Consider the following 287,339-nt stretch of genomic DNA (forward strand, 5'->3'; position numbering starts at 1 on the left):
CAGCTCTGAATAGTGTGAATGGTGCACATCAGGGGCCGATACTCACCAAAGCTCAGGATTCTCTCCCCTGCAATCTGGAGGCCTTCTCTTGCTTCCTGGCCTTTAATCCCACTGTTGGATGTGGGGGGTTGTCAAACACATTCCTGTTTTTTCAGCCTGGTCACAAGACACTAGCAGGCTGGGCCAGACTAGACACTGACGGTCAGTTTTGCTGATAATAAGTTGCTATCTCAGGGAGATACTTCTTGGACTGGCTCCAAGGTGACTGTGAAATTCTGTCCCTCCCTAGTGGTCAAATGATCTCAACACTTAGGCTCCAGATGGGTACAACACTTCAACATTCAGGGCAGCGTTAGGTCTCAAATGCAGTCGAATAGCTGATGGAGGTCCTACACAGGCTGCCTAGCTCTCCTAGCATCCCCCAGCCTCTGCGTGTTTTCAGGATCCTCCTGGCTGGTGTGCCTGGTTCCTTGACCTAAACCTTCTCCAGCCCAGGGCCTGGGCTGCCCTTCTTCTAGTGGTTCTTTTCTATAGAATGCAGTCATTTTGGCTAAGCTGGTCTTTTTACCCTTTTGCACTTTTGGTCTCATGGCTTTCCCTTCTCCCCTCCCATGACCCAGTTCAGGGTCTTGTTCACTCTGGGCCCTTCCAAATGCTTTTCTGGCTAGGCTCTTCTCCATATCTACAATAAACTTTCTCCTCCACCATACCTAGGGGCAGTCATGGCCTCCTTTTTATTTCTTTTTTTCCTCACTCAGGCAGGAGCTGAGGCAGGGCAGGGTGTTCACTCCAGGCCCTAGCTCAATCTTCACCTCAAATCCTCACTGGAAAAGTTACTTATTCAGAAGCTGTAGAGCTCAGGAGCATCGCCCAGGGGGCAAACCTCACTTGCAATAGAGGAGCCATAAAGGCCAGTTAATAATCAGCCCCGGGCAGAGACATCTTAGAAGGGCCTCCAGCTTTAGGCTTTATAGATACCTGGCCCACCCTTCCCCAGTCAGCAGGCTGATCTGGAAGTATAAACAAGAAAGGAGGCTGAAGGCTCTAGAAGTCCCCAACCTGTTGTGATCTTCAGCGGACAAACACTCCTGGTGTGTCACAGGATTCAGGTACAGGGCAGTGGCCAGGGCGAAGGGCAGCAAGACAGAACCAGGGACCTCCTGGGAGCCTGTCTCTCTTTGTAGGGCCTTGTTCTTTGGCTAATTTTCCCCCAGAGGCCAAATTGCCTCCTCTCTCTCCTCCCTCCTTCCCTTCTTCCTTGCCTTCCTTCCCCTCCTCCCTTTTCTCTTTCTCCTGACATTCACCAGTGTACGGGTCTCTACTACCTCACTTACATTTCGGTTGAGACAACTCCCACATCTATGTCCAACTTGGAGCCTTCCTCTGGGGCCACACACGCACAGGTAACTGATCAACAACTCCAAGTCTTCTCCTGCTCAAATCTACTCCCCACTCCTTTATCCAACAGCAGCACCAACCTGGGCTCCCAGTAAGGGATGGATGGGGGTGGGGTCCTGTTTTGGCTGCAGTGGAATGTGGGTGATATCAAAATTAGCTCAGATCCTTAAGGGCTCCCCCAACTCCCCCACACCTGTAAAGACCTGTCACAGGAGTCGGAGGTGAGCAAGTGGAGAAGGGAAGGAAGCCGGGGCTTCCACAGCACTGAGGCTCTCGTCAGAAAGGTTAGGCCATCAGGGTCTTGTGACTGGAAGTGGGTGATAGCCTGGCTGGTGAGGTTGGGGGAACTTGTAGCTGGGAGAAGTTGGGGACATGGGGTCTTCTGATTCTATACAACAGGCCTGGAAGTTGCAAGCCTGTGTTCTAGTGACGGTCCTGCCATTGGCTCTGGTGTGGGCCTCTGGGACTCATCCTATTCATGTGTATAATAGGACATGGGTGTTGGTAGTGGATGGATTATCTTAAAGGATTTTAGCAGCTCAAGACACAATGTGAGGTGTCTGTTTGTTTGAGACAGGGTCTTTCAGTGTAGCCTTGACTATTCTGGAACTCTCTCTACAGATCAGGCTAGTCTCAAATTTACAAAGATCTGCCTGCCTCTGCTTCCCGAGTGCTGGGATTAAAGGCATGCACCACCACAGCCCAACTGTTTGTTTATTTATTTGCAATGCTGGGATTGAAACCGGGGCTTCACACATACTAGGCATGTGCCACCACCCAGCTGCTTGTTTATTTGTTTACTTGCAATGCTGGGGATTGAACACAGGGCCTCACACATGCTGGGCCAGCCTTTGCCATACACATCCCAAGAACGGAGCCTGTACTATTAATCGCATCCCTACAGAGGCCTGCTGCTGCACACATGCAATAATTAACAGCTGAATGGCCTCGCCCAATCTCAGGCTCCAATCCTGGGCTGCATTCCCACTACCTGCTCCACGCAGCTCTGTCTCCTAGGCCACTAAACCTCGGCAGTCTCCTGGAATGAAGAAAGCAAAGGAAGCCTAGAGTGGAGACAAAGAAGCCCGAGGCACTCTGAGAGCTGCCATCTTTTCCTTGTTTGATGCCTGACACTTCTCAGCAGGAACCACATACCCTAAGGTAAGCCCCAGCATGTGTTAAAGAATTTGCTGATTTGGAAATGATGATAGGTCAGAGCACAGCCAGCCCAAGGGTCAACTGTAAGCTAGTGTGGGTGGTGTCTGTCCTTCAGCCTAGTGCTGAGCTCTTGACTCTCCCAGTCTTGGATGCAGGTATGGTAATGGTGGGGTAGTGTCCCATGTGGACCAGGATCAGAAAGCTTGACTAGAAACGTGGTGAAGACTTTGCAGGACTGTGGCTCACGGGGAGATGGCGAAACACTGACTGGAGGGAGTTAAAAAGGAAAAAAGTTAAAAAAAAAAAAAACCCACTGACTGGTCAAGATTCAAATGGGGGAGGGGGAGTCAGCAAGGACTCAGAACTTCTTAGTGATTTGGAGCATTTTGTAGGGGGAGGGGCTGGGGCAAAAGGTCAGATTTGGATGGGTAGTCCCTGCTGGGGGACTTGGAGCATGCCCCTCAAACTAGGTCCAGTTGGTCGCACATAGATAAAATTGGCCTTTATTTGGAGATGGGTTTGTTCTTCTATGTTTAATCCTCGGGTGAAATGACCTGAAGATATTTGTGTCTGTTTTCCGCATGGTCAAGCAGGGAGTGGAGAGAGGCCTGGGCTGGGCCAGGTTTTCTGGGCTTTAACCTGTGCTCCGAGTAGGTGGGTCGTATTTTACACAGTAGGAGTTGAAGACTCCTTGGTGCTTCAACCGGACTGACTTCCTGGGCCTGGAGTTGGCGATTAGAGTAAGTAGATTAACAGCCACTTGGCTGGGTCCCAGAATGAAAGATTTCAGTGAGAGAATGAATGCATAGGTTGGGTCTGATGGTGTAAAGCTGTATTCCTGTCTGCTCTGGAGGCAGAGGCAAGGAAATTGGTCACAGAGTGAGGTCAAGATCAACTTGGGTGACTTAGCAAGATCGTGTCCCAAAATGACACCTGAAAGGAAGGTTTGTGGTGGGTCCAGCAGTAGAGTGTTTACCTAGCAAGTACAAGCCTTTAGATTCAACACTCGCTTCTACAGAAGGTGAAGGGCGATGGAATAATGCAGGATAATGTGCTGTGGAGCCGAGAGCAGAGTTGGGTGGGCACTCAATCCCTGACTCACTCTGCCTTCTGTGCCTCGCTGTGTGTGCCTAAGCAGTTTGAGGATCCTGTCAGGACACCCAAAGTTTTTTTTTAGTTTGGTTTGGTTTTTCGACACAGGGTTTCCCTGGCTGTCCTGGAACTCACTTTGTAGACCAGGCTAGCCTCGAACTCAGAAATCTGCCTGCCTTTGCCTCCCGAGTGCTGGAATTAAAGGCGTGCGGCACCACCAAAGTTTTTGTTACTGTTTTTCTGGTTTGCTTTTAAAGACAGAGTTTTCTGTGCTGCCCTAGAACTTGTTCCATAGACCAGGCTGGCCTTGAACCACAAAGATCCAGCTGCTTTCTGGGATCAAAGCCGTGTGCCACCCCTGCCCAACTTGTTTTTATGTAAGGATTTCACCATCCCAGGCTGGTTACACATTTGGTATGAAATTAAAAATGACCTTGCATTTTTAGTCCTCCTGCCCCTAAATTCTGAGAATTCACTACCAACTGAGGTATATCTCCAGTCCCGGATACCAAGGTCTTTTGGGTTTGTTTTTTCCTTTATTTTATTCTGAAATAGTCAGATTATCTCTGTAACCTTGACTGTCCCAGTACTAGCTCTGTAAGCCAATCAGATCTGTCTGCCTTTGCTGGGACTAATGGCGTGCTCTGCCATACCAGCTGGACATTAATTTTAAGGGAAATATGCTAATATGGAGATAAGATAGGCCTGTGAGCTGGGAAGTCCAAACTGAATACATGACCACTTCAAGGTACGGTCAAGGGGACAGTTTTTATTGTAGGTATAAGGGAAAGCACAGCCAGAGAGAAAGTAGTAGATTAAAAATGGGTAGCGGACTGAGCTGGGCCATGAGAGAAGAAAGGTGGGGGGGGGGGTGTGAACAGGAGCAAGAGAGGAAGACAAAAGAGAACATAGCTGAAATACCAGAGTTGTAAGGGAATGATGGGGGAGGGGAAAGCTTATGAGTCAAAGTTTAGGAGAGGGGGCAGGGTGCTCGGGGCTGAGAGAAGCCATAGGTAATGATACTGAGGGAACCTGGAGGCCAGCAGGCACCCTGCTATGCTAATAGGCACCACAGATAGTCTGTGCCCTGAGTTTCTTTTGGTCCTGACAGGAAGTACATTTGAGACAGCTTTATCAACTCCTGAATAGAACATGGACTTACAGGGAGGTGTAAAGGATTTGAAACATTTCAGCCATTTTGAGGAGGGGGCGGGGAACAGGTATAGCCAGTCACTTTCCAAAATCAATGTCTTAAATCAGCTGTAAGCTTGACCCTCAAGGGAACAGGCTCCAAAGTCTCCCAAGAATCTCTGGGAAGGGCCTGTTGAACTGTTGACCTAAAAAAGGCAGAAAGGCGTGGCGGAAAACAATTCCAGCACTAGAATTCCAGCACTCAGGGGGCAGAGGCAAGAGGATCTCTCTGAGTCTGAGGCCAGCTGGTCTACAAGGTGAGATCCAGGACAGCCAGGGATACACTGAGAAACTGTGTTTTGAAAAACAAAGCCAGGGGGGAGGATAATGGGGACTTTCGGGATAGTATTTGAAATGTAAATGAGGAAAATATCTAAAACAAAATAAAAAAAAAAAACCCAGGACAGTCTTTTAAAAAAGTAGAAGAAAGAGAGAGAGAGAGAGAGAGAGAGAGAGAGAGAGAGAGAGAGAGAGAGGAAAGGAAGGAAGGAAGGAAGGGAGGGAGGGAGGGAGGGAGGGAGGGAGGAAGGAAGGAAGGAAGGAAGGAAGGAAGGAAGGAAGGAAGGAAGGAAGGAAGGAAAAAATGAAGGAAGGAAGAAAGAAAGAAAAAAAATACAGAAAGAAACAAGCACACAAAAAGAAAAGGCCTGGGTGTGGCTGAATGTATTTATAGTTTCAGCTCTGTAGGATGTCAGGGGAATTTCTTCCGCTCAGATTTTTTTAAAAGTTTTTTTCAAGGCAGGTTTTTCTGGGCTTCCCTGTCACTCTCTCTATACCAGGTTGGTCTCAAGTTAAAGATCTGCCTGCCCAGTGCTGGCTCAAAGGGTTGTACCATTATCTGTCCTTAGCACAGGATTTCAAGGATAGCCTGGGCCTACAAACAAACAAACAAACAAATTCTACAAATCTTCAATTTATCTGTCCCTTCTTAAGGTTTTTGTTTTTTGTTTTGTTTTATTCTGAGACTGGGTCCCACTGTGGTTGCTGTGGTTGCTCTGGCTGGCTTTGAACTTAGAGATCTGCCTCTCTCTGCTCCCCTAGTGCTGGGATCAAAGGCCTGTATCTCCAAACTAATAGTTTATCTCTAAAATTTTTTTTTTTTTGGTTTTTTGAGACAGGGTTCCTCTGTACAGCCCTGGCTGTCCTGGCACTCACTTTGTAGACCAGGCTGGCCTGGAACTCAGAAATCCGCCTGCCTCTGCCTCCCGAGTGCTGGGATTAAAGGTGTGCGCCACCACGCCCCGACTCACCTTTAAATTTTTTATACAAAATCAGTTGGTATCAAAATCTGATTTGTCAATCATGGTGGTACAAGGCAGATCTCTTTTGAGTGCAAGACCAGCTTGATCTATAAGACCAAGCTGGTCTATATAGCAAGTTCCAGACTAGCCAGGGCTACATAGTGAGACCTTACCTAAAGATCCAAACCAAAATAAAACAGAATTCCCTGAGTTAATTACTATACTGGCGCTAGAGAGATGGTTCAGGCGGTAAAGGCACTTGCTGACAGCCTGAGAACAATCCCTGGGTCCCTTATGCTAGAAAGAGAGAACCAACTCCTGCAAGTTGTCCTTCCACCTCTACATACAGGTTCAGGCATGCACACGTGTATACCCAAATGAATTAAATACATAGTAGATACTAGGCAAAGGTTTTTGTTGTTGTTGTTTTTGTTTGGTTGGTTTTGTTTTTTTTCGAGACAGGGTTTCTCTGTGTAGCCCTGGCTGTCCTGGAACTCACTCTGTAGACAGGCTGGCCTTGAACTCAGGCCTGCCTCTGCCTCCCAAGTGCTGGGATTAAAGGCCTGTGCCACTACTGCCCATCTAGTCCAAATTTTTTTGTTTGTTTGTTTGTTTGTTTGTTTTTGAGACAGGGTTTCTCTGTGTAGCCCTGGCTGTCCTGGAACTCACACAGTAGACAGGCTGGCCTTGAACTCAGGCCTGCCTCTGCCTCCCAAGTGCTGGGATTAAAGGCCTGTGTCACTACTGCCCATCTAGTCCAAATTTTTTTGTTTGTTTGTTTGTTTGTTTGTTTTTGAGACAGGGTTTCTCTGTGTAGCCCTGGCTGTCCTGGAACTCACTCTGTAGACCAGGCTGGCCTCAAACTCAGAAATCCACCTGCCTCTGCCTCCCAAGTGCTTGGATTAAAGGGGTGCGCCACCACACCCTGCTCATCTAGTTGAAGTTTTTTAAGGAAGAAAAAAAAAAAAACTGACCTGGAAAAACTGAATGGGGATTATGTTTAGTTTTTGTTTTTGTTTTTGTTTTTTTTTGAGACAGGGTTTCTCTGTATAGCCCTGGCTGTCCTGGAACTCAGAAATCCACCTGCCTCTGCCTCCCGAGTGCTGGGATTAAAGGCGTGCGCCACCACACCCGGCTATGTTTAGTTTTTATTTATTCTTTCTTGTAAGATAGGTCGATTGTTGTGACATGAAAATCATATCACCTTTTTTTTTTTTTTTTTTTTTTATTTTTTTTTTTTTGGTTTTTCGAGACAGGGTTTCTCTGTATAGCCCGGGCTGTCCTGGAACTCACTTTGTAGACCAGGCTGGCCTCGAACTCAGAAATCCGCCTGCCTCTGCCTCCCGAGTGCTGGGATTAAAGGCGTGTGCCACCACGCCCGGCTTCATATCACCTTTTATTATTTTTAAAACCATATAAAGCAATGCAATTTATTTTATATAGTTTTTATATAGCAATGCAATTTACATAGTCAATAACACCATAAGTCAAAGAATTTTTAAGTAGTTTAAAACAGAATCTGTTAATCTCACTAGGCAAGAATAAGAACGTTACCACATTTAAAAAAAAAGATTTATTTATTTATTATATGTAAGTATACTGTAGCTGTTTTCAGACACACCAGAAGCAGGTATCAGATCTTGTTACAGATGGTTGTGAGCCACCATGTGGTTGCTGGGATTTGAACTCAGGACCTTTTAACTGCTGAGCCATCTCTCAAGCCCTCCCATTACCACATTTTTTTTTAAAGCCAAATTTGAAGCAAGCTTTATTAAATACTGGACAGGAGAGCAGACACTGGCCAAATCCATACCCAGGATTCCCAGAGTATGGCACTGAATTACACTAGACAGGTGCTTATAAAGGTAATACCTCCATCTTTGTCCAACCAGGGGCAAACATACATTCCGACGTACTTCCTGCCTACATGTGTCCCATCTATGTATGATCAAGGACATTGGTACGGTTTAGGCAGCCAAGCTCTTTTTTTGGTGGTTTTTTTGTTTGTTTGTTTTTTTCGAGACAGGGTTTCTCTGGGTAGTCCTGGAACTCACTTTGTATACCAGGCTGACCTTGAACTCAGAAATTCGCCTGCCTCTGCCTCCCAAGTGCTGGGATTAAAGGTGTGCACCACCACTGCCTGGCAGCCAAGCTCTTTTTACAGACGTTAAAAACTTGTGATTTGTTATGAACAATAGTCCCCAGCATTCCAAGAAATTATGTGACCTTACTCAAGTTGGGCTTACAGATTAGAAGCAGTTTTTGTTTTATAGATCTTTTTAGCATAGTAATTTCAGCTTAAAACATCACAAATTGAGGACTGGAGAGACAGTTCATGGGTGAAGAGCACTGGCTATTTTTACAGAGGCCTCACATTCGATTCCCAGCACCCACATGGTGGCTCACAGCCATCTCTAACCCTAGTCCTAAGGGACCTGACACCCTCTTCTGGTCTCTGGGTACACTTCATGCATGTGGTGTATAGAATACATGCAGAGTGGATCAGTGTGACGGACGTATGGTTTCAGTGACTAGTTGTGTCTAGATCCTATTGCACGGATGGTCATGAAGTTGAAACATGGGGGAAAATTAACTTTATATCCTTCTTCATGACTTCTGTCCTTTTGCCTGCCTTCTTTCTCATCACCTAATATTACAGTCTTGGATTCCTCTCGAAATTTTTAGACTTTTAACCTACACCTAAACCTGTATCTGCTTTTATAAAAATTATTTCAAAACTTCACACTGAAACATCTGCCTCTAAAGGTTTTGAATGTGAACGTGGGTAAACTCTGTTCTTGCAAACGGCCCATCTCTTATTTTTGAATTGCCCTGTGTGAGTCTCAGGACCACTGCGTCTAACAGGCTGTGACCAGTGACTGTCTCTAGGGCATCTGAGCCTCTCAGAGTCTGGGAAGACTGACAGGAGGAGGTGACCCAAGGTCTGTGAGTGCAGGCTCCACCCACTGGAGCTCAGCACACACTTGGAGGTTCCACTTACCTTAGCTCTGCCTTTAGGGTCTGACATGGTTCACCTGATGACTGTGCAGTTGTTGCTCCTGGTGATATGGACGGCCGAATGTGCCCAGACCAGAGCTACTCGGGCCAGGACTGAACTTCTCAATGTCTGCATGGATGCCAAGCACCACAAAGAAAAACCGGGCCCTGAGGACAATTTACACGACCAGGTAGGACGAAGGGTGATGTGTGGCTGACTGAGGGCTAGTGGGTCAGGAGAAAGAAGTATCTAGTCCCAGTTTATGGTGGAGGTGGTCAGAGCTACTTGAGGAGACCTTCGGTTCTCTCTAGTGTGGGTGATTTTGACAGTACATATTGGCTGCCAACTGCCAGTGTAATATTATCAGCTCATCTTCTTGGTAGCTGAGTTTTGACGTTGCATAAGTAAGGAAGTAGAATCAGGGAGGAACTTGGGAATGGAACAGGCAGACCATTGTGGTGGTTTTAGATTTAAACTGATTAGGGAGGACGCCTCTGGGAGTCTCAGGGGAGGGACTGACTGTATGCTGCCCACAGTCACTTTTCTGCCAGCCTTTGAAGACTTGAGAAGGAGACTCTCATATCTGAGAAGCCTTTGGAGGCAGGCATCTAGCGAACATTTGGACTGTGGTCCTCAGCTTGAGGGCTTGAGGGCTCTGTGCTATAACAGTTGTTTGCCATAGCGCTTTTAGTATCCCAAAGCTCACTAAACATTTAATAAAATCAGTGTGATGCAACAACTATGAAGTCAACCAGCAGCAGGTCTGCTCTTGGGGAGGTACAATCAGTGCAGACAACAAAGTGGGAGGGGGGTCTCAAAAAAGCCAAGAAGAGGGCTGGAGAGTTGGCTCAGTGGTTAAAAGCACTCGTTGAGCACTCGGGAGGCAGAGGCAGGCGGATTTCTGAGTTCAAGGCCAGCCTGGTCTACAAAGTGAGTTCCAGGACAGCCAGGGCTACACAGAGAAACCCTGTCTCAAAACAAAACAAAACCACAAACAAACAAACAAAAAACAAAACAAAACAAAAAAAAGGACTTGTTGAGCTTGCAGAATACCAAGATCTGATCCACAACATCCAAGGTGGTGGATCCATCCCCTTTCAGGGGATGCAATGCCCTCTTCTGACCTCTGCAGGCACCAGGTGTGCATGTGACACATATAAAATAAATAAAGCTAATAAGTAAATAAACAAATAGGCCTGGGGATGTAGCTCAGCTGATAGAGTACCTGCATGGCAGTCACAAATCTCTAGCACCATATGAAACTGGATGTGTTGACACATAGGTGTAATCTCAGCCCAGGGGAGGTAGAGGCAGTAGGTCAGAAGTTCAAGGTTACCTTCAGCTACATAGTGAGTTCAGTGCCAGTCTGAAATATATGAAACCCTGTCGAGAGAGGGAGGAGGCTATTTTTTATTATTTATTTTTTTGAGACAGGGTTCTACTATGTAATTCTGACTAGCCTGATCTCCTGAGTGCTAGGATTAAAGGTGCACATACCACACCTCAAAAAAAATTTTAAAAAGCAAAAGAAAAGCAATCTGTATCATGCGCATCAACGTATACATGACCATGTTGACTCTATTAGCTGAGAGCTGTCAGGTTCTATTTGCTGCTGATTTTTTATTTGTTTTTATGTATTTATTTTTATGGTATTTTGCATGCACATTTGTCAATCAAAGAAGTGCAGTGCATGCAAAGGCCAGAAAAGGGTGTTGGAGTCTCCACGACCAGAGTTATAGCTGGTTGTGAGCCTCCACGTGCATGCTGGGAGCTGAATCCAAGTCCTCTGCAAGAATGACAAGTGCTCTCAACCCCTGAGCCATCACTCCAGGCTCTATTTACTTTTTGTAATACTTAAGCTAAGCAGTGGTGATGCATGTATTTAATCCTAGCACTTGGAGGCAGAGGCAGGGGGATTTCTGAGTTTGAGACCAGCCTGGTCTACAGAGTGAGGTCCAGGATAGTCAGATCTACACAGAGAAACCATATCCTAAATAAATAAATAAATAAATAAGCCTAAATAAAATTTTAAAATATTTAAGATTTGTACCTTGAATTCTGTATGTACATACAATGTATTTCCATCATGTGTAGCTCAGGCACACCCACCCTTTGGGTTCTACTTTGTCTTTTCCTCCCACAGGAGCATGGTCAGACTATTTTGAACCACACTTGACTCTTCCCTGGGAATCACCAACTATCAATAGATCCTCAGCTAGGGATGAGGTTCCTGTGCCCTTCTCTAACCCACTGCTGCTGCTAATTTGTTCGTTTGTTTGTGTCTGGGAGACAGGGTTTCTCTTGTAGCCTGTCTGGCCTGGAACTCAAACAGGCTGGCCTCCCGGGATAAAGGATTAAAGGTGTGTGCCTCCATACCTGTGCTGCTGTTTTGAAACACTGAGCACAAGGTTGCTAGTTTAGATTGAGCAGTGGCTACCTTGAGCATCCTAACTTACAAATTTATTCAAACCTTCCTTCCTTCCTTCCTTCCTTCCTTCCTTTCTCTTTTTTTAAATTTATTTTTGTCACTTGGGAGTCAGAGGCAGGAGAATCCACTGAGTCACATAGCAAGTTCCAAGTAAGCCAGAGCTATATAGTGAGACCCTGTATCAAAAATAAATAGCCGGGCAATGGTGGTGCATGCCTTTAATCCAAGCACTTGGGAGGCAGAAGCAGGGGGATTTCTGAGTTCGAGGCCAGCCTGGTCTACAGAGTGAGTTCCAGGACAGCCAGGGCTATACAGAGAAACCCTGTCTCGAAAAAACATGCTGGGCATGGTGGCGCATGCCTTTAATCCCAGCACTTGGGAGGCAGAGGCAGGCGAATTTCTGAGTTCGAGGCCAGCCTAGTCTACAGAGTGAGTTCCAAGACAGCCAGGACTATACAGAGAAACCCTGTCTGGAAAAAACATGCTGGGCATGGTGGCGCATGCCTTTAATCCCAGCACTTGGGAGGCAGAGGCAGGCGAATTTCTGAGTTCGAGGCCAGCCTAGTCTACAGAGTGAGTTCCAAGATAGCCAGGACTATACAGAGAAACCCTGTCTCGAAAAACCAAAAAAAAAAAAAAAAAAAAAACCCACCCCAAAACAAAAAAAAGGAAAGAAAGAAAACACACACACAAACACATATATATATATGCTTTTGTTTAGTGTAGGTGTGTGTGTCTGTGTGAATGAATACCACACATGTATGTATGAGTCCTGGTGGAGCTAAAGGAAGGCATCAGATACTTTGGAGCTGGAGCTGCAGCCATATTTGAGCTAGGACATAGGTGCTGGGCAGTAGACTATTAAATGCTGAGTCATCTCTCTAGATTCTTAGGATGTTTTTGTTTTTGTTTTTTAAATTGGGCATGGTGCCACATGCCCTTTATCCTAGCACTCTGAGGAGCAGAGGGAGACAGATCTCTGTGAGTTAGAGGCCAGTGTGATCCACATAGCAAGTTTCAGGACTATCCAGTCTCAAAGACAACCAACCAACCAAACAGAATAAAACAACAACAAAAAACTTGTTTTGAAGGTGTGTTTTGAAACTTTGTTATGTGCTAAGTTCCAGGCCGAGTCGATTTTCACTAGTAAGTTCGAGTATTGCGAGTGTTCTGTCTTTTTCTCAGTGAAGTTTAATGCGACCATCTGGTGGCACTGCAAGTCCACATGCCTTTCTCTTGCTTTTATTTATTTATTTATTTATTTCCCCAAAGCGATTGGCATGTTGGGTTTATCATTTTATCCCTTATTTCCTAGGAAAGTGGCTTGGGGTGGGTTGGGGGCTCATAAAGACTAGAATTAAGGGGCTAGAGAGATGTCTCAGCAGTTAAGAGTACCGACTGCTTTTCTGAAGGTCATGAGTTCAAATCCCAGCAACCACATGATGGCTTACAACCACCCGTAATGAGATCTGATGCCCTCTTCTAGGGTGTCTGAAGACAGTTACTGTGTACTTACATATAATAAATAAATAAATAAATAAATCTTTAAAAATAAAAATAAAAAAAAACTAGAATTAAAGAACTAGATGTATTATCAGCTGTGGTGGTGTTAAGCCTACCTCTGTGAATGCTAGATTAATCTGGTCTATATAGTGAGTTCCAGGCCAGCCAGGGTTACCTAGTGAAAACCTGGCTTTTAAAATTTTAATTAACTAAGGAAAGTTAAACCAGGATGTGGTGGCACGCATCTCACCACTTGAGAAGCAGAAGAGATTCAGGAGTCCAAGGCTATCCTTGGTTACATATAGAGTCTGAAGCCACTTAGACTCTATGAGGCTGTCTCAGAAAAAAGGGACCGGGTAGACAACACTTGTCTCACAACCATAAGGACCTGAGTTTAATTCCTAGGACTCATGTACAAATGCCGAGGGTAACGTGGGTTTATGACCTCAGCACCGAGGAGATAAGGTCAGTGAGTCCGAATGTTTATCAACAGTTAGAATAGCTTCATTTGTGGTCCCCAGGCCAGTGAGAGACCCTGCCTCAAAGTGTGCAGACTGCCTGAGGTTGTCTTCTGACCTCTACACTTGCAAACAAATGTACGTGTGAACACTCATAGATACACAAATAGGCACACACACACACAAAGCACACGTGCAAAAGGAAAAAATAACAAGGCATAGTGAGTGGCCCATGCCTTTAATTCTAGCACTTAGAAAGCAGAGACAGCCAGATAGTTTGGAGTTTAAGTCAAGTCTGGTCTACATAGTGAATTACAGACAGTTGTGAGCCTCCATGTGGGTGCTTCAAACCAAACCCTGGTCTTCTGCAAGAGCAACCAGTGTGCTCTTACCCACTGAGTCTCTTCTGGGCTTCTACAGCCAGCTTAACAGCAAGTATCGCAATGGCTAGGCAATCAAGGACTCTCAAGGTGCAAGGCTGCATGTGGAATATTCTGTCTGTGCTTGGCCACGGTCCTGTGATTTCCATCTCACAGTGCAGCCCCTGGAAGACGAATTCCTGCTGTTCCACGAACACAAGCCAGGAAGCACATAAGGACATTTCTTACCTGTACCGGTTCAACTGGAACCACTGCGGAATTATGACATCGGAATGCAAACGGCACTTTATCCAAGACACCTGCCTCTATGAGTGTTCCCCAAACTTGGGACCCTGGATCCAGCAGGTACGAGTGTCCCCCAGTGCCAGTGGAGTAGCTGTGCTCTCCAAATCTCTACAGGCTATGTCGGCAGCTCCGATTCTACTCAGGCTGCATTTCTGAGGTTCCTGAGTTCAAAACCTTTTACACCCTCTCTCAGGTGGACCAGAGCTGGCGCAAAGAGCGGATCCTTGATGTTCCCCTGTGCAAAGAGGACTGTCAGCAGTGGTGGGAGGACTGCAAGAGCTCTTTTACCTGCAAGAGCAATTGGCACAAGGGATGGAACTGGTCCTCGGGTAAGGAGTGGGTGGAGTGGGCTCTTTCTCTTTCTTTCTTTCTTTCTTTCTTTCTTTCTTTCTTTCTTTCTTTCTTTCTTTCTCTCTCTCTCTCTCTCTCTCTCTCTCTTTCTTTCTTTCTTTGTTTTTCTTTCTCTCTCTCTCTCTCTCTCTCTTTCTTTGTTTTTGGTTTTTTTTGTTTTGTTTTGGTTTTTTTGAGACAGGGTTTCTCTGTGTAGCCCTGGCTGTCCTGGAGCTCACTCTGTAGACCAGGCTGGCCTCGAACTCAGAAATCTGCCTGCCTCTGACTCCTGAGTGCTGGGATTAAAGGCGTGGGCCACCACTCCCGGTTGAAGTGGGCATTTAACAGTGCAGGGGTGGGGGTCGTGCAGCTGTTGTGTGAAAATCTGGGATTTTGAGGGAGGCATAACCAGCGATGGCGCTAGGCACAGTGACTAACGATCTTCCATCATTTATATAGGGCATAACGAGTGTCCTGTGGGAGCCTCCTGCCATCCCTTCACCTTCTACTTCCCCACACCTGCTGCTCTGTGTGAGGAAATCTGGAGTCACTCCTACAAGCTCAGCAACTACAGCCGAGGGAGCGGCCGCTGCATTCAGATGTGGTTCGACCCAGCCCAGGGCAACCCCAACGAGGAAGTGGCGAGATTCTATGCCGAGGCCATGAGTGGAGCTGGGCTTCATGGGACCTGGCCACTCTTGTGCAGCCTGTCCTTAGTGCTGCTCTGGGTGATCAGCTGAGTTCATGTTTTACCTTCATTTGTCTGGAGCGCCACCCTGCTTGGCTTAGCCTCCCAGCTCCCAGCCTCCTTTGTGGTGGGGCTCTGACAGCCTCTTTAATAAACCAGACATTCCACATGTGCCTTATGAATTATTTGGGTGTGAATGAGAACGTATTTATTTTGCTTCCTACTTCCCACTGATTGAAGTTGTTTAAACGTGCAAGTTTCCAGCTCTGACACTTACTGGGAGCTAGTCAGATTCACTTGATTTTTTTCTAAGCTGAGGCACAACCATGGATCTTGATTTTATTTTTCATATGAGCTCTAACTTACAGCCAAGCCCAGGATTATACTATCTATCTATCTATCTATCTGTCTATCTATCTATCTATCTATCTATCTACCTGTCTGTCTGTCTGTCTGTCTGTCTGTTTATAGCCAGCCAGCTAGTTTTGTTTGTGGGGAGGGGCAGGATTTCTCTGTCTTGTCTATCTTGGAACTTGCTTTGTATACTAGGCTGGCCTCTAATGCTTGGAAATCCACCTGCCTCTGCCTCCTGAATTCTGGGATAAAATAAAAGGCCTCCACCACCATGCCTGCTAAGGAGTTTAAGTTGAGCCCCAGCAGTGCTAACCACTCTGTGATGTCCTCGGCTCTAATGGAAGAGGTAAGAATGGGAGTGTCCAAGCATGCTCTATATTTGCTCTTAGTCAAAAGGCCAAGAAGTGATCCCAGCATGTTCTACATGAGTGGCTAGGAAGAAGATAAGGAGGCTGAGGAGAGCCATACCTTCTATCCTGTCTTAAAGTTTCATTTTGAGACAAGGTCTCATATAACCCATGTTAACCTTGAACTCATCCTGGACTCCTGATTCTCCTGTTTCTATCTCCTAAGTATTGAGATTACAAGTGCCACACCAGAGTTCTAAATTTTAAAATCACTGTGTGCTATGTATGCATATGGTGTGTACTATGGTCTGTATCTGTGTGTCAGTGTCCCTACCAGGGTGTTCATACAGAAGTCAGAAGAGTTAGGAGATCCTCTGGAAGCCGCTATGTAGGTGCTGAGAAATGAACGCAGGTGCTCTGGAAGAGCAGCCAGTGCTCTCAACTGCTGAGCCATCTCTCCAGCCTTTCCGTGGTGGCTTGAATCTGAAATGGCCCTCATACACATATCTTTGAATGCTAAATCACCAGGAAGTGAAACTCTTTAATGAGATTAGAAAGATTAGGAGGTGTGGCCTTGTCGAAGGAAGTGTGTGCTTCCGGGGGTGGGCTTTAAGGTTCGAAAAGTCAATGGTAAACTGAGTTCTATTTCTCTTGGTCTGCAGATCAGGGTGTAGCTTTCAGCTACGGCTCCAGCGCCGTGCCTACCCCACCATGTTCCTTGCCATGATGATAATGTACTAGACCTCTGAAACTGTAGGTAAGCCCTCCATTACATGCTTTCTTTCTAAGAGTTGTCTTGGTCATGGTGTCTCTTCACAGCAATAGAACAGTGACTAAGATACTGCTCCAGTTTCTTTGTTACAGAGTCTCCTTGAATCTGGAATTCACCAATTCGGGGAGACTGAAAGTCTCAGTGATCTCTTAGGCTCCATCTGTCTCCACTCCCCAGTGAAAGGCTAGCAGCTGTGTCACCGCTCCAGATTTCACACAGGTGCTGGAAGACTGAACTGAGGTCTGGTGCTTACGTAGCCAGCAAATTACTGCCTGAGCCATTTCACTCGTCTTACAGTAACATTTCTTTTTTAAAATGTGTGTGTGTGCCAGGTAGTAGTGATACACACCTTTAATTCCAGCACTTAGGAAGCAGAGGTAGGTGGATCTCTGTGTTCAAAGCTAGCCTGGATGACAGAGTGAGTTCCAGGACAGCTAGAACCCTGTCTTGAGGGAAAAAAAAATGTGTTTATGCACACCCAGGTGCATGTGTATAGACACTTGGGCTTGTGTGTATTCATGGAGATAAGAGACCAGAAGACAAGACCCTTAGATCTCCTGGGCTGGAATACCAGGTGGTCATGAGCCACCTGCTATAGGTGCTGACTTGGGTCCTCTGGAAGAACAGCAAGTGCTCTAATGGAGCGTCTCTAACAGAGGCATCTTTCCATCTGGTACAGCAACATTTCTAATAATCTAGAAGTTTAGTATAACTAACATTTATGTTCAGTTTCAGACCCAGGGACAAGGGACCCTATTTTACCTATCAGAGCAGACCTGTCCTCCAGGTTGTCCCAGTATCCCTCAGTCCCTACCTGTCTTACCCTGCTCCCAACCTTGAACTTTCCAGACCAGGTCTTGGGCTGCCCTTCCCGCCCCAGAGGCTTCTCCTTATATAATCTAGACATTTTGGTCTCTCTCTGCAAGAGTGTTCTTTCTCTCTCTCCCCCGCCCACTTTCCCCTTGGCAACTTCCCTGGCCTCAGTCCTTGGGGCTAGTGAACCGCCTAAGAGCAGCTTCCCCCAAAAACCTGCCTTTAAATCTAATCTAATCTAATTTGAATTGGCTCATTTCAATGACAGTGGAGAAATAACCTATCAATTTACTTCTTGATTAAGATATTATTTTTGCTGTGGATTGTTAGGGACCTTCTGCTACCTAGTTCAGATTCCAGGGTGAGAGACAAGGTGTTCTACAGGCGGAGGGAGGGTGATTCTATCTTATCACACACTCCAGGAGATAAAAGACCTTGAATTCTGTACAATCCCCTACACACCTCACCCATCTGTTGTTTCGTTTGGTTGGCCTAATGAAATCATGACCAAGTCAAAAATTCAGGAAGTCCAGAAAATATCCTAATCCTCTATCATGTTCCAGAAGGAGCAGAATCACCAGGTCTGTCAAACAACCTATGGACACATTCAAAGACCTTCCTATCTTATAACCAGTTCATGCTTCTGTTTGTTTGTTTTTTGTTTTTTGTTTTTCGAGACAGGGTTTCTCTGTGTAGCCCTGGCTATCCTGGCACTCACTTTTGTAGACCAGGCTGGCCTCGAACTCAGAAATCCGCCTGCCTCTGCCTCCCGAGTGCTGGGATTAAAGGCGTGTGCCACCACGCCCGGCAGTTCATGCTTCTGGATGAGTGTGTTAGCCTCTTTGTGACAACATAACTAAGAGAACAGCTTATGAGAAGACAATGTATTCTGGCTCATAGCTGAGGTAGTTCCACTGTTTCTGGGCCTGTGCTGAGGCAGAACATCAGGGCAGTAGAAACATGTCCCAGAAGAAGTGAATCACTGTGAATTATGGTGGCCAGGAAATACAGAGCAAATGACTGGATCCTTCAGGGTGCACCCCAGTGACCTGCTCCCAACTAACTGAAGTCTCACAATCTTCCTTTCTGTTACCTCCTAAAAGAGACATTGGGCTATTCATTTTCCAGTTTTTGGGTTTTTTTGTTTGTTTGATTTTTTTTTTGTTTTTTTGTTTTTTTGTTTGATTTTTAATTTTGAGACAGACTCTCACTCTGTAGTTCAAGCTGTCCTAAAACCCACATGTAGCACAGGTTGGCCTTGAACTCATGACAGTCCTCCCTCAGCCTCCCAAGTACTGAGAGTCCAGGTTCGAGCCACCGTGTCCAGCTTGCTGTCATATTATTAATCTATCAGTGGGTGAGTTCATTGATTAGGTCAGAGCCATCATGGTCTAAGCCTTCCTCAGTAGAACGAACAGAAGTCCAAGTTTTCAACACGACTCTTTTCTTCTTTTTTACATTAACTTTTATTTATTTGAGAGAAAGGCTTACTATATAAGCTGGCCTGTATGCAGGCCAAACTAGTCTCAAATTCATAAAAATATCTGTCTGCCTCTGCCTCATAGGTGCTGGCATTAAAGCTTGCACCACTACACGTGGACCAATTAGTTTATTATTTATGTGCGTATGTATGACCGTGGATGAATTTATGTGCACCACGTCAGTGCAGGAGGCCAGAAGAGAGGTCAGCTGCCCTGGAACTGAAGTCACAGCTGGTTGTGATCTGTCAAGGGATGAGATGCTAGGAACCACACTCCAGTCCCCTGGAAGAACAGGGATAATTTTAACCATCCAGTCATCTCTCCAGCCCTAAGTTACTCATGTGACTTGCCAGTGGGATCCCAAGGAGAAGGGTTAGCTCGGTGAACCTGTGTACATGACTATATCAACATGTTTTAAGAGCAGAGAAATCCCCTGGTTACCACCCTAGTCCTGTAACAAGCCTAGTAGATAGCACTGGAATGGTGGAGGCAGTCTAATCTCTGAGTTTGAGACCCTTTAGTAAGTTCCAGGTCAGCCAGAGCAACATAATGAGATCCTGTCTTAAAAAAATAAGAACGAGGCCTTGGTGGGGGGCGGGGGGGAAAGAGGGGCAGAGTGGCAATTGGTCCAATTGGTCCAGGAGGAACTGTGTTCTCAGAGTAGGCTGTAGACAGATCTGAGACGTTTAGGGGAGTTGCCCACTGACCAAGGACTTTTAAAAAGAGATTGTTTATTCCAGCTGGCACAAGTATAGCCTGCTAAATTAAGGGTTATAGACTAGAGCCAGGGGGAAAAAAAGACTATCATATGACTAATCAAAAGAATACATAAATATGAAGTACATTACCCAAAATAACAAGATGATAACCACAATCTCATCTCTCTCATTAAGTTGACTCATTCCTTTAAAATTATTTCTTGGGTAAGCATCTAAGCATCCCTCTCCATGTCTCCTGCCTAGAGGCTGGAAATTTTCTGAAAACTCAAATCTCAGGCCTCAAAGAGTTTGATTCATCCAAGTGTTAGTTTAAGGCAGTGATGTCAGTTGCATGAGTCTGCTTCCTGTCAGTAAACTGTGGGAGGAATCTTTAGATAGACTGGAAGAGAGACGAGAAACCACCTATTGATAATTTCCAGTATCAGAGCAAATAGAGGCCAGGTAGTAGTGGCTCATGCCTTTAACTCCAGCTCTCTGGAGGCAGAATCAGGTAGATCTCTGAGAGTTTGAGGCTAGCCTGGTCTACAGAATGAGTTTTAGGACAGCCAGGGCTACACAGAGAAATCCTGTCTTGAAAAACAAAACAAAACAAAAAAAAAAAAAAAGAGGAAGAAGACTTCTCATCCAATTTAACCAACTTATTATTACATTCTTTTCTTTTCTTTCCTTTTCTTTCCTTTTTTTCCATAGACCAAGTCTTGATTTTTATTACTTAAAAAAGCTGCATATTTCTTTTGCTTTCTGACTCTGGGCTTGTGCCTTCAACACCTTCACAACGATTTTCTGCTCCTCAGTAAGGAAAGCCCACTTGATGCTGTCACGGACACACTTGTCACACATAGACCAGCCATAGGCCCTGTTGACACACTTCTTTGTCTTAGACCAGCTTATGAGGACTTTGGGCCTCACAGCACGAACCCCTCACAGTCTGCCTGGGCACACACTGCATGTGGATTTAGGTGCTTTCTCAGCTTTTTGGGAGTAAAGGTCAACCATCCAGCCTAGTTTTGTTAGAGGCTGTGCAGTAGGAAAGCCTACAGTGATATATCACAGATAGGACTGACTAGCCTGAAGACCTCTGAGCACCATCCCCGGAAAATTACTACTACATTCTTTTGTTTGTTTAAAAATATATATATATTTTTTTAAGATTTATTTATTATATGTAAGTACACTGTAGCTGTCTTCAGACACTCCAAAATAGGGCACCAGATCTCGTTACGGATGGTTGTTAGCCACTATGCGGTTGCTGGGATTTGAACTCTGGACCTTTGGAAGAGCAGTCGGGTGCTCTTACCCACTGAGCCATCTCACCAGCCCTAAAAATATTTAAAGATTTGTTTATTTAATGTATATGAGTACAGTGTCTGTATTTAGACACACCAGAAGAGGGCACTGGATCCCATTACAGATGGTTGTGGGCCACCATGTGGTTACTGGGATTTGAACTCAGGACCTCTGGAAGAGCCGTCAGTGGTCTTAACCACTGAGCCATCTCTCCTGCTCCCTTATTATTACTTTTGTCGTTGTTGTTGTTTTGTTTATTTGTTTTTTGTTTTTTGAGACAGGGTTTCTCTGTGTAGCTCTGGCTGTCCTGGAACTTACTCTGTAGACCAGGCTGGCCTTGAACTCAGAAATCCACCTGCCTCTGCCTCCTGAGTGCTGGGATTAAAGGGAGCACCCCTGTTTTTTGTTTGTTTGTTTTGAGATGGGAGGGGGGTTCTCTGTAGCCCTGGCTGTCATGGGACTCACTGTGTAGACTCACAGAGATCCAGCTATCTCTGCTTCCTGAGTGCTGGGATTAAAGGTGTGTGCCACTGCACCCAGCTGTATATAATTGAGTGATAGAACTTTAACATACATAAATCCTTGAGCTCAATCCCAAGCAAAACAAACACACAAATAAACAGTTGTCACTTCTAAAAAAGTGGGGAGCCCTCCCACTGGATTATGTTAAAGCATGATCTGAGAACTTGACACAAGACACACACACACACACACACACACAAAGAAAAGAAAAGAAAAGAAAAAAAGAAAGAAAGAAAAGAAAACTAAAAAATAACAGATTTTTTTGAGAAGTGAGAGTTCACTTTTAGGTTGCGTAAGGACGCAAACGCTGTAGTCAGGGGAAAACACACAGGAAACAAAACTACTTGTATTTCTTCGTGTTAAGAATAGACTACACTGTGGGCTACCAATATCATTGAAAGCTTTATACTTCTTAAAATAGAAGTAATCTGAGCTAACACTCCTCGAAGGACAGAGAAGGACACCTGAGAATCCAATCCTCCCCCAAAGCCGCAAGGCCCCCAGCAAGTGTTAGCATCAGATTTTCCAGAACTCTTGAAATTAACCCATTTTCAAAAATATGGCTGCGGGGAGCCAGGTATGGTGGAGCAGAGGATAGCCTGGTCTACATAGAGAATTATGGGCCAACTGGGACTATACAGGGAGACCCTGTCTCAAGAAAATATTAGGGCCTGGACAATAGATTGCTTATCTCTGGCTCATCTACAACAGTGAATAAGAACACTGGCTGCTCTTGCAGAGGACCTGGTTCAGTTCCCAGCACCCACATGGTGGCTCATAAACATCTATAATTCCAGTTCCAGGAAATCTAATGTCCTTTTCTTATATCTGAGGGCATGAGGTATGCTTGTGGTGCACACACATACACATCCCTGGCTTGGTGGTCCTAGGCTGTATAAAAAAGCCAACTGAGCAAGCTTTGGAGGGCAAGCCAGTAAACAGCACCCCTCCACCATCCCAGATTGAATTTTTTTTTAAAGATTTATTTATTATTATATGTAAGTACACTGTAGCTGTCTTCAGACACACCAGAAGAGGGCATCAGATCTCATTCAGATGGTTGTGAACCAGCTGGGATTTGAACTCAGGATCTTCAGAAGTACAGTTGGAGCTCTTAACCGCTGAGCCATCTCTCCAGCTTCCCAGATTGAATTCTTGACTTTAGTTCCTACCCTGACTTCACTTTATGATGACAAATGGACTTTGTAAAATGAAATAACCCTTTCCTCACCAAGGTGCTTTTGATCATGGTCTTTATCACAGCTATGGGAAGCAACTGAGACAGAAATTGGTATCAGGAATTTGTGCTACACACACACACACACACACACACACACACACACACACACATCTACATAGAAAATTTCAAGTCTTAAATAAAAAAGAAAGAAAAATGGCCAAATCTCAGTAGGAATAGTGAGTCTCAGTAGGAAGGCAGTTTTACTTGTTTCTTGTTTGTTTGTGTTTTGGAAGCTCAAAAAATCAAGTCTTAGTGCCATTGCTGTGGTAACATCCTGGCAGCCACTAGAGGGGGCAGAATGGGTTTGGAGTCTCCCCTGTCTAAGGACAGTTCATGATCCTCAACCCGCCTGCTGTCCCCTTTAAAAGTCCCCTTCATTCTAGGTGCCATGGCCAGTGCATGAAGTCCTGTCTTCTTGATTGGTTAAATTTGGGAATTTGAGACCAGCCTTGGCAATATAGTGAGATCCTGTCTCAAGATAAATAAAAAATAAGTAAAATTAGCCACCATTCACAAGGCTAGTCTTTATTTGACCTGACTTGTGGTTCACATAGTGAACAATTCTATAGTGTTTGTACAAACCATCAATGTATGTACAACCATAAATTGACCTTCCAGCTGTCAAAAGCAGGAATGAGGATAAGGTAAACATGAGGCCAAACAAAAGACTTAAGGGGGTGAGATGGCTACAGAAACATTTAGTGTGACCCTGGGAATCTAGAAATCCACAGACTGGGGGGCGTGGTGGCGCACGCCTTTAATCCCAGCACTCGGGAGGCAGAGGCAGGCGAATTTCTGAGTTCGAGGCCAGCCTGGTCTACAGAGTGAGTTCCAGGACAGCAGGGGCTACACAGAGAAACCCTGTCTCGAAAATCAAAAAAAAAAAAAAACCAAAAAAAAAAAAGAAGTCCACAGACGTTCAGTAACCCACATGTCTAGGGAAGCCCCAGGAAGACTCTGAACTTCAGGGATCCTCAGGCCAGCCAGCACTGTCAGGAAGAACCGCAAAGGCAGTGCAAACTGCTTTTGCCCAATTAATTATCTTATTAGTTTTCAACAGAAAAAAAAAGGGAGGGGGTATATACAAACACAGGTAGTCAGTAGAAGCTATCTCTGCAAAAGCCCAGATGTTGCATTCACATAAAACCTTTCTTAGTGTCTGTCTGTCTGTCTCTCTCTCTTTTTTTTTTTTTTTTTTTTTTTTCGAGGCAGGGTTTCTCTGTGTAGCCTTGGCTGTCCTGGAACTCACTTTGTAGACCAGGCTGGCCTCGAACTCAGAAATCCGCCTGCCTCTGCCTCCCAAGTGCTGGGATTAAAGGCGTGCGCCACCATGCCCGGCTCTGTCTCTCTTTTTAAGTTTTATTTATTCTTATTTTATTTTGGCAGCATGTGTGTTTTCCAGCATATGTGTTTGTGTACCATGTGAATGCCTGGTGCTTGAGGAGGACAGAAGGTCATGCACTCTACTCCTGAGCTATAGTCTCCAGAGGTACAGATGATGATGACAATGGTGTGAGGATGATTCTCCTCCTCCTCTTCCTCCTCCTCCTCTTCTTTCCTCCTCCTCCTCCCCCTCCTCTTCTTCCTCCTCCTTCTTCCCCTCCTCCAACCTCCTCTTCCTTCTCTTCCCCCCTCCTACCCCTCCCCTTCTCCTTCTTCTTTTGGTATTCTGGTTTTTTGAGACAGAGTTTCTCTGAGTATATCTGGTTGCTCTGGAACTCGCTCTGTAGACTTTAGTGTTTGTTTGCCTTGTATATGTGAGGACCTGGGTTCAAATCTCAGTACCAATCTCAGAAAAGAACCAATTATGACACATACAAACATACAGCATTTCAGAAACTCTTCCAAATAAGTAGATGAGCAATGTGTTGTCCTCGTATTATCCTGATACGAAACTGGACAAAGACATCAGAGAGAAGGGAAACTGAGGACCAGTATCCTCCATTAATAAGGTTGCCAATCTTCTCAACAGAATACTAGAAACCAATTCTCCAGTATGTCCAAAGTATTTCAGTCTAATACCAAGTGGGATTTATCCTGGGGAAGAAAGTTAAGACTTAATATCCCAAATCATTTGATTATATTATTAGAAAAAAGGGAGGAAATTCATGTGGTTCAGGACCTGCAATCATGGCACTGGGTTGAGGTGGGAATAGCTAAGAGGATCAAAACTGTAATGTCTCAAGGCCAGCCTGATCCGTACAGTGAGTTCCTGGACACACACACACACACACACACACACACACACACACACAGAGGCACACACACACATACGGAAGCACACACATGCACACAGAGGCATACACACACACACAGAGGCACACACACAGAGGTACACACACACACACAGAGGCACACACACACACAGAGGCAGGCATACACACACACACACACAGGCACATACATAAGTTTGGTGCCTTCAAAGGCCATCCCCCCAGAGCTGGGAAGCCTGCTGGGTCCTCTGGGAGAGCAGGAAGTACTCTGCTATGCTAAGCAATTTTTCCAGCTTCCCTGCCCCCATTCTGAGAAGAGGTCATTACATGGCCAAGGTTGGACTCAACATCATGATTGTCCTGCTTACTGAATATAACACTACCCCAGGGTGAGCTATATACCTGTAAACTGACAATGAATATACATGAAAATGAATTACATGTCCTTATTTTTATTTACTAGGTAAGCACACACGTATATGTGGAGGAGAGGAGACAACTGTTAGGAGTCTGTTTTCTTCTTCCATTCTGCTTCTGGAGACCAAACTGAGGTCATCGGACGTGAGTGGCTCTTTTACCTGGAGAACAACTCTCCAGTCCTTTCATGGTTTTTGTTGTTTGTTTTGAGACAGGGTCTTATGTACTACCATGCCTGGCTTACTATGCTATACTTTTTTGTTTGTTTGTTTGTTTTTTGTTTTTTTTCGAGACAGGGTTTCTCTGTATAGCCCTGATTATCCTGGAACTCACTTTGTAGACCAGGCTGGCCTCGAACTCCGAAATCTGCCTGCCTCTGCCTCCTGAGTGCTGGGATTAAAGGCGTGTGCCACCCCTATGCTATACTTTTGATATTTACAGTAGATATGATCCTGCACGCGCGCGCGCGCGCGCGCGCGCGCGCGCGCGCACACACACACACACACACACACACACACACACACACACACGAAGGTATGGAGGATTGAATCTGTGGCCTCACTACTGAACTATATCCGTAGCCCTCTTTTTAGTGTTCATTTTGAGACCAGAGTTTCACTAAGTTTCCCATGCTGATCTTGACTCTCTCTGTAACCCAGACTGGTCTTGGACTTGTGTTCCCCTGCTTCAGCCTCCTGAGGAGCTGTGATTATAGGTGTGCACCTCCAGGTCTAGCTCTAGAGTCTCAGTTCTGTGGAATGCAAAAGTTTGGGTGATTGGGCTCCAAAGTGACGTGAAAACTCAGGGTCAATATAGCTGTGAAGAGTTATGACGCTAGAAGGATGGCTTGTGCTTAAGATGGCCTGCTGCTTTTGCAGAGGGCTCTCTTGGACTCCTAGAAACCACTTGTCAATTTGCAACGGTCTTTCACCGCATTTTCAGGGTATCCTGTACCCTCTCCTGGTCTCTGAGGGCACTACAGGTCTGTAATACACATACATGTTGTAGAGTTTTGAATAGGAATGGTCCCCATAGACTCATATGTTGTAACACTTGACCCATAGGGAGTGCCACTACAGGAGGTCCTGAGTTTAAATCCCAACAACCACGTGGTGGCTCACAACCATCTGTAACAAGATCTGATGCCCGATGACAGCGACAGTGTATTCATATACACAAAATAAAAAAATAAACAAACCTTTAAAAATTTTTTAAAGATTTATTTATTTATTATATATATGTACACTGTAGCTGTCTTCAGACACACCAGAAGAGGGCATCAGATCTCATTATAGATGGTTGTGAGCCATCATGTGGTTGCTGGGATTTGAACTCAGGACCGCTGGAAGAGCAGTCAGTGCTCTTAACTGTTAAGCTATCTCTCTAGCCCCCAAATAAATAATTATTTTTTGTTGGTTTTTTTGTTTGTTTTTCGAGACAGGGTTTTTCTGTGTAGCCCTGGCTGTCCTGGAACTCACTTTGTAGACCAGGCTGGCTTCGAACTCAGAGATCTGCCTGCCTCTGCCTCCCGAGTGCTGGGATTAAATGTGTGCCACCACACCCGGCAAATAAATAATTCTTTAAAAAAGAAGAGGGTCAAGCCACTTTAAAAAAAAAAGATTTATTTATTATTATATGTAAGTACACTGTAGCTGACTTCAGATGCACCAGAAGAGGGCAACAACTCTCACTACGGGTGGTTGTGAGCCACCATGTGGTTGCTGGGATTTGAACTCAGGACCTTTGGTAGAAGAGTCAGTGTTCTTATCCATTGAGCCATCTCACCAGCCCCACTTTTTTTTTTCTTGCTACCTGTGGATCAAGATGTAGAACTCAGGGTCAGAGAGATGCCTTACCGGTTACCAGGACTGGATGCTCTTTCAGAGGTGCTGAGTTCAATTCTCAGCAACATATGGTGACTCACAACCATTTGTAATGTGATTAGTGCCCTCTTCTGGCACGCAGGTGTCCATGCAGATAGAGCGCACACACATATGTGTGTGTGCACGCACAGAAATAATATACATTTGTTTTTGTTTTTTGAGACAGAGTTTCTCTGTATAGCCCTGGCTGTCCTGTAACTCACTTTGTGGACCAGGCTGGACTCGAACTCAGAAATCCACCTGCCTCTGTCCCCTGAGTGCTGGGATTAAAGGCGTGTGCCACCACGCCCAGCAATATACATATTTTATATATAAAAATAAGGTTGGAGATGTGGCTTAGTGGTTAAGAGCACTGACTGTTCTTCCAGAGGTCCTGAGTTCAATTCCCAGCAACCACATGGTGGCTCACAACCATCTGTAATGGGATCTGATGCCGTCTTCTGGTGTGTCTGAAGATGGCTACAGTGTACCCATATACATTAAATAAATAATATCTAAAAAAACAAAAACAAAACTTGGGCTGGTGAGATGGTTCAGCAGGTAAGAGCACCCTACTGCTCTTCTGAAGGTTCTGAGTTCAAATCCCAGCAACCACATGGTGGCTCACAACCATCCGTAACGAGATCTGACTCCCTCTTCTGGGGTATCTGAAGACAGCTACAGTGTACTTATATAGAATAAATAAATAAATAAATAAATAAATAAATAAATAAATAAATCTCTTTTTTAAAGGCATATAAAACTCTCAGCCCCTTTTCCTTCACCATGTCTGTCTTCATGCTGCCATGTTTCCCAGCATGATGACAATGGACTGAACCTCTGAACCTGTAAGCCAGCCCCAGTGTTTCCTTATAAGAGTTGCCATGGTCATGGTTTCTCTTCATAGCAATAGAAACCCTAACTAAGACACACACATTTAGACAAAATACTCATACATTTAAAATAAAAATAAATAGCAAGAAGTGGTGACATACACCTTTAGTCCTAGCACTAGGGAGGCAGAGGCAGGTAGATCTCTGAGTTCAAGGCCAGCCTGGTCTTCAGAGTGAGTTCCAGGGTAGCCAGAATCACACAGAGAAACCATGTCTTGAAAACCAAAATAATAATGATAATAATGTAAATGGTTGAGATATTGTTATTATCACACTAAAGACAATTTAAGTTTTTCCGTATCCCAGAGAGAATCTGTCAACTTCTATCCACGTCCACTCCCAATGTAAGTTGACAGAAATCATTTAAGCCTATGCAGGATGCATCAAGCTTTTACATGTGTATTTCTCAAAAATGTTCTGGGAAGCCAATTACAACCTGGTAAGGTCTGGTGACTCCTGAGATCTCTCACAGGGCCCTATTGGTATGACCTTACAGCCAGCTTCCTCTCAGCTGGGGTGTACCTCTGTCAGCCTGGCTTCCCCTCAGCTAGGGTGTACCTCTGTCAGCCTGGCTTCCCCTCAGCTGGGGTGTACCTCTATATGGCTAGCCTTGTCACAGGAACCACCCTGAGTACACTTCAGATTCGCTTGGGATGGGCAGTTGTCCAGATGCTAGTGGTTGTGGAGTGTGTGAATCCTGGAGTGAGCAACTCAACAAGAGGAAAGGGCTGAAGGGATAGTGCTTCAACAGTCATGAGCACATCCTACTTTTCCACAGGGCTAGAGATTTGGTCCCTAGTGTTCAGTTAGCGTGGCTCACAACCACCTGTAATTCCAGCTCCAGTGGATCCCATGCCCTCGTCTGACCATCACGGACATCCATAGACACATGGCACATGTACATAAGTAAAAATAATAAAAAAATTAAAGTGAAGAGATGAATGAAAACAGCAAAGACTAGACCAAATGACTCATGGGAGCCCAGAACAGGGTGGAGTCAACCAGAGAAGGAAGAAAGCAAGTGCTGAATGGGGATATTTTATTCCGTGCTTACCAAAACTTCTATGTGGGGCTGTGGACAAAGACTGGAGACTACCCAGAGTCTGACCTAGGGAGAGGCCAACTCGGATACCCCCCTATGTGCGTTCCTAGAAGCTAAGGACATTGAGGTAAGATCTTCCATGTGGGGAGAGGATGACGAGGACATATGGGGGACTTGGCAGGTTTGTGCTAAGAAGGAACATATCTCTCAGTCAAAATTCAAACATCTAAAAACTTCTCACATTATATTATTGAATGAATAGTTGATTGGCTGTGTTTGTGTATGTATGTATGTATGTATGTATGTATGTATGTATAAGTAAGTGTACGTGGGGATTCAGCTCTTTACTGCTACCACATAGGTTCCAGGGATTAAACTCAGGTCATTAGATTTGATGGCAAGTGTCTTAACATGCTAATACATCTTGCCAGATCCAAGAGATTTTATACTGTCCTTCAGTTCTTTTTGTTTGTTTTTTGTTTTGTTTTGTTTTTGTCTTGTTTTTCCGAGACAGGATTTCTCTGTGTAGCCCTGGCTGTCCTGAAACGCACTCTGTAGACCAGGCTGGCCTCCAACTCAGAAATCTGCCTGCCTCTGCTTCCTAAGTGCTGGGTTTAAAGGCGTACGCCACCATAGCCCGGCTCCTTCGGTTCTTTAGGTCATTATTTTTTGGGGTAGGGGGACAAATTCTCACTATGTATCACAGATTGGCCTAAACCCCACAAGCCTTCCCCCTTCCCGTCCTCCATGTACTGGGGTTGCAGGCGTGTCCCACTAATTGCAGCTGGATTTGTTTTGTGTGTTTCCTTTTGAGAGGTTTCGGTTGGGTCTGGTGCTTTTGCTGCAGATGCCACTGTCAGGATGGGGTGTCAGGGCAGAATGGCTTTTGGAGAACAGGAAAGGAAAATACTGAGGAAGCAAAACTTTATAAAGCAGCACTCTTTCTTGTGTACCCTCTAACCACACCATCCTGTGGGCTGTCACTTGGTCCTCCTGCCAATCTGGAGAACTTGGCAGGGCTGGGTCACCACCTCCCTCAGGGCTAACAGGATTTCTAGGCTGACATGATGACCCAGCTGATACAGAGTGGAGTGCCGAGAACCTCCCATGACAGGATGAAGGATCTGTGTGTCCCTGGCCCTTTTCAAGGTAGCAAGCAGCAGGGACCTGAACTATTTAACTATGTGTCATAAAGTCTGGAAATAAGATGAAAGCATGGGGCATCCCATCTTCTCTAGCTTGCAAAGCTTTGCTTCTTTTATAACCCCACCCCCCCACCCCCCATGCCATGGGGCCATGGGGTAAGAGAGTCTTCTTGTTGACCTCTATTCCAGCTTCAGGGAGCCTGAGGACATGAATGCTGAAGGAGAAGGGACTGATCTAATCTTTCACTATAAGGACAGAGAGTCTGAGTCAGGGAATAAATGAAGCCCCTCCCCCCTCTAGGTCTCCCTAACTTTAGCTCCCTCTGCACAGACAGAAAGACATGGCCTGGAAACAGACACCACTCCTGCTTTTGGTCTACATGGTAACAACAGGCAGTGGCCGGGACAGAACAGACCTACTCAACGTTTGCATGGATGCCAAGCACCATAAGACAAAGCCGGGCCCCGAGGACAAGCTGCATAACCAGGTTCTGCTGGAGTGTGGTCCTGATGGGAGGGTGATAGAGGGCAGGGTGGGGTTAGTGAACAGCCAGACACACCCACACCCTGAGCTCTTGTTGCCAGAGATGGCTTGGTGGAAAGTAGTGAGGTGATTTTCTGAGGGCTGTCCCCAGAAGAGGACATAGTGGTGGCAATGAAGCAGTTGATCATTAGAAGCCTCTAATTAGAGGCCATGTGATGATAATCGCTATATCTCTCAAATAAGGGCCTATGGAAGCACAGGGACTCACTCTCACAGGTTAGACACACCTGATTTTGTTGTTGTTGAGAGCATTGGTGTTTTGCCTACATATGTGTTGGATCCTCTAGAACTGGAGTTACAGACATTTGTGAGCTGCCATGTGGGTGCTGGGAATTGAACTCAGGAGCAGCCAGTGCTCTTAACCACTGAGCCATCTTTCCAGATTCCAACATGACTAGATTTTATGGTAGGGTTCAGGTAGGATTGTGGACAGATCCTCTAGAAATTGGAGGGTGAAAGACCACCAAAGAGATGGTTTCTACCCTCAATTCTTCAAGAGTGCCAAATGCATACGTGGGAAGACCCTCTGTGAGGACGGCAGTTCACGTGGTCTATAAGCATTTATGCCAACAGACAGAAGCTCAATGTAGCCTTTTTGTCACAGATATGTTTAGATCCTCTTTTATGTTCTGGAAAAAAAAATCATAGGTTAAAAACAAAAACCTGGCCAGGTGAGGTGGCACATACCTTTAAACCCAACACTCAGGAGGCAGAGGCAAGATCTCTGTGTTCAAAGCCAGCCTAGTCTACAAATTGAGTTCTAGGCCAGCCAGGGGTACAGAGTAAGACCCTGCCTCAAAAACAAGCAAGCAACAAAGCAAAACCGATTTGTAATTATTTATTTCATTGTATAACAGTTCATTTTATTATTGATTGCTATATCTCTCCCAGAAGGACTGATATATACATATATCATATGTGTGTGTGTATATATATATATATGTATATATATGGTATTGAACATAGAGCTGGAGAGATGGCTTAGCAGTCACAAGCACTTACTGCTGCTGCAGAAGACCTGAGTTCAGTTTCCAGTATGTACATGGCAGCTCATAACTACCTCTGAGGTACCATACCTACCAGGTCTAGAAGGGTTGATGCCCTCTTCTGGTACGTACATTCATGTACACACATAAATCTTTTAAAATGGTAAAAAAAAATAAAAATAAGAACACAGAATATGATATTTGAGCTTTATTACATGTGTTTTTCTATCTGTATATGTGTGACACACACACACATGCATAATCATGTGAACACACATATGTGTCATATAGTACATGTGTGGAGGTCAGAGAACTTTCAGGAGTCAGTTCTTTCTACCATGTAGGTCTGGGGTTGAACTCAGGTCATCAGGCTTTGTGGCAGGCGTCATTCTTCACTCATTGAGTCATCTTGTTGGCCTGTTTTTGTTGTTGTTGTTTTGTTTGTAAACAATGAAGCCAGTGGTGGTGCACACCTTTGATCCCAGCACGCAGAAGGCAGAGGCAGGGGATCTCTGAGTTTGAGGCCAGCCTGGTCTACAGAGTTCCAGGACAGATAGCCAGGGCTACACAGAGAAATCCTGTCTCTAAAATATAAAATAAAAGAGTAAGTGAACAAATGGAGCGACTGGTACCCCATGTAGACCAGCTATCAGGCTGGTGCCGAACTCACAGAGTCAGCTCCTTCTGTTTCTCAACTGTACTGCCGGGATTAAAGGTGTGTGTGTTCCATGTCATGCCTGGCTTATTTTGGAGTGGTATCTTTTTTTTTTTTTTTAAGATTTATTTATTCGGGGCTGGTGAGATGGCTCAGTGGGTAAGAGCACCCGACTGCTCTTCCAAAGGTCCGAAGTTCAAATCCCAGCAACCACATGGTGGCTCACAACCACCCGTAATGAGATCTGATGCCCTCTTCTGGTGCGTCTGAAGACAGCTACAGTGTACTTACATATAATAAATAAATAAAATAAATCTAAAAAAAAAAAATTAAAAAAAAAGATTTATTTATTCAATTTATGTATATGAGTACACTGTAGCTGTCTTCAGACACACCAGAAGAGGGCATCGGATCCCATTATAGGATTTTGTGAGCCACCATGTGGTTGTTAGGACTTGAACTCAGGACCTCTGGAAGACCAGTCTTAATCGCTGAAAGACCAGTCTTAACCGCTGAGCCATCTCTCCAGCCCCATTTTAGAGTTTTAAAAGATTCTTTGTTTGTTTGTTTGTTTGTATTTTGGAGACAGGGTCTTACACAACCCAAGCTGATTTTGAACTCAGGATGTGACTGAGGGTGACCTTGAACTCCTGATTCTCTTGCCTCTACTTTTTTTCCCCAGTGCTGGTTTTGTAAGCATGTGCCACCATGATGGGTATGTTTCATTTGTTTTTGAGATAGAGTCTCATCAATGCTATCTGGGCTGCTCTTGGATTCATGATCCTCCTCCATCCTCGGCCTCCTGAATTCTGGGATTACAAGGCATGTTGCCAACATGCCCAGCTGAAAAGAGTTTTTATAAAGTGTGAGAGATGCTTCATAAATGAGCTATTATCTCGAAGACAAGGCTCCTCTAGCTTCTTTCTTATACTGTGATGAGTATAGGAGTCATCCCATACTCTAGAGATGGGACTTCTGGGGGTCTAGGATAGAGGGGCCTTTGTGGTAAGTGTTCAACAGAATAGCCTGTGTGAAGCAGGGAAGAAGTGAGGACCAGGTGAAGCAAGGCTGGAAGGTGACATGCAGGACAGAGTAGGGTAAAGGGACTCAGCCCTGTGTCTTTCCCAACTAGTGTAGTCCATGGAAGAAAAATGCCTGTTGCTCAGTCAACACCAGCCAGGAGCTGCACAAGGATGACTCCCGTCTGTACTTCAACTGGGATCACTGTGGCAAGATGGAGCCTGCCTGTAAGAGTCACTTCATCCAAGACTCCTGCCTGTATGAGTGCTCCCCCAACCTTGGGCCTTGGATCCAGCAAGTATGGGTGCTTCCTTCACACACTTCAGAAAGGCTAACTAACCTTGGGCTCAGTCTCTTTAGCTGCCAACATTTCCTTTACCTAGGTGGACCAGAGTTGGCGTAAAGAGCGTTTCCTGGATGTGCCCTTATGCAAAGAGGACTGTCACCAGTGGTGGGAAGCCTGTCGTACCTCCTTTACCTGCAAGAGAGACTGGCATAAAGGCTGGGACTGGTCCTCAGGTAAGGACCTCGGGGTAGCGAGATGAATGTAGGGTTTGGAAAGGGGGAGATTAAAGATGTTTGGGGTGACCAGAGGTGAGGTTTGACCCTAGGTCTAAATGTCTGTGCCCACTATGATTCTGCCTGCAGGCATTAACAAGTGCCCAAACACAGCACCCTGTCACACGTTTGAGTACTACTTCCCGACACCAGCCAGCCTTTGCGAGGGTCTCTGGAGTCACTCCTACAAGGTTAGCAACTATAGCAGAGGGAGTGGCCGGTGCATCCAGATGTGGTTTGACTCAACCCAGGGTAATCCCAATGAGGACGTGGTGAAGTTTTATGCCTCCTTTATGACATCTGGGACTGTGCCCCATGCAGCAGTGCTTCTTGTGCCCAGCCTGGCCCCAGTGCTGTCATTATGGCTCCCTGGCTGAGAGGTCAGTCTTCTCTCTAGATTTCTCCTCTATCTACCCTTGGTCTGGTTCAACTCTTCAAAAAATAAGGAAGACTTGAGCCTGCTTCTACCCCTCTCCTATGTCATCCAGTTCCTGATCCATGTTGAGGGCTGGGGTTTCTACAACAATCATTTTCAATAAATCTATGACACATCTGGGCCTAATGAATTATTGTCACTGTGAGCTTGTGAGTGGGTGGGGACAGATCCTTTCCAGTCAGAGTAAATAGTGTTTCAATCCCCACCGTCACTATATAAATGTTCATTGTAAGTTTCCTCCTCCTAGAAGGTGGATGAACCGAGCGTCTGTGCTTCAGTAGCCTGTAGGAATCTAGTTGCTTCTCAAATAACAGGAAGATCCAGGATTTTTTAATTATATCATTCTCAAGCATTATCCCATCATGGGCTGAGAACATAACTCAGTTGGAAGAGTGCTTGCCTGGAGAGCTTGAGTCCAAGATGGGATATAAGAGACACTGTCTCCAACAAAAACAAAAATACATCTCAGGGGACTGGAGAGATGGCTCAGTGGTTAAGGGCACTGACTGCTCTTCCAGAGGTTCTGAGTTCAATTCTCAGCAACCACATGGTGGCTCACAACTATCTGTAATGGGATCTGATGTGTCTGAAGACAGCTACAGTGTACTCATATACATTAAATAAATAAATAAAATAATTAAAACAAGACAAAACACATGCCCTGTTCCTATCATGTGTCTGCTTAGCTCTGTTCTCAGCTTACAAAGGGGAGGCTGGAAACGGGAGTCCAGCAAAGATTCTGGAGAAAGGGGTAAAACTTCACACTGCCTACCATGATATAGATTGACTGGGTTGGGGTCCCTTGGATGAGGAGAGTCCATTAGGAAGTCAATCTGGAAGATACAGAAGAAACAAAAGCTTGCATTTCGCCCAGCGCTGTATCCTACTGATGAGGCCAAAAAAACCATTAGCGGTTTCCCAGAGGCAGAAGCACCCTCTAGCCTTCGGCTAAATTGTATTTGTGTTTATTCTGAGTGTGTGAGTGGGTGTGTGGGCTGCATGGATGACTTGGCACAGGTGTGGAAGTCAGAGGACAATAGGCAGGAGCTCTCTCCTTCCACCACATGGGTCCCTGGGGTTCAACTCAAAGTCTTCAGACTTGGCAAAAGCACCTTTACCTGTTAAGCCATCTCACCCCAATGACAGACACAGTCTTTAGCATCGCCGTCTTCTCAGGAAGCTGTAAATATATTGATTTTGGAGGGTCGTGACAGCTTTTCTCCAACTCATTCTCCTTTCTTTCTTTGAGGCCAGATCTCTTATGTAGTCTTGGATGGGCTGGAAGTCTAGACCAAGGAAGCTGGCTTACAAGTGGGTAGAGTCCCATTTGCTTCTGCCTCCTGAGGGTCGGGAATACAGGCATAGGAAAGTAAGACCCCACTGCACACCCCCGGGATCTGGGGTGGGCGTCCTCCATTCCCAGCGGGAGGAGCTGGGTACAGATTGGAGGATGTTATTTTATTTAAGCCCTGGCAGGACCAGGAGAAACAGGTAGGTGGGTGGAGGATCTCTGTTTTTGTATTTATCTGTTCTGGAAGGTCTCTACAGACCCGTCACGTCCCAGGCTTTGTTCTAGATGGGTTAAGCCAATGCAAATTGGCTTATCCTCTAAACAGAGGGAAACTCCTCTGGGCTGACCCCAGGCTTGGTCAACAGGTTCAATTTACCAAAGCGAAAGTTCTCACCCAGGTTAAAGGGATGCTCCTGACAGACTCTAGGAGTTAGTGGTTGTAGGCAAGCGGCTAGAGGCCTGCGCCTTTAAGGAGCCAGGGGGCAGAGGGGCGGGGCAGGAAGAGAAATCCTTGGAGACGCCACCACCATCCAGGTCTTTTTTTAGGGGGGAAATGGGGCGGGCCAAAGCCCTGTTTGGGTTCCGCCCCATCTTCTCCCGCCGGGTCCCCTTTTCCGCCCCAGGGGTAGGTGGATGGGAGGTCTTAGCAGCCTGAGTCTTAGGAGCTCCCTGCTCGCACCTGGCCTACGGAAGCGCAAGTTTGTTGATTTGGAGGGAGTAGCCGGAGCGGGGGCGGTGCTAATAATACCCGTTCAGTCCCCAGTCGCGCTTTACAGTTTACACAGCTGTCACCTTCGTTACTCCTTAATTAATAATAAAAATAGCCGCCGTCCCGGAGCGCACGCTGCATGCCAGGCCCTGAGCTTTACAGGCAGAGCCCCAATGAGCCCGCCCTCGTAACGTTACCCCAGTTATCGAAAGCGAGAAGCTCAGGCGCACAGAAGAGCCAAGGCTGTCCCGAGGTCACTCTGCGGGCGTGCGGCGGAGACCCGGACGCGGGCGGACGAGGCGGGGCGCGGGGCAGCCCCGGCTCCGGGGGGCGGGGCGCAGGCGGGGCGGAAGGCGCGGGGTGCGCGGTGGCGGCGGATGGCCATCTTAAGTGGCCGCGGGGAGTCCAGGGAGGCTTCCCCGGGCTAGGAGTCAACCCGAGTCGCCCTAGAGGTGGGGCCTGCGTTCGGTAGCTGAGGCTCTGAGACTTGAGGGAACTTTTTTTCCTAGGTAGTCTAGGGGGTCCTCCTGGTCTGGGACTGCAAAACCTGGGCCTGCGGGTGTGGGGCGTGGTGCCAGGCAATTTGGTGGAGATGGGGGAAGGGTTCTGCCAGGCTGGAGGGCCTGCGGGGACCGGTGCGTGAAAGGCTTGAAGATACAGGACCTCGTGCGCGCGCGTATGTGTGGGGTGGGGTATCGGATCTTGTGGGATCTTGTGGGATGTGTCAGGAATCGTTTTGGGGGGTTCAGGTCTGAAGGGGCTCTGACCTTATAGGAGTTACGAGAACTTGTTCTCTTGGATGATGGAGGTAGTAGTTGTGGATGTCTATCCTGGAGCCTTGCTTTGCGAACCTCGATCCCGCAAGGCTGTGGGGATGCCGAGTAGAAGAGATGTGTGTAGTAGAATCAGATTTGCATAGGGATTAGGGGTCATCTCATTGCGAATCGTTGGAAGGGTTGAATTCACCAGCGAGAACTTGGACTCACAAGTTGTCCCGGAGCGGGTACCGGGGAACTGAATCTTCTTGAGGTGGGGGGGATAAGATAATTGTGGGAGTTGGGTGGTGCTGGTCTTGCGGGTCCTGTAGGACTGTCGGAGCATCGTCCTTGCCGAGAGAGGCTGGGGGCAGGGGCGGCCCGGGCTCTGGGCCGAGTGGAGGGGGAGGGGACCGGCCAGCTCCTAGCTCCGTTCCCGCCCCTCCCCCGCCGCCTCTGAACAAACTTTTCTTTCTTTTCAAGTTGAGGCCGGCGCTGCGGGCGGCGGCGGCTGCGCGGAGATCCAGGCAGTTGGCGCGGCCAAGAGTGGAACCCAGATACCGGGTTCTCTCGGGCTGGTGGATCCTTAGTCCCGGGACCCGGGACCCGGACCCGGGCCCAGCCTCGACTTCAAGCTTCCCCGGGCGGATGGCGCGGAGCGGCAGGCATCGGCGGCGCTGAGCCCTGCGTGGGCCATGGCCTCAGTGTGTGGGACACCGAGTCCCGGGGGTGCGCTAGGCAGCCCGGCCCCTGCCTGGTATCACCGTGACCTGAGCCGTGCTGCTGCGGAGGAGCTCCTGGCTCGGGCGGGCCGCGATGGCAGCTTCCTGGTGCGAGATAGCGAGAGCGTGGCGGGGGCCTTCGCACTCTGCGTCCTGTGAGTAGGGCGGGCACGCGCCGAGTGTTCCTTGGTTGTGGTGGCAATCGTGGTAGTGGGGTGACTGTAGCTGTGGGGCTGCAGCCCTGTCTCCAGGGGAGACCTTGACTTTATCGCTGGGTGGAGGAAAGATACAGGGGAGCACTTCCTGCTGTGCCTGGAGCACTTTCTGAGGCCCGAAGCCAGAGTTCTGAAGCCCAGGGTGGGTGTGATGGCAAGAAATGGTGGCAGACGATGGTAGACCAGCTTAGACTTTCTCCCAGATGCACAGGGAAAGGATGCATGCTCTACATGAGTGCCGTTCGTTTTAAAAGCACTACAGTAGGGGGCAGAGAGACCAGTGTTTGGACGCCTGGGCAATTCTGCGGCTATATATGATTGTAGGGTGGGGTTGAATAGTGTGTGTTGGGAGGAAGAATTGGGGGAGGCAACAGGGTGAAGCTGTGTGGGACAGAACCTTCATTTTTTTTTTCCTTTCTTTTTCTTTCTTTTAAGATTTATTTTCTGTACACTGTAGCTGTACAGATGGTTGTGAGCCTTCATGTGGGTGTTGGGAATTGAATTTAGGACTTCTGCTCGCTCTGGTCAACTCTACTCACTCAGGCCCGCAGATTTATTATAAATCAGTACACTGTAGCTGTCTTCAGGCACCAGAAGAGGGCATCAGATCTCATGACGGGTGGTTGTGAGCCACCATGTGGTAGCTGGGATTTGAACTCAGGACCTTTGGAAGAGCAGTCAGTGCTCTTACCTGCTGAGCCATCTTGCCAGCCCTCAGGACCTTCATTTCATGAAACAATGAGTGAGTCTCTCTTGGCTCTGGATTGAGCTCTGGTTATCTGTCCGTGGATGAGTGCTGAGCAGCCTAAAGCTAGACTTGGCAGTTTTCTGAGTGGGCCTGGTTCTGTGGCTGTCCCCGGCAGCTGTGTGTGGTAATGGTTTGTAGTGTTCTTTCTGACCTGTACTCCCTGCCCCACAGTTCCACACTGAGTGGACCTCTGTGAGAGGCCTTAGGGGCTTGCGTTCAGATTTAGTAAAAATACTCTCAACCCATTTCCTGTCCCTTTCTCCTCCTTTTCTGATTGTCACTCATGGGATGGGGCTGTGGGCATTTGGTGGAGAGGAGACAAAGATATTGCTACATATTTGTCATACCTAAGATGACAAAGGATTTGGGGGCTCCAAAGGCTAGTAGTAGTGTTGACAGTGAGAAAGCTGGCCGAGACCGTTGACCTGCTGAGTGAGGGGTTCTGGGAACCTCTTGGCTTCTGCAACAAGTCAGAGGCCCTCCTAATGTGGAGAGACTAAAGCCAGACATCTTATGTCCATAAAAATCCCAAGACTCTGCCTCCTAGCTACCTCTAAACAGATCCCTTAATTAGGGAGGGGACAGGGCAGGTGCTGGATCAGCTGCTGAGTGGGAGGGGGACAGCTGAGGCTTTCTCTGAGTAAGGAACCATTGTCCAGTGAAGAGCGATCCTGGTTCCATTGTCAGGAGGAGTGTGTGTGTGTGTGTGTGTGTGTGTGTGTGTGTTTATAGGGAGGCAGATTTCAGCTCTCAGGAGCCTGGCAGAAGGGATCAGAAGTGGGTGGTTCCTTAGGTTTCCCAAACACATGCTTACCTATATACACATCACAGTACACAAAGAACATTCAAGACACACCCCTACCCTGACAGACAAACTAGCTTCTGCTCTCGTACTAGATACCAGCCAGCCCTACCTTTTGTTTGTTCTGTATCCTTGGGCAAATGATTTTTTCCTTCCTGAGCCCCAGTTTTCTCATCTGGAGAGTGGAAATATTAATGTATCTGCTATACAGTATGAATATGAAACGAGCTATGTGGAATGCATAACACAGTCAGGGTTTGGTTACTGGGATGTTCTTGTTGTCATAACTACAGATCCAGATACCACAAAGTAATGTACCCTGAGTCAGGTGGGGCTAGCTTTAGGGAGAAAATGACCTTGTGGCGTATGGTCCTCTCTGGAGCCAACACCCACTTCTGCCCAGCATAGACAGAGACCACAGTGCCTATTTGAGGTGTGGAGGCCAAGGGAGCCTTCCATCCCCCACTTAGTGTGTGTCTGGCTCAGCTGTCACCTGCTCAGCTGCTGCCGCCATCTGTCAGCACCCCTCTTGGCTTGGGGTTCCTAGAGGCTGAGTCTCCCATCGGGATCCCCTTTGGGTCATTCCAGTTTCTTGATGCTTGAGGAGAGAAAGCATAGCCCCCCACAATCCTCTGTAAAAATACCCCTGGACGCACCTAACCCCAGTGGAGTGAGACACCAACATAAACACAGACAGAGTCTCAGGCGTGTGTTAGCACATTGCCCATGCATGCAAATAAGAGCTAACTAGTCTTCTGAGGGCTTTTACTCTGGCGGGGGGCCCAGACTGGTACCACAGCCCAGAGGGGCTGTTTAGACAGCTGTAGAGGCCACAAAAGAGCTGCCTGTTGCGTCTGAGGCCCTGTGGTGGGTGTAGAATCTCTGTAGGTCTGGGACTAGGGAGGGGGGACCTGGTTATTTCTGTTCTTGTTGTCAATACTAAGAGGGTGGAAGTTGACTGGCCCCATCATTAACCCTCTGCAGGCTGGACAAGTGGTTTTAGAAAATCCAAGATGAGGGGCCTGTGGCTGAGCCTGGTAGCAGGCATAAGTAAGAAGACTGTAGCTTAGGGTTGACAAGTTCTGGTCTCTTCTTTGCCACTAGGTATCAAAAGCATGTGCACACATACCGCATTCTGCCAGATGGAGAGGATTTCCTGGCTGTGCAGGTAGGTGCTCAGACCTGTGACCTCTAATTTTGGTTTAGCCTCAGGCTTGGCGACCTGCTGGCTGACTCTCCCATCCTTGTTGGTTCAGACCTCACAGGGTGTTCCTGTGCGCCGCTTCCAGACCCTGGGTGAGCTTATAGGCCTATATGCCCAGCCCAACCAGGGTCTTGTTTGTGCCCTGCTGCTGCCTGTAGAGGGGGAGAGAGAGCCAGACCCACCAGATGACAGAGATGCCTCAGGTATTGCTCATCTTTCAGCATGAAAAAAAAAAAATCCCTTCCTTGGGCTGGGAAGATGGCTCAGTGGATAGAGCACCTGCTTTCATTAAATGCCAGGAGCAGGGTGGGGTTCAGGTCCTCACTCAGAACCCACCTAAAAGCTGGGTGGGTGTGGTGGCCTCGAGCAGGGGATCCCTTAGTATATAAATCAGGAAAAGTGTGATGGAGGAAGCCAGTTATCAATCTCGAGCCTAGACACACACGCGCGCACACACATATACACACATATGCACGCACGCACATGTATTCACATATGTGTAACACATATACATACATGCATGCATGCATAGTATATGCATATGCAAAGAGGAAAAGAAAACCCCTTCCTTGCCCCAGTTCTTTGACTCCTTGTCTCTTCCCATCCCCTCTTCCCAGGCCTACCTGCCCTGAAGTTCCATTTTCTTGTAATCACAATGCCCACTCTACCCTCTTTGCTGGGAAGTCTCTGATGGCTATGGCATATCCCTGTCACATAACAATGAGTTCACCCTGCTGTCCCACTGTTCCCTATCTACAGATGTGGAGGACGAGAAGCCCCCACTACCCCCGCGCTCTGGCTCCACCAGCATTTCTGCCCCTGTGGGGCCCAGCAGCCCCCTGTCAACCCCCGAGACTCCCACAACTCCAGCAGCTGAGAGGTGAGACCCCCCCCAGCCTCCTCTACTGAGCAGGAAGTTCCTTCTCTGAGAATTGTTTCCCCAGCTGAGTGATCATCTAAGCCCACCTCCTAGGGACCCCCATCTCAAATCAGCCCCAGAGAGAGATTCTCTGGCATGTTCTATTCTGCTTGCCTCCAATACTTGATGTGCTGGGTAGAGTAGGGTGCTTTGATAGTCAGCAGGACCTCCCCTGATTCTTCATCTCTCCTGGAAGCACTCCTAATGGACTCAGCACTGTGTCACATGAGTATCTGAAGGGCAGCTACGGGCTGGACCTGGAGGCTGTACGAGGTGGAGCCAGCAACTTGCCCCATCTCACCAGAACCCTTGTCACCTCGTGCCGAAGGCTACACAGGTACTAGGGATGGCTGAGCCTGTGGGCCCCATTCAGGTGTCAGACCTTGAACAGGAAGCCATCCACTGTGTCCTGACTTCTTCCACTGTACCCTGTTCCTATGCTGAAGGCCACAGAGAGTGTTACACTCTGTGCCATCTGAACCCACTGTCTCCCCTAGCGAGGTGGACAAGGTCCTGTCAGGCCTGGAGATCCTGTCGAAGGTGTTTGACCAGCAGAGCTCGCCCATGGTGACCCGCCTTTTACAGCAGCAGGTGGGACTGTAGGGAGGCCTCCAGGAGGTGGGACATACCTTGGAGCTGTGTGTGGGGTTTCTGCTTAGGAACCTTGTGTATTTCTATTTCTATTTCTCGCCGGCAGAGCTTACCACAGACTGGAGAGCAGGAGCTGGAGAGCCTTGTGCTGAAGCTATCTGTGTTAAAGGACTTCCTGTCAGGCATCCAGAAGAAGGTGGATGGACCTGCCCTTACATGCCCTGCAGGGACTAATCCCAGCATCCGAGGTGCCCCTCCCTGTCACATCCCTCACCTTTTCCTACTCTCTCTAGGCCCTAAAGGCACTGCAGGACATGAGCTCCACAGCACCTCCGGCTCCACTGCAGCCCTCCATACGCAAGGCCAAGACCATCCCCGTGCAGGCCTTTGAGGTACATGGCAGGTGGGGCCTCGTGGGGCAAAATGTAGCTGGAGTAAAGAGGGCCCCGCCTTTCTAAGGTCTTGTCAGCAGCCTTTCCACTCCTGGTTTACAGGTGAAGCTGGATGTAACACTGGGTGACCTGACCAAGATTGGGAAGTCCCAGAAGTTCACGCTGAGTGTGGATGTCGAGGGTGGGAGGCTGGTTCTGCTGAGGAGACAGCGTGACTCCCAGGAGGACTGGACAACCTTCACACATGACCGGAGTGAGCTAGGGTCAGAGTTGGGAGAAGTGAGCAAGGCAAGGCCCTCTGTCTGATAGCACAGGTGACCCCTCTTTCCTTCCCCTAGTCCGGCAGCTCATTAAATCCCAGCGTGTACAGAACAAGCTGGGTGTTGTGTTTGAAAAGGAGAAAGATCGGACCCAGCGCAAGGACTTCATCTTTGTCAGTGCCCGGGTGAGTTGCTGTCTGTGCCAGGGTGTTGGGGGCTACTGGAGTCTCCTTAGGATATCTCCTACTGGAATAGGAGGTGCAGGCCTGTCGTTCTTGGCAGGGAGTGTGTTGAGGGTAGATAGCACTCGTTAGTGCTTTCATACTGTGTGTGTAGTGGGGAACCTTAGGGAAGACCCTCCCTTCTTTCATGATGCCTGCTGCAAAGCAGGGTATCCCTGTGGAAGGGTGGGATTGCTGGGTACCTACTGTTTCTGACTGGCTACTGTGTGCCCTGTTCTCCCTCAACCTCCACTAGAAACGAGAAGCCTTCTGCCAGCTCCTGCAGCTCATGAAGAACAGGCACTCCAAGCAGGACGAGCCCGACATGATCTCTGTCTTCATAGGCACCTGGAACATGGGTCAGGCCCAGGCTGGAGTTATGGTGGGAGAGGAGGCTAGCTCTGGGACAGGGGCATGACCCACACCTCTGATTCCTGCTGCCTCCCCTCCACCTTCAGGAAGTGTACCACCACCCAAAAACGTGACATCTTGGTTCACATCAAAGGGACTGGGGAAAGCTCTGGATGAGGTCACAGTGACTATACCCCACGATATCTATGTCTTTGGGACTCAGGAGAACTCAGTGGGTGACAGAGAGTGGCTGGATCTGCTGCGTGGGGGCCTCAAGGAGCTTACAGATCTGGATTACCGTCCGGTGAGGGGGTTATCTTGCCTGGTCCCTTTTGTTATTTTTTTATTTTAAGATTTATTATTTATTATGTATACAGGGTTCTGCCTGCATGTATGCCTGAAGGCCAGAAGAGGGCACCCGTTCTCATTACAGATGGTTGTATGCCACCATGTGGTTGCTGGGAATTGAACTCAGGATCTCTGGAAGAGCAACCAGTGCTTTTAACCTCTAAGCCATTTCTCCAGCCTGCCTGGTCCCTTATTGTCACAGACCTTGTATTTTCTGCTTGACTTCATGACTAGCCCTGGGATGTATTGTTCTCATGGCTTTTCCTCTAAGCCCTGATGTTTCGTTTGGGAGACTGAACTTGAATTTCATGAGTTATTCATGCCACAGGAGAGGATGTTCTTGTTTACACTAGAAACGAATAGCAAGCCTTCCTAGTCCACGACTGACAAGATAGTATAGTTGATAGGCATTGGGAGTATAGGTAAGGGACCTCGGCCTGGGGCAAGGGTGACCCCACATTCTCTCCATAGATTGCTATGCAGTCACTATGGAACATCAAGGTGGCTGTGTTGGTCAAGCCAGAACATGAGAATCGCATCAGCCACGTCAGTACGTCTAGTGTGAAGACTGGTATCGCCAACACCCTGGGTGAGCAGGGCAGGTGGGCCCCTGTGGGTGAAAGGTACTTCTCTTCATGCCCCTGCCTCCTCTCCAGGGTCCTCCACTTTATGTGGTTTAGTTTTCTCATAAACAGGGTACTTTGAACTTTATATGTTCTCATTCTAAATCTCTTCCAGCCCCAAGAAAGATCACTAGGGGAGAGGTGGGTGTATGCATGTGCATATGCATGTGTGAACGTGTGTGTATGTGTGTGTGTGTGTGTGTTCTGGAGGAAGGGAAACACTGACTGTGTTGCTTGGAGGGATAGAGTACAGCTGGATTCCCTCTTTAGGTGACCCCTCTTCACCCTTCCTCTCTTTTGCCCTGACAGGGAACAAGGGAGCCGTGGGTGTGTCCTTTATGTTCAATGGCACCTCATTTGGCTTCGTGAATTGTCATCTCACCTCAGGGAATGAGAAGACTACCCGGTGAGAGGCACCATTTTTGTGTCTCCTTGTTTACCCTCCATTCTCCTGAGACCCATTCCTTTCCCCGTAGCCCAGCGCCTGACTTCCTCCATTCCTATCCTCAGAGACCCGCATTGTCTGAGGACTCCTCTTGCCTATGCCTGACCATGGTCCTGTCCCTACCTGCTTCCTCTATTTCTAGGGTCCCTCATCCCTGCCCCATCTTTGACCCCAAAGCCTTGCTACCTTTATGCTGTCCCTCCTTCCTGACTGTGGAGATCTGTCCTGGCTCCTCCATTGTAGGCGGAACCAGAATTATCTGGACATTCTGCGCCTCCTCTCGTTGGGTGATCGGCAGCTCAGTGCCTTTGACATCTCTTTGCGGTTCACTCATCTCTTCTGGTTTGGGGACCTTAACTACCGCTTAGACATGGATATCCAGGTGCCAGCAGGGCCTGGTGGGTGGCTATAAAGGAGGGCATTGGGAGGGAGTTTTGTATGGCCCTTCTCGAGAGGCAAGCCTCTGGTGCTTGTATCTGTACCCCAGGAGATCCTGAACTACATTAGTAGGAGAGAGTTTGAGCCTCTGCTCAGGGTGGACCAGCTCAACCTGGAGCGGGAGAAGCATAAGGTCTTCCTTCGATTTAGTGAGTGAGGGCCTGGCTATGTTCCTGGATGGTCCTGGGGTGTGGAGGATGCCTGGGTCTTTGGAGCTGTGGACTTCACGTGCCTTCTGCTTTCTTTAGGTGAGGAGGAGATATCTTTCCCACCCACCTACCGCTACGAGCGGGGTTCCCGGGACACATACGCTTGGCACAAGCAGAAGCCAACTGGGGTGAGTGAAAAATAAGGACTGGGGGAATCTCCCTCAGGTTTCAGGAAGTTAGCAGTGGGGCGTCAAGGAGCTGGGTTTCTGCATTTGCTACTCAAGCTTCTCTGGCTTCCCTGACGCCTTGGAAGGTGATGTTGGATATTTTGGGAATCCAAGGGAGAGGCAGGTGCTGGGTCCAGGAGCAGAGGAAGAGTAGGATTTTGTCAGTTCTGGGTGGGACCCATGCCAAGATCCCTAACTGACAGGACAGGGCTGATACGTTGCTATTCCTGCCACAGGTCCGGACCAATGTGCCTTCGTGGTGTGACCGGATTCTATGGAAATCCTATCCTGAAACCCACATCATCTGCAATTCCTATGGTCAGCGCCTTGTGACAGGATGATGGGAGACACTTGGGTGGTTACTATTCTGCCTCAGGAAGTAGGGGCAGAGAGCCGAGACGGAGTTCTCTTCTTGTGTCTGTCCCCCTAAATAGGTTGCACTGATGACATTGTTACCAGTGACCATTCTCCTGTGTTTGGGACATTTGAGGTTGGAGTGACTTCCCAGTTCATCTCCAAGAAAGGTACCTGTTCTGACATAAAGATGCGTGGGGGGCATAGACAGGGGCCTAGTGGAGTGATGGGTTTGTGGAGTGGACCGACCACACCTAGGTGTGTGTGTGTTCTTATGAACACAGAAGTGGTTCTGAACCTATTGATATATGAGGCTGTTTGTGCCTCTCTCATCATCGGAGGAATGGCATACTGGTATGTTTGTATCTGTCACACATGTGCCTTGAGTATGCCTGCAGATGTGGCATGGTGTTGACAGATAAGCCTAGAGACACTCTGGTCCTCACATCCACGTCCTCTGACATGAAACTTCCATGCTTGGCATGTTTTCTTTTTTTTTAAGATTTATTTGATTTATATGCGTACACTGTAGCTGTCTTCAGACACACCAGAAGAGGGCATCAGACCCCATTACAGATGGTTGTGAGCAACCATGTGGTTTTTGGAAATTGAACTCAGGACCTCTGGAAGAGTAGTCAGTGCTCTTAACTGCTGAGCCATCTCTCCAGCCCTTAGCATGTCTTTCTGTATAGATTTGTAGGTCTTGCTATTAGTTTAGGATTGGGAGATTCCTCTTTGCCTTATCTTTGGATCGACTAGGACCCCTCATCTGTCTGTCCAAAATGTCAGCATCCTGACTCTTCTGCCCACAATTCTTAGGTCTCTCTAAGACCTCAGATCAAGCCTACATTGAGTTTGAGAGCATCGAAGCCATTGTGAAGACAGCCAGCCGCACCAAGTTCTTCATTGAGTTCTATTCTACCTGCTTGGAAGGTCAGAGGGGGCCGTTGCTGGCTGTGGGGCACGAGAGAATGGGGTGTCAAAGGCTGCCCAGAGTGGTCAGCCCTAGTCATGTCCTCCCACTTCACCCCAGAGTACAAGAAGAGCTTCGAGAATGATGCTCAGAGCAGCGACAACATCAATTTCCTCAAGGTGCAGTGGTCCTCCCGCCAGCTGCCCACGGTGAGGCTATAGCCTGGGCCCACACACCGAGGGGCTCTTTGGGAGGAGGGTGAGGCTGGAGGGGATGCCAGTGTGTGGTTTTGCACACAAGGATAAGGAAAGTTGTATCTTTGGGAGCTGTGGAGCCAAGTTTTAGTTTGCTTATTCATTTATTTAATAAATGCTTCCAGAACCTTTGGTAAATGTCTAATATTGTCCACTGAGGACATAGAAAATTAACTGTAATGATGTAAAATGCTTTGAAAGGGCTATGTCTGTCAGAGTGAACATGGACAAGCCTTAGGGCAAGGACTGGGGCAGGGATTGCTATGGGAAGGGTGAGATGGGGCATCTAGGGGATTATTCCTCACTGGGCCTCTGTTCCTCAGCTCAAGCCAATTCTGGCTGACATTGAGTACCTGCAGGATCAGCATCTCCTGCTCACAGTCAAGTCCATGGATGGCTACGAATCATATGGTGAGAGACGAGAAGTAACCGGGGGTACAAGAAACCAGGTAGCTCCCTAGAAAGGTCTGACAGTTTGCTGGTCTGTTGCATCTCCTCCTTAGGGGAGTGTGTGGTTGCACTCAAGTCCATGATTGGCAGCACGGCCCAGCAGTTCCTGACCTTCTTGTCCCACCGCGGAGAGGAGACAGGCAACATCCGTGGCTCCATGAAGGTGCGGGTGCCCACAGAGCGCCTGGGCACCCGTGAGCGGCTCTATGGTGGGGGTTCCATTGGGCAGGGTGTGGGTGGGGCATGCGATGTGGTGGTGTGGGGCAGGTGTAGGAGGAGCAGACCCAGGGTGGCAGCCTGTTGGAATCCTGTGGTCCTGGAAAGTTCTGCAGCCTTGACTGAGTTGGGTCTACCCTGAGGAATAACTAGGAAGGGACTAGGTATTTCCAATATCCATTAAGATTCCTGGGATTCACCATCCCAAGTCCTCTCTGTTTCCCTTCTCTGTGTTTCCCCAGAATGGATTAGCATTGATAAGGATGACACAGGAGCCAAAAGCAAGGTTCCTTCAGTGTCAAGAGGCAGCCAGGAGCACAGGTGAGCTGGGTTTATGTTCTCCCAGGAGGGGACATTTGGGAGTCCCTCATCAGCCCCACATCGTCTTTTCTCTGTTCTGAACTCCATGCAGATCTGGGAGCCGCAAGCCAGCTTCCACAGAGACCTCCTGTCCACTGTCCAAGTTGTTTGAAGAGCCTGAAAAGCCACCACCGACTGGCAGACCCCCGGCCCCACCACGGGCAGTTCCTAGGGAGGAGCCCTTGAACCCAAGGTGAAAGAAGAAACCTGCTCTCCCCTGAGTTTACGTTACTATGCCTGGCTGTCAGGGCTGAGTGCTCTGACCTCTGAGTTAAAGGGAACCCAATGAGTCTTTTCTCTCAGCTCTGCCTTGGATGTAGATATTGGTCCTGGAGCTGGGCAAGGTGCCAAGCCCTGTAAATCCCAGTATTTGGGAGATGGGGCAGGAGGAAGAGATGTTCACAGTCACTTAGCTACAACTGAACCCAACGAACAGAACAAATGAACAAGTACAAACAAAAAAGGACATAGCTTGAGGTTATTTGAAGGTGGCCCAGGCTCACCCTGAGACTTCTTAGGGTCCATCTTATGAGGCTGAACCCAACAAAAGGCCCCGATGTTAAATGGGCTCATGGCCCAACAATTGAGAACTGCTTCTTGCTAGATTTATTTATTTATTTATTTATTTATTTATTTATTTATTTGGTTTTTCTTTTTTTTTTTTTAAATGAAACAAATGTTTTTTTTTTTTCCCCCTGCTTCACTTAGTTCCCACATTGTTCGCCGGGAGCCATGTGCTTCATTTAATTTCTTAAATGAGCCATCTCACCAGCCCCTATTTGGTTTTTCGAGACAGGGTTTCTCTGTATAGCCCCGGCTGTCCTGGAACTCACTTTGTAGACCAGGCTGGCCTCGAACTCAGAAATCCGCCTGCCTCTGTCTCCCAAGTGCTGGGATTAAAGGCATGCGCCACCACTGCCCGGCTGCTAGATTCTTTTTCTTTCCAAGACAGGGTTTCTCTGTGTAACCCCCTGGCTGTCCTGCACTTGCTTTGTGGATTGTTCTTTTTAGATGTCCATTTGCAAAGGTTCCAAGAGTGTGGGCAAGAAAGAAATTGAGAAGTTTGTTTCTTAAGTTTCCTAAATCTAATGGGCCAGGAAACTTACTCCCACATAGCAATGTCCTGGGCCTGGACATCCTAAAGAACACCCCTTTCCCAGCACTCTGGAAGATTAAGGCAAGAGGATTGAGAGTTCGAGGTTAGCCTGGGCTAAATCGTGAGGGCCTTAGGAGGGCTTTGCAGAGGATTCTCTCCTGGAGGCTTTTCTGATCTCTAGTCACCCTTCTCAGGCTGCTGTTACCCGTTTGAGGTTACGTTTCCATTATAAGGTTTCCGTTATAAAATCATTAAAGAACAGAGAGAGAATGTAAGTGGGGAAAGGAGGTAGGGTTTTACCTTCACCACTATGCCTCAAGGGCTTGGAGAGAGCAAGTGACTTACTCAAGGTCAAGTGCCAGTCTGGGAGCAGGGCAGGCCCTTGTCACTTCTCCCCAGCTCTCTCCCCTGCACCCACTGCCCTTACCTTGAGTCCTTTCTGTTCCCCATCCAGGCTGAAGTCAGAGGGGACACCTGAGCAGGAAGGAGTAGCAGCCCCCCCACCCAAGAACAGCTTCAATAACCCCGCCTACTACGTCCTTGAAGGGGTCCCACATCAGCTGCTGCCCCTGGAGCCACCCTCACTTGCCAGGGCCCCTCTCCCACCTGCCACCAAGAACAAAGTGGCCATCACAGTGCCTGCTCCTCAGCTTGGGCGCCACCGGACCCCTCGTGTGGGGGAGGGAAGCTCATCAGATGAGGACTCTGGGGGCACGCTGCCTCCTCCAGATTTCCCACCTCCACCACTGCCAGACTCAGCCATCTTCCTGCCCCCTAACCTGGATCCTTTGTCAATGCCTGTGGTCAGAGGCAGAAGTGGGGGTGAGGCCCGTGGCCCACCACCTCCCAAGGCCCATCCAAGACCACCACTACCGCCTGGCACCTCACCTGCCAGTACTTTTTTGGGAGAGGTCGCAAGTGGGGATGACCGGTCTTGTTCGGTACTGCAAATGGCCAAAACACTCAGTGAGGTAGATTATGCTCCAGGGCCTGGACGCTCAGCACTCCTCCCCAACCCCTTGGAATTGCAGCCTCCCCGAGGGCCCTCGGACTATGGCCGGCCCCTCAGCTTCCCTCCACCCCGCATCCGGGAGAGCATCCAAGAAGACTTGGCAGAGGAGGTGTGTTAGACTGGAGCTAGCTGGTTATGCGTACCTGATAGGTGTTCCTTTATTCCACTCAGAACTCACTGGTGTCTACAGCCCCCTTTGCTTGTAGCTGGATAATGGGCCTTTTGGGGGACACATGGGTAGAATGTGGCTGTTTGCATGTGTTTCTGTGAAGAGCCCTTAGTTCTACCCCCTAACATGCCCTATTCCCTTAGGCTCCGTGCCCGCAGGGCGGGCGGGCCAGCGGGCTGGGAGAGGCGGGCATGGGTGCCTGGCTGCGGGCCATCGGCTTGGAGCGCTATGAGGAGGGCCTGGTGCACAATGGCTGGGACGACCTGGAGTTTCTCAGGTGGGGGCGGGGCTGGAGGTGGATAGGGCGGGGTGTGTGGCCGCAAGGGTGGGGTTTCGGGCCCTTTAGGACCTCCTAGCCCATCTCCCAGCCTCTCTTATTCCTGCAGTGACATCACTGAGGAAGACCTTGAGGAAGCTGGGGTGCAGGATCCTGCTCACAAGCGCCTTCTTCTGGACACCTTGCAGCTCAACAAATGATTGCAGAGATTCTGCCCAGCTGCAAAAGCGGAGCTGGACCGGCACGTGCAACCAGGGTTGAAAGTTCGGAGCGGTGTGGCCGTGCATCTCTATTTATTGGGGATCAGAGTTCCCTACTGCCCAGTTGTTTGGGACGTTCTAGTTAGAACATCGTGCTCCCCACCTAGCTTTTAGGCCCAGGGTCGGTGGGGTTAGTAGCTTGTGGTGATTGTGAAGCTCAGTGGTTACGCTGGTGCAGACACCACCTTGCCTCAGGGTTGTGCGTGGGGTATGGTTGGGCACACCTGGGTCCTCACTTCCACTGATGTTTTCACCTCCCTCCCTCGGGTCAGAACCACAGGGGAAGAGTTCCTTACAGCTCCTACTCTGGGGACATCCATCCGTCCGGAAATGAAGGAAGAGCCCAGTACCTGGCTGGATTTATTTAAGTTTTTCTGTGTGGGTTTTGGGAAGGGAGGGCACGTTAATTTTATTGGGGTGGGGCAGGACCTCGGCCATAAAATGCCAAATTGCCTAGTTCTGGCTGTTCCTCTGGTTCGAAGAAGCGCCCTTGCCCAGGGAACGCGTGGCTGCCTGCGGATAGAGGGAGGGAGCCTGTCAGGTTGCCACCGCATCAGAGAACAGTGCTGCAGTTTATCCCACCTTGGGTACTCAGAAAGGTTGTCGGCTTGTTGTCTTCAATAAATTAAGTTTTATTTGGATTGAGCAAAATCACCTTAATAAATTACACGTTTTTCAAAGAAAAAATAAAGGAAAAGGAAAACCATTTTGTTCCGTTCCCCGATGGCTCTTCCCTTCTAGTGTCTAACCTCTGCGCCATACTGGCTAGGGATGGGAGGTGACTCGTTAAGGGTGGGATTGGTGATGGGACTCTTCAGGTTGCTTGATTTCAAGGAGTGAGTGGCCCAGCTAGCTGAAAAGTCTAGGAGCTGTTGGCTCGGCTTCTTAGGACCCTTTATGATTGGGCACTGAGTGAGGGACAAGTGTAATTTGATCCCTGTTCCTAAGAAAACCTAGCAAGAAAGGGCTTCCGGCCGCCCTGGAGGGGCGGCACGGTGATAAGTACTCCAGACCAGAGTGGCCCTGGCTTGTTTTACCACGAAGGGGGGCCAGGTCTAGGGATCAGACCCTGGGTAGTGGGGACCACGGGGAGCTTCCAGGCAGGCTGCCGGGATAGGGAGGGATAATGCCTGGTCCAGAAGGGGAGGGGTGTCTCTCACGGGGCAGGCTGGTTGCCTACAGACGCCCGCGGCTAGAAGAGGTTTGTCTTCAGGGCGGGGCCGGGCTTCCGGTGAAAGGAGGACAGAACTCCAGAGAAGGGACCTGGCCCGGGTTCCGCCGGCTGCCAGGCCTTAAGCAGCTCTGCTGCACCCGTGCCGGGGCCGCCACCCCCACCGCCCGCCACCCCTGCCCACAACGCGCCCTTGAGCGGCTGGGGCCCGGGCCCGGAGCCCAGCGGGGCGGGCAGAGGGCTGGGGCTCAGGCGCGGGCTGGCCAGGCTGGGTGCAGGCGGCGGCGGCAGCGACGCGGTGCTGTCGGGCGTGGGGCTGCACGTGGACTCCTTGGAGTCGTCGTCCTCCGACGAGCAACGCGCCTCGCCCTTTTTGGCGCCCGTCGCTCCCGCCGCGCCTTTGGCGCTGGCCGCGCGCTCCTGTTTGCGGAACTTGGCCCGGCGGTTCTGGAACCAGACCTGTAGGCACAGGGGCCAGTTAGCCCAGAGGACGGTCACACGGGACACCTCTGTCCCAGGCCTCTAGGCGCGTGTAAGACCTCCGACCAAATCTATAGACTTCCACCCTCCACCGCTCCACTCGGCGCCACTTCCATTCTTCCCGTCTTTGGTGCCCCAACAGGCCCTTGGGTTTTTGTCCTTAGGATCTGCTCACCTCCCGTGGCTTCCCTGCATTTTGGTCTCTTGGAGGGAGCTCTAGTCAATCTTATCACCCTAGCCCTTCTATTTAGGAAGCTGGGGCATCCCACTTGGAGCATCCTAGGACCCTGAAGAGTGGGTCGGGGCGCTAGGAGGACCATTTGTATAGGGTCCCCCTGTCAAAACGGGCCAGCCGGATTTGTATACCCAAGTTTCTCTCGTCCGACCTGCAGCCGTCCCAGACTTAAACTTTCCTAAATCAGGAGTCAGTCGTCTGACTCAGGTACATCATCTAGAAGTACTTATTGGCCTGGTCAACCCAGCCGACTTGCTTCCTAGCTTCAGGGTAAAAATTCATAAACCTCCGATTTAGCGAGGGGAAATGTAGGAATATGGAGTCGGGGGCAAATTGTAGCGACCCTGCTCCGGTCTTTTAAGTCCCCACGTTCCAGCCCCGCTGTCTCCCTTGGCTGCTCAGCCACACCCGTACTGTCTTGGCTTGCAGGCTCCAGCACCCTCCTCTAGCAAGCGCGTGCACAGCACGTGTATCCACGCACCTGCACGCGAGCCTCAGTGAGGTCGATCTTGAGCGCCAGTTCCTCGCGAGTGTAAATGTCGGGGTAGTGGGTCTCGGCGAAGACGCGCTCTAACTCCTTGAGCTGAGCACTCGTGAACGTTGTGCGGATGCGCCGCTGCTTGCGCTTCTCATGCAGGCCGGACGGCTCCGGGAAGAACTTGTAGGGAACTGCGGGTGCGTGTGCGAGGGCAGGGGCAATGAAAGTGGAGGGCGTGAGAAGCTGATCTCAGTCCCTACACCCCTGTGTCCCGCCCTAGAGGAAATCTCATATAACCCCTCCCTCCCTCCCCTCGATTTGGTCCTCAATAGCTTCCTGTCAATGCCCCTAAGGCTGAATCATCAAGGGACTTAAGAGTTCCCAGAAACAAATCAGAGGCTCCAACTAAGGGTTCGTCCTCATTTTCCCCACTTTCTTTCAACCCCTACCACTCCATTGGCCTCTCCCAGCCTCCTACCCTCACGGTGGCGTTTCTCCTTAGGCACTCTTCCTGGGGAACTCTAGGTCCTGTTCTCTGATCACAGGAGCAGGGTATGTCTGCATCAGCACCAGAGTATCCCCACTAACCAGTCTCTTGGCCTTGGCTAACTAACCAGTCTCAGGGCCTTGGCTAACTAACCAGTCTCAGGGCCTTGGCTAACTAACCAGTCTCAGGGCCTTGGCTCTGCCACTGAGATTCTCCAGGAAGGTCTACTTTAGCCTCTATGTACCGATGGGGCTCCCTTTCTCCTCACCCCATCTCCTCAGCCCATGTCTCTCTTTCCCAAGCTTTCCCCCCTCAGTCCTGCCTCTCCTCCCTGGTCCATATTCTTCTCTAGGTATTTCTATTCCTCTGCCTCCATCTGAGTCTCTCTTCAACTTTCCCCTTCTGGATCCACTGTTCTTTGTGCCTACGAAGACCGCTTCGTATTCCTTCTTACTCAAGTTTTTCTATTTTCTTTGTCCCCTTTCTCCCACTCAGTCATCTCTGTCCCACTTCCTCTAAGTCCTATCCTAGCCCCTCCCTCACCATCTTCCAACACCTGACTCAGACACCACCTCTAAATCCTTGTATCTAAGTCTGGTTTAAATTTCCATGTTTTTCATGGGGTCCCATTTTCCCAAATTCTTCTCTTCCGCACTCCATCTTTCTTTCCCTCTCGAGTATTTGTTTTCAGGCTCGTTTGGTCCCCATCTTCCATAATGTGTGTTCCCACCATCTGGTTCTTATCTCTGTTTTAAAACACTACGTACCCATTTCTCTCGGGGTCTCCATTTGTGTTTCCATCTCTCCGTACCTTATCCCATCCACAGTCTCACAGACCCTTTTCTCAAGGGTCTATCTCCCTATTTCTTGTTCCCATTTATGGGATCCCCATCCTGGCCTGGTCCAGCACCACCAGTCTTCCAAACCCCATTTTGGTCTACGGCCGCCTCTTACTGGTCATTATTTCTCTAAATTAAGGTATCTCCCCAACAAACCCCAGACCTCCTTTCAGGTTCCAGTGATCTTTGGGGGTGGGGGGACTAACCGGGTGGGGCATGCTGGGACACTAACTGAAGGCATAGGGATACCTAAAAGGCTAAATGACGTTGAGGGTTTGGACTGGGACTTGCTTGGATCAAAGGACTCGAGGGTGGAGGATCTGCTCCTGGGATTTCCAGGGCTGTCGTCCGGGATGAGGGAGAAATGTGGAAATGAAAGTGGTCCAAATGATAGAGGCTCCTTTTCTGTGGCTATGGGAACAGCTTTTTTTTTTTTTTTTTTTCTGCTGGTGCAGTAAGGTTTGGGCCCAGGCAGGATAGGTCTAAGACAGGGCAAGGTGAGGCTGGAAAGAAGGAATCAAGGCTGTGGGAAGGATGCCATCTGGGCAGCTCAGCGGCAGCAGGGATCTTTGTTGAGGGTGGCATCACCCAGGACACAGGTGGTAAGAATGAGAGTTGGCTGGACTGCGCTGGAAGCCAATTCTGAGGATTCAGGGAATGGAGAGGTTTGGTGGTCACCTTTGTAGGTGGGGAGGGAAGGCCTAATGAGAGGCCTAAGACTGGACCTGTTTCTTTGATACGAAAGGCACAGGGTAGGGGGTTGGCATTGAGAAAGAGGAACCGGAGGAACAAGAGGGTGCGGCTCATCCCTGCCAAGAAGAAACTCCTATTACCGGGGGTCTCAAAGTACACTGGAGGAGTCTAGCCAGTAGCATGGGTAGGGGTGGCTTGTGGGTTCAGTCACAATTACTTGCAGAGTAGGAAAGGTAGTTGGGGTTTCATGGGGTTTGGAGGTAGGGTTGGGATGGGACTGCGCTCACCTGCCGAGTAGGGTGCGGGCTGGTGGTCGCGTAGGGCGCCAAGCGCACAGTTGGAGGAGCCGAGCGCGGGGCAAGGTGGCCCCGCGGCGGGGAAGGCAGGCCGCAGGGGACTGTATTGGAAGCCTCCAGGTTGGCTGCAGGCGCCGAAGTCACCGTAGGCGGACGCCTCCATGGCCGCCACGCACGAATCGTACGAATTGAGGTAGGAGTAGTCCATCGGCCCGAGGGGGCGGGGGCGGGGGCCGGGCAGGGCCGGGTCTGGTTGGGGTCGGGGTCCCGGGCTGGGTGGAGTTCGGGATGGAGATTCGAGCTCCAGGCGCAGAGGACCTGAGACCCGCTCTGAGCGCCCGAGAGTCCGCCCGCCCCGTCGCGGCCCGCACTCTGCCCCGGTGCAACGCAAGTGCAGTGCCGCCAGCCCGCGCGCCTTTTAACGCGCAGGACCCCGCGGAGGGGGCGAGGCGGGGCGAGCTCAGCGGGGCGGGGCCTGAGCGGCCCAGACCCCGCCCCTAGCCACCTCGGGCCCCCCACCCCAAAGGTCCTCCCTCTTAGGGCTCCCGAGGTGCAGGCGGAGCATCGTGGGACCCCAACCCGAGAGTCCCTTATCCTGTCCCAATCCGGCCTAGACCTTCGATCTCTACACAACATGCCCAGCAGGAGGGTCCCGACCTCGTTCCTGGGCCTCCCACCTGCGGCCCCGTGGAAGCTAGGGAGGCAGGCCCCGCGGTGCTGGTGTGAAGAAGTTAATTCAATTCTACCAGATAACCGAATTATTCCGATCTGGCCCTTCAGCCCCGCCCCCAGCTAGGTCCTATCCCTGCGAGGACTGCCGAGGCTGCCCTGGAGTGAGGGGGATGGAGACAGGGATGAGAAAGAGACAGGAGCCTGGGACAGGGACAGGGAGGGGACGTGGGTATGGAGAGACTAGAGAAAAGGGGTCAGACCTCGAAATAGAAGTAAGGGAAGACAAGGATGAAGCGGTAGAAGAGAAAGGCAGGGGTGGAGATGGAGATTGGCAGAGAGAGGAGGCCAGCAGGATGGAGAAAGACAGGCATGGAGACAGAGGGACAAGGATGAACATGGACGTGGACTGCATCCAGGGCGCTGTGATGGAGCTGCAGAGAAGGCTGAAACAAATCAGAGACAATCATAGTGAGACCACACACAGGATGGTCTTAGGCTAACAAGGCCAGAAACAGACCAGCGAAACAGAGGCCGATGAGTGGAGAGAAAGGACATCCAGAGAGCTGGGATTTGTGACCAGAGCGCCCGAAGGCGACCAAGACATTGTGGTGGAGAGGCTGGGGGCGGGAGGGGTTGGCGAGGCATTAGAGGAGAAGGCTGCTGGGTCGAAGTCTCTCTCTGAGAAGTCTCTTGTCTTGAGGGCCACAGGAGCCTGCACCTGCTGGGTCCAGGCCACTCCCTCCCATTCCGGCTTCTCAGTTCTGTTATCCTCTCCAATAGCTTGTGACCTCTGGACCCGTGTGTGTGTGTGTGTGTGTGTGTGTGTGTGTGTGTGTGTGTGTGTGTGTGTGTGTATGTGTATAACTGTGTCTGTGTAGGATGCTAAGGCTTAGGACTATGGTAATGACTCCCTCTCTCTCCTTCAGTGCCTTTCTTCTTCCCCTTTGAGTCCCTGCCTTCTTCTGAAAAGCCAGGTCATTGACCCTCCATGGATTTTCCAGCTCTCCAGACTGTGTGGTGAATGGAATACATTTAGCATCTTTACCTGGAGGGTGAGTAGAAACCCCCTTCTGTCTCGTTGGTTCTCCTGAAGGATGAATTGAACCTCTCCTCATTAGTCCCCAGCCCCAAGTCCCCAGGTTTCTACACTAAGTCCTGCTGATGGAAAGTCTGAGATCCAAAAAGAAGCCAGAAGAGGGCCATGTCCTTGTCACCAAACAAAATCCTCTAGGATTAAGAGAAACTCTCCTGGAATTCCTCTTTCCTCATGTTTGCCAGCACAGTAGGACCACAACCCTCGGGTCCGTCCCTTTCCCAGGCTAATTATTCTTTGCTTGACTCATGCTTCGGTTTCTGTAAGTATTCTATGTCAGGAGTTTTGGAGGTGTGTGTGTGTGTGTGTGTGTGTGTGTGTGTGTGTGCGCGCGCGCATGTATGTGTGTGTTTCCAAGCCATTTTCCCTTGCTTTGGGTATGTTGGGTTAAAATATGCATAAACACAATTTTTACCATCATAGCTATTTTAATTGTATATTTCAGTGTTGCTAGTTCTCATCATGTTGGACAATACAACATCACTGTCTTGTTTATTTCCATAATTCTTCATCTTGTATAACCCAAACTCCATACATGAAGAAATAACTCTCTAACCACCTTCCCTACCTTCTGGTAGCTACCCTTCTGATATCTATCTATCTGTCTATCTATCTATCTATCTATCTATCTATCTATCTATCTATCTATCATCTACCTATGTAATTTTTTGAGATAGGGTCTCCTGTATCCTGGGTGGCCTTGATCCCCCCCCATGTAGATGAATACCTGATTCTCCTGACCCTTGCTCTGACCAGCTGCATGCACTAACACTCAGTTTTATGAGAGGTTCTGGGATCTACTCCAGGACTTTATGTACACTAAGTGAGCACTTTATCACTGAGCTAAGCACCCAGCATCATCTCTGTAATTTTGAATACTCTAAATATCTTATAAAAATGGAACCATACATTATTTACCTGATTATGACTGGCTTATTTCACTGATCATAATGTTCTCAAGGTTGTCTATGTGTGGCATATGTTAGAATTTGTTTCCTTTAAGGTGGACTAGTATTCTATTGTATGTAATATCCATTTTTTTCATTTCTATGTATCCATTCATGGATACATAGATTCATGTTTTAGGTGCAGTGAATAACAATGATGTGAATGTGGGCATACAGATGCGTGTCTTTATTGAAGAACAAAAGACATATTCACTTGATTTTATGTGTGTTTTGCCTGTGTGTGTTTATGTGTATTGCCGTTGTGCCAGTGCCTATGGAGAACAGAAAAGGACATTAGATTAGTTGGAACTGGAATGGGTTGTGAACTACCCCGTGGTTGCTGGGAATAGAACTCAGGTTCTCTGCAAGAACAAGATGTTCTCTTAACCACCAAGCCTTCTCTCCAGATCATATTTTATTTCCATTTAAATCAGAGTCTAACTGTGTTGTGCAGTGCTGGCTGGTCTTGAACTTAGGCTGCCTGCCTCTGCTTGCCAAAGGCTAGGAGTAGAGGTTCTGCTTTCTATTTAATTAATTTTATTATTTATTTATTTGTTTAGGCATTTATTTCATTTACATTTCCAATGCTATCCCAAAAGTCCCACACACACTCCCCCACCCACCCACTCCCACTTCTTGGCCCCGGTGTTCCCCTGTACTGAGGCATATAAAGTTGGCACGACCAATGGGCCTCTCTTATTATTTATTTTCTTTATGTGTCTGTGTAAGTTTATGTGCATTACATACATGTCTGTGTGGGAATGTGCATTCGTGAGTACAGAAGAGGGCACTGGATCCTTCTGTGGTGGAGTTTCAGGGTGTGAGCTAAAAGATGTTTATGCTGTGAACAGGTTCTCTACAAGAGTGATCTGCACTCTTTAGCACCAAGGACTCTCTCTTCTCCCTGTTTTTTGGGTCTTTGAAATGGTTGGCTACTTGATCACAGGCTTGCCTGGAATTCACAGCTATCCTCCTGTCTCAGCCTATGCGCTGGGATTACAGCTGTGAGCCTCCATGCCCAGCTCATTGTGGTTTATACCCAGAAGTAGGATGCACTTGGTATTACACTTCCACCTGGTAACTTCACAGGGTTTTAACTTAAATTTCCTTTCTTTTTTCTGAGACAAGGTTTCGCTATGTATTCCTAGCTGCCCTGGAACTTGCTCTGTAGGCCAGGCTGGCCTGGAAGTCACAGAGATCTGCTGCCTCTGCTCCTGAGTGCTGGGATTAAAAGCATGTGTTTGCTTAGCCCTGCTTTACTTAAATTTTTAAAAAAAGATTTATTTATTTTATATATATGAATACACCATTGCTCTCCTCAGACACACCAGAAGAGGGCATCAGATCCCATTCCAGATGGTTGTGAGCCACCATGTGGTTGCTGAAAATTGAACTCAGGACCTCTGGAAGAGCAGTCTTAACTGCTGAGCCATCTCTCCAGTCCCATTTTTTTTTTAAAGATTTATTTATTTATATGTAAGTACACTGTAGCTGTCTTCAGACACTCCAGAAGAGAGAGTCAGATCTCTTTACGGATGGTTGTGAGCTACCATGTGGTTGCTGGGATTTGAACTCCGGACCTTCGGAAGAGCAGTCAGGTGCTCTTACCCACTGAGCCATCTCACCAGCCCCCCAGTCCCATTTTTTAGAGGTTTGTTTATAAGTATTTTTCCTGAATGTTATGTATATGGTTGGTGCCCTTGGAGACCAGAAGAGGGCATCAGATCCCCTAGAACTGGAGTTACAGATGGTTGTGAGCTACCGTGTGGGGCTGGGAACCAAACTGGACCCTCTGCAAGAGCAACTAGTGCTCAGAAGCACTGAGCGCTGTCTGCAGCCCCTGCAGTGTCTCCACTTTTTTTTTTTTTTTTTTGGTTTTTCGAGACAGGGTTTTTTTTGTGTAGCCCTGGCTGTCCTGGCACTCACTTTGTAGACCAGGCTGGCCTCGAACTCAGAAATCCGCCTGCCTCTGCCTCCCGAGTGCTGGGATTAAAGGCGTGCGCCACCACGCCCGGCTCCACTTTTTAAGGAACTGCTGTGCCATTTACATCCAAACCAATAGCTCCCGAGGGCTCCAGTTTCTCCCATCCTCACAAACACTTGTTTTCTCTATTTCTCCTTACTTTTTAGATTGTAAGGATTGAGACTTGACAGGTCTACTGCTTCAACAAGTTTTCCTCTCACTTGGACAAATATTCACACCTGAGGGGCTCAAGGCATTACAATGGGACAGAATGAATGCTCTGTTAGGCCCTTCCATGGCTTTCCACGATCAAACTCAAGCCCTCACTCTGGCCCACAATGTCCTGGGTGCCAGTGGTCCAGCACACAACGTCCTGGGTGCCAGTGGTCCAGCACACATCCTTTTTTTTTTTTTTGGTTTTGGTTTTGGTTTTTCAGGGTTTCTCCGAAACAGGTGAAACAGGGTTTCTCTGTATAACTCTGGCCATCCTGGAACTCATTCTGTAGACCAGGCTGGCCTCGAACTCAGAAGAAATCTGCCTGCCTCTGCTTCCTGTGTGCTAGGATTAAAGGCACACGCCACCATTGCGCGGCTTGGAATGTGCCTTCCTTTTGGGTCATTCTGTGAGTAGAGGAAAGTTCTCCCTCAGCCATGTCTTTGTAAGTGACTCTTCCTTCCCCAGTGACAATGCTGTCCACCCATAGAAACAGCTACAGCTTGCAGGACAAGCAAAGATATGAGGGAGTTTGAGAGGCTGAGTGCTATTGAAGTGGATTCCAGGTGTCTCAGACACTGCCATCCAGCCTGTCCCTTCTACAGTCTATCCCTTGAGCCAATAACGCCCCACCCCACCCCAGCACTTTGCTCTGCCACACTTCGAAATTTGGTGTTCTTTTAATTTTGTTTAATTTTGTTTGTATGAGTATTTTGCTGGTATGTATATCTGTGCACCATATATATGCCTAGTGCCTTTGGAAGACAGAGAGGACATCAGATTGTCCAGAACTGGACCTACAGGTAGGTGTCTGTGAGCCACTCTGTAGGTATCAGGAACCAAATCCAGATTCCCTGGCTGAGCAGCCAGGGCTCTTAGCTGACGAGCAACCTCCCCTCGCAACACTAGCTTTAGTTGGAATGCTAGCACAACCAAGAGCAGAAACAATTGGATCTTTGGAGGCGTTACTTGTTATAAGTACACCGTCAATGGCAGTGCCTAGGAGCACCACTGTAGGATATATGCATCATAGAGTTCTCAGGGCAGGAGTTGGTCTGCTCCAGCCTCAAGGCTGTAGAGTTGTGTTTTCCCTCTCTCCTGGTAGCCACAGGCTGCTGCTGGGCTCAGGAGCTAAGAAACAGCTTGAACCTTGTCCCCTGTTGTGGTGAGACAGTGGAGGGGTTTTGAAAGCCAAGCTATGGGAGAGTAAGAGGCAGGGGGTGGTTAGGCAAGGCAGGTTCCTGAGAACATTCCCTGAGAGGAGAGGCCAAGTGGGGTGGCTGGTGGTTAGGAGTCTAGTGTGAGGAACTCATCCTAACTGAGGAGTGACGCCCCATATGTGCTCCTGTGGGAGAACTAAAAATGCTCTGGGTCCAACTGCTGTCACAGCAGTCTTGTGAGGAACATGTCTTCAGTGTAATGAGTGATGACGAATTCTACAGCCTAATGTGAATGGCTAGGCACGGCTCTCTCCTACTATTGGTTGGCTGAATGACAAGGTGAGTTACCCAACCTCTCTGTGCCTTGAGTTTCTCATCTGTACGTTGGTTTAATTCAATGATTAGCTGAGTTAAAATATAGAATGCTGGAATAGTGTTGTTAGTCAGGTTCCCATATATTCTATATTTATTTAGGGGATTTATTAGAGTGGCTTACAGACTCTGATCCAGCTAGTCCAACAATGGTTATCTACCAATGGAAATTCCAAGAATTCAATAGTTGTTCAGTCCATGAGTCTGGATATCTCAGCTCATCTTTGGTATTCTCTGGAATCCTGAAGAAGTAGGCTCTAATGTCAGTTAAAGAATGAACTTGCCGGGCATGGTGGCGCACGCCTTTAATCCCAGCACTCGGGAGGCAGAGGCAGGCGGATTTCTGAGTTCGAGGCCAGCCTGGTCTACAAAGTGAGTTCCAGGACAGCCAGGGCTACAGAGAAACCCTGTCTCGAAAAACAAAACAAAACAAAAAACAAACAAACAAAACAAAACAAAAGGATGAACTTGCTGTTGAGAGTGAGGGTAAGCAGACAAAACCCAAAAGCTTCCTTCTTTTATGTCCTTTATGTAGGCTGCCACCAGAAAGTGTGGCTCAGATTAAAGGTGGGTCTTCCCACCTCGAACAATGTAAGAAAAAATCCCTCACAGGTGTATCCAGCTGCTTGGGTTTTAGTTAATTCCTGATGTAGTCAAGTTGACAACCAATAATTGTCATCACAAATAGTGTCTGGTATGTAGCAAACATTAATTAAATTAGCTTCTACCACACCACAACCAGGGTCCTGAAGAATTACCCAGCTTGACCTCTGCTGGTGAAGAGATTGAGGCTAGGGGAGGAGTTTAAAAGAAGATGATGGGACTGTGGCAGGGTGAGAGAATCCAGAGAGAACAGGCTGCAAGGAGGAGCCTTGCAGAGTGGGCACTGTGACCCCCCCACCCTGTGAACCCCACCCTGTATTCTCTGCTCTACACTAATGTATCCACTTAGAGTCAGGAGAAAAACTGGTGTCCAAGAGGCCTCTGCCCAGCCTTGGCTGCGCCATTGTTTGTTTGTTTGTATGTTGAGGCTGGGTTTCTTTGTGTAGCCTTGGCTTACCTGGAACTAGTTCTGTATTCCAGGCTGGTCTCAAACTCACAGAGATCCATCTGCCTCTGCTCCCGAGTGCTGGGATTAAAGGCGTGCACCACCACTGCCAGACTGGCTGCCCTATTTTTTGCACAGAAACTGATCTTCACCCTCAATTCTCTAAGGCAAGATCTCCTGGGGTCTGAGTGTTACCTCCACAGACATCCTTCCCACTACTGCAATGCATCTTCTCTCCTTTGAGGCAATGGTCTCAGTATCTTCACTATCTAGTTATAATTAGAAGTCAGATATCTCTGCCTAGTCTGTGGCCATACCACCATGCCTGATCTCAGAAGCTAAGCATGCTCAGGCCTGGTTAGAACTTGGGTGGGTAACATTCCAGTTGTGGTTTGAATGAGAACCTCCTACCCTCAGTAGAGTCATAGATTCAAATACTTGGTTACCAGGGAGTGTCACTATTTGAAAGGATTAGGAGGTATGGCCTTGTTGGAGGAAGTGTGTCACTGGGGGTGGGTTTTGAAATTTCTTTTTCTTTTTTTTTTTTGGTTTTTTGAGACAGGGTTTCTCTGTATAGCCCTGGCTGTCCTGGAACTCACTTTGTAGACCAGGCTGGCCTGGAACTCAGAAATCCACCTGCCTCTGCCTCCCGAGTGCTGGGATTAAAGGCGTGGACCACCACGCCCAGCTTCTTTTTTTTTTTTTTTAAATTAGATATTTTCTTCATTTACATTTCAAATGCTATCTGAAAGTCCCCTATACCCTCCCCTTGCCTGCTCCCCAACCCACCCACTCCTGCTTCCTAGCCCTGGCGTTCCCCTGTACTGGGACATTTAATCTTTGCAAGACCAAGGGCCTCACCTCCCAATGATGGCCGACTAGGCCATCCTCTGCTACATATGCAGCTAGAGACACAGTTCTGTGGGATACTGGTTAGTTCATATTGTTGATCCTCCTATAGGGTTGCAGACCCTTTCAGCTCCTTGGGTACTTTCTTTAGCACCTCCATTGGGGGCCCCCGTGTTCCATCCAATAGATGACTGTGAGCATCCACTTCTGTATTTGCCTGGCATTGGCATAGCAGGTTTTGAGGTTTCAAAAGCCCATTCCAAGCCCAGAATCTCTCTCTTTCTCCTGCCTGTGGATCTGGTTGTAGAACCGTCAGCTACTTCTCCAGCAACATTTCTGCTTGGGTGTCACCATGGTCTTCACTGGGTTAATATTGGATTAAACCTCTTGTAAGTAAGTCCCAATTAAATGGCTTCTTTTATAAGAGTTGCTGTGGTCATGGTGTCTCTTCACAGCAATAGAACACTGACTAAGACACCAGTCTAGACTATAACAGATAAGCTCTATAGCTTCTTAGAGAGGGGTTGTAGAAAAAAAAAAAACAAAACAAAGGTTTTTATTCTATTGTGTTCCTCCTCCTCCTCCTCCTCTCTTCCTCTTCCTTCTGTCTCATTGTGTAGTCCTGGCTGTCCTGGAACTTGTTCTGTAGACCAGGCTGGCCTCATACACAGATTCTTCTGTTTCTGCTTCCAAGTGTCAGGGTTTAAGGTGTGAGCCATCACAAAGGCTTTCCTTTTCTTTCCTTTCCTTTCTTTTTTCTTTTCTTTTTTTTTTTTGGGGGGGGGTTGGTTTTTCGAGACAGGGTTTCTCTGTGTAGCCCTGGCTGTCCTGGAACTCACTTTGTAGACCAGGCTGGCCTTGAACGCAGAAATCTGCCTGCCTCTGCCTCCCGAGTGCTGGCATTAAAGGCGTGTGCCACCACCACCTGGCACCAGACAGAAACTTTAGGGCAAAATAATTTAATTTATGGATTCAGAAATTTCAGTCCATAGACCCCTACTGCAGTGAGTCTGGGCCTGTGTTGCGGCAGAACATCAAGGCTGTAGCGAGTGTGTAGAAGAGACAGTTGTTTACCTTAAGTAAGGACAGGACTGAGAACCAGGTGAAGCCTTCAGTGCCATGCCCCAGTGACCTACTTCCTCTGACTAGACACACTTCCTCAAGTTTCCAGGATCTGCCAGCATACCACAGGTGATGAACTTACCTGGGCTGTGTTTCAAAGAAAGAGGACTATCTAGGGGCTTCCATAGCAGACAGTTATAAGGCGGCCGTCTTAGCACAACTCTTCCTCTTGGAAATTGGGAAGAGTCCCCTCTACCCACAGTCCAGGGCACCACTGTGCTTATATAAGTTTGTTCTCAGTTAGAACTGGTCAAAGTGTGGGTCTTGACAAAGGTAGATCAAGAAAGTTCTTTCTTGCCATTTGTTGTTACATGAATTTAGAAAACAAGAAAAAATATTATTATTTATTTATTTTGAGATGGGGTCTCATTATATAACTCTGGCAGGCTCGGAACTCATATATAGTCCAGCCTGACCTCAAACAGCAGAGATCAACTGCCCCTGCCTCTTGACTACTAGTATTAAAGGCATCTAAATGACACTATGCTCAGCTACATAACTTTGTGTGTGTATATGTATGTGTGTGTGCATGTGTGCATATGAATGTGCATATGTTTGTACACATGTATGTGTGTGCATGTATGTATATGTGTGTACGTATACTTGTGTGTATACATGAGTATGTATGTGTGTATATGTATATGTGTGTATGTATACTTGTGTGTATACATATATATGTGTACACATATATATGTGTGTGTATGTGTGTGTGTGTGTGTGTGTGCAGTTCAGGAGACACTCTTCTACAATACAAGTCCTGTGGATCAAATGCAGGTCATCAGGCCTGGTGATTGCAAGCACCCTTACTCACTAAAGCTGTCTTACGGCCCTTCCTGAGACATCTTTACTTTTCAAATTAGCTGTCTACCCATTTATTGGATTTTATTACCTTACACGCTCTTATCTATATTTAATCTAGTTCAAGTTGGATTTCTGTCACTTCCAAACCAACGAATTCAAATAAAGAGTTGCTGTGGCGGTTAGGGATGCAAATGCAGAACCTAAACCATGGAACTGGATCTGTTGGTGGTGTGGATGGGATGCACTGAGGCCCTTCTATCAGAGCTAGGAAGTGAGCCATCCCTGTCAGGAAAGAAGCAGCTAGGACAATGCTGCACGCTGTAGTTTGGACTTGGCCCCAGCTTTCCTCTCTTCTCTAGGGCAACTCTGAGGATTAAAGTGGAAAATGGTAAAATATTAGAGTGCACTTTGTAGAAACCTCAGAAGAGTTCTTGAAGAGAAGGACAAAGAAAAGTGGCATTGTGAGGTCGAGGGAAGCAGAGAGTTCATGCACGGTGGTCTGAATAAGGACGGCCCCCATAGGCTCATATATTTGAATACTTAGTCACCAGGAGTGAATTGTTTGAAAGGATTAGAAGGATTATGAGGTGTGGCTTGTTGGAGGAAGTGTGTCACTGGGGAAGGGCTTTGAGGTTTCAGATGTCCATGCCAGGTCCAGAGTCTCTCTCTCTGCCTACAGATCAGGATGGAAAACTCTCAGCTACTTCTCCAGCACCATGCCTATCTTCATGCCACCATGCTCCCTGCTATGATGGTAATAGACTAACATCTGAACTGTAAGCTAGTCCCAGTTAGATGCCTTTTATAAGAGTTTCCATGGCCGTGATGTGTCTTCACAGCAATAGAACAGTGACTACAACATGCACTTGAGGCCATCCTGGGGTGTGTAGCAAGACAGAGTGGGGAGGGAAAGAGAGAGAGGGGAGGCCCAGGGAACAGGATCATTTGTGGTTCTGGGAAGGAACCCTCTCCTGGGCTGAAATCTGAGGTTGCTCCAGGAGAATGACAAGAGAGTCACATGAGTCACAGAGTCACATAGTTTATAGATTAGCCAGAGTCAAAGTCCTTGCCCCACGCTAGAGTGAAGTGTGGGTTAGGAACTGGAGACGTCTGAGACAATCTGGAGGGATGAGGGAAGGTGACCCTCTCTCTCAGCACGTTGGAGCTTTGGCCTGATGGAAAGGAAGAGTTGACGTTTCTTATTTCTCTTTTAAAAAAGAATTACTTATTTAGTATGTATCTGACTGCATTTATGTGCACCATGTGTTTGTAAGAGCCAAAAGAGGCCAGAAGAGGGCATTTGTCCCCTGGAGCGCTAGCAATAGGCAGTTATAAGTTGCCTTATGGGTGCTGTGAACTGAACCCTGGGCCTTTGCAAGTACTCTTAAAAGCTGAGCCACCTTTCTAGCCCCAACAGTTATTACTCTTTGCTGGCATCTGAGTTAGGGAAAATTCTTGTCTCAGAAACCAGGTATTCGCTTTCTGGACTTCCCTCAGAAGTGGAGCTGACAGCGGATCTTGTATCAGCCATCTGTGCAAGTGAGCACAGAGTAAGCCCAGGAGCCTGTGGCTGAGGGAGTCAGAACTTTCTCGGCATGACGGCATACACTTCTCAAAGATTTATTTTATTATTTTATGTGTATGAATGTTTTGCCTGCATGTAAGTATGTGTACCACATGAGTGTTGGGTACCCAAGGACGTCAACAAAGGGCATCGGATCCTCTGGAACTGGAGTTATGGATCGCTGTGCATTGTCATGTGGGATCTGGGACTTGAATCCAGAATTTAGAAAATAAGATAAAATATTATTATTTATTTATTTTGAGATGGGGTCTCATTATATAACTCTGGCAGGCTCGGAACTCATATATAGTCCAGCCTGACCTCAAACAGCAGAGATCAACTGCCCCTGCCTCCTGACTACTATTAAAGGCATCTAAATGACACTATGCTCAGCTACATAACTTTGTGTGTGTATATGTATGTGTGTGTACATGTGTGCATATGTATGTGCATATGTTTGTACACGTTTATGTGTGTGCATGTATGTATATGTGTGTATGTATACTTGTGTGTGTACATGTGTGTGTATGTGTGTGCATGTATGTATATGTGTGTATGTATACTTGTTTGTGTACATGTGTATGTGTGTGCATGTATGTATATGTGTGTATGTATACTTGTTTGTGTACATGTGTATGTGTGTGCATGTATGTATATGTATGTATGCATGTATGTATGTATGTATGTATACTTGTGTGTGTACATGTGTGTGTATGTGTGTGCCTGTATGTATATGTGTGTATGTATACTTATGTGTGTACATGTGTGTGTATGTATGTGTGTGTATGTATACTTGCGTGTGTACATGTGTATGTACAAGTGCAACAAGAGCTCTGAAACACTGAGCCACCTCTCTGGCCTGTGACACATGCTCTTAATCCTAGCAGTAACAGGCAGATCTCTTTGAGTTCAAGGCCAGTCGGATCTACATAGCAAATTCAGGTCAGGCAGGGCTATCTAGTGATATCCTCAAACAAACAAAGTTAGACTGACTGCATGGACACAGGCACATTAACTGGATAGCCAGACTCTGTGCGTCCATTCTATTAACAACTGCAGGTGGCAGGCACTCTGCCAACTCCCTGCTCTCTGATCTTTCCTCTGTTTATTTTTTTCATATTTGAATTGCTTCAGTAAAAGTATTGTAGCTTCATCTTCCCAGGGCTCGGAGACTGCCTTGGAAGCAAAGGAAGAAAGACTAAGATTGGGGTGGACCAGAGCCAAGCTTGCTTTCTGGCATGACAGGGCATGGACACTCATGTACTCACAGCAGCCATGGTTGCCTGAACAAGATCTGCACAAGATCAAGCCAGTAAACATGGTAGCATGGAACAAGACAGGACACATAAGTCCCCAGTCCTAACTGAGGAGCACTTGATGGCTTCTGAGGGAGGGTATGGCTGCTGGCCGGCCAACCACACTCCAATGGATAACCCTACATGTGGACAGCATAAAGTGGAGTCTGTGAATTATTAACTAAAATGAAAAAGAGAAGATGAAATGGGAGGGTGGGTCTGGGAGGAGCTAAGGGTAAATGTGATCAAAATACATTGCATTAAATTCTCCAAGAATTATTAAAAATATTTTATTAAAAAAAGATTGCAGCTTGATACAGTTAGTCTGTCAAATCATTGACAAACTTCATCAAACACACCAAATTCCAGCATCATAGCATCTTCTCTTCTCCTCACCTCTTTCCCTCTCCCTTTCTCCCTTCCCTCCTTCCCTCCCTTCCTATCATTCTTTCCACTCTGGACTGATATACACAGAGGTGGGCTTTAGAACTCTCCTAGGTCCTTCTCATTCCAATCAAATTGATAAGCAAGATTAATCATCACGGGCTGGTGAGATGGCTCAGTGGGTAAGAGCACCCGACTGCTCTTCCAAAGGTCCAGAGTTCAAATCCCAGCAACCACATGGTGGCTCACAACCATCCGCAACGAGATCTGGTGCCCTCTTCTGGAATGTCTGAAGACAGCTACAGTGTACTTACATATAATAATAAATAAATAAATCTTAAAAAAAAAAGATTAATCATCACAACATCTCACTGTGATTTGCTGTTCTTGATTGAGCCAGGGTCTCATGTATTCCAGGCTGGCCTTGAACTCACTGTGTAGTCAAGGACACTGCTGAACTTCTTTTTAAATACAATTTTTTTCCTTTGGGTTTTTTGAGACAGGGTTTCTTGTTTAGCCCTGGCTGTCCTGGAACTCACTCTGTAGACCAGGCTGGCCTCAAACTCAGAGATCTGGGGCTGGTGAGATGGCTCAGTGGGTAAGAGCACCCGACTGCTCTTCCGAAGGTCCGGAGTTCAAATCCCAGCAACCACATGGTGGCTCACAACCATCCTTAATGAGATCTGACTCCCTCTTCTGGAGTGTCTGAAGACAGCTATAGTGTACTTACATATAATAAATAAATAAATAAATAAATCTAAAAAAAAAAAACAAAACTCAGAGATCTACCTGCCTCTGCCTCCCAAGTGCTAGGATTAAAGACGTGTGCCACCACTGCCCGGCTTAAATACATTTTTTTAAAAAAAGAGACTTATTTATGTATTTTATGCATATGGGTGTTTTGTCTGCACGTATACACACCAGAAGGCGGCACTGGATCCCATGGAACTACAGTTATTGACAGTTACAGGTGCTGGGAATTGAACTCAGGACCTTTGGAAGAGTAGCCAGTGTTCTTTACTGAACCTTCATCTCTCCAGTTTTCAGCCTCTAGACCTGGAACTTCGGATCCACCTGCTTCCACCTTCCAAATGCTGGACTTACAAGCATGGAACCCTGTATCTGTTTTCTCATTGTGGTTTCAAATTGCATTTCCCTTAGGCTAAACCTTAAGTGTATTTCCTGTGATGATGGACCACTTATCTTCTTTGAATAAAGTGTATTCAGAACCTTTGTTCATTTTAAAAGTCAGGTTGTCCTTTTATTGTTGAGTTGTAATTTTTTTCAAGAAATATACTTTTTTAGATATTTCTTTCAGTCTGTGGGTTGATGATAACTTTTTTCTGAGACAGAGTCTCACTATGTAGCTCTGGCTGTCCTGGAATTCACTATGTAGACCAGGGTGGCCTCGAACACACAGAGATCCCTCTGCCCCTGCCATTTGAGTACTGGGATTAGAGTTAAGTGCCACTATGCCTGGCTCACTTTCTTAATAATGCTATCTTTTGTTCAATATTTTGAGTATGGTCTTATGCTGCCCAGACAAGGCAGGCATTCTGCCAACTGAACTATACTCCTGTCCTGGAGAGAGTTCTTTACAAATAGTTATTTGTGTGTGTGTGTGTGTGTACACGCACATGTGCAGATATATAACACGTGTGTTCAGGAATTTAAAGAATCCAGAAGAGGGCATCAGATCCCCTGGAACTGTTGTTACAGGTGGTGCTAGGAATTAAACTCAAGAGTAGCCACCACTTATTTATTTGATGTCTGTGTGTACACTGTAGCTGTGTTCAGACACACCAGAAGAGGGCATCAGATCCCATTACAGATGGTTGTGAGCCACCATGTGGTTGCTGGGAATTGAACTCAGGACCTCTGGAAGAGCAGTCAGTGCTCTTAACCTCTGAGCCATCTCTCCAGCCCCCAGCCACCACTCTTAGTTGGTGAATATTCTCTCTGGCCCAAGTTTTTAAATTTTGATGAAGTCCAATTTCTTTCCTTTAAAAAAAAATTGTGTGTGTGTGTTTGTGTTTTCTTGTAGCACAGGCTGCTATTTGGCCTCACTGTGTTGTAGAGTATCAGTTCTCAACCTGTGGGTCAAACTCCTTTGGGGGGTTAAATAATCCTTTCACAGGGCTCACACATCAGATATTCTGCATATCTGATATTTATTAACAGTTGCAAAAATATAGTTATGAAGTAGTAACAAAATACCTTCATGGTTGGGGGTCACCACAACATGAGGGAGTGCATTAAAGGGTTGCAGTGTTAGGAAAGCTGAAAACCACTGCTTAGAGGATGACCTTGAACTCCTCATCTTCCTCCCTCCACCTTATTACTGTGATGAGAGGAAAGCAGCATTATGCCTACTTCTATCAAACCCAGGCTTTGCGCATCCAGGGCGATTGCCCTGACTGAGCTACACCCACAGCCATTCCTCCTCCTCCTCTAACTCCTCCTCATCCTCTTCTTCTTTCATTTTTTCCCCCCAAAGCTTGAGACAATTTTATGAGCATTTAAAAGATAAACCTCAAGGGGGGGAGGGTATAGGGGGCTTTGGGGATAGCATTTGAAATGTATATGAAGAAAATATCTAATAAAAAAATTAAATAGAAAAAAGAAAAAGATAAACCTCAGGGTAGGCAAATTGTAAATCTCAGCATCTGCCTGTAGGAGGAGAATGGGGAAGAGAAGGAATAAAAGCTATAGCATCTGAGTTAAGCTGGCACGGAGTCAGCCACAGGTGACTGGGCAGCCTGTGGGAGTGAGGGGGCTCTAGGAAAGGAGCAAGGTGGTCCAAAGCTCCAGAAATGCATGCTTGGGCTCTGGCCAGGATCAGAGAGAGGGAGGGAGAGAAGAAGAAGAAGAAGAAGAAGAAGAAGAAGAAGAAGAAGAAGAAGAAGAAGAAGAAGAAGAAGAAGAAGAAGAAGAAGAAGAAGAAGAAGAAGAAGAAGAAAGAAGAAGAAGAAGAGGAGGAGGAGGAGGAGGAGGAGGAGGAGGTGGAGGAGGAGGGAAGAGAAGAGAAGAGAAGAGAAAAGAAAAGAAAAGAAGAGGAGACTCAGCAGAATTTGTGTTGGTGTGGGGAGATCCACCTCCATGCTTCAGATTTGATATCCATGTCTAAGGCCATGAAAATTACATCTTTCAAAAATTATGGCTTATATACATATACGTACAAACACAGTCACCATTTAGACCACTCTAAAGTGTATTCCACTGGCCATTGGTGGTGGCATAAACTTTTAACCCTAGCACCTGGGCAGCAGAGGTAGGAAGCTCTCTCTGGGTTAAAGGTCAGTTAGGGTTTCTATTCCTATGAAAAGATCCACGACCGTGATAACTCTTATAATGGAAAACATTTAATTGCAGCTGGCTTATAATTTCAGAGATTTAGTCCATCACAGTCATGGTGGGAAGCATGGCAGTGTCCAGGTACACATAGTGATGGAGAGGTAGCTGAGAGGTCTACATCTGGATGGGCAGGCAGCAGGAAGAGACTAAAACACTAGGTCTGGCTTGAGCATCTGAGACCTCAAAGCCCAGCCTCCAGTGACACACTTCCTCCAACAAGGCCAAACCTCCTAAAAGTGCCCCTCCTCATGGATTTAAGGGACTGTTTTGTTCAAACCACAAAAATTACTTAGTATCATTTCATGCATTCACCATGTGGCAGGACATTATTTCTATCTAGTTCCGGAAGATCTTACATCCTTTAAACCATTGCTTCTGATTTTTCCTGTTTGCTGGTACCTGACAATCACTAACCTACCCTCTGTCTCTATTCTGGGTGTTTTATGCAAATGGAATCATGGAATATGCCTTCTTTTTTGTCTGCATTCTTTCACTCAGCATGAGACTTTCAAGATTTAGCTCATGTTGTAGCATGTGTTCATATAGTGTCACTCTTTATGACTGCATAATACTCATGACACATATGCTACACTTTGTACTTTGGTCAGTACACTTTGTACTGTGGGTTGTTTCTAAGAACTGCTGTTATAAATCATGGATAAGTTTTTGTTTGAATGCCTGCACTCTTTCACATTTCCACTAGTAATAATTAGGATTCCAACATCTAGATTCTTATCAATTGCCATTCTTTAAGTTTTACTTTAAAAATTAGAGTTTTCTTAACGAGTATGAATAGGATTATACTCATTGCATCCATTTGCATTTTGGTTTTGATTGTGCATTTGGTTTGCATTTCTCTCAGGCATAGTGATACTGTAGTACTTTTTTGTTGGTGGTTGTCCTTTTGCATATCTTTGTGTACCTTTGTGTATATAGCTTTGTATATAAGTATGTGTCTTCGTTACTTTTCTATTGCTGTGAAGAGATACCATGACCAAGACAACTTATAAATTGAGGGCTTGCTTACAGTTCCAGAGGGCGAATCCATGACCATCGTGGTGGAACTGTGGCAGCAGGAAAGTATGGCACTGGAACAGTAACTGTGAGCTAATGTCCTCATCTTCAAGTTGGAGGAGGAGGGATGGGGGTGGAACAGAGCATGTTAGGAATGGCTTAGGCTTCTGATACCTCAGAGTTTACTTTCAGCAGGCACACCTCCTAATCCTTCCCACACAGTTCCACCAACTGGAGAACAAACATTTGTGCCCATGAGAGGCATTCAAGACACCAGAGGGTGACATCAGCTGTTTCAGATGTCTTTCTCTACCTCATTTTTGAGACAAGCTTTCTTTCTTTCTTTCTTTCTTTCTTTCTTTCTTTCTTTCTTTCTTTCTTTCTTTCTTTCTTTCTTTCTTTCTTTCTCTCTCTCTCTCTCTCTCTCTCTCTCTCTCTCCCTCCCTCCCTCCCTCCCTCCCTCCCTCCCTCCCTCTAAAGATTTATTTATTATTATACATAAGTACACTATAGCTGACTTCAGACGAAGCAGAACCAGAAGAGGGCGTCAGTTCTCATTACAGGTGGTTGTAAGCCACCATGTGGTTGCTGGGATTTGAACTCAGGACCTTTGGAAGAGCAGTCAGTGCTCTTACCCGCTGAGCCACCTCGACAGCCCAAGACAGGGTTTCTTACTGAAACCTGTGTTAGAATGAATGGCTGGCCAACAAGCCCTAGGAAAATACTAATACTCTTTTGTTGTTGTTGTTGCTGTTGGTTTAGTTTTGTTTTGTTTTTCTTTTCTGAGACAGGGTTTCTCTGCATAGCCATGGCTATCCTGAAACTTGATCTGTAAACCAGACTGCCCTCAAACTCATAAAACTTAAGAGATCTGCCTGCCTCTGCCTCCCAAGTGCTGGGGTTAAAGGAGTGTGCTACCACCCAGCTACAGTTTCAGTCTTACAGTTAGGCCTTTCATCTATTGTGAGTTAATTTCTGTGTATGTTGTAAGAAACAGATCGAGATTCTTTCTTTGCACATGGATATCCAGTTGTCCCAATATTTTTTGTGTTCTTTTGAATTGTAATTCGTAAGTGTTGATTTAACATTGGACACTATGTGTGGGCAGCAGTTGCTGTAACAGTATTTATGTCTAGATATGGGTATGGCCCTTTGTTGACTAGCAGAATGGAAAATTAGGTAACTTTATGAAGACCTGATTTGGATAGAGCATTTACTGTTGCTATGGTTACTGTAATAGAGGAGAAGAGCCAATAGAATCAATATATAATTATAAAGGGGGCTTATTAGATTGGCTTACACAATCAGAGGCTGGATAGTCCCACAACAGCCATCTGCAAGCCAGAGATCTAGGGAACCCAGTAGCTGCTCGGCCCAGGATTTGGAAGCCTCAGAGCGAGAAGGACCAATAAGGTAGCCCGGTCTGAGGCTGGAGGTCTGGAAACACCATGTGAGCTGCAGTCAGCTGTCTGTAGACAATGGCGGGGGCAGAGAACATGCAGTCTTAAGAAGAATTGGATTTGCTCTGGCAAGCAACCTCCTACTTATTGACTAATTGATTAATTGATGATTGGTTTATTGGTGCTAGGGATTCGGTATCCTATGACATCTCATACACTCTAAGCCAGTGCACTAACACTAAACTATATCTCTAGCCCTTGAAATGTCCATTTTCTCTTTTTCCCTCCTTCCTTCTTTAAAAATCTTTTATTTTGAAGTGCTGGATCCCTGGGGCTGGAGTTCCAGACAAGTGGTTGTGAGCTATCCAACCTGGGTGTTGGGGGAATTGAACTTGGATCTCCAGACCCTTTAATCCTCTATATTATATATAAATATATCTATGTGTATGTGTATGCACGTTTCCCTGCAGGTATGTGTATGTATCCCATTTGTGCCTGGTGCCTGTGAAGACCAGAAGAGGGAGTCAGATCCCCTAGAATCGAGTGACAGACATCTGTAAGCTGCCACATAGGAGCTGGAAACTGAACCTTGGTCTTCTGGTAGAGTGGGAAGTGCTCTTAACAACTGAGCCACCTTTCCAGCCTCCATTTTTTCCTTCAAAAAATTTTTAACGTCAAGAGAAGACATTGCATTTCATCAGTTCTTTTTCTATTGGAAGTAAGAGGATCATGTGGGTTTCCTCCCTCTACCATCTGTCAGTGTGGTATAGCAGCGCACTGATAGATTCTTCTCCTGTGAATTATCCTTGCACTCCAGAGATAAATCCTGCTCATAACAACATGTGGTCCTTTTAGAATATGCTACTGAATTTGATTTGCTAGCGTTTTGTTGAGGATTTCAGGCATCAGGTTCATAGGAGATGCTGCCTGGAGCTTTATTCTGGTGTCTTGCCTTGCCTTTGGTCTCAGACTAGGAGAACACCTTCCTTTCAAGGTTTTGGCACTAGGATTCTTATTCTTCTTTAACTCTTTGGTGGAGTCACTAGTGAAGCCATCCTGACTAGGGATTTTGTACGGACATTTATTTTATCTTTTATGTGCATTCATTTTATCTGCCTGCATGGATGTTTGTGAGAGGGTATTAGATCTCTTGGAACTGGAGTTACAGAGGAGGAGGAATTGGCCCAGGTCTAAGGCAAACCCTATGTGAGTTATCAAATGGGTGCTGGGAATTGAACCTGGCTCCTCTGGAAGAGGAACCGGTGTTCCTAACCACTGAGCCACCTCTCCAGTCCCTTGTCAGGACAATTTTTGATTACTGATTTAGTCTTTTTCCTAGTTGCCATGGTTTAACAGTTGATAATGACCCTATAATTTGCAAGTTGGGCACACCAAGGTTGTGGCATTGGGATGTGCTGTGGACCCATGGGAGGCCCTTAGACTGTAGTCTTTTTCCAGATGTCAGTACTCACTCTAGTATGTACCATGCCACCATCTGCCACTCTCCCCAGAACGGCCTGTGCTATGCTTAGAGCTACAACACAGAGTGAATAAACTTTTTTTTTTTTTTTTTTTTTTGGTTTTTGGAGACAGGGTTTCTCTGTACAGCCCTGGCTGTCCTGGCACTCGCTTTGTAGACCAGGCTGGCCTTGAACTCAGAAATCCGCCTGCCTCTGCCTCCCGAGTGAATAAACTTTTCACAGAAGTGCCTCAGGGATTTTGATAATGAGAAATAGACGTATAGATTCATGATAGGTCTGCTTATGTTCTCCCCTCTGTTTATGTTTTCCTCCCCTCCTCAAATTTCATCTTAACAGATTTTAATTATCATTTAAAATTTTATGTGTATGAGTGTTTTGCCTAAATGTATGTCTGTGCACCACATGGGTGCCTGGTGCTCCAAGAAGCCAGAAAAAGGCATCAGATCCCTGGAACTGAAGTTAAAGATGATTTGGAGCTACTGTGTGGGTGCTGGAATTGAACCCAGGTTCTCCGGAAGACTAAAAAGTGCTTTTAACTGCTGAGCCATCTCTAAGACCCCATCCATCTTGACAGGTTTTACATTCCTAGGGATTTATTCATTTTCTTTACGCTACCCATTTATTGGGGTATAGTTGTTCAGACTAGAAACACCCCACTTTCATTTTTGACTATAGGGCTGTTTTTGTTTGAGACATTTTCTCTGTATACTCCTGACTGTCCAGGCTGACCCTGACCTCAGAGCTCTGCCCGCCTCTGCCTCCTGAGTGCTGGGATCAAAGGCATGCACCACCTTTGGAGGCTGACTGAAGGCTGACTTTAGTAATTTGAGCCTTCAGTCTTGTTTTTTTTTGTTTTGTTTTGTTTGTTTGTTTTTTTTTTTAGGAGCCTTTTTCTTTTTGACTTTTTCATTTTCATGCCACCCTTGTTTATGTTCTAATCTTTACTGTTTCCTTCCTTCTGGCAGCCCTGGGTTTAGTTTCCTTTGCTCATTTCTTAAACTGCAAATTAGGGTTGTTTGTTTTTTGACAGGGCTTCTGTGTGTAACCCTGGCTGTCCTGGAACTCACTCTGCCTTGAACTTACAGGGATCTGTCTGCCTCTGCTTCCCAAGTGCTGGGATTAAAGATGTGCACCACCACCAGGCAGGGTTGATTTTTTTTTGAGACAGGTGCTCACCATATAGCCTGGCTGTCCTGCCTCTGGAGCTGGAATTAAGGTGCGACTATACTCAGTTCTTCATTTTTTTTTGTGCTTTTTTTTTTTTTAAAGATTTATTTATTTATTATATGTAAGTACACTGCAGCTGTCTTCAGACACACCAGAAGAGGGAGTCAGATCTTGTTACGGATGGTTGTGAGCCACCATGTGGTTGCTGGGATTTGAACTAAGGACCTTTGGAAGAGCAGTCGGGTGCTCTTACCTGCTGAGCCATCTCACCAGCCCCCAAGTTCTTCATTTTAAAACTTAAAACAAAAACAAAAACATTTGCTGCTGCTGCTGCTGTTGTATGCATTCTATGTCACTAGTATGTATAGATCCAAGGACCATTGTTGGAACTGGGTTTCCCCTTCCACAGTGTGGATCTCAGAGACTAAACTTAAAAACCATCAGACTTGCCAGGACCACCTTTACTGACGTTGCTGTTGTTGTTGTTTAAAGCACACTGGGCTTATTAGCCCACTGTCTCCTGGTTAAATTTCTGACCAAAAATAAATCAATCTGCCCCAAGTGTTCTCTTTGGATCCTCACACACGAGCTACTTCTCCGTCTCAGAAGTTTGAGGGTAACATGTCCTGTTTTGCATCTCTGTTGCTATGATAAACATCATGACAGAAAACAAATGGGAAGAAAGGGTTTGCTTCGAGCCCCAGGTCACAGTCCATCATCTGGGAAGCTGGAGGTGGGAAGCAGAGTGGAGGCCTGGAGGGATTGCTGCTCGATCCCTACAATTTCCCTATGATCCAGTACCACCCTCCCACGGTTAGCACTGCCCACAACGGGCCAGACCCTTTCACATCAACCATCAAACCAGAAAACACCCCACAGCCCAATCAGATGGAGGCAAGACCTCACTTGGATTCCCTCTCCCTACTTGACACTGGTTTGTGTCAAGTGGAGACAAAGTATAATTAGTTTTCAATGTTTACCTTCCTTGCTAGGATTAAAGGTGTTCACTGAACTTTCCAGACATTTAAATTCATGTCTTTCCTCAAAATTGGGAAGTTTTCAGCCATTATGTTTTCTCTGTCTTTGTATCTCAATTTCTTTTTAGACAGGACTGAATGTAGCTCAGGGTGGCCTTGAACTCGTGTAGTTGAGTGCACCTGGTTCCCCTGAGAGCGGGAATCACAGGTGTTCACTATCACACTCTGTTTATGTAGTTGGGTCAGGTCTTGAATCTTGACCTTCCTGCCTTAGCCTCTTGGCTACTGGGATTAAAGGCATGTGTTACCAGGAACTCCTGTGCACACTTGTGTGTGCATTTGTGTGTGTGTGTGTTGGAGGTCAAATCCAGGGCTTTATTCATGCTTGGCAGGCACTTCACTTCGGAGTTACCCTCCTACTGGTATTTACACTTTGTTCAGTTTTTAACTCTATCCATGTCTTCTCTTGGTTGAGTACCTTTTAGTCAGTATTTTAAAGATTTTACTAACTAGGCACGGTGGTGCATGCTTAAAATCCCAACTGAAGTTGGTTAAATGTTTACTGTCCTTGGAGAGGACCCAGTTTTGATTCCCATCACCCACAAGGCAACGCACAACCTTCTGCAACCTCAATTCCAGTGGTTTTGACACTTTATTCTGATTCTTTGAGCCCAAGGCATGCATGTATACATACATACATACAAACATACATACATACATGGAGGCAAACACTCATACATATAAAAAATTAAAAGGACCACAGAATAGGGAGGGTTAAGCTCTTTCAAGTTTGAGGACATCCTGGGCTACAAAGTTAAGTTTACAAGGGCAGCCAGGGCTACCTCTCAAAACAAAAATCAAAAAAGGTCTTGCTAGACTTGGTATTGTACCGTTTTAGGGAAGCGTCTGCTGGCTTATTTCTTCCTTTGAATGGGACAAATATCCCCTGCTTTGCCTTGTCTTTTTAAATTGAAACCTGGACAACTGAATCTAATAACGTGGGATTTCAGAAGTCAGATTCTCTCCTCTCTGAGGTTTGCAAATTTTGACTGCTGCAGGCTACCTTTGTGACAAGAATCAGTCTGAGCTTTCCGATCTCCATCTAAAGAGTTTTGGGTGACAGGGTCTGACTCTGAAGCTCAGGGCAGCATAGAACTTGCACGTGTAGCTGAGGACTGAGCCCAGGGCTCCACACTTGCTAGGCAATCATACTACCAACTGAACTACATGCCCAGGTTTTGTTTTTTTTTTCCATCACATCTTGTTCAACTTTTTTGTCTTCCTGTGAAATTTCATGACTTTACAATATTGAATAGGTAGCACACTGGTATGGTCCAAAACATGTCCCTCATGTCTAACTGCCTCTGCTTTGTGTGGTGGTCTGTGAATGCCTGAGTAAATACACCCACCTGTCTGATACAACTGAGATGAGAATATTTCCTGTTCTCATCACTTGTTACTGGTGGGGGTGGTCACAATGACATGTTCCCTATATTCTAGGTAATCTGAATACTTGGTGTGGCCTTACTGGGGGAAATGCATCTCTGGGGGCAGAGTCTGAGGTTTAAAAGTCTCTCGCCATCCCAAGTTCATCCTTGCTTCCTGTTTATGGTTGAAAATGTGACCCCTCACCTCCAGTGGGTCTCAAAGCCTACCCTCTTCCACCATTCCTTGCAGTGATGGTGATGGACTCATGTAGTGGGCTGGCCTAATGCTACTTGTATTCTAATGCTAATATTGGGCCCCAAGGCTGGTTGCCCCAGAGAGTCCTCACATTAGACACTAAGTGATCCTGCCCACAAGTTACTTGATTGGTAAATAAAGATGGTAATAGCTGGGCAGAAGAGACATGGGTGGGATTTAGGTTTTGCCAGCTTGGGGTTGGAGAGGAACCACGAGGGGGGGGAGAAGAATGCAAGGGCAGGAAGAAGCCACCGTGGATTAGAAGTCAAGAGCACGTGGCCCTGAGGGTTGGCCAACTGGAGTTAAGAGCAGCTCAGCTAAAACACGGTAATAACTCGAAGTCATCAATAGGAAAGTAGATTCTAATAGCAGAGGGAGTAGTATTTGTACAGCTCTTGTGTTGTTGAAGGCTTATTGTAAATATAAAGGCTGAGTGTGTCTTTCATCCAGGAACTTAAATAGCAAAGGCAGGGTAGAAACCTCAGGCTGGGATTAAATAATCACTACAACAGACTCGTCCTTTTGGAAGTGTAATAATTCCCAAGTAAACCTCTTGTACAAGCTGCCCTGCTCTTGGAACTTTATCACAACAACAGAAAAGTAACCAATACAATGGTACGATAAAGAGGTGTATATATATATATATTTTTTTTTTTTGTATACTGAGCTTTTATTTAGTCAGCCACCAAGTTAAGTTTTAACAACTGCCTTTGGGTTTTCTAAATACACAATTGCACATCAGAATTTACTTTCCACAATTTGTTCCCATTTGGTATTCTCCTCTAGCTGCTTTCACAGTAATGTCCTGCCTTGTTCAGCCTTGAGAGGCAGCCAGCACTTACAAGTCAAACACTTAAGTAGTTTCTTGGTGGTTGATCATATACATACAAATGTTTTCTTGAACTTAGGGTTTTTATCAAATCCCAGTCAAAACAACATACACATGTTTTATCTTTCACTTAAAGACCTTAATTTTAAAGTTGTTCTAAACTTAAAGTTGCAAACAGAATATAAAGAATTTCTGTACACTTTCCTGCAGATTTCCAAACAGTAACTGCAGCTTCTCCTCCTGTGTACATCGCAGAAACGTCTCAAATTGTCTTTATATTTTCTAAAAATGAGGGCATTCTCTTCAACAATAATTGTAATTGTAAAGGTGAAACAGATATTCTCCTTCCAGAGGACTAGCTAGCACTCGCTGGTTTGATGGTATTGCTGACACTGGCTGCAGGTGCTTACGGTTCAATTTACTTACTTGGAACTTCTACATATAGTCAGAGGTGACACTGGGATGATCTTTTGATCAGTCTTATCAAGTCTGAGCTCATTCATTCAATCATCCCTTCCTTCCACAGGGTCTCATGTAGGTCTGCTGGCCTCACAGTCACTACCCAGGGATGATCCTTCAGCCTCCACCTCCCAAGTGCTGGGACTACAAGAACGAGCCACCGTGGACCACCCAACTACCTTTTTAAAAGACAAAGACTCATATAGTTCAGGCTGACCTTGAACTCGTAGCTGAGGATGACTCTGGACTCCCAATCCCCCTACAGCCATCTCCCAAGTGGTTTTTATAGAATGGACCATTAAGCCAGATTGGTCTTTTTGGATTGGTCTAAAGCATTTAGAACTCATCCTCTAATATTTGGGAGGGCAGTGATGCCTACATCTGTGTATCTACATATATCATGCACACATATACACGCATAGATGTATTTTAATTTACTCTATATTGTTACTTTTCTGTGTTAGGGTAGAACACTAACCAAAAGCAGCTTGGGTGAGTAGAGAGTTTATGGCTTATTGCATACAGATGTCCACTGAGGGAAGCCATCAGGAACTGAGCCAAGGCACAGAGGAACAGCGTCCAGGCTCTCCCATCCACTTTGACCATTAGCTAAGCCCACCTGCCCAGGGATAGCACTGCCCATACAAGGCTGGGCTCAAGTGGAAACTGAAGGGTTCTTTGGAAAGTCAGTTGTGTTGGATGGTGTTTTGCTGGAGCAAACACGTGAAGAAGTGTTTTCCTGGAGTGGACACAGGTGAAAGGCTAAGGCAGACTTGTGAAGAAACATTTTGCTGAAGCAGACAGATGAAAGGAAACACGTGCTAAAGAAAACACGTGAAAGGACATGGAATGAAGGATTCTTCGCTAACGACACACATGTATTGATCTGCCTTACATGGCATAGTTGAGCTGCATCTGTCGGGACTCCATAGAGAAAAACGCACTTCTGGTGGTGTGTCAGTTTCTTGCTGCTTCTGAGGACTTGGGCTGATTGGCACAGTGATATCAGCTGAGACAGATGCACTTGCTAAGGCAAGACTGGTGGAGGACATGTGATGTTTGGAGGGAGCATAAAAAGGACTCGACGGACTGTGATGGAAGCTGAGCTTGGCTTGGTTACATAGTTAAACACGTCTTAGTCTCTCCCATCTTCATAGATCTCCACTTTGCTGAGACGAGGCACAGCAGAGAACTTCTCCTGGCGTTCCTCCAGGTCCCTCCTGCTGACTGGTGCTGAGGCTGAGGCCTGGCTGTCTCCGCTGGGTATTGCTACCGCTGCTGACCTGTGCGCTGAACTGCTGATTTCCTGACAACACAGATGGCAGTCGCTCCAAAGAACCATTTCTAAACCCGTCCACTTCCCCCGTAGTCTTTCTTTCCCACTACTTCGGGTGGGTGGTGGGCTACAAGGGAGGTTAAAGCATTTAAGAACCACCATTAAAAGTAGCTTTTTTTTTTTTTAAAGTACACTGGGCCCTCCTTCCTAAATTTGCCTTTAAAAAATGCCCACAGTCTTGCCCACCAGCCAACCAAATAGGACAGTTTCCTCAACCGAGTCCCTATTTTCCCAGGTGGACGGGTCAAGCTGAAACTAATTATATATATATTCCAAATCACAAGTTTAGTCCTGGGCTGGGGAGATGGCGTAATTGGTAAAGGGCCTGCTCCACGAGCACCTACATGGAAAGCTCAGGGTGGTACTCGCTTGTACCCGGCACGAGAAGCAAGGAGTTGCTTGCTCAGCCTCCAACCCAAGTCAAGACCTGTCTCACAGACTACCAGCCGGTGGATGGTGCAGCAGGTGGAGCAGGTCCCCTGGCTCCAGACTGCCAGAGCATGCCATGGCGTATGTGCCCTCCCCATCTCCATACACTAAGTAAAGATGTAATACCACTAATATTGTGACGTACTAACAACAAACACACGGTGAATCCCGAGGATCACGCCTGAGGCTGACCCCTGATCTTTACACATGCCCTCTCTACAGCATGAACACAGACTCACACCAGTGTAGATTGTGGTAGTGGGGAGGCAGAGGCAGGTGGATCTGTGTGGATTTCAAGGCTAGCCTGGTCTACACAAAAAGATCCTATCTCAAAAAAATAAAAAACATGCCCACAGCCACCAAAAACAAAACCAGTTTTTATTATTGTTTTTGAGGGTGGTGGTGGTGATGGACAGAGCCTCACACAGGTTAAGCAACTGCTCTATGACTAAGTCCCCCCTCCTCTGACAACAATACAATCAGGCTACATCTTCCATGTCTTCATATTTGTTGCTGTACAAGTCTAGAAATGATTTCCCCTCTCAGAACTACCTGTCATTTCTTACTCATCTTGTGTTTTCATTATTTGGCCTTTTCATGACTCCCTTTTCCCGTGGCAGCTTCAGCAAATTTTACCTATTTAACTTACACTTTTAGCTGACCCACAAAGACCGGCCTGCTTCAGCCTCCTCAGCACTGGGATCCTAGGAGTGGGTCACCATATCTGGCTAGTTAATTTTTTAAAAATCGTTTTCTTAGGTGGAACAACAATATGAACTAACCAGTGCCCCCAGAGCTCGTGTCTCTAGCTGCATATGTAGCAGAAGATGGCCTAGTCGGCCATCATTGGGAAGAGAGGCCCCTTGGTCTTGCAAACTTTATATGCCCCAGTAAAGGGGAACGTCAGGGCCAAGAAGTAGGAGTGGTTGGGTAGGGGAGCAGGGGGGTCAGGGGGGAGGAGGGAGCGTATAGGGGACTTTCAGGATAACATTTGGAATGTAAATGAAGAAAATATCTAATAAAAATTGAAAAAAAAAGAGTATCATTAATTTTTAATTTTATTTTAATGTGTTTGAGTTCAGGTGTACCATGTATGCAGGAGCTCACAGAGGCCAGGAGGTGTTGGATCCCCTGGAACTAGAGCTACAGCTGTGCTCTGCCCCGTGGGTGCTGAGAACTGACTCTAGGTCCTCTATGTAGGAGAGCAATCAGCACTCTAAACTGCCCAACCATCAATCCAGCCCCCAAGGCGTTATTTTTCCTCCTCACTAACTCTAAATCTAAAATAATCGCCACATACTTTAAACTCACCCTCCTCCTGCCAGAGGCCCCTATCCCAACTTGCAGGGATGACAGGTTTGTGCAAGACCTGCTCAGCCATCTCTCTTTTGCACCACATCCAGGGATGTCAGGGCCTATATAAGTAGCCAGCTGTCACCTTGCTTTGCTTACGCAGTTCTCAGTCCTGTTGGGTCCCACCTCCTGACTTCATGTTCCCACCAAGTCAAAGAATGCTGAACAAATAAACAACTGTGTCCTGTCTTAGGGCCTCCCCACCTAAATATTCCTGGAGCATTTGTTACACGCTGGACCAGGGCAGGCTCTCTGAATGTTAAGCCAGGCAGGTCAGGTGTCCTCCTGCAGCTTGTGTTCTAGTACAGACCGATACCAGGACAAGCGGTGCATGCACGCTGAGCAAAGCCCAGGAAGGGAGGGACTCAGGCACTGGACTAGTCCAGCATAACCAATGGGGTCTGGCCTCTTGATGGAGGTGACAACCCAAGTACCTCAGAGCCCAAGGACCTATTCTGCTCCCCATCCTACAATCAGGAAGGTGGCTATGGGGTTTTCAGTCATAAAAATGATCTAGTTTTGAGTTAAATGGCAGCTGTCCCTGGCCACAGTTGAGGATCCAACAGGAAGGAGGCCTAGGGGATGGGCACTGTCCCAGTGACTTAAGTCTTGAGCACAGCGGTTCTCAACCTTCCTGATGCTGTGACCCTTCTATATAGTGGTGACCCCCAAACACAAAATTTTTGTTGCTACCTCATAACCGTAATTTTGCTACTGTTGTGAATCATAATGCGAGCGTTTTCTATGGTCCTAGTGAAAGACTTGTTTGACCCCAAAAGGAATCGCTACCCACAGGTTGAGAACCACTGCTCTATGACAAACACAGGAGAAGGAAAGAAAGAGAAACAGGCAAGGAAGAAGCAGAAAAGGATAGTAAGGTTCTAAGAAGGCCACATGTGCTGGAGGTGGGCCAGTGGTTAAGAGCACTTACTGCTCTAGGTGGACTCAGGTTCGAACCCAACACCTACATGGTGGCACAACACTGAAACTAGTTCCAGGGTATCCACCACCCTCTTCTGGCCTCCTGAGGCACTGCACACATACGGCGCACAGACACACTCACACACATAATTCTTTAGAGCATCAAGAAACCATTGGTTCACACAATAACAGGAAACAGGAAGGCCTTGGAGAAATGGGAGCTGTGGCGGGGAGGCTGCGAGTTGGCCCAGGACAGTCTACAGTGGCAGAACATGGAGGTGCAAGCAACGCCAAAGCATGAAGGAGCTCACATAGGCCCCACGTGGCTGCTCGGAGCATTACAGTTCCTACTACATCATAACCACAGAATACATGGGCATACATTCTGAGTAAATGAATGAGGTAAAGGGTTTCTTTGGAACAGAACACCAATTATTAAACACAGATGGATAAGGAACAACAAATCTGCACAAGTAAAACAGGAAATTCAACAGTAAAATGTCTCAGCTGAGATGGACACTTACTCTAAAAAATATAAGCACGTATAAAGCATTTACACAGCTTTAAGTACCTTCCCAGAACATTATCATTACTTTAAAAATGTATTATTACTGTCATGTATATGTCTGTGTATGTATGGGGGCGGGCAGTCACCACGTGTGTGGTCAGAGGACCATTTTTTTGATGTTGGTCCCCTACCTTCATCTTTATATGGGTTCAAGGAATTAACTCAAGTCATCAGGCTGGGTAAAAAGTGCCATAACCTGCAGGGCCATGGTAGAGGATTGCTGTTTTTTAAGACAAGGTCTCACTCTGCAGCCCTGGCTGGCCCGCAGCTCTCTCTGCAGACCAGGCCAGTCTCAACTTTATAGAGATGTATTTACTTGACTCTTGGAGATTGGGTTTTACTATGTAGCCTAGGCTGGCCTGGAACTCAGTATGCAGCACAAAGTAGCCTCAAACTTGTGACGATCCTACCTCAACCTCCCAATTGCTGGGAGTCCAGGCATAAGCCAGTAAGTAGTTTGGCTTGATTTTAGTTCTAGGAAAAAATTATATTTATACGCTTATTTATTTTTGTGGCACTGGGAATCAACCCAGGCCTCTGTGCATGCTAGCCAAGGTCTAATACTACACCCTAGCCTGAAACTTTCAATTTTACAGTAGAGAACCTTTTTCTAGACAACTCGAGCTTTGGGGTTACAGTTAACACTGCCATGTGCTGTGAGGGAGGCAGCAGGGCATTGGTCTCTGTGTTCACCTTGCCAAAAACGCAGACCCCCAATCTCATCAGTGAGAGCATTAGATAGATCTCGGCTGAAGGATATTCTACAAAAGAACTGGCTTGGACTCTTCAAAAATGTCACGATCTCTGAAGAGCAGGGAGGACACAGAAACTGCCTTGGGCAGACACAGGGGAAGGCGACGGAAAGGAGAATGCACTGTGGGATATCCAGGCTGGTGAAAGCCACAGCCTGCAGGTGGGGCAGGAGTGTGTGGCAATGCTCCTTTCCTGGTCCTGTCACTCCCCATGCGTCTATGCTGTGTGACAGGAGAGGCTGAGGTAAAGGAGTAAGAGGTTTACTTTTTTTTTTCTTCATAATTTTCTGTAAGCCTAGAGAATTTCAAAGTAAAAAGAGAATACAGTTTTGAGGTAGTGAGGAGCAGGCTGCCTCTTAGGGGTGAGGTGGTGTCACTCAGAGCTGTGAGCATCTTGTCATGACAATCTATGAATCATGGCATTGACTTCAGCCCTGTCTAAACATCTTGACAGAGGCTGGCTAACACACAGGAGGGCTCTACTCAGTCCTGTAGTGGTGATGGTTTCTGCAGATGATGCAGAATGACTTGCCAGGCCCTGCTGTGTCCTCCTGTCCTTCATGGGCACGCCAGGCCCATGGAATTGCTACCTGGCTGGGATGGCAGTTAAGAGACAGAGCTAAGGCAGACCTGTGCCCACCTGTGTGGAGCCTGACTCCAGCCTTGCTCCCACAGCACCTTCCATTATCTAGACTGCCAGTCTGCTGAATGAGCCCCATCTCAGAGCTGAGGTGTTCACCTGGGACCATGGTCCCACCCCAGAGGAAGGCAGGAAGAGGAACCAGTCAGACCTATGGGTGCTCTACACTGGCTCAGTCACAAGCCTTGACTCTGACAGTTGTAGGGCATGGGAAAGAGGTAGCTGTAGAATAAACTACATACAGAGCTACCTGTGCTTGGGGCTCCTGGCTTCCCCCACTGCCACGGGGCCATCCTGGGGATGAGCTGCATCAGCACAAGCAGAGGTGGCGCACCACTGCCTGAGCCCTATCTTCTTCAGCCAGACTTGTTCTCCGCTGCATGTTTCTGAGCTTCTGGCCACATGTCAATGTTCTAGTGAGGACATGGAATGGAGTGCACACTGAAGTGCAGACCAGGCTTCCTGTTCCTTGCCTTGGAGATCATAACAGACTATGAACCCCACAACCAAGAAACGTAGGAGAGGATGCTAGGCCTTGGAAAGGCATGAGGGCAAGGTGGATTGGTTGCCATGCCACAGCAAGGGGCCTTTATTAGATGTTCAGGGCACAGACAGGTGGATGCTAGATGGTGTAGCACACCTTCTCAGGGTGGAGTGGTGCCTGGATGTCCAGTTTGCGGGTCTTGCTGTCCTTATCAATGATCTCCAGTCGCAATGTAGGTGGACGCTTCTCAGCCTGGGGTGAGGGCAGCTCAGGGCTCTTGAGGAGGTGCTTGTCTGAGTCCTCCACAGTGATACGCAGGGTGCAACCCCCTGGTAGCAGGTCCTGCTCATAGGCTGCTGCCAGTTGGTTTACCACACGCCGCTCTACCTGCAGGTGGTAGAAGATGACATGGCCATTATGCCTTGGCCTGCACCTGACCTGTGGCTGGAGCCAGGAGCTGGAGCTGGCCTCTGTCATGTGTTTGGGTGAGCCAGCATCTCGGAGTCTTAGTTCTTACTTGCAAACTGGGCTAAACAGCTACAAGCTCACAGGCTACTGCTAAAGGCTTCATGATGGTAGTTTTTGAGGCTCTCAGCCCAGGTTCTTCAAATGAGGGTTCATACTAACTCATCCTGCTTAAGAGACTATTTTTAAAAATTAATTTATTTATTCACTTTACATCCTGATCACCCCCTCCCGACTGTCCCTCCTCTCCTCTCAGTCCCTTACAATTCCCTCCATTACCCATTCCCCTTAGTTTTTTGTTTTTTCTCTCTCTCTCTCTTTTTTAAATGTACATTGGTGTTTTGATTGTATGTACCTGTGTGAGGGGTCAGATCCCTGGAACAGGAGTTACAAACAGTTGTGAACTGGCATGTGGGTGCTGGGAATTGAACCTGGGTTCTCTGGAAGAGCAGCCAGTGCTCCTAACCATCTCTTCAACGCCCCCTCCCCACCACTTAGTTTTAATTGATTATCTTTTTTTTAGTTCTGAAAGGACTTCTGTTGGTATGGATAATTCTAGCAGCTAAACTACAGGGAGACTGGCTGAGCCTGAAGTTAAGTCTGTGGTCACCAGGGAGAAAGGTATAAAGGTACCATGCTTGTTTCAGGCTTCTGTGCTCACCTCATGCTTAATGGAGCGGGCACCATAGTGGACGTTGTAGCCATCAACCAACACGTCTGCCACCTCGCGGTCCCACAGTAGTGTGATGTTGTGCCTCTGCTTGGCCTGAGGTGGGTCAGAGAGAGGTCTGTCTGCATGTGGCCCAGGGCCTTCCAGTTCTAGGCACATTGGTCCAAGAGGGCCTTGAGACTGTGCTCCCTGGACAGCCGGACCCACATCACCTTGGGGTCATTCTTTGAGTTCCAGATATCTTATCCCACCCATGGGCAGTCAGTTCTCTTACTTATCCCCACCCATGGGCAGTTAGCTCTCTTACTCTCTTGGCCCAGAAGTTCAGTTCCTTGTTGACCAGCTGGATGAGCTCTGAGTGGCAGAAAGGGAGGAAGTAGACGATCTCATTGATCCGTCCCAGAAACTCGTCTCTCCGGAAGTGAGCCTGCAGAGCCAGGTTAAGGGGAGGTGTCAGTGATGTTGGGCAGGGACTTCCATATTTCATGTGTGGTTCCTCTGTCCTAAAGCCCCCACAGGAGGTCAGAAGAAAAACTCACTTTCAAGATGGGTCGGATCACATTCTCTTTAAAGTTCTTGGAGATGGTGATCTTGTCACTCATCTGGACATCCCCTGGGAAGACAGATCATAAAGTACTTACCTGCTACACTCAGAGAACTCTGGGCTATGTTGGCTCTATGGAAGAGCCACGGGCTTTCTGCTGAGTGCATGCAGCCAGTCTAAGGTCCCTGGGCCTAGTATTGACCTCCTCAATAACTAGACACTTCTGAGGCCCTTTGGCTCACAGATGCCTGAAGCCACAAACTCAGGAGAGAGTTGTTTGAGACAGGAGAAGATTCAGGATGAAGGCCTGAGTTCTGACTTAGCAAAGAGGCTCCAGGGCTCATCCTGAGGAGAAAGGCAGATGCAGCCTCTCTCTGATGCCATCTCTGAAACCTCATGTGAGGCCTTGCCCACTTCCATAATTTCTGACCTGGTATTTCTTCAGAGTCTGTTGAGTGTGTATCTCTCTAGACCCATGACTGTGTGTGTGTGTGTGTGTGTGTGTGTGTGAGTTTCTGAAGCCCTCCTGTAAACCAGTAGGCCTGGGATTTACTGAGGGAGGAACACAATCTCTTGTCCTCGATACTCTCTGGTATGATGCCTGTTTCTGCTCTAAGAAGCTCAACTCCATTTCTACCTCTAAGTATGCTAGTGGTCACATGACCTCCCTGAAACAGCCCAGGCCATACACCATACCAAGGTTTTCAGCGATTCGATTTCGGCTCATCTCCAAAGCTTCCTGTCTGAGCTGCAATGCATGCTGGGCAATCTCATCACTGGCTACATTGGAAGTCATGATGAAGATGGCATCCTTGCAGTCAATGGTCTTCCCCTTGCCATCTGTCAGGCGGCCCTGGTGAGGATGAGGGATGGTAATGTTTAGGAAGCTGGCAGCTGGACAAGCTCCACCAGACAGCTGTTTTCCAATGCTCTATGCTGATGCCCCTCACTCTAAGCTCTCTGGGCATGGGACTCACGTCCTAACAACAATGGCTTCACTGATTGATGCCTCCATGTGAGGTGGACCTGCTTTTGGTCCTCAGGGCACCTAGAATCCCAGGGGCTTCCAGTTGTCAGTCTGATTTCCCACCAAACACACTTCCTTTGGAGGCCTACTCTAGGCTGGGACTTGTTGAGCCTGTCATGATCCTGGTCTAGAGGGTCAGTGAGACCAGAAAACAATGACAATGATGAAGGGAAGCCTGGGTCGCTTGCTGTACCCGTGCAGGGTAGGATGTCCTAGAGGACGATTATGAGGAATAGAAGCTGTCACTGGTGAAATGCTTTATGAAAGCAAGCTGGGCAAATGGTCAGACAGCTGTTATTCCTGTGGCCTAGGTTATCTTGTAAAGTCAGACAGCACTCACTTCTACATCTTGTTTTTTTTTTTTTTTTCTTGAGAAAGGTCTTACTATGTAGCTGAGAATGTCCTGGAACTATGTAGACAAGGCTGGCCACAAACTCACAAAGATCAACTTGCTTCTGCCTCCCAAGTGCTGGGATTAAAGGCTTTTACCACTATGCCCAGATTTTTTTTTTTTTCTTTTCTTTCTTATACCATGCAGGTGTGGGTGCCTGCAGAGGTAAAAGGACAGTACCATATCCTCTGGAGGTGGAGTAATAGGTGGTTGTAAGTCACATGACATGGCTGCTAGGCTTGAACTATAAGAAGCACTTTTAACTCCTGAGCCATTGTCTCCTAGCTTGCTTTTTTTTTTTTTTTTTGGTTTTTCCAGACAGGGTTTCTCTGTATAGTCCTGGCTGTCCTGGAACTCACTCTGTAGACCAGGCTGGCCTCGAACTCAGAAATTCGCCTGCCTCTGCCTCCCAAGTGTTGGGATTAAAGGCGTGCGCCACCACGCCCGGCTCCTAGCTTGCTTTTTATCTATCTATCTATCTATCTATCTATCTATCTATCTATCTATCTATCTATCTATCTACCTACCTACCTACCTACCTACCTACCTACCTACCTACCTACATATCTACCTACGCACATGCCTATTTATTTTCTGAGACAGGGTCTCATGTAGGCCAGCCAAGCTTCATACATATTGTGTAACTCTTGAACTCTAGATCATCCTGCCTCTGCTTCCTTAGTGCTGGGACTATAGGTGTGTGCTACCATGTCCAGCCTATCTATTTTTAGAGCCATTCTTCATCCCGGCAAAGGGGGTGATGGCAAGGTTCCTTCTTTAAACACTTTAGGATGTTTCACGGAGTGACACCGAGGAAGCATCCCTTCTGGAGCAGGTATACAGTAGAATGAGAAAAGCAACGGCAGGGACAGAAGAGCAAGTGCAGTGCTCTAAAGCAATCAGGTCAAGGGGGACATCCCTGGGGACAAAGCAAGCCTCAAGGGCATCTAAGCATGACAATGGACACATGTGACGTGTTGAGCAGGGTCTCACTGAGGAATCAATGGACTGGCAGGTGTCACTACAGTGCCTCCTCCATCCATCTCCAGAATGGAACAGCCCTGGGTAGAGGCCCGTGTCTGGCCTCAGTGTTCAGCACTCACTTGCTGACTGCTTGGATCTTTCCAATTACAGAGAACTCAAGCTCAGAGACTAGCTGCATGTTCAGAGTCTTATAGCTAGAATACAGGACAACAGAGACAACCTGACCCCAGAGCTATGCCTTGCCCTCTGAACCAGGCTAGAGAGCATCCCAAGGGTACCTCATTATACCTGGCTTTCCTTCTAGGCCAAATTTAATTTGTATCCTTTATTCTTTCCTCCTAACCAGAGGTAGGAGAGATGGAGAGGGATAGAATCCCTGCCTGGGGTTGTCTGAGTCAGAGCTAGAGAACCTGGCCCTGGGGACAGATCACTGAACCATGGTGGGTTCCTGCCCCAGTTTAAGCCTGTCACCGTGCTTATGTCAAACTTCTGTTCCCTTTGCCTGATGACCCCAGGCTCAGTCAGGGCTTGTCTTTGCCTCTAAAGTCCATGTACTGACAAGCACCAGAGTGCTGGGCATGGCTCCTGGCTTCTTTTGCTTAGCGTTTGGCCTAGGCCTCCAAGAAAGCATTAATTCCAAGGGGGCGTGGCACCCCACATCTTAGAGTTGGTCACCCTGCTGTCCCTGGTTTGGGATGGGAAAAGGGAAGAAGGCTCAGCTCTTGAGCTGTTAACCCCCAGCTCTTTGCTTTGCTAACTGGCTCTAACACAACCAAATCAGTGGGGGGACAGCTTGAACTTAGGATTAAGTCTGGGTGCTCATATGACATGACCCAAGCATGTGCACACAGCACTTTGTGTGTTCTACACTGGCCTTCTGAGCTAATTCCTGATGGCTGAGTTCATACATTGCTGTCCTGGACATAGTAATAACCTAGCAGCAATTACAGTGTGAGACCAAAGCTCTGTTCATAACTGGGCCTCAGGACGGTCCACCAAGGGCCAGGGGAACAGGTATACTGCACAACTGATCCCAAGGGTGACTTTTAACATTCACATCTTAGTTTTCTTGGACAATTAAGATATCCCAAAGATAGAATTGTCCTTGTCAGTTATCCTGGCTGGGATACAAATCTCACCCTTGGCTTATGAGCTACCTATCAGCCCTGCCTGGACTTAGGGTTAGAATCCTTATGAGTCTTTGAAGGGAAGAAGAGGGGGGTAGTGCTCGAGGGACCAGGCTTTTTCTGGGACTTCTATGTTGGGCTATAGACTCTCTTTCCTGGAGATGACCCAGTGTTCATGGTACTTTGGTGACAGCTAGAGAGTTTTTGATTTTTCTCCATGCAGGGTTGGGAGGTCAGGCCTGGCAGGGTCCAGGGACTTCTGTCACCCCACACTCTGGATCACGTGACCTTATAACCACTGCATTTGTTATTCCCCCCTTCCTCAGGGGCCCTGTCTACCAGCTCATCAGTAACACACAGGGAGTGGCCCCGTCTGCCTTGTACAATGCCTCAAGAATGAACACGTGTGCTACACTCTGTGGATCGCCTGTCGCTGTGGTGACTCCTCCTTGAACCTTTGATCTATGCTGGGCTTGCAGCTAATCCCTCACTGCTTCTGGGCCACGGAATCCTCTTTAGATTGACAGGGGCCATTCCTTTGGAAGCTTCTATTAGCCTTTGAGCTGAAGGAATCATGAATGGTGACTTTTGGCCAGACTATTCCTAAATATTCCTAAATTGGAGAATCTCTGGGCTGGTCCATAGAAATCACATTCTCAGCACTGTCCCAGGGGTCCCCTTCCTCCTCCTGCATCTGCTGCTTGGCCTGCAGATTTCCTTGCTTTAGCTCATGGGCTCAGCCACTTGATTACTCAGGCTAGACATTGGCTCATGGGGCCAATACCTCTCTCCTCAAAGATGTCTAGGGCTCATGAAATTTGCTTTGGACCAGGCTGCTGCAGCTACCGACGGATTCTTCAGTTGACTCTTCACTGGGTCTCTTCCTGTGAGGCCCCTCCTTTGCATACCTGCCTTCAGAGGGTCTTTGTAAAGTGAGAATCTGACACTGCTGCTTAAAGGTCTTTCAAATATTCCTTATCCCCTGTAGGTTAAATCTATATTCTTTGCCTGCTTTAAGTATTATTTGGTGTGTGTGTGTGTGTGTGTGTGACCAAGGATGGAACCTGGGACCATAGCATGCTCTGAACTCTCTCCCTCACCATCTCATCTGTACTGCTCTGCTCTCACTTTCTGAATGGCAGCCCTGGTAAAGAGCTGTAGACCCTGGAGCCTTGGTGCTGTCAATGTTTTTCTTCTAGCCCTGTGTCTGCCTCATAAGCGCATGGTGGGCAGTGCACATCTTTAAACCCAGCACTGTGGAGACAGAAGCAGGTGGGTTTCTGAGTTTGAGGCTAGCCTGGTCTACAGAGAGTTCTAGGACAGCCAGGGCTACACAGGGAAGCCCTGTCTCAAAAATCAAATCAAATCAAATCAAATCAAATCAAGCAAACAAACAAGCAAACAAAAAAACAGGTAAAATAAGAATCTGCAGTTAGTCAACCGAGCGTTTTCCAGCTTGGGCTTGGGGAATAGCTGGAGCGAGGGCACCAGTCCAGAGCCCATCCTTAATAAGCATGTGTGCTTAAATCTGAGTAAACTCAGACTGCACCTTTGGTCAGTGGGATCAAGAGCTTCACAGACTAGCAGACTGGGCTGTGTGCTGCAGGAAGGAATTAGCATCAGCTTCCTAGAGGTCTCCAGTGGAATGGTGTGGCAGGACAGGGAGGCCACTGGCGTGCTCCAGTGGACAGGTTGTCAGCAGCAGCTTTACTTTTTTCGGGGCCAAGGGGGACACCACAGTAATCTGTGGGAAGGCCACAGGCCAAACAGGCTGCCAGCTCACCTCCCTAAGCAGAGCTCTCCCTCGAGTGCTTCCCTGCAGACTGGCCTCCTCTGGCCCTAGATGCCCCTGTAAGCTTTGGACTGGTCTGTAGTTTAAGCACCTTTAACTCAGTGTTCCTCTGAGGATGGGATGAATTGACACATACGTTTCTTAGAATGGTGTGCACAAAGTGCAAAACCTCCAGTTCTTATCTCTCTGTGCTTCTACCTGCTTCCTAGGTAGGTAGGGGTGGGTGTGGTTCACAGCCGAGCACCTGCATCTCCCCAAGTGGCCCTGAGAGGGAGGCTTAGAACACATGCATGACTGAATGGGAGCTCTGGAGGACAGGCCTTTCCTTTTGCAAGTCAGCTAACTGGGAAGATGGCAGCTAACTGGGGAAAAGGCAAAAAACACTGGGCCTGCTGGGAGGCTTGCAGTTGGTGGGGACATTTGAATCCTGTCACTTGGCATCTACATTTTTATTTGCTCTGGGAGAGCCTCTCCCCATGCCTCATGTGACATAGGAAGCAAAGCAAGTCCTCAATTTCCCAAAACTGGAGGAGACAAAGACAAAAGTTCGCCAAACCCCACCTGGTACCTGGCGCAGCTAGTACAACTCTTAGCGAAGAGGTCCTCATCTCCACTCAGTCCTTGGTTCTCACATTCTTGTGGCAGGGTAGCGACCCCACGCCAGGCAGAGGCTATCCTCTGCTTGAGGCTAAGTACCTCAGGTTCAAGGAGACAAGGTATAGAGGAGAGCTGGCTCTGGGACCACATGCATCCACACTCAGATCCTGTGTTCTACCCTGAAGCTCTGCAGCTGTGCAGTTATCATTTATACCTTCTCTGAACTGTGGCACTTTCCCTTCTTCTTGATTATCACAGTGACCAGCAATGCTGTCTGGTTAAATCTTTTTTTTTTTTGATTTTATGAGCATTGGTATTTTGCCTGCATGTATGTCAGACCTTGGAGTTACAGACAGCTGTGAGCTGCCTTGTGGGTGCTGGGAATTGAACCTGGGTCTTCTAGAAGAGCAGCCAGTGCCCTTAACTGCTGAGCTATCTCTCCAGCCCCTTCTGTTAAATCTTTACTGGAGGTAGATATTAAATGGACAGAGAAAAGTGAGTTGTCATCTGCAGCCCACCTTGACCAGTGGAGGGACTGCCCAATTTGTCAGGAGATGGGCATTATGAACCGCAGTAATACCATTTCATCAGTAATGATATGGTTTCCATTTAAAACAAGTTAGTGCAGATCAGTAGTGCTTGCACTTAAGGGCACTGGCTGCTTGTCCAGAGGACCTAGGTTTAATTTCTAGCACCCACATGGTAGTTACCATCTATAATTCCAACCCTGAGGGATCTGATGATCTCTTCTGGTCTCTGTGGGCACCACACACATGGTATACACATGCAGGCCAAACACCATATACATAAAATGATATGTCCTTTGTTCCTGGAGGCCTTTGATGTCTAGAGATGGGCTTGCTAAGGGTAAAAAGCCAGTTAGGAGCAGGGTTAGAACTAAGTTCTTGTCTCCCTCCTTGCCTGCCCCGCTGCACCTCTACATGGGCCTACAAGGCCAGCAAGTCTAGCTGCTTTCCTTTCAAGGGCCTGCCTGCTCTTACTCACCTCATCAAACAGCTGCAGCATGATGGTGAGCACATCTGGATGGGCCTTGTCCACCTCATCAAAGAGGACTACTGCATTTGGGCACTGTTTCAGTTTCTTGGTCAGCTGGCCACCTTCTTCATGGCCGATGTAGCCTGGTGGAGAACCGATAAACTTGGCTACCTGGTGGAAGGCAAGAACATGTTAGAAATGTCTGTTTGTCTTTATATGCCCCAGTACAGGGGAATGCCAGGGCCAAGAAGCGGGAGTGGGTGGGTAGGGGAGCAGGGCGGAGGGAGGGTATAGGGAACTTTTGGGATAGTATTTGAAATGTATATAAAGAAAATATCTAATAAAAAATATAAAAAAAAAATGTCTGTTTGTGTTTTTAGCCTATAATATGGGGCCAGTGTGGGAAAGATAGCTGTACACAGTTACTAAGAGGGCCAGTCTCATCACGAATAGTCAGGGATCCTGCCACTATGGGAGAGCAGATGGATCAGTTTCTTCGGAAATGTTGTGCAGAACATATAGTTGTGATCCTATTGTGTATCTACACCCCTCTCTGCCCTCAGGACAGATCCCAGGGCTGCTGAAGAATTATTGGAAGCCAAAGGTTCAAGTGACAAGACATACAAAACCCTAAGTAGTGATGATTCAGGCCCTTTGAGACACACTTCCCCGAAGACTATCTCACCTCATGTCGCTCCTGGAACTCAGACATGTCGAGCCGGATGAAGCCCTGAATGGAAATAAAGTTTGTCAGTATGAGACAGGAAGCAGGGAAAGGGCCCAGGCCAGACCCCTCAACTATCCTAGGCCTTCAGATGCGCCACATTATCAAACTCCACATTCTCCCTAGTCTTGGCCTTCTCTCACCCACTTTCCCATAGGACACTTTTATTTTCTACCTTAATAAGGTCAAATCACACCTCTGCCCTCATGAAAACATTCCGAATGTCTCTTTCTCCTGGCAGCTTCTACAGGTCTTGCTATCACATTATCTACAGCTCCTACCCTACCCCCATTCCCAGAGGGTTCCATGTGTGCCCAGCACTGAAGCCTTTGTCCTCAAGAAGTGGCAGCTTGGCAGTTTGAGAGGAGCAGGTAGGCATGGCCAAGGTCAGCACCACCAGTAGGGATGGTGAGGACATGAAGGGTGGGTCTCCACAGTGCTCCTCAGCTGTGCAAGGCTATGGCAGGCCTATGTCCCCTTGACTCTTCTTTATAGCTAGTACACAGCTATTATTTTACATTTTTCTTAGAAGGCATCTATGATGAGCCTATAGGTCTTCTTTTTCTACCATGGTCATGCGGATGATTGCCCAGAAAGCCCCTTAGGGAGAAGGGCACAGTTAGTGCCAGGGAAAGAGGAACTGGAGTGTGTGATTTAACACTGACAGAGAAGCCCTTCTTGGTCATGGATTCCTGAAGCTGTGAGGGCATCGTGGCTAACAAAAATTTCTGCTTTTCTCTCCTTACTGAGTTCTGGTGGTATGCATAAGCACTGCTGCTCCCAATAGGTGAGGCTGACACGGTACCAGCCATTCAGAAAGAGGCACCCACAGATGAATTCTAGCCAGGCTACATTTCAGGTAGCTACACAATGAAGGAGACTGTGTTGTCTGCCCTGTCATTGCACAGGTACAGGCTGGAGGGATGAGTTAGCCCAGGAGCCAAGTGACAGGACCCAGTTCTTCCACTGACTGTGTGGCTTTAGCCCTCAAGCCAGGATCTCTCTGTGCAACACCAGGCTCTTGGTCTGAAGAAAGACTTAAGACAATAGGTAGGAAAGACATTAGAAAGGCTGTTAGCAAGGCTGTATGGTAGGCAATGGTGCTCTCAGTTAGTGGGCATAAGCAGCACTTCCAAGAGTCTCTCAGCAGCTCATTTAGAGAAGTTTCTGGAAAGGAACAGGACAACTCTGGGAAAGCTCAGAGGTAGCAAAAATCTGGAAGAGTCACAGACACATGTCCGGTAATAGTGGACATCTGCTGTGTTTAGAACATGCCTTGCAATGTTCTGAGGAAGCTATTAAATGGCATAGAGTGAGCACAGCCTGTGGTAAGCCGGAGATGAAGAAACCAACCACACACTGCAGTATCTTGTTCAAGGCTTTGCTGATAAGTTTTTGGTCATGACAAGTACTGCCTTTCATTTTCCCTGTCAATAGCTAGGTTCTCAGTAGTCTTCATTTGAAAGGTTCACAGTTTTGTACTCAGAAGGGACTGTCATAGGACCCAGAGGGTATAGAGTGGTGCTTTCTTATGACAAGTGACCTCACCCCAGTTTTTCTAGAGTCTATTCTAGAGTCTTGTTAAGCAGCTTGAACAAGTTTTTGGGCTTGATATTCTTGGTTGGAATCTTTTTGGTTTCATATGACTTTAATTTGGATATATACAAAGAGAAAACAGAAACTATGGTCACATCCAACATGTCTGAGTGTGCATTATGGGTAATATGTAATACTAGGAGTAACGGAGTTTACCATTTTATACCATTGTCTTAGTAATCCAACGGGAGAGAAGCATTATAGAACCTACTCTTTAGAAAATGGATGAAAACAGTCTCAGTCAATTTCACACAGAAGGAGACTCAAATAATTGCTCTTAATCTGCCACCATAGTCTTGATTCCCGGGTTTCAGCACCACTTCTCGCATGCTATTGTCTCGCCAGCAAGAACACACACACACACACACACACACACACACGAACAACCGGATCCTTCTGCAGCAATTCTTTATTATGCTAGCTTCACCATGAAGAGGAAGACACCAAGTCCCAAAAAGGTGCTGCTTATATACACCTCAGTGCGGCATATCCACACCTGATTGGCTGCTCTCTCAGCACGGGAACACACTCTTGCACATGCGCTCATTGCTTGTTTACTAATTAAATTACACGGGCACAGCGGAAACCGGTGCCATCTTGTAATGGCGATTGCGGCTCTCCACATTATAGTGCCACTAAAACTTGAAAATCTTTTGGGCTCCAGAACCTGGCCTTATGATGATGTCACAGGACAAAAGGTTCTTTCTCAAGGATTACTAACCCTGATGAGAGTTAGCGAGGCTGTCCAGTTGGGGGAACAGTACAGAAGCTGAGGGGAAGAAACCTAGGAAGTTCACAAATGGGTCTGGGAGGAAACTGTGCGAATAGCCATAATGCCTTGTGAGGCGGTGAGCATCAGTGTCTCTTCACAACGGTGATCAAGGGTCAGAGAGGCAGACCCAAACGGGCCCCGACTCCCAGGCCAGTGCTCAGTTTATCTCATGGGCCCCCTTGGGAGGCACAGGAACGAAGTTCCCACTTGGGATGAGCCTGCGTGATACTGGACTCACACCTGATACTTTCTGCACTTTACTGACTGTCCTGGAGGTGTCAGGAACACTGGCTCGTCAAGGTTCTCTTGGATTCTGATGGCTTGCTTCAACCATGAGTGTCCCATGGCTAGGCAATGTCTATGGAAACATTCTCTATAATGGTTGGTCCAGGGGATGGGACCGATAAGGGGCTTTATAGAAGAATCACACATGATTCAGTAAGTAAGTGTTTTCTGGGGGCCAGTTATGCATCTCATCTTCCTCTGTGAAACAGACGAGTCAACATGTTTCTAATCTCACCCCTAGAGCAGATGAGAATAATGGTACTGAGAGAAAAGTGGAAGGCTAGACTCTGGGCTCATGCCTCCTCCTAACAAATGACCTTGGGCAAGCCTCCTGCGACTCTAGGGCTTCAGCTCTCTCAACTAAAAAGCAGATGAAGTCAGCACTGTTTCTCATAGGATCAAGGAAGAGCATACAGCAGGTGGGCACTGCTGGGATAGGTTAAGGAGAGATAGTGTCTATGACAGTGTGTGGGAGCCTGAGTAAGCCAATGCTCACAACATCAGGAAAGGGACTGGAGAGCTCTTCCCTGAGGCAGGAAAGCTGATTTTTGTGGGGAAGGACCACTTTAGGGCCAGGAAAAAACAGAAATGGAACTCCAGACAAGGGCTTGGGGCCCCATAGCACACTGCCACACAGCAGATGCAGGAAGGAGTGGGTGCTGCTTGTCTTGGGGAGCTGTGTACTGATCTCCATCCCACCCTTGAGACACCTTGTGGTGGTGGTGGTTGGGTTTCTGTCCCCATTTAGATGAACCAACTAAAAGGTGCCTGCATCAACAGTCTTTCTACAGCAGAGACTCTCCTCCCACATCCACTGTGTATGAAGATATATTAAGACAGCATGGATAAGGAGATTATAATTTGTAATTAAATATTAACCTTTCTGACAGTATTAAAATTAAACCACTCAGAATTCTTCATCCCTAATCAGGTGGTTCCTGCCCGTAACTGCATCTTTCCTAATAGTCTTGCTAGTTTATGGCCTTTTCCAGAGTGCTAATTGTTTCAATCGCTGCCAACCTGATGAATTGTCTAAAGCTGCTATTTTGGTTGGAGCACATTAGCATGCCACACTTCTTCTTGTCTGCTTGCCTGCCTGTCTAGTGGGTCTGCAGTGGGTCGGGTAGAGGTTGCACACAGCTGCTGGCAGAGACAGGTAAGATTAGAGTTTTCTGCCAGTTGCTCCACAGCAGGGCTCAGGCAACCTGGGCTACTCTGCTTCTATGGATCCAAGGATCCTCAGGGAGGTGGCAAGGGAACAGGAGGCTACAAAGGGACGGGAGTTCAGGACTCTGCTCCTGGGCTATTTAGCTGGCAGGGCCTAAGCAGCCCTTCCATGTCTCTGGGTTTAGGGGTGGGGAAGCGGGGAGGTGGCCATGAAACCAGGCAAGCACACTAGAGTCTTAGGCAACCTCTAGGGGCAAATGGGGGAACTTACTTAGTTTTAACTGAGTATTTTGTAGTGTCACCAAGGATTGCTTTCTCAAAAGCATCTCCTGTCATCCAAGGCCTTTAAAAGCAGGTGTGGATAAACATAGCTGGGGAGACTGCAAGGCTCTGGGCTCTGGTTAGAGGCAGAGTGGAAGCCTAGTTGAGGACATATGCTCGGTGGGGAAGCAGCTGACACCATGCCTGCTTGTTTCTCCAGAAGCCAGCGGTTCCAGGTAGTGCAGCCCTACCACACTGGCATCTAGTTCTCCCAAGAGCCCTGACTCAGGCAGGCTAAAGATGATCATTGCTATTTCACAGCTGAAGAAACTGAGGCATGAAAAAGTTAATTCTTAGAGCAATCTCTGGCTAGAGCAGAGGTCTGCTTCTGGGGCCAGGGCCCAGCTTTTGATCGTCTGCTGCTTAGGTTTCAGGACAAGCATGAATGGCTTACAGACTAGACCCTGGTCCTAATTCCTTACCTTTTTGGCATCTTTGTGCATATACTTTGCTGTCTGCTTGGCCAGCTCGGTTTTCCCTAGGAATAAGGTAGATGAGTTGGGTCAGACCAGTTGACAATCTGTGGAGTAAAAGGACACTAGGGACAGCTATGGTGGTGCCCACCTTTGATCCCAGCAACTGGGAGGCAGAGGCAGGAGGATTTACATAGTGAGTTCCATAACAGTCAGGGCTATGTAAAGAGACCTTGTCTCAAAACAATTAAAACAACACTGGGATGTATGGACACTGACGAGCACTCCCTTTATGGACAGGAAGCTGAGGTCCAGAAACTTTTCTAAGGTGAAGCTGAAACAACAATCAGTGCACTTCCAGTTTCCCTGTGATGAAGCCAAGGGCTTTCTCTGAAGCAGCACTCTAGGAGTGGAGGCAGGCAGTAGGACTCGTAACCCAACTCATCCTTTGAAATTTAGCACAAACTTCATCTCTTCTAGGAGTGCCTCCACTTCCTGCCTCATTCCCTGCATCCCTCTTAAACACTCACAGCGCTGGAACCTCAGGCCAGGAAAAGGCTAAAAGACAGAGGACTTGCCACTGGTTCCACAGATCTTGTGACAAAGAGAACAACTCCAAAGTGGTAGTTTGTTGGAAGGGCCATCTGGAATGATGGTAAAGCTACTATGTGGTACACAGAGCTTCTTTCTCAGGTCCATAAAGGTGCTGGGAGGTAAAGAGGTAGTGGCTATATCATGAAAGACCTATCAAGACCATGGAAGGAGACAGGGGTGGTAGAAGGCAGAGGACACCTCAGCTGATATAGCCTGACTGAGTAGAAAGGTATCCGTGCCCCTTACTGCCCAGTGCTCAGGAGTTTTCCCGAGTCTATGAAGGTAGCTGCCTGAGTACGGCTGGTGTGCTAGGCAGTGAAGGTGGTTCTTTCCCCAGAGGTGAGCCTATGGGATGCACAGGGGTAACACGGGACATGACTAAGAAGCTAAGGTCTAATTTCTTAGTGACTCTGTGATCTAGGGCAGCTGTTCCTGGAGCTGTCAGGATCAGGCCAGAGGCTTCCCCAGTGGCTGATCTGCCCATGATTACCTATTCCAGACGATCCCAAGAAGAGGAAGACTAGAGGGTGCTCCTCATCGTACCAGCCATTCTCCTTCCTCCGGATCGCTACAGCCAAACACACAACATGGGATGGGGAGGGAGACAGATAAATCAATGACACAAAAGGCAGGATAATTATCACTAAGTATACAATATGTTTTACTGCTCTGCGCCCACTCAAAGTCCTCACTACCATTAGTGCTGCCTAATCTGATTAGCTGGCAAGGCCCCTAGAGACACCTAATCAGGTTAGCATGGATTTGGAAAGCTGCCCAGAGCAGATTTCGGATAAAGTTTTCCAGGATGAGCACTCAGCGTTGCCAGGGAAACCAAAAGGCGGGTGGATGGTGAATGGAGGTGAGGGGGGTGGGGGACTGGTGAAGGAGAATCTGAGAGGGATGTTAACTCTCACTGATCACCCCTCTACTCACCTGGGAAACTAGTAGAGAATGATACCATGATACCCAGGGACCCAGGGAGGTGTAAGAGGTGTACTCGTTCCCATTTGGGGAAACCAAGGTCTGTTCTGATGTGTGGTTTAAGAAGTAGAACAGAAGCTGGGCGTGGTGGCGCACGCCTTTAATCCCAGCACTCGGGAGGCAGAGGCAGATGGATTTCTGAGTTCGAGGCCAGCCTGGGCTACAGAGTGAGTTCCAGGACAGCCAGGGCTATACAGAGAAACCCTGTCTCGAAAAACCAAAAACCAAACCAAAAAAAAAAAAAAAAAAGAAGTAGAACAGAGCCAAGAGCATTTTCTGGAAGCCCATCATGGGCAGTGTACAGCCTGGGCTCTATCTCCTCTATGACTTCTGGAGGGCTTGGGGTGAGGTGAGGGCAGATCTGTACTAGCTGTCCTGAGGCTCTTCTTTACAAAGTAAGTGGTCAAGGGCTATGCATGAAGGTGAAGATATCCAGTCTCAGCTATGGAGTGCATGAGGCAGAATCATGAGAAGAGTCACACATTGGACTCCCGGGATACTAGGTATAACTAGAAGTCACTAACAATGTATTTAAGACCCACAGAAACACTGAAGGAAAAGTATTTGTAAGTCCATCATCTGGGACAGGCAACAGGCAACAGATAGAGACTTGTTAAGTTACGTACATGGTAGATGGTATGTAAGAGTTGCTTCTTTCTCAAAACTTACTTTTACAAAACACAAAACAAGCAAACAACCCCCCAAACCAACCAACCAGCCCCCCAGCCCCATACAGCCGCTTTAAAGAAGAGAGTGCCAATTTGGGTGGCACTAATGGAAACACAGTGGTTAGGAGCAGGAAGAGGACAGAGCACTGTGCAATGTCAGGGTCTGTTTGCAAATGGAACAGTGTGTCTGGTCTGGTCCCCAGAGTGTCACAGGACAGTAAGAAGGATATATGTCAGAGGACAAGGCCTGGAAACAAACTTAATGGAGAAGGAGTCAACAGTCCTAGGGATCGCCTGCCAATCTGGAGGAGGCAAGCTCCCAAATGTTATGCTGTTGGGCTTCAAAGCAGCCACAGGACTGATGACAGATCACAGGGCTGACAATCTGGAGAGGTGGCAGGCCCAAAGTGGTGGGGAGAAGAACTAACATAAGGGATAGGTAGGAGCAGGCTGAGCCTGGGCCACCCCATGCCTGCCTTCTTCCTCACCTTTTAGAAGCAGATGGAAACAGTGCAAGCTCAAGAACAGAGCAGCCACCTGTGCTGCCAGGAGTTGCTCCCTAAGAAGAGCTCGGGGAAATGGCTGATTCTCTCCTGGGCTGAATCTGGATCTTCTCTAACTAGCCAGCTGGGGTTCTCTGAAAGGGCTGGTTAGGAGGGTTACTCAGTCAGACACCTCATGGGCCTGAACATAGGGTAAAGGAGGAAACTCCAAGCCTGTTTGCCAATGGAAACAAGGAGTTAGGGAGAGAGTATTTGGGAACAGGTACAAGTAGTAAATTTTGGCAGAAAGTAAGACTTGGTGGTTGCTATGTGTAAACAAGTGTGTATGTGTACAGGCAGGGCTAACAGAGGCTCAGCCGAGAAGAGCCATATTCTTCCAAAGAGATGAAAATCTATGTTGAGAACAGAGGAAGCCTGAAGCAGGCTTAGGCTTTGAATATCTGGAAAGGCAGACGAAGCCAGCATCACTCGGACAGGTGGAATGGCCCCTCAGGCAGAGTATCGTGTTTTTGAGGTTCTGCTCTTGGCTGTTCTTTTAGGGTAGTGTCCTAGCCCATTGAGAGCTGCACATAGCTGGGCTGTGCAGCACAAAAAAACACCATGGAGAATGTGGAATTGAATTACGCCTGGGGCCATCTTTCCCCTTCCTTTCTAATAATGCACCTGGGAAAGAGCTCTTTATAATGCCAGGCAGACTCCACTGCACAGCTGTCCCTGGTCAATTCTGCCAGACCCAGGGCAGGAGTCTGGGGTTGGCCTGCTCTGGGGTCCCTGTGAAACAGGCGAAATGCCAACCATTAAACAATTATAACTCTGGATATTTCTAATAATATCTGAAGAGAAAAACGGCCAAGCAGATGGAGTCCGACAGAATGAAAAATGAAGGCAGCTAGGAAAACCTGGGGAAGGCGAGCCCCAGGGTGTGTGGCTGGTCAGGGCTGAAGACTGAGGCTGGGGAGCCTGGAGAGTCCTGTCAGTCCAGGGTAAAGGTTAGGCCAGATGGAGGCTGGAGGGGGCCCACATGCATGTGGCTATAAGTTCTGATGCTCTTACTGTGGCTCAGCAAATGTGCAACTTACTTTACTAGCACTTTATAAAGAATCTCTGTATCAGTAACATCACATTGCCTCATTATATAATTATAATATGGTTATAATTATAGTTATATAAGTCAAGATGGGCAGGGAACTTGATGCCTGTTTTATAGATGAGAATATGTACGTAGACATTAGAAAACCTGCTCAGGTCCACAGGAACAGCCAGAAAAGCAGGGCTTTAATCCCACTGTGGCTGACCCCTGAGCCTACATTGTGTCGGGAGCATGGCAAAGGAGGGCAGCTCTGGAAGCCCCAATCCTGTCCTCACTCCTGACCTTGGCTCTCCAGTGTCAGGGGCCTTCTGCAAGTGCAGCTCAGCACCTCGCCCCCACAGATCCAGCTCTGCAAGTTCCAACTCTGCTCTTCTGCTCCCACACGCTGCACTAGCGCACATCTCGGCAGTCCCTCACCAGATGCTTTCTCTTAGCCACGTCTGTTACTGCGAGACCACTGGGGAAAAGGCTCTGTAGCAAGTCTTCATGATCAATTCCATCATAATGTCCCGAGCCTATCAGTTCTCTGGTTACGTATTCACTTATAGAGCAGTGTGGTGGAGATGATGCCTTAAGAGGGGCTTGCTTAGAGTCTTGTCTTCTGCCACTTCCTCATTGGTTAAGTAAAATACCTATTCCTTTTTAGTCTTGGTTTCTTTACTTCTAAAATGGACAGAGGTTCATGTACTGTCAGCTCCCCATGGAGACAGGGCAATGATTGGGGTGAAAGTAATGGAAATCACTGTGGCAACAATGATGGCACTCAGTGTCTGTCTGTCCGCATTTCTGTCTGTTCACATTTACATTTTTTAAAAATGTTTTTCAAGACAGGGTTTCTTGGGGAGCCCAGGCTGGCGGAACTCAGAAATCAGCTCGCCTCTGTCACCTGAGTGCTAGAATTAAAGGTGTGAGCCACCACTACCTGGTTCAGTGTCAGCTTTTTAAATATCTCCTTCAACAATGTAATAATGCCAAGTGGTATACAATGCCTCTGTTTCACACAGGAGGAAACTAGGAACCAGCCATGAGAAATCAATAAAGGGATTTCTTCTACCTGTGCCCTTATATGAGGCAGGAGGCTACAGGTACTAGGCACTCTAACTTTTTTAACCGATCCCTGAGGCTAGCCTCTCACTGGTTTAATGTTTGTTGACTAAATTAATTATTTTTTTTAAAGTGAAATACTACATTATCATTTTTTTCAAATCTTAAGAAATTATTATATGTAGGTTTTTTTTTTTTACAAGTTTTTAAAATCTATTTGGAACACTAAACATGATATAAGTAGAAAAAAAATCTCTTATGAAGTCCTCTATGAAAGGAAATTGTGACGTGTTCCTGATTAGACAGAAACTGTTCCACCTCCAAGGGAGAACACACAGTGTAACTGGTGACTGTGGCTTCATAGAATGAATTGGGTAGTGCTCCTTCTAATTCTTGGTCTTCTTGGGGTTGCACAAAGGCAGGGCTGATTTTTATCCCCCTTTACAGAGGACAGTGTGTCTGGAAGAGACTCAGTGCTGCAGGTCGTTTCTGCCCCTCTGGGGAAAGGCTGCTGTTGGTCTCTTCTGAGCCCACTGGGGAACCTTCTGCATCTTCTCTGCAAACAAGCACTTGCTGTGTACTTGCCATGCACTGATTAAGATGAGGGCTCCAGATGGGTGGATGTGCTGGGAGTATGCAGTACCTGGATGCTTGAAGCACAAGGTGTAACAGGGCATTCTGGGAAGGCCTTGGTATGTGAAAAAGCAAAGAGGGAAAAGAACTGCCTCCTCTCAACCCAGAGCTCTGCTTCTATCCAGCTGAAGCCCAGGGGCAGCCTGGCTCACAGTTCCTGATAAGTTCTTTAATTTTTAAATTTATTTTTACTTATGTGTGCATGCCATGCATGCAAGAAGGTGGAGGACATATGAGGGTGTCAGACCTTTGAAGCTGGAGTTATAGGCAGTGTGAGCCACCCAATGTGGGTGCTAAGATCTGAACTCAGGACCTCTGGAAGAGTCACCAGTGCTCTTAAGTGCTGAGTCACCTGTCCACAGCCCCTCCTGGTAAGTTCTTTTTTTTGGGGGGGGATTTTTTCTTTTTCGAGACAGGGTTTCTCTGTATTCTCTGTATAGTCCTGGCTGTCCTGGGAACTAACTCCGTAGACCAGGCTGTCCTTGAACTCAGAAATCTGCCTGCTTCTGCTTCCCTAGTGCTGGGATTAAAGGCGTGTGCCACCACTGCCTGGCTCTTGGTAAATTCTAACGGTCTTGTTTGAGAGGAACTTATTCAATGCTGTGGCATCTCCAGGGGAACCAGCCATTTGGAGCAATGCTTGAGGTTGAAAGTCACCTTGTATTAACTAGTAGTGTCAAATGAGCTCTTGTAGCCAGATGGTGGGTGTGAACACCTTTAATCCCAGCACTCTGGAGACAGAGACAGGTGGATCTCTGTGAGATCAAGGTCAGCCTGGTCTACAGAGTGAGTTCTAGGACAGCCAGGGCTACACAGAGAAATTCTGTTTTGAAAAAAAAAAAACAAAAAACAAAAAAACCAATACCAAACCAAAACCAACCAACCAAACCACAACAAAAACATACACATCATAAACCCCGCCCCCCACAGCAAACAAATAAAGAAAAGAAAAGGAAAGGAGAGAAAAGAAAAAAGAAAAAAGGGCTGCCTTCATTTACCTCTGTACAGCTTTACTCAACCTTTGTACAGCTGGGGCCCAACCCTAGGAAACAGAGTGAACAGGAGTAGGTCCTGATCTCTGAGAGAAAATCACACAAACATAGCAGATACCAAACCACTCATGTAATGAGTGGTGTTCACAAGAAGCCCAGGGAACGGGCCCAAGAATGGGAAGCTATTCTGGGAAGGGCACGTGGACAGGCCCTGCTGTGGAAGTGCAGTGGAAGGAGAGTTGTGTGAGGTAGGGCAGGGGATTCAGAGAATCTGCTGGAACCTGGGGGAATGTCTGTGAGGCCCATGTCCTTACAAAGACACAGTTCTGAAGCTCCCAGGCATGTGCAGGCTCATCTACTGCCCACCCAGGAGATCAAAGGTGAAGGAATATGATGTAATTAATGACCTCACTAGAGTTCCCTTTCAGTATGCTGTGAGCTACCAGAGGTCAAGTGGCCATAGCACCTAAGTGAGTTTTATAAACTACTTCAGTGGGGATAACACAAACATGTCTGGCCTCTCACAATGAACCTAAAGTCCCCATGAACTGGGTTAGGCAGTGGTAGGGCTGGGGTCGAACCATGTTACAGGAAGGCCTAAAGAACTATAGGCTGATAGGGTGGCAGTGGCAGACTCAGATAGGAAGGCAAAGGCAGGCTGTTGTGGTTGGTGTGAGTGTAGCGAGCAGGGGCAGCAATGCAGGCTGGCAGCCACCACAGCAGTAGGTCCTTTATGCCATGTTAGGATAAGGACCGTTCGAAGGCTTCAACAAGGGAGTAATACTAGATTTGTGCTTTCTTTTCTCTTTTTAAAGATTTATTTATGTGCATTGGTGTTTTGCCTGCATGTATATCTGTGTGAGGGTGTCAGATCCTCTCTAACTGGAGTTACAGACAGTTGTGAACTGCCAAGGGGGTGCCAGGAATTGAACTGGGGACCTCTGGAAGAGCAGCCAGTGCTCTTAAACACTGAGCCATCTCTCCAGCCCTAAGCTTGTGTTTTCTAAAGATCACTGCCCCAGCAGGAACACTAAGGGAAGGAAAGGAGGCCACTGCATGGCCAGTATCAGCATGTGATGGTTGGTTCTGTCAGCTCGACAGGGTCTAGACTCACCTAGGAGACAAGGCTCTGGCCATGCCTGTGTGAGAGGTCATCTACACTAGGTTAACTGTAGTGGGAAGACCCACCTCATCTGGATGGCACCATTTCATGGGCAAGGGTCTCAGACTCAATAAAAGGAAGAAGTGAGCTAATACCAGCATTAACTACTCGCTTTTGCCAAGTGCATGAAGGTCCTGTCACCAAGATCCCCTGCTATTATGGATTATATTCTTGAACTATGAGTCCAAATAAAACCTTTTTTCTTTACATTTGCTTCTTGTAAGATATTTTCTCGCAGCAGTGAGGTAAGTAAATAATGTACAGGAAAAGGAAGAGAGACCAGGTTTGAGAACCACAGAAGAGAATGACAGAACTTGATACCTGAACTGTATGGGGTGAAAGGAAGGATGGCAGAACCAAGGAAATGTGCACGTTTCTATCTAGGAGTGCTGTGACTGGAGGCCTAGTTCTGCACATGCTAGCCAGACTGCCTTTTTGAGGTGAGTGGAACTTGTACTTGGCTCCCAGGAAGTCTGACAGCTAGGACTGACATCTTTCATCACTTGACCAAGACAAGCTCTGGGTTCTGGAAGGAGAAACTCACTTTCCAATACCTTTGTGATATGTAGGCTGGCCTGGTGGGTCACGTGACCCTAACAGCCGAGCGCAGCCATAGAGGTCTGGTTTGTGGGCTGGTGCTTTAGCTCCTCCATTTGTAAGGCAGTAACTGTGCGCCATTCTTGCTAGAAGCCCCGCAGCTGGGGATCACACTGATAAATTCACTGTATTACTTTGCACAAATCAATATCCCAGCACTTACCAGGGGTTGATGTGACCGAAATTGGTTTCAGCCAATTCGTGAGGGTAATAAATGGCCATTTATCAAATCAATTCATTCTGTAGCACTTCTCTGGCTGCCCATCCTCATGGTACCCATGGGGTGCCAGGCTCTGTCCCCTCTAGGTAGTCCCTAACACACATGCAACACTAGTTTGGAGACTCCAGAGAAGCCTGACCTAGCCTCTAGATCTGCCCCACCCTCCTATGCCTGCTGGGGTTCCAGGGCACCGCGGTTCTGGGCATTGCCTGCTTACCACAAGTTCAGACCTAGAAAGTGCTCGTGCTTTGACTAGGCTACTAGGATGCTCATTCCTTCTTTTGGGGACCCAGAAGCTTTTGGGAGCTGGTCACAGGAATGAACACAGCGCAGGACAGCCTCCGTGTGAGCCCAGCTGCAGGGCTCCTCAGCAAGGCAGATACACAACAAATGAAAGCAAAAAAAAAAAAAAAAGCACAGCCCTAGACAACGTGGACCCCCAAAGGCACTATTGTGTAGGGTCACCAGAGCCTTGGCAGGGCCAATTTTTATACAATGGGGCAGGAGTGGGACTTCTGGCAGCCAGTTTACCACTTACCTAATGCAGAGCTTAGAAGACAGAAGAGGGCCTTTGAGGGAGGGGAGTTCCCAGGATGCTTGTTCTGACTGTTGTTAGAGGCAGAGAGCAGCAGATCACCCAGTCTGAGCCAGTTGCAAGGGATGGGATGACGCTAAGCCAGGCATCAGAGGTCAGCTCAGTGCTGGGGAATAGGCAAGCTGGGATTGGGTGCCCAGTTATAAGTGAAAGAAAATGGCTCTGGGTTTGACCTCAAAAGTACAGGGCCCAACCCAAGACAACATTTTGAGAATAGGGACTAGGTTGTGTGTTGTGTGGCACAGAGGAAAACATGAGCTTCCAAGTCAAGTTGATGTTGGTACCTTGATATAAAAGGCAAGGAAGGTGATGACAAAGAAGCTGGGGTGCACAGAGGAAAATGTAAAACATTTTCTGGGAAGCTTTTTGGCTTTTGGACTTGAGGGGCTGCTGAGAAGTGGAGGCCAGAGGTTAGGAGAATGCCTTTGGAAACAGGTATCTAAGAAACTGAGCCGTTCTGAGGGCAGCTGTAGTCCAGTCCAAGTGGATATGAGACTTCAACAAGTAGTATATTCTGTTAGGCCTTCAGCTGGGATTCCTACCTTGTAGGTGGCAGCTGGACACCGATGTATATAACTAGAACCCAAGAGCATCCAGGTGCAGATTGGGCCCAAGTAGTGGCTCTTCCCAGCATGTGCGTGACTCTGACTTATAGATGGGATGGCAGCTTTGGTCCCTAAGTTCTATTCATGTGTTGAAAGTCAGGCCCTGAGTGAGGGGCTGGCTCGTGAGCACTCATGCTCCATGAGGATGTTGGAGGTAAGACAGCCTGGTGAGCTGAGTAGATACTGGGGACCATACAATGGATGCGATGCTTAGGACTAGAGGGACCAGTCAGAAGGACTGGCAAAGACAGTTCAAAATAGAGGGTTTTAAACTCTAGCCGAGTGGCAGATAGCCTAAAGGGCCTGTTAAAAACATAAAAAATAGGTTCTGACTTTACAGGAAGGTAAGTGAAGCCTAAAACTGTGGCCACTGGCCCAGAGAACATCCTTGGAGCGACACATGTCTCAAGGGGAGACCTTCTTAGACAACTGCTTCCCTGCCTCAAATCACCCTGAAACAGGTCTGAGTGGTAGAACAAGGTGAGGCTCCTGCCTTCAGTGGCACCCACTGTATACACCTGTTGAAAGAGAGCTGCGCTTGGCAGGGGGCCCTAGGATGGCAATAAGCCCTTCACCAGTGGGAAAGAAGGCATTTCTTGGGATGTTTTCTGTAAGATCCAGCCATGCAGCTATTGGCAAACCATTCCCAAAGTTTGGGAGTGAGTGCTGGGCTGGCTGGGATGTAGAAACTGAAGTTCTGTTCTAGCTCAGCTCCCACCCCTCTGACCAGATGAAGACAGCAGTGGTATTTGATGGTGCCCACCTCACAACACTGCTCTAAGGACTAAAAGACCTAAAATATGCATGAGCATAAGACAGTGGAGGCACTGTACTCACAGGCAGTACTCAGCAAACAGTAACTCTAAATAGAGAGTGCGTCTCTCTGGCTGTGGGGCAGCAAGATGTGCACATCACGACAGCAGCTACCCCCGTCCCTCCTGACTGGCACTGAGGACAGGACTCACCAGCACCAACGGTGGCGATGGCACTCTCCTGGCCAATGATGTGCTCCTTCAGTCGCTGCTCCAGTGGGAAGCGGCGCCGCTCCTCTGCCTCCCGCTTCCTCTGCTTCTCCATGTACTGAGGGAAAAAGAACAAAGGTTCAGGGGTGCTGGCTTCAGCAGGACCTTGGTTTAATCTGCTTCTCAGTAGAGGGGAAAGCAGATGTTGGAGCTCTGAGGGTTCTGCCCTGCCTTATGACCACTGGAGAGCTATTTCAGGTCACCCCCACCCCTCTGCTCAGGAGGAGCATGAGTGGCAGGGCCTTACACAAATAGTTCTTGGGCAGAACCAACTACTGTTCTCATGGCTTGAGAGTGTTAAGTGCTTACTGTGTCTTTCACTAAAAACACTACTGGACAAGAGTTTGCTAAATGTCTGAGTGTCCATCCGGACTGCAGAGTGTTTCCTACGGGCAAGCTCTAGCTGTTTCTGGCATGGACTCTGGCCCAGCATCATCATCTGGTATATGTAAAAATATAGACACAAAAAGGGAGAGAATTAACAGCTAGACAGGGTGCTGTAGACACACAGAAAGGGGAAGATACACAAATACAGAAGGAATGCTTGGGTGGGGCTTTCCAAGACACCAGAGACTATAAGAAAATGGAGGATGGGTGACCATGTGGTTGGGGCTGTGGGTGAGCCTGATGAGGACATATTTACTGAGGCAAAAGCAGACAGATCCTGAACTGAGCAGCAGATGCCAGGCCTTCAGGTGGCTTTTCTCCCTAGGCCACAGTAACTCGGGCATCTTTCTTGGAAGAGAGCTGCCAAGGTAAGGCCCTGTCACAAAAGTTGTGTTTGCAGATTGTTCTTGCGGGCAGAGTGGATGAAAAATACCTGCTGCTTGGGTAGTGTTTTCCTGTTATAGTAGTGACCTTGACAGAAGTTAAAAAAAATAAATAGCAAACAATCCAATTTTGGCTGTTGCTATCAGTCTGTAACTGAAAGCTCCCATCAGTCCTCGGTTTCATATGGAGCAATAATTCGGCGCCGATCCCAGTGGAGTGACGCTTGCCGGCTGGAATCCAGAGTGTCACTGTGCAGCTCCCTCAGGCGCCACATACATCACCTGGCTCTGCCAACTCCAGCCATATATCTGCCTCTTCCTCCTCCCTGTCCATAAGCCCATTCAGCACTCAGGCCCACTGGGCTGGAAGGTGCTGATGACAAGTCAGTCTCTCTCTCTCTCTGTCTCTGTCTCTCTCTCTCTCATACACACTTACTGGGAATGGTGTCAACTTGTTAGACAAACCCTGAAGGAAACTGAAGTTGAAGCTGGCTTAACAGTTTGCTGGGCACATTTACACACTGCTGTGTGCCAGGCACTGGACTCAGCACTTCATTCAATGTCTCAATTTTTAGAGTCACCTCCCATCTGAAGTTGGGCTCTTCTGGCTCATAGTGAATCAATTATATGGCAGAATGAACAAGCTTCTCTATAGACAGACATGAACTCCAATGACCTCATCCATTTAAGAGCTAGAGACCTAAAGTAGTAAGAACCTCCCAGGAACTTAGTTCCCTCACCACAGCATGGAGATAGCGCTCATACCCACTCTCTAGGATGCTTGAGGAGGAATGAGAGAAGCATCTGGCAGAGCCTGGCACGCAGGAAATGTGGGTTGGTAATAAGTGGTACTCTGGTGACTCAGATATCTTCCAAATGCCTACCCTCATGAAATGCTGAGCATACTTCTCTCTCTTTCTTTCCTTTTCCTTCCAGGAGTGGCAACTGAGCCTAGGGTCCTTGCTCATGCTAGGCAAGCACTTTAACCTTGAGCTATATGTCAACCCTTGGATAAATACTACTTCCCACCAGTTGTATCTCTGAGTTCAAGGCTAGCCTGGTCTATGAGTGAGTTCCAGGACAGTCAGGGCTACATAGAAAAACTCTGTATCAAAACAAACAACACACACACACACACACAACTACCTCCCTTTACTCCATTCGGTATCCAATTGGCTAATCTGTTTTTTGGGGGTGGGATGGGGTAAAGTACAGAACTCCTTTTATTTAATTCAATCACAGGCAGAGATCCATAGACTAAAAGAAGAGGTATTATAGCTTGAGTGCTAGAGAAAGCCAGTAACCAAGTCCACTTGGATGCCCACTGCCTTGGAAACACCTCCTAAGGGGTCCTCTCTTGGCACCTCAGTCTGCAGGTGCTGTCTCCACAGGGTCCATTTTCTGGAGACACCTTGACTTCTTGAAGCAGCCCTCTCTGGCCACCAGTTTTCCTTACATGGCATGGAATTCTGTCTCTGCAATATTTCCATCTACGGGGCCTCGTAGCACACACCTCTCCTGTTGTGCCAGGCAAAGCCTAATGAGATTTTGTACTCCACTTTGTTGAGTGAGGTATGACCATCATGGTCCCCCGAGTATTCTCCAGAAAACATTTCTTCTTGTAACTCTTCTTTGGGGTCAAGATATTATGTTGCTTAGAGGTCTCATTAATTTCTTGGACAAAGGGCAAGAGTTCTAATGACTATGGTGTGAGCATTGGGGAGGAGTCTGAAAGAACTAGCTGACTTTGGGAGCTTCCTGATGGTGTTGGGAAAGGTTCCATTAGAACTAACCTCTAGAATACCGCCAGATCCTCGCAATCCTCAAGTCTCAAATAGTTTTTAATCAGAAAAATCTCTGAAACAGTAGCAGATTCCGTTGGTAAAAATGTACAGGAGGGCTGGCAAGATGGGTCAACAGTTTAAAGTGCTTGCTTGCGTTGCAGATCTGAGAACCTGATTTCAACTCCCAGATCCTGTAGTTAGGGGAGAGCACAGACTTCTGAAAGTTGTTCTTTGACTTCCACACACATGTGCATCATGGAATACATATGTATCATACACGCACATACTGGATATTAAATGAGGACAAATGTAGTGCTTTCTGTTGTTTTGCCAAGGTGTAGAAGAAATCATCTTTTCGTTTGTATTGTTTTACACTACTAGGGATTGACCACTGGGTCTTTTCCATACTGGGCACGAATCACTTTTTTTGTTTTTGTTTTTGTTTTTCGAGACAGGGTTTCTCTGTATAGCCCCAGCTGTCCTTGTAGACCAGGCTGGCCTTGAACTCAGAAATCCGCCTGCCTCTGCTTCCCAAGTGCTGGGATTAAAGGCATGCGCCACCACCGCCTGGCATGAGTCACTTTTTTTTTTTTAAAATCAGATCTTATTACTGATGGTTGTGAGCCACCATGTGGTTGCTGGGATTTGAACTCAGGACCTTCAGAAGAGCAGTCGGTGCTCTTAATCGCTGAGCCCTCTCCTCTGGCTATCCCCATGATTCACTTTTTTTTTTTTCTTTTTGAGACAGGGTTTCTCTGTGTAGCCCTGGCTGTCCTGGCACTCACTTTGTAGACTAGGCTGGCCTCGAACTCAGAAATCTGCCTGCCTCTGCCTCCCAAGTGCTGGGATTAAAGGCGTGCGCCACCACTGCCTGACATGAGTCACTTTTTAAAGCAATTGTCCTGAGTCCAGCCTTGTGGAAAGTTAGTCAGTAGGAAAAACCAAACCAAACCAAGCCAAAAACTGGAGAAGGAAAACCCGTGCTTTGTATTTGTCCAACCTGGGGGAGAAGAGGGGCTCAGAAGGGCTCCACGCTGCTGTTGCGCTTGGCTCTTGGAAGGCATATGGGGAAAGGCTACAGGACTGAGTTCAAGGCTCTGCTTTAGTGGGGGTTCCACTTATTTCGAAGACATGGCAGGTAACAGGCAAAGGGCTGGACTGAGAGGTCCCGTGAGGGGGCAGCAGGTGTGGTGTGAGGGGGCAGCAGGTGTGGTGTGAGGGGGCAGCAGGTGTGGTGTGAGGGGGCAGCAGGTGTGGTGTGAGGGGGGGCAGCAGGTGTGGTGTGAGGGGGCAGCAGGTGTGGTGTGAGGGGGCAGCAGGTGTGGTGTGAGGGGGCAGCAGGTGTGGGGAGTGGCCATCCTCTTAATAAAAGCCTGGAACGGTTAACTTCAGATGCTCTCACCTGGGGCTGGCAGTGGCCAGCTCCCATGCTGCATGTTGGCTGGCGGATCGAAGCTCCTGGTTTCCATCAGTCTTGATTTAATATGGCACTCCTTCTGGCTCTGAGTGCATTTACAGGAAAGGGCTGGGAGGCCTAGCTAAGCCGGCCTCCCTCAGAGATGAGTGGCGCAGCCCCACAAAGGGAGGGCTTTGGGTAGAAGGTGTATGACATGCATCTTGATTACTGGGCATGCCTTAGGTATTGACAATGAAGGCTTGACAATGAAGCTGGAAAGGAGAGAGCCACTGTGGTGCTGGTGGTAGGCGGCCAGAATAAGTTTTTGAGCAAGAGGGGGGTTGTGAGGTGGAGAGGAACAGAAAGGTCAAGCAACTTCGCACACTCCTGTGTCCTCAGGTGCGCCTCACACTCCTGACCTTAAGTCCTGTGTCCTCAGGTGCGCCTCACACTCCTGACCTTAAGTCCTGTGTCCTCAGGTGCGCCTCACACTCCTGACCTTAAGTCCTGTGTCCTCAGGTGTGCCTCACACTCCTGACCTTAAGTCCTGTGTCCTCAGGTGCGCCTCACACTCCTGACCTTAAGTCCTGTGTCCTCAGGTGCGCCTCACACTCCTGACCGTAAGTCCTGTGTCCTCAGGTGCGCCTCACACTCCTGACCTTATGTCCTGTGTCCTCAGGTGTGCCTCACACTCCTGACCTTAAGTCCTGTATCCTCAGTTGTGCCTCACACTCCTGACCTTAAGTCCTGTGTCCTCAGGTGTGCCTCACACTCCTGACCTTAAGTCCTGTATCCTCAGGTGTGCCTCACACTCCTGACCTTAAGTCCTGTATCCTCAGTTGTGCCTCACACTCCTGACCTTAAGTCCTGTATCCTCAGGTGCGCCTTACACTCCTGACCTTAAGTCCTGGTCAGGATGTCTGACTCCCTGAACTGTGGTGATAGGAAGAACTATGTAGGAAGGCCAACAAAGAGGACTAGCTGGTACAGAGACTGGGGTAGGAGTGACGCAGCACAAGAATCCAGGGTATCCAACACAAAGAAATTGCCTTATTGAAGCACCTCACCCCCACATATACATGTAGCAGATGTGCAGCTTGGTCTTCATGCAGGTTCCCCAACAGCTGGAGCGGGGCTTACTCCGACTCTGTTGCTTGCCTGTGGAGCCTGTTCCCCTAACTGGGCTGTCTTGTCTGGCCTCAGTGGGAGAGGATGTACCTAGTCCTGTAGTCACTTTGAGGTACCAGAATGGACTGGTTTCCCAGGAGGGACTTCCTCATTCTCAGAGGTGAAGGGGAGAGGACATGTGAGGGGGGACTGGGAGGAGATGTGGGGGTTTCGATCTGGATGTAAAGTGAATAAATTAACGGAAATAAAAAAAAGCTATGGATGCCAACCAAATGGAACAGGAGACTATGGGGTGAGAGACATAGGAAGGGACTTGAAAGCTTCCTGAACTAGCCCATAAAATATACTCTACATGAAGAGGGCTGGCCATAGGGCACCTACCAGAATCCACCCCCCACCTTTCCAGTACCCTCTTCTATTTGTGCTAGAGACACACGCACCTTTAATTCCAGCACTTAGGAGGCGGAGGCAGGCGGATGGATCTCTGTGAATTTGAGGCTAGAATGGTCTACAAATAGAGTTCCAGGAAAGCGTAACAGCTCACACCTCCCTATGTCAACCCAGAGGCCCCCTGTCCCTAGTTGGGATGGAGCCTTCTTTTGCAGGCTCCAGAGTCATCCTGCAAGGGGTGGTTTCAACCGTTGCCAACAGACCTGGCTTAAATTTACTTATGTGATTTTGACCTTGTGATATATCTGTAAATGGCTGGGTTGGTTCAGAGACAGGACCAGAGAGAAAGTTAAGATGGGAAGCAAGTGGCTAGGAAAGAGTTGGATGCTCTCAGATTCATTGACAATCTCCTGACTCCTGATCTTCCATCCGTTGGATAAGGTTAACTGCCAGGTCTTCCCACTGCCACTCACTGATAAGTCTTGTCTGATGTGGGGTCAGTGATTTGCTCTTCATAGGTCTAGGAAGGTTGACCATGTCACTGTCTTGGAGGAGGAAAGTGAATCCAAGTCAGGTCAGCTGGTGGCAGGAGACAAATCATTAACCCAGAAAGGCTGCCTCTGAGTCTGAACTTTCTACCTGGGGATGAGAAGGCCCCATCTTCACTGAGTTTAAGGTCTAACTATGGAGATGAGATTGAAAACACAAATTTGCTCTATTTGCTTCTTCTACTGGGCTACACAGTAAAATAAACACCAGAGGGTATTCTGGCCAGAAATATCCAGTGAATTGAATCAGAAGGAAGCAGTAGAACATTCTACAACATACCAGCCTGTACCTGTGCCAATGGCAAGATTGTGGAAAACAAGGGGAGGCTGAGAAACCAGTCCCTTTCAGGGGAGCATGACGACTGAATCCAACTTAGACCCCGGCTGTCCTTCCTTGTAAAGAGAATACTGGGGAGCTGGGGAATCTGAATACCATGGGAAGGTTATTTAATATCAATGACTTTTGATATTTTGGTAAACTATGCTCACATATGTAAAAACATGTGGGCTGAGTGTGTTGCTTGCTGGTACTGCACACGCTCAGTGCTCCTGAGGCTCCGAGTTCAGTCCCTAACTACAAGGGGAAAAAAGCAAACTCCAAAAATAAAAACAAAACCGGGCAATGATGGCGCATACATTTATTTAGTCCCAGCACTCTGGAAACAGAGGCAGGTGGATCTCTGAATTCTGAGTTCAAGGCCAGCCTGGTCTACAAAGCAAGTTCCAAGACAGATAAGACTACACAGAGAAACCCTGCTGGAACCTCCACCCACAAATCTTGCAAACAAATAAGCAACAAAATCCCCATACACAGGAGAGTAAAAAAATCACCGTGAGTATAACCTTAAAATATTTACTTGTATAATTATATTAATTCTGTTTGTCCATCCATTCATAAACATAACCACTGTGTTAAAATGTTAACACTTGGGCATCTAACTGTTAACATTTACATGATTTCTGGAATTGTAACAAAATAAAGGGGAAAAGGTTAGCAATGGGCAGGCCTCTGAGATATTTCTTTACCAGGAGCGTTTGTTGGAGAAAGCATACAAGCTGTCTCTGATATGCATTCCTTCCTTATACAGATCTATTTTATCAATAAGTTCTTGAAGGTGGGAGGAGAGAACTCACAGAAGCTTGCTCCCAGGAAGCACTCAGCACCTACGTGGCCACAGTGGGCTACAGAGACAGCACGCAGGTACCCGTGCTGAGGTGCAGCACAGGACATGGCACACTGGGCAGGGCACTGGGAGGAAGATGTGCCCTTCCTGCCCCAAGGGTGCTCCACCCAGCACTCCTGCTGTTTCACTCAGGTCTGCTGGGAGCACCCAGGCTCTCAGCCTGGAATGTGGGCCCAGGGGATCACCGCATCCCCAGCTACCCTGAAGCAAATGAAAAAATATAGAGCCAGAGCTTATGCTTGTGATGCTGCCACTGGGATATGCAAATAAAATATATAGGACGGGCCTATCTGCCTAATATTCCTGCCAATTCATTCTCTGGGTGTGATTAAAATGAGCAATAAATTCCTCGTGAGTCTCAGTGGAGTGAGGATCTGGAGAGGAGCTGCGGCTGGCATGCACGCATCCCCCTCAGCTGAATATTCATCATGGGATAGCTCCCCATATTTTTGTTTTATCTGCCATCATGTGCACAGAGATATATTTCTACCTCTCTCCCATCCCTTAGATAGGACATGAAGATGGGTCTAGGCATTAGGTATTAAACTCTCCATGTACTGAAATCATTCAAAGTGAGGTCTAGGCTAACCCCTCTCTGAAGCCTGCCCTGCTCATCCTGCCAGGAGGAGGGCAAGCTTTCCTAAGCGCCCTAACCCCTGTGCTTCCCTCTGAGGCCCCTGTCAGGGTTTTTTGTTTGTTTGTTTGCTTTTGTTTTTGTTTTTTGTTTTTGAGTTAAGAATGCTTGTCTCTCCCACAGTAGGACAGCAAGCTAGGGTCAGTGGCTGGGTCTCTCTCACTTTGGATCTTCCCAAAGGTTAGCATACTTTTATGAGAGACTGGGCTGGGAGTTGACCTCTCTTCCAGGAAGCCTTTCTTGACTAGTCATACCACTGATTCATCTGCCTGTCCTTTTGCCAGGCAGTGAGCTCCTGGAGTGACTTACTCATCTGTTTTCGGCTATCTAGCCCACAGTCCAGCACAGAGCTGTCATTTATAAATAGGTGAAATAACATTAATTCACCCCCTCTTACTCCCAAATCTTCCATAGCCAGACTTACGATGCTAATACTCTTCCAAGGTGGAAGAGGCTTGAGTATTGGTGGAGTGCAGTACAGCAGGAGCAGAATGGGAGCAAGATAAGACCACAGTAGTAACACTGCGCTGGACAGTTTTGTGTCAACTGAGAGGAGGGAATCTCAATTAAGAAAATGCCTTCCTAAGATTGGGCTATAGGGGGCTGGAGGGAGGGCTCAGCAGTTAAGAGCACTGACTGCTCTTCCAAGGGTCCTGAGTTCAATTCTCAGCAACCACATGGTGGCTCACAAACATCTGTAATGGGATCCGATGCCCTCTTCCATTGTGTCTGAAGACAGCTACAGTGAACTCGTCATATATATAAAATAAATAAAACCTTAAAAAAAAAAGATTGGGCTATAGGCAAGCTTGTAAGGCATTTTTATAATTAATGATTGATGAGGGAGGGCCCAGCTCATCGTGGGCAGTGCCATACTTGGGCTGGTGGCTCTGAATCTTTAAGAAAGCAGGCTGAGCCAGCCAGTAAGCATGGCCTGTGTATCAGCTCCTGGCTTAGGATTCTTGTCCCCTCATTGCTTTTGATGGAACTGTGAACAAAATAAACCCATTCCTTCCCATGTTGATTTTGGTCACTACAGTGTTTTTCATTACAGCTACAGAAACCCTAAGACACTCACAAAAGACACAGCCAGGAGGGACTTATTGCCAGACACAACCTGAGGCCAGGATCTCAGTGGCCTCCAAGTCTGAGTCACTGCAACTGACATAGGGCCTGAACTCTGAGGGGCAGCTCGGCTTACTAACTGGCAGCTGGCGATGGAGGCTAAGGCAGTGCTTTTCCCACAAAAATCTGCTGTAAAGAGCTAGATCTTGCAGTTTGGTGAAAACAAGCAGAAGAGAAAGGAGAGATGGAACAACCTACTCAAAGGCAAAGCAGACAGCAGAGCAGTGAGGAGGTGGAGAGAGCTTGGCCTTCAGGGTGATGGTGTCTCAACTGGCTGAGAGCACAGAGCTGACACCAGAGAACAGACTTCCGGATGTGAAATTATGGAACCTGGCTGCCTCTAAGTGGTATTCTGCCTCCCCGCAGAAGCAAGCCCTTCTGCTGTGGAAGAGCTCTGCCCTCGAATGTCTCCTCCTCACACTGAGAGCCACTCCTGCACTTTGGAGTGAGCAGTCTTTCCTTGTTAGCCAGATACTCCCATTGCTTTCCGCTTTTTCAAGGCATTCTGGCCACCATACTGCCGTCCTTGACAGACGGATTCTGAAGGCTCAACATTCGCTGAGCATGTACAGCCAACCTTGGAGCTTGAGCAGGGTCTGCCTTGCACAGGTGAATCTAGCCATTAGGTTGTTCACTCTGGTTCTAGCCTTGGTACTAGGCTAATACTGTGGCCACCTCCCTGAGGTAACCACACTTTGTTAAGTGGCTTTCAGTGGCTCTAACTACCTGTGCTGACACTAAGATGCTTGTTCATTTTGAAAGAAATCTTTGCACAACCAGCCCCTGTCCTATGTCAGACCACCTGACACTCCACAGGTGTTCTTGGCAATGTAGTGTTGTCCTTCCGTCTAAGAGGAGATGAGGGATACAGTACTGAGGCTATTTGGAACCTGCAGGGATTTGTTTCATCAGAGCATGTGGGGAAGCTGACTTGAATGGTGGTGCAGCTGTTCCAGGGCGTGCACTGTTCTAGGGCATGCAATCTGCACGCAGGGAGGGAAACAACAGACCCTTGAATTTGGTAGCTCTTTTTGGTCCAAGGACCAATCTGGATGGGCTATGAAAAGCTAACCACCATTTCTTAGCCCATCCTTTCTCTTGAGATAATTCTCCTACGACAAGGAGTAAGTGAGGTTGAGCACAGTGGTCCCAGTTCTCCTTGTCTTCAAGTATGGTAGGGCTACTCCTCTTGCCCCCTTTGATTTGATGGGATCCTATGGTTAGTTCTGCCAGTTCGGTGTAGGGAGGAAAGGGTCTTACTTCCAGGCTGAGTAGTCAGCTGTGGAGTGTTGCCATGTTGAGCAGATTCTCTCCTTCCACCTTTACTTGGGTTTTAGATCCAATTCAGGTTACTGGGCTTGGGAGGTGAGTGCTTACCTTGTCAGCTCTCAACAGAGTATGCTTTCTCTCTGGTAAGCAACCAGCAAATGGGACTGAGGTAGGGTGGAGGGACAGTGTGCTCTAAAGGTGGGGTCTGAGTGCCCTTGTTGAGCAGAGCCTACCCCTATCCCCGAGCAACACTGAACATCAGCAAAAGGCAAAGCAAGCCTTTGTTGTTGAAAGCACTGACATTTTGGATGATTACCAGCAGCACAGTCCAGCTTACCCTGATGGATATGCACTCATATGGCCAGCTGAGTCGTAAGACTCTTCAGTTCAGTGTTCTTCTCTCCTGAAGCTCCATAGAGGTTTCAGTGAGGAAAACACTTGTCCCAAGGTCACATAGGCAGAGTGACAGAGCCGGGATAAGAACCCAAGCCCTTGGTCTCAGACAGGCAGAACATCTGCCAGTAGGCTGGACTTGTCATACCGGATTATCTCTTTGGACAAGACCTCAGTGTTAGAAAGAGCAAAGACAGGGGATCAGAAGCCCGGAGTCCAGGCCAGGTCCTGCCTTGTGGTCAAGCACATTAGTTTCAGTTTTGATGCAAACTCAATGTGGGACCTACAGCATGTCACATCATAACCCTGGCTCCAGTATCTACAGGAGTAAAACAAGCCAGCAGATTCACGCTTCAGAAATTTATACTCATTCTATGACAGCGCCCTTTCCGCAGCTGGCAGGAGGGAAGAGTGTGTGTGATGCATGGGCGACACTTGGGACCATCTTCCCTTCAACCAGATCAGGGCCATTTCCCTCTGACTCATTTGTCTTGCTTTCTTAAGATTTCCCATCACAGATCTGATGACTGTCTAGGTTCCTGCCATGTCTGAGATTTCTGACTCTGACTCTTGGATTCTACCCAAATGTGCTTAAATGCTAAGTTCTGTTGCTGCAGAAGGTAGAGGCCTTAGTCTTATTTTTTAGGGAGTTTGAAAGTTTGGTTGAGAAAATAGCATTAGGATGGAAGCATCTCTTACTTAGATTGTGTGCCAGGCTCTGGCATGTGGTGAAGGAGCTATGATGAGAAAGGATGTTGTTGGAGGCTGTAGGGTCTGTGAGGCCTAAGGAACTCAAAACTTCATTTGGCTGGTAACTTTTGCTGAAAAAAAGCTGGGAGGCCATCACCCTAAAAATGAACATGACAGCCAGGCAGTGGTGATGCACACCTTTAATTCTAGCACTTGGAAGGCAGAGGCAGGTGGATCTCTGTGAATCTGAGGCCATTCTAGTCTACAGAGTGAGTTGCAGGATAGCCAGGGATACACAGAGAAACTCTCTCAAGAAACCAGAAAAAAAAAAGTTAATTTTCAGAAGCTACAAATGGCTTGGGCCTCTCCTTCTCCACAGTCATGATCAGAAACTTTGTTCTTGGTAAGGCCAGGGGTAAGTGCAAATTCAGATAGACAATAATCAAGGGTTGGCTTGGTGATGCATGCATGCAATCCTAGCACTTGGGTTATCTTAAGGTACTTCAGCTGATCTGCAGGCTAGAAAAAGAACAAAGGATGAAGACTGACATGTATTCCAGGGTCATTCCTGCATAGAACCTACTATCTACCTATCCTGTGGCTAACTGCATTTGCTGAGAGTGCCCTGGAGGAAGCCTAGTTGCCAGAAAATAAAAGATCACCTAAGAAGGTGTGGAACCGGAAGTAATTTAAAAAGTAGAAGGTCACGGGGCTGGAGAGATTGCTCAGCAGTTAAGAGCATTGGCTGTTCTTGCAGGGGACTTGGTTTCTATTCCCAGCACCCACATAGCTGCTACCAATAGTCTGAACTCTGGTTCCAGGGGATCTAATGCCCTTTGCAGCCTCTTTGGGGCACTGCATGCATATGGTACATAGCATATACACAGGTAAAATACCCATAGACCAAATTAAAAAAAAAAAGGATAGAAGGTTAAATGACGCATGGAGCCCCACAGCCTCCTCTCTCCTCACCTTGGTCTCAGAAGTTTTCAGAAGCTTCATAACCTCCCCTTCCCGGGCGTAATCCAGGGGCGTGTGCCCCATCTCGTTCCTCTGAAGGGGGTTGGCTCCTGGCACAAAAAGAAGGATAAATGGTCAGAAGTTATATGAATGATTAGTGGGTCCTCAGTGTTTACCTACAGGTGGCTTGGGCACCTCAACTTCAGTATGAATCTCCATGGAAATGTATGAGATTGCAGAAGGAATGCAGGAAAAACATACCAAGTTACTCTGGAAGGAGAGAATAAGTGGTTCTTCCTAATGAAGATCAAGATAGTAGGGCCTTCTTCTACGACTATTACTACTACTACAACACACACACACACACACACACCCATACAAAACATAACAAAATCCTGCAAATAAATTCATAAATTCATATACCCAACACAATGCCAGCACATGCATCCATATATATATTTATATACATTCACTAAAACATTCCCATTTTTCAATATAACTGCATACAAAGGAACCCTGATTCACAGTCATATAAAAGGGTTCCTTTCCAACACAGAACAGCCTGAATAGAAACTTCAAGCTTTTATTCTGGTTCTTTTCTCCTTATCTTTTATATTTCTCTTTTGAGACAGTCTTCTTAAGCAGCCCTGGCACTTGTTATATACAGTAAGCTTGCCTCAAACTCAAAGCAAGTCTCCTCTGTCAGCTTCCTTAGTGTGTGTGTGTGTGTGTGTGTGTGTGTGTGTGTGTGTGGGCGCACGCGGGGGTGGGGGTGGGGGTGGGGGTGGGGGTAGAGGTGTGACTTACCACACCCAGCTCTTCCCTCTTTCCTGCCAACCTGAGTCATCCAAGTCCTCTGGAAGTTATGGGCATCTCAGAACCTTGCCCTGCTTGCTGATAAAGAGGGTGTGTTCAGAGGACAAAGAGCTTGGGTATGAGAAAAAGGCTGGCTGAGAGCTACTCGACTGCCTTCTAATGCTGGCACACATCAGCCAGTATACGGTGCGTACTTGGCAAGATTCTTCTTACTCTCCGTGCTGCCAGACTCTCCTTCCCACAGCCCATCTCTGGGCAACTCTCTTCCCAACTCTAACCCTAACCAATGCCAGCTATCTTGCAAACTCCGAGCAGGCCTTGCCTCATAGGCACACCTTCCATGTCAACTCCAGCTGTGGTACTAAGTACTCAGCATTTCCTGTATTCCTTTCTTACTAGAGAAATGTATATAAGCTGAGGGGAGTTTAGAGTAATCACTGCCATTAGAGCATAATGAGGACCCACTAGCGTGGGTACGGATCATTGTGGACAGGAACAAAAGCCAATTTTTCCACATCTGCCTCACATTATAAAACTCCCCAGTGAAGTTCTGCTTCTTCAGATACCATAGCTTAGCAATGACAGTAAACATTCAATAAGTGCTTGCATGTTTGGGGGGAGGAGGTGGGGCATTGGAAACTTTTAAATAAGAAAAACTAAGTCAGGCGTGGTGGCATATACCTTTAATGCCAGCACTTGGGTGGCTGAGACAGAAGATCCAGGGCAGCCAAAGCTACATACTGAGATACTGTCGCAACAAAAACAAAACAATAATTACAACAACTTCTCCCCCACCCCCGCCCCGAGCAAAGATTATATATGATTTTGTTTTTGATTAGGAATAAATATTAATATTATTTTATTAATAGAATTCATATACCATAAATTACTGCCTCTTCTTTTTTTTTTAACCAGTGCTGGGAGTAGGGCCTCACACATTCTAGGCAAGTGCTCTAATACTGAACGACATTCCCAGGACCCTAAGATCCTGGTGCCTGGTACATGAAGAGGCTAGGAGAGGGTGCCACTGGAGTTGTGAGCCACAGCATGGATGCTAGGAATCAAACCCTCCCCTGCCCCAAAACCATTGTTTTAAAGCATATCATTTGGTGTTTAATCTCAGGTTGTATAACTATTACTAATATCTAATTTATCCCTTTTCCATGAAGAAACCCCATACCAAATATCAACTTCCCCCAAAACAAAACAAAAACAACAAAATAAACAAAGAAGACAAAAGGGAAAGCCCAACCAACCAACCAACCCCCTCTCCCCCAACGCTTGACTTTCCCCCTTCGTGGGTATTTCATATAACTAGGATTGTGTGATGTGTGGTCAATTGTGTGTGGCTTCTTTCATGGCACAATATTTTCAAGCTTCCTTCATGTGGTAGCATGGCTGGATAATATTCTGTTCTGTGAAGATACCACGCGTTATCTATTTCATAAACAGTACAAGTCTCTGTTGTATTTGTGTTTGCCTTTTGTTTTCCTGAGATTCTGTCTTGTTTTCTTGAGATACTGACTTGCTATATAGTTCAGGCTGATCCTGAACTCAAGATCTTCCTCATATAGCTCTCTGGGTGCTTAACAGGTATGGGCTACTAAGTGGCCACACCTACCCACTCTCTCTCAAAATGGCCTTGAATACCTAGACTCTACCGTTCCTGCTTCAGATGTCTGGGACTAGCTGTGCACAACATGATGCCCAAGTCTGGTTTGTTTGCGTCATGTCTTTCTAGTAGACGCCCTGAGTGACAGTAACAAGAGGCCACTGGCCACTGCGTTTGTTCTTGGCTTGACACTTAGCATGGTTTTGTTTTTTCATCTAACATTTTCAACCCTGGGGAATCAAAATCTCCAATACAGATATGGAAACTGGACTCAAGTGCAACCATTAGTAGCAGGCCTATTGTTCTGAGCCAGGAGTCACCCTGGTCCGGGTTTTCCTAAATCACCTCAACAGAGGTGTTAGATGCGCCACTGCTGAAACCCCTCCAGGGAGGGGGAGTGTCTCGGGAGGTGCAAGGAGAGATCTTCCTACCTCAGCACCAACCAGTAAGGTTGCCCTCTCCTGCAAAGCTCAGTGCAGTGAGTATGTGAATGTTTACCATCACTACTGTTTCTAGTCTTTTAAGACCTAGGATGCTCAAATGGAGCCTCATTCTTTCTCTTAGATCAGCTGACACTCATGGACACTGCAGTGGCACAGCAGCAGCTGCTGTGTGTGCAGGATGGGAACTGGCAAGGCCAATGGGCAGTTTCTTCCTTATATACTCTGTGTGTGTGTGTGTAGGGAGGGAAGGAGGGAGCTGCCTATAGAGGTCAGAGGCATGGGAGCTGGTGTTGAGTGGTTGTGAGCTGCCTGACACGTCTGCTTTTAACCCATGAGCTCTCTAGCCCTTTCTCCCAATGCTTATCTTGTTTTTGGCTTTTAGAGACAGCTAACCTTAAATCATTACATAGCTCACCTTATCCTTGAACTTGATTGAGCCTTGTTATCCTGAGTGCTGGGCATCAGCACTCAGTATCTGTTTTGTTGTGGTGGTTTTAGCCCTCCTTACTGTTCTGTGGTAATTTGTGATAACTTGCCCATTGATTCCTTTGAGTTTTTTAAGATCTCTTCTCAGATCCTTACCTCAGTCATGTGACCAGTCTTTGCAGACACCTTTCCCTGTTTTTAAGAAGCAGGTCTCCTTTGAGTCTAACATAGATTCAGTTCTCCAAGAGCTATGGGGACATGAGCACATTACAGCACAGGCAGAAGCTGACTGCTGTGCTGAAGGATGGGCAGACAGACAAGAACCATAGAGCTCAAGAAGGACAAGACCTTGTGGGATTTATTTTCTTGGCATGGTCCTGCTTCCTGGGTGCTGGGTACTGAATGGGATTGGCAAGGTCTGAGGAGCCAGACAGCATTCCTCTCAGCCCTATAGCTCGGCTTCCCAGGAGCCTCAAGGGAGTAATGGAGAAGCCTCCCCTGTCTCTCGATGCCAGGAGGGGAGTTCTGCTATCAAGGATGTGCTCTGTGCAATGGGGACTAGGAGCTCTCCAGGAGGGGAAAGAACTAGAGAAAGGCAGGGGGGAGTAGGTGGATGGGAGTCTGGGGACTGGAGGGGGCGGGGAAGAGAGTAGGTGAGAAGGCAGTGGAAGAAAGAAGAGAGTGTGAGATTAGCTGCTCCAAACAAGTGCTGTCAGTGATCTATATTTGCTTACAGAATGAAAAATGTGTGCCATAAACATTGGCCACTGAGTAATTTCTAGCCGGAGTCATGTCACTTCTCATAAAGCATGGGGTGGGGACAGGTGGGACATCTCTGCACCTGGGCCAGTCAGCACAGGGGCTCCCTTTACAGTGCTGGGCCTTGGCTCCAGTCCAGAAGACTCTTGGGTCAGGCTACTCACCAGGAGAAACCAGTCGGGTTCTCCAAGGTTCTCGAGCCTCAGGGCAGCACATGTGCCCCCACTTTAGGAAGGCTGAAGCGGGGGCACCTGGATAATGTCCATCCAATATTACTCCCCCAGCCTCATACCCTCCCTCTGACTTGACTAATTGCTCTAATAATTGATAGAACCTGACTTCTACCACTGATCGATTTCACCTTCCCGACCAACGGCCACAAAGCATTACACTCCAATAAATAACCATGCTGGGCCTCACCCGGCTGCCCTCTCCGGGAGCATCAGGATGGCCCGTGCCCTGGCCTGACCTCCCCTTGCCTCCCACCCAGGGCCCCTCCAGGCCAAGCAGCTGGTCTACAGGGTCAGGCCTCTGGGAGCAAGTGAGAGGGCTGGGAGGAGGTGGGAGTGCTAATCGCAGGCCATCCGTCACCTCCCACTGGCTGTCTGGGGCTGGGGCAAACACCTGGAGCACCCTAGGCAGTATGGTGCAGGACCCCTCCTTCCTCTCCTGCTCCAGATTAGTTGTCCCAGCTTATAATATTTGATAAATAGCAGCCCAGCTTCCTGGCAGCGCGGCTGCGCCTGCCCGCTACAGCTGTGGAAGGTCACTCATTGGGGAAATATGTTTCTGTCAGTGGTATTGAAAAAAGTTTAGTGGAGTGACAGGCCTCAATTTTTCAAATTTTATTAACTCCATCCTCTTAACCATTTGTCTTGAATTCCTTCAGATTCTGGGGGATCTGTCAATAGGAATCGGGCCCAGAAAGTAGGGTAGGGGTGGTTGGTCATGCATGGTGCTGGTGCTGGTTGGTACAGCTGTGGCTGGCTGAGATCTCTTCAGCCAGGTGAAGATAGTGAAAGGGGTGTTGGTGAGAGAGGCCTGGTTCACTGGTGCCTAGGGAGTAGCTCTTCTTTGCTCTAGAATCCACCTTTGATTTAACATAATCACAAATGCTCTGAATGGGAAAGACCCTCATATGAGCCCTTCCAATTCCCAAGAATTTTCCTCTCCTGCATCTGGAATAGGGAGTCCCCTGGCTCCACTGACTCCATCTTTTAAGTCTGAATCTGTCATCTTTTCCAGAAAGGTTTCCTGACTGCCCTCCCACAGGCTGTTTTAGGATGGACTAGTACTCAGCAAAAGGTGGGCACCATCATCTATGCTCCCATAGCCTTCGGCCTGTCTTCCTGCAAGGATCCCTCCCACTGAAGGCTATCATTACACACTGCCTCCACTTTGCTAACACCAGGAGAGGGCCCAGCACAGATGTACTTATTTGCCAGGAAAACCTGTCTTCTCAGGAGCTGTATTTTGATGCTGACTGAACAGAGCTGTTCGGTCTGCTGGAGGAGCCTTTCTGATGGCAAGTGTGTGATCATGCCCCTTGTTCATGTAAGTAAGAGCCCCTGGACTCTTGGCTGGTCTTGACCCATCTTCACAGATGTTACTTTGTCCTGTAAGTGGGAAGAGGAGAAGCACTTCCTCCCACTAGCTGGAGCAGGAGTATCATCTGTGGCTGGTTGCTACGTCTGCTGGTGGCTGCTGTACTACTGCCAACTGCTATGGATTTTATGAGGACTGAGTAAGACAGAAAGTTTGAATTCAGTTGAACAAAACATGACAGTGATCTCTGTAAAGCTTTCTTATCTATTCTTCCTTTCACATTTACCTCTGCCCCTGACTCCTTTCGTCCTGACTTTCACCATGTTGGCAGTCTCATTACTATCTTCAGTGAGTGGTTTTGGTGACGATTAGAGATGTCCTCTATGACTAGGGGTGCCCATGTAGACTAGAATTTCTGGTAGTGAGCTCTCTATCAAAGAAGCTTTCAGAAAGATGGTGAGACAGCTATGTGCCTTCCCTGCCACTCTCTGACATGGTATCTGAACAGTTCCTTCAGCCCAGAGCCTTGCTCCCGGTCTTCCTGATTACCAAGGTCCTACATTCTTCAAGGCCAGTGGCCAGGAATCTACGTTCTGGCTCTTGTTCTCCTGTGGCCTGCTACATATCATTTGTCACAGCCAGTCTCCTTAACTCCTGAGGCCAGACAGAGGCAGGATTTTGAGACTTGAGAGTGACAGTGAGGGGAACAAGAGAGTTCCACCTCCTGAGGCCTCATCTGGAGTGCCCCCTATTCACCACACAATGACCACTGCAACGCACACACAATGCAAACTCTTACAGGTATGCATATATGTATATGTATACACACACACACACACCCTTTAGTCAAGAGTAGCTTATAAGGCATGTGCTCCATACTGCATTTTCTACTGCCTACACCCATGGCTTTAATCCTTAGCAATTCAGTGAAGAAAGCAGGAGAGGTATTGTTTCCTCCCACTTTACAGTCTGGTCTTCTGGAAGAGTGAGAGCAGGGGCTAACATTTGCTGGGCACACAGTCTCATATTGTGCCTGAATAATTGATGATTTGAAGAGAAAACAGGCTCAGAGTTGAAATAATTTGCCTCTGGTCATATGGGAGGCAAACAGGGAAGCTAAGATTTAAAACAGGGATTCAAATCTCTTTCATAAATGTTTGAAAATTTTAAAAGTGTCACCAAAGGCCTGATGACTCAAAGACAGAAAGACATCTTTTTTTCCCTTCCCTTCCAATATGCTGAGATGCTTCAGGCCCTAGCATTTCAACTGAATTTCTCAACGTGAGTTGGGGACAGACATTTCTGTAGAAATGCTGGTATGGCCCAGCATTTCCTTTCTTCCCATTCAGAGTTCCTGTTCTGGGCTAGGGAAATGGTGAACCACAATAACTCAACTTCCTTGACATCACCCAGAACTTCTCCTCGCTGCCCTGCATCATGGCCAGCCAGAGGGGCTCCACTGTCTTCTGGAGTTTGGGGGACTTTCCTCTGGCCTCCCTCAGAAACTCCATTAAGTCCCATTTAACAAACAGGCCAAAGACTGGCACACAGTGGAAGCAGCAGGAGATCGACAGATGAGAAACTGATAACATTGGGCAGAGGATGAGGAGACGGACTGGTCCCCTTCCCTTATGCACCACTGGTCTGGGAGAAGAGAAACTACAGTCCCAGCTGAGAGGAACAGAAGACAAACTCAGCCCTCAGGCTCAGCAGGTTAAGGAACCTGCCACCAAGCCTGCTTATTAGCATTTGAGCCCAGGGACTCATATGATGAAGGAGAGAACTAATTCCCACAAGTTGTCCTCTGTCCTCCATAAGTATGTTGTGGCATGTACATGTATGTGTGCAAATGTGCATACATACACACTGCAAATAAATAAATGTAGTAAAATGAATAGTCTTTGAGTCATTTCCTTTTCTGAGTGATAAAAGCAATCGTCTGATCGTAAACTTCCCACAGGGTGCTTCATTTGCAGAAGCAGACCTATCAGGAGAGAGCTCTGTGAACTCTAGCGAGGCGGTGACAGCGGGCATCGGATGGGTCTCATCTGTCTCGGGATTACCTGTGAGCTCAGTCAGGTAGTTAGGGCAAAGGGTGACTTCATCAGACATTTGATGGGATGTCTCTGGAAAAGCTTGTGGTCACAATGGAGTGTGGGCTGGATGCCAGTAACATATAGAATGTCAGTCAGGGACTAATTGGCACGCAGACCCAAGGGGGGTGGGGTAAAAGACAGACCAGAAAAGTCTCCAGTGACAGTAAGCAGGTTTAGTCGTGTTCAGCATGTTTATTTCTACTACGGACATCACGGGGCTGGGCTACTCACTAAATCTGCAGATGTAATTAGGGTGGGAAGGGTACCAAATACTTCCGACAGAAGAGTGACACTAAAGAGGTAAAGTATAAACGAGGAGTCATAGGTTTTGGAAGAGAGACAAGATACAGAGACTGTTCTGGGAAGTACAGCTGGTGTAGAAAAGGCTTTAGAAGCCACAGGAGAAAAATGGCTCAAAGAACTGGTTGGTGGTTTGATCTGGAGGAAAAAAAAAAAAGTTCAGAGACCATGTTTGCTATAGTGCAGAAATGGGAGGTTAATAATAAGACCCTTGGATACATTCCATGGCTGACCTGCTAGGCATCAGAAAGTATGAAGGTAGAATATGGCCTAGCTAAATTCCATAGCACCAGAACTGCTCATGCCCTAGCTACTTGCTAGGTGTACACTGATATGTCATAGTTTACTATTTTGTTTAGATTTTTATTTTATGTAGATGGGTATTTTGTTTGCATGTATGTCTATGTACCACATGTTTTCCTGGTGCCTATGCAGGTCAGAAGAGGATGTCAGATCTCTTGGAAGTGGAGTTACAGATGGTTGTGAGCCACCATGTGGGTGTTGGAATTCAAACCCTGTCTTTCTCTCTGCAAGAGCAGCAAGTACTGATCCACCTCTCCAGCCAGGTCCTATTTTTCAATACTAACTAACATTAACGATTCACTCATTCACTCTAAGGCACTTTCGGAGAGTCCTTTTTATGTCTGTCACTGTGCTAGGTAGGTATGAGGGACACAGAAGTGGGTAAGATGATGTTTCTGCGCCTAAGGAGCTCCTGATCCTGCAAGGTGGAGAGTGGGCACCCTATCTTCTACAGTAGCCTGTGCCTTGATTGCAGGACTCAGTACGAGGAAGTCTAGCTTCGGTTCAGATTAAGTCGAAGAGTTCTGTTGCAAATTCACACACATCTGGCTGCTAGATTCCCCAAGTAGCTTAATCAGGACCAAATCACTCGCGGAAACTAACCACCTTGTCTGTGGGAATGGGAGCATACAGTGAAACCAGATTGGTGAATTTTGTGCCTGATGTTTTACTGGTAGAGTTTGAGTTGTGGTGTTTGGCTGGGACTTGTTTATGTACCTGCAGCTTGTCTTACAAGTTGCTGTGGTGTCAGGGTGAAGTGATTTAGCCAGCAGGGCTCCCCACCTCTCCATTTCTTACCCACCCTATGGGGACTGCTTCAGCACAGACATAAACATGCTCCTGCCGTTACCTTATTGCACTCGTCACACGGGGAGGCTAGAAGGCTTGATTCAGGGATATGATTGGATTTTAAATCCCAGTCTCACAGGATTTTAATTACTGGTCTGGGGCAGCAGGGATAGGCGCAGGCTGCCTTTGGATGGAGGAGGTCGATACACCAGTCCACAACATATTGAGCCACAATGCCTGCAGACTCTATTGCTCTATTTAATCATCTTTTGCAAAATTTACAGTGGAACAGGAGGGATCAATACGGAATTTATCACATTCTCTTGTAAATATGAGCCAGGAAAGAGTCCCAGGCAGTTTGTTACTGAGTAGGAGGGAACAGGTCTGTGTACAGCTGGGCATTAGGAGATGAGACAAAATCCATACTTCTTGGCATAAGCTACAGACACTCAGCCAAGTTTCTCTTAACCCTGAAGGCAAGTTCAATGTGAAGAACACTGATCCACTCAACCAACTCATCAGCCAACCAACATTCTGGTACCCACTTTACCCCGTAGAAGCTCTGGGGCCGTTGACTGTGGAATTTGGCTCATGAGAACTTAATCAAAATATAATACAATGATCCTGCTACTTAGGAGGATGAACCCGCTGCAAGCTCCCGAGTAGTCTGGTGCCCTTCTTACACACGCGGGAAATGTAGATGATGGCTCAACCTTTTGAGTTAGTTAGCTAGGTATTAGAAGAGATGAAAGCCTTGGCATGCAGTGAGGCTTCAGTGAGTGACAGCTGCTGTTAGGTTTCCTTAATTGCCATTACAAAGCAACCTGACCTACACAAGTGCCCCTGTGAATATGTGTGGGTTTGGGGTGAGTAGGGGCTGGCTACCTTACTTTCACAGCAGGCAGATGGGGGACAGGGTGGTCTTCCTTGGTTAGTAACCTGGCTAGGGCTATGGGTGGCAGCAGAATCGGAGGAGCCAAGAGGAGGGGTGCAAGGAGGAGGTGTATGGGGATTTGGTTTTCAAATATAATCTTTAAAACCGGTACTTTTTTTTTTATTTTTTGAGACAGGGTTTCTCTGTGTTGCCCTGGCTGTCCTTGAATTCATTCTATACACCAGACTCAAGGTCTGGTCTACATACTTCCCTGTCACATAACAGTAAGGCCTCAAACTCAGAGATCTTCCTGCCTCTGCCTCCAGAGCACTAGAACTAAAGTTAAAGGTATGCACCACCACCATGCCACTAAAAACTATTGAACATTTTAAGCTTGCAGAGGGTGAGGAGTGGATTTCTTCATGTAAGCATACCAGGGAAAACCCGAGAGACAATGTAAGGAGCTGCCTCTTGAAGGACAAGCAGATCTGGATAGCAGGAGAAGTAGGGAAAAGTGAATGAGGAGGTGTGGAGATGAAAGACTGCTAGAACATGAGTGGTTCCTCCTGGTTCCCAGGCAGCCACCTAGGGCCCAGCAGGTACTAGCTCCAGGCTCAAAGCAAACCACCATCCCTGTATCTTCTCTTAGAGATAGTGTGGCAGAACACTCATGGTGAATTGCAGAGTGCAAGGATGCTGGGTGAGGCATCTGAGTTGCCCTGAAGGTTTTAGAGCATGGGAGCAAACAGTTTTGCAGGGCAGAGGCTGGGTTGAAGGAGATCCTAAAGAAAGGAGGCCAACAATACGACTGCTATAGTGCTCTTGTTATAAAGTCTGAACTAGGGGAAGGGGGTGACAGTGGAGAGATGGCCCTGAAAGGAAATCCTCAGACAGACAGGGCTTATTAAGCACTGAAGCAGAAGGCATTAGACTTACTTACAGTGCCTTCCTGTTGAAGCTGGTGGATAGTGACAATGCCATCCAAACATGGAGTGTGGAGGACAATAGGAGGAGGGCAGGTTTGAACACACCAGATATGAGTTGTTTACAGAATACTAACACAGCAGAGCTCCTGGCAACATGAAAATGTCTGGTCTGTTCTGAGGAAAATATACAGACCAGTGTGGTCAGGAAAGGAGGAGCACAACCAAAGAAATGAGCGGCCAAACCCATGGCACATATGGAGTCAGCCAAGGCAAAGGAAAGCAGCCTGCCTCAGACTCTGCTCATGGCAAACCTGTGAGGCTCTGTACATGCAGATAAAGCTTTCACCAGCACACAATGGCACCAGGGGCCAGAAGCCCAGCTCATTCTTTTATTTGGGTTAAGTTTTCTGAAGTTGTGGGTTTCAGAGTAGCCCTATTCCTCCTTCTCCCCATAATCTAGCATACTTCCTCTAAAGGTATCAGCAGGTTCTGGATACAGCAGAGCTCAGAGCAGACTACACAAGAGCCTTGAATCCCCTCCTCTTCCCTCCCCCTCTTGCTAAGGACAGCTGAGACTGAGGAAGCCAAGCTCAGGTCTAGGCTAAATTCAGCAGTTGTAATTATACTGCTGACGTCTGGGGCAGAGCCACAGTCTGCAGGAGGCAGCAGCTTTTGTTCATGAACTAAGACCACAGCATCTTCAAACATGCTAATCACATGTCTGCTTCCATCTAACAACATTGGAGGAGGCTGAGGAAAGGGCACACAATGCCCACACATCTGGCTAATTCAGTTAGAAGGCCAATCAATCTTGATGGGTTGTCTATAAAACAGTGCTCCACCCCAAAGGGCACAGTTGACCAGATGTTTAAGCGTCTGTTGCCCAATCCCAGTTGAATGTCCACAGCAGCAAAGACAACTTATCAAGAGAAGGTTTCCACTCAAGTCTGTGCCCCAAAAGTCAATCTAGACTTCTGCTTTGACAACTATCAGCAGTTAGGACAATGGCTGAAGCTGGTTGTGGGGGCTTATGGCCATCATCTTAGCACTGGGAAGACTGAGGCAGGACTGTTGTTTTAAGTCTGAACCCACTTGGGTTTTGTCAACAATACATTGTCTCAAACAAACAACCAAACAACCCCCCACCCCAAACAAAACAAACAAAACAGCAGTGACTGAGCCTCCAAATGAAGGCACACTTCTGTTCTACACTTTAGGAAGACAGGAGCTTGACTTTGCAAACATGTGCAGAAATAGCTGTGTGGGATTTTCTTAACAACTTATCAGTATGAAGAGAGTCACAGATGCGGAAGAGGTGTAGTATCAAATGTTCTAAGCCTCCCATCAAGACTGAAGGAATTACTCATCTTCCTCATAAAACTGCTGCATTTTTCCAACACAGAGGCTGCTGCCAAACAACTCTTTCAGTTTATGCTCCCTTCCTTTATCCTCAGCAGTTGTCAGTTGTTCACAAATAAACACAGGAGCTCAGGGGGAGAGAGGGGAAGAGAGACAGGAGGGTGGAGAACAGGTGCAGACACCAGCAGGACCACTTTGATGGAACTCCTTGTCTGGATTATATTATTTTTCTCAAAAGTGCTTTTCTCAGCCGGGCAGTGGAGCACACCTTTAAACCCAGTACTTGGAAGGCAGAGGCAGGTGAATTTCTGAGTTCAAGGCCAGCCTGCTCTACAGAATGAGTTCCAGGACAGCCAGGGCTATACAGAGAAACCCTGTCTCGAAAACAAAAAACCCCAAAACAAACAAACAAACAAAACAAAAACTAACAAGCAGAATCACCCACCATCTCAGAGCTTATTTGCAGTCTTCTTCAAAAGATTGATTGGGGGGCTGGAGAGATGGCTCAGAGGTTCTGAGTTCAATTCCAAGCAACAGAACAAAAAAGTGCTTTTCTCTAATGAGTTCTGAGAACTTTACCAAGTCTGCCTCACAATTGAGACTGCAGGATGAACCAGATTTGTGGCACCGAATAAAGGACAAACTAAAAATGACACCTTCTTCTAGCTTCCCTGAGCAGCCAAGCACATACAGATAAATAATGGCCACGAGAATGAATGGAAATATGCAACTGACGGGTGGGGAGGTAGGGGGCATCTCCAGAACCTGGGATAAGGGAGGTGTTCAAGAATTAATGGGGGTGATCTTAGCTGTGACTCACTACACCGGGGATGCGGAACCTGAAGAGCCACCTCCTGTAGCCAGGCAGGAGCCCCAGTGGAGCGAGAGAGACACCAAGTTACTCAGAAAACTTTCAACTCAAACTCTATCCTGCCTACAGGAAATGCAGGCGTGGGGGATGCCTACAGGAAACGCAGGCATGGGGGATGGAGCAGAGCTGAGGGATGGTCAGCCAGCCAAGCCTGAGACCCACTCCATGGGCAAGCACCAACCCCTGATATTATTAATGATACTCTGTTATGCTTGCAGACAGGGGCATGCTGGGCTCCACCCAACAGCTGTCTCAGACAGATGCAGACATCCACAGCCAAAGAGTGGATAGAGCTGGGGAACTCTTATGGAAGAATTGGGGCCTGAAGGGGATAGGAACAGAGTTAACTAGCCTGGACCCTTGGGGCTCTCGGAGACTGAACCACCACCAACAGAACAAATACAGGCTGAACCTAAGCCTCCCAGCACATATATAGTAGATGTACAGCCTCGTCTTCATGAGGGTCCTGAACAACTGGAACAGGGGCTACTCCAAAAGCTGCTGCCTCTACGAGGGATATGTTCTCCTATCTGGGCTGCCTTGTCTGGCCTCAGTGGGAGAGGAAGCACCTAGCCTCTCACAGACTTTAAGTGCCAGGGTGGGGGGATACTCAGGGCGGTCCCTACCTGCTCAGAGGATTGGATGGGGGAGGATAGAAGGGGAGGGGGCATGGAGAAGGACTGTGGGAGGGGGTGACCGGGAGGGGGGCAGTGAGCAAGATGCAAAGTGAATAAGTTAAAATTTAATTAATTGAAAAAAATTAAAAGACAGCAGGAGATTATGGTGTCTACCTATGATCCCAGCACTCAGAAGGCTGAGACAGGAGAATTACTATGAGTTTGAAACTAATCCTGGTTATTCCAGTGAGTGTCAGACCAACTACAGCATGGTAAGAAATGGCCAAGCTATGAACAGATAGTTCCCAAAAGAAGATCAATGGTTCTTAAATCTCTGAAATGATGTTCAAGTCCATTTGTAATAAGAGAACCAAACTAAAAACTCTAAGTAACATGGATACTACTTTCCTTCTAAGACTGACAACATTCTCAGAGTTTGACAATCCAGTCTTCCAGGGGCTGGAAGCAGACACTCTTATGTAGGACAGTGGGAGTATAAGGCAGTACAGGTTCTGTGGAAGAAAAACATCCAGTACATAACCAAAAGGACATGTGCATATGCCCTCCTACCTAAGCCTGCTACCTACAGGATATTACAACAGACACACAGGCAGTAATAATAAAATGTACAACAGGTCATATATAGTTGCTCTGTTTATGATTACAAAATATTCAAAAACCTTCACGTACATGTGTAGGTCAGGAACAGAATACCATGCAGCTATAAAGAGGAAGGGAGATCTATATGAAATACTTTCCAGGATCATACAGTACTAGTTCTTACATGGGAAGTGAGGCAAAATTAAAAAACATGACTATTGGGGTTGGGGAAATGGCATCATTGGAAAAGCAGTTGCCTTGCAAGCATGGGAACCTGAGTTTGATCTCTGGGACCCTTGTGGGAGCATGTGCTTGTGGTCCTAGTGATGGAGTGCAGGTTGGGATGGAGGAGGCTTGCTTGCTGATCTGTCAGTCTAGCTAATTGCTGGGCTTCAGGTCATTGAGAAATCCTCTTTCAAGGGAGGTTGGCTTTCTTGAGGAACAAACACCCAAGGTGATCCTCTGGCTTCCACATGTATGGATACAGATAATCCCCATACATGCACCTGTACACACACCACACGCCAAGTGTGTGCACACATAAACAAACAAAAACTGCCCTTTATTTCCTAGTACTGGGATCACAGCGTTTACTATCAGGCCTGGATTGCTGTGGTGCTGAGGACTGAATCCAAGGTCTTACGAGTGCTGGGTGAGCACTCTACCAATTAAACTACAGCCCCAGCCTCCCTTTTACAGTTTTGAATTTCAGATACAAGCTAATGCTCTACATATTTAAATTGCAAACTTGTGCCAATAGGTTAAGTAGTGAGGAAAAACCCTACAGTGGAAAACAAATTGAAGTATCAACCCATTGCATTTCAAATGAATAATGAATACACTAAAGGGGAGAACATGAACTTACACAGCTTAGGAGCTCAGTATGCATGCAAAGATAACATGTGTGAATCACAGATCTCTCTCTGAAGGGATCAACTAAAACTGGAGTCACTGCTGTTCTTAGGAGTTCCACACTACGCATGTGTACAGGCTAACAACATTCATAATTCTGTAGACTAACTGGGGCGGAGGAGATGCTGTCTGTAAAGTACCTGCCAGGTAAGCAACAGGACTTCAGCTTGGATCCTCAGACCCCATGTAAAAGTGGAGCACAGTGGCACATTTGGAACCCCAGTGTTGGGGACAGAGACAAGGAGGTTCCTTTAGCTTGGTGGCCTGGCAGTCTAGGCAATCAGTGAGCTCCTAGTTCAACAAGAGGTCCTGTTTCAAAGCAGTCAGGTGGAGAATGATTGCGGAAAACACCTGCTGTCAACCTCTGCCCTTCACATACACACACACTCACACATCCTCCCCAACACCCCAAGAGAAACACGAAAATGTTGGCTGTCAACAGAAAGGACAGAAAGCAAACCCAGGCCTTCTTCCTCCTGGCTGCCTGTAAGGTAGCTGTCATTTCCTTTGTGGAGTCATGGATGTCCTCTGATCTCTGGTGCAGAATAAGATCATAAAACAACAACAACAACAAGCCCCCAAACCCACAAAACTTTATCTGGCAAAAGCCATTTCCAGTGAGCTTATGGTCTTGTGCTTGCAGCTGGAGATGAGAGCTCTCAGCTACTGCTTCAGAGCACCATGCCTGTATTTCTGCTGCCACGCTCCCTACCATGGTAGTCATGGGTTCTAACCTGCAACTATGAGCTCCAAATGCAACATTTTCTCGTACAAAATGCCTTGGTCACAATATTTTGCCACAGCAATGAAAGGTAACTAAGACCCTGGTCCACGATGTCAAAGAGCTGCTGTGCTGCTGACCCTTGTTTCTTCCTAACCCTGCAGCACCGATCCCAACAGCGGCTGCACAGAGAAAGAACAAACAGCGTGCAGGCTGCAGGCATCTTTTTTTTTTTTTTAAAGTAAAACCACAAAAACTGCAAAAGGAAGAAGAAAAGAAACCCAGTACTAGATTTCAGTCTCTAAGATAAGTGTTCACTAAAAAGTCCTAACACTTCTAGAATGCCAAGGCAGAAATAAGGCGGGCACATGATGAGCCCAAACCATTCCAGAAATAAGAAAACGCTATCCACCTCACACCAGTCAGAATGGCTAAGATCAAAAATTCAGGTGACAGCAGATGCTGGCGAGGATGTGGAGAAAGAGGAACACTCCTCCATTGTTGGTGGGATTGCAAGCTTGTACAACCACTCTGGAAATCAGTCTGGCGGTTCCTCAGAAAATTGGACCTAGTACTACCGGAGGATCCAGCAATACCTCTCCTGGGCATATATCCAGAAGATGTCCCAACCGGTAAAAAGGACACATGCTCCACTATGTTCATAGCAGCCCTATTTATAATAGCCAGAAGCTGGAAAGAACTCAGATGTCCCTCAACAGAGGAATGGATACAGAAAATGTGGTACATTTACACAATGGAGTACTACTCAGCTATTAAAAAGAATGAATTTATGAAATTCCTAGCCAAATGGATGGACCTGGAGGGCATCATCTTGAGTGAAGTAACACAATCACAAAAGAACTCACACAATATGTATTCACTGATAAGTGGATATTAGCCCAAAACTTAGGATACCCAAGATATAAGATACAATTTGCTAAATGCATGAAACTCAAGAAGAATGAAGACCTAAGTGTGGACACTGTGCCCCTTCTTAGAATTGGGAACAAAACACCCAGGGAAGGAGTTACAGAGACAAAGTTCGTAGCTGTGATGAAAGGATGGACCATTTAGAGACTGCCGTATCTAGGGATCCTTCCCATAAGCAGCTTCTAAACGCTGACACCATTGCATACACTAGCAAGATTTTGCTGAAAGGACCCAAATATAGCTGTCTCTTGTGAGACGATGCCGGGGCCTAGCAAACACAGGAGTGGATGTTCACAGTCAGCTATTGGATGTATCACAGGGCTCCCAATGGAGAAGCTAGAGAAAGTACCCAAGGAGCTAAAGGGATCTGCAACCCTATTGTCGGAACAACATGATGTACTAACCAGAACCCCAGAGCTCTTGTCTCTAGCTGCATATGTATTGAAAGATGGCCTAGTCGGCCATCGTTGGAAAGAGAGGCCCATTGGACTTGCAAACTTTATATGCCCCAATATAGGGGAATGCCAGGGCCAAAAGAATGGGAATGGGTGGGTAGGGAAGTGGGGGGCGCTATGGGGGACTTTTGGGATAGCATTGGAAATGTAACTGAGGAAAATATGTAATAAAAATATTAAAAATTAAAAAAAAAAAGAAAACGCTAAAAGAATACAAGGATACACGGTGGCACATGTTAGTCCCAGTGCTCAGGAGGCAAAGGCAGGTGGATCTCTTGAGTTTGAGGCCAGTCTGGTCTATAGATGGAGTTCCAGGATGGCCAGGAACTATCATAGAGAAACCCTGCCATGAAAAACAAAAACAAAACAAAATTTAAAAAACCAAAATCCTAAGAACCCCAAACATTCCTCTGAATGCCCCACCCAACCCCCAAGGGGTGGGGGTGGGGAGAAGAACAGTAAAGCAAGAAAGAGATAGAAGAATATTACATTGAATGTTGTTCATTCAATGTCACAAAACATCATAATGGAAGGTTTGGGTATCACAGGCTAACTTATTTTAGGGTGAATAAACTGACAGGGAAGGACTCAAGTCAGATAGGGTCAGTGTCAGAATGATGCAAGTGTCAGGCCCCAATGCCCAGTCAGCACTTCCTACCACTCAGAGATCTATCAGTTCAAAGGGGGGGGGGGAGTCTCTGAAAGCTTTCTTAACAGCAAGCTCCCTTCTGTTATAATAAAGAGAATTCATTCCACATGCAATTCAAAAAGGAGTGCATGGTTCAGACCCACAGAGAACATCCTTGCTATGTTCTTATGCCTAAGACACAGGCTTTTCTCTAGAGAAAAGAGCACAGAAAGGCTAGAATCAAACTCCTTTTTGGGGAGGGAACCTTGGTTCTGGTTCATTTTATGGCTGACCTTTTGCTGGGATTCTGTAGGCCCTGACCTTCAGGTTGCTACTGTCCTTTCCTAAAGCAGAGTCTCTTTTCCAGTCTAAGATCCATGCCTTCGAGGGCTATGAATAAGTTGGCATAGGACAGCTGGCCTGAAGTTGAGCCCTATTTAGCTGTTTCCAGGTACAGTGCAGGTGGAATACAGAATGACCTGCCAAGCCAATGCTGACCTCTCCTTTACCCAAGGGAGCCTGGGCTTCCAGGCTGCTACTGTTGGTGGTGATGAGCTCACGCCGGATGCCAGCTAGGCTCATCTGAGGACTGCTTGGAGCCCATTAAAGCCTTGATGAAATGTGTGTGCCTGGATGGCAGGTGGTTCTGGAAAGCATAGTGACCGGGCTCTCATCACTCACTGATTACACAGGCATGGGGGGTTAGAAGTACCTCATCCTGGGGATGAGCAAGGAACGCTTCATTCTGAGCTGGATGAGTGCTGAGCACAGATCTCTGGGTCATGGTGGGCCTACATCACACCTGATCTAAGGTGTGGATTGTAATGACAATACCACAGAACAGTGGTTCTCAACCCCTCTGGGGGTCGCATATCAGATATCCTGCATATCAGATATTTACATTATGATTCATAACAGCAGAAAAATTAAGCTTAAAAAGTAACAACAAAATATTTTTATGCTTGAGGGGGTCACCACAATATGAGGAATTGTACTAAAGGGTTGCAGCATTAGGAAGGTGGAGAACCACTGCCATAGAACATCCCTACTTCCTAGCATCATTGGATCCAAGACTGCAGGTGCGTAAGGGTGACTAACGGCCATCTCTCTCCACAGGCTGTCTTAGGTTAGATGATGGCCTAGCATCTGCATTTCAGCTGCTGGCAGAAATGGATTTGCTCAGAAGACTACCCTCAGCTCTCCTGGACTAGATTAGTCTCCATTATCCTCTCACAGTACCTTCTTCTCTTCTGTAACAGGACTTGTATTAGTAGCTAATAACTTAATTATTTGTCTGATGTTTCTACTCTGAGATACTTTAAGCTTTGCAAGGGATGGAGTATGTAATAAATATTTGTTAAGATAATAAGACGAGGGACTGGAGAGATGGCTCAGTGGTTAGGTCAGCTCACTAGCTGTTCTTCCAGGACCTGGGTTCTATTCCCAGTACCCATATGACAGCTCTCAACTGTCTGTAACTTCAGTTCCAGAGGATCTGATAACCTCACACCAATGTACATAAAACAAAATTAAAATATTAAAAAAGGTAATAAGATTAAATGGATCAAAATATCATTAAGAGAACGTTTACAGATAAATTTTTACCACCATTCTTTAAAAATAAAAAAATTATTTGTGTGTGTATATCACATATTTATAGGTGACTGCAGAGGTCAGAAGAGGATGTTGGGTGCCCTGGAGCTGGAGTCATAGGTAGTTGTGGGCAGCCCAGACTGGGTGTGGGCAGAAGCTCAGTTCTCCAAGGGCAGCGAGCATTCTTAGGTGGAGAGCCATTTCTCCAGGCTCTCAATAGCACTCTCGAAAAAGAGTCACTGATGCCACTGACAGCTCATCTCATCTGATTCAAGTTCTCCTGGCTTTCTGACTTGCATCTAAGCAACCAGTCACCCATTCAAGACAGTATTTTTCAGTCTAGAATGGCATGGAATATTTTCTTTTCAACAGCTTTATTCAAATATAATTTACATGCCATAAAGTTTACTCAAAGTATACAATGTAATACTTTTTAGCATACAGACAGTACCATACAACCCTCACATAATCTACTTCAGAACATTTTCATGCAAACCTTGTGCCCATTAGCAATCTCTTCTCAGTACTTCCCTTAGATAGCTGCTAGCATAAAGCAAAAGAGAAGCTTTTTTTTTTTGTCATCAACAAGGTCTCTTCATTGTTTAGATGAAAAAGTGGTGCCAGAGAGTGATTCCAAAGATGAGAGTGGCAGGGTAGGGGCGGGTCACAGATCCTGATGCCTGCAGCCTCTGACCACCTGCCATGCATTATGACTGTGTGTGCTGAACTTGAGGGCAGGGGCGATCTTATCTTCTGCTCCTCTGTCTCCTCTGTCTGCCCAGAGGACCAGTACGGCGTGATGATTAATGTGGAGCTTGTGAACTAGTGCCAGTCAGAGAGCCTCACTACCTGTCCTCTATCAGACACTTCCACAGTGACTTGCTCGTCACTTTATGCCTATGGAAACTACTAACAAATTTGGGCATATAGATGGCATTTCCTTTGAAAACACGCCCTTTTCTAATAATTCATTTTGATTGTACTTAAGAAAGTATTATTGTTTCTCAGCCAAATTTTGGCTAAAATCTAGTATAGAAAATAATGGTTTGTAGTAAATTAGAGATTCAGAGACCAACCAACCTTTCATAGATAGTGAGAGATGCTCTCCCTTAGTTTGAGAACCTCCTCCTCCTCCTCCCTGTCGTCCCCATCCCCCCTCCCCGCCTCTGCTGCAGGAGTCTGGATGGTAAGGCATTTAGGGCTCTGGGAAGGAATCTGGCCTGTGGTGCTGCTTCAATACTGAGGTAAAAGGTTTTAAGTAGAAACTTTTTTGTTTGTTCCTATTTTGCTATTTGAGACAAGGTTTCTCTGTTTAACAGCCCTGGCTGTTGCAGAATTTGCTCTGTAACCAGGTTGGCCTCAAACTCAAATCCACCTGCCTGTCTCCGGAGTGCAGCAGCAGCAGCTGGGGTGTGGCCTATTTTACAAAGATCTCCTTGATTGTTCTTCATTGGTGAAAGCCTTAAGAGGACCAGGAGGAACAGAACAGAGAGAACATTCTTCTGAGGGCAGCCCAGGAGAGGGATGTCCATGGAGTGGAAGAGAAAAGAATTCAAGGATGATTTAGGTTTTAGGGTCTGACACTCAAGGTGATGCTGACCCTACTGAGGGTAACAGGAGAAGCTGAGGAAGCAGTGTGAGGGGTGGCAATCGTTTCCTTGGAATTTTAGTTATTAAGACATGCAAGAAATGGGGTGAGTTCTAGAGTTGGCTACGAGGCTGTTTGTTGCTGTTGTTTCTAAAATGCATGAGGTGAAGGTACACTATCAAACTCATGAGAATGAGAATCTATGGAAGGAGAAAGTAATACAGGAGAGAAAGGCTGGAGTGTGTGTGTGTGTGTCTGTGTGTGTGTGTGTGTGTGTGTGTGTGTGTGAGAGAGAGAGAGAGAGAGTGTGTGTGTGTGTGTAACAGAGTCCTTGAGAAAGCGGCAGGAAGGAGGAACCAGAGCCCTAGGGCTGGTCTCAGGAACTGCTGTCATTGCTGGAGAACAGAAGGTGACATTCTGGGAAGGGCACAGGGCAGGCAGACAGGAGGAGACACAGGTAGAAAGAGGAAGCTCCCTTCTAAGTACAGTGCATCTTCTTTGGGAAATATTACAACAGCTTGGGAGTCGGCAAGGGATCTGAGAGGTGGAAAAAGTCTGAGAAGCTGTCTTGGTCTAGAATAAGAAAGTGATTTTCCTTATGAAGTTCAGTGCATGGGACTTGGCACCATGGTGTGAGATTTATGGTCATGCACGTGGAATGGGAGTCAGGTCCCACACACAGGACTCAGAGAAAAATGCAGAAGCACAGGAGGATGCAGCTGAGTACAGCTTCAAGGTAGGGAGCCTGCATAACTGTACAGTAGAACACCGTGGAAATCCTGGGTGTCCTCTTCCAGTCACTCCCAGTGTTCTAGAGATTAGCCACTACTCTGGCTTCTTCCACCACTGGCTGGCTAGTTTTGCCTATTCTGAACTCTTAGCAGAGGCACACTGCTAAGGCATTTGGCCCATGCATGTTGACAGAGCACAAGTTCATTCATTCCCACTGTTACAAGAAATCTACAATTTATTCACCCATTGCAGAAGCAGATCAACATTTTATCAGTGTAAATACCATCCCCTGCACCAAGCTTTCCTTACCTTATTATTAGAGACTCAAAAACTTCTGGTTTGTGATAGGTTCTTGTCTCAGATTGGCTTTGAACACGTGCTGGCCTCAAACTTAGTATTCTATTGCCTGAGGCCCCCGAGGGCTCTGATTACTGTTTGTTTGTTTGTTTGTTTGAGGCAGGGTCTCCTATAGCTCCAGGTTGGCCTCAAACCCTCAAACTCTGGATCATCCGGCCTCTACCTCCTAAGTGCTGGGCTGACAGGTGTTTCACAACACGTAACTTAAGATATTTTCTCTGTGATCACACAGCACCTTCTCTAGATCTCCACTATCACATTATTATTATCATCACGTTATTAAATGTCTCGGTTTCTTGTAAACTATGAGTTCCTTAAGGGAAACACCCAGGCCTGTATCACATTTATTGGCCTGGAGCCTAGGCTGGAGCCTGTAATAGGAGAGGTGCTCAGCAGAGTGATGGCCAATCTTCACTGTCTCCTTGATTAGGCCCAAAAGCCCCTAGTAAGGGCTAAAGCATCCAGAGCTGTGTGAGTATGAGTTTCCAAAGAGAATTAGCTAAGCAGGGGAGGGGGCAGAGATGGATGGAGAGACGGACAACACAATACCCATTCTGAACTCGGGTAATACCATCACATATGCTGGGGACCTGGAAGGAATAAAAGAGAGAGAACGCCAGCTAGCACAGCCTCACTCTCCTCTCCTTCCTACATGCTGCTCTGCCACACCTTCCCCACGGTGATAATCTAACACCTCTGAAACTGTGAGCAAAAATGACTCTGCTCCCTTTAATATTTATACTGGGTGCAGTCACAGTAATAAAAAGTTTGACTACTACAGCAAATGCTTGATAAATGATGGAAGAGTTGCTCAGAGGCTACACAGGACACCAGGGCTGGAAGAGGTTCTTGACATCTCTTCAGTAGCTGCTTTATTTTCTAAGAGAAAGGGTTTGCACAAAGGAGAATTTGTGGGTGCCAGAGCCACAACTCCTGACCCTTCTCTGTGTTGCTGGGTGTGAAGTTTCAACAGAGGGCAGACAGCCCCAGGCAAAGAAAGCTGACGGCACAACATCTGCTGATGTAGACAGATGGACAGACAGTGAAGTGGAACAAGAAACGGAACACTAAGTTTTGGTCCTAATGATGGGATAACAACAGGCTGCTGCAGGGAGGATGGTAGCACTGGGCAGGCTTTGCCTCAGGCGGGGCAGCAGGAATTTAGGAACTCAGTGGATGCTGGCAGGTTAACACCGAGAGTTCATCCAGGCACTCAGAGAAGGGGTCAAAGAGGAACGTTCAAAGTAGAAAGGAAAGGCTGAGGGAGGCCCTGAGGAGGGGGATTAGATTTCAGAAGGGCTAAGTGTTGAGGGAAAGAGCACCAGTGATGAAACAGGAAGCAGCAGTGGGAAGAAGAGATACAGAGGTGCTCAGATGGGAGGCAGCAGGATGCTGAGAGTGGGTGGGGTACTTCCAAACATGTGCTCAGTAGTGTGCCAAAGTGGAGCTAAGGAGGGAGATGAAAGGAGTGATATTCCCTGGAGTGTCATCCACCTTAGTGTAGCAAGAGATGCTGTACCCTAGCCCCAGGGGCAGGAAAGATGCACAGCAGGAAGGTGGCCCAGGAACTGGGGATTGGCAGGTAGAAAGAAGCCTGCCAGCCTGAGAAGGCCTCAGTGGGAGGCAAATGGCAGAAAGAATCGCAGGAACAGAGGGGCAGCACTGGAAACACTGGGTGGGTGCTAAAGGCTGGCAGGAAGCACAGCTAAGTGTCAGGCTGATAAAAAATGATTTTATCACCTCTCCCTAGAGTGGCATTTACCTTGTACTATTTTAGATGCCTCAGAGAAAAGTGAGTTCCTTATATACAATAGATGCCTTGGGGCTTTAGAGCTTATTTCTCTGAAGGAACTGAGTCAAAAAGAAAAAAAAAAAAAGCCCACCATGTTTTAGGCAGACGGAGATGTTCATGGGAGCACATTCCTGAGAGGAAACTGTTAATGCAGCTCAACAGTCCTGGGTTACTGACATAAGGCAGCTGCAGCTACCCTCCCCCCACCCCGCAGGCATTGTGCCCACCTGTCCTCCATGTTTTCTTGTACTTCCAAAGTCAAGTATGAAAGCAGAGCCTTCCTGCTCTAAGCCAACAACAGACAGAGGCAGCAGCATCAAGGATGAACAAACAAGGTCAGTATACTACCCATAGTATACTACAAGGACTGACACCAGTTAATTCAACCCCCTTCAAGAAAATGTCTTCCTATTCGTCTTCCTGGAAAGAGGGCACCACCCATTCACCCAGCAGTCTTCTTTCTGTAACTTACACCACACCTCCTTGCCCATCAGTGACAAGAGGCATGTTTCATGTCCACAGAGCCCCTTGTCCATCCTCCTGTGGGAGCACTCACTCCACTGCCATGGCCTGCTTGCATATCTGTCACCATGAGAGTCTCAGGGTCAGACAGTGTGCCTGATCCTTAAGATGTCTTGAGGTGCATCATCTCAGAGATATCAAATAGTTTAACATAATGATTTAACAGAGACATATTTTAAAGCCAAATCTGTCTCCAAAGCTTGTACAGTTTACAGTTATTGGGTTTCTTGAAATAGAAAAAAATGACCTTGAGCAGTCAGTGGTAAGCTCTGGCCCAACAGTGTACACGTTCATAGGGGGACAAGTAGGAAAGGCTTCCCAATGGAGGGAGGTCTCTGAGTACATGTGGGTGAGAAGTGAGGAAATACAACAGCTCTCTAAGCAGCATGTGGATGTGGAAGGCAGAGACAAAGGTTAAGAGAAATGGAGTTACAGCTGTCAGCTGTAACTGTGAGTGTGATTTCCGTATCTAAGTCATAATGATAACTTCTAATGACGAAAACATGTTTGTCCTTCAGCGTGGCCTGAGACCTCACATAGGCACATAAATCATTAATACATGTGGTAAAGGGAGAAGTGAGACTGAGGGTGTGAATCAAATAGAGGATAGCAGAAGGGGGCACTGGGGACAGATCTGGAAGGACAGCAGGGGAGAGAGGGGCACTGGGGGACTGTGATCAAAGCACAAAAAACTACTGTATGCAATTAACATACCCCAGTAAAAATGAAAAGAAAAGGAACTACTTGTCACAACACATTTAACATGTGTTCACCAGGGAGTTTTACATCTACTATTCCTGTGAAGATGTCATGTGACACCTAAAACAACCAAGACTGAGAGTTAGGATAACCTGTCCAAGGGAACCTGGTTAGCTGCTTCTGCCTGTGCTCTTTTCTATTACTCCATGCTGCCTCCTACAGGCTGGAGGGTGTCCACATCATCAGCATGATGCTGTAGCCTGAGCCTCTTTACAACTCAAAGCAAGAGCATGAGCGGCTCCTCCCTCTACCCCTCACCCATAGACCCAGGGACCTAAACCTCTGTGGAGTTTGTGAGCAGACGGTTTTTGTGCCTATGCTTGCCTTGGGTGTTGCTAGCGCAAAGCTGGTGGCCAGAACACTCTGCTAAAGCTGATGGGCAGGAGGCAGACCCTTCGGAAAAGGTCAGCAGAGGTCAAAGACTTTGGAAATGTTACCGACAACAGCCCCTAGGACAAGAGAGCAGGCTCCTGCCTCTCGGTTGGCTGGTCACATACACTAGTAGACTAAGGGAGGTCAAGAAGGGAAGAGGGGTCAGAAGTTGGCAGGCCTGCAGGCCCTGAGTGACAGCAACTTGTTCAGGTCTAGAAGGGAGAAACAAGTGGGCTGATAGTTTTGGCCCTCGAGGCTGGGAAACCAGGGCACGGGTATAAATGGATGACTACTAAAAAGGCAGGTGGGGAGAAACGCAAAGGTGGGGGCTTAGGGCATCGGTTCCAAGTCACCGGACAGGAAAGCATGTCCCTGAAACAGCTCAAAGGGCTAGCCTTGGCCTGGGGGCCTGGGGTGGAGGGAATCTCATAAAGGCCCTGGCGTCCTCATTGTAAAGGTGTTCGATCTGGAAGAGAAGCGTGGGGCTTCTTGTAGATGAACTCTTTCTGTTTGGTGGCTGGAGGAAGCAGGGATATGGAACCAGGGGAAAATGACTAGGCATACTGATTTTAAGGCATGGCAGAGAGAAGCATGCTCTGATGCTTAGGTCTAAGTCTTGCCAGAGAGCTTTCCAAAGGACAGAGTTGGAAGCTTGGGGTGTTTTTGAAGTCTCCGCCTCTGGGAGCTCTGAGTCCTTACTCTAAAAGTACCAGCCACCCAGGTAAAGTCACCATGCCACAGGGTCCAGTTATGAAACCCGTGGGCCTACGGCTGACAGGAGGTAACAAGACTGGATTCCTTGGAAGTGTCCCCAGCCCGAGGACAGCACATATGCTAGAAGATAATTAGAAGGCAAAAGCTGCAGAACAGAACAAACTTCACAGGCTGATATTAGAAAATGGTTAGATGGCAAAAATAGACAATTTGTAGACATTACACAATGGTCATAGTTTACTAAAAAGGGGTCCCCATGAGTCACTGTGAAGCAAAGTGGGACCACCTGAGCCAAGAGTGGATGCCTCAGCTCTTGACAGAACCCAAGGGGATGGCCACCAATCTTGGAGAGACAAGATACTCATGTGAGTGATGCAGAGGCCCTCGAAAGAACCATCCAGTTCCTTTAGATCCCACAGAGAATGAACTGCACCCAGGAGGACCCAGGTCCCAGCCCCAAGAATGGGTCCCTGGCCTTCAAGAAGCAGCAGCTAACGAGTAAACAGTTGTTCTTCCGCTACTGTCACAGGGATCTGGGTCTCCCACATGCTGCCTCTACTCCCTGAGAAGCTGATGGGGGGAAGGGGACTAAGAAGGAAACGGCTGCCTGAAGGTGCCCGACTTGGATGGGACCAGGTCAGCCCAAGTCTGGTGCATATTACCTCTGTAACGCCACTGACACTCCTGGCCGACAACTGGGGGGACATTTATCATTCAGCAAATATTTATAGAATATTTACTATGTGCCAAGAACCATGCGGGTACCAGGGATACTGAGTCAGTCACTGTGGTGTGCAACCTCAGAAGGTCAGTTGGATGAGAAGCTCCCGCTTTGCTACTGTTGGTTTTATTTTGTTTTCTTTTGGAGATAGCATCTCAGCCAAGTAGCTCAGGTTGGCCTGGAATTCACTCTGAAGTCCAGGCTGTCCTCAAACTTAACTTCCTCGTGTCCCAGCCACCTGAGTACAAGTCCAGATGTGAACAGGACACCACAGCTCAGAGGAATGAGGAAGCATAAGTGACATTGCAGCAGGGCCAAGGTCCAGGAGAAGAACTCTGTGACAGGGGTTAGCGGGGTTAGCAGGGCCTGACATGACTTCCCTTGCTCCCCTGGTCCTGTTCTGGAGGTCACAGGAGAAAAAGAGAACACTCTTGGGAAGAGCCATCAATTAAGAAAACTCTCACACTAGGGCAGAAGAAATGGCTAAGCAATTCAGGGTACTTCCTGTTCTGCCAAGACTCAAGTTCAGTTCCCCACAACCACGTTGCTTCTGTAACTCTAGCTCTGGAAAGACCTGATGCCTCTCACCTCCAAGGACAAATTATTGTTTTAAAATGTTAAAAAAAACTTTACATCTTATTGCAGAGTAGATAGTGTCCCCGTCCCCCTCCTCACCCCACTTCCACCCCCAGGTCAAGAACATACACCAACCACCAGAGGACAAATCACACATTGACACTCATTCTTGGGAAACAGATCACTCTTTTAGCTCAAGGAGAGTAACATGGTGCCAGAAGAGTGGCGGCCTCTCCTGCCAGCCACTACACAGCTCTCACCTCCGTCCAGCAGCTCCTTGACGATGCTGTAGTCGTCGGCCAGGACAGCATAGTGCAGGGCTGTGCAGCCTTTGAAGCTAGCACGGTGGTTTAGCCGGTTGTTGAAGTCATCCTCTCGAGTGACTAGGACTGAGGAACAAAAAATCCAACCCTCCATTAGTAACACATCAGTCTGTGCTTGCTTAGGGTAGCCCCACCCCTACTTTCCTTACCCATCTCCCTTTAGTTTAGGGCTTCACTATGAAGAGCAGGCTGGCTCAGAACTAGCAGAGATAGGCCTGCCTCTACCTCTTAGTGATAGGACTAAAGTGTGTTCCACCACATTTAGCTCTTTTTGGCCTGCCTCCAACCCTCTAAGACAGAGTCTCACCATGTAGACCAGGCTAGCCTTGAACTCACAGATCCAAATGTCTCTGTCTCCTTAGTATTAGCAATAAAGGCCAGTGCCACCGTGTTGGGCTTCTTTGGTCTTTTAGAACAAAAGACCAGCTATGGCTGGTCTTTAACTTGCAGTGATCCTTCTGCCTCTACCTCCCATGTGCTGGCATTCCAGGTGTGAGCCACTATGTCCAGTCTCATCTACTGTCTTTTGAATTTTTTTAAAAATGTTTTTGAGGTCAGGTTTTTCTCTATATACCTCAGGCTGGCCTCAAACTCACAATGGTCCTTTTGCTTCAACTGCTTAGCTCTTCAACATTTTAAGTTATCTATGTAATTCTAAATATACTACATATACTACATAAATACTACATATTAAGTAGCACCTACACTGTGTGCCTGGCCATCTGGGCAGGGCAAGAGGAGGTGAAACAGTCTGGTTTGTTTCATGAGCGTTGGCTGACATGTAGGAGTCATTTTGGGGACATGAAGTGAATCAGTATGATCTCTGACCTAATCTGACAAGAAGCAGATAATACGCAGATGTTTAGAGTGTGGGGAGCATTAGGATAACACGGAGCCAGGGGACAGGCGAGCTCAGCTTGAGCATGGAGAACAGGTTCCGGAAACACTGGGTAACTCAAAGAATGAGGAGTCTGGGGAAGAAGGTGGAGGTGGGCAGAGGACCAGGGGAGTGGGGTGGGGTCAGAGGCTGTCTGTGCAGAAGCCACAAACCTCTGCTGTTTACAATTTGGTAAATGACTTAAAGCTTAAAATCTGATTTACAAAATCAAACAAAAATTAAAACTACAGAAGAGTACAAAGAAGAAAAAGGAGCCCATACCTCAGCAACCAGAGAAGGCACATTTACCCTTTCAGTCTGGCTGTGTACGCATTCCCTACAAAGGTGGAATTTACTGTATCTGTAATTGACTTTTTGGTGGCACTGAGTATTGAACCTGTTGTTGAACACATCTTTGTACATGACAGACAAGAGTTCTACCACTGAACTCCCCCGCTCCTGCAATCTGATTTTTGTTCCCCCTAGACAGGGTTTTTGCATAGCTTCAGCTATCCTTGAACTTGCTCTGCCCGCCTCTCTCCCCCCAAGTGCTGGACTAAAGGCGTGTACCACCACTGCCCAATGTCATCTGATTTTTTCACTCTTAAAAACATTTTCTGAAAGGTAAAGACAGACAAACCCTGCAAACCCTCGGCTCACTTCAGCCCTCCTACTCACACTCCTCTCTTCTCTCTCCAGCTCATTAAAAACAAGCAAGCAAGCAAACCTGCGACTGTTAGCACTTTTCAAGCCCTCTGGATTGGTGGACAGACATACATCTGCTTACCAGACTGGCCGTGGCTTATGCTGTTGCCCGGACACTTTCAGACCAGCTAATAACCTAGAAGGTTCCACCCTCTGAGGCGTCCCCTGAGAGGGAAGGCCCCACAGAGCAGATGCTAGTCTGCTTTTGTGACGAGGTTTCTGTTTCCCTCATGCTGGAAATTAACCCAGAAACCAATTTTCTCTAATGTTCACTTTTGAGCTCAGTTTGTTGGGGGGAGAATCTAGGACCTAAGTCCTACCTCCCTGTGTCACACCTTTCCTGTCCCCTGTGGACAATGCAAGGTGGGACCTTGCCTAGATAGAAGCATAAGGCAGGTAATTCCTAAGTGGTTTCTTCTAAGAGCTTTCGGAATGAACTAATAGCATGCTCCCTCCTATAATACTAAAGACACTATATAAATAAAGTTCTAAAAGCCAGAAGGCCACTCAGTAGTCGTAATTCAGTCCCATTTTTAAAGAAGAGAATATGAAAGCTCAGCTTACTTGGCTAGTTAAGTGGTTGTGTAAGAAGCGTGGGAGGCTGAGGTAGTTGGACTGCTGGAGTCTAGTAGTCAGACTCACCTCAGCACCAGCGAGTTCTTGCTCTTTGTGCCAATAAAAGAATCAAGCACAGAGAAAGAAGCAGAGTGGGCATGTTGTGGTACCAGCCTTAGCTCCTTGTATTCCCTTCTTTTCTTTCTCAGACAATGCTGCAAGACATTCGGTGGAACCTAGCTATACCGTATGACAGCCTGAGCTGTGTAGCCAGCACCCTAACAAGCTTGCCTGGGCGGAAGCATTTCAAACCTCTAGCCAAAATGAAGACAGTGGAGCTCAGAGCTGGAGACCAGACCACACTGCTTGCCTTAGAGTGCTATGTGACTTTCTCTTGGGTATCAAGAACAGTAAGAAAATGTCTGAGCAGCAACAATTAGATGGGCCTCTGGGCTCATCTGAGGGGAGTATCTAGATAACCTAGCCTCTGGACACATGAGGGGTATTATGTCTATTAGCCTGGGCCCATCTGAGGGGGGAGTACCTAGATTAGCCTAGCCTCTGGACACATGAGGGGTATTATGTATATTAGCCCGGGCCATTTGAGGGGGGTACCTGTATTAGCCTGGCCTTGGGGCACATATGAGGGGGGTTATCCAGACTAGCATAGCCTCTGGGTACATGTAATGATATCTATATTCCTCCTGTACAAGCCCTTTAAGAACTCAGAGTGACGAGCCCTTAGTCACAGTCATGATAGCCACTCACTCTGTTATATCCCCTCATACTGGGAATCAGGTTTCTAGCCCACTGAAGATTAGGAGAAGAAAATAAGGCTGGGAGGACAATTCAGAGTCAAGCAGATTGATCACAATCAAACACTAGCCAGGCAGGGAGGGAAAAGAACGGACAATGAAAAGCTGAAAAAGGATTCCAAGCACAGCACCTCAAAAGGCCCTGAGGGCATCTCTGAACTGCCACATAGGACATTAACTGCTGGATGTAATGATAAACTGGAAGAAAAGTGATAGTTGGCTCAAGAAAGCAAGAAGGGTGTAATCCATTTTACAAAGGAAGTCTATCATTCATTCAACAAACAAGTGTAATGAGCACCAGCCCACAGTGGTAGATGTAATAATAAATGAATAGAGCCATTTCCAACTTTAAGAATTAACTGTCTGATTCGAGAATCAAACCAATATTGTCTTTTCACAAGTGCACTGACAAGGTTATGCATACAGGGGTCTTACCACAAAAAGCAGGTGATTTCAAGAAACAGAGAGGGGGGCTACTTCAGGTAAACACCAGCAGAGGACCAGTACCATAGGCCAGTGACAAGCACTATTCATGAAGAGTCCTGTTTGCTGAGACCTCACCTTTCTTTCTGAATGAACTGTTGTGCTGGCCCATCCTTTACCTGTCACCTGGCTGGCTAGTTCCTTTCTAGGCTTCTAACAAAGAGTCACTTTGTCTAATGGTCCTTCCTGCATTTGAGGTAGGTATTGCTCCTGAGGTAGCATCTCCTCCCTCTCTCAAAGATATTCCACCGTACCCACATGTGGCTGTGGCTGTGCTTTCCTACCAGGCAGGGTCACTGTTTTCTTCACCATAGACAGTGAGTGGAGCACTCAGCACAGCCCAGTCCCAAACGATAGACAAGTGCTTGCCCAAATCAGCAAGTAGACATAAACTGGCATCTCTTTTATGGATACCAAGAATCTAAAATACTAAAAAATGTAAAACTCTTTTTTCCCCCAAAAAATATTTTTCAATGTTGGCATCTTTCTGATTTTGATTGGGACTGGTGACAGGAGCAGAGGCAGGAGGATTACAAATGTGAAGCTATCCTAAGTGACACAGGAAGACCTTGTCTCAAAAAGTGTTCCTAATTTTGGAGCATTTAGAGTTCATATTTTTGGATTAGAGATGTTCAACCAATAAAACCTATACACGAACATTTCAAATTCTAAACAAACTTCTAAATCTGAGATCCTTTTGGTGCCAAGCATTTTGTATAGATATATTCAACATCTCATATAATTAAAGTCCAGATATTTCTGTTTGTAGAAAACAATAACATCTACAAACAAATCTTTAGTGAAGGCAACAGAGAATGGCTAGCAACTGAGAAAGCTGTGGAGCCAGGTCACTTGTGTTTGAATCCTAAATGTACTGTGCAGGTTCACACCGTCTGCTTGACCTCTCTGTGCCAAACATCTCTGTCTGTACTGGAAAGAACAGAACCCTCTTGGTGAACGGGTGTGGTATTACAACATTTCATACACACCTCGTCTCAGTGTCAGCCGTTCTCCTTTTAACCTAGTCTCTCACAAAGGCCTTGCCTCACAAAGGGCATGGCAGGTATGAGGTAACTACCACCTGTTCCATGGAGCATGGAACCAGCAGTGTCTGGGTAGGCCCCACAATGCTGGTGCTCTCCAGAGTCACAAGGATTTTCATTTCAGAACTGCACTGGGAGCTATAAGTTTATGCTCTCATTTCATTGGGGAACTCTGTTCAGAAGGGTGACATTTAGTGTCTATTCTGTGCTTGGCATGACACACAGTGCCCAGTGTTAGCAGCCTGTGGTCCCCACGGGCTCATATTTGGAAGGCAGCTATGCTCATCACTATACCACTAACACAGGTCACAGCTCATATTTGAAAGCTGGGTCCCAAGCACCCTAACAAGCTAGCCTGGGTGGAAGCACGTCAAACCTGTAGTCAAAATGAAGATGGTAGAACAATTTTGGGAAGGACTAGGAGGTGAGGCCTTTTTGGAGAAGGGGTGTCACTGGGCATGGACTTTGAGGTTTCAAAAGCCCATACCTGGTCCAGTTTCTTTACCTCTACCTCTAACTTATAGTAAGCTGTGAGCTCTCAGCTACTGCTCCAATGCCAAGGCTGTCTGTCTGCTCTCATGCTTCTTGCTATAGACTCAACCCCTGGAATTGTAACCAAGCTGCCTTGGTTATGATGTTTCTTCATAATAACAGGAGTGACTAAGGCACAGCCTCACTGCTAAGTGCTGAAAAGGCCCAGTTCTGAGACCCCATACTCTTCTCAAGCCATAAGAGATGGACGGAGGTAGAACGGGGAGAAGAAAAGGAACAGTGTGGCCGCAGCCTTCTCTCTGCCTGAGTAAGTAAACTCATGCAAGGGAGGTATCAAGCCTGTAATCTCACCCGCAGGCCACCAAGGCGGTCTCCTGAGGCCCAGGATTTTGGGCCAGCTGGCCGTTATCCAGTGAACCATCTCCTTTTCAACAAAGACATCTTCCCGATTGTCTCCAGCACAGGGGTGGCAGGCTCTTCTTCCAGAGAAGCTTTTCCTGTCCTTGTGGGAGGTCCCACACCCCTGTGCCCACAGTGGGAGTGACTGCCACTACTCTGCTCACCTCTGCCCCACTCACCTGTGAATGTAAGTTAGTTTATGCCCCCTCACCTGTGAATCTAAGTTAGTTTATGCCCCACTCACCTGTGAATCTAAGTTAGCCTAAGGGGGCCACAGCCAGGGCCAGGAACACAGCAGCAGTTAAAAAGAATCTCCACGGCCTTCATGTAGCTCTGGCTACTTACTGCCACAAACAAACAAACAAACAAACAAACAAACAAACAAACAAACAGCCTGCTTCCCATGCTGAGAAATATTTAAGGTGAAGATGTCAGAGTCTGCCATCTTAGCTCTGTCACATACTAAGTTCTATGTAAAACATGTGTGACAGATAGTAATATGAGGAATACCGAATAGTTAATGTTATGGTACTGAACTACCAATACTTACAATTAATTTTAAGCCTAAAATCTTACTATAATACAAAATAAGTAAATATGACCGAGATTGAGGGTGTCACTCTGTACCCCAGGTGGTACATAGCACTCAGGAGCAGAGGCAGGTCTATATCTGAGTTCAAGGCCAGTCTGGTCTATGTAGTAATTTCGAGGCCTGCCAGGCCTACAGCATGAGACCCTAGCTCAAATAATAAATAAATAATTTTAAAAGTACACAGATACTTATAGCAATGTATTCATAAAAATCAAAGGTAGAAACAACATAACATCTATAATCTGATGAATAAACATTTACAACAGCATATTATTCAGCCATAGAAAGGAATGAAGTAATGCTATTTGCCACAGTGTGTATGAAACATAACGCTAAGTCAGTCAGTCAAAGATGATGATACAGTGTATGGTCCCAGGTACATAGAATGGCCATTGTAGACAATCTGTAGAGAGGAGGTAGACTGTTAGTTGCCGGGAACTTGAGGGCAAATGAAGGATAGCTGGTAATATACATGAGACTTTCTATGATGTGATGAAAATGTTCTAAAAATAGGTTGGGGTGATGATTGTAGAACTATATATTATAAATCAGTAAGTTATATATTTTACATGGTGAATTTTACCATATGTGAGCTAAGTAAAATAAAGATGATAGACCTAAAAGTATAAGCCAAAAAAAAAAGTGGTAAAGTGGTTATAAGGTTTAGTGGCACATGCCAATAATTTCAGCATTTTGAAGAAACAAGAGTCTTGGAGAGTTCAAGGCCAGCCCAGGACACATAAGAAACAAGCTCAAGGCCAGTCTGAGTTCCTATCTCAAAAACAAAGCAAAATGTCTGTAAGAAGTGCATATTATCTGACATTATCTGAGTTCCTTTTTGTTGTTGGTGGTGGTGGGTTTTTTTGTTTGTTTATTTTTGTTTGTTTGTTTTTTGAGACAGGGTTTCTCTGTATAACTCTGGCTGTCCTGGAACTCACTCTGTAGACCAGGCTGGCCTCGAACTCAGAACTCCACCTGCTTCTGCCTCCCTAGAGCTGGGATTAAAGGCTTGTGCCACCACTGCCTGGCATCTGAGTTCTTCTGATGTCATGTTGTTTGGTTGGAACCATCTCTAACATTAATAATGGGAAATGACAGAAGCTTATTTCATGTTCAGTGTAGAGTCACAAGTACTGTGGTAAGAAAATAATGGTTTATATTTATGAATTGTCCCCACACTCCCAAGAGTTTCTCTGTGTAGCCCTGACTGTTCTCCAACTCACAGTGACCCGCCTCTGCCTCCCAGAGTGTTCGGATTAAAGGTGTGTGCCACCACACCCAGCATATTGAACTCTCACTACGTGTGGCATCAGGCCAGGCACTTGATCAACTATTTTCCTCACAAGAGTGTACTAGGCTGCCATTTAATATGTGAAGAAACAGAGTCTCAGCTCAGGCAGATGGTTTAAAGTGGCACCATCAGTCAATGGCTGTCTGTTCAGCTCAGACACTTGTCTCCTTTTCTGTGTGATTATGACTTCCTTTTGGCCCCTTATTTACTTACAGTGGACTCACACTTTATGACTCAAGCAGCCTAAGGTCACGATTGCCCTTGCTCTGTGCATTCTAGTCATGCCTAGTTCACACTACCTTAGTTGACATTTTCTCCTGCATGGACTTAGACTGTTTTATGCATATATTCTTGAATGTGGCAAGCACTCAAAAAATCCTTCTTTAGTAAGATGTTACACTTGCCTTGCCAAGAAGAAACTGGGTTCTTGAAGTATGGCTACTGTTTATCAGCTTTATCCTTTGCAGAATGTAGGAGCCCATGATAGTTGAGGCTGACTTCAGGTCCAGGCTTTAGTTAAAAAATGGTATCACAGGTACCATGCTCTCAGTTAATGGACTTGAAACTTTCTCCTTAACAACAGGGTCTTTCTTGGCCCTATCCCCACCCCCACCCCAGTATAACAAAAAGGCTGGCACATACAGGGTCAGCAAATGTGTGACAGATGAAAGGGAAGACTGGGCCAGCAGTCTTCTGACAGGAAGCACCTCTCATCTCTTCTAACCCAGTGAAAAGGAAGGAGAGAGCACAGGCTGGCAGGGAACTTGAAGTCTGCTTGTTGATTCTGGGTGGCGTCCTCTTGGGTCCAGGAATCCCTTACTAGAGAACCAGGTGAGGCTTTTCAGATCCAAGTCACCCCCCGCCCCCATCATCAAATGCAAAATGGGGGCAAACCCCAGAGAGTCTGTAACAAACCTCAGCACTGCTTCAGTTTCTCTATTTCTTGCCTTTCCTGACTCTTACAGTAGCATGGTGCTCAGTGTCTCTGGACCCCTTTGCTTTGCTCTATAATCATCCACTGCTCACCCTCTCCCATCTTAACCAAAGTGTAGAGACAAGCTGGCAGCAGAAGCAAGAAGCCTGCTTCTCAGCAGCTATGCAACCTGGCTGGGCCAACTTGGTCCCTCAGTGATCCCTGTCTCTGCACCTGCTTGCCTCTCTTCTGCCTTTTCTTCAAGATGTTAAAAACTCGCAATAAAAAACAAATACAAAACGCTGTAATTAATAGCCAATTCCAAGCCAACCAAGCATCTCTACTAATAAACCTCAACACTTGCAAAAAGAACAATAAATTCTGCCCGCTCTGGTTCTGAGGTGGTCTCTTTTATACACTCTGTGCTGTGTGTATGCATGTGGGTAAGCGTGTCTACATATATATTTATTTCCCTTTATTTCCCATCCAGGGAGGGGCAGAATAATGAACTGCGTGCGTCAGGGAAGATGAATCTGGGATACTAGGGAGCAGTGCAGTAAAAAGATTAAAGTGTTATTATTGTTGGTTTTTTTCCCCCATGGTCCATTGTGACAGCTCGACCGTCATCTGTAAAAAATGTCTCAGCGAGAGATAATCATCGGAAACTCAATAAAGCGTCAGGGGGAGCCTCAGCCCCCATCAATCACTGGGTGCCTGGAAAATTTCAACCCTCTGTCTCCCTTCCTGCTATCCATATAAATGTCTCTAATATATTTTGTGTGGTGTGTGGGACCCAACCCTGATTTGGAACTTTTGATGAAAAAATATTTATACACAAAATATGTAAATCAGTTAAAAATCACAAGACTAGCTCTTTGCCACCCCATCATACTTTTTTCTTATTTTTATAAATGCATCAAATTTATTCATTTTAATAAAACATGCCAACTACTCTCTCTCTCTCTTTCCTAGGAGAGAAAGATATATATATATATATATATATTTGGAGGGCTAAAAGTAAGGAAACAATTAACCTAACTGACTAATATATTTCATCTTGAAGTTGGCCAAAATGCCAGTGTGGCAGACTTCTGCCCACCCTGCTGACACTATGGCGGTGATGAGAAATGGCATACACAACTCCTGGCCCTGGAGGGGCAAGGAGACTCTTGAGTGGACCTGGACAAGGATGATGAAGAGTCAGGGCATTAATAACACAACTTGCCTAAGAGCTTTTAGCCTGCTTGTTTCCCAAGCCTCTGGAGAAACCTAAGGTCTTGGCACACTCAGCGAGAGGCACATGCAGCCTGGCAGAGCTCTATACAAGGCAAGAAAACAGTTTTGTTGGCATTGGACATCACTACTTAAAAAAACCCAAAGATTCTCTGTGTGTGTGTGTGTGTATCCTCTAGAGCTAGAGTTACAAGATCCACCGGATATGAGTGCTGGGAACCAAATTCCAGTTCTTTGAAGGAGCAGCAGATGCTCCTCCATCTCTCAAAGTCTTGGACATCAGTGGTTTTTGTTTTTTGTTTTCTTTTTTTTTTTTTTTTTTTTTTTTGCCTTGGTTTCCTTTAGTAAGCACATGTTGAACACCAGATCAATAAATGTCACTTGCAGTTCACATGGTGTGGCCTCATTAGAGAATACGCTCCTCTTCTCTACCCTTCAAGTGGTCATTTCCTACAGCCCACTCTCTTCAAGGACTTTGGAGGTGTCTGTGTTTTGATAATGAAATCCTGGTGTCTTGATCTACCCCAGTCTGTTAATGCTGTGTTGCTATGGCTCAGTGCTTACTTAAAGAAGATTTGCTGCATGGATGGTAGGTAGACCCTAACATGTTCATTCACCAGCCCGAAACAGGACTTCTTTCTTTAAAAAAATTTTTATTTATTTATGAGTATGCTGTAGCTGTCTTCAGACACAACAGAAGAGGCTATTAGATCCCACTACAGATGGTTGTGAGCCACCATGTGGTTGTTGGGAACTGAACTCAGGATCAGTCAGTACTCTTAACTGATGACCCATCTCTCCATCTCTGAAACAGGACTTCAGCATTTCCCACCTCTAAGCGTTTTGGACATAGCATCTCCCTGCTGCACGTACATCTATCCACACTCATCTGTCTGTCCTCTGGGAGCTGCCTCAAATCTTCCTAGACAGTGAGAAGGAGACTAATGTTTTCCTTGACTACTTCAGGCCAATTTTTTAAAATTGAATTTTGATGTGATCTGTACTTGTGAGTGGACCCTTGTCTAATGGTCTTGGTCTTAATCTTGATTATTATTAGCTGCCATTCTTAGCACATTATACTTCATGATATGATATCTTGTATTTTCTCAAGTGTTTTCATAAGTATGTCAACTGACCCCTTCCCCTGGGGGTTGAGAGCAAAGGAGCTCATAATGTAGCCCAGGCTAGCTTTCAATCTTCCTGCCTCAGCCTCCTGAGGGCTGGGATTATAGGTGTGCAACACCATACCAGAGATCAAGTGATTCTTATAACAAATCTGTTGTGTGAGAAATCGTCTCTATAGATGAGAAAACCAGCACAGAAACGAATGAATTGCCTGAGATCACATTAAGTAGCGGGCAACCCATTTCTTAGACTCAAATTAATATTTGGCTCTCTGAGACCCTGCAGTTTCTGGTCTCAAAGAACCTGTGGTTTCCTACAGACATAATGAGACTAATGATCATGATGAGGCACAAAGAGGTTTTCATTAATGGAATTCCTCCTACATCACAGGCATAGGAGAGGGATAAATATATTACTTCTAGCTCTCTTAATCACTTTTACTTTACAAATTGAGAGAGAGAACATCTGAGAAGTCTAGGGGACTGCTCCAGGTGTAAAAGCTACTGAATGGTCAACAAACCCATCAGGGTCTGGGGGGAGGGGCTGGCACACGTGTGGGTTGGGTCTTGAGGGGTAAGACTCGAACTCTTTCCTGGGAGCCTCTGTATTCCTGTTAGTCTGGATTCTCTGGGGTCATGCATTCTCTATTGTGCCAGGGGAGGCTTGAGCTTAACTTATACACTGAGTGGTTAGCTTATTTGGGATAGAATTGGTGAGACCGCACCTGGCTTGGCCTAGGGGTGGGAATAACTATTATAGTATAGAGAGCAGTTCCATTACCGCCAACTGGGACTCCTAGCCACCTCCTGAACTCCAGGGCACTTGTCCACTGGTTTGTCATTCGCCAGCTTGCACAGTCTTGTCTCCCATCTGAAGGCAAGAGATGGGGAGGTCAGCTGGAGCAGGCCAGGACCTGATGCCCCTGTGGAAAGGGGTGCATGGGTAGGAGGGCTTGGCTCTGGCAGGTCCAGTCTAACAAACCTTTACCCCAGAAGAGCCCCATGCCAGCCCAGTTCTTCAGGTCTCATCTTTATTCAGCTGCCACTCAGAGCTGAGAAGAGAACCTGACATATAGCCTGCTCTGGCCATGTTTCTACCATGTTTTATTGTTTTAATTGTACATATGAGAGGCACTCGAAGTGCTCGCATGCATTTCTGACAGCACCAGACAGTGAATGTTTATAATCGTTACTTATAAGCAGCCTGCGGCATCCACAGCTGGGCGACTTGTTTACTGTTATCACTAATTTAATGTCTTCTCCACCTGAGGATTGGAGCCCACCACCCACCGTCCAGCCACAAGTGGAAGTCTCCTGGAATGAGCTGGTGGGCTGAGGCTATGAAGGGAATGTGGTCAAGACAGGAAAATAGCTGGCAGAGGTGGCTATAATCCCACCTGTCATATCTGTCCTATCTGTATCCCCTCCTTTGAATATATTTGCTTCCCCCTCCTCTTACCCCTGAAGCCTAGGCTCAATTCTCTCTTCCTTTGAGCTTATTATTTGTTCTGTGTGGAGATGAGTATTCAGAGCCATAGAAATCATACAATTACAGAGACCTTCAGCCCATAAAATCCAGTGACCCGTGGCAAGAATCTTCCTCAAGAAAGCCTTGATGGGCAGACATCAAGCCTGCTAATGGCCCTTGATATATTGTTCACTACCTTCTAATCATGTGCCCTGACTTACACTGAGTCCAAACCTATCTACATGGAGAAACTTCATGAAATGCCGCTGACTTTTAGATACATATGGTTATTGCTCATCACTCTAACAGTCCTATAACGATGGGTACTGTTATCCTTGTATTACAGAAGTCTGAAAGTCAAAGACGTTATGTCACTGATCAAGATTAGTCAATCAGTGACAGGACTTAGATGAACCATGGCTGCCTAGCAGTTATCTCTTAGGTTTTCCAGGACATCGTTATGACTCTAAAGACACCACTCTGAGGGCTGCCAAGAATGGCAACAACAGTTAAGCCAAGGAAATTTCCATACCAAGTACTCCTGAGCAGTCGCACAGCAAGCCAGTCCTCACCCACAAACATCAGCGTTGGCATCAGGGCACAAGTTTGCAATGTACCTGCCTAAGCAGTCTTCCTCAAGGAGCCATGCTGGCATAGAAGGCAAAGAAAGGCTTTTCTATGCGTGGCTGACCAATGACAGAGCCTCAGAAAGAAGAGCAAAGACCATTCTTCCCTCTTCAGGCTGGGTATGTTCTGGGCAAGCAGTGTAGACATGAAGTGTCTCCTCTTTTTTAGGAGGAGGGTTCTCAGCCAATGTAGCAATCTCCAACTCACCCTTAAGACCCAATTCAAAGTCATTCATTCACCCAGTGACAAGTCCAAGAAACTGCCTGTTCTTAGAAAAAGACCATCAGTACCTCATTCTGTGCTGCTTGTATTCTTATACAACTAGCTACCACTCTGTAGTGGGCTCCTTGCTGAGATCCATTTCTTACTTGGCTGGGAGAACTACTGAGGGGCCAGACCATGTGTATTCATTTAGATATTCCCAGCATCTGGCCGAGTGCCCAAGATGCTGTAAAAGCAAGCTGAATTATAAATAAATAGAACTAATAAGCAATTGTAACTGCAGAGAACTTTGCAATTCACACATCACATTATTTTAGATCTTGAGCAACAGCAATACTGACAGGCAGACAAAGGGTATACTACTGGGGTTAGGGAAATCTGGCCAAGGTCACAAATTATAATCTACCATCTTCCTTAGTATCAAGAATAGGTCGAGACCCACAGAAATAACAATTATAAAATGTAGTGAACTTTGGTACTGACTGCTGAAGGCAAAGGGCTGTCCAGCTGCCTTGGGCCTGTGGCTTTTTTGTGATATTAAGATTCACTGTTCTAAGTTCTTCCTCACATATCTTCCAGACACAAACTACAAGAGTTCACATGCACGTGCATGTACACACACACACACACACACATGCACGCACACACACGCACGCATGCACGCACGCACACACACATGCTGAGTCAGTCAAGAGAAAAGCAAACCTCTGGCATCTTACACTTCTATCTCTGTCACGACCGAGGTGACCCAGAGCTGGGCACAGCGCCCCACTTACAGCAGGCAGGCAATGAGTATTAACAGAAAGAAGGAAAGACAAAGTGTCTTTAAATGGAAAAAATAAAATGCTAAGGATTCCTGGATATCAGAACCTGACGACGTGGTCTAAAATATGTTGGGTCATCCTCAGTTAACCTGGCAGCTAGAGAAGAGCCCGAGATGACAGATATGAATTGTCGTCACCCTAGTCCTAGTCAGAAACAAAGAATAAAGTACACAAACAGAAATACCTTGGAAAATAAACTATGGTAGACAAAGGTATTCAATGAAGTGGGTGGGGATCTTATAAGCTATCAAAAGAGTATATTAATGATTCCTAAAAAACATTCTAGATTGTACATCAATAGCAACAGCTCTAGAGATGGAATTCAGGGCCTCTTGCCTACTAGCACATGCCCTACCGCTGAGCAGTATCTCCAGCCCTAGAACGAATGTTTTCAAAAAGGTTCTTAAGCATTTTGATAGTTATTGAGTACCTATAGGTTCCCTGAAAACAAGGCATTAATGTACAGGAGTAGGCAAGGGTCATTAGGATAAGGAAGGAGAATAAATTTTTAATTTTAACCACAAATGGTGAAAAAAAATCCTTAATTCTGTGGACAAAATATTTAAATGGAAGATGGAAAGAAGGAACCTATTGATGACAGTTGTGGATGTTGATAATACATCGAAACTGTCTTGCCATATGTTGGCCTTATGATCGTTTGGTCTTAAAAGTGCATGATACGAAGTATCTCTGCCTATAACAGTGCTAGCACATAGAAATGTGATCAGTATGTAGTTCTGAATAGCTACCCCATCTACAGAAAGCCTACTATTAATTGCAGACCATATAAAGTAAAAAGAAATAGTTAATACATTGTCTTTCTTTCATGGCAGGCTTTCCTAGTATTTTTATTTTTCTGACTACCTACCTATTTGTCTACGGGCAATGAAGGTTGGTTGGCATGACATTAAAAAGAACTCAGAGAGACTGGCCAAATTAATAAATGAATAAGTGAATGAAGTCTCTTTACGCACCATCAAGTGGAGTAGTCACACCTAAGACCAAATGGCCCATAAAGTTGAAATTGTACACAATTTGGCTATTCCTAGAAAAAAATGATTGACCACTATTGTACTGATCTAGAATGAATTTGAGCATCAGCCTACAGAGCATTAGAACACAGCACACCTGGCTGCCAGCAAGCTGCTAAGATTCTGAGAGCAGAAGAGAAGACATTCAAAGAATCCCTATCCCCCCTAGGCCCCGACATCTACTTCTTTGCTTTCTGGTGAGAGCACCAAATCAGCAGACAGACCCAAGCAGAAAGTTGTGCTTGAGTGACAGGAGGACAGCCCTTCAGCAGAGTCCATTCTAGGCAGCAAATAGAGGACAGGCTTGGTGCTCCTGAACTTCACTTCTGTAGAAGTATAAAGTAACACTCTTCCAACTCAGGGCAATTCACAGAGATGTAAGTCATGGCTTGTACATGGATCTGTCGGCTGGGAAGGAGAGAAGACATATGGGCAGCTGGTTCAAACACCCATAGAAGAGGCCAAGACTTAGGGAGCGTTCAGAAGGGTGGCTGAGGGCAGGGTGACGTCACACTTGATGTGGGCATAGTGCCCTGGTGTTCTGGGACACTTTCTTCATGCCACTGATCTGAGAAACTTTTTCCCTGGGCCACCAGAGCCTCCTCAGTCTCTCGTCACTAATTCTGAGGGCTGAGCAAAGTGAGTTTCTCGTCTGCTAAATCTCCTCTGCTACACAAGAACTAACTTTTAAGGCAGTCAGCAGGGCTACTGTCCTGCTATTACTAGTACCAACTCTAAAGCAGCCAAGCTGTCCTGTCACCAAATCTCAGACAAACAGAATCTGCCTGGATGAGAGTGGACAATGCGCAGGAGGACAGCACAGTCTCACAGGCCTCTGTCTGCAGCCAGTGTAACCTGTGCTCTTCTGGGTTTCGTTTTTGAAGAACTGCTCACCAGAGACAATGCCCACTGATTTGGCCAGGTGCTCTCCAACAGACAGGAGCCACAGCACCACATGGCAACCCACGTGGTACTAATAACAAGTCCGTGTTTACAGTTCAGAACATCAAGACACAAAGAACTGTTTCTCACCCTAGGTCATAGCACAGCAAAGAGCCAGTCCCAGAGATAAGACCACACACTGAAAAGCAATATTCACAGTTGTACTTAGATAACTATGGCTAAGGGAATGATAACGTTATGTTCTAGTACTGGGACAGGTAAGTCTACAGGAAGTGAAAGGAGCAAGCCCACAATCCATGCAGAATCCTCAACCATTTCACTGAATCTGTTCAACTGCTCGCTCCTCAGAAGCTGCCCAGCGTCAGGAGACACCAGGTAGAATGCACTTCGCCTCACTTAAGCCAGAAGCTTCGGCTCTTTCCCCAAACACTTTCGAAGTGAAGAGAACTGTGAAAAGCATGTACCCTAAGTCCTCTGGGAGACCTAAGAGTGGCTGTTGGCACTGAGCAATGCTTGTGGAAGCCACAGGTGGAGACACCCAGAGCAGTGGGGTAGCCCAAGCTTACCTTCCAAAGAATGGACTCCCTGTTCATTGGCAGTCTTGTAGACACTGCTGAACTCATCCCCAAGGTTTGGGTCAGCTCCAGCAGCAAGCAGGACCTGCACCACACTGGAAGCAATTAGAAAAACAGATCATAAGGTCTGGTTTTCACAGGCAGAAGACAAACCATTCAACAACTACTTATAAAATGCCCACTACACTCTAGTCACTGGTTATGGACTGGACTCCATGTGGCATAGAATTACACACTGCTAAGAGGGAAGCAAAGAAAAATAATACGAATAGATATGAAGTTGAGAGATTGGGGGTGGGGGGTAAGGACAGTGGTGATAGGGATAAGGGAGGGGTGAAGGCTGAGAGGGTCAATATGTTACGTATTTATATAAAATTGTCTAAGGACAAATTTAATTACTAGAAACATACTCAGGAATTGAGCTTCTAAAGGAGGCTAAAAGCATTACAGCAAAGCGTTAGGATGGAGAAGTGTACCAGGAGGGCACAGGAGGAGCTGGAGTAAGACAGAAACAGGACAAACACAACAGGAGTCCAAGAGGTCAGCACTTCACCTGAGGTATGACCGAGAGGAAGGACAGTAGGATGTAAGGAAAAGCAACTTGGTCACATATGCTTTGTTCTACACACCCTCACAGCCACAAATGCATGAATTCAGACAATTTTAAAAACAGAGATATCGCCTTAGACCCACCTCCTTAACCCAAATTCTAAGGGTAACCATTATATAGAGTTTGGTATATTTTGTTCCAAACCTTTGCAATTAGGGAGATCACTTCAGAAGCTGTGTAAGAATGGACAGGAGAAGTAAGACTGCTGGCAGAGACTCTATAGAGCACAGGCAAATATGGGCCTAGGGCATAATGTTCATGCACCCCTAGTTACATGCTCAGTGTCTGCTAGCTTCCCTTCTTTCTTCTATTATGTAACAGCCCCACTAATCCTCAACTTCAAAAAGGGTTTCAGAAAGACGATGCCATAGAACACACGATATCTGGCTGTTTGTTTTCAGTAAACATGTATATAATTCACAGTAACTGGGGCATATTTAAACACACATTTCCTTTCTATGCAGGTCAGAAACATCATTTGTCACAGTTGTAGAGTACTCTATATTTGTTTGCTTTGGTTTTGTTTTTTTGAGTCAGGGTCTCTCTTATCCTGGGTGTCCTGGAACTTGCCATGGAGTCAAGGCTAGCCTTAAACTCACAGAGATTCTCCTGCATCCGCCTCTGTACTGCTGGGATTAAAAGCATGCACTACAGCCACTGATTCTGTCTTTTAACCAATCTTTTGTTGTAAAACAGAATGTCTAATATTTTGATGACAGTCAGACAAACTACCATGAGATAAAGTTATAGGAGAAAGCCTGACGAGCTCCTTCTTTTCCCCACTGTGACAGGACTTGTCTTGGCTGTTCTTAAACTTGTGACAATCCTCCTGCTTCAGCTTCCTGAGTTTTGCAAGCTTTTGGCACCAAACATGGCTAGGATAAGCATTTCAAAGGACTTTGGTATTATTAAGGTGCCTTTCAGAGTTTTGACTGAGTTTTATTTCCAGTAGCCAAGTATAAGGCACACAGTAACTCTGTGCTTCCCTGCCTCAGAAGTATTTTTTCTTCTTTCTTTTTTGGAGCAGAACATAGAGCCAAAAAGTTCTTTCACTTCTCTGATCCCTAGCTAAGTAGAATGTCTAAGAAACAAGGTTTAATAGTCAATTGTTCCCTGTTTCATGAATTCCTTATCAATATTCTTTGTCAGATTTTCTCTTAGTGAAAGGTAATTTTTCCTTTTTCCAAGCTGACCTTCAAATACCTTGAAAGGCATAAGTAGCAGGTGTGTCAAACAATCCTGGGATTATCAGAACTGTTAAAAAGCCAGCCTTCAGTTCCAGTGTTCTTCTCTAGTTCTCCAGTATTTTCAACCAACAGTGCTGCTGGCTGTTCATGTACCACCTGGTTTGAACACTGTTATCTCTCGATGGGCACAATATCTGAGTCAGTAAATTCTGGGACAAACTGGGCATGATTAAGTAAGTAGCGATAATGGCTTATAACTTGTTATAATTATGGAAATATCTTTCTTTAAAGGAAGACTGCAGAGATGAGGCAAAGTTAGGAACTGGGAACGAGTTTTTATTATAGGATGAAGGTACACATCAGGTCGGTTGTGCTTATAATATTTATATGTCTGTATAAGATTCATAACAACTCACCAAATAAATATAATTCTGAGCCCACATTTAATCCCAGCACTCGGAGGATGCAGAGTACAAGGTCATCCTCAGCTTTGTAGTGAACTCAAGGCTTGCCTGGGATGCAATGAATGATGTAGGAGTAATGGCCCATACCAGTAAACTCAAGAGTGGGGAGGCTGAGACAGGAGGACTGCAAACCATTTTAGGCCAGCCTATAAGTATGAGAACACTATTTTTTGAGCCAGGGTCTCTTGACTTGCTATACAGCCAAGACTGGTCTAGAACTGTTGAGAATACTGCCTCTACATCCTGAATACTGAGATTGCAAGTATGCCAGCCCTAGCTGGGCAAACTCCCACATAGGACATTAGCTAATAGTTGTTGAAGTTTCTTAAGTTAGAAATTTATCATTTAAGAATTTAAATTCCTTTATTTATTTGTGTTTGTGTGTGCAGTTGTGTTTGTGTTACAGCATGCACATGGAGGTCAGATATCAACTTTCAGGAGTCAGTTCTCTATCATGTGGGACCCAAAGATGGACCACAAATCATTGCGTTTGGTGGCAAGAGCCTTTATCTGCTGAGTTTTCTTGCTAGCCCCAGGAGAAAAACACCCATTAAACACCTTAATTAAATTAAATTAAATTAAAACACCTTAAGTCAACTTTGGAAACAACAGGGCTGTGCTAAATTCAGTCCTTGGGGCTAGTTCTGAATAACAAATGCAGCACCACTATGTACCTGACCCTGTGTCTGGGCTTCGGGAAGCCCAGAGAAGTATGAGCTAAACACCTAACCTGAGTAGACAGTGTAGCACTTTCTACCACGCACTGAAGCCTGGAGTCCAAATGCAGTTCTGTCATTTACAGATGGTGTCTTTGGATAAGACACTTGACCTAGAGCCTCCTTTTCCTTAACAGAATAACAAAAGATAGCAATGCTACCCAGCAGACTATGAGGGGAATAAACTCCATAGTGTCTCTAGGTGTACAGACAGACGTGAGTCTACTCGCTTGGCTGACACAATCACAGCAATAACTTGCATCTGGGCCTGATCTGACCATTCCCAGAATGAATGCCGGTACAGTCCTACACAAAGCAGGCAGCTCATCTACAGTCTGCACAAGCTGACATGTTTTTAAGTCCAGATGAGAAGGGTCTGTCAATCTAAATTCAAAGGGACATAACCTGGTTAATCGTCAGCTGTTGTGTCCAATCACTATTCAATCACACCCCTCTCACGGCAGGCTGTCCCTCTAGGCAGCTAGTGTCACTAACCGTGCTACCTGCGCCTCTCTAGGTTCATGAGTATTGATTCCATCTGTCCAATTTGCAGGCTGCAGGACGTGTCCAGGCAACCGTGTATGCTGCCCTTGGCCCTGGAGGGCAGACAATGGTCTGGCAGGATGGGGAGAGGAGAGTGGCTAGGATCGGCCCTAAGGCTGCTAACCCAATCAAAGAAATGGGCAATTCACTTCGAAAACTTGGAGACTAAAGAGGATAAGCAATCCAAGATAGTGACTCATCTGCAACCTTGAGAAAATTCCCTTCATTTCTGATAAAACTCAAAAGGCAGCAGCCCCACTGAGGGAAGCAGGCCTAAAGAAATCGAGGGTGGTCTGTGCCAACTAGGGCTCCAAACAGTTTGCTAGAAGACTACGAAGTTTTCTCTTCATCAATGGCCACATTTTACAAAGCACCCAGCACAGAGCTCCAGATCTTTGGTCAGCGTCTTCTTGTAGAAGCCAGCCCAGCCTGGGTTAGAATGCCATTCACTTTTAGTTTGGAAGACTAAAGATCCTCATTGCATCGTGGGCTACAGAACACAGACAGGCTAGAGAAAGCAACCACAAGGCTGTTGAGGACAAGCTTAGCTGTAAGCCAGGTACAAGGACTGCCAAGTTTACATCAGTGAAGGGATGCTGCTGGGAATGAAGTGATGTCTGCTACATGAAGTTTCTTTTCTGCTACAGGGAAAAGAAACTCCTTGGTCCAAGGCACAAGTAGGAGGAGAGGTGGGCACAGGGAACGGTGGGTCAGCAAGTATGAACAGTAAGGACAAAGGCTGATGGCATGGTGGCAGTTGGGGTCTACCAAAGGTTAACTGGGACCACTCCTCTGTTCTGGTGCTGGCATGCTGGCTGGCAGGTTGCAGGAGGCTCCACCGCCATTGCCTTAAATGTAAGTAGCTACTACCGAACATGATGTGACCTAATACCAGATCTTAATCACTTGATTAAAAGAGGCAGAGGACATCATTCAATTCAGCAGGTTTTTCTCTAACCTTCAGTCTCTATTCAAAAGAACTGTATTTATTGGCCTTAGAATATCAGCAATTCTCTTAGGCAGCTCAGGATCTGGCCCCTGGTGGTCTGTAGAAAGATCTGCCTATCTCAAAGCTGAAGATCATCTCCAGATACCCTACTTGCTTACCAATGAGAAGACGCAGGGTGTCTATATAGCAGGAGGTGTGCTACAGAGCCCTCACTTCCTCGTACTTACTTTCAGCTATCAGTCTGGCAAACACCTGGCTTCAATTCAGATTGAAAGGACAAGCTGTGAATGGGCAAGAGACAAAACAAACAAACAAAACCAAACAGGGCAAGGATACGAAGTCACTTTCCAGCAGAGGACATCAGAGAACAGATTAAGTAGCACATAAGAGTTCTTAAGTAGAGGAACTGAAGAGATAGCTCAGTGGTTAAGAGCACTGACTGCTCTTCTAGAGGTTCTGAGTTCAATTCCCAGCAACCACATGGTGGCTCACAACCATCTGTAATGGGATCAGATGTCCTCTTATGGTGTGTCTGAAGACAGCTATAGTGTACTCATATACATAAAATAAATAAATCTTAAAAAAGAGTTCTCAAGTTCATCTGTTATTAAAGCAATGCAAACTAAAAGCAATAACAAAAAACTCCTTTAAGTCCAACATATTGACAAAAGTTAGAAAGCTAAAATATGACAAGTGCCAGGGACTACATGGGACTCTGGGATAGAGTAGAAGCCATGTTGTTCTGGAAGCTTCTCTTATAACACTTCATCAAATTAAAGAGCCTCATCCTGTGACCCAGTCAGTCTGCTCCGAGTATTATTTTCTACAGATAATCTCATTCAGGTTCATAAAGGGCAATACAGGAGACTACGATACATTATATAATATATAATTTATACATTGAGCTTGGCTATTTGTTGCAAAGGTTATTCCATTTATTTATTTATTACATGTAAGTACACTATAGCTGTCTTTAGACACTCCAGAAGAGGACCTTCGGAAGAGCAGTCGGCGCTCTTAACCACTGAGCCATCTCAACAGCTCCAAGGTTATTCCTTTTAGGAAGTCTCTTCAACTATAGCATTTCTAACTCCTAACTTGCAGACTGAAGAAAACCTGCATCTTAACTTTCTTAAGTACCAGATCCTTCCCAGCTGCAGACAGTTCCTACACAAAACTGAGATTATGCCCGGGAGAGTGGTCCCCAACTGGCAGTTCCTGGGATTCAGGGAATTCCCTTTGGAGCCACAGCTAATTAATTTGTTGATCGAGCAGTAATTAGATTAGAAGTGGGAGTGCTTGTCGGAAGCTGGCTCACTCTGACCCCGTGAGCTGTTGCTGTCAGGCTTCAGTGAGGGAGAGCACTTACACTCTTAAAGCTTGCTTTCTGCTTTTAGAGGCTGCAGTGGTGTGGGGAGAGAAGGGCAGACTGGTGTGAGCTGAGGCCAGCACTGGACCAGATGTGTGTGCAGCTGCTGAGTAGCTGGAGTTGATGAACTAAAGAAGGCAGTGATCCCAGATCCAGATCTTCCCCAAACAACGTTAAGCTTTACAGGCCACTCCATGTCTTCCTCCTCTCCACATCCCACATCTGAAGCATACACAGGGCCAATGTGATAAGTATCAAAAGCAGGAGAGGGCAAAGAGTGACCTGTTTTCAATCCAGTTCACACCTCAATGAAGAAGTCAAGAAGTCAGTTTGGGAGCTTGGCTGGACAGTCTACTGACTGCTCATGAGCCTGGTCAGAGGCATTGATGTAGCCAACTCTAGAGGCTCTGCAGCATTGTGCATGAACTGGGGAGGCAAAGGTCAGGGAAAGAGAATTTTCTTTGTAAAACTGGCATTTTTACAAACAAATTAAAAGGTACCCGTGAAAAATGTGTTCCAGTCTCTCACAATAATAAGTGTCTGCACAGTTACTATGAAACCAATAACCACTCATTATAATAAGCTCCAGTGGACTAGACATCTCACAGAATCACTATTTCAGATCTTTATGCAACTTGCAAAGGACAGTAGATTTTGTAAAAGAGGAAACAGAGGCACAGCAAGAACCAAAAGTATACACTAAATAAGCCAAGATTTGTAAAAACAGGTCAGATTGAGTCTAAACCAAGGATGTATTCCTTAAGCCTCAATGGCTCTCATCTATCTCAGGCATAAGTTTGTACTATCTCTGTAGACTGGCCTTGAACTCAGAGGTTCACCTGCCTGTAACTCTCAAGTGCTGGGATTAAAGGTGTGCTCCACCACCATCTGGACTAGCTGTTGTACTATCTCCTAGTCTCAGATCCCTACTAGGTAACTGAAGACAGTGTTATCTTCAGATTGCAGTTAAAGCAGAGCAAGTTACAGGGGCTAGCTGGAACAAGAGACAATGTGCCAAGATGGGCGACACATCTAGGCGTTCAAGGAAAGCAGGGCATAGAAAGGTGAGAATCGAGGAATCAAGATCACCCACCTTAGCCTTTCCAGGACAGTCCTTGACTAGTTCTAAAGATGACTCCATGACCTCCAGGCTGTGGCTCATAATAAGGTTTGTGTCATCAAACCTTATTGTCATAGCTTCTGAGTATAGCATGAGTCTAAACTAGACTCTCTAGGCAAATGAGCCATCAGAGTACAACCGGGCACTTGAGACAGGTTTAGTCAGCACTTTAGAATTACCTGGATTTCACAGGGTTTGGTTATAACTACTGACCTATACATTCACCCCTCTTATTTTTTCTTTGCTTTTAAAGATTCATTTTACTTATATGTATGTGTGTTGCTGTCTATCTGTGTGTTTGTATTGGTGTGTGTGCACATGAGTATAGATGCCTCATTAACTACTGAGTCATTTCTCAAGTTCTCCTATTTATTTATTTATTTATTTATTTATTTATTTTTCTGAGACAGGATTTCTCTGCAAAGAGCTCTATCCTGGAACTCAAATTGTAGACCAGGCTGGCCTCAAACTCACAAAGCCACCTGCTTCTGCCTCCCAAGTGCTAGGATTAAAAGGCATGCACCACAACTCGCGACTAATTTTTTTTTTTTTAATTAACAATAATTTTTAGGGGGCTGGAAGAATGACACAATGGTTAAGAAAGAGTACTGGCTTCTCTTCCAGGTCCTGGGTTCAGTTCCTGGCTCCTATATGGTGGCTCACCACTACCTGTGTACTAGTGACTTTTCTACTGCTAAGACACCATGACTTAGGCAAATTATCAAAGAAAGTATCTAACTGGGCTTATGGTTTCAGAGGGCTAAAATTCATCATGGCAGGGTGAAAAGCAAGCATGGCAGCAGGAACAGGTGAGGGATCACATCTCAAAACCAAAAGCAGGAGGCAGAGAGACACACTGGAAAGAGCTTGAGTCTTTTAAAACCTCAAAGCCCACCCCCAATGGCACATCTCCTCTCCTTCCCAAATAGTTCCACCAATGGGAAACCAACTATTCAAATATATGAACTTGTGGGAGCCGCACTTATTCAAACAATCATTGCCTGTAACTCAACTTCCAGGAGATCTGACACCCTCTGGCCTTTGTGGGCACTGGGTATACATGTAGACAAAATACCACACATAAAAAAAAAAAGCTTTTAAAGCCAGGCAGTGGTGGCCACACGCCTTTAATCCTGGCACTTGGAAGGCAGAGGCAGGCAGATCTCTGTGAGTTAGAGGCCAACTTGGTCTACAGAGCAAATTCCAACACGGCCAAGGCTATACAGAGACCTTGTCTCAAAAAACAAGCAAATATCTTAAAAACAAGTAAGAATTCTTGGGTTGGGAAGATGGCTCAGTCAGTCAAAAAAGTGCCTGCTGTGCAAGCAGAAGACTTGAGTTCACGCCTTCGCACTCATACAGACTCCAGTGAGGAAGCAGTGCCTGCACTCAGCACTGGAGGTGAGCAAATTCCTAATGCTCACTTCCAGTCAGTATAGCTAAATGGTGACCTCCAGGTCCAGTGAGAAACTGTGTCTCAAAAAACAATGTTTATAGCCACAGAGGAAGAGACCCAATGTTGATCTCTAGTCTTCACTTACACATACATGCACATACATAGATAAATTCTTTTTGCAGCCCTGGGAACTGAATCCAAGACTATACATGACACACAAACTATAACCCTGAGCTATACCTCTGGCCCCATTAATTTTTACCAGCACCGATTTAACCATTACTATAACTCAGCGAGATAATGTCCTTCCACATAACCTATCAGTATGCCTTTGCACATCATTTAATTTGCCAATTTGGTTGGCCTCAATGAAATCAGTGACACAGCTACTGAACAGAACACAGCCCCATGGCTCATCACTTGACATTGACTCTGTAGCCTTACATCCATATATAAACAATTAGCTAGGTCATTTCATCACTTATTAGTGTAAATATATTGTTTCCTACAACATATTTTATTCATGTAGATGTCACAAGAGATAACTAAATACAATGTTGAAACTTGAGTTGTGGCAGCCTTATCTAACTCAGACTCCTGCCCCTTCAGACTTGGAGTCCTAGTCAGATAAGCAGGTTGTGGCACAGAGGCATTGGAAGATGTCTCTTAAGAGAGGTATGGGTCTGGAACATATCACAGACCCGAAAATGACTAGCCTTTCCTAACCACAGCCGAACCAGATGGCACTGGATACGTTCCTGCCCCAACTGACACTCTCCAGAAGAAAGCACTGAACACATAACCCCATGATAGGATACAGAATTGAAGGAGGAAGGGGGGAAGGGGCCAATACTTTAGGCAAATGAGCTGGCACGGCTTTCCATCGAGCAGTGTCTTGGGTTGCCTGAGGTCGAGGCATGCATCTGCCAAACTTGAAACGGGAGCATGCTGCAATTGGAATATCATTACGACAAAACAGGATTATCATGAACAACGATTCCAAATGGGATTAGAAATGATTCTTTGTTACTCAGAGGTAACAGCAGCAGCAGTGGAGAACCATCAAGCCCTGAACACTTTTCTGGGGGCATGGTACTGGCATTCCAGGCACTCAGCCAGCATCCTTGCCCACCCTCCTTGCTGGGAAATACTGGGCATTATCCTGCATTGGGCAGAGGGCCACCTGGGACAAAAGCCAGCTACATATCAAGGAATGCTACTCAAGGGTCCCCTGGTATAGGCCCAATTTCTTAGAGGGAAAGGGGTGCAAAGAGGATCCCAGAGCCCAACTGACTCAGCCACCTAAGAGTTACTGAGACAAGTACCGATGCCATTACATCTCAGGCAGGCTTACCTGGGGTTGTTCTAGGGAAGTCAGTAATAATAAAGAAGACACTTAACCTCACCACTGCTTACTACATGGGAGGCACTGTTCTAAACACTTTATACACTTGACCCTCACAGCTTTGTTTATTATCCTGTTTTACAGCTGGGGAAACAATCACCTAAAAGTCAAATAACTTGCCAACCATCTGATGAGTAAGAGGCACAATTTGAATTTGAACACAGGTATCTGACTCTAGAGCCCACAACTGTTTACATACTAGCTAGGGATGTCCAACCTCTGACGCTGATATGATGTTGCCATTTTCAAATGGCTTGGCTCTGCATTTGCAGATATCCTGAGATGAAGGCTGGACAGACCTGTGTTGGACTGGCAGTCACAGGCAGAGAGAAAGGTGCTCAATGCTTATAACTAGGGTATGTGTGCTGGGTTGTTTTATGTCAACTTCTCACAAATTGTTTTTAATCTATCTGACTAAAGTCATCTGAGAGAAGTGAACCTCAATTGAGAAAATGCCTCCATAAGATCCAGCTGTAGGGCATTTTAATTAATGATTGACGGGGAGGGCCCAGCCCATTTGTGGATGCTGCCACTTACTGAGCTAGCCACGGAGGAAGCCAGTAGTAAGCATCTCTCCATGCCCTCTGCATCAGCTCCTGGCTCCAGGTTCCTGCTCTGTTTGAGTTCCTGTCCTCATTTCCTTCAATGATGAACTAGATTAGAAGTGTAAGCCAAATAAATCCTTTCCTCCCTCATTTGCTTTAATCATGGTGTTTCATCTCAGCAATGGAAACTATAACTAAGAGAGTCTTCCCTCAGCAGTCTCTGGTCGTAGATCCTGCCAGCTCCTCCTTCCAGCCTGGTCTACCTCTGATCCAGGCAGCAGCGATAGAGGCTGCCAGGGAAGCTGCCAGAAGTCCAGCAAGAGCAGCATTGGCTTCCTAGTACCAAGACCACCTGTGGGGCCTCTAGGTGCACAGGGGAGAGGCTTACAGAACCTCCCCTGTAGGACAGCAACCTGGCTGGTACTGCTGGTTTCTTACAGACAGGACTTAATGGTCCCCTTCCCTGGGTGAGGTGGAAGGAAAATAAGCAAATGCTAAAAATAAATGACTGTTCTGAAAGAGAATTAAATGGTCGTCAGCCAAGGATGGCAGCATCTGAAAATTAACAAAGCCCAGGTACCACATCCAGGAAGGCCTTGGCAAATGCGTGTTATCCACTCATTAGCTCAGTTCCTCAGGGACGCCAGCCAAGCAGGGCAGGCAGTGCCGGGAACCAGTCCTTCCTTCCGATGCTGATGAAGTGCACTTGGGGGTGGGGGTAGGCAAGGCAGGAGGAGGAGGAGGGAAGTTCTCATGGGGAATTTCAAACAGTTCTGCTGGTGTCCTCTCTCTGCCTAGGATTCTCACCATCTCTGAGGTATGGGCTTGCAGGGCAGGCCCAAGGAAACTCAAGTCTGAATGACTCTTTCAGGATCCTAGAAACAGCCTCACTATTTAGGGGTCTCACTGACCAGCAAGCATAGGGGTAAGGAGCCCAACAATGGCGGGAGAAAGACAACACCAATAGCTCAGACTTTCCCCTCACTGGAATGAAGTCATATGCCTTGTGAACCCAATTTGTGATGTGCCAAAGGTGACTCTCTCATGGTTCATCAGTAGCAATACTTCATGAAATCACTGATCTTTATTTATTTATTGCATATGAGTGAGTACACAACCACTGCTCTCTTCAGACACAGCAGAAGAGGACACCAGACCCCATTACAGATGGTTGTGAGCCACCATGTGGTTGCTAGGAAATGAACTCAGGACCTCTGGAAGAGCAGTTGGTGCTCTTAACCGCTGAGCCATCTCTCTAACCCTGATCTCCATTCTCTACTAACCATGAGAACATAGTACTCTATTGCTGGATATCACCAACAGAAAGAATTAAAAACACTCCACCCATATGAAAGAACTCTGACACCACAAACATAAATTCTAAGTACATCACTGGTCACAGCTAATAATGAATATTAGAGAGAAGTGACATTTTCTTATGTACTTGCTTATATATTTATCTAGCTATTTAACTTGTTTGTTTGTTTCTGACACAGGGCCTCAATATAAAGCCCCAGAGGGCCTCGAGCTTCCTGTGTGATCCTGCCTCTGCCTGAGTGCTAGGATTACAAGATTTATTTTGATTTTTTTAAGGACAGATTTCACTCTAGACCAGGCTGGCCTGAAACTCATTATATAGCCCAGACTGGATTCCAACTTGTAGGAATTCTCCTGTCTCAGCCTTTCAAATGTTGGGATTGCAGATGTGAATCACCACATCCAACTCTGGAACAACAGCTTTTAACACTGCTTTTCTAAGTCAAGTTTCCTAAAGTATCATTTATCCATTGATTAACATTAACATGCACCCTGTTAAAGACTATATATATATACACATATATGTATATATACACACACACATATACATATATAAAATATATAAAAATTTTGGTTTTTTAGTCAGGGTCTCAGTAGAGACATAACCAAATTGGTCTTGACCTCACTTTGTAGCTGAGGACAACTTTCAAGATGTATGACTTAATGCAATTTCATAACTGTATCACTAAGCACCACAATCATTAAGACATAGAATATTTCCACCATCCTAAAAGGTCCTATGCCCCTTTGTACTCCCAAACTCAACAACTCATCTGATTATTGTCCCTAGAACACTACCTTTTCCAGAATATGACATAAATGGAATTTTACCATAGGTGGCTGTTGGTGTTGGCTTTCCTTTAAAATAAGGCTTTTGAAGACCCTTTTTGTTGCATATGCAGAGTAGCTACAGTTCTCCCTCTTTATGTGTGGAGGTGGAGATACTTATGGCTGCGCATGCAGAGATGAGAGGAGAACTTGGGTGTCAGCTGTCATCCTCTGTCACACTCTGCTTTATTCCTTCGTGAGAGGGTCTCTTGTGGTACCTGAAGGTGGCATTTCAATTAAGTTGGCTGGCTAGCAAGTTCCAGGAATCTGCCTGTCTCTGAGCCTTCAATATTGAGTTCTATATGGATATGTATTGCTAGAGGTATGGTGACACACACCTTTAAAGGAAGCAAAGAAAACATCTCTGTGAGTTTGAAGCTGGATGGAACTATACCGTAGACCCTATTTCAAAAAGCAGAATTATTTTGAATTATGTTACAGGGGAGGGGTAGGTGTAGATGCCTGTGGAGTCCAGAAGAGGGTGTTCAATCACCTGGAGCTGGTGTTACACGTGTTTGTGAGCTGCCTGATGTTGGTGCTGAGAACTGAATGAACTCAGGTCCTCTGTGAAAGCAGTATGTGCTCTTAAACACTAAACCGTCTCTCCAGCTCCCCTTGCTTTTGATTTCCTAAACTATGGAGTACTGATTATATGGATGGACCACAATTTGTGGTGGACACGGGTGGTGCCCAGGTTTTAGCCGTTATACAAATAAAGCAGCTATGGGTATTTGCATTGAAGGCATATTCTCTAAGACAAATACCTTACTTCTCTAGGAATTGGTATTTCTGGGCTACATGGCAAACGACTGCTTTCCTTTTGTAAGAAACTTCTCAAGTGTTTTTGGATATGGCTGTATCATTATACAGTCCTATAAGCAATGCATGACAATTCTTTTTGCAACTTCGCCAGGACTTAGTACATACTATCATAATTTTAATTTCCATTTCCCAATGACTAAGGTTGTGTTTTTCATGTGCACATTTTCCACCTATCCCTTATTTAAGTGAAACATCTCAAGTCTTTTGCCCTCTTTAAAAAGAAATTAAGTTGCTTGTCTTTTAATTGATTTTTAAAAGTTCTTTATATATTCTAATACTACTTCCTTATTAGACAAGTTTTCACAACTTGTTTTTTGAGGAATTATAAACTAAAATGATTTAAATTATGTCTTTTCCCCCAAACCACTTCTCTCTGCACATATATTCTGATGAAGGGAATAAAAAGACTTAAACTTTCAATTTGCAAGTACCCTTGGCCTACTGGACCTTAAGAATAATCTGTACTTGGTGTGTGCTAATAGACTATTTTTATTTCCACTGCATGCTCCCAACCACCTCAGGGCTTTAAGGAAAGCTACATCTGGAGAAACGACTGTCCTAAAAACAGCTTTTGACACGCACACACCCGCCCACCCTGTACTTCCCAAAGCCCTGTTCTGGTTCGCCAGGCTTCTGGAATGGTCAACAGTCGTCACACTCCATCGGTGGTCATTGTCCACTGGGAAAGGTAGGAGGTTCCCAATCCATCCTTCAGTGAAAGAGCAAATAGTGGAGCCTGTGGCTTCTTGGACATCAAAGTTGTGCAAACAAGGCCTGGCAGACCTTGCCTCTCCGCCTACATATCCTGCAACTGCCATCTGAAGGGGTTTCTCCAAGCGGGTCACGACTTTCAGCTTGTCATCCCACACATCAAAGTTTCCACCACACACGAACTGGGTGCATGGGTTCGAATCAAGTCGCTCGACAGCGGATACTCAGACATTGTGTCTAGCTTTAATCTTGTGTTTCCCCAAGTAATTAAGCCTTCTTGCTTATGAACTTGTGACTAAGTAAAGCATCACTGAGAGGTTGTAACATCAAAGTGCTGTCCACCGTCTGTCCGTGTTTGGTAAAATTGGATTTCTTTTCCTTCTCAAAGAAAGACTAATTGAATTTCACTGAAAGCCCCATATATTTGGACTAGATGGTGAAGGCTATTGGAAACCGAAGTGATCGTCCCAGGACTGGGTGGCTTAGCCTTCAGTTTGGTTGAAGTGATCGTCCCAGGACTGGGTGGCTTAGCCTTCAGTTTGGTTGGGTCAGAGTGCAACACAGAATGGGGCACCCAGACTTAGGCTAAACAAGTGCCTTGTGGCAAGAGGCTCATCAAGGGCTCAGAAACAAACCAGTTACTGCTACTGTTAAAAGTCTATCCAAGCTGCTACGGGGGCTGAGCAAAGAATGGTCCTGTAGAGTGTTAGTTAAGTCTTTGACTTTCAAGAACGATGGCCATTATATCACTCAAATCCTCGAGATCAAGTCAAACTTTGTGTGTGTGTGTGTGTGTGTGTGTGTGCGTGATGCACATGCGTGCAAGTGTGCCATGCATTTGCAGGCACATGTGTGGAAGCTAGAGGCTGACGATGGATGTCTTCTTCAATGCTCTCTACCTTATTTTTTGAAACAGGATCACTCATTGAACTCTTAAGCTTGGTAGAGCAGACCAGCCAAGGCCCTGAGACCTGCCCATTTTGCCTTAACATGGCTAGGATTAAAGGCAGGTGGGTACATTGTCCTGCCTTACTTTGTATGTGGGTCTTCTTATACAGCCAGACTTTACATACAGGCCAACCATTTTCCCGCTCCCTCAAGTGATGTTTTTATAGGACAAAGTTTGTGATTGCTTACTCTCTGAATCTTCATGCGACCCAGCACACCAGCATCTGACACATCATGGTTAGATTTTGCTAGACATATGAAATAATATAAAAAGAACTTCAGAACATCAGAACAAAATTTTCTCTCCAGAAAAACAAAACTCCGAATTATTATTTGGCTTCATTAGTTACCTAATTTACAAGCAGCACACCATATTCCCATTTACATAAAATTAGAACTCACTTAAGTGTGACTCAGGGACTAATCTCGAGATAGAAGAAATTCAGGAGGGCTGGAGAGATGGCTCAGCGGTTAAGAGCACTGGTTGCTCTTCCAGAGGTCCAGAGTTCAACTGTGAGCAACTACATGGTGGCTCACAACCATCTGTAATGGGATCAGTTGCCCTCTTATGGTGTGTCTGAAGACAGCTACAGTGTACCCATATAAATAAAAAATAAATCTTAAAAGAAAGAAGAAGAAATTCAGGAGATTGTTACATTATCAATTTTTTACACAAACAACCTACTTTTGAAAAAGAAAACCTTTGGTTCAATATCTATATACAATTATCTTTTCTTTTAAAAATATTGCTTTGAAAAAATATTGCTTTGATCTCAACCCAGTTTTAAGTCTTATTTATTTATTTATTTATTTGAGTGAATATATATGTATTAAGTCACTTGGAACCCTTTTTATAAATAAAGGAGTAAATCTTAAATTAAGCTTCTGTGCATACTTATAAAATTTACAGTGATAACACTGCATTTCCTATTCAAAACTAAATAAATACATTCAAAAATCTCAACTGGTAAGGAGTTAAGCTCCTTAAAGATCTGAGGCGATTATGTACTAGATCCCTATGGACTTAACACGTTAAGCTGATGCCTGAGGGTGAACTGTGTTACTGGTCCACAAGCTGCAAACATCTAAAGGAAGCAGAAGTCTTGAATGAATGGGCAGGACCTCTCTACTTTCCATTCATATTTTTCTTCTATAAAGAATTCTATATGGCCAGAGATCTAACATTGATGCTATTTCAAATACCTAACAGAAAATAGAAAGCCCCAAATTTTTTTAATATTAATAAATAAACCCAACTAGACAAGTGTTCCATTTGGATAATGAAAGGAAGAGGATGACATAGAATGGATGCTTAAAAACCCAGTAGTTGTGGCCAGCTGGCTCAGGGGGTAAAGTACTTGCTGGGCAAACAAGAGGCCTGAGTGTGAATCTTAGTGCCCATGTAACAGCTGGATATGGCACTGTGTCTATAACTCCTGTGCTGAAGATGAGCAGAACCAGGTGGATCTGGGGGCCTGCTAGTCAGTCAGTCAAAGCAGCAAGTCCAATAAGGGACTGCATCTCAAAAAATACAATGAAGAGTGAGATAGGAAAAATGCCTAACATTGATTTCTAGTCTCCATAAGTACGCAAATCAACGCACACACCTACACACATGTGACTACTAACCTTCTATGTAACCTTCTCACCTACCACATTTAAAAATCAAAACGCTGGTAATTAGGCTGGACATAGTGGCACACACTTAAATTCCAGCACTCAGGAGGCTAAGGCAGGAGGATCAGGAGTTCAGAGTTAGCCTGAGCTACATGAGACCCTATCTCAACCCCTACTTTCAAAGAAGACCTAGGTTCAATTTCCAGCACCAGTTAAAAAAAACAAAACAAAACAACAGAAAGGGAGAGTTCAGAGTTATGCCCAATGTGTATATGGGAAAAAAATCTTTAAAAAGATAAAACATACAACAAAACAAAACCAACTAGTAATAGTCTTAGGAACCAAGGAGGCCAACACTCTCACAGGCATCACAGTTTTGCTAAGACCCCTGGGTAAGGACAGAGCAAACAGTTAAAGCAACAAAGCACGGAGCTCAGATAGCACTGGCCCCAAAGCACATCTCCAAGCCATCTGCTCACTAATGGAGAGTGTTCTTAAGAAGAGTGTAATTTCCTATTTAGTCTCAACTCTGCAGATACCACACACAGAAGAAACACACCATTTGCTTCTTCACCACTGGCTCTTCCCGACATGTGGAAAAACATGCAAGCTGGGGAAGCCAACGGGGAGGTGGGTGGAGAACCAGTGGTGGCAAACAATGTGCATGTTAACATGTCTTTGTGTACACAGAGGTCTATCCTGGTCGCCAGAGAGAAACCACTCCCCACTTATATATGACCTGTAGCAGACAAGATTCTTACTTGACTCATAAGAAACAGTGAAACTCAGTCTGCTTCCAGACCCTTCACTCCTCTGCCTCACACCCTGCACCAAATCACTGACTGACCCATCTCATTCTCTCTCTCTCTCTCCTTTCCTGTCTGCCCTTCTAAGGGTGTTTGGAGACGCCTTTTCTTTCCGTTACTGTTGACTTGTACTTCTTTCCCACACTATGTTATAAGCTCCCCGAGGTCTGAGTCTTCAAAGACTAGCATACATAGTTACTGTACGTTTGGGAAATTAATTTCTCATGGAGATAATCAGGTACCCACAGAGTTCTGAAATTCAATGAAGGATAAGAATCACAAACTGGATCTCTCCACAGCAAAGTATACATAGTTCCTTCTTTTTCCTTTTGTTTTATAATGCTACAGACTGAATTCAGGGCCGCAAGCACGCCAGGCAAGCAAGCACTCTACCACTGAAGTACATCACCAGCATGTATCTATTACCTTTAAAAGATAAAGGCTTGGAGCTGAAGATGGCAAATAAGGAAACTGAGTCATTGGGACCAAGTTCATGATAAAATCAAAGAGAGACCTATTTCAAGGAGAGCTACAGGTTCAGGTGATCTGAAGCAGATTGCCTCCTTAAAATTCCAGTTTGGTGGCTTTCCTCGACATTTCAGATTCTTCCAAAATGGCCAGAACTAGCAGATAAGAGCTTTAAAGACCTGCTTGATGGGAGAATTAAAACTGGTTCCTCCAACTATCAATTTGAGTAGCTTCTACTGAAGGGTCCAGTACTTCTCTGAAAGCATCCCTTTAAAGCTGGCGTGTCTCACTGGCTTGCCTTGCATGCCTGAAGCCCTAGGTTCAATTCCCAATACTACATGAAAAAGTCTAAAAACATTTTTTTTGTTGAATAATTTCTATCATACAATGACTATATACTTTGATCCATCAGACTTCTAAAGACCTTGGGGCAGAAACCAGAACAGCCTGGGCTGGAGCACTAGGAGGAAGCACTGACATACAGAACAGCCTGGGCTGGAGCACTAGGAGGAAGCACTGACATACAGTACAGCCTGGGCTGGAGCACTAGGAGGAAGCACTGACATACAGAACAGCCTGGGCTGGAGCACTAGGAGGAAGCACTGACATACAGTACAGCCTGGGCTGGAGCACTAGGAGGAAGCACTGACATACAGAACAGCCTGGGCTGGAGCACTAGGAGGAAGCACTGACATACAGAACAGCCTGGGCTGGAGCACTAGGAGGAAGCACTGACATACAGAACAGCCTGGGCTGGAGCACTAGGAGGAAGCACTGACATACAGAACAGCCTGGGCTGGAGCACTAGGAGGAAGCACTGACATACAGTACAGCCTGGGCTGGAGCACTAGGAGGAAGCACTGACATACAGAACAGCCTGGGCTGGAGCAATAGGAGGAAGCACTGACATACAGTACAGAATGCACACCACGGATGCTGGGTCACTACCTAACTTCAGGGAAACCAGTTTTCTCTCTGTGCTTCAGTTTCTTCAAAATTAGAGTAACAACATAGATTTTGGGGAGTGGCTCTGAAAGTGACCTATGCTACTTCTGGTGTGTGTTGTGTGTGTGCTCATCCCTGGGGGAGGGGCAGCACTAGGGGCAAATGTGAGGTCCAATGATTCATTTATTTATTAAATTTTGAGACAGGGTCTCATTATATAACCCTAGTTGGCCTAGAACTAGCTATGTAGACCATGCTAACTGTAAACTCAGGAGATCTCTAAACTCTGCCTCCTGACTGCTGGGATTAAAGACCCATGCCACCATGCATGCCTAGCCTAATTCACCTTATGTTTTATACATGGCATTCATGGAACCTGGAACTCACTGACTGATCGGCTGGCTACAGAGTCCCCGGGATTCACTTGCCTCTGTTCCCACAACTCTCTTAGTGCTGGGGTTACAATGCACTTGGCTTGTGCACGGTGCTAGGGATCCCAACTCAGGCCCTCGTGTACCTTAGTGACCAAGCTCTCTCTCCAGTCCCTGCTTTCCAACTTTACACAATAGCTACAACCTCGAATGAAAGAAATAGTAGGTGGGAAAACATCACAGCTACCAATAGGTAGGAGGAACAAAGCCTCCAGACCCTTCAAATAAAAAGCCACTAGAGCCCTCAATGGGGCAGTGACCAAAGGCTTCTCAAGATGATAAAAACTCACACATGCACATGTAACCATTTATGATCTGCTCTTAAACAAGTGGCTACTGTGGTAACACCAATGACTTGCCTGAGGTCACAAAGCTAGTGAACAGTACTGTTGGGATCTGAAACCACACGTGGCTCTCTACAGCCACTATTCAGGCCCACCACCTTGGACGGCTCTGGATAGAAGGTGAGTCTTACCTCTCATTGTGGCTGATGGATGCCACCATCAGTGCTGTCCAGCCAAGTTTGTGCCTTGCATTGACATCTGCACCTTCTGATAACAGCCTGACAAGAGACAGAAGATATTTTCAGTGTGTGGCTTACAATGGACAGGAGTATATTATAGAATGCACTAGAAAAAAAATACAGGGCACATAGTAAGTGCAAGGCCAGGCTGGACAACATAGTGAGGACTTACCTCAGCAGATAAACACAAATATGGAGGCCAGACAATTCTGGAAAAAGAGACCTTTGAGTACTAATCTCCAATCACAGCCACTGATCACTCTCTTCACCTGAGACTTCCCTTGCCCTTCTCCTTCCCAGATCCCTACTGTCACCCTCCCAAGCCATCTAAAAAGGACTTTGCCTTCTTATCTTAATAGTGTTACTATGACATTCCTATTTCCCTGGTCCAAGAAGCTCTCAGTCCCTTTGCAGCCTAAAGTTCTGCCCTCAGGCTATGTGATACAAACCTGGTGCCAATATCCACTCCCTTAAAAGACCTGACAGACTTAGTCTTGTCTACATAGTTCCCTGTTTACAAAAGGAACATTACTCAACTGTATTTATTTCATCATGGCTGTTAGGAAAATACAAATCTTTCAACCCAAATAAAGTAGGAAAGAACTTAAGAAATGCTAAGTTTAGGTTCCCACTCGAGCCCACACAGAACTATTGGGACCTATATGCCAGGTGCTTAGTACACAGGAGTTCAGTGATTGTCAAGCAAACCAACAAATCCAAGGTCTAAAAGCTCATCACTGTAAATCTGAATCCTGGGTCCTGGTCCATCTAACACAAGGCAGATAAAGACAGGTTGAACAAAGCTATGTCTTACTTAGCACCCTGTAGAGCATGGACTGCCCTCTTGGAACTTCAAGTTCCTGAGTTTATTTACTCTTCATAAGCTTAAGGAGCAGATAGTAATCTCTTTTAATGGATGAGGAGACGGGTGTAACAAGGAAAATGACTTGTGAAGGGGCCACACAGCAGGTTGATAACCATTCTACAGATGGTCCCTCCTCACCTCATCTTACCAGCCTACCTCCAGACAGTACCTCTCTTCATATAACTTAAAAGGAAAAGACAGAAACTGATTTCAGTCAGCCAATGGCATGGTCCTGTGCTAGATTCTATATGTGGGCAAGAAGACATGGCGTCTACTCTAAAAGGAGGACTTAGGACAGCAGGATATCAAAGACCATGGTGCCAGAAATAGAGGACTAAGTCAAGAATTTAATTCAGCCAGACATGGTGGCTCCATCCTATAATCCTCAGGTCCAGGCAGGATGAGTCCCATGAGTCAGGAGGACCACACAATGAATTCTAGGACAGCCTGAAATGTAGCAAGACCTTGTCTTAAACATGCATGCATGCAATCCCACAAAACATGGTCCATCCACTAGGCAGATGTCCAATGAGGAAAGGGCAAAGGATTTTCTCCATCTTGTCCTGATCTTCTATCCTATCTATCTAAGCTTCCTTCAGAATCACAGAAAGGAGCAGAACTTCATCTACTGTTGTACTTCAGATACTGTTGTACTTCAGAACCAACTACTTCTATGATACCACAGAGTTTGTGCAAAAGCAGATTTTTTCCCCCACAGAAAATTTATACCTAGGGTTCTTACCTTCTTTATTATCCATGGCCATGAGAAGAGGGGACCAGAACAATCCATCATATTCTTCCCTACTCTCTCCCAGGGATACCCAGCTAGCCACCAAAAACAATGCTCAAAGGACATCCTCTCCATGTTCCCTGGGACCTCTGAAACCATTTCCTTGGGAATGGAACTTGTGTGGATTACAGGGCATGCATGCATGTATGTGGTGTGAACAACAGGGTCAGTATCCTTAGAATAATCTTGTTCTATTGACCTTTATACCAGCAAGACAGGGGGCCTCTGTGCATGCCTTGTCTTGGGACACTTTGCAATACAAGACTTTTTACTTTTGTTTTGAAACAAAGTTTACTGTGTTGCCTATATCAGCCTTGAACTTACTAAGCAGCCCACGCTGGCCTTGACTCATGAACTTCCTGTATTAGCCCCCTGGATGTTGGGATTACAAATCTAAGGAGTACAAAGGATATACTGCTCTTTTTAACTTGTGATAATGAACAATTTGAACTACTTACATATATGGGTTTGTTTTTTCTGCAAAGATTTTTTTTGGTTAGTTTTAAGAAAAAACAAAACAAAACAAAACAAAACTCTTGTAAGGCCAGTTCAGCATTGTAGTACATACCTTTCACTGGGAGGCTGAGGCACTAGAATTGCTGCAAGTTCAAGACCAGCCTGACATATACACTAAAACCTTGTCTCTGAAGTCAGAAGCCCTGTGTCTAGTCTAGCGCAAAGCAAAGCTCTGCACTTACTATCCCAGCACCCTAAGCAGTCACAACCCCTCAGTGAGCTTCACTGAGGTCAGCGAGGACTGCACTCTCTGCCATTTCCATATACACACATACATATCAGTGCAGGGCTCTGAAACCTGGGGTCAGTCACAGGAGGAGGAGAACAGTGCTGTTCTTCAGGGAGACCAGCTCTCAAGCCTAGCTCGTGACTGACAATTACTCTTTGCAGCCTCTTGGGGACAGGGTGTAATGGAAGACAGCAAGGATCCAGGCTCTGTGGTCACTTGATGTGGAGGAGAGGATGCTAACCTCTCTCATGCAAGGTGGTTGTGGGGATTGAGAGACATAGCACACCTGTGGGGCTCTCTGTAACGTGAGGAAGAACCAGAGAAGCCCACCAGCACCACAGCAAACCCAACCACAAGTTGTCCACTTGAGGTGCTGAGTTGGGGTGGGGAGGGCACTGTCTCCTCTGCTTTCCCTCAGTGCAGAGCATCCCCCAAAGTTAGGACTTCACAAACCACATCTCCCTAGTTCATTTTGCTGCTTTTTGTCAAGTAAATGCCCAGCAGGCACTCATTTCAAAGTCCTGAGCAGGCTGGGTATGGGGTGGGGCGGGGACTGCCTGCTGAGAGTAGTTGAAAGGGCCTCTGAGGCCAGAGAAAGCCACCCTTGCTCCCCCTGGTGATTTTCACCAATGGACAAAATGCGGCAAGTGAATTAATCTCTTTTAAAAAGAGCAATGCTTGTGACAGAGCACGGTGTCTCCGAAAAGGTTAGGATTCCATCATCCCTGAGATGATGAGTAGAATGCTTAATGCAGGCTGCCAGTCAGGGCCGAGCAGCCTGCACTGTGCTGGGGAGAGGGGGTGGGCACCGCAGGCTTTCCTGGGCTCAGACTTGTGGCCAGCTCTCTCTAATGAACTAACTCTTCTGCTTGGCAGGGCACTGGTGGGTGATACTAACTGGGGATGGCTCAGGGTGGCAGACAGGAGAACACAGCACACAGGTAGAGTTGAGTCCCTGCTTTTGCACAACTCCCAGGGTATATAAGGCAGAAAAGACCTCAGTTCAAACACATTCGCTGCCAGCCATTTACTGAGGGGTGGCCCATGGATAAATGTATAACTTGGCTTTTCTCTGTTCCCTCCCACAACAGCTCCTGCTCACTGTTTCTGTTAATGAAAGGACAGGACCTGGGTATGTATGGTGGTACATGGCAGCACTCAGAAGGCTGGGGCAGGAGGATCACCATGAATCAAGGTCAACCAGAGCTATATAACAGAACCTTGTCTTCCAGAACTCACCCCTCTCCCCGCCTTACTGTATATGTATATCATACATAGGGGTGTCAAGAGATAATAAGTCAAATAAATCAAGCCAGTTAAGACACTTGGTATATACTAAAGCATTATGAAAACAGCGATAATTATGCCATTAGTATCATTGGCCATTTACACTAGTGATGGGAGAGGGCTGGGGGAAATGGCTCAGTGGTAAGGGTTCCTTGCCACCACACCTGATGTCCTGAGTAAATCAGGATGGTATAAAAAATATAGCAATTACCCGAACGTATCTGTGGATAGAAAATAAACTGCCACTGGGTGGGCAGTGGTGGCTCAAGCCTTTAATCTCAGCACTTTAGAGATAGGGGCAGGCAGATCTTTGAGTTCAAGGCCAGCCTGGTCTCAGAGCCAGTTCTAGGACAAGCAAGGGCTACATTGAGAAATCCTGTCTCGATAAGCAATCAATCAAACAAACAAACAAACAAAAAAATAAACTGCTTAAAATCCCCTGGTGAGGGAAGACAGTCAGTAGCAGAGCCTAAGAGCAAAGAAGGAAAAAAGGTCTTCTCTAGTAACCAGGGATGTGAGAGGCCAGCAGGCCAAAGGCCAAGAGGAGACATCGCTCTTCTCGCGAGAGCAGGCTGACCTCACTCTCTGCTCTGAGCACTTCCTTGCAGTTGCAAGTTCTATTGTTGTTTTCACAACAGTGACCACAGCATTGCTCATTTTTTCTTAACCATTTTCAAGTTTCATCCTCTAAGGTTTTCCTAAAATGGTCTGTTTCCTTCCCAGTCCCCTGTGCTAATCTGTATTAAAACAGTTAACATTTGGCCGCTTTGTCTAACTTCCTCAGTCAACAGTACCCTCCTGAAATGACCTGTTTTCACCTGCCCCACCTCCCACCCCATTCCTGCCCTGGCAGTTGGCTCATGGGAGTTCTCAGGGTTGAGTCTCTATAGCACCTGCAAACACCAATCTGCCACCAACACTGCTCTGTCTTGTGGTGGGAAACGTGCGGCAGCAGTCTTTTTCAAAGTACTTAGGCTCCTGTGTATAAGTATGTTCGAGGCATGTCAGACTCAGGAGGGGACATGGCCTGGAGGGCTGATGGTCATGGGTTCTAATCACAGCTGTCAGGTTCTTGATGTATTGCTCAGAATAAATCTACCTCTGTGGGCCTTATTTTTCTCTGCAGTCCCTATTACTTCCAAAACATTATTGTGTGTAGCATCTGGAGCTGGAGAGACTGCTCAGCTGTTAAGTTATTCTTGCAGAGGACCTGGGTTTGGTTCCCAGAATCTGAAAGACCCACAACGTGAGGACTCCCTCACGTTCTGACTCAGGAGAGGCGACACCCCAAAATCACCCACAAGAAACGATCTTGCTGCAACTTGCAAGAGGATTTTTATTCGAGAGCGTTCTCGGGCCCATGGTCATACACCACGCAGGGGTAGAGGACCATGGCGCGCTGAGTAGCTGAGTAAGGGGGTATTTAAAGGAAGAAACCACAATTCATGGAGGTGGGGAGGGCGTTGTTGGAAAATACCAAAAATACCAGTTAAGAGTCACAAGGAAGTATAAAGTCACAAGTGTCAGGTTATCTCTCAAGACAGTTTCTAAGAGCCCCTAACAATCTAAGAGCCCCTAAAGATAGCACATTTGCATTGCAGGTTCCAGTAATGGTCAGGGTGCCATTCTTTGAATTGAACCCAGGAAGCGGGTAGGTGGAGGAATGTCGCTATCTGTTTTATGACCAGTACCTGGAGCACTAAGCCACAAAGGCTACACTCCCAAGCCTGGGCCCAAAAGCCTCGAATTTTGTTTTTACTTTGCTATACTTTTTTAATACTTCTTCAAATCTATGTAGTGACTCCCAACTACCTGTTAACTCCAGTTCTAGAGGATTCAGTATCTTCTTCTGACCTCCAGAAGAAATACACACACACACACACACACACACACACACGGTGCACATATACACACACAGGCAAAACAATCACATAATAAAGATAAATAAGCCTAAATTATTAAAAAAATACATATAGCACCAAAATAAAAACTGAGAAATGGATTCCTAGCAGACCTGACACAGTAAGACATCTAACAGGGTAATTCCTTAGGCTTGGGTGCTTGCAGAAAGGAAGACGTCCTAGGCAGGCAGATGCACATTTAAGTCGTTTGTGACTAGCTCTTCTCAGGGAAAGAAAGAAGACACCGCCTTACTTTTCCTCCTTTTTCTTTATGACCAATCAATACAAAGCGGCCAGTGAACTTCAATCATGCATTGTTCCAACTGATTTCCGGATCTTTTGCAGGAACTGGCCCTCAGCTGCAACCAGGGAGGGGCTGAAGAGTGGGGAGCCCTGTCCCACCTGCATCAGAGGCCTGGAAGCACTGAGCCATGCAGACCCAATCATGATCACTATCTGGGCAACAGGACCCTGGTTGGAGCCGCCCAGAAGGCCCTGTTTACAGTAATAACAGCACCAGGCCCTCTGTCTGAGCAGAGACAAGGCGCCTAAGGCTAGAATCCCCAGGCAGCCTCCATCTGTGCCTTATCTCCCAGCTAGCCAGGGACAGGGGGGTACGGAGAGGACAGCAAAGGCTGTTTGTTCTTAGACCCCAGTCTGGGCCTACAGATTTCAAGGTAAAGGTCTACATTATTTCTGACTGCACAGGCACAGAGCCCCTTTGGCCTCTTCTGCACTGCCTATTTAAATTGAGCACCAGCCTCTTAAGCTCAGCTCAGACCCCTCCTCAAGGAAGCCCTCCAGGTGCCTTTGTTTTCACTCTTACACCTGGTAGCCTCAGGAAAGCAAGTGAACAATGAGAGAACAGAGACTGGTGTATGCAAAGCACCCACAACTCAGATGAGTGAATCTACACACTTCATCCTGAGCCTTTCCTACTACAGTTAGTTTCAGTGTTTTGGAAGGTAATGACTGCCCTGCAGAATCAACAGTCCAATCTTTAAACACACAGATGAGCAGCTTCACCAAGCCTCTCTGGGGAAGGACGGAACCAGATAGGAGCCTGACTCTACCTCTACCTCTGCCTCTGCCTGGCTGTGTGCCGTGGACAGGTCTCTCTCATCTCACCTCCTTGGCCTGTCAGAGGCCTCTGAACAAGAGTAGCCATATGACCACAGGAGGTGTGAGGGTGCAGGATGTTCTGCAATGGTAGCTGCTACTACACTATCTGTTCAAATGTTAAAGGCAAATGGTGAAGAACTTATCTGCAACCAAAATGACATGCGCTGGTCTAACTAAAGCTCAATGCTGGGTGGCCATTCTTTGTCCTATTCTTTGCAGACACCTGTTATGTATTAATGTGCGATTGCTATTTTTAAACTGTTAAACTTAGAAACCAGCTACAAAAATAGCACCAAAAAACCCTTCACAGGTCCTTGACATGGACCTACTTTAAACTCTGATTAATTTGGTTCCTATTTCTAATACATTTTACTTGCCCATGTGAGAATTAATCACAGACATCATGCCCCTTATCTCCAAATACTTTGGCATGTATTTCCCAGTACAAGGACGGACTTCTACAGAACCACCAGTCATAATGGCCAAAGTCTCAATGTGGCAAAGATTCAACCAAGTGTAGATCAAAAATAGAAAGAAACTCAGAAACTAAAAATCCCCTGCATCTATATTGAACATATACAGACATTTTTTGTTGTCATTATTTCTAAAAAAACCAAAACAGAGTACAGCAACCCAGAGATGATTTAAGTGCACAAGAATATATTGTAGGCTTTCTGGAAATAGTAGGACATAATATATAAAAGGCCTGAGCTTGGAGGATCCTGACCCACTGATAGCACAGGCTGGGCATCTACCTCACATTCTGCCTATGGTCAAATGTCTCCCGTTATCCTAACAGTTTTCACAGCATTCGAGTATTGTGATCCAGACGTAAGACAGAATCAATATAAAGATCAAACACTGTGTGTCTTCACTTCACCTGCAAGAGTTCTTCAACCTTTCTGTGACCTTCATGTTATTGGCATGTTTTGCATTGTAAGGCCAGTTCCTGTGTCTCCCTTTCAGCCTTGAGGTACCACTTCCTCCACTCATCAGCACTGTGTGAGCTCTTCCTGAGGACTGATGATTGCAGGGCTGAGCGGGTACTGATCCAGACTCCAAGGCAGCCGCTGGACAAACACATACTTGGCAAACAGCTAAGATAGAAGCAAGAACCCTGGAGGCCAGTGCCATGTGAGCAATGGTCAGGGCAACAGGGCAACAGGAATGACTTTATGGATGCAGAGTTCCTCTGTTAGAAGGGAAAGGCAGAGCATGGATTCCTCTAATAATCTCCTGGGGTCCGCTAAAGCAAACACCTCTGCATCCTCAGGGAGCTGTGCCTGGCTGAGACTGGATAAATCACGAACATACAACAAGAAAAGGCAAAGAGCAACCCAGGACACTGCCGTGTGAGCACCTAGGCCCTGTCACAGCCTTCGGGACTGCGGTCCAGGCAGTTGAGGTGTGGGAAAGGGCTATGGGCGCCACCTACTGGCCCCAAGGCAGGCCTCTAAGCTGCAGCAGAGGGCAGCTGGGTGCTTGCCTGCCAGGAAGCTTGTTACAATTAGCAATAAGAAGCAGTAGTGGGTCCCGCTCACTGACAACCACACAACTACTGCGAAGCCACATGAGACTTTCAGTGAGGAACCAGAATACCTGCCCCCACCAACAGGGCACAAAATACAAAACAGTTCTCCAAAGCTATCCATCCTCTGTACTGGGGACTAAGGGATGCAATGGACCAGTCACAGACCTTGTTCACACAGAGAGCACTCAGTCTGAGTTTGGAGAACAGGTCCCTTCACCCCCAGTAATGCATTATCATGGGTCCTCTGAGATGTTTGCACAGGAAAGCAAAAATAAAATGTTGGCTCTTTGTATCTGGCATACTCTTGAATGAAGTTTTTGTTTTTTTTCAGTACTGGAGATTGAACCCTGAACCTCCTGCATGCTATAGAAATAGCATGGCTTCCTCCTCCTCCTCTTCTTTATTATAAGTGTGTGTCTGTCTGAGTTTATGAGCTTACAGGATGTACAGATGTCTGGTGTGGGTGCTTGGAACTAGACTCAGGTCCTTTACAAAGTAGCAGCACTCAACTGTTGAGCCATCTCTACTCGAGCCACTTCCCAACATCCTCCCCACTCTTTTTTCTTTTTTTTTTTTTTTAATTTTGAGACAGGGTTCCTCTGTGTAGCCCTGGCTGTCCTAAAATTTGCTCTCCAGACCAGGGGTGACCTCAAACTCACAGGATCGACCTGCCTGTGCCTCTGCCTCCTGAATGCTGGAATTAAAGGTGTACACCCTGCCTGTGCCTCTGCCTCCTGAGTGCTGGAATTAAAGGTGCACACCCTGCCTGTGCCTCTGCCTCCGGAACGCTGGAATTAAAGGTGCACACCCTGCCTGTGCCTCTGCCTCCTGAGTGCTGGAATTAAAGGTGCACACCATCACTACCCAACCCTCCCAACTATTTTTAACTTTCAAAAAGTTGCCCACTCTGCCTATGAACTCACCCTGTAGTTCAGGCAGGCCTTGAACTTGTGATCCTCCTGCCTCAGTGTCCTGGTAGCTAGGATTAAAGGCCTAAATAATGGACTCAACTATGGAGTTCAATGGCACATCTCTCAGTGGTTGACTGCTATGCCTTAAGCACTTGGCATTTATGATGTCATCTGATCCTAAGAATTAGACAGGAAAGCTCATCTCACACAGTGACTTCAGATGCCACGGCAGCGGGCCGCTGCCTAGAATTGTAGCCCTACTCACTCTGTGCTTCCCACAGCACACAGCCTGTTCTTCTGCACTTGGCACTGGACAGCATACCCTAGCTCTGTGATAGGACTATAGCTGACAGAAAATGATAAAGAAAAAGCCTCCAAGGAGCAGGTGTTCTATTAGAGGCTTCTCCCCTAGAAAATGGAAGAAGAGAGAGAGAGAGAGAAAGAGAGTCTTCTAGTCTCAGCATAAGAACAGCTGCAGACCACCTTATTTATCGCCATAGCAGTCTCCCCACAACCACCGACTTCACACACCTATAAGCAGTGTCTTCAGTGGCTGTGTCTTTGCTCCAAACCAACCTAAGCAAACAGATGCAGTCAAATGTTTACAAAGTGCAAGCAGTCCTGATCCTCAGCTTGATTAAAGCTTAACAGACTGTAGAATACAATGAGACTGAGGCAAGAAAGCGGCCACCTTAACAGAAGCACAGCATCTCTACTAAGGGCTGCCTTGCTCTCATAACAGTAATGCCACACTGGAACTTAGAGAGAACAACAAAAGTTCATGGCTTTTCCATCATAAAATGGCCAGGATATGGCAACTTGAAACCATAGCTTAGGGAGCCAGCCTTGGGTAGAGGGACATAAACTCCTAATATTTATTTCCTAGTACTACTATCTCATCATTTAAAGACCTTAACAAAGAAAGGGAGCCCAGTGAGGAGCCCTAGAGGACAGATCTGGGACCACACTGAAGGACAGATGAGCAGGTTGTGGCAACCCACTGTGCCAAGTGTTATGGGAACTCCACCCATTTCATCATGGAAATAGTTACTTTGGGAAAGATTATCCAAAGAACAAAGAACAGAGAGATTAATGCAGCTGGAAAAAAATGTAAAGGGCAAGTTGGCCTTGTTCATAATAATATAACTGTTGATCATTTTCACACTGTGAAGGCATGTCTGTCAACTGACGGATAGATTAATCAAAATGTGTTTATTGTACATGGAATGTTATTCGGTTTTTAAAAGGCTTGAAGTATTGACAATGTGCTATAACATATGTGAACCTTGGAAAGTTAAGCTAAGCTGAAGAAGCCAGATACAAAATTCAGACTGTGAGATCTCTATTCACATAAAGTGTCCAGAATGGGCAAACCCACAGACAGCAACCAGACTAGTGGTTGCCAGGAGCTTGGGGTGCAAGGATGGAGATGACTCCTAAAGAGATGGCGTGGGCGGTGGGGTGGGGTCATGAAATGTTCTGGAGTTAGACATTAGTTGTACTATCTTATAAATGTATTAAAAGCCACGGAATTTTACACGTTAAAAGGGTGAATTTTCTCATACACTTATATTTTAAAAGGAGAGGGAGAAAGATTAGGTGTATGAGTCAATGCTTGTTTGATCAAAACCTACTTCTGCTTCAGGAGCAAAGAGAACCTGAGACTTAGGGATAGAGTAAAACTGCCTAAAACCCTGACTAAGCCAAGGACCGTGACTGAGCACACACCGGCCTCGGCCTCAGCCTCGGCCTCAGCCTCAGCGATCATGCTCTGCCTGTTGTATTCCAAGCCTGAGTCCATGGAATCCCAGGGGCCTCTCAATTGTTGTACTTTAAAACCAGCCCCTGCTCACTGTCCATCTGTGAAGGCCGGTCAAACACACAGCCTTCTCGGGAGGCCAGGGTGCTAACCCCAAACAAAAGGCCATTGAGATGGAAGTTTCAGCCCAGCCTCAGAAGAGATTCTTATGCAGGCTGGCAGGGTCCCATCCACATGAATGGAGACTCCTGGAGACCAGTTAGCTGGCCCAGCTGCTGCCCAGGGCTGGGCTCTCCTACTGGGGAGTCTTTGGAGAATAAACAGTATTTTAATCAACTAATCAATCAACAGGCCAGACTATCTCTGCTCCTTTGGAGTGCTTAGACAACCACATGTGATTTGCTAAGGTGGACACAGGAGAAGCAGGTACCATGTAGCATACTCAGAGTTTACAGCCAGATGAAGAGAAACAAACAAAGCAACTGGAGACAAAAAGGAGGTGAGCCACTCAGCCTTAAGATCCAATATCACTTGGTAAGAAAGAGATGAGCACTCAGTATGAGCTTCTGAAAAAAGCACAGGCTGTGGATGGACGCGGGCCTCGGTGTAAGCACAAGTATACGCTGGCTGTGAGGCCACCAGAAGGAACCAAGTCTGCCTAAGCACTGAGTTTTCTTATCTGGAAATGCACATAACAGTCTATTCTGTAACACAGTGGTAAGAGACACACACAGTATCAACTGTCTGCCTGCCACAGCATCACAGGCAATGAACAACAGCTGTGGATATCAGCCAGGGGGAACTTTCTGGAGGAAGAGCTTGAGGTGGGGGATGGAGGCAGGGGCAGGATTTAGATAGGTAAAACTAGAGAGAATACTGCAAAGCCTGGGGACGGTTTTTTCCTAGGAACCTGTGGATTCCCAGCAAACCTGGCCGAAATGGTTTTCCCTTTGGCCAGCTTCCTAAGATGAAATGGGAACCCAGGCCAGCCTCTCTTTGGCTTCCAGCCTCACTGGTAGATAAGGAGGAGGGTTACTTTCCAAGTGGGCAGCTTTGAGAGATTTACTTAAGCAGCCTGAACTTCTGTGTCATTATTTGTGAAGTGGGCTGTTGTTATTGGAAAGGTTGTGACATCTTAATGTCACACAGCTGGTTAATAACTATGACAAAAGCATACCCTAGGCCTTCTAATTCTGGAACACTTTCTTTCTGTAACATTATGTTGCCTTTCAAAGTCCCAACAGTCAGGATGCCTGTGCAGGTGGCATTCAAAAACCTGGACTCCTCAGGAAACACAAACTACCAGATTACAGAAAGTGATGCTGCTGTTCAGGCTTTGACCTCCGCTGGCCTGAGATAAAGATTCCGTTTCAATCCACTGCAAGCAACAAAGACATTTACATATTTACTGATTAAAAGAGCTGACTGTTTTGGTTGCTCTGGTGCCATCATTAATATCTTCCCATCCAGCCAAAACGATACAATGATCGATAAACAGCCAGTCTTTCTGAGGCCCAGAGACAGCCAAATGCATTTACCAGGCAGGTCCTCTGTTAATTGGATAAAATCCCCAGATCAATTCGTACAACAGTCACCTATGCTGTAGCTAAACACATTTGGGACACCTCGGTCCCGGCACACAGACAGCAAGTGCCTCAAGCTGGAGAATCGGGGGACAAGAGCCAAACCAGACCATCAGTGCAAAGTTAGAATAAATGTGTTTACCCATCAACAAAGCCCAACCTGTTTTTCTTTCCTGAACTGTACAATTTTTTCCCCCAAAGCCATCTAATAGACCAGTTTAATCCTTTATTTTCTAAAACCAGCAAACCAGAAACCAAAACAGTATGTCAAAAGAATTTCCAGATAACTGATAAATCTAGCGTGCTTATAGATTAATTAGAGACCAGGTCTCATTGTAGATACAGCTTTGGCTGGCCTGGAGTGCTATATAAATCAGGCTGGCCTTGAACTCAGAGATCTGCCTGCCTCTTCTCCCAAGTGTAGGGAATTACAGGCATGTATACATCGGGCTAAGCCCAGAAAGTTCGTCTAAAGCAGACCTAGGGGAAGATGAGTTAAGATCCATTTGCCGCTTGAGTTCAGTTTCCAGAACCAACATTAGGTGGCTCACAATTGTCTGTGCTCCAGCTCAGCTCCATGGGATCCAACACTCTGACTTCCACCATCCATATACACACGTACCCATAATTAAATTCATAAAAACAAACCTTTAAGTGCATGCCTTTAATCTCAGCACTTTGGGAGGCAGAGGCAGGTGGATCTCTGTGAGTTTGAGGCCAGCCTGGTATATATAGTGAGTTCCAGGACAGCCAGAGATACAAAGTAAGACCCTGTCTCAAACAAAACAGACTTCAATCTTTTTTTCTGGCTCAAATCCTCCAAACCTCATTTCAGTGCAGGGCAACAGCATCTGTACAGGAGCTCCAGCCACAATCACTAACATTTCCTTCTGAAACTAAACACAGGTAGCCCTATTCATTCACTCAGCATTTATCTGTTGAATGTTTACTATGTATTAGACTCTGAATGAGGCATGAGCACTAATCCAGGTAATCTAGCTAACTGCCCTCATCTGTGCTATTATCATCTTAGCCCTCACCCCACCCCCACCATCTGTTTGGACTCCTCCAGTTGTTTTTTTTTTTTTTTTTTCTTTCCCTTTCTTTCCTTTCCTTTCCTTTCTTTTCCTTTCTTCTCTGAAGCAGGGAATGAACCCAGCTTTACCAAAACTAGACAAGCGTTCCACCAATGACTGTATACAAGTTATAGCTATGTTTCAGGCTGTCTTCCTATACTACTATAGCAGCTGGCTGACATGTTTTCCACTAAGCAGCTAATCTTTTTGTTTTTTTAATTACCTACAAATCTATCTGCTAACATTTTTGCCTTTTATATACACACTGGCTTTAAATAGCTACAGATCCAGTGTGGATGGTCCTTCCTTACAGCTATCTAGCATCATTTCATAGCACCCATCCTTGCTCTCTAGAGTCCAGCTTCTCCTGCCCAATACAGGATCAAACCACCGTAGCCCAGGTTGGCCTCAGATTCACCAACCTCCCTCCTTTAGAGTCCTGGGATTACAACTGGATAATAACCATCTCCAGCTCCATATCTTCTTCATCAAAGGAAAGGGTCATGACTGCTCAGGTGTCCCCTGTGCCAAGAAGCAACCCAGCAAATGGCAAGTACTCAGTAAATGCTTGTCAAATGGACACATGATCTGTGCAAAAAAGGGTCTCCCAGCCATTAAAGGTACCTGTCTGGACTGAGAAAGGACCAAGTTGGGTAGCAGTAACAGAGGCCCAGTTCTCAGTCCAGTGAAGGGAAAGAGCAGACAGGATGCTGTCTATCAGCAGTGTGATCTACAGTGGAGGGCCAGAAATCTCCCAATCCTGTCCTGAGTCCCCAGCCTAACAGGCCCCACATGGCTCTGCCTGAGCCCAGACATATGTGCTGCAGTCTGTCCAGTACCCCTTGGTCTTGGATGAGTGGCTCAGTGCATAAGCCAGACTGGGCTGAGAAGGGGAATCACCTGCTCTCACGGCTGCCAAGCAGGGCAGGGGCCAGCCTCCCAGCTCGAGTGAGAGCTGTGAGCATGTGAGTTTGCTAAGTTGAAGCACTTCAAGGCAAAAGAAGGAAATGGCTGCTGCACAGAGAAGGGAAAGGAAAGGCAGAAGAACTCAGCCTTTCTATGCAGCAGTGGGACACTGGAATGGGCTCTGACTGCCTGCTTGTTGAATTCAAGTCACATTGTATTTGGGATCAGTAAGAGAGGGACTGCAGACCCTGCCTGCCCTTGTCCTTGGGGAGGCATACAATCCAATGACTCACAAACTTTTGTTGTTTTGGTGTCTTGTGTGTTTGTTTTTGTTTTGTTTGAAGACAGTCTTGCTGATCTCTAACTCACTGAGTAGCATAGGCAGGCCTTGAACTGGAGACCTTCCTGTTTCATCCCGAGTGCTAGGACTACAGGTTTGAACTAGTATGACCACGCCAAACTCTTTAATAGAAAGAATACCATGGACTCTGTGAGCTGGCTCAGCAGGTAAAAGTGTCTACCATCAAGTTTGAGGACCTGAGTTCAACCCCAGGACGCACACACTGAAGCAAAGAACTAATTTCCTTTGGCGAGCCTCTAACCTCCACATATATGCTACAGCACCTGTACACCCAAACACTTGGACACAAAATTAATAAAATGCAAAAAGAATAATGTGTAGCTGATGGTAGATCCTGGCTTGTCTTTTTAGCCAAACAGCCACCCCTCCTACAATTAGCCAGATCTTCATAAAGCAATAAACAGTCCCCATCAGTAGGACCACTGTCCAGGGCTGCTGAGTTGCAGTCTGTGAGCACTGAGCTGTGCCTGCCTGGGTTCACACAAAAGGAGTCACTAGTTTTCCTGAGTTACTATCTGCATTCTTGACATTTAACCCCATTTCTCCAAACTGACCTCCAATTTCTCTTTCAGAAGATCCTCAGACTCTCTCACACCACAGGAAAGGATACAGTAGGAGGGGACAGGAGAGACATGGCAGCTAGGAGTCAGCAAAAGGCTCAAAGGGGCAGCATTCCCATTGAGCCTCAAAGATTAGCCCAAGGGAAGCAGTGGGCAGTGAATGGGTACAGAGTGCAGCGGGGTGAGGCAGAGGGTCCATGACCTGTCCCAGGGAGCACAGATTCTGGGGTGAAGCTCCCTCCTTATGCAGAAGAGCCCCAAGCATCAGTCCTTCCCTACCCTGAGTCTCCTGGGATTCTGAAGGGAAGACAGGAGCTAAGAGAGGGCGAGGCACAGGAATGACAGAGCCCCAGGACGGTAAGGGTGGAGTAATATGCTCATTAGTATCTGGAGCTTTAGTCACTAACCAAACCAATTATACACGTGGCAAAATAACTGTAAACTGGGGGTGGGGGGGTGGGGGGGAGGGATTGAGACTAGAAGTCAGTCTTACATGTGGCAGGCCTGATGGACAGAAGTAAAGGCTGGCACACATACAGGATCACGTAAGGAGCAGTGTGTGGCAGCAGGAGGATGTAGGCTCTCCACTCCTGTCCCAGGCTAGCCTGCCAGCAGGAGACCTGCAACTGAGGGAGCACATATCTCGAGGCCAGAGGCCAAGTCATCTCTCTTCATGCCTTCTACTATCTGCCCGGCCCAGATGAGGACATTCCTTTACTTTTTTGTTGTTTTTTCTGTTGTTGCTGTTTGGTTTTTTTTTTTTTTTTCGTTTTTGTTTTTTTGAGACAAGGTTTCACTATGAGTAGCTTTGGCAAGCCTGGAACTTTCTTTGAAGACATGACTAGCCTGGAAAGAGCCTGCCTAACTCTGTTGGGATTAAAAGTGCACACTACCATGCTTAGCCACTTGTTCCTTCCTAAGAACTGCTTTCAGTAGGGAGGGAAGGGCATTCCAACCAATGAAGGCCTTCCTCAGCCTGGTTTCTTCCTGAGAGAGCTCTCAAAAGACAACCTTCAGTTTTCCCCCATTTATTCCAGCCTCCATCTACTGAAACATTTTTTTGTTTTGTTTTGTTTTTTTGAGACAGGGTTTCTCTTTATAGCCTTGGCTGTCTTGTAACTCTCTTTGTAGACCGGGCCAGCCTCGAACTCAGAAATCCGCCTGCCTCTGCCTCCTGAGTGTTGGGATTAAAGGCGTGCACCCTACTGAAACAGTCTTACCTGGCTCTGTCCCATACTCAAAAGCCTCCTAAACCCCACTTATCTACCCCTCACAGAAGAGCACCCCAAACCCAGGGCAGGTCAGGCGAATTCCCCCATCTCAAGCCACCTACACTCTTTCTTCACAGCCTGTGTACGTCAGCCCACATTACCTGCCTCCCGCCTTGCCCGGCTTGTCCCACCCAGTTCTGTGGGATGGCATGAGAGGGGGTCTGAGGAGAGTCTGTGTGTCTCACTCAACTGCTTCCTTACAGGCTGTGGTGGTTTGACCAGGAATGGCCCCCATGGACTCATGTGTTTGAATGCTGGGCCATAAGGAGTGGGACTCCTAGGAGGTGTGGCCTTGTTAGAGGAAGTGTGTCACTGTGGGCATGGGCTCTGAAGTCTCAGAAGCTCAGGTTGGTCTCTGCTTGCTGCCTGAGGATCAAGACATAGAACTCTTCCCCAGCACCATGTCTCCTGCTGTGACTGTGATAATGGACTAAACCTCTGGACTGTAAGTCACCCCTAGTTAAATGGTTTTCTTTATAAGAGTTGCCATGGTCACGGTGACTGTTCGCAGTAATTAAGTCCTAAGACACAGGGTAAGGGAGCTGCTAAGAGAAGGGGTAAGGAGGGCAGGAGGGCCAGCTAAGGATGGGGGCACACTTGAAAAGTTCCCACAGATAATATTACCCATGGCGTGAGATTGTCCCAACAATTCCGAGTCACATAGTAGGGATCCAATCACTTTCTGTAACCTGCTGGCAGGTATTTAGTTGCCATTACAAAAATATGTATTTAGGGACTGGAGAGATGACTTAACAGTTAAGGACACTGACTGTTCTTCCAGGACCCAAGTTTAATTCCTAGCACCCACTTGGCAGCTCACAACTATCTGTAACCCCAGTTCCAGGGGGATCTGGCATCCTCGCATAGATATACATCCTGGCAAAACACCAATGCACATAAAAACTAATAAATCTTTTTAAAAAATATGCATTTGGGGTTAGATAGATGACTCAGTAGTTAAAAGCACATACTGGCCGGGCGTGGTGGTGCACACCTTTAATCCCAACACCCGGGAGGCAGAGGCAGGTGGATTTCTGAGTTCGAGGTCAGCCTGGTCTACAAAGTAAGTTCCAGGACTGCCAGGGCTACACAGAGAAACCCTGCTTTGAAAAACAAACAAACAAACAAACAAACAAAACAAACGTGTATGTATTTAACAGGGTGTGTATACATATAATCCCAGAACTGGGGAAGCAGAGACAGAAGAAGGAAGGAAGGAAGGAAAGAAGTGAGTGAGTATATTGATAGGTATGGCAGCATCTGCCTATAATCACAGCACTTGGGAGGCCAAAGCAGAAAAATCCTGAGTTTTTAGACCTATATCTGAACCAAATAGCAAGAACTACCTCAAGAACAAAACCAGCCGGGCGTGGTGGCGCACGCCTTTAATCCCAGCACTCAGGAGGCAGAGGCAGGCGGATTTCTGAGTTCAAGGCCAGCCTGGTCTACAAAGTGAGTTCCAGGACAGCCAGGGCTATACAGAGAAACCCTGTCTCGAAAAACCAAAAAACTCCAAAAAAGAAACAAAACCACCTCTCCTTGCCCCCTAAACAAGACGACAAAACTGCCCAAACACCGAGGCTCAACTGGTAGGGTGCCTTTCCAGCTTCACATACTCCTAGGTTCGATCCTCAGCACCCATAGATCCTCATGGTGGTCACGCACACTTGGAATCACATCACTCAGAAGGGAGGCAGAGGGTCAGAGGAAAGGCCACCCTTGGCTATGTGATGCATCTGAGGTCAACCTGGGCTACCTGAAACCTTGCCTCAAAAAAGCAAAAAAACCCTTATAAACTGCAGTCATCTGCCTTTGGAGGGGACTTGAGGACATAAGCTTCAGCTCAGCAAACCTGCTGCCGGCTCTGGCCTAGGGGCCGGGGTGAGCATTGAGAAGCTGCAGCCTGGCAGCCTCTGGCAGCTACCAACAGGTGATTCCAGGGTCAGGAAGAGCCAGTTTCACCTCCTCACTCCCCTGTAATGAGGCTCTAGAAAGCAAGGCACATGTCTGGGCATGAAGATGCTGCACGCAGCTCCGTTATGAATGGCTCTTATAACAACGAGATGACATCTGTGCTCGGTTTCTAAGATGCATCAACACATGTTTATTAAACTGTTGCTCCATCATATTTATTTGGCTACAAAACAACTCCCAGCCCATACTTCCAAAAGTGGTTTATTAAAAACTAAGCCTTGAACATTAATACTCAAAAGCACCCTTGAGAATCAATAATAATGCTGCAGATAAAATGAAGGAGAATCAAAGCAGTAAGTCTTGGTGGAGCCGCTGCCGCCTTCTACACTGGCTTACATGTTCAAACATCTGGAGTGGGGAAGGGCACCCCAAGTCCATGGTAATGACCCCCAACACTGACTTCTTATCTAAAATGTGAACACAATACCAGACATGGTTGCCCATACCAGCACTCAGGAGGCTGAGGCAAAAGGATTAAAAGTTCAAAGCTAACCTGGGTTACATAAAACAAAATCTATTCTCAAAAAAAACAGAACAAAACCAAAGAAATCATCATGGGGCTAGAGAGATGCTTCGAGGTTATGCATACTGGCTGCTCTTACAAAGGGCCTGGGTTTGATTCCAGCACCCACATGTTGCCTCACAGTCTGTAACTCCAGAACCAATGCCCTCTTCTTACCTCTAAGATCACTGCAGGCACATCATGCACAAAAAAATACATGTGGGCTGAGTGCCCATACACATAAAATGAAGTAAAAGTGGCTGGTCACGGTGGCACATGCCTTTAATCCCAGTACTCAGAGGTAGAGGCAGGAGGATCTCTGTAAGTGCAAGACCAGCCACAGAGAGTTCCAGGACAGCCAGGACTACATAGAAACACTCACACTCACTCTCTCTCTCTCTCTCTGTCTCTCTCTCTCTCTCTCTCTCTGTCTGTCTCTCTCAAAAAAAAAAAAAACCTAAAAAGCACTCAGGAGGCAGAGGCAGGCGAATTTCTGAGTTCGAGGCCAGCCTGGTCTACAGAGTGAGTTCCAGGACATCCAGGGCTACACAGAGAAACCCTGTCTTGAAAAACCACACACACACACACACACACACAAACCCAAAAACAAAACAAAAAAACACAAACAAACAAAAAAACCTAAAAAGCAAGTAAGCAAAACAAACAACAACAAAATAAAACCAAGGATGAGAGCAACTGACAAGTACAATGTGCAAGACCTGTTCAGATCCTATATGGCAAAAATAAAAACAAAAAGTGAGGTAAGAAAAGGGAGGGCCCCTGGCCACTTAGATATATTTGAGGGCAGAAAGAGTAAGGTGAGGCCCCAGAGGAATGAATACTGCCTCTGAACAACAACCTCTAACTGATGCTGCTCTGGTCAGGCCCCAGTCTCAGCATCCATCCCAGATGCACACTCTGCCCTGTCCCTAGAACAAGTCAATGCTTCCTTCCCTGCTCAGACTTCCCTCCACTCAGAAGCCCAAGAGCACAAGGTGAGCGGTTGAGCAACTGCAGGCTGCCTCAGCCCTGCATGCAGGCCTTCTTAGTCACAAAGAGCATTTAGGAGCTTCCCAAGTCCAGGCATCAAACATTAATACACAGCCACTTCCACAGAGGAACAAGAACAAACTGGAAGATTCACAGGCTCCACAGACGCCAAGCCACTGTAACTGAACACTCGGGGGTTTGGGAACCTGCCTCCAAACCTAAAATACATAAAGTCTGACCTGGACCAAGGGAGCCTGTGTCTGTGGCTACAGGGAACTCTCAGGAAACAAGTCCAGGGCAGGGAAAGATTTCCTCTGGGGCAGGGTGGCCACATTACACATTTACTGTACAAGATAGCAAGGCCCAGACACTTACCTTCTGACTTCCTGCACGTTGTTGGCCCGAGCAGCTTCCATTAGAGCTGCATCTGAAAAGAGAGGGGTATTGGTCAGACACCAGCCCAGGGCCTGCCCTTCAGAGCCAAGAGAAGGCCTAGGAAGTCAGCTGAAGTTTCTCTAGAAGGCAAAAGGTTGACAGGAGAAGGCTAACCAAATCTCCCCGGCTGGAATCCACCCCAACCCTGCTCTGGGAATGCAAGTAGCTATCATGTACCCACTCTTCTCAAGTAGTAAGGCTCAGTATGTGGGTCTCCCCAAGAGTGGAAAGAACCTTAACCAGAAGTCATGGACACTTGGGATCCAAGCCACTCTACTACTCAGAGTGGCTGCTGTAGCCCTTCCTTCTCAACCAACTTCTTGTGATATTCGGCAGACAATAGTCCTCGCCAGCCTCACAAGGAAACTGAAAAGTCTCCCAGTTCCATAGCGTAAGCTCAGAGACAGGAGACTCAAACTGTTCCGTTGCATTCCTGAGGACTCGGGCCTAGCTGAAGCCTGGGCTGGCTGTTGGCACCACCTTGTGGCTACTTGGAAAAACAAATCAACAGCGGATCACAACTGGTGCTCTGTGCCCAGCCTGGTTCTGAGCTGTACTGTAGGCCACTAGGCTGACTTCTATCCAGGCCTCATTCAGTAGCCATGAGATCCCCTAGGTAAACATTAGAGACATCACTAGCGTCAGTGGCAGGCTAAGCCCTGATGTAGTCCTGGCAACTTACGTGCCTTGCACCCTGGATAACTCATCTAAGCTCCTGACCCTCAGCTTATATGAAGACAGGTAAGACACCAGCCTCATCCTGTGTATAAATCAAGTCTGTTCAGACCGCAGTGCCTCCACTCACCTATCAGCCTCGGACTAGGAGCCAGGCCTGTCCTACTTAGCTTATGGGCTGTCTGTTTTTTTGTTTTATTATTATTGATGGTGGTTGTTTGTTGTGTGTACTTGTTTTGGTTTTCTTGAGATAAGATCTCATTTTATATCCCTGGCTGTCCTGGAACTCAGAGAACCGCAGGCCCTGGGATTAAGGGTCATACCCAGCTCTTATGGATTGTTCTCATTCATATATTTAATTGGGCCTAGATAATCTCCAGCTGAAAAAAAGAGAATCATTCCTTACAGATACCTCTTATCTCTTCACTCCCCTTCCTTCTCAGAGGAGGGAGGAATGAGTGAGGCACCCTGGGCTCACAAACTTTCCATGGTTTTTCCATTACCAGAATTCCCTTCGACTTCTAAAGAGACCCATTCCTCAGAACATTGCACTGAGGGACTCTGTTCAACACTTGTCTAGGCGAGTTGGCAAGACTGGAACCAGCCATAGATTTATGTCATCATCTCTTCTATTAGATAGACATCACTGAAATTTACATGCCATGAAGTCCAGTCTAGGGCTCCCAGTAACCTCTCAGGCCAGGTTTCAGACACATTTATCCTCTTCTTCCAAACACACTGGCTGCTAGACAGTCTGCCCCTATGACCATGGCTCTTCACTGCCTACAGAATTCCAAAGGCCCCTGCCTGGCATGCAGGGCCATTTCATCTTCTCTCACCTTATTCCAAAGACCTTGTCTTCCACCCTCACTGGCTAAACTGCTAGCCTGTCCACATGAGGCTAGCTGAAATCTGGGAATGGAATCTAATCCAATCCAAGGCCCACATGTAAATGTCTCCCTTCTATGGTTCACATGCTGCTGGACAGATGCTTGATATTAAGGGAATACTAACAGAGGTAAGATGGAGGTCCTGCCCTCGTGGGTTACACAGGCCCCCACCCTCTTTATGTTTCCTATGTTATCCTTCAGAAACCAAGCTCAAGCGTCACATCTTGCAAGGACTTCCAGTCCTCCAGGAAGGCTATCCTGACCCCAGTAGCTCTCTGATCCTCTAAGACCCACTAGCCCTGCATGACCAGCTGCTGCACCCTCCCCTTAGCTGACTAGGTTTTAAGTTGGGACTTTCTGAACACCTAGATCCAAGCTAAGCATACACAGTGCTACCTTCATGTTTGCACAAGCGGAAACCATACAATTCCCGCATGCTTAAACTGGAAAGGCCCTCCCTACTTCAATGCCCTCTTCAATAGAAAGGAAACACAGGGCAGCAAAGAAGGGTCAGAGTCCAGATTTACAAAGACAGTACAAGATCCTCGGTGTCCTTGTTCCTCATCCAGAAGCCCTTTCTTTCCAAGCGGCCACATCTTATTAAACAAACAAGGGAAGGTCAAGGCAGTCTCCAATCTTGTTCAACAATCCTAGAGTCTGGGGTGCATGGGACAGGCCAGCACTGACAACTGAAAACCCGAGAGGTTGGGTTCAGCCAGGCCACCCTTGCAGCTCCTGCTCAACTCTAAGCAACTGAGGTAAGAAGCCAACCTGGGTTAGCTACCTCCACCTCCTCCCTCCCTCCCCCACTGCTGTAAGTCTCCAGAGAGCAACTTTCAGCCAACTCCCTGTCCCCCAAGGCTTCACACACACCCCCTCCACAGTATCCAGCTCACCTTAAGCATGACACTAAGCAAAACTCTAAGCAACTAAACAGGCTCTGAACTCCAGGAAAGGTCAAAATATTAGAGCACTGAGTGAGAGCTTGCCTTCATTAGACAGTGGGGAAACTAAGACTAGAGAGGAACACTGGGTCAGGCTAGCACCAGAACCAAGTGTCCTCCTTCCTTGGACCTATGTACGCAGAAAAACATGTAGAGGCGGCCCCTAAAGCTGTTGAGGCTTCCTGGAGACATCTTGAAAGACTAATGGACAGGATATAATATTGGTACATAAAAGGACCAGGCTGTAATTAGTCCAATGTCCCCAATTATACATGTATACAAACTGATCCCAAAGAGGGTGCTAGACCTACGATGGGAAATGATGTAACTTCAGTGAGTTTTCCATCTGCTCCTGGCAGCAGAAGGTAACTGGGTTTCTTCAAGGTAAGGTTATGCGGGTTTGAATTTACAAATACCTTCAACCTTCCAAAGGCGTCATGACCCACCCACACACCTCTCCCTTGAACCCAGTTTGACCCCATAATCACCCTTGTTAGATGGATTCTTGCTGTAGCACTGAACCACCAGCGCCATGGCCAAGGCCCACATGCCCAGACCCGTCTTGTTGGGGACCCCATTCCAGCTGTCTTGTCCCGGGAGTGTTTCTTCGGGGCTAGGACCGCGTTCCGACGAGGCGGCAGTCAGGTATGGGATCTCCGTGCGTTCTCCACAGCGCCCCCAGGTGGCTGCCCCCCGTCCGGGGAAGAAGATAGAAGATGCTCCAGGGCGCACCCAAGCGGCAGCTCTCAGCCGCTGCGGCTCCCCGCGGTCTCCGGTGACAACGCCACGGCCGTAAGCACTTCCCCGGCTTTGGAGAGATGGAGATTTGGTTAACCTTAGGAAGAGCCGGGGCGCTGGCGTGGTTCTCCTCAACACCGCGGACAACATCATGACACCTGCTTCTAAAACCCGCTGGTGCCGGCCCCTGTGCTAGCCACGATCAACATGGCTGCCGCGGCGCGTTCGAAGACGCCGCTTATGGGGTGGGACTGCGCACTACCTCACGGGAGTGGTAGTCCACAGCCCCAGATCTTTCTCTAGCTGGAGACTAAACAAACTACATTTCCCCGAGGGCGCTGGAATGACATCACAATGACTGCTGACAGCGGAGCTGGAAGAATGTTGGGAAATGCAGTTCCGGTAGAGGGGCGTGGCAAAAAGGAAAACTCTGTGGGGCGTGGCAATTAGGATTCAAGATTCCAGAGCCCAGTATTTGTATTAACACAGAACTTTAATCCCTGCCTTTTGAAGGTGGGAACCTGAAAGAACGGGAATTCAAGGTCTGGGTCAAAATCACATTCTTGGTCTAGGTCAGCCCCAACTGTGTAACATATCAAATATTAAATCAAAATATCGAAAATCAAAATGCAGGAATCCTAGAACAACTTCCCTAGTGTTTAAATAAAATTGTATTTTCGATGAAGACCTGTTAAGTAACTTGTACCCGTCCCCACTTTTATTCTGAGTTGCTATTGCTTTTCAAAAAGATGTTGAGGGTTGGGAAAGGTCAGGCGTGTGTCCTTAATCCCAGCATTCCAGGCAAAGGCAAGCAAATCTCAGGAATTGAGAAAGTCTGGTTTGCATAGTGAGTTTCAAGATAGTCAGGGTTATGAGCCAGAGAGACTCTGTCTCAAAAGACTTTAAGACTCTGTGTGTGTGTGTGTGTGTGTGTGTGTGTGTGTGTGTGTGTATTTTTAAAGAAAAGGAGATCCTTAGACTTGGCAGCAAGTGTCTTTTATAGTTGAGCCTTCTTGTTTGTTACATAATAGTGAATCTATGAATTGTGCTTCAGTCGATTCCTTCTGTCGTTAGCTGACAATTAGCTACTCATATATCTGTGTCTGGCCCCTTGTGTCTCACAGAATTACAAAACTGGGTTTGGGATTGTCTGGGGTGTTGTTTTACCCTGGCTCAAAGCTGTACCTTCCATAGAGTTGCTCCTGATCGAGAGGATACAGAGAAAGCCTTGTAGGCGGAATGCTTCCTGCTCTTGCATTAGAGCCTCTTGAGCTAGATCGAGGGAACAGTTTGTCTGGGCTGCCAGGGCTTCCGACAGGCCCGGGTACTTTGCTGGTTGGTATCCAGTGGTGCCTACCTGGCTTGTTTGAATCGTTAAAGCAGGTTTTGGGGCTTTCCATCAGCCTGTTGGCTGAGAATAGGTCTTATCATGCCTGCGTTTACCTGTACATGGAGCACACTAGCTAACATCCATTTTCCTAAGAAAGGTCAGTACATGACACTTGCCCTATTCTTTGCTTTTTCCTTCTCCACTTCTGGAACTCTTCATAGGAAGTGGATTAGTCTGCATTAAAACTTGTGGGTGTTGGAGCTGGAGAAATGTCTCAGAGGTTAAGAGCACTGGCTGCTCTTCAAGAGGCCCCAGTTCAATTCCCAGCAACCACATGGTGGCTGACAACCATCTATAATGAGATCTGGTGCCCTCTACTGGCCTTCAGGCATACATGCAGGCAGAACACTGTACACATAATGCATAAATAGATTTAAAAAAATATTAAGCCAGGCAGGCAGTGGTGGCAGCACTTGGGAGGCAGAGTCAGGCGGATTTCTGAGTTCGAGGCCAGCCTGGTCTACAGAGTGAGTTCCAGGACATCCAGGGATACACAGGGGAACCCTGTCTTGAAAAAAAAACAAAAACAAAAAAACCAAACACACAAACTAAAAATAAAAAACCTTGCAGATGTTTCTTTTCAATTTGACACTTTGACATTACCTCTACTTCTATGGAATCTCCAACAGTATTTAGGAAGGATTTCTCATGCCCAGATCATGAAGCAATTACACACTCCTGCATGACTTTACATTTTATTTCTGATTATTGATCTCTTTTGAATTTACCCAATTGCACCAACGACCCTCAGCAAAGCCTGTGTTGCTCTGGATGGAAATGCTATATTATTTAAACTCCTTTCAAGATGTGGGTGTGTAGATGACCTTCTAGGCTCTTCCATATTTGGTTTCCTTTTGTAATAGTGTTACACTGTTAGGTATAGGTGGGCATTTGTACAAAAGATGGGGAAGTGTGTGTGTGTTATACATGTCTATGTTTGTTCTGTGTGTATGGAGGAGCCCAAGGAGGCCAAAACAGGCTCTGGAATCTCCTATAGCTAGAGTGTCAGGAGGTTGTAAGCTACCATTTCGGTGCTGGGAACCAAATCATGCCTGGTCCTTTGTAAGAACAGAAAATGTTCTTATACACTGAGTCATTTTTTTTTTGGCCCATTTATTTGTTTGTCTGTTTTTTTGAGACAGGGTTTTTCTGTGTGCCCTGGATGCCCTGGAATTCAATTTCTAGAACAGGCTACTTGCTTCTTCCTAACAAGTATGGGATTAAAGACATGTGCTATTACGTGTACCCTCCAGCCCCTTTTAGTATTACATAGTAAGTTTGTTTGTTTGTGGTGCTGGGGATTAAACTCAGGACCTTGTGCATGCTGGGGAAACACTCTTCCACTGAGCTACATGGTCATCCCCCTTTAGAGTATTTTTAACCCCACACCTCTGCCATTGCTGATGGTTTCCAGGGCTCTCCTGACTCTTCCCATTTAGGTTTTCATTTTTTATATGGACTTAGAATAAATGTACTTGTGTCCTGGAGGAGCGGAGAGCCCTCAGCTCTGGAGACTTCACTACCTTTCATGGTTGTCTGACTCGTCTCCCTAAGAAATATTGACTTCTCCAACTTAGTTTTATGCTCTGTTCCCTGATGAATGAATTCTTGTTTTTCTTGGTCCCTTGCCTTGGGCTCAGCAGACCTGTGGTCTGTAGTAGAGACAGCCTCTTTCTTTCTTCCTGGTTAGTGTGTGTGTAGTCACCTTGGTAGGTCTCCCACAGGATCTTAAATGGGATGTGTGGTCACCTACTTTCATTCCTGTGCTTTGAATGCCAAACTGTGTACCACTATAGCACTGGCTCTTTCTGTTTGTCCCTACAGGTGAGGGGAATCCTCCTTCTGTGTGTGGAGATGATGGTGACATTTTTGCCCTTGGAAACTTTTGAAGTGTGCCCATGTGGAGCCTAGGGTTCAGGGAGCAGTCACACTTTTCCAACGGAATGAATTTGCAAAGGTTTCTTGTATTTACTGGATTTTTCTAAGTCATGGATACTAATCTTTTCACTTAGGGTTTCGAATGCTTGAGTCTGATCGACAGCAGTCACTCTCATATATTCTCTATGTGCTCAGGAAGGGAGAAGCTATCATTTCTGTCTTCAGAGCTAGACTGGCTGTGGGGCTCCAGGACCACTGCAGGTGACCCTGCACTCGTGCCTGGGATCCTCTTGAACCTGCCATTGGCTGGTTGGAGGACTGGGCACCTCCTGAGCTTGGGGGCTTGGCTCAGTAGCAGCTGTCCCTTCTGTGCATCACCTGCACCTCTGAGGCTCTGCCATGTGAAGAGTGAATGCAGTCGGCTATGCTTGTCTCACTTAAGTCTGTCTTGTGCCTCAGAAGATCACAATCTTTAATTAAAAAAAAATCTAACTTCATAATTCAAAAGTTATGCACAATAAAAGGAGCCCATTCAGGTGTTTAGACAAGCCGAGGCCCTTTGGTGACCCCCATCATAATCTGTAAGTGTTTGCGTAACCCCGGAAGAAATCTATCCCCTTCCCAAGTGTTCTCCCACGTGCCAGCTAGCCAGAACTTCTGATGCTGTAGGTGAGCCCAGCCTGCTCAGCCTGCTCAGAGAGCTGAGTCTTAGGAGAGGCATATAGTGTGAATTCATCAGCCTGGATTCTGCCACCTGACAGAGCAGGGTCCCCAGGTCCAGCAGATGTCACAGGTGGCAGGATCCTGCTCCTTTTGTTGCCAAGCAGCACTGGTCCCTTGAGTCCTGTTCTGTCTGATGCAAACTCTGCTGAGCAGGTCTTGGTTTAGAACAATAGTCTCATTCTCTTGGAAAAGGTATGTGAGGAAAAACAAACAAACAACAAACAAACAACCTGCGGGATTGAAGCAGCATGGAAAGTTTCTGATTAACTCTTGAAGAAGCCATTGGTGCTGGGCGTCTAATTGCAGCACTTAGGTGGTGGTGGCAGGCAGATCTTTGTGAGTTCAAAGCCAGCCTGTCTCAAAAATAAAATGAAAAAGAAGAAGAGGAGGAGGAGGAGGAGGAGGAGGAAGCCATTGTCATCATGGCTGCTGCTGCTGCCAGCTTTGAGTGTATGCCTCTGTGTGTGGAGAGGGATGACTCAGAGGTTAAGAGCACTTGCTGCTCTTGCAGAGGCCGCAAGTTTGGTTCCCAGCACCCACATGTCTGCTCACAGCAGCCTGTAACTCCAGTTCCAGGGAATCTGATACCCTCTTCTGACCTCCCTAGCATATGTGGTGCACATACAGATGTGAGAAAAGTTTTGTGGTTTTTTTTTTTTCTGTTTTATTTGTTCTCTTTTCAAAAATTAATTGATTATTTTATTTGTTTATATTCCAAATGTTGCCCCCCTTCCTGGTCCCCTCCCCCAGAGTTTCTTCTTCACCTCAGACCCCTCCTCTTTACCTCTCAGAGGGCGCTCTGTCGCCATCCCCTCAACACCCCACCCCAGCATTCCCCTTCCCTGGGGGCATCAAGTCTCTATAGAATTAGGCACATCCTCTCTGACTGAGGCCAGATAAAGCAGTCATCTGCTACATATGTGCTAGGGGCCATGTATGCTCTTTGGTTGGTAGCTTAGTCTCTGGGAACTCTCAGGGGTCCAGATTAGTTGACACTACTAGTCTTGCAATGGGGTTGCCATCCCCTTCAGCTCCTTCAGTCCTTCCCCTAACTCTTCCACAGGGGTCCCTGACCTCAGTTCAGTGGTTGGCTGTAAGTATCTCTATCTGGATCAGTCAGCTGATGGTAGAACCTCTCAGAGGACAGCCATGCTAGGCTCCTGTCTGCAACCACAACATAGCATCAGTAATAGTGTCAGGGTTTGGTGCCCACCGATGGGATAGATTCCAAGTTGAGCCAGTCATTGGACTGCCTTTCCTACAGTCTCTTCTCCATTTTTGTCTCTGCATTTGTTTTAGACAGGAACAATTCTGGGTCAAAAAATTTTAAAGGTGGGTTGGTGACCCCATCCCTCCACTGGAGGCCCTGCCCATATGCTGGAGGTGGTCTCTTCAGGTTCATCTTTCCACTGTTGGGCATTTCAGCTAAGGAAATCCCCATTGAGTCCAAGGAACCTCTCACTTCCCAGGTCTCTAGGACTTTCTAGAGGTTTTCCTGCCCCAACCCAGCAGTCATTCCCCTGGCCCAGCAGTCATTCCCCTGGCCCCTCGGCTCCTCTCCTGTTTCACCCCATATCTAATCCTGCCCCCCTTTCCCTTACCCCTCCCCTCTCCCATCCAGGTCCCTCCCTCACTCTGTCTCCCATGATTATTTACCCCTACAGCTGACAAATAACTTCAGCAAAGATGCAGGATATAAAATTAACCCAAACAAATTACTAGCATTCCTTTATACAAATGATAAGTGAGCTGAGAAAGAAATTAGAGAAATGACACCTTTCTCAATAGTCACAAGTAGTATAAACTATCTTCGGGTAACTCTAAGCAAGTGAAAGACCTGTATGACAAGAACTTCAAGTCCCTGGAGAGAGAAATTGAAGACTTCAGAAGATGGAAGGATCTCTCATGCTCATGGATCAGTAGGATTAACATAGTAAAAATGGCCATCCTACCAAAAGCAATCTACAGGTTCATTTGCAATCCCCATCAAAATTCCAACATTACACAGGGAAAGAACAATTCTCAACTTCCTACGGAAAAAGAAAAAACCCAGGTTAGCAAAAATAATTCTCAACAATAAAAGAACTTCTGGGAGAATCACCATCTCTGACCTCAAGCTGTACTACAGAGCAACAGTGAGAAAAAATATTTTCTCTCTCTCAAAGGACCAAGGGCTAAAATTGCATGAAGTCCTCCTACCTCGTAAAACATTATGGGAAGCTTTTAACTGACGAAAAGGCCCCTAGTGACTAGGTGGCAGCCCCTCCCCATTTCTTTCATTTTCTGTGATGATTATAAATTAGCCAAGCAGGACAGATTGTGAGGTCTAGCAATGTCTTTTAAACAATTTTATTTTATATTGTTTTAATTATGCATGTGTTTATGTGTCTATGTATGTGGGTGGAGGTGTCCCAAATGGCCAGAGGTGTTAGTCTCTCAGGAGCTAAAGTTATAGGTGGTTATGAGCCACCTGATGTGGGTACTGGAAATCAAACCACGGTCCTCTGATAGGAGTATATCCTCTTAACTGCTGAGCTAGCTTTCCGGCCTTAAGTATATTCTTTTCCAACATAGACATGCAGGCAAAATACTTGCATATATAAACTTAAGAAAAAAGAAGAGAAAGAGGAGGAAGAGGAAGAGGAGAAGGAAAAGGAGGAAGAGAAGGAGGAGGAAGAAGAGGAGGAGAAGGAAAAAGAGGAGGAAAAGGAGAAGGAGAAGAGAAGCTATTTTCCAAAATGAGTGGTGCATTTGACACTAGCTTCTCAGCGGCAGGCTTTCTAATCACAACCAACTGCAGGTGGTAGTGGTGGGGAGCTTGGGTTTCAGCTTTCCTTCCACTGATGGCCAGTGGGTAGAACGCTGGCTGTCTTCTTGCTGTCTTGGTTGTGATATGGCCTCTGGTGCATCTTTATTGTGCCATGTAGCTATCTCAAGCATGAAGTTGCATGGATGTCCCCGTTGTCTGAAGAGTTCCCTTGTCTAAAGAGTGTTCTACTTGGCTCTGGTCTCATGCTGCCTGTCTATAGCACAGAGTTCTAATATTGGTGATGTAGAGCAGTTCTAATATTGGTGATGTAGGGTTAAAGGGGTTTGGAAAGTGTGCCTAACTCATGGTGCCAGAGAGGATGCCCATTTGCCTGGAATTTGAGCCCTGCAAACTGGGGACCATTTTAGGGACTAGGTAGTACTTAAGCAGCAGCTCCAGCCTGAGAAGAACTAAAGGGGAGCTACAACCTCTGGCCCCTTAGACGGCAAGTCGGATAGTAGAAGGGGGTTGCACAGACCTAACAGCCCCAGAATGACGGCTCTATCTTGAGACCATTCCCAGTAACTTGGTATGATTTGGTTGGATCTGGTTTGACTGAATTTAATCTGATTGGATGTTGTTTAAACTGGTTGGCTCTAGTACATTTTGGTTAGATCTTGTTTAATTGGTTTTGGGGAGAGGGAGAGAGATATTTCAGATCTGGTGAGATCAGGTCTGATCATGCACACATACACTATAATTTTTAATGGAAATAAAGAGGAAAAAAAACTTTGGTTTTTTTCTTTTGGTTTGGTTTACTTAGTGTGTGTGTGTGTGTGTGTGTGTGTGTGTGTGTACTCGCATGTGCTTGTGAGTGTCGAATGGTATCTGTGAGCACAGGTGTACATGTGCCCTAGTGCTCATGTGGCGTTCAGAGGGACGGGTTCTCTCTTACCACCTCCTGGGCTCAGGTTCTCAGGCCTGCACACGAGCTCCTCTACCTGCTGAGCCACCTGCCTGGCTTCAATATTTACACTTTCAACTTGAAACTCATTTTATTTGGAAAGACTTTGAAATTTATTTTTTATTACATATATCTATGTGGGTGTATGAAGCGAGGTCCAGAGGCTGGAAGATGATATCAGATCCTCTGGAGATGACGGATATAGGCAGCTGTGACCCACCATGTACTGGGAATAGAACCTGAGTCCTCTGCAAGAGCAGCAAGTGCTCTTAGCCACTGAGCCACTGATCCACCTCTAGGCCTTGGATGTGAAATGTATTGTATGAAAGGAATGTATTTCCATGACACTATTTTAAAAACCATAAAAATGTGACATAGTTCAATTTTCATATTGGGAAATATATATAATATATATTGTAGTGTTGTGGAGCATCCACCAGAGAAGACTGCTTAGACATGGCTGTAAACCAATATAAAGTCTTTGTTAGCCAGCTGGCGACTACAATGGTGTTTAGGACCCCAGTATCACACTAAGCCTTTCTCAGGGTGAGCTTTTAGCACAAAAACAAAAAACAAAACAAAACAACAACAACAACAAAAAAAACCCAAACATATTATGGGTTGACATACTTCAGATAATAAGAACAGTTAGCCAGAAGCAGAACTACAGAAGCCAAAAGCAAAGTTAGCACATTCAAAGACCTTTCCAGATCTTTGATGGAGTTCCAGGGTTCTGGCAGGTGGTGCTGTCTGCCTGCTGAGTTTCATGGCCTGAACTGTTCTTGCATCATTGGCATCCCTTGTGCTAGGTCTCGGGGACTCCGAAGGGCTGGAGGCCTGTTACAGCAGCTGCATGGCCTGTGTGTAAAAACACTCTCTATGTATAAAATAACTGTGTAACAAGCTTGTGAAGAAAAGGACACTCACTGATGAGAGTGTAAAAGAAAGAAACTCAGTAGTAGGCTAAGACAGCACAGCAAAACATTGGAATTTAAATTATAGCTGCACTAACACATTCATAAAATAAGGAATTTAAAAAATATATCTTTATTTTTGGTTTTCTTTCTTTCCTTTTCCCTTTCTTTTCCGTTTCCCTTCCTTCCTTCCTTCCTTGCTTCCTTCCTTGCTTCCTTCCTTCCTTCCTTCCTTCCTTTCTTTTGCTAAGACAGGTCTCACTATGTAACTCTGACTGTCCTAGAACTCATTATGTAGATCAGGCTGGCCTCCAACTCACAGAGACTCCCTGTCTCTGCTTCCCAGTGCTAGTGCTAGGACTAAAGTCACTGTGCCTAGTTTTTTGTTTGTTTGTTTTTCCCAAATATCCTAATAATAAAATATTTAAAATAGCCTGCTGTTTGATATTTGTTCACAGGGAAATTGGTTTAAATACATTAAGATACAATGAAATGGACAGACAATGGGGGCTTTTTTTTTTTTTTTAATAGCATTTCTGTGTCGCCCAGACTGGCCTTGCACTGTCTACACATTTAAGGATGATGACCTTGAACTCCTGATGTTCCTGCGTCTACCTCCCAAATGTTAGGATTACACTATGGCAGATGAAAATAGTTGTCCTTGCAATTGGCACAGTGCCCCTGGGACATTAGGATGACATGCAGAGAAGAAGGAGCGTTTACTTGTTCCAGTGAACTTGAAATCGCTCTCTCTCTCTCTCTCTCCCCACCCTGTGTGTGTGTGTGTGCTCGTGCATGTATACAATACAAGCTCTTTAACCAAATGAGGGAAAATGCTTTCAGTATCATCCAAACAACTGGCCATCAGTATTTTCTTTGTGTAGAAACACTGACATCTTGTGGACTTCTGTGTTAATACAGCTGAATACCTCTAAAATCAGAATTTTGTCCACTCCACTCTGCTCCATGCCTCTCAATAAATATGTGCTGAGTATCCATCTTAGACTTTTGCCAACATTTAAAGCTTACACTGTTTTTTCAGGGTGTGGTGGCACATGTCTTTAATCCCAGCACTCTGGAAGCAGAGGCAAGGTGATCACTGTGAGTCTGAGGTCAGCCTGGTTTTCATAGTGAGTTCCAAGACAGCCAGGACTATGTAGAGAAGCCTTGTCTCAAACCAACCAAACAAACAAACAAAACTTACAAACTTTGGATAATATTTATCCTCATTTATGGAGCCCCAGAGAGCATGTAAAAACTGAAGCTATATCATGAATAAGACAGGAGAGCTTTGCTGCAATCACCAGGCAACACTGATACAGTGTTGAGTTGCCATGGAGACAGCTCAGCTTTCTCTGGGAGACCACGGAGGCTGAGTGTCAGGGAAGGCCTCCAGGAAGGAAGTACCGACTATAAGTTCTGTTTCTCTAGAGGACCCCCAGTGTTCCTTGAACCCCAAGTGTGAAGTAGAGAGGCTAAAGGGTAAGAAAAGCAGCTCAGCCCAGCAGATCAGGCAGGTTATTAGGTTCTCTAAGCAATTTCCCAGTTACAGACTTTAGGCATTGAAGCCAAGGCTAAATTTGAACCTAGTGCTTCCTCTTACTCTGACCATGAACATCTTGCTCTGTTCTCTGGCCTGTGCCTGCTGCTCAACACATCACACACAAGAGAGAAGGCTCAGCAAATCAAAGCACTTTACTATTCAACCTTCCAAGCCTTGATAGAAGGAAAGAATTGATTCTTGACAGTTGACCTCTGACCTCCACATGTGTGTTGTGACATGATATCCCTATCTCTCTTTCTCTCTCTCTCTGTGTGTGTGTGTGTGTGTCTGTCTGTCTCTCTGTCTCTGTCTGTCATACACATATACTACTACTACTACTAAATACTTTTTAAAAATAAGCAAGGGGGAGAGAGAATTTGTTTCTTCTGATGGTTTTAGAGGACTCAGTCCTTGGTTACTTGGACTATGTACTTGGGCAGAAACATGACAGTAGCAGGAGTGTGGGTCCAAGGAGTGTGTGAGGGCAGACAAGAAGTAGAGAAATGGGACTAGAGGAACAGATCAGGGCCTGCCTCTAATCACCTACCTCCTCTAAGTAGGGCTCTGCCTCTTGGCTTCCACCAACTCCCAGTGACACCATCGTATTACAGCTCCATCAAGGGGCTAATCCCTTCACTAGGTCAGAGTCTTCACAATCTTTTTTTTTTTTTTTCATTTTTTTTTATATTTTTATTACATATTTTCCTCAATTACATTTCCAATACTATCCCAAAAGTCCCCCATAGCGCCCCCCACTTCCCTACCCACCCATTCCCATTCTTTTGGCCCTGGCATTCCCCTATATTGGGGCATATAAAGTTTGCAAGTCCAATGGGCCTCTCTTTCCATTGATGGCCGACTAGGCCATCTTTCGATACATATGCAGCTAGAGACAAGAGCTCCAGGGTTCTGGTTAGTACATCATGTTGTTCCAACAATAGGGTTGCAGATCCCTTTAGCTCCTTGGGTACTTTCTCTAGCTTCTCCATTGGGAGCCCTGTGATACATCCAATAGCTGACTGTGAACATCCACTCCTGTGTTTGCTAGGCCCCGGCATCGTCTCACAAGAGACAGCTATATTTGGGTCCTTTCAGCAAAATCTTGCTAGTGTATGCAATGGTGTCAGTGTTTAGAAGCTGATTATGGGACGGATCCCTGGATACAGCAGTCTCTAAATGGTCCATCCTTTCATCACAGCTACGAACTTTGTCTCTGTAACTCCTTCCCTGGGTGTTTTGTTCCCAATTCTAAGAAGGTGCACAGTGTCCACACTTTGGTCTTCATTCTTCTTGAGTTTCATGCGTTTATCAAATTGTATCTTATATCTTGGGTATCCTAAGTTTTGGGCTAATATCCACTTATCAATGAATACATATTGTGTGAGTTCTTTTGTGATTGTGTTACTTCACTCAAGATGATGCCCTCCAGGTCCATCCATTTGGCTAGGAATTTCATAAATTCATTCTTTTTAATAGCTGAGTAGTACTCCATTGTGTAAATGTACCATAATTTCTGTATCCATTCCTCTGTTGAGGGACATCTGGGTTCTTTCCAGCTTCTGGCTATTATAAATAGGGCTGCTATGAACATAGTGGAGCATGTGTCCTTTTTACCGGTTGGGACATCTTCTGGATATATGCCCAGGAGAGGTATTGCTGGATCCTCCGGTAGTACTATGTCCAATTTTCTGAGGAACCGCCAGACTGATTTCCAGAGTGGTTGTACAAGCTTGCAATCCCACCAACAATGGAGGAGTGTTCCTCTTTCTCCACATCCTCGCCAGCATCTGCTGTCACCTGAATTTTTGATCTTAGCCATTCTGACTGGTGTGAGGTGGAATCTCAGGGTTGTTTTGATTTGCATTTCCCTGATGATTAAGGATGTTGAACATTTTTTCAGGTGCTTCTCTGCCATTCGGTATTCCTCAGGTGAGAATTCTTTGTTCAGTTCTGAGCCCCATTTTTTAATGGGGTTATTTGACTTTCTGGAGTCCACCTTCTTGAGTTCTTTATATATATTGGATATTAGTCCCTTATCTGATTTAGGATAGGTGAAGATCCTTTCCCAATCTGTTGGTGGTTTTTTTGTCTTATTGATGGTGTTTTTAGCCTTGCAGAAGCTTTGTAGTTTCATGAGGTCCCACTTGTCAATTCTCGATCTTACAGCACAAGCCATTACTGTTCTATTCAGGAATTTTTCCCCTGTGCCCATATCTTCAAGGCTTTTCCCCACTTTCTCCTCTATAAGTTTCAGTGTCTCTGGTTTTATGTGAAGTTCCTTGATCCACTTAGACTTGACCTTAGTACAAGGAGATAGGAATGGATCGATTCGCATTCTTCTACATGTTAACAACCAGTTGTGCCAGCACCATTTGTTGAAAATGCTGTCTTTCTTCCACTGGATGTTTTTAGCTCCCTTGTCGAAGATCAAGTGACCATAGGTGTGTGGGTTCATTTCTGGGTCTTCAGTTCTATTCCATTGGTCTATTTGTCTGTCACTATACCAGTACCATGCAGTTTTTATCACAATTGCTCTGTAGTAGAGCTTTAGGTCCGGCATGGTGATTCCACCAGAGGTTCTTTTATCCTTGAGAAGAGTTTTTGCTATCCTAGGTTTTTTGTTATTCCAGATGAATTTGCAGATTGCACTTTCTAATTCGTTGAAGAATTGATTTGGAATTTTGATGGGGATTGCATTGAATCTGTAGATTGCTTTTGGCAAGATAGCCATTTTTACAATGTTGATCCTGCCAATCCATGAGCATGGGAGATCTTTCCATCTTCTGAGATCTTCTATAATTTCTTTCTTCAGAGACTTGAAGTTTTTATTATACAGATCTTTCACTTCCTTAGTTAGAGTCACGCCAAGATATTTTATATTATTTGTGACTATTGAGAAGGGTGTTGTTTCCCTAATTTCTTTCTCAGCCTGTTTATTCTTTGTGTAGAGAAAGGCCATTGATTTGTTTGAGTTAATTTTATATCCAGCTACTTCACCGAAGCTGTTTATCAGGCTTAGGAGTTCCCTGGTGGAATTTTTAGGGTCACTTATATATACTATCATATCATCTGCAAAAAGTGATATTTTTACTTCATCTTTTCCAATTTGTATCCCTTTGATCTCCTTTTGTTGTCGAATTGCTCTGGCTAGGACTTCAAGTACAATGTTGAATAGGTATGGAGAAAGTGGACAGCCTTGTCTAGTCCCTGATTTTAGAGGGATTGCTTCAAGCTTCTCACCATTTACTTTGATGTTGGCTACTGGTTTGCTGTAGATTGCTTTTATCATGTTTAGGTATGGGCCTTGAATTCCTGATCTTTCCAAGACTTTTATCATGAATGGGTGTTGGATCTTGTCAAATGCTTTTTCCGCATCTAAGGAGATGACCATGTGGTTTTTGTCTTTGAGTTTGTTTATATACTGGATTACGTTGATGGATTTCCGTATATTGAACCATCCCTGCATCCCTGGGATGAAACCTACTTGGTCAGGATGGATGATTGTTTTGATGTGTTCTTGGATTCGGTTAGCAAGAACTTTATTGAGGATTTTTGCATCAATATTCATAAGGGATATTGGTCTGAAGTTTTCTATCTTTGTTGGGTCTTTTTGTGGTTTAGGTATCAGAGTAATTGTGGCTTCATAGAATGAGTTGGGTAGAGTACCTTCTGTTTCTATTTTGTGGAATAGTTTGTGAAGAACTGGGATTAGATCTTCTTTGAAGGTCTGATAGAACTCTGCACTAAACCCATCTGGTCCTGGGCTTTTTTTAGTTGGGAGACTATTAATGACTGCTTCTATTTCTTTGGGGGATATAGGGCTGTTTAGATCATTAACCTGATCTTGATTCAACTTTGGTACCTGGTATCTGTCTAGGAACTTCTCCATTTCATCCAGGTTCTCCAGTTGTGTTGAGTATAGCCTTTGGTAGAAGGATCTGATGGTGTTTTGGATGTCTTCAGGATCTGTTGTTATGTCTCCTTTTTCATTTCTGATTTTGTTAATTAGGATGCTTTCCCTGTGCCCTCTAGTGAGTCTGGCTAAGGGTTTATCTATCTTGTTGATTTTCTCAAAGAACCAGCTCCTTGATTGGTTGATTCTTTGAATAGTTTTTCTTGTTTCCACTTGGTTGATTTCACCCCTGAGTTTGATTATTTCCTGCCGTCTACTCCTCTTGGGTGAATTTGCTTCCTTTTGTTCTAGTGCTTTTAGGTGTGTTGTCAAGCTGCTAATGTGTGCTCTCTCTAGTTTCCTTTTGGAGGCACTCAGAGCTATGAGTTTTCCTCTTAGAAATGCTTTCATTGCGTCCCATAAGTTTGGGTATGTTGTGGCTTCATTTTCATTGAACTCTAAAAAGTCCTTAATATCTTTCTTTATTCCTTCCTTGACCAAGGTATCATTGAGAAGAGTGTTGTTCAGTTTCCACGTGAAGGTTGGCTTTCTATTATTTATTTTGTTATTGAAGATCAGCCTTAGTCCATGGTGATCTGATAGGATGCATGGGACAATTTTAATATTTTTGTATCTGTTGAGGCCTGCTTTGTGACCAATTATGTGGTCAATTTTGGAGAAGGTACCATGAGGTGCTGAGAAGAAGGTATATCCTTTTGTTTTAGGATAGAATGTTCTGTAGATATCTGCCAGATCCATTTGATTCATAATTTCTCTTAGTTTCACTGTGTCCCTGTTTAGTTTCTGTTTCCATGATCTGTCCATTGGTGAAAGTGGTGTGTTGAAGTCTCCCACTATTATTGTATGAGGTGCAATGTGTGCTTTGAGCTTTACTAAAGTTTCTTTAATGAATGTGGCTGCCTTTGTATTTGGAGCATAGATATTCAGGATTGATAGTTCCTCTTGGAGGATTTTACCTTTGATGAGTATGAAGTGTCCCTCCCTGTCTTTTTTAATGACTTTGGGTTGGAAGTCAATCTTATCAGATATTAGAATGGCTACTCCAGCTTGTTTCTTCATGCCATTTGCTTGGAAAATTGTTTTCCAGCCTTTCATTCTGAGGTAGTGTCTATCCTTTTCTCTGAGATGAGTTTCCTGTAAGCAGCAAAATGTTGGGTCTTGTTTGTGTAGCCAGTTTGTTAGTCTATGTCTTTTTATCGGGGAGTTGAGTCCATTGATATTAAGAGATATTAAGGAAAAGTAATTGTTGTTTCCTGTTATTTTTGTTGTTAAAGTTGGCATTTTGTTCTTGTGGCTGTCTTCTTTTAGGTTTGTTGAGGGATTACCTTCTTGTTGTTTCTAGGGTGTGGTTCCTGTCCTTGTATTGGTTTTTTTCTGTTATTATCCTTTGAAGGGCTGGATTCGTGGATAGATAATGTGTGAATTTGGTTTTGTCGTGGAATACTTTGGTTTCTCCATCTATGTTAATTGAGAGTTTGGCTGGGTATAGTAGCCTGGGCTGGAATTTGTGTTCTTTTAGTGTCTGTATAACATCCGTCCAGGATCTTCTGGCTTTCATAGTCTCTGGTGAAAAATCTGGTGTAATTCTGATAGGCTTGCCTTTATATGTTACTTGGCCTTTTTCTCTTACTGCTTTTAGTATTCTATCTTTATTTAGAGCATTTGTTGCTCTGATTATTATGTGTCGGGAGGTATTTCTTTTCTGGTCCAGTCTATTTGGAGTTCTGTAGGCTTCTTGTATGTTCATGGGCATCTCTTTCTTTAGATTTGGGAATTTTTCTTCTATAATTTTGTTGAAGATGTTTGCTGGTCCTTTGAGTTGAAAATCTTCATTCTCATCCACTCCTATTATCCGTAGGTTTGGTCTTCTCATTGCGTCCTGTATTTCTTGGATGTTTTGAGTTAGGATCTTTTTGCATTTTACATTTTCCTTGATTGTTGTGCCGATGTTCTCTATGGAATCTTCTGCACCTGAGATTCTCTCTTCCATCTCTTGTATTCTGTTGCTGATGCTCGTATCTATGGTTCCAGATTTCTTTCCTAGGGTTTCTATCTCCAGTGTTGCCTCATTTTGGGTTTTCTTTATTGTGTCTACTTCCCTTTTTAGGTCTAGTATGGTTTTGTTCATTTCCATCATCTGTTTGGATGTGTTTTCCTGTTTTTCTGTAAGGACTTCTACCTGTTTGATTATGTTATCGTGTTTTTCTTTAAGGATTTGTAACTCTTTAGCAGTGTTCTCCTGCAATTCTTTAAGGGATTTTTGTGCTTTCTCTTTATTGTCTTCTGCCTGTTTAGCAGTGTTCTCCTGCATTTCTTTAAGTGTGTTATTAAAGTCCTTCTTGAAGTTCTCTATCATCATCAGGAGATATGCTTTTAAATCCGTGTCTAGCTTTTCCGGTGTGTTGGGGTGCCCTGGACTGGGCGAAGTGGGGGTGCTGGGTTCTGATGATGGTGAGTGGTCTTGGTTACTGTTAGTAAGATTATTACGTTTACCTTTCGCCATCTGGTAATCTCTGGGGTTAGTTGTTATTGTTGTCACTGTTTAAAGATTGGAGCAGAAGCTGTGTTCCACTCACCAGCAGTCTCTAAATCCTGCGGCGGGGGTCGTGGGTAGCTGACGGTACCCCGGTGCTGGTCCAGCCGGAAGAGGCCTGTGGTCCTACACAGGCCGTTTTTCTGCTTCCCTAACTAATGCAGTCTCTGGTCCCGCGTGCAATTGGATTGGAGCAGAAGCTGTGTTCCACTCTTCAGAAGTCTTAAGATCCTGTGGTGGGTGTTGTGGGTAGCTGGTGAGTGTCAGCCGACCCTGCGCCCCAGCTGCCCCGGTGCTTTTCTGACCGGAAGAGGGTTGTGGCCCTATGTAGGCCGGATTTCTCTCTCCCCAACCAGAGCAGTCTCAGGTCCCGCGTGATTGGACTGGAACAGAAGCTGTGTTCCACTCACCAGCAGTCCCAAAATCCTGCGGCTGGGGTCGTGGGTAGCTGGCGGGTGTCAGGCAACCCTGCGCTCCCGCTACCCCGGCGCTGATCCGGCGGATGAGGCCTGTGGCCCTACTCAGGCCGGTTTCTGCTTCCCTAACTAATGCAGTCTCAGGTCCCGCGCAATTGGATTGGAGCAGAAGCTGTGTTCCACTCACCAGCAGTCCCAAAATCCTGCGGCGGGGGTCGTGGGTAGCTGGCGGGTGTCAGGCAACCCTGCGCTCCCGTTACCCCAGCGCTGATCCGGCCGGATGAGGCCTGTGGCCCTACTCAGGCCGGTTTCTGCTTCCCTAACTAATGCAGTCTCAGGTCCCGCGCAATTGGATTGGAGCTGAAGCTGTGTTCCACTCACCAGCAGTCCCAAAATCCTGTGGCGGGGGTCGTGGGTAGCTGGCGGGTGTCAGGCAACCCTGCGCTCCTACCCCGGCGCTGATCCAGCCGGATGAGGCCTGTGGTCCTACTCAGGCCGGTTTCTGCTTCCCTAACTAATGCAGTCTCAGGTCCCGCGCAATTGGATTGGAGCAGAAGCTGTGCTCCACTCACCAGAAGTCTTAAGATCCTGTGGCGGGTGTTGTGGGTCGCTGGCGAGTGTCAGCAGACCCTGCGCCCCAGCTGCCCCGGTGCTTTTCTGACCGGAAGAGCGAGTCTTCACAATCTAATCAATTTTGAAAATACCATCATCAATGACATCCCCTGATGATTTACTAATCAAGCCAAATAGCCCAATCTTGTTGGTAAATATCATACACTTCAGCCTCTGGGCATGGAAGAGGAAGTAGGATTGGGCAAGGGAAGACAATGAATGGTGAAGCAGACTTAGCCCACCCAGAGCTGTAAGAGTGGCCCAGGTCAGACTGAAATGATGTAGTCTTTGGATGCCCTGCCTGCTCAGTTACTCACTGAAAACGCTGGCATTTATTTTGTCCCTGGACTACACTCTGACTGTGGGTAGCAAGTCCTTGGTCAGGAGAACCCGTTAGCATATTACCACAACTACCAAAACCCTGCGCACTGGTCCTATATTGATCAATTTTCTAGTACACTCTGAGCTGGCTACTGTTGGGTTCTGGGAGATTGGAGCAGACACAGCGTTGGTGAAACACAAGATCTTGCTTTCCAGATTAGTGTAGAGTGTTGTGTTCAGAGGATAGTGAGAGGCCCTAGACAGGGCCGGGGCTTCATTGCTGTTGACCTTTAAAAAAAAAAAAAAAAACCAAAATAACCAAAAAGCCGGGCGTGGTGGCACACGCCTTTAATCCCAGCACTTGGGAGGTAGAGGCAGGCGAATTTCTGAGTTTGAGGCCAGCCTGGTCTACAGAGTGAGTTCCAGGACAGCCAGGGCTATACAGAGAAACCCTGTCTTGAAAAACCAAAAAACCAAAAACAAAAACAAAAAACAAACAACCCAAAAAGAAATGATTGACATCCTGTCTCTTAGTTCTTGCTTTCTTGCCCCTCACTCCATATCTTTTCCATGTCTCCTTGAGTAAGTGGCACCCTGTCACTTTCCATCCACAGTGACACTCTGGGTACAACTTGATCTCCAAATGCCTGTTTGTTGGTTTTTGTATCTCCTTGAGCTAATGTGCTGGGATAATTATATTTTTTTTATAAAATATTAGACATAAAGAGCCTATCGTGAGGTAGCTACTGAAGAAGACCACTTGGACATTGGTTCAAGCCAATAGAATGTCTGTTACCCAGCTGGTGACTACATGGGATTTTTGGGACTAGAGTCTAGTCCCAACCCTTTCTCAGGGTGAACTTTCAAGCACAAAAGTCACACCCTGGGCTGACACACCTCAGTTAGTAAGAACAGTTAGCCAGAAGCCAAAAAGCAAGGTTAGTACATCTGTAGACTTTCCCAGAACTGGGGCCTTTGATGGATTAGGGCTTTGTTCTTGTTTTGGCGGATGTTACTACCTATGTGCTAGGAACCAAGGCCTGAATGGTACTCCTGTCATGGCGTCAGTTTTGCTAAGGTCTGGGGGCCTGTTACAAGCCCACAAATCTAAGAAAGTAGACACAGGGGACTTTAAGGCAGGGGAGGGGGCTAGCCATACAAAAGAGCTCTTTAAGCTCTGGAGAGCAAGCAATAATTTAGAAATGACGTTAGTTTTTTGGTTTTTGTGTTTTTGTTTGTTTGTTTGTTTGTTTTGTTTTGTTTTTGACACAGGGTCTTCTTGTCTTGGTTAGCCTGGCACCCACTATGTAGTCCAGAGTTGCTGCAGCTTTTCGGGGAAGGGGATTTTACGGAGCAAACAATGTTGTATGACTGCATTAGTTCTTTTTCTTAAGGATTTATTTGTTTTCATTTCATGCAGATGTGTGTTTTGCCTGCACATCTGAGTTTGCACATGTAAGTGCAGTACTTGTGGGGACCAGAAGAGGGTGTTGGGTCCCTTGGAATGAATTACAAAGGTTATGAACCACCAAATGAATGTTGGGAATCTAACGTGGATCCTGTGGAAGAGCATCAGGTACTCTTAACTGCTGAGGCATCCCTCTATTCCCAGGGCACTCGGGTTTTGTTTTGTTTTTGTTGTTGTTTGATTGATTGGTTGATTTCGTTGTTGTTGTGTTTTGAGATAGTGTCTCTCGATGTTACTCCAGCTGTCCTGGAACTCACCACATAGACCAGGATTAGCCTCAAATCATAGATATCCATCTGCCTCTGCCTCCCAAGTGCTGAGTTCCAGTGCATTAGTTCTTGCCAACCCAAACTGGGCAGCTGCTACATTAATGCTTCACGTAAGCAGATCTAAAAGAGATAGGAGCTGGACTGTCACTCTTGTTGTTATTATTTTCTTTAGTGTTGGACATTGACCCAAGGACTTACACACACAGCAAGTACTCTATCCCAGAGCTGTATCTCCAACCCTCTGTCACTATTAATAGAGGAAAAAATAGCTTAAAATAAGAACATACATCCAGTTTCCAGCAGCTATGAATGAGTCAGCCGGCTGTACAGAAATCCTGAAAGATTAGAAAATTGGAGATGCGGTGGCCTAGGGAAGAATAATGTGGCCAGCTCTGTGGAAGTGGGACTTCTGGACTTGTGTCACTGATATCACTGGCCACTGTCTACTCTAATGAAGAAGCTTGTCAACCAGGCACTCCTCTAAGAGCGACTCCTCTAAGACAACGTCTGTCTTTGTCAGCCGTGATTTTTTTTAATATATATATATTTTTTATTATGTATTTTCCTCAGTTACATTTCCAATGCTATCCCAAAAGTCCCCCATACCCTCTCCCCCCACTTCCTTACCCACCCATTCCCACTTTTTGGCCCTGGCATTCCCCTGTACTGGGGCATATAAAGTTTTCAAGTCCAATGGGCCTCTCTTTCCAGTGATGGCTGACTAGGCCATCTTTTGATACATATGCAGCTAGAGTCAAGAGCTCCGGGGTACTGGTTAGTTCATAATGTTGTTCCAACTATAGGGTTGCAGATCCCTTTAGCTCCTTGGGTATTTTCTCTAGCTCCTCCATTGGGGGCCCTGTGATCCATCCAATAGCTGACTGTGAGCATCCACTTATGTGTTTGTTAGGCCACGGGGTAGTCTCACTAGAGACAGCTATATCTGGGTCCTTTCAGCACAATCTTGCTAGTGTATGCAATGGTGTCAGCGTTTGGAGGCTGGTTATGGGATGGATCCCTGGATATGGCAGTCTCTAGATGGTCCATCCTTTTGTCTCAGCTCCAAACTTTGTCTCTGTAACTCCTTCCCTGGGTGTTTTGTTCCCAATTCTAAGGGGCAAAGTGTCCACACTTCGGTCTTCGTTCTTCTTGAGTTTCACATGATTTTCACAATAGGCCCAGGAACAGATTAGCTACTGTGATGGGGGATGGAAGCTGTGTAAGAACCTAGTGTTGTAGGGATTGGACCATGCTGGGACCAATCGGATGAGGGCAGGGCCTGGAGCAGGACGGATGCAAGAGCGTCGAGGGAAGATTCAGATGCGGAACACCATTCAGGATCGTTTCATGAGAGACGGGACAGGGGGGAAGCACATCTCTGTGTGGCCTGACCTACTCCAACAACCTGTGTCCTCACAGGCTCTATCTATACATAAAATAATTTCCTCAGAAACTTTATTCATTGATTACACAGCTTTTCAAAATACACTTACTACTAAAGTCTTCCTTGATTACATAAGAATATTGAAAGAGGAACAAGCAAGCAAGCAGCAATTTTGTGAGAACTAAGAGTTAACATTATGATAAAATAAATTTTCTTTCAATTAAGTATCTTCTTCCTCAAGATTGGTGTCGTAAAGCCTTGTGGTTGCAGAATTGCTAGACCGGATGGCTCTATTTGAATTTGATTCTGTTTCAGTTCGGCACAAAACTGATAGACCAAAAGTTATTTCCTGCTACCTGTTATATCAGACTTGGCTTTCTACAAAAGTCCAGTCTCTCTGACCCCTGTTTAATTCTTCCTTCTCTTCCTCTGTATTTCTTTTATAGTTGGCATAAGACCACCATTCTTTTTCTAAGATTCTTAAAATATAGTACAGCAAAGGCAGTGTAGTCTCTTCTTTGTTTTTCTATAATATCAGGAGAGTTCTGGTCTGACAAGTCTGTTCAGGAAAGCAGGCAGTTCACTGAACCAAAATGTTTTTCTCTGTGTCTCTGTCATGAACCCTGTTCCAATATGATTCCTATCTTTATTACAGTTCTGTAAAGAATAGAGGAACTGCTTGCTTTTGCCTTCAGCAAGGCACCAAAGCTTGTCATTAGCTGTATGATCGCCATCTCTTCCTAGTCATACAGTTCCTTGTTTCTGAAACCAGACATAGAAAACTAGTGATTTAATTAGTTTGTCAACTCCTAGATCTTCCCTAAGTTTTTCTTCTTCAACAATTTTTCTCAAAACCTGTCTCATACTTACTAATAACATTCATTACTGATTTAAATTAATAAGTTCTGAAGAAACAGTCAATTTTCTGCATAACTGTTTTCCCCCTAGGGAACTTTCATTCACTTCATTTCTTTTTTGTTTTTTGTTTTGTTTTTCAAGACAGGGTTTCTCTGTGTAGTCCTGGCTGTCCTGGAACTCACTCTGTAGACCAGGCTGGTCTCGAACTCAGAAATCTGCCTGCCTCTGCCTCCCAAGTGCTGGGATTAAAGGTGTGCGCCACCACTGCTCATTTCATTTCTTTTTGCTATCTCAGCTCTAGCTTTTGGAGAGAGGCCTTTAATAGTAAAGAATATAAGTATAAGCAAAAGGTGTGCAGCAAATTTCTACCAAGGGCAGTGAAGGGTCAGTCTAGGTCATCCAAAGCACTGGGCCTTTGCCAAACAGCACCTTCAGGACACTTGGCACTGCCAGGACCATTCAGATGTGGTACTGCTATTGCTGAATGCTTGATACGTCAACAAAAGTGATGAGTGTTGAGCCCAGGGTGTGGTGTCAGTCCTTTGGGGCTGACCAGGTCTGGTGGAGTGATGGTTAACCCTCGTTGTCAGCTTGACTACATCTGGAATCAACTAAAACCAAGCAGTTGGACATGTCCATGAGGGGTTTTATTGATTGATTTATGTCCTGGAACTCATTATATAGGCCAGGCTGGCCTCAAACTCACAGAGATCTGCCTGCCTCCCAATTGCTAGGATCAAAGGTGTGCATCATTACTGCCCGCTATAAACACACACACACACACACACACACACACGTTAATATATGTGTGTGTGTATATATATATATATATATGTGTGTGTGTGAGTGTATGTATATACGTACACACACGCACACATACACTCACCCCCCCCCCCACACACACCCGATCAGCTCTGTTCCTTTAGAGAACTCTAATACAGGTGGCAAGTTTATTACAACTGCTCAGTGGAAAGGGAAGTGAGCCCCACTACAGACACTGTCACCTGCTCTAAAAGGGTTGCTGCTCCTGTCCCGAGTGCCTTTCCCCACACTGCTGCCCACAAGAGCAGCTTGGACTTCAGTTGTCTGATCAACTGACATGGCATCTCAAATCATGTTGCTTTTGACCAAAAATGTGTCTTATTGCTAAGGAAGTGCATGATAAGGACCGTAAGGCCCAGTGTCCTGCCATATTTTACGTATCTGAAGGCAGCAGGCAGGGCTGCTGGTGAAATGGCTCAGCTAAGCTGCCAAGTTGAGGGCAGTGCTCTGTGGATAAGACACCGCCCTCCAAGATGAATTGTGTTTATTATCTTCTAGCCAGCAAATACAGTTGGAACAAGATGACCCCCTTTGGTTTTTTTTGGCCAGGGGTGTAGCTCAGTGAACGAGCATTTACTGAACACAGGAAGCCCTCTGTGTGATCTGCAGCACTGCAGAGACGGGGGAGGGGGAGTAGGGTAGGGAAATTGGCTCCCCTCATCATCACGTCCAATAACCAACCCTAAATATTTATTCCTTTCCTCAATGTGTTCCCTGGGGGTGGGGGTGGAGAACCTTCCGCTGGAGGCACCATAAAGCCACTAGTCATTCTGAATCCGTAGCACAGATCTGGCCATTGTGCCTGTGATCTCGAAGGCCTTGAAAGCTATACTGATGTAGGTTATTTACCCTGATAATCATAACAAGCAGCGGCAGCTGAAGACACTGAGGAGGATGTTTGCCATTCGGAATTCAATGGTGTGTCTTGGCACTTCTACACTTAGAAATAATTGAAGGAGCAATGGTAGCAACCACAGTTTACAAGATCAAGGAGACACAGAGTTTCATACTTGAGCAGTGAAGGCGGGTGGCACCCTATCCGGCTGAGAACTAAACGAGATGATGTGCTAGAGTGGGTAGTGAGGATCTGGCTTCCTTTAAAAAACACAGATATGGTATGGGAATATGTTTTGTTTTAATTCCAGGTGTGGGGTAGGGGGCTGCTTCAGATTGCCCATAGCATCTAACTATGATTTGTCTCATGCTCTGGCAGCGGTGTGCTTTTGCCAGTGGTAGTTTACACTTGGGATTCTGGGGACTCTTGAGAGGATACATAAATGGTATAGCCCCCATAGAAATGGCTGGTTGCCGTCAATGCAGTTTTTCAAGTGTTTGTGCATAAAGAGACCAGAAGAAGAAATTGGATGTCCTGACATGAAGATTGGACTTTTCCCAAGGACCTCAATGCCCCTAAATCAGCAGGAAGTAGTCTAACAATATCAATGCCCCCTTTTCCCTCATCCTTCTTTCTCTCCTACCTAGTGTTGGGGGGTTGGAAAGGTGGAGAAGGATGGTAAGAAAAAAGAACCCAATAAAGTAGCCAAAAGTTCAGTTACAAGAATGGGATCAGGGGAGGACACAGTAGAGGGGAAGGAGTAATATCAGTTACTACTTGGGTTACAGCCAGGAAGATGGCTACTTGCTCTTGTTTTGTGTATGAGGGTTTTTGCCTCCTTGTATGTCTATGTGTATCTTGTGTCCAAGGAGGCCAGAAGAAGGTGTTGGATCTCTTGGATCTGGAGTTATGGATGGGTCCTGGAAATCAAACACAGATCCTCTAAAAGAGCAGCCAGTGCTTTTAACCACTGAGTCATTTCTCCATCCCGACAGCTTGTCTTTACAATCTCTGTGTATTTACGTTCTTATGGAAGCTGTAGACAGCTACTGTCTTTAATAGGCTGGATTTAGTAAATTGGATATGAGATAAAAAGAAGAGCCTGGCCTGGCATGATGGTACTGCCTTTTATCCCAGTGCTTGGGAGGCAGAGACAGGTGTATCTCACTCAGTTCATTGCTATCCTGGTCTACGTAGTAAGTTCTAGACCAGTACTATATAGTGAGACTCTGTTCCCCCCCCCCTCTCTCCCTGTCCTCCCCTCCATCTGTTTGGTTTGTTTTTTTTTTTCAAAACAGGGTTTCTTTGTGTAGCCTTAACTGTTCTAGAATTAGATTGGTAGGCCTGGCTGGTCTTGAACTTGCAGACATCTGCCTGCCTCCCAAGTTCTGGGATTAAAGGCATGTGCCACCACACTTGGCTCAGTTGATAATTTTTTATTATAGTGATTATAACTCATATGAACAGCATCCCAAAATAGGCACCATCATTAAAGGTTTCATGCTTTCATATCTAAACTCTATCAGACCCATAGGGCTAGAGGGATGGCTCAATGGTTAAGAGCACTTGCTGTTCTTGTGGAGGACCTAGGTTCATTCCGAGCACCTATGTTGGGTGGCTCAAACCAACTGTAACTCCAGTTCCAGAGGATCCAACACCCTCTTCTGGGTGCCCCAGGCACCAGCATAGACATGGTGCAAATACATACAATCAAGCCCCACTGTAGATTTCTAAGGTCTGCTTGTGTTTCTTCAGTGAGTGGGCAGGTAGCCTCCCTGCCCACCCTTACATGTTCTCTCTCTGTTGCATGACACTTCTCATATCAGACAGCAAGGTACCTCAAGCAACTTAGACCTGCTACAGAGACTTTTCTTGCTGTGGGCTTCATTCAAAACTTCAAGTCTTATGCTTGTAAGCCAATTGGTTGATGCAACATACTTAAATGGTGTGTGTGTGTGTGTGTGTGTGTGTATGTGTTTCCTCTAAAATCCTAACATGTGTCCAAGCTGTAGGCCTCTTTTCTCACAGTGGACAGTAGAGCAACCTGTTTTTTATTTTCAAAGCTGAATTTCAACATGTCCCAGGCTGTGAACTCCTTCAGTTCTTGAAGGGAACTTCTATGTCAGATTTTTGAGTTGTATGCATTTATCTTTCATTTCCCAGAAGGCATGTGTTCTACCAAAGTACCTGAATACCTGATACTTCTTGCTTATCAGATCCAATGAGCATAATGACATCACTAAAATGAGGTAGCCTTGTATTCTGTAGGCTATCAAGACAATTGAGGCCCCTTCTTAGCTATGTGATGCTGGAAATTGAAGGTTGATGTGGCCCTGAGGTAAATTAGTGAAGGAATACAGCTGTCATGCCACATGAAAGCAGTTTGCTTTTAGGTTGAAAAGGAGACATTTTCCAGATGCCAGGGGCTGTATTGATTAGCTCCAATAAAGACACCATACCAAGGTTGCAGCTATAATTGGATTCCCTTCCCAATTATGTTGATAGTGATCTGTTGTCGGTCTTCAGGATTCATCAAGATTTTTCATCTGCCAAAAGCACAAATTAAATAAGAGCATGGCAGGATAATCACCAGGCATCTTTCAGACTCTGGCAATAGCACCAGCCTTTGCAATTCCTTCTGTCGTTCATTACTGTTGTGGCACAGAGTGAGATGGGTTTGTCCCCCCAAATACCTACAATAAGTAGGTCCCAGAGACTCCAAGTCGGTAGAAACACTGCTCTTGACCACCGCATTTCTCATGACCCCCTTGTAGAATTTATGTTTCCAGTAACTTTCTATTTGATAAGTTCGTGTGTGTGTGTGTGTGTGTGTTGTGAAGTGGGAGCTGTGGTCATAGTTTGACTGCTCTGGATTCTTCTTGGCAGTGGATCATGATAATGAAAGATTTCTGTGTTGGAGGGGTAGCTGGCACTCATTCTCATGAGTGACAATGATTGTCCTTTCATGATTCAGAAAGAGTGTTTCCGAGATGCAGGGAATTCTGGGAAAGAAGCCTTGGCAGCAAGAAGTGAGAACTGCTGTAAGTGTGGCCTGATGAGAGCAAAGCAAGAGAGCTAAAGGTCTGGATTGTCCCACCAGGCCAGTAACACAGGTCGACAACGTTCTCACCAAGCCCAGGACCTCTGGTAGATGAGGAGGTGGCAGACACCAACTATGGCCCCAGATATCAGGGACTGATGAAGGAGCTCTGTCGATAGTGTTCCCCCCAGAACTCCATAAAACCTGGCATAGTGGTGCGTGCCTACAATTGCAGCACCTGGGAGGTAGAGGCAGGAAGATCAGGAGTTCAAGGTCATCTTCAACTACACAGTGAATTTTAAGGTTAGCCTGGGCTACATGAAATCCTGTCTCAAAAACAAACAACTCCCCTCAAACAAACCAAACCAAACCAAAACAAAAACAAAGCAAAACAAACCACCCTTTCAGGCGCTATCAGCTCTAGTAATGCAGTCATTTGTTTTCTTAGTTCTCCTTTTTAAGATACTAAATGCAACTGGGCACATACTTGGAGAATTGAATTTAAAAAAAATATTTATTTATTATGTATATAGTGTTCTGCCTGCATGTATGCCTGCACACCAGAAGATGGCACCAGATCTCATTATAGCTAGCTATGAGTCACCATGTGGTTGCTGGGAATTGAACTCAGGACCTCTGGAAGAACAGTCACTACTTTTAACCTTTAAGCCCTTGGAGGACTGAATATGAAAGCATCATTTTTTTCTTGAGATCTAGTATGAAAGGGTAAGAGTAGACGCTTAAACAAGTTCCAGGTGTGCCCAGCAGAGTGCCAGCTTCTCCAGATCTAGGCTCTTTATATTGTAGGTAGATTGGTTTCCAGAATGGCTCATTTCTTTTTGTCCTTTGGTCCAGGCTGCCCAGCTTTTCTACAATAGAGTCTGTCACAGCCGCTGAATCTGAAACTCTTAACTGCTCCAGCACCAGGGCTGAGCTGACTGGATCCATGAAGTTCTAGCCTCCTCAGGGGCTCTCCAGAGTGGTCAAATTGTGAGCCCTGTGGGATCGAGTTTGAGCCGTGGGAGGGAACACATGAGAAGACAGAGACAGGAGATAGATGGCCTTCTGCTTCCCTGTCAGTCTGCTTTTCTACCATTCAGTGGTTCCATCTGGACTCTCCAGGGTTCCAGTGAGCAACCCAGCTGGATGTCCTGAAGATGCTATGGGTCGGATAAAGCATATCCCAAAGCAGTGTCTCAGCTCCCTTGCCTGACTGTCCCTTTCTCTCATTCTTGCTTTTGTCCACAGAGCATCAGCAAAATTGCTTTCCTCGGGCTTCCTGTTCTTCCTTAGCAAAAGAGGTGGGAACGGAGAAAGAGATTCTTGAAACCGACCATGCCTAGGAGCGGCTTGAGTAGAATGGATGACCTTTTCAGTGGAGAAGAGAATATCTGCGCAGGTGTCTGTTCTTGTATGGGATTCAGATTCAACTCTCGGTACCCACATGGCAGCTCAAAATTGTTTATAGCATCAGTTTCAGGGAATCTGATCCTCTTGTGGTTTTCTTGGGCACCAGGTATGAAGGTCACAGATGTACATTCTGGCAAAATACTCATACACGTAAAGATTTTAAAAAGTTTAAAAAGTGTGTGTGTGTGTGTGTGTGTGTGTGTGTGTGTGTGAGAGAGAGAGAGAGAGAGAGAGAGAGAGAGAGAGAGAGAGAGAGAGAGAGAGAATGTGTATGTTTGGATACTTGAGCAGGCTAAAGTCGAATTCCCTGGAGCCTGGAGCTGGAGTTAAGGGCAGCTGTGAGCTGCCAGATATGGATGCTGGGAGCTGATTCTAAGTCACTGGCAAGCATGACAGGTGCTGTCAACCACAGAGTCATCTCTCCAGCCCCATGTCTACTTATTTTTAAGACATCATTGAACTTAGATAAACTTTCATGTCCTTTTATTTTTTTCATTCCCTCACCTACTTTACGTAATTCTTACTCTTTATCTTCTTATAAAGAGTCTATTTTTACTTTCTGACATCTCCCTCATAACTATTGTTCTCTCTGATACGCTGCCTGCCTCTTTCACCTTAACTGACAGTGTTCCTGGGTGAGCTCTCCCAGCCTGACACAGCTGATGCAGAGGATTTCATGACCCAATCTTAGCAGGGTGGGAGGACTGAATGACCTGTACACAAAAACACTAATTTATTAATTTGTGCATTTAATTTTTTATTTTATGTTTGGGTGTTTTGCCTGCATGTTTGTGTACCATGTGTGTGCCTGATGTCCAGGGAGACCAGAAAAAGGCATCAGTTCTCCTGGAATTGGGGTTACAGACAGCTAGAAGCTACTTTGCAGGTGCTAGGAACCAAGTCCAGCTCCTCTGCAAGAGCAGCAGATGTTCTTAACTACAGAGCCTTCTTCCCAGGCCCCTAGTTTCCTCCCTTTTATTCTGTTACTCAAGCTTAGTGCCCTCCGTCACTCTAATGCAGGTTGCTTCCTACTCAGTTTGACCCCCATCTAATATATCATTCCTTTTTATTTACCTGTTCTCAGCTGATGCAACCTCATCTGCAGAACCACCCTAGCTTTTTACAAATACCCAGCCACTGACAAGTTAGCTCCTACTTTTATAAATGTTTTTCTTTGTCCATTTATTCATTCCTTTGAGACATGGTTTCACTATTGTATCCCAGCTACCCTTGGCCTTGAAGTTGTTACTATGTTGCTCAAATTGGCCTCTAATTTGTAGCAATCCTCCTGGCTTACTCTTGTAAGTTTCTGGATTTACACCTCTGAACCATTTTGCCCAGCTCTGATATATGTATGAGTCAAAGACAAGGTATCAATATGCAGCCCTGGCTGGCTTCAACTTAGAAATCTTCCTGATTCAGCCTCTTGGGTACTGAGATTATAGCTTCTATACTCAGCTCCAAACCATATATTTGAATCATAGTTTTATTCTCTGATTTATGTTTTCTTTCTTTTTCTATATGTGTGGTGTATGTGCATATGCACATGGCTTTTGTATGTCCATGTGGAGAAGGGCATACAAGATGCCTGGTCTCATTCTCTATTGCTCTCAGAGTTATCTCCTTGAAATATGAGCTCTTTCCTCTCTTCTCTCCTCCTCTCTTCTAACCTCTCCTCCTACTTCTCCCCCTCCCCTCTTCCTTCTTTCTCTCCCACCCCTTTCTGGTTTTTTGTTTTTTTGTTTTGTTTTGTTTTGTTTTTTGAGACAGGGTTTCTCTGTGTAGCCCCTGGCTGTTCTGGACCTCACTCTGTAGAGCAGGCTGGCTTTGAACTCGAGATCTGCCCCTGGAGTGCTGGGATTAAAGGTATTGCACTACTACTGCCTGGAGTAAAATGACTTCTTATTCTTGCTACATTCTGAACCAAGAAATGCTTGTTGTGTAGATTCTGGTCTCTGTATCACAGAAGAGGAAAACATCTGGAGGAAAGTGCTCCAAGCAGAGGATGAAACCAGCCTCATTTTAAAAATGCAAACCTCAAGTGTGGGCGGCCATCAACAGGGATTCATGAAGGGATTGCATAAAGACTGTCAGTTCTCTTTTGCTTTTGTCTCATGACATAGCCTAGGCTACTGACCCAGCAGTCCTCTGGTCTCAGCCTCCCAAGTGTGGAGATCAGGGTGTGAGCCATCGTACCCAGCTAAGAGTACTAGCTATTTGGACCCCAGCACCTGTCACATCATGGGTGCTTCTGTGGACGCTCTCAGGCTCCGTGAATGTCCAAGTAGAACTGTTTAGAACCTTTGCCTCAGGTCAGAGTTCCCTCTAGGGGTGGGACTAGAGGCAGAGACTGGAACAGTGTACATCGTTGGATGGGCATGGAGTGCTGTGGAGAGATGCTCTAAGCATCGGGCAAGCTGGGAAATGCTGTTTAGGGCTTGGAAGAGGTAAAATGATCACAGTAGTTCACCTCCATTTTGAGTCTACTCTGCCGACTCTGGTTCTGAACTCATTGAAAAGGTCACTGTACAGGGTGTTCGTAGAACATTATTTTTAACAGTGGAAAGCTAGAACCAGTGTGAATGCCTAATGCTAGAAAAACAGCTAGTTGAGGGAATAATAATGTGGTCTTTTTAAAAATAGACTTGCCTTGCTGGAACAGTTTTAGATTTGCAGAAAAATGGGGAAGAATGCAGAGAGTTCCCGTGTGCTCTAGACCTAGTCTCCTCTGTTATCAACCTCTTACCTTGGTGTGACATTTGTGGCAATGGGTGAACAATATTGACACCTTATTATTAAAGTCTGTCCTTTATTCAAATTTCCTTAGTTTTCACCTAAATTTGGGTATCCGCCCAGGATGCCCCATTATGTTTAATTGGTATGCCTCCTCAGGCTGCTTGTGACTGTTACGGTTAGTCATATAGTAGTCTTAAACAATGAATATCTTCTACTAACTTGTAAATATTTGGGGATAAGCACGTAATAAGAAATGTAAATAAATACAAACATCATGTAGGATTAATAAGGATATGGTTGAATTTACTATATTAATTTAAAAATGGATTTCTGAATGGTATTTTCTTCCTTTTTCTTTTTTAAAAGACAGGGTTTCTCTGTGTAGCCCTGGCTGTCCTGGAACTCACTTTGTAGACCAGGCTGGCCTTGAACCCAGAGATCTGCCTGCCTCTGCCTCATGACTGCTGGGATTAAAGGCGTGCATCAACACTGCTGTATTTTATCTAGTTTTTGGGTTTTATTTTATTTTATTATTTTTTTTTCGAGACAGGGTTTCTCTGTGTAGCCCTGGCTGTCCTGGAACTCACTTTGTAGACCAGGCTGGCCTTGAACTCAGAAATCCGCCTGCCTCTGCCTCCCGAGTGCTGGGATTAAAGGCGTGCGCCACCACGCCCGGCTCTTGGGTTTTATATTTTAAACACTGTACATAATTACTAATTACTCCAATGCCACCACCATCTCCTGCCTCTCTTACTCTCACCCTTGCTGGCTTCTGTCCTCCCCTGGAGCAGTCTCCCTTCTATGTTCTTATTCAATACAAATGCACACATATATGTATGTATGTATGTATGTATGTATGTATGTATGTATTATACATAGGAAAGAGAGCATGACATACTTTGGCTCTTTTCTATCCCCCTCGTTACTTTATACTTCTTTATACAGCTCCACATGTATGTTCATATCATATATGTGTTCAAATATAGATTCCACATATGGGAGAAAACATTTGTCTTTCTTAATCTGTCTTATTTTGCTTAACATGAAAAAGATAAAATTACTTAACTGAATAAAACTCTACTATGTATATATGCCATATTTAAACAAATTGTTTTATTATATATATGAATATGTGTCTTGAATGCACATGAGTATGTGGATATATGTCCCTGTGCACATATATGCAGATGCCAGAGCAATACACCAGGCATTTTCTATTGTTTTTTTGCCTACTGCCTTGAGATAGTGTCCCGTATTGAACCTTAAGCTCACTGGGCTGGGCTGTTTTGCAAGTGATCTCTCAGGTTCAACTCCTCTGCCATCCAACCTGAGGTTATAGATACTCTCAGGCATGCTCTAATTTTCTTTTCCTTTCCTTTCCCTTTCCCTTTCCCTTTCCCTTTCCCTTTCCCTTTCCCTTTCCCTTTTTCCCTTTCCCTTTTTCCCTTTCCCTTTCCCTTTCCCTTTCCCTTTCCCTTTCCCTTTCCCTTTCCCTTTCCCTTTCCCTTTCCCTTTCCCTTTCCCTTTCCCTTTCCCTTTCCCTTTCCCTTTCCCTTTCCCTTTCCCTTTCCCTTTCCCTTTCCCTTTCCCTTTCCCTTTCCCTTTCCCTTTCCCTTTCCCTTTCCCTTTCCCTTTCCCTTTCCCTTTCCCTTTCCCTTTCCCTTTCCCTTTCCCTTTCCCTTTCCCTTTCCCTTTCCCTTTCCCTTTCCCTTTCCCTTTCCCTTTCCCTTTCCCTTTCCCTTTCCCTTTCCCTTTCCCTTTCTTTCTTTCTTTCTTTCTTTCTTTCTTTCTTTCTTTCTTTCTTTCTTTCTTTCTTTCTTTCTTTCTCTCTCTCTCTCTCTCTCTCTCTCTCTCTCTTTCTTTCTTTCTTTCTTTCTTTCTCTCTAGACACAGTTTCTCTGTGTTGCCTTAGCTGTCCTGAAACTCACTCTGTAGACCGGGCTGCTGGCCTCAGACTCATTGAGATCCGCCTGCTCCTGCCTTCCAAGTGCTGGGATTAAAGGCATGCCCCATTACCACTCAGCCTTTTTGTTTTTCTTAACATGAGCTGTGAGGATTCAAACTCAGGTCCTCAGGCTTGCAGGGTATCTCCTGAGCCATCTCCTGACCCACACACTTCTTATTTACCCACCTGATGATGGCAATGTAGGTATAGAACATCTTTCTTGGCTGTAATGAATTTTTTACATGTCTTCTATTCTTTCTTTATCTGATATAAAGTCTCAGTCTATAGTCCAGCTGTTGTGGATCTCATGGTCCTCATGCCACAGCTTCCTCAGTGCTGAGATTATAAAGGAAACAACAATGCCCACTTTGCATTATTTTCCATCAGAGTCTAATGTTCATTCAAGTATAAATGTCAGTCCTTTCCCTATCATATCCTTATATTGTTTTTGACTCTTGGATAAACAGTGCCCTTACAACAACTAGCAAACAATGGTTGGAACCTATGGATGACCTTGGAAGCCTGTGGAATGCAAACACACACACACATGAATGCACACAAACATGCTAGTATGAGTGCATGTGTGTGTTCCTATATATACATATGTATATGTATGTATATGAGAGTTTGGCTTCTGAGTAGAATGACATTTCTGCTTTCTTCCTCTCATTTCATTTAGAGCTGGACAATACGTATGTCTTTGGTGCTGCAGGTTTAGACAGGGAAGCTGCTCCTCCATTCTGAGCCTAGAGATTGTTTGCATACTGTTGATTCTTTGGTGTAGCTGGGAAATACACGTTGTTTATTTTGTGATTCTTTACTTTCCCATTTGTGTGTCTTTTCTCTCTTTGAGTAGGAAGCTTACACCTCTTTCCAGCAATGAACACCCCCCCCACCCCCACTTCACTGCTGTGTAGAACCAGACCACAAACACAGACAAGGACAAACAAGTTTTAGGCCTCCTGTGCCTAGGTTAGATCTAGGATTTTCTGGGGTGCTGTTATCCAGAAGGGGGGAAATGGTGGGCAGAGAACAGAGCTGGCTTTCTGGAATCCAAAGGATTTTGAAGCCACTTGGATAGGATCAAAGGCCTTGGTGGCAGAGAGTAGCCACATGTCTTTATTGCTGTGAGTAGACCCAATGACGAAGGCAACTCTTATAAAGGAACACATGAGGTTGGCTTACAGTTTCAGAAATTTAGTCTATTATTCTCATGGTGGGAAACATGGTGGCAGTCGGGCAGACATGGTGCTGGAGAAGGAGCTGAGATCTACATCTTGATCTGCAGGCAGAAAAAGGGAACTGTGTGCCACACTAGGTCTCGCTTGAACATATGAGACCTCAAAGTCTACCCCTCAGTGACCCACTTCCTCCAACAAGGCCTAATAGTGCCACTCCCTGTGAAAAAGCATTCAAACACTAGAGTCTATGGGGGCCATTCTATTTAAACCGCCACATTCACCAAACCTCTTTCTTCGCCTTCCTGGCATATTCTGGGCTTCCTCTCTATTCTTCCCTGCAGGAGTGTGTGGCCATAGGACTGGGTTCTGCCAGCAGAGTTTGAGACGTAATGTTTGGCATCTCAAGATGTTCTCACGTAAGGGAAATTGGCGAAACAGAAACAGTCACCCAGCCTGTTCACTACTGCCCAGGGCGCACACCTGTCGTCTCCTTCCTCTCCTTTTATGTGTAATTTCAGATGTCTCCACAGACATAAACCACACATTACTTCATGCTCACTTTGGAGTGACAATACAGTTACTTGTGTCCTCTGTGTCCAGCTCCCAGTTCAAGATTCCTAGCTACAACCTGCACCCAGAGTTCATAGTATTTCTCATGATGTGACTATTGACAGACTATCCAGCAGCTGCAAAGCAAAGTGTCTCCCTCTGACTCTCTCACAGCGCTTTTTTTCCTACTATTGGGCACCCTCTCTGGGTGATAGAAATTTAAGTAAGGAGTTGGCAAAGTGAGATAGATAATCTTAAGGACAAGAGATAATTGTCTTGGTCTCTTTGGGTTGTGACCTCTGCAACACTGATGGAAGGGATTCATGGGGCATTTGTCATGCAGGCTGAGAGATAAAAGCTACCCTCAGGTTGTACTACTCCATTTGTGTTTCTTTTCTCTCTTTGAGTAGGAAGCTTACACCTCTTTCCAGCAATGAACACCTTCCCCCCTTCACTGCTGTGTAGAACCAGACCTCAAACTGGTTGGGTTCAGTGAGAACTTTTGTGCTTTTCTAGTAAATCACTATCCCTTTCTGCTCACGCCCAAAGTCTTCGTGTTTTGTTTGTTTGCTTTTTGAGACAAGATCTCATGTAACCTTGAATCTCTTATGTCTCAGAGGATGACCTTGAACTACTGATCCTTTTACTGGAAAATGGGGGAAGGGTATCACTCTAGCATAGGCTGACCTGGAGTTTACCCTGTGGTCCAGATTGCCTTGGAACTCATGGCACCTTCCTACCTCAGCATGAGTAGCAGGATTTATAGGTATATGTTACCTGTGATGGTTTGTACGTGCTCAATCCAGGGAATGGCATTGTTAGACAGTGTGGCCCAGTTGGAGGAGGTGTGTCACTGTGGGTGTGGGCTTTATGACCCTCATCCTAGCTTCCTGGAAGGCAGTATTCTGCTAGCAGCCTTCAGATGAAGATGTTGAACTCTCAGCTCCTGTACTATGCCTGTCTGGATGCTGCCATGCCCTCACCTTGATAATGGACTGAACCTCTGAACCTGTAAGCCAGCCCCAATTAAATGTTGTCCTTTATTAAGAGTTGCCTTTGGTCATGGTGTCTCTTCACAGCAGTAAAACCCTAACCAAGACAGCCCCTCATTATACCCTGGAATGGGACCCTGGAATAGGACTCCTGGCCAGAGACAGGCCGCCAACACCCTCATAAGCTGTCCTTCACCCTCACAAGCTGTCTTTCTCTCTCAAAGCTGGGCTGCCAGTCACTCAGCCCCTTTCACTTCCCTTGCTAACCACACCTGCCCCGACCAAAGCCACAGGAGCGCCTACATTTCAATTTTCGTTTCCTCTGCACCTTTGTGTGTTTCTTTTTCTCGACAGAGGTGGGGCCTGACACCCTGAGCTCTCTCATCACGGCCTCTTTGCAGTTACTCCTGCCTGACCTCAACCACATACTCTGTCCTCTGCCTTCTTAGCTACCACACCTTTTATCTACCTTCTTTACTCAAGCTGACCACCAGGTTCTGGGTAGCATTTGGGAGGCTGAGGCAGGGGAATTGTCATGAATTTAAAGCTAGTCTATGCTATGTAGTGAGTTCCAGGACAGGAGGGGTTATAGAGTGAGAACCTGCCTCAAACAAATGAAAGGACTTCAAAACAAAACAACAACCGACAAACATGAGTTTTATGGCGATTAACCTAAGAACTGTGTCTTCAGTTGATTGATGTTTCACTGGGTTAAGAGATTCCCCTCTAGAAAGAAAATCTAATCCCTGCATTAGAGTTGTAGGTTAAAAACTCCCACCTCTCTGTGTTCTTAACACCCTCATCCCTATGTCAAAGGGCCTTGCTTCTGGAATATTAGTTTGGTGGCAGATGGGGAATATATTGGTGGTTTGAATGCAGTAATGAGAAGGGAATCATTTTTTTTTTTCTCTCCTGGACTGTGGTGAAGAGAAGAGACGAGGGAGGCACTCCGGGAGATGTGCAGCTACAAGCTGATGGATTTTTGAAGCTCGCTCAGTAGGTGTGAGACTCCAGGGAGCGGCCGAATCGATGAGCACTGACTCCATCTGCAACACTATCATGTGCCCATCTATGGCTCGGATTGAGAGAAGTATCACTTCTGTCCTTTAAGTTGGCAAAAATTAGAAAGCTAATTAATGCTAAGTGTTGACAGGAAGGCAGTGATGTAGGGATACTCACACACTGCCAGTGGCAGGGAAGACTGGTATAGCATTCCTGCTAGCAACCTGGCAGGACTCATTAAAATGGAGAGCTCGTGTGTTCTGCCACCTAATTATTTTCCTCCTGGGTGCACATCCAAGGGAAATTCACACATGTCCAAATGGGAGATGTACGAGGGCGTGCATTATGAGCTTTTGTTTGTATAGGAAGTGAGTTGCAGGCAATCTACTTACCTGTCACCAGGAAACTAAGTAGGCAAAATATGAGGGGTGGGACATTATCCATCAATTAGGAGCAGCAAATGGGGTGCATTATTCAGCACTGTGGTGAGGTCTTAGAAATAATGTAGGGAAACCAAAGGGCTAGAGATGTAGCTCAATTTGTAGAGTGCTGGTCGAGCATGCATGGTGCTTTGAGTTCAGTTCCCAGTGTGGCATAAATCAGGGACAGTGGCACACAACTGTAGTAGCAATTGTTTGGAAGATAAGAAATTCAAGATCATCTTCATTGACGTGAGATCAAGGCTGGGAATACATGAATCCTGTCTCCAAAACAGAAAAAAAAAGAAAGAAAGAAAGAAAGAAACACTGAATTATGGCACAGGTCATCTTATAAATAAATTAAAAAGTTCATAATTAAGCTAAGTACTTATGTACACAAGTACTTCCAGCACTCACGAGGTGGGAGCAGGTGGATCTGCAGGAGTTTGAGGCTAGCCTAAGCTGTATCTGGTCTATATGAGACCCTATCTTAAAAAGAAACAAACCAACATACAATGAGAAGGATGGATACCTAATATATTAGGCTAGGTGCTCACGGCTAGGAATGAGGGAGACAAACAAATTAATTAAACTGTATCCTCTTCTGAAAGTGAGAATTTAGGGAAAGAAGGAGGAAAGGTTAATATCTAGGGAAAGAGAAGTAATTGGAAGGTTTGAATGAGAGTGACCCTCATACGCTCATTCTGGAATACTTGGTCTCCAGTTGGTGGAACTGTTTGGGAAGGATTATGAGGTGTGACCTTGCTGGAAGACTATCACTGGGGATGGGCTTTGAGCCTTTAAAAGACTCAAGCTGTTCTTTTTTTGTGTGTCTATGAATCCTGCTTAAGATTATGATATGAGCTCGCAGCTGTTCCTGCTGCTGAAAGACCGCCGAAGGGAGACCCTCACTCAAGTCTCAGGATAATAGCAGACCCCCAAGAACTCACGAGAGACCATGCTTGATGCAAACCACATGAGGCTTTATTCGGGGAAAGCCAGAGCTCTGGGGATGACCCATATCCCACACAGGGTTAGAGGAGTCGACCCCGAGGGAAAAGGGGTCCCAGTTTTTATAGGCCCTCAGGGGGTAAAGGAGAAGGAGGAAGTAGGGAATTTCCCGATCTAAACAATATCTATTCTCAAGAAATGGGTATGGGAGGGGTACAAGGAAAGAGTCTGGTGCAGGTGCAGCAACTCCAGATTGGCCCCGGCTGTGGTTGCTGGGGAGATTTTCCGACTCTTCCCCAGCAACCAATATCACAAACACCTGGCAATGGGCTTCATCAGTGGGCACACACATGGGTTCAAAGAACGATCAGAATATTGGCAGACACATGGGTTCTAGGAGTAGCCAGAACATTGTGCACCTCTATTTTTCTAAATTAGTGAAGCTAGTTCTGCTAACAATGAAATCTATTTTGCCAATTTCAGGGCTTCTGTGACCTTTTACTTTCTGTCAGGATCTTTCACTGCCACTCCTTTGCTCCACCACCATGGACTCTGACCCTCTGAAACTGTAAGCTCAATCAAATGCTTTCCTTCATAAGATGCCTTGATCATCCTGCTTTGTCACAGCAGTAGAACAGTAACTAAGACAGCTGACAAGCAAGGATATTCCATTTTTCTATCTCTCATCATCTATTCACGTGAACCACTAATTTTTTCTTACTCAGATTTTTTGAGAAATGAAAAGAATGCAGTCAGGTCATTAAAATAGACTACCTGTCACTCACAGAACATGGTCATGGTCTTGTATTTCTCAGTCCACTTAAGCTTTATACCTGGCTTGTTATTTTTGTAATGATTAGGTTTTCTAAGTTTCAGAACACTCAGACACTTCAGGATAAGGCCAGTTGAGATGACTCAGTGAGGTGCTTGCTGAACAAGCCTGGAGACCAGAGTTCAATTCCCAGAGCCCATATAAAGGTTGAAAGAGAGAACCAACTCAACAAAGTTGTTCAACTCCATATGCGTTCTGTGGCCCTGTTCTTTGCTCTTGCTATGCTGGGACTAGAACCTAGGACTGTGCATGCTAGGCAAACCTTCCACTAACTGAGGGTAAGCTGCATCCCCTGCCCTGATTTTACTTTATTTTAAAGACAGAGTCTTACTAGATAGCCTTGGATAGCCTGGAATTTGTTATGTAGGCTGAGCTAACCTTGAACTTGTAACAATCCTCCTGCCTCTCCTTTCAAAGTGTGAAGGTTACATACAAGGATGCATTGCCATGCCCAGCTAGTTCACGTTTTAATGTTTACAACTTTTAAACATTATTTATTTAGTGTGCATGTGCACACATGCACGTTCATTTGTGCACATGTGTGTAGGTCAGAGAACAATCTTCAGGAGTTGGTTCTCTCCTTCTATCATGTGGGTCTTACGAATTTAACTCAGCTTATCAGGTTCAAACAGTCTCCTCTATCCACTAAGCTATTCCACAAGTCCCATATTCTAAGTTTTGACACAGCACCTAGCTATGAAAGAGAGAAGGATTCGATACAACAGTGAAGGACAAGAAGATAATTTATTGGAGAGAAGAACTGGAGAAGCACAGACTTACTGGCAGACACCAGATGTGAAAAATATTCTCAGGGCTCTGCCTAGACCCCTTCTAATCTACCGTCTCTGGGTTGGTAACATCACCGTTCTGGGGGCTGTTTCAGAATGTGAACTCTGAACTTTGCGTGAAGGTGCTAAGGAAAAGACATTCCTCTGAGTTGGCCTCAGCCAATGAGTGTGGGTGAGAAATACTCAAATGCCCTGCTCTCAGCTGGCCTAACTCTGAGCAACTTGCACAGCCCCTTGAATTCCCTGTGCGGTCAACTCTCTTCACTGCCATCTGTGGCAGTTCCCTGAGCACACCCTTTCTCGACCCTTCTCTCCTGCAGGTGGCCCTGTAGCTCCCAAAGAAATTTTCTGTGAGCCAGGAATGATGTTGCAGGTTTGTAATCCCAGCATATAGAAACAGAGACGGGAGGATGGTAAATTCAAGGCCAGCCTGGGCTACAGAGTGAGTCTGAGGTTAGTTTAAGCATAGAGTGAGACCCTTTCTCAAAAATCAAACTGCCTGACTGCACTTGAACCTCTACAAATCGCCAGAGCTGGGATTGAGGGCGAAATGAAGATATGGATGAGAGCAATTTCTGGAAGGGCTTAAGATTCAGCTTGAGAGTTTATTTAGACTTGCTTTAGGAGTCAATGTGCATGCTGGGAGAAACACGACTGATACTTTAAAAAACAACAACAACAACAACAAACATATTAGGAGCCTGGCGTGGTGGCGCATGCCTTTAATCCCAGTACTCGGGAGGCAGAGGCAGGTGGATTTCTTGAGTTCGAGGCCAGCCTGGTCTACAGAGTGAGTTCCAGGACAGCCAGGGCTATACAGAGAAACCCTGTCTCGAAAAACAAACAAACAAAAAAGAACATATATTATTTTCACGTTCAAGTTATTAGTTCTTAGGTTTCTATGAACCTTGCATTATCCATGGAGTTCTGGCTAATAAAATCTTGCCTGAAGATAAAGACAGCAGCCTCCTTATCTCTCAGTTGTTAAAGGAGAAAAAAATAAAAAAAATTCTAGGGAGAGAAGTGTTATTAAGGTGTAAGACAGATAGAATGCAGAGCTCTGAAGACAGTCCTAAGGCAAAAAAGATGAAGGGGAAAATAGTCTGGAGATGGTAGCTGGCATGGAGAATTTTTATGTGTAGCCATTCTGATCAATATTTTATCTCCTTTTTTTTTTTTTAAAGTGTCTTTGTAAGATTATCTGAAAGTCTCCTCAAAAATATTAGGTCTTCAAAATTTTAACATTGTTTCCTATGGTAAGACACTTTGAATCTCAAATCGTTGTGTAATAATTGGTTGTCAGGGGAACCGTGCGACTCTGCCCCGTGTCTGTAACTCCACAACATATATTATAAATAACCAAAGTCCTTTTGTTCTGCAGAAGACCCTGAACGCTCCACATGTGATTTGTCTCATTTAGTCCCAAGTCAAAATAATCAAGTCAGGAACTCTGGCAGGCTGCATCCCAAGATGAGACATCTCAGAGCTTTAGATCTGAAATGTGGCAAATGTGTCATGTTCCTTCGCCCTATAGGCGTAGGATCCCAAAATAGTTCTTCAGAGAGATTGTTTCTCTGCTGAAGATGTTCCGAAGCTTGTGATCATCTCTAATATGTAGACCCCACTAGCCAGTCACAGAGACTGATCCAGTTAGAAATCCCAACAGCCAGACATGGCACATTTGTAATTCCACCATTTGGTAGCCTGAGGCAGGAGGACTACCTGTTCAAGGCCAACCTGGGCTACCTATTGAGACTGTCTGTGGAAGAAAAAGGGGGAAATACCAGTTGCTGCAGGTTGGTCAGCTCGTACTGGGACTCCTTCTGCCAGAGGCATCCAGATCTTCCCTACTCAGTTTTGCCCTGTACACAGGCTCTCCGAGAAGACAAATTATAATCAGAAGTCTGTTTAGTGTGTGTCTTTGTCAGGGCTACTATGGCTGTGGTGGAACGCCATGACCAGAGCAACTTGTGGAGGAAAGCTATTTCAATGTACACTTCCATATCACAGCTCATTATCAAAGAAGAACAGGAACTCAAACAGAGTAGCAACCCGGAGGCAGGAGCTGATGCAGAGGCCATAGAGAGGTGCTGCTTACTGGCTTGCTTCCCATGGCTTGCTCAGCTATGGAACTATCTTATGGAACCCAGGACCACCAGACCAGGGGTAACACCACCCAAAATGGGCTGGGCTCTTCCACATGAATCACTAAGAAAACCTCCTACAACTGGATCTTATGGAGGCATTTTCCTAATTGAGGTTCCCTCCTTTCAGATGACCCTAGCTTGTGCCAAGTTGATATAAAGCTAGCTAGCACATTACGTGTGAAATCAAAGCAAAGGGGATTTGACTATGTGAATGGTTGATGGACTTAAGCCTCATGAACAGTGGTTCTCACTCTTAACATGGCCACCCTTTAACACAGTTCCTCATCCCGTGGTGAGTCCCAACCATAAAATTATCTTTTTTTTTTCTCTTTTTTCTTTTTTATTAGGTATTTTCCTCATTTACATTTCCAATGCTATCCCAAAAGTCCCCCATACCCTCTCCCCAACCCCCCTACCCACCCACTCCCACTTTTTGGCCCTGGCATTCCCCTGTACTGGGGCATATAAAGTTTGCATGACCAATGGGCCTCTCTTTCCAGTGATGGCCGACTAGGCCATCTTTTGATACATATGCAGCTAGAGTCAAGAGCTCCGGGGTACTGGCTAGTCATATGGTTGTTCCACCTATAGGGTTGCAGACCCCTTTAGCTCCTTGGGTATTTTCTCTAGCTCCTCCATTGGGGGCCCTGTGATCCATACAATAGAGCATCCACTTATGTGTTTGCTAGGCCCTGGTGTAGTCTGACAAGAGACAGCTATATCAGGGTCCTATCAGCACAATCTTGCTAGTGTATGCAATGCATAAAATTATCTTGACTGCTACTTTGTAACTGTAATTTTGCTACTGTTGTGAGTCATAATGTAAATATCTGCATTTTCTGATGGTCTTATGTGACCCCTGTGAAAGGGTCACTTGATGCCCCAGAAGGGTCTTGACTTACATGGTGAGAACTGCTGCTCATAAGGGTGAAATTCCCAACCTATCCACTCCTGGGACCATACAGCTGGTGCATTTCTCACTGTCTCTCAAATGGTTGACAACTGGACCCTGATGGTGCAGTGCAGTGCAGTGCAGTACAGTTCTTTGTGCATAGCCAACTGCCCTCTTCTGATGAACATTCTTTAAACATTTTCAATACATTGGACCAATCTTTTTCCTTTAAATGCTAGCTAAAAAATAGTAACAAAAGCACAGTGTTTCTAGAGGTTTTTCATAGTTTTCATCTGACTCACAATGGATTTGTTACCATTGACGTAAACAAAGCCATGCCCTGCTTGCCTGAGTTCCTGCATCTGTGAATGGCTTTCCTATGTTCCTGCTGGGCTTCAGGATGTCCTGTTCCAAAGCACTGATTCCTCCGAGGCCCTGCTTCCCTCATCCTCAGGTTAGGAGAACAGAGAGTTCCTCAGGGTAACCGTGAAAGATTTGAGAACAAGAGGAGCTGTTGTTTTTAAAACAAAATCCAAAATGTTGTATGTACCACAGAAAGACTCAAGAGTCAGATGCTGTGGTGAAAGCCTGCTATATCAGAGATGCACAGAAAGCCCCCAGATGACCTTTCCTACTCCACTGATGTCCCAGAAGGAAAAAACTCCTTTTCCATGCTGTCTTAAATACCCTTTAGCTCTAAGTCCCTCCTTTATTTCTCCTGGGTTTTCTTATGCTCATTCCTTATCAACTGGTTGCTTGCGCTGCCTCTTGACCTATGGTTGACTTTATTCAATCCTGTTTACAGTAAACAAAAAGCTATGGGTTAAATGTGTGTGTTAGGTCTGAGCTATATAGCACTACTAGAGACAGGTTTTTCCAGAATACAATCTCAGGGTTCACAGTGTGATCAAATGTCCTGCAACAAGGATTGACTGACATACGCCTAAAGGCCCAAGGGACCTAGAGGCGCATGAAAAGTTTTACATGATGAGGTTGGGGTGCTGTGATGGCAAAATGCTTCCTACATAAATCTGGAGACCCAAGTTTGATTCCCAGACCCGTGTGAAGGTAGAAGGGGAGAACTGACTCTAAAAAGATGGCATCTGGCTTCCGCAGGTGCACCACATAGTGATGATAAACAAAGCTTAAAAATAAGAATTTTGAAGAAAAAAAAAGAAATTTGTATCAGTTATTTTTAAAGTAATAAACATTTCTTTCTTTTTTAGTCGTTAGCCCGTGAGCTGATGCATGTCATCTAGGCAAGCTGGCAAGCATATGTGAAATGCATCAGACCGAAGAGGAGAACTTCTGAATTTGATTGGCTTAAAGTGATTGACAGGGGTATATTTATGGATATCAGCACTGTAGTATTTACCATGTAGTGCGCCCACAAGTGCCTTTGGCAGCTAACTTCTCAAGTCTTCAGAAAGAGACAGGGGTGACCTACAACCAATTAGAATGACAAATTGTCTCGGCTCTAAAATCAGGCGACAGGAAGCGGAATGGACCTAAGACTGCAGTTTCTGCTGTAGCCCCCACTTACCACCCAGGGAGACTCTTCCCTTACTACAGAATTAACCTAGCATAATGCAGAGAAGCCCTGGGAAGCAATGCCAAAGACAGCAGTGGGGGACGTACTGAGAACTAGGCTTTCAGGAAATAGCAGGATTCTGGAAGAGCAGAGGCCAGGTGGTGGCTCCTTAAGAATCAAGGTGGGCGGGACTGGAGAGATGGCTCAGCTGTTAAGAGCACTGACTGCTCTCCCAAAGGTCCTGAGTTCAACTCCCAGCAACCACATGGTGGCTCACAACCATCTACAATGTGTCTGAAGACAACTACAGTGTACTCATATACATAAAATAAATAAATCAATCTTTAAACAAGAATCAAGGCGGGCAAATTACATAATGTATTTCAGGCACAGAACTACTTGAGTGTTTGGCTTCTAAAGCTTTGAGATAGACGCTAATCGGTTATGGGTTCCTTAGGCAGGAGCAGATGGGCAATCTACAAAGATGGCTTTGTCTTTATGACAATGTTCAGCACAACAGGAATTCATTGCTTTACACCCAATTTCCAAAGGAGGTTCCCAGGCTACAGATGACTGACTGAAGTCAGGCTCAACCATTTAAAGAAGGACCCAGGGTGTATAAGTATGCCCCTAAAAGGCCTGCAGTATCTTGCTCAAGTGGCTGTTATATCTGGAGGGAAAACAGCTCTACCCTGGGGGAACTACCAGGCAATGGTTCTGTGCTCAACTCATTTACCAGTGGCACCAAAGAATGTGGGTTTATGGAAGTCATGTGACACATGGATTTTAACCCTCTCTCCGTCTGCACAGTGGATTCAATGGATCTAGTTATTTCCTTATGTCCCACAAGTATAAGAGTAGATATCCTTATTAATTGGCTGCATTTCTTTATCCGCTACACAATTCATCGTTTACTGTTCCTTCTTTGACTCTCCACTATGGGATTTATAGCTCATGACAGGAATGATCAGGAGAAGAGATATGTAGACGGGCCCATTGGGACAGACTTAGTGTATAAAGACCATCATGTCTCACCAAAATGTCCAACAGTGATCCATGGTAAATAAACTCAAAGATCAGATGGACAGGATGATTCGGTACGTACACAGTATCAGCTGGCTTCTCTCGCCAGCCATACCAGTGGTTGCTCATTGGAACAGATACAAATGAACACAATGCTCAAGCTAAACATGTAGAGTACTTCAGCAAAGTCACTGCTACTCACTACCAGCTCTGGTGAGTACCCAGTTGCCACAGCATAAGCTGACACTGCCCCCAGTATGGCACCATTCCCTAACGGGACTAGCCAAAGGAATCTGGTGGGAGGTTGGAATGCTTCCTTCACTGGAAATAGAAATCACACTCGTAGGAATGGATCAATTTCCAGGCTTTTCTTTTCTGCTCCTGATATTTCTGTCGGAATCATTGTTCGGCGATTCACAAAGATTATCATCTTTACCATAACTTGTAACTCATGGCCAACAAGCTCATTTGATAGTGAAAGGAGCTTTATGCTATAAAATTCATTGGTTCTAAGATATATGTTATCATGCAGATACCACTGGCTTGGAAGTGCTGTGGGATGGTGTACTGGAGGTATACGTGTGTGTATACCTCTCCCACACTTAAAACACATAATTAAAAAAAAATCTTTGAGGGCCACAACTTTAATCCCAGCACTTGGGAGGCAAATCTCTGCAAGTTCCAGGCCAACCTTGTCTACACAGCAAGCTCCAGTCCAGCCAAGGCTACACAGTGAGATCCTGTCTAAGCAAAATGATTACAATTAAAAAAATCTTTAAAAAGAATTCTTCATTAAACTCATAGACAATGTAGTAACTGATAAATGATATCATTAACTATAGATGACATAGATTAGGTTACAACTTGGTAGCTAATGGTACACACGTAGTTTCCCATCTCTGGACCTTCATTTTTCTGAGGGTCTTTATGTCTAAAGAGAAGCCCTGGGGTAGCAAGTGGCCAGCGTCTACTGGAGATTGTGGATCTCAAAGACAACTGCTTTGAAATAATAAATAAAAGCCACAGCACTTTGTTTCTTCCTGTGTCAATCACCAGACAGTCACTGTGCACATCTCATACAAGAGCTCTGTGACAAGAAAATGTGCAACTTCAGGCTGAACAAGAGAGAAGTCCATGCTGAGGCCCCTGGGCAGCCTGCAGCACACACTGGATGGAGAAATGAGGTTAGCCATTCACAGGTAACCAACCCGGCAGACCTAGGCATGGCTGATGATCTCACAATCAGTCCATGGACTGTACTGAAAAAATGGAAACATGTACCCTAGCTGTTAAAAACAAACAAACAAATAAACAAACAAAAAACAAAACATGTACCCCAGCAATAGGAAGCAAATGAAAAAAATTTAAACTGAACTTAAAAGCTCCAAGGGTAAAAAGAAACAAATAAACCACAGCAGAATAAGCGACGCCGTCATTTCCTTGGATCAGCTCTGGCTGCATGTGCTGAATGTAGTGAGACAGAATTAGCAGAGCTTCAAGAGAATTCCATCAAATCGCCCCACTCTTGCTTCAATGCCTCCCATTATTACTTGACAGGAGCTTTTCAGTTTCTCCCTCCAGGAAGGTGAGGCACAGTTTATCGAGTTTCATTACAGTGACTGTGGAAATGTACATCTGGCGTGGTTTACCTCGCATCTATTTTTCAGCAAATAGCGACTCACCCACCATAATTTGGTGGCCAGGCTCCGGCTTTGCCATCAGTTTTCTGAGGGGGTTCTACTGAACAATGCCGTGAGGCAGTTTGGAATGTCAGCTTAAAGGCAAACAAACAAACGGCCAGGCAAAGGGAAATACAGTATTAACTTTGAAAAAGCAAAGCAGACAAACAAATGAAAAACTGGCAGTCATTTCTACTGCGTCTCCGGACTTCTACGGAGTCTGGATCTGTGTTGGAGATGGGGCTGGTAGAGATATCACTGAGTATAAGAGGGGCTGTTTCCTATCAGAAGCCCGCAGGACAGAGAACACTGAGCTGTCAGTGTGTTGATGGATGAGTAGTAGGTTTCTAAAAGGTGGTGCTGCTACAAGGGAATAGAGAAACTCAGACTGAGAGCTCATTTTGAGAGATGACAGGCTAAGCTGGGTGTGGTGGTGCATATTTATAACCCTAACACTGAAGAGGAGGCAAGATCCAGAGCTCAAGGATATCCTTGGGTATATATCATGTTCAAGGTCAGAATGGGCTACACGGGATTCTTTCAGAACCAAACAAGACATGGGCCATTTCTAGTCCAGTAGAGCTCTAGCTAGATTCCCACTGTGCCGAAAGGGCAGAAAGATCTGCTGGATACCATCGAAATGAGCCATCGAAACTGAGTGTATGTCTAGGGACATATCAAAGGGCCGTGGGAATCAGGAGGTCTAGTTCTAGGCAGACTAGGGTGTGGCTGCTAGATATTTCTGGGCAAGTATCCAGGTATCTGAACTGAGCAGGGGGCCAGAGTGATGGGCAGATGTCCGGGTATCAAGCACCTCTAAGATGCTCTGGGATAAAGCAATTGCAAACTGGACAGTGTATGGTCAAAAACACAGGGTGGGAGTGGGGGTGGGGAGATGGCTCAGGGGTAAAAACACTTGCCACATATGCCTAAGGACCCGACTCTGGATTCCTTAAACCCATTTAAAAACCAGACTTAGCAGTGCAGGTGTCTGCAAACCTAGCATGTTTATGGGCAATAGAAGGCAAACAGGAGACTCTGTGGACACTTAAGGACCAGATACCCTGGTTTATGCAGTGGCAGGGAGACCCTGTCTCAAACAAGGTGGAAAGATAAGGACTGGCCCCTGAAAACATCTGGGTTTTATCTTCATGGCCTTTTTCTAAAAATTCTCTGGAAATTAGCAGCACTGTAGACACAGGAAACAAAAATTCAAAAAGATGATTCCAGAGAGAGCTTTGAGCTTTTCTGAGGAACTTTTTGCAAGCTTTGAAAATTCCTGTCAGGCCTTAGAGGAAATGGCAGGATCGGGTAAACAGGCAAGAAGAGGAAAGATGCCTCTCAGCCCAGCCTGAAGATCAAATGATCCCCACCAGATAGAAAAAAGCAGCAAGGTCTCACCAGGCAGCGGAACACCCATTAACATATGAATAGAACTCAAAGTAATATCCGTCAGCAAAAGTTTATTGATTTCCTCAGCTAGGAGCTGAGAATGAGAAGCCCAGAAAGCACGCGCCCATCCCCAGCCAGAGAGGCTCCAGGTCTAGACAGGGAGGGCATCTCTCACCTCACACGGGGCTGCGCCAGGGTATCAAGGTTGCACAGAGACTAGGGCTTGGAGGCTGAACCCAAACAGCAGTGGGGACAGCCACCCACACATCTGGCTGGACAGCTGAAGCCTTTACGGCCCCAAGACTTTCCAGGACTCACTGTAGTTAGAGGAGAGTCTCGCCAAGTGTCCATAGGATTGATTACAGTGGCACTGGAAACGTCTGAGCGGTCCATATTCTGAACCCATGTTCTGAAACTTTTATCCTCTTCCCAGCCTGACCATGCTGCATAGACAGTTCTCCCACCCTGCTTCTGGGTCCTTCCCATGGACCCTTTCCTGAACAGTCCTTGCCTATTTTCTTTAATGAAGAAAAAATATAAAAGAAAAGAGAGATCTCACTGCTTCCTAAATTTGTTACACAAGTATCAGAGAGCATGAGAAGTAGAATTTCCTTTTGGTTCATAGCGCCATGTTTTGTTTTTCTTGCATAGAAGGCTGTAGTTCTCATTATATATGATATATATATATCATATATATATATCCTCAGCAGTTAAAAGCAGAGGACCTAGGTTTGGTACCCAACACCCACATGGTAGCTCATGTGGTTCCCATGGAACACAGCTCCAGGGAATTCAACACTTTTTCTGACCTCTGCAGGAACTGTACACACATGGTGCACATACATACACATAAGCAAACACTCATACACATACCATAAAGATAAGTAAATCTTGAAAACAAGATCTTAGACATACATGCTAAGCAACCGCCCTGCCACCACTGCTACTCCCCAGTCTCAGGATCTCCTAACTGAGCCTGTGAGCTCATGATTTATTTGGGGACTTTCTGATTAACACATGTTCTGTGCATGTCTTCAGCGAGATAATGACTTTATACAATTTCAGTGATAACACTGAAGACATGCGCTGTAGCCCAGAAATATAAATGAAAGAAATGGTCTACAAGATGCTCTCCCATGTCTTGGAGAGTTCTGAAGGCTGTGTTAATTCCTAGCTAACACATTCCTCCCACTTACATGAGATGGATGGACAGAGTACTGGCAGCTCCACTGACAGCACTTCTATGGCTTTTTATGATGCCCAGGGAGGTCCTAACAACCATCCTAGAGCAGAATATCTTGACCTTGGTCAAGTTGGAGACTAGATAATCTTTTTTTTTTAAATATTTGTTTTATGTATATGAATACACTTTAGCTGTCTTCAGATACACCAGAAGAGGGCAACAGATCTCATTATTACAGATGGTTGTGAGCCACCATGTATGAGGTTGCTGGGAATTGAACTCAGGACCTCTGGAAAAGCAGTCAGTATTCTTAACCTCTGAGCCATCTATCCAGCCCTAGATAATCTTTTATGAGGGATGTCTTGTGGGTTTTACAATACTTGACGGCATGCCTGGTCTACAGACTATAGACACCATGCACCATGCCCCCTCAAGTTATGATAGCCAAAAATGTCTCTAGATATTCCCAAATGTCCTCTTATGGGCAAAATCACCCCTGGTTGGAAATCACTGTCTTTGGCAAACCTTTTCCTACTGGGATATGTAATTGATCACTAAGTTTTGTTGAACCCACCTTCCAGAATTAATTGTCAATTTCATTTCCTCTCTGATTCCAATGTCTCTGGTCTCCTAAGGAAATGTACAGGTAAGAGTATCCTTAAGGAATCAATGTAGCCGGGAAATTTTACCAGAAGCTGATGTGCAGTGGCAGATGTCAGCCACTGGGTGGCGTCTGTACTTCACTAGCTCTGCAGAGCCAAACCGGATTTCCCCAGAAGCAGATAGACAAAACTCTGCCCAGACCAAAAAGATAAGATTGGGCCTCACCTATTTACAGAGTACTCTGTGCCAGGCATTGCAGAAGGTATTTCACCTATAATAATAAGCAGATAACCTTTACTGAATATTTACTCTATGCCAGCCAGACCCTAAGTTCTATGTAATGTGTAGTCATCACCTTGAATTCTAATAATAATCCTAAAATGTAAAATTAGTCATTCTCATATGTTATAGACAAACAAATGAACAAAACCTAAGAAGTACAGCAGACTTGAGGGCTGGAATGTAGATCAGTGGTAAAATACTTGCCTACCATGCATAAGGCCCTGGGTTCAATCCCCCAGTACTGCAATAAACAAGCAAATAATAAATAAATCAATACATATTAAAAATGACCTAATTATTGCAAAAATACTCAAGAAGGTCATGTAACTGTCGAATATCTAATGTATGCTAGACAGCCTTGTAGATGTGAGATGCTATGTTTAACCCAGTTATTAAAGAAAGGATCTCAGAATTATACTCCAGGCTTACATAGCTGGCCAAGTTCATGTATAAATGCAAGGGATATGTATCAGATTCCAGCACCAACTTCTTCATCATACTGGAACACAAAGAAAGAAACCCGAGTCCGTGTCTTCTCCTGATGTATCTCCCTGACAATCTGCTTTGTGAGGACAGGATCCTTGCATGTACCTGCTGTGTGGCAGAAATCACTCTGGCCGTCTGTCTGAAGGTGAACCGACACACCACACCTTGTTTTCATGGAGCCCACAGTTAAGGATATGGAAGGGAAGAGCTGACGAACAACCCATTCCAGAAGTCATGATGGATTTGTGCTGAGTGCCGGAAAGCGAGAGGAAGTGGGCAGAGAGCCTGGAAGTCTAGAAGGAAGAGAAGAGGAAGTGAGCAGGTGTGAGAAACGAAGCCCATCGCTGAGATGACCACCACCAATGTTTTCACAGGGTGTAGGCATGGGTTTTGGTATTTATTCATTTATTTATTTACCAGCATGGAGTCTGAACCCGATTGCCTGGATTTGATCTCTATAACTATTGTATATTAGTGTGCCTTTGGTCAAGTTTACCATCTGTAAACTGGGAGCAAAATTACTCTATCCTTTCAGGCTATTGTGAGGATTAAATGAGTTAGCCAATCTAAAGGCTTAGAGCCGCTGTACACGGTGCTGCCTACACACAGTGTGATTATACTGCTGTATGCATTTATATTTGACTTTCTCCACTTTACAAGCAAACTTTTCTCCACATCACTAAAACCTGCTTTGTTAAATACGAACTGTGTGAGCATTTATGTCTGCTAATACGTGGAGGGGAGATTAAATACCTCCCCAGAGGCCTTGTGGTCACCCCAGAGAGAGGTGGGTGGACTTTATCAATGTCTCTTCTGTAGAGCTTTTTATTGCTGTTTTGGGAACACCACCACCACCACCATCAACAAAGAACAAAGCAACCTAAAAATAGGATAAAGAGCCCAGCAACAGATCCACATGTTATTTATGAGTGGGATTTATGACAGACTCCACTTCACTTTGTCAGGGCTATTTAAAAAATCGGGTCGATGAGATAACTGTGTTGGAAAAAGGAACCCTGACCCCACTTATACAGTCATTGAAAGTTAATTCAGAGCGGGCTACCGCCGTCAGTGTGGGGCTAAAATGAAGTAGCCGAGCTACTTGGAGAATATAGATGGAGAGGATATACTAAGAAGAACACGGTGAGCTGAATTTCATCAACATGAAGAATTTCTGTACATCAAAAGACATCATTAACAGAGAAAAAGAGAGGCCACAGACAGGAGTATATATTTGTGGAACATGTACTGGCAGTGTCATCCAGAAAGCTATACATCAGTATTAATATACGTATAGTATGCCAACAACTCACATATATCAAGCTGTCAGTCAGCATTGCATTGCTGTAACACACACCCGAGGTAGTTAACGTATAAAGCAAAAAGGGGTTGGCTGTATATATAGGCAGAAGTAGAGCATGAAGTTGAGATAGAGAGAGGTTTATTTTAGTTCGAAGTTTCAGAGATTTCAGGCTGTGGTTGATTGGTTGGCCAGTGGCTTTGGGCTGATGATAGCACACCATGGTAGGAGCATGTGACAAAACGAAACTGCTTACCTCGTGCTCAGAAAACTAAAATGAAAAAGAAAGACCCAGATCCCATTGTTACCTTGGACAGTATAAATCCTCCCTCCCATAAGTTCCACTCCTTAGAGGCCTACCGCCTCCCATGGTGCTACCTAGGGACCAGGCCTTTGGGGTATACTTACGATGCAATCTATGGCAGGAATGTTAATCATCAATGAAGAATAATGAACAACTAACATATATATATATATATATATATATATATATATATATATATATAAACCCAGTAGAGTCTTAAAGACTTAGTGCAAAATGCAACTTGCTCCATTCTAGCCAAGCATCAAAGAGAAAAGAATCTGTGACTTCATCACCCATATGGCGGGCAAACGCTGAGTGGGATTACAGATCCTACCCTCATCTGCAGTGAGGCACTGAGCTCCCTGCTGGGGGAACAGCGGGGAAGCTGAGTAGGGAGCTGGGACTCTCATCCCCGCTGAGCCTTAATAAGACTCCCCCATACTGCAGAGACTGTGCAGGGAGCCTGGCCTTTCATTTCCTACAAGGCCCTCCCAGGGAGCCCTCCTCCTTTTGTACAGATGGAACCTGGCAGTTAGAGGCTGGGTGGAGAACTTGTCCTGCCCACACTTGGCAATACTGAGGTGGAGCGTGGAGCCCCTCGTGTTGCTAGAACAGGTTTAAGTAAGACCTAGAGTCTCATCACACAAACACCCACGATTTCTGGGCTTAAGTCACCCACTGTTTTGATCACGCTGTGCTTGCCTGTTCAGGTTTTCACTCACCAATACCCCTAGTCTGGGTGCCATGGCCACCAGAACAAAGTACAAGGCAGTTTGGCTCCCCACGAGTCTCTCTCTTTTTTTGGCAAGTAGATGCCCATTTCCTGCTGCCTCCTCCATTACAAGCAACTTTGTGCTCACAGGAGGGCCAGAAAGAGAAAGAACATTTTTGATGTTCTGCTATGACCATTGAGGGTCCTGGAACCTTGACTGGGGCAGCAAAGGGATGAAGAAAGGACAGAAACACATACAGAAAGCTGGGGTCCAATGGGTGTCTGGGCAGTGATGAATCTGCATCTATGCATCCAGCAACCTGGCACCTCAGTGCATTTATTAGGCACAGCACAGAGGGCAGGACTGGCTAGGTAGGAGGTCTTCATAGATGAGCAGTCTCAGGCTATAAACATACTGGAAGAGGAAGCCACGGTTGCTAGTTTTTGTACACACTGCTCCATCCATTCTAACTGGGACCCCCAAGGAAGGGTTTGACATCCTTCTTTAGCCTAGCCACTAAGGGGAGATGGTCTTGCCCTGCCCACATCAGAACTTCACTCAGGACCTCCTCTGCTTCCTCCAGTGTTCTGTCCTCTGTGTCTGTCTCTCAATACAGGGTTCTCCCTATGTAGCCCAGGCTGGCTTCAAAGTTGGGGTCCTTCTGCTTCAGCCTCCTGAGTGAAGGACAGACCAGTGTGTCACCATAGCTGCCTCTTCTTCAGAGAGTATTATTCTCAGCAGAGCACAGCTCTACCCTTTACAACTCCATCTAACCTAATGACCTCTCTAAGGCTCCAATTTCAAGTGACCTCACATAGGGCATTAGGGAGTTAATAGATGAATTTAAGGGGAATCAAGCACTTGGTCTCTACAGGATCAACCAAGAACCAGGAAAACCCCAAACTGAACTTGAAAAAAAGACAACCTCTAGAGGAGCTGAGGAGATAGCTTAGTGGATCATGTTTACTACCTACTGAGTTCAGAATCTGAGTTCAGATTCCTAAGCACGCATGCCTGAGTGTTTGTCCAGTGAGTTCATTAACCCAGAACTGAGATGTGGAGTCAGCGAAAGAGAGGACTCTGACCACTTGTTGTGCAAGCAAATGGCCTCGAATAGCTCTAGCCATCTTTATTATACAGAATTTCAGAGCATTCAAACACACAGTTTCAGATTTTCCTTAATCATTATTCAAGAATCCCAACCAGTACTTATGAAATTTCATCTTAAGTTCTTCTTACTCCCTTGTCGTCAGTGATAACCTTTTCCCATCTCTAAGCAGGATTGTAGTACAATCCAAATGATTATGCCATAGCCAAGCACACCTGAGTATTGCCAGCCAGAATGATTTAAGTACTGTGTTACAAGCCAAGTGAACATATTTACCCAGGCACATCTAGTTTGTGCATAAGCCGGCAGCAGACATGCAGGTTTCAAAGTAAAAGACAATTAGAATCCAAACTAACTTTAGCAGGATTAAAACTTTGTGTTTTACCACCTCCTAATTCAGTATGCTCACAATGCACTGTAGGTTGACTTTATGCCATAATCTGTCTGTGTTTTACAGTGTGGTCCTGCCCTATACAACTTTCCTATGAAGAGCAGAGTAACAACTAACACTTCCCCCTCCACTCACACTGTTCTTTCTTTTGTATCAGCCCTTACCCAAGGCAAAGATGACTCTATCCAACTTACATCTCTTTTAAGAGCACAGCACATTCTACTTACTAACTTATCCCAAGAATGAACTAACTTCTCCTGAGAATGAACACTACTGTGAACCTTTACGTGCTATCTTCTCTACCTGAGTTTTGAACGTTCCTTCTCTTCAGTGTACTGCATGCTTAGGTCCTCAGGGGAAGTAGTTGACCTTGCCAAGCCCCCTCCTTCTTCCTCATATATTCCAATCAATTTTGAGGCCATCCAATAAGGGATCTCTTTTAAAGATCTTAGTCAGCCATGTCTTTACTTAACTTTTGAATAACCTTTTGAATTCATGGCTCCGGGCTGGTGAGATGGCTCAGTGGGTAAGAGCACCCGACTGCTCTTCCAAAGGTCCAGAGTTCAAATCCCAGCAACCACATGGTGGCTAACAACCATCCGTAACGAGATCTGGTGCCCTCTTCTGGAGTGTCTGAATTCATGGCTCCATCTCCAAAGGACTGATGCAGTCGTGCTGGTCATCATTCCCACTGGTCCTTGCCAAATGGGAGAAAAACTCCAAGAGGCCTTGCCTCAAGGAGGCCTCAAGGAGGTCACTTACAGAACATTCACTCTCCTTCTCCAGGAGAGACAACATGGCTCCTGCCACATGCACAGAAAAATCCAGGCGTGGGAGCAGTACAGGGGAGGCAAGTCAGGCTCTGAAGGACTCTCTGGCCAGCCAGTTTAGCTGAATGGACGAGCCACGTGTTCAACAAGGGACTATTCCAGAAAGTGAAAAAGAAAACAGAGAACGACTGAGAAAAACACCTGACAGTGACCTCTGGTCTCCTCCTCATAAGCATGCATGGACATGCGTGCACACACACAAACACACACACACACACACATGCACACACACACACATACACCATACACAAAACACAGTCACACTCACATACATTCGTACTTACACAGTCACATTCACATCCACTCCCGCACACACACACATAACACACACTCTCATACATATAACATGTACAACCACACACAAACTCACATCTATACACACACACACAGGCACTTACATACACACACACACACACACACACACCATTCACATACCACACAGTCATACTCACATACACTCTCACACATAACACACACTCATACACATATAACACGCACACATGGATTATATCAATTTAGAATTATCTGGCAAAGAATAAAGAAGAATGAAATCATGTCATTTGCAGGAAAATGGATAGACCAAAAAATGAGGGGAAATACAAACAAATATGTTTGTCTTGTTTTGTGTTTTGAGACAAAATTCCTCTTTGTAGCCCAGGCTGTCCTTGAGCTCACTATGTAGCCCATCCTGACCTTGAACCTTCCCTGATACTCTGTCCTCAGCTTCTCAAAGTGCTGGGATTATAGGTGAGCTACCATGATTAGATCTGTCTTCCCTTGAGTTTTCTAAATTATATCTGATAGTTACAGAAAGATTTGTAATACTGTCTGATCTGATCTTAAATGCATAATGTGGGGGGGGGGTCCCTGCTGTCGGGATTAAGACCCAGGACCAGCAGTGGAGGTGCCTATTTAACATAACAAAGCTGACCTAGCTTCCAGGTTCTCCTCCCATGCTTTGCCTCTGTGCTGAATCAGCAGCTGAAGCTCGATCCACTCGCTCCCCTCACAAACACTTCAGGACTATACCAGCAGTCCAGTTCAGTCGTGTCAGGATAGCAAACATGAGTCAGAAACAGCCAGGCCTCTGCAGAATGGGTGTGAGGCTGCAGGATTGACCAGGACCAGCAGGGACACCAGGAGAAGTTCTCTACCTTGCCTTTCTCAGTGTAGCTAAGTTTGTTGAAGGCAAAGATGTGAGACCAACGAATCATTGCAAGCCCTATCACTGTCCCTTGAGTTTTGTTTACACTCCCTCCAAACATCATGTGTCCTCCCACCAGTCTGGCCTCACCACAGGAGTCTGTATCAGCTGACATCACTCTGCCAATCAGCCCAAGTCCTCAGAAGTGGCAAGAAGCTGCCAGAACACCACCACAAGTTTTTTGGTGCATTTCTCTCTATAGAGTCCTGACAAATGGAGCTCAGCAATGTAATGTAAGGCAAACCAATACATGCTTGTCATTAGCAAAGAATCCTTCACCACAAATCCTTTCATGTGCTTGCTTTAGCAAAACATCCTCTCACCTGTGTCTGCTTCAGAAAAGCACTCCTTCGTGTGTTTGCCCCAGCAAAATACCATCTGACACTACTGACTTTCCAAAAATCCGTACGTTTCCACTTCTTATCCCCCATTCTGTTTAAGAATTTTTCTTTTCTCTAACATTAACAATCTATACACAATGGAAATAATTATAAGAACTATTCCATTTTAAACAAATGGCTTATGTACAATGTAGTCAAACAATAGTCTAACAATCTTCAATTTCTATCAATATATAATAACTAAACAAAAAAACCTTAAGTTTCTATCACTATGTAATAATTACACAAAATCCTTAATTTTCTATCAACAATTCAAACAAAACAACCTTAACTTTCTATCAGCATACAATAATTAAGCAAAACACCTACCACCCTAGATGATAACAGCCATAACGCATCAAACAACCGAGACCACCCACCCCAATTTAAGGGATTGGGACAATGGTCTTCTTATCTATATTTGCTTCCTGCTGTATTGGAGGCAAGAATTCCTGTTTGGGCTCCAAATAGGTTAGTCTGAAAAAAAGCTAGCTGTAGCACTTATTGCCTAGTCTCTGTGTTTATCCAGTCTCCGCATTGCTTGTCCAGTTTATGTATTGTCTAGTCTCTGTTGGATTAATCATTAGGGATAATGATTAATAGTTTTTAATAGTTGATTTGCATGCATATTTTGGAGAAATCAGTAACTGAGACAGTCTGTGAATCATCTGGGCTATTTGCTTGGAAAAGATATCCTTGTCTCAGGTGATAAGCGCTTTCCCCTGGTCAGATCTAATTTTTTTGCTTCAGGAAAACACTTCTTCACATGTCTGCCCCAGGAAAATACCACCCAAAGATACACCATAAGTTTCCACTTTATCAGTAGACTACAACGTTATGGATAGACATATACAGTCTCCAGAAAAACCATCAAAAAAAAGCTATACAAAGGTATGGATGGACTCAAAACATTGTAAACAGGACTGGGGAATATCTCAGTGGGTAGAGTGCTTGCCTAGCATTCGTGAAAACCTGGTCAGTCTTCAGCACCAAGCTAACTATTTAGGTGTGGCAGCTGCATACCTGCAATCCTACGACTCAGGTGACAGGAACAGAAGGAGTAAGAGTTTGTCATCGTTGGATACATCGCAAGTTTGAGGCCTGGCTGGAAACCCTGGCCCTAGACCACTTAAAATAAAATAAAATAAAGCACTGTAAACAAATAAAAATAAATATCTAGGGCTGGAGAGTTAGCTCAGAGGTTAAGAGCACTGACTGAGCCGGGCGTGGTGGTGCACGCCTTTAATCCCAGCACTCAGGAGGCAGAGGCAGGTGGATTTCTGAGTTCGAGGCCAGCCTGGTCTACAAAGTGAGTTCCAGGACAGCCAGGGCTATACAGAGAAACTCTGTCTCGAAAAACAAAAACAAAACAAAAAACAAAACAAAACAAAACAAAACAAAAAGCACTGACTGCTCTTCCAGAGGGCTTGAGTTCAATTCCCAGCAACCACATGGTGGCTCACAACCATCTGTAATGGGGATCTGATGCCCTCTTCTGGTGTGCCAAAAGACAGTGACAGTAAACTCACATAAATGAAATAAATAAATCATAAAAAAAAAATACCTGCACACCTTTAATCCCAGCACTTGGGAGGCAGAGGCAGGCAGATTTCTCAGTTCGAGGCCAGCCTGGTCTACAGAGTGAATTCCAGTACAGCCAGGGCTACACAGAGAAACCTTGTCTCAAAAAATAAAAACCAAAACCAAAACCAAACCAAATCAAAATAAAACAATCTAAAAAGCATTTCAAGCCATCATAGGAAGGTAAGAAAAAAGAAGAGGGATAGGGGACAGAAAAGAAGAAACAAAATGGTAGATTTAAGCCCTAATATGTTAATAACTATGATATGAAAATGATCTAAGACTAGCAGCTAAGATACATATCAGGGTAGGTGATAAAATACAACCTAATTGTATATTCTCTACAAGAAATCCACTGAAAGAAAATTAAAATTCAAGGTCCATGACTCATGCGGCTTGCTAGTTAGGAGGGCTTTTTAGGCCTAGAGCAAAGAACAAAGGCTGTTGCTGTTAAGTCATTCCAGGAACTGGCTAGCCATAAAAGATAGGGAAGACATACCAGGATGTCCGGACTGGCCTGGCGCCTCCCTATCTCCCACCCTTCTGACATGGGTTAAATGTTAACCAGATGCTCTGCTCTTACCTCGATCTGCACGTACAGTTTGCTGATGTTTAAAATGTCCAATTGTGTGAAGCCGCTCCAATTCTTCCCCTACCCCCACTCTTTTCCTATATAAACCCCTAACTTTTGAGCCTCGTGGTCGACACCTCTGTCTCCTGCATGAGATACGTGTTGGCCTGGAGCTCCGTCATTAAACTACCTCATATGTTTGCATCAAGACGGTCTCTCATGATTCCTTGGGTGCGCGCCGTCTAGGGACTTGAGTGGGGTCTCCCCACTAGGGTCTTTCACCACTTCAAATATAATGCTTTAGGCAAGTTAAAAGTAAATGGATGGGAGAATTATATATATGAGAATAACATTTAAAAAGTAACAGGGCTGGAGAGATGGCTAAGAGCATTGCAGAGGATCTGGGTTCAATTCCTAGCACTCACTTAGTAACTCACAATCATCCATAAGACAGAACAACAGACTATGGGGTGCCCGTCTCCAAATAATGCATCTGCAACCCAACACACCTAATGTTCAAGGAACATCTCAGAAGGGGTAGGGGTGAAAAAGACTGTAAAAGCCAGAGAAACAGGAAGTATGTTGTAAATCTGTCTTCTACTTTTTATAGGTAAGCTACATCCACAAAAATCTCAGCAATATGCCTAACCAAGACCCAAACAATAACACCAGCTGATGTGCCTCAGCGGGTGGGGAAATCTTATAAGGATCTATCCCTAAACGAAGAGCTACAGGCAATTAAATACTGCTGAGAGACAGAGTACTAATCATCCCCAGGATGAGACCTCTAAATGGTTATCCAATTCCAAGTGATCAGCTCTAAAGATATATACATACAAATAACACTCAATGGATTCAGCTAAAAAACGTGTGTGTGTGTGTGTGTGTGTGTGTGTGTGTGTGTGTGTGTGAGAGAGAGAGAGAGAGAGAGAGAGAGAGAGAGAGAGAGAGAGAGAGAGAGAGAGGGAGAGAGAGATTTTGGAGGACATGGGTTGTAGGAAGAAGGAAGGGGCAAATGATGCAATTTTATTAACTTAAATGTGAGGAAGAAAATAATGACAGACTAAGGAGAATGGCCAAGAGAAACCTAAGAAGGTCAGCTAGCTGTGATGGTGGTGCCAACTTGATAGACTCTAGAAGACAAGTCTCTCCATAGCTCTGAAGACCATCTTAACTGAGATAATTGTGTTGGAAAGACCTAGTCCCGAGCTGTGTGGCTCCATCCCTGGGCCTAGGTCCTGGACTGAACAAAAAGGAGAAAGCACACACATTCATCACTCTCTGCCTCCTGAGTATGGAGGAAATGTCATCAGCCAGCCTCTTGTTCCTGCCTCTGTGTTCCCTGCCTGCTGCCATGTCTTTCCCACAATGGTGGACTGTATCTGGGATCATAAACCAAAATAAACTCTTTCTCCTTAGAGTTCTTCTTGTTCAGGTTTTCTGTTTGTTTTGGTAATGTTTTTGTCTTGATCATGGCAACAACAGTGACTTAAAACAACCACTAAGTGTTCTGGGTTGTCCTGAATGAGTTCTGACACATAAAAAGATGACTAGGTAGAAATTAGGGAAATGCAAATAAAATGGGTTTGACTCCACCATAATGTAACAATATGGGTTCATTACTTTTAACAAATCTTAACAAGAAACTTATGTAGAGAATACATGGTTCCCTAGGCTATCTGTTCAATGTTTCTGTAAATCAATAATTGCTCCAAAAATCAATCCTATGGGTTAAAAAAGGAATGTTATTCCGTGGACATTAAGAAAATGGTGAGCATTAGCTTCTGCACCATGGACCCTCCTGCTTCAGGCTCACACTGGAGCTGGGCCACTGACTCCCCTGGATTTCTATCCCTGGCTCATTCTGAAGATCTTGAGATCTTAGGACTTGCCCACTTCTATAAACAAGTGAATTTCCATCTGTCTATCTATCTGTCTGTCTATCTGTCTATCTATCTATCTATCTATCTATCTATCTATCTATCTATCTATCTATCTGCCTCTCTTTTATCTATCTACCACCCCTTTCCCCAACATTCTACTGGTTCTCTTTCTCTGGAAACTCCAACAGCTATACCACTCTTGTACATATACCCAAAAGATGCCCCACCATACCACAGGGGCAGGAACTCCTCTATGTTCATAGTGGCCTTATCAGTGATAGCAAGAAGCTGGAAACAACCCAGATGTCCCACAACAGAAGAATAGATACAGAAAATGTGGTTCATTTACACAATGGAATACTACTCAGCCATTAAGAACGAGGACCCAATGAGTTTTGCAGGCAAATGGATAGAACTAGAAAATATCATCCTGAGTGAGGTAACTCAGACCCCCAAAGGACATGCATGGTATGTACTCACTAATAAGTGGACTTTAGTCAAAAAGTACAAATACCCAGGATACAATTCATAGAACTCAGGAAGGTTAACAAGCGAAGGGCCCAAGCGAGGAAGCCTCAGTCCCATTTGGGAGAGAGAGGAAAGCAATCACAGGAGGTAAAGGGAGGGAGGGAAGGGCCTGTGTGGGGGAGGGGACAGGGAGGGGAAAAGTAGAACATGATCAGGTATTGGGGGGTGGTGGCAGGAGAGAAGCCCTGAGGGCCAGCAAAATGAATGGAAATATGCAACCTCCGGGGTGGGGTGAGAGGTGGGGGCACCCTCTAGAATGTACCAGAGACTTGGGAGGTAAGAGACTCTCAGAACTCAGAGGGAGGGACCTTAGATGAAATGCCCAACAGAGGGGAGAGGGAACTTGGAGAGTCTACCTCCAGTAGAAAGACAGGGCATCAAGTGGAGGGATGGGGTTGCCATCCCTCAGTCAAAACTCTGACCCAGAATTGTTCCTGTCTAAAAGAACTGCAGGGACAAACATGGAGAAGAGACTGGGGGGAAAGGAGGCCCAGTGACAGGCCCAAATTGGGGTCCAGCTCAAGGGGAGGCACAGAGGACTGATACTATTACTGATGCTTTCAGACAGGAGCCTAGCATGGCTGTCCTCCAAGAGGCTCAACAAGCAGCTGACTGAGACAGATGCAGATACTTACAGCCAACCAATGGACTGAAGTCGGGGGCCGCTGTAGTTGAATCAGGGAAAGGCTGGAAGAAGCTAAGGAGGAGGGCTACCCCAGAGGAAGACCAGCAGTTTCAACTAACCCAGACCCTTGAGATTTTTCAGACACTGAGCCACCAACCAGGCAACATACACTAGCTGGCCCAAGGCCACATATACAGCAGAGGATTGCCTGGTCTGGCCTCAGTGAGAGAAGATGTGCCTAACTCTTGGGAGATGTGAGGCCCCATGGAGTGAGGAGGCCTGGTGGGTGGGGAGTGAGGCTGGGTGTGGGTGTGGGGGGTAGAGGACATCCTCTTGGAGACTGGGGGGCGGGGAGGAAGAATGGGATAAGGAACTGTGGGAAGGTGGATGGGAAAAAATAAACCCGAAAAATAAAAGAAAAAAAATTAAAAACATTTCTTCATATCTTATCTATTTAGTTGCTACTTCTTTTTCTTTTCTTTGAGTTAGGGTCTCACTCTGGAGCTAAGGGTTTCTTGGAATTAACAGCACTCTTCCTGCCTCAGCCTTTTAAGTGTTGAGATTACAGGCAAGAAACACCAAGTCTGGTTTAAAAAAGGAAAATTATAGGCAATTTCACTCATTAATATGAATTCCAAAACATGTCCTTAAAGTATTAATTTAGTAGTGTAAAGCCAGGTATGAAGAAGGCGGGTGCCTATAATACCAACACTTGAGAGAGAAGGCAGGAGGGTTTGGAGCTGGCTAAACAATGCATTCAAGGCCAGCCTGGGCTACATGAGATCATTTCTAAAAACAGTATATGCTGTGTGCAGGGAATGGAAAGATGGCTTATCTGTTAAATGTATGTTCTGCTGTTACAGAGGACCCAGTACCCATTTCAGGAGGCTCACATTAATCTAGAATTCTAGCTCCAGGGTGTCTGATGCCCTCTTCCAGCCTGGGAAGGCACCCCCACCCCATCCCTGCAATACAACACACATAATTTTTACAATATGCAAAAAATGCAAGCTTCAACCTAAATGGGGAAAAACAACCTCAGAAGCAGTCCTTCAAGGTCGGGGAAGGTGCCTGCGAAAGCTCGAGCCGCTGCTTCTAGTTAATATATTGAAGAGTCTAGCTAGGACATCAGGACAAAGAAAAAGGATATTAGGGTCAAAATATTGATAAAGAAGACATGAAAATTCCATTTTCTGAGAACAACACGTGCAAACAAGGGTTGCTGCTAAGTCACTATAGATATTACAGTGTTTATAGATATCAGACAATCAAAGACAGTCTTCTCTCCTCAGCAGCAGCCAGAAAACACGATGGGAATAAAGAAACAGTACAGGCTCAACTGAGAACTTCAAGTCCTTGGGACTGGATAAATCTATAAGGAAGTCTTCAAGATTTCTGCTTCAGAAACTATAAAGAGTCCAGTTCTCCCGAAATGAATCTTCAAACTTAATGTGATTTAAAATAATATCTCAACAGAGTTAGCACAGAACTTGTCAGATGCCGTTAAAATATATATGGGAAAGTACAAGGCCAGTCATGGTGGTGCATGCCTGTAATCTCAGCATCTGAGAGGTTAAGACAGGAAGACTGCTGTGAATCTAAGCCTAACCTGGGCTACATAGAGAGTTCAGGGAGGGCTGAACAACAGACAGACAAACAAATAAACATCAGGGAAGTGGAGGGCTAGGGCTCACCAGGGTGTTTCAGCAACTGGACTAAAGAAAAGAAAGCAGAACTCAAGATCAAGAGAGGAGAGACCCACAGGTTCCCAGAGTTCATCAACAAGTTCTGTAAGGAACTTCTCCTCTCAGCTGACCAGCCAGCAGACTTCTGGGTTAGATACCAGAACATTTCCCTTTATACCATGGAGATACTAATTTCGATCTGAAGAATCAAGTTGGGGAAGGAAAAGAATAGGTCAGAAAGGTTATCCTTCCTTCCTTCCTCCCTCCCTCCCTCCCTCCCTCCCTCCCTCCCTCCCTCCCTCCCTCCCTCTCTCTCTCTCTCTCTCTCTCTCTCTCTCTCTCTCTTTCTTTCTTTCTTTCTTTCTTTCTTTCTTTCTTTCTTTCTTTCTTTCTTTCTACTGAACTAATACTTTATTGAGTTTTTTTTTCCTTTTTCCCCCTTTTTTTAAAAAAATATTTTATCTTGGCATTTTATTTTTATTGAATATTTTATTTATTTACATTTCAAGTGTTATTCCCTTTCCCTACCCCCACCCTAGAAGACCCCATCCCATCTCCTCCCCTCCTGCTTCTAAGAGAGTGTGCCTCCACCCACCCTCCCACCCACTCCTGCCTCCCCACCCTCGAATTCCCCTACACTGGGGTATTGAGCCTTCACAGGGCCAAGGGTCTCTTCTCCCATTGATGCCCCACAAGGCCATTCTCTGATACATATAAGCTGGAGCCATGAGTCCCTCCCTGTGTACTCCTGGAGCTCTGGGGGCGGGGTCTGGTTGGTTGATATCTTTCTTCCTATGGGGTTGCAAACCCCTTCAGCTCCTTCAGTCCTTTCTCTAACTCTTCCATTGGGCACCCCATAGTCAGTTCAATGGTTGGCTGAGAGCATTAGGTTCTGGCAGAGTCTCTCAGGAGACAGCTATACGAAGCTCCTGTCACCAGACACTTCTTGGCATCCACAATAGTGTCTGCATTTGGTAACCATATATGGGATGGATCCCCAGGTGGGGCAGTCTCTGGATGGCTTTTCCTTCAGTCTCTGCTTTACACTTTGTCTCCATATTTGCTCCTGTGAGTATTTTGTTACCCCTTCTAAGGACCAAAGCATCCACACTTTAGTCTTCCTTCTTGAGCTTCATGTAGTCTATGAATTGTATCTTGGGTATTCTGAGTTTTTAGGCTAATATCCACTTATCAGTGAGTGCATATCATGTATGTTCTTTTGTGATTGGGTTACCTCACTTAGGATGATATTTTCTACTTCCATCCATTTGCCTAAGAATTTCATGAAGTCATTGTTTTTAATAGCTGAGTAGTACTCCAGTGTATAAATGTATCACATTGTAGGAAGCCAACTCTAGGATCGCGCCGGTTTCCGGTGTGCCTTTGTGGTAAACAACACCACTGCGCAGGCACTAGCCCGAATCTGGCACCAACCCCTCCCGAGCAGGTGCATGCAAATTAGGTACTGGCAGACTGACCAATCCCAGGGGGCCACAGAGCCTTCTCCTGTGCTGGGGTGCATATAAGCAGTGCTCCCTGGGTACCCAGGGTTCCCCATAGTAGCATCATGGCGTTCCTGCAATAAAGGCTGTTGAGAAGAATCCGACTGTGTTGTGTCTTCCTTGCCAGCCGAGGTGGGCGCAACATCACATTTTCTGTATCCATTCTTCTGTTGAAGGACAATTGGGTTCTTTCCAGCCTCTGGCTATTATAAACAAGCCTGCTATGAACATAGTGGAACATGTGTCCTTGTTATATGTTGGAGTATCTTTTGGGTGTATTCCCAGGAGTGGTATAGCTGGATCCTCAGGTAGTACTATGTCCAGTTTTCTGATGAATCACCAGACTGATTTCCAGAGTGGTTGTTCCATCTTACAATCCCACCAGTAATGGAGAAGTTCCTCTTTCTCCACATCCTCACCAGCATCTGCTGTCATCTTAGTTTTTGATCTTAGCCATTCTGCTGGTGTGAGGTGGAATCTCAGGAAAATCAATCATTTTGATTTGCATTTCCCTGATGACTAAGGATGGTGAACATTTCTTTAGGTGCTTCTTGACCATTCGAGTTTCCTCAGTTGAGAATTCTTTGTTTAGCTCTGTTCCCATTTTTAATAGAGTTATTTGATTGTATGGAATCTAATTTCTTGAGTTCTTTGTATACATTGGATATTAGCCCTCTATCAGATGTAGGAATGGTAAAGATCTTTTACCAATCTGTTGGTTGCCGTTTTGTCCTATAGACAATGTCATTTGCCTTACAGAAGCTTTGCAATTTTATGAAGTCCATTTGTCAATTCTTGATCTTAGAGCATATGCCATTGGTGTTCTGTTCAGGAAATTTCCCCCTGTGCCCATGTATTCGAGGCTCTTCCCCACTTTCTCTTCTACTAGTTTCAGTGTATCTGGCTTTATGTGAAAGTCCTTGATCCACTTGGACTTGAGCTTTGTACAGAGAGCTAATAATGGATCAATTTGCATTATTCTACATGATGGCCACCAGTTGAACTAGCACCATTTATTGAAAAAGTTGTCTTTTCCCCACTGGATGGATTTAGTTCCTTTGTCAGATATCAAAGGTTCATTTCTCGGTCTTCAATTCTATTCCACTGATATTCTTGCCTGTCTCTGTACCAATAACATGAAGATTTTATCACTATTGCTCTGTAGTACAGCTTGAGGTCAGGAATGGTGATTCCGCCGGGCGTGGTGGCGCACGCCTTTAATCCCAGCACTCGGGAGGCAGAGGCAGGCAGATTTCTGAGTTCGAGGCCAGCCTGGTCTACAAAGTGAGTGCCAGGACAGCCAGGACTACACAGAGAAACCCTGTCTCGAAAAACCAAAAAAAAAAAAAAAAAAAAAAAAGGAATGGTGATTCTCCCAGAGGTTCTTTTATTGTTGAGAATAGTTTTTGCTATCCTGGTTATTTGTTATTCCAAATGAATTTGAGAATTACTCTTTCTAACTCTATGAAGAATTGAGTTGGAATTGTGATGGGGATTGCATTGAATCTGTAGATTGCTTTTGGCAAGATGGCCATTTTTACTATATTAATCCTGCCAATCCATGAGCATGGGAGATCTTTCCATCTTTTTGATTTCTTTCTTCAGAGACTTGAAGTTCTTATCATACAGATCTTTAACTGACTTGGTTAGAGTCACACTGAGGTATTTTATATTATTTGTGACTAATGTAAAGGGTGTAGTCTCCCCAATTTCTTTCTCAGCCTGTTTATTCTTGGAGTAGAGAAAGTCTACCGATTTGTTTGAGTTAATTTTATATCCAGTCACTTTGCTGAAGTTGTTTATCAGGTTTAGGAGTTTCCTGGTGGAATTTTTAGGATCACTTATATATACTATCATATCATCTGCAAATAGTGATATTTTGACTTCTTCCTTTCCAATTTTTATCCCCTTGATCTCCTTTTGTTGTCTAATTGCTCTGACTAGGACTTCAAGTACTCTCTATATTGAATAGGTAGGGAAAAAGTAGGCAGCCTTGTCTAGTCTCTGATTTTAGTGGGATTGCTTCAACTTTTCCTTCATTTAGTTTGATGTTGGCTACTGGTTTGCTGTATATTGCTTTTACTATATTTAGGTATGGGTCTTGAATTCCTGATCTTTCCAAGACACTTACGATGAAGGGGTATTGAATTTTGTCAAATGCTTTCAGTATCTAATGAAATGGTCATGTGCTTTTTTTTCCCTTTGATTTGGTTTATATAGTGGATTACATCGATGGATTTCCCTATATTGAACCATCCCTTCATCCCTGGGATGAAACCTACTTGATCATGATGGATGATTGTTTTGATGTTTTCTTGGATTTTGTTTGTGAGAATTTTATTGAGTATTTTTGCATCGATATTCATAAGGAAAATTTGTCTGAAGTTCTCTTTATTTGTTGGATCTTTTTGTGGTTTAGGTATAAGCATAATTGTGTCTTCTTAGAACGAATTGGGTAGTGTTTCTTCTGTCTCTATTTTGTGGAATAGTTTGAAGAGAATTGGTATAGGTCTTCTTTGAAGGTCTGATAGAATTCTGCACTACGTATCTAGTCTGTTAGTCTATGTCTTTCTTGGGGAATTGAGTCCATTGATATTAAGAGATATTAAGGAAAAGTGATTGTTGCTTCCTGTTATTTTTGTTATTGGAGATGGAATTATGTTCGAGTGGCCATCTTCTTTTGGTTTGTTGGAGGAAGATTGCTGTCTTGCTTTTTCTAGGGTGTAGTTTCCTTCCTTGTGTTGAGGCTTTCCATCTATTATCCTTTGTAGGGCTGAATTTGTAGAAAGATATTGTGTAAATTTGTTTTTGTCATAGAATATCTTGGTTTCTCTATGTTAGTTGAGAGTTTTGCTGAGTACAGTAGCCTAGACTGGCATTTGTGTTCTCTTAGGGTCTGTATGACATCTGTCCAGGATCTTCTGGCTTTTATAGTCTCTGGTGAGAAGTCTGGTGCAATTCTGATAGGTCTGCCTTTATATGTTTCTTGACCTTTTTCCCTTACTGCTTTTAATATTCTATCCTTTTTTTTTAAGTGCATTTGGTGTTTTGATTATTATGTGACAGGAGGAATTTCTTTTCTGGTCTAGTCTATTTGGAGTTCTGTAGGCTTCTTGTATGTTCATGGGAATATCTTCTTTAGGTTAGGGAAGTTTTCTTCTATAATTTTTGTTGAAGATTTTTACTGGCCCTTTAAGTTGGGAATCTTTGTTCTCTATTGTACCTCTTATCCTTAGGTTTGGTCTTCTCATTATGTCCTGGATTCCCTGGATGTTTTGGGTTAAGAGCTTTTTGCATTTCACATTTTCTTTGATTGTTGTGTCAATGTTTTCTATGGTATCCTCTGCACCTGAGATTCTCTCTTCTATCTCTTGTATTCTGTTGGTGATGCTTGCATCTATAACTCCTAATCTCTTTCCTAGGTTTTCTATCTTTAGGGTTGTCTCTCTTTGTGATTTCTTTAATGCTTCTACTTCCATTTTTAAATCATGGATGGTTTTATTTCCTTCACCTGTTTGGATTTTTTTTCTTGTAATTCTTTAAGGATTTTTGTGTTTCCTCTTTAAGGGCTTCTAGCTGTTTACCTGTGTTCTCCTGTATTTCTTTAAGGGAGTTATTTATGTCTTTCTTAAAGTCTTCTATCATCATCATGAGAAGTGATTTTAGATCTGAATCTTACTTTTCCAGTATGATGGGGTATCCAGGACTTGCAATGGTGGCAGAGATGGGTTCTGATGATGTCAAAGTTACCTTGGTTTCTGTTGCTTATATGCTTGCACTTGCCTCTCGCCATCTGGTTATCCCTAGTGCTACCTGCACTCACTGTCTCTGACTGGAGCCTGTTATTCCTGTTATCTTGGTTTTGTCAGAACTCCTCAGAGTCCAGATGTTTCTGTGATTATGTGATTCTGTGATCCTGGGTTTAAGAGCTCCTGGGAGTCAAGCTGCCTCTGGAATCCTGAAATTCTGATGTGACCAACTTCCTGAGATCCTGTGATTCCATGATCCTATTATCCTGGGCATTTTGGAGCACCTGGGAGTCGAGCTTCCTCTGGGTTTTGTGGGACTTGGTGCAGAGCTAGCTCCCAAGGTCTGCTCAGGATGCTGGCTCAGACCAGAGGGAACATGTGCCACTGGCTGGGCAGGGGTTCCTGTCTCCCTGGATTGCCGAGGGTCCCAGCAACTCCTAATGTAGGGGCAGATGTTGTGGCCTCCTCACCTATGATGCTGGGTGTGTTAGAGATCCTGGAAGTCCAGTTTCCTCTGGGTGTTGTGAGATTGGGTGCAGAGCAAGTACCCAAGGTCTGCTTAGGGCACCGGCTCACACCAGAAGGAAGACAGTACTTTCAATATTTGTAAAAGAACAAACTCAGAATATCATAAAAAAGAAAAACTTAAATTACACTCAGAAGTTCAAGCCCAAACAAATCAATATTTTTTTTTATCGCTAGCTTCCTTTGTCTCTCTCTCTGTATAATAAACACCGATTTGTTTGTGTGTTTGTTAGTTTTTGTGTAGTCACCATTGTATTTACTTGTTTGGTGTTGGGAATTTAGCGGAGGGCTTCACACATGCTAGGCAAGTGTTCTACCACTGAACTAGAGCCCGAGCCTATAATCTTCATGTTATTCTTCATTTTCAAGGTTTATTTTATTTAGCCAGGTATAGTGGCACATGCAGAGATAGGAGGATCTCCATGACTTCGAGGATATCATCGAGCCTGATCGACACAGTGAGTTCCAGGACCCCCTCCACTATCCCCTCACCCCCCCAAAACTAAAAAAGATTGACTTATTTAGCGTATGTGAGTGTTTTCCTCTTATGTAAGTGCACCACATGCATGAAATACCCACAGAGGCTAGAAGAGGGCGTCAGATCCTCCAGAGCTGGAGTTACAGATGGTTGTGAGTGGGAACCTAAACATGGGTCTTCTGCAAGAGCAGGCAGTGCTCTTAGCCGCTGAACCATCCCTCTAACCCCATAGTCATCATTTAATGACCATGTAATCTGGTTTAAGCATTCATAATGCTTTGGATTTTTGATTTTCTATTTTGTTTTGTTTTTCAATATAGGGTCTCTCTGTGTAGCCCTGGCTGTCCTGGAATTCATTATTTAGACCAGGCTAGCCTTGAACTCACAGAGATCCACCTGCCTCTGCCTCCTGACTGCTAGGTTTTTAGGCATCGTCACTACTACCCAGAGAATTTTTGTCATTGTTATAAAAAACTGTCCTATGAGTATTTTGGGCAGTCTTTTTTTGTTTGTTTGTTTTAAATCATTCCAGAGCCATGGTCAGAGATGGATAGAGATGTATGCAAGGTTTCTAGTAAGTACTTTTTCTCTCTTCTGAAAGGTCTTCAAGGTTTCTAATTGTACCTATCCCACACACCACCGTCAACATGCCATGCTCTTTATTTTCTTTAAAGCAGTTTTGGACAACTGGAGAGGCATAGACACAAACACCTCATACACCTCAAAACCTTATCAAGTGGTCTTATTTTTCAAGCTCTCTAGACACCTTTTCCCTGCTGTCTGTTTAATGTTATCTGTATTAGTACAATTCCAGTTTCTACAATGAACCCTGTCTACTCAGTGGAGTTATTTAAGCAGCTATTGGCCAATAGTCTTTGATAAAACCAACATTAACGAAATCAGCTATGTGATGGGGAAAATATTACAGAGCATTTTCTTAATTAGTGATTGTTGTGGGAGTGCTGAGCCCATTTTAGGTGGTTGTATCCCTGGACTGGGGGTTTTAGTTTCTATAAGAAAGCAGGCTGAGTAAGCCATGAGGAGCAAGCCAGTAAGCAGCACCCCTCCATGGCCTCTGCATCAGCTCCTATCTCCAGATTCCTGACCTGTTTCAGTTCTTGTCCTGACTTCCTTTGAGGATGATCTATAATATGGAAATAAACCCTTTCCTCTCCAGCTTGCTTTTTGGTCATGGTGTTTCATTGCATCAGTAGAAACCATAACTAAGACACCAATGTAGAATGATAACAGGATGTTGTATAAGACAGAAGAACTGGGGGACGTTGTCCGGGTATAGGGTTTTGAGGTTTATGAGGTGTTTGTGTCTATGCTTCTCCACTTGTCTGTGAAACCAAAACTGCTTTAAAGAATTAAAGAGTTTGACATGTTGATGTGGTGTATGGGATAGGTATAATTAGAAGCCTTGAAGGTGTTTTGGATTAAAAATATTTGTCAAAGGCTAGGGCTGTAGCTCAGTGGTAGAGTGTATGCCTAGTATGAATGAGTTATTAGATTCACTCTCCTGTATAGTCCCAAATAAATTGCCAAGCTTTTAATGACATAAGAGAACATAAGGTAGATCTATGTGAATAGAACATAGAACAAAGACAAGGAATAACACAAGGTGCCCAGGTACACACCCACACACACACACACACACACACACACACACACTGGAGGCGGAGAAAACCAAGAACAAGATATGAAGGAAAAGAAGAACTTCTTCCAATAAATATAACTTCCTTAGAGAGAAAACCAAACAAAAAACAACATCAAAAACTAAACCAAAATAAAGAACCCATGACATGGTGGTACATGCTTTTAATTCCAGCACTTGGAAGGCAGACTCAGGCAGATTTCTAAGAGTTTAAGGTCACTAAGAGTTCTAGGCCAGCCAGAGCTATGTAAGTGAGATCCTGACAGGGGTGGGAGAGAGAAAGAGAGGGAGGCTGGAAGAGAGGAAAAGAGAGGAAAATATAGTGGAAGAGTGTTTACCTGAGGCTCTGGGTTTGATTCTTAGCAAAACACACACACACACACACACACACACACACACACACACACGAAGAAAAACAAAAACAAGATATTATCAAGTAACAAAGACAACTCCCCTTGATGTTAAAAAGTTGGTCTGTAGGTTAAGAGGGCCTACCAGTTTCTCAGAACAAATAATTTAAAGGCTCATTAGCCTCAAGATATATCACTGTTAAAGTTCAGAAACCCAAAGAATATTCTGGAAGCTTTCAGAGGGTAATAGAGAAGGAGAAATCAAAATCTCTAAAGAATATAAACCTGACTGGATTTTTATACAGACTTTTTATAAACAGTGCTTAAAATGAAAAGAAAGCTGAACACTTTGCACAACTTTCCTAAGGGGAAATTACTTTTGACCAACACTTTCTACCCAACTAAATGATGTCATATGAGATCGAATAGAAACATTTTTCAGATGTAGAAAATACAGTATTTTCAAACCTCCTCTGTTTGGAAAATACTTGAGCTTATACTTAAATAAAATAAGTCAATCATTTAGCTAGGGTTCCTGAAAGTAGAGCTCAAAATTATTTACATTCAAATAATTTATTTGTGGGTTTCATTACAGAAAGCAAGGATTATGATAGAGAAAATACAAAAAATGAGGCAGGATTAGTGATGTCTTATTGACCTGGTCACTGTGAGTGATTAGTTGGCTATTTAATGAAAGAATATTAACCATCCAATATAAAAGGGTGACAGTCTATCTATCTATCTATCTATCTATCTATCTATCTATCTATCTATCTATCTATCTATCTATCTGTTTTTTTGAGACAGGATTTCTTTGTGTAGCCTTGGCTGTCATGGAACTTATTTTATAGACCAGGCTGGCCTCAAACTCACAGAGATCCACATGTCCCTGCCTTCACAGCGCTGAGATTAAAGGCATGCGCCACAATGCCCAGCTTGGGAAAGTGTTTATTACCAAGTGTTCTCTCCCATCATTCAGAGTTGTCCCGAGAGCACAGTGACTTTCTAGCACTTTTGTGTCGCACGTTTATGAGTGTGGGATCTACACATGCTGTGCTAAGAAGGCACCCTATTAACTGAGCTGTATTCTTAGGACAATTTTTTTTTAATCCAAGCCTCACTGTGTAGCTCTTGCTGGAGGGGAAACACTTCAGCTCCTCTGACACCCTCTGTTAAGTCAAATCTATCACAGGATCTTTGCAGCTGTCATCTCTGGAGTGAAAGGGGAGTTGGGGACAGAGGAGCAATTCCTACTGTGCAGCTGGTCCCAGGGCCATAATTGATATTTATTGTTTCCCTTTAATACCCAACAATAGTGTTATAATTATTGTCTAATGCAATCTATGTCTTTCAGAAATGCTAAAGGGAGGACAAAATATATTTACATAGTCTGTTAAAATAAGCTACACATCTGCTGTTTCTAGGACCCTTCACTTCTCCTTTAGACTTGAGTTACCATCTAATGATATTTTCTTGCTCAAATACAGCTTCTTGTATTTGACTGTTTTGGTGTGATTGTTACATGTATCCTTTTAAGTAAGGTTAGTTTCATATTGGTGGGTGGTTTTGCAACTGCTTTTTATTCACTGAGGAACGAAACATATTTTACTGATACTCTTTGTCTATTAAAATAGACATTGGCATGGTAGGATGCCAGTCATTTCAGCGCTGAAGTTTGAGGCCAGCATGTGATACATACTCTGAGTTCCAGTCTAGAGTGGGCTATCTATCTATCATCTATCCACCCATCCACCCATCTACCTATCTACCTGACTGCCACTTGACATGTATTCTTTTACTTTGGCTTGCTGTATACTTTAAAACTTAATTAAGGTAAGAAGGACACATGCTCCACTATGTTCATAGCAGCCTTATTTATAATAGCCAGAAGCTGGAAAGAACCCAGATGTCCCTTAACAGAAGAATGGATACAGAAAATGTGGTACATTTACACAATGGAGTACTACTCAGCAATTAAAAACAATGGGTTTATGAAATTCTTGGACAAATGGATGTATCTAGAGGATATCATCCTTAGTGAGGTAACCCAATCACAAAAGAAGTCATTAGATATGCACTCACTGATAAGTGGATATTAGCCCAGAAACATAGAACACCCAAGATACAATTTGCAAAACACAAGAAAATCAAGAAGAGGGAGGACCAATGGGTGGATACTTCATTCCTCCTTAGATTGGGAACAAAATACCCATGAAAGGAGTTACAGAGACAAAGTTTGGAGCTAAGACGAAAGGATGGACTATCCAGAGACTACCCCACCAGGGGATCCATCCCATAATCAGCCACTAAACCCAGACACTCTTGTGCAATGCCAGAAAGATTTTGCTGAAGGGACCCTGTTATAGCTGTCTCGTATGAGGCTATGCCAGTGGCTGGCAAATACAGAAGTGGATGCTCACAATCATCTATAAGATAGAACACAGGACCCCCAATGGAGAAGCTAGAGAAAGGAGCTGAAGGGGTCTGCAACCCTAT

The 287,339-nt window shown here is 45.8% G+C and overlaps 5 protein-coding genes and 1 pseudogene across 15 annotated transcripts; 3 read left to right on the forward strand and 3 right to left on the reverse strand.

Moving 5' to 3' along the window:
* Positions 1-910: 910 nt before the first annotated feature.
* Positions 911-15,330, forward strand: LOC110298622 (folate receptor alpha). 5 transcript variants are annotated; one of them, XM_029479146.2, is made up of 7 exons: positions 911-1,109; positions 2,416-2,559; positions 3,231-3,296; positions 9,099-9,268; positions 14,004-14,192; positions 14,326-14,461; positions 14,922-15,330. In XM_029479146.2, exons 4-7 carry the CDS (start codon positions 9,107-9,109, stop codon positions 15,200-15,202), a joined length of 768 nt encoding a protein of 255 aa, XP_029335006.1. In that variant the 5' UTR covers positions 911-1,109; positions 2,416-2,559; positions 3,231-3,296; positions 9,099-9,106; the 3' UTR covers positions 15,203-15,330. The 5 variants fall into 5 exon arrangements, with proteins under 5 accessions (XP_029335006.1, XP_029335007.1, XP_029335005.1 ...); XM_029479147.2 differs by lacking the exon at positions 3,231-3,296 and having other exon boundaries at positions 2,403-2,559; XM_029479145.2 differs by lacking the exon at positions 3,231-3,296.
* A 5,014-nt stretch (positions 15,331-20,344) lies between these two features.
* LOC147002921 (large ribosomal subunit protein eL34 pseudogene) lies at positions 20,345-27,977 on the reverse strand (annotated as a pseudogene).
* A 1,121-nt stretch (positions 27,978-29,098) lies between these two features.
* On the forward strand, positions 29,099-34,890 carry Folr2 (folate receptor beta). Its single transcript, XM_021166091.3, has 5 exons — positions 29,099-29,239; positions 30,589-30,745; positions 33,575-33,760; positions 33,846-33,981; positions 34,111-34,890. The coding sequence occupies exons 2-5, from the start codon at positions 30,599-30,601 to the stop codon at positions 34,395-34,397; spliced, it is 756 nt and encodes a 251-aa protein (XP_021021750.1). The 5' UTR covers positions 29,099-29,239; positions 30,589-30,598; the 3' UTR covers positions 34,398-34,890.
* Positions 34,891-36,578: 1,688 nt separating this feature from the next.
* Positions 36,579-51,933, forward strand: Inppl1 (inositol polyphosphate phosphatase like 1). 5 transcript variants are annotated; one of them, XM_029479635.2, is made up of 29 exons: positions 36,579-36,709; positions 37,695-38,088; positions 40,803-40,866; positions 40,955-41,105; positions 41,662-41,782; positions 42,018-42,158; positions 42,319-42,412; positions 42,519-42,608; positions 42,706-42,804; positions 42,907-43,057; positions 43,143-43,249; positions 43,542-43,644; positions 43,744-43,940; positions 44,456-44,573; positions 44,917-45,013; positions 45,296-45,434; positions 45,540-45,639; positions 45,739-45,827; positions 46,103-46,184; positions 46,301-46,390; positions 47,040-47,153; positions 47,254-47,342; positions 47,711-47,798; positions 47,891-48,046; positions 48,296-48,374; positions 48,466-48,606; positions 49,964-50,630; positions 50,834-50,967; positions 51,077-51,933. In XM_029479635.2, exons 2-29 carry the CDS (start codon positions 37,907-37,909, stop codon positions 51,165-51,167), a joined length of 3,774 nt encoding a protein of 1,257 aa, XP_029335495.1. In that variant the 5' UTR covers positions 36,579-36,709; positions 37,695-37,906; the 3' UTR covers positions 51,168-51,933. The 5 variants fall into 5 exon arrangements, with proteins under 5 accessions (XP_029335495.1, XP_029335494.1, XP_085697607.1 ...); XM_029479634.2 differs by lacking the exon at positions 36,579-36,709 and adding an exon at positions 36,800-36,908; XM_021166088.3 differs by lacking the exon at positions 36,579-36,709 and adding an exon at positions 36,809-36,965.
* Positions 51,934-52,419: 486 nt separating this feature from the next.
* On the reverse strand, positions 52,420-56,117 carry Phox2a (paired like homeobox 2A). Of its 2 annotated transcripts, none has more exons than XM_021166089.2 (3): positions 55,898-56,117; positions 53,595-53,782; positions 52,420-52,857 (listed from the first exon to the last, which is right to left on the reverse strand). In XM_021166089.2, exons 1-3 carry the CDS (start codon positions 56,112-56,114, stop codon positions 52,420-52,422), a joined length of 843 nt encoding a protein of 280 aa, XP_021021748.1. In that variant the 5' UTR covers positions 56,115-56,117. The 2 variants fall into 2 exon arrangements, with proteins under 2 accessions (XP_021021748.1, XP_085698670.1); XM_085842544.1 differs by having other exon boundaries at positions 52,420-52,905; positions 55,898-56,114.
* A 32,197-nt stretch (positions 56,118-88,314) lies between these two features.
* Positions 88,315-213,161, reverse strand: Clpb (ClpB family mitochondrial disaggregase). Of its 2 annotated transcripts, XM_021166915.2 has the most exons (17): positions 212,575-213,161; positions 209,518-209,569; positions 188,961-189,047; positions 169,280-169,383; positions 164,420-164,509; positions 153,054-153,182; positions 125,098-125,195; positions 112,758-112,872; positions 103,193-103,270; positions 102,118-102,173; positions 97,516-97,560; positions 96,840-97,001; positions 90,613-90,769; positions 89,912-89,985; positions 89,680-89,799; positions 89,364-89,468; positions 88,315-88,624 (listed from the first exon to the last, which is right to left on the reverse strand). In XM_021166915.2, the coding sequence occupies exons 1-17, from the start codon at positions 212,975-212,977 to the stop codon at positions 88,376-88,378; spliced, it is 2,124 nt and encodes a 707-aa protein (XP_021022574.1). In that variant the 5' UTR covers positions 212,978-213,161; the 3' UTR covers positions 88,315-88,375. The 2 variants fall into 2 exon arrangements, with proteins under 2 accessions (XP_021022574.1, XP_021022576.1); XM_021166917.3 differs by lacking the exon at positions 164,420-164,509 and having other exon boundaries at positions 212,575-213,159.
* Between the last annotated feature and the right edge of the window lie 74,178 nt (positions 213,162-287,339).

The sequence above is a fragment of the Mus caroli genome, unplaced genomic scaffold, assembly GCF_978045245.1.
Source record: "Mus caroli unplaced genomic scaffold, Mus_caroli_1 scaffold_8, whole genome shotgun sequence".
NCBI classification, from domain to species: domain Eukaryota; kingdom Metazoa; phylum Chordata; class Mammalia; order Rodentia; family Muridae; genus Mus; species Mus caroli.

Bases quoted from the DNA above. Each gene is read 5' to 3' on its own strand.
- Inppl1 (XM_029479635.2), top strand. From the start codon at position 37,907: ATGGCCTCAGTGTGTGGGACACCGAGTCCCGGGGGTGCGCTAGGCAGC. The intron at 43,645-43,743 runs GTCAGGCCCAGG...CTCCACCTTCAG, and splicing joins CATAGGCACCTGGAACATGG to GAAGTGTACCACCACCCAAA. The intron at 46,391-47,039 runs GTACCTGTTCTG...CACAATTCTTAG, and splicing joins CCAGTTCATCTCCAAGAAAG to GTCTCTCTAAGACCTCAGAT.
- LOC110298622 (XM_029479147.2), top strand. From the start codon at position 9,107: ATGGTTCACCTGATGACTGTGCAGTTGTTGCTCCTGGTGATATGGACG. The intron at 14,193-14,325 runs GTACGAGTGTCC...ACCCTCTCTCAG, and splicing joins TGGGACCCTGGATCCAGCAG to GTGGACCAGAGCTGGCGCAA. The intron at 14,462-14,921 runs GTAAGGAGTGGG...TCATTTATATAG, and splicing joins GGGATGGAACTGGTCCTCGG to GGCATAACGAGTGTCCTGTG.
- Clpb (XM_021166915.2), bottom strand. From the start codon at position 212,977: ATGATGTTGTCCGCGGTGTTGAGGAGAACCACGCCAGCGCCCCGGCTC. The intron at 164,510-169,279 runs GTAAGCTTGGGC...TCTTGCCTTCAG, and splicing joins GGGAGTCCATTCTTTGGAAG to ATGGGAGACAAGACTGTGCA. The intron at 90,770-96,839 runs GTGAGTAAGAGC...CATCCTCACCAG, and splicing joins TGCTGCAGCTGTTTGATGAG to GGCCGCCTGACAGATGGCAA.
- Folr2 (XM_021166091.3), top strand. From the start codon at position 30,599: ATGGCCTGGAAACAGACACCACTCCTGCTTTTGGTCTACATGGTAACA. The intron at 30,746-33,574 runs GTTCTGCTGGAG...TTTCCCAACTAG, and splicing joins AGGACAAGCTGCATAACCAG to TGTAGTCCATGGAAGAAAAA. The intron at 33,982-34,110 runs GTAAGGACCTCG...TTCTGCCTGCAG, and splicing joins AGGCTGGGACTGGTCCTCAG to GCATTAACAAGTGCCCAAAC.
- Phox2a (XM_085842544.1), bottom strand. From the start codon at position 56,114: ATGGACTACTCCTACCTCAATTCGTACGATTCGTGCGTGGCGGCCATG. The intron at 53,783-55,897 runs GTGAGCGCAGTC...ACGCACCCGCAG, and splicing joins GCCCGCACCCTACTCGGCAG to TTCCCTACAAGTTCTTCCCG. The intron at 52,906-53,594 runs GTGCGTGGATAC...CCTGGGACAGAG, and splicing joins TCACTGAGGCTCGCGTGCAG to GTGTCCCGTGTGACCGTCCT.